Source organism: Mesoplodon mirus (assembly GCF_964341445.2).
Source record: "Mesoplodon mirus genome assembly, chromosome: 13".
Lineage (NCBI taxonomy): Eukaryota > Metazoa > Chordata > Mammalia > Artiodactyla > Ziphiidae > Mesoplodon > Mesoplodon mirus.
The window spans coordinates 27,121,680-27,404,640 of NC_138989.1; the positions used below are offsets into that span (position 1 = coordinate 27,121,680).

The following is a 282,961-nucleotide window of genomic DNA, read 5'->3' on the forward strand; positions in this document are numbered from 1 at the left end:
CCAGGGAAGCCCCAGTTTAGCAAATTTCTTGAACTAATTTTGTAAAGTCTGTGTTATTTGTCATATGTGGTCAGTTAGTCTCTACTCAATTAGCTTAGTGCCCAGTTAATGAACTGAAAGAGATTCCTTAAATGCCTTGAATCTCAGCCTTTACTGAGAGGCTCTGCGTGTGCTGAAACATGTCTTCAGTGCCCCGGAAGGCAGTTTCCAATTTTGCCTTGGCCTTCAGCCTACACTTCTTCCTTGTGCATAGCCTCAAGGTCAGCCAGAGGTAAGAGCTCAGGGCCTTGTCAATTCTCTCTTGGATGCGTGCACAGCCCTGTGCATGCACAAGGCCTTCTAGATTCCCAAAAATATGTTGAAGCTTTTGAAAGCCCCCCTATGAACATCTCATTCCACAACCGCTTTTTAATTTTTTTGCACCCTCTGCCCACCATAAGGGCCAGCAACATCCAAATCCTTTCAGAGGGAAGCCAAAGGTAGATAGTAATTCAAGGTAATAGATGATGCACCACAGAAAACGTCCTGGTATAAAATTACTCCTTTCACATAAGCCTTGGCAATCAGACCCAAACAATCCCTGACATGGGTGACAGCATAATGTCATTTCATGGGTAGGAGCAATGGGAATGTCCATTATCCCAGATGTGATGTGAGGTTTCCCACAAATACACTGCCACTCCAGCTTCACCCTCAGCCCTGACAACCAGAAATAACTGAGGCTATAGGACCTCTCACTGGAAGGTTCTGTGATGCTAAGTAAGTCCCTTAAATTACATCAAAGAACCTCCAGGTCACCCAGGAAGAAAAACTTGTCCGTACATCACAGATGAAGGGTTAGACCCCAGGTACGCCAACTCTTCTGAGGCAAACGCCAGGCCACCATCTCACTCTCCTCTCCCCGACAGCAGACGTCCAGCCCAGCACCAAGTCCTAGCCACTTCACCTCTAAAATCTGAAGTTTTGCCTCTCCTGTTCATCTGCAACACCACCGCCTCCAGCTAAAGCACACAGAGACTCCCAAGGTAGAGAGAAGTATTCCTTCCATCTCTGTTCACTCCTCACCTGTCTCCTTCATGTCTCTGCCCCACATCATGCTGCATGGCTTTATTCCGATATCTGCCCGTCAACTAGCCTCTCGGCCTCCAGTCTCACAGTGGCCCATCTCAACATCACCCACTGCAAGAGGGAGGATGAATCACAGGACTCTCACTTTAGAAACTGCAGCAGAATCCCCACCGCCTGCAGGACAGAGCACCCCCATCTCTCCTGCTTTGCCCGCTAGCTGCTTCTTATACTCCCTACAGGTACAGTCATAGTGGAGGACCACAACCTCCCAGAAGGAGCAACACTCTTCCAGTTCCATGCCTTTTCACACATTTTCCTCTCCAAGTGAACTTTTACAGCTGGCAAAATGCAGCTTTAAGGCCCCCTCTACTGTGGGCCCTCCCTGACTTAGGGTATCATCTGACACCCCCGCAGCACTCTCTTCAAATGTCTGACAGTCGGCTGAGTACTAGAATCCTGCAGTCCCACCTTCTCTACTGGGCGATGGAAGACCGATCAATGGCCCAGATTGGCTAATAACAATCTAAGACCAAACACTCTACAGTCGTCTAATATCTGAGGACTGGATTAGGAATGAAAAAAGAAACGATGGCAGACAGTTGCTGTTTTCATTATAAAAGGACATGGGTTAGCAACATTCCACTAAAACTCTTAAAATAGAGACCCCCAAACTTCATCCTATAAACTTATAGGTTCTAAGTAGTTCTACCAAAAATCCTCAACAATTCACTTCTTAAAACTGTGCCAGAAATAATTTATAGATTTAATATTAGTAACCTGATGGGATACAGTAGCTGATGAGGCAAAGTTGAATTTAAATACTTATATGATCCGGGACTTCCCTGGTGGCGCAGTGGATAAGACTCCATGCTCCTAATGCAGGGGGCCCGGGTTCCATCCCTGGTCAGGGAACTAGATCCCACATGTATGCCGCAACTAAGAGTTTGCATTCCACAACTAAGAAGTCCATGAGCCGCAACTAAGGAGCCTGCCTGCTACAACTAAGACCCGGTGTAACCAAATAAATAAATATTAAATAAATAAATAAATACCTATATGATCCAAAGTTTGGATTTCTTTGTAACCTCTACTTCTTTCAGTCCGGGGCCTACTTCTCCTGCCTTACACCTACACCAACTTAAATATTAGACCTTGATGGTCCGTTACGCCAGGCCCTGAAGGCAGCCAAAGCTCACCTGGGCTGAGATGCCAAGAGGAGCAGTCCCTTCGGGTATTCACCCGTGCGGCAGTGGATGGCCCAGTGCCCCGTGAGACCGGCGTGTCCATCCAACATCTTGGTGGGCTCGGAGTCACCTCATGCTCCGGGGTAGACTGTGGTCTCCGTCACCAGGGCAATGGTGCTCGCAAAGACCCATTTCCATAAATCCCCCTTTCTGCCATTGTCTGAGACTTCGCTTTACTCTTTGTCTCAATATTAAGGATCTGAAGCGTCTTCCCAGCTAGTATTTAATGTGAGGGAGATTAGAGAAAGATCAATTAAAAATCAGAAAGACAAATTCTACACTCTTAATTCTGTATCCTTCTATTACTTTAAGATGTACTACTTACAGCTAATCTGATTAAGAGGGAAAAAAAATGTCTCGAGTAGTAATTAACCACGTTAACTTCTAAATATTGACAAGAGCCTCCTAGGCATTACCTCCTTCTCAGAAAAGTGTAAAAGTGTGTCAGTATTTATACTCATGTTAGAAAATATGTTGAAGGACTTCCCTGGTGGCGCAGTAGTTAAGAATCTGCCTGCCAATCCGGGGGACACAGATTTGATCCCTGGTCCAGGAAGATCCCACATGCCATGGCGCAACTAAGCCGGTGCGCCACAACTACTGAGCCTGTGCTCTAGAGCCTGAGAGCCACAACTACTGAGCCCATGTGCCACAACTACTGAAGCCCGTGCGCCTAGAACCTGTGCTCCACAAGGAGAGAAGCCACCGCAATGAGAAGCCCGTGAGCCGCAACTAGAGAAAGCCCGCGCACAGCAACAAAGACGCAACACAGACCAACGTAAATAAATAAATAAATAAATAAATTAATTTTAAAAAAAAATCACTTCTGTGGTGTGATGCCCAGGGTATGGCATTTAAAAAAAGAAAAAAAGAATAAAGGAATTTTATGGCCTTTAAATTCCACCTGCATAAAGTAGTCAGACACAGAAACAAAGGCTGGGCTGCAAGTGCAACTCCAGGATAGGGCTGCCTTCCAGGGTGAAACAGCCCAGGCTCAGGGGAAACATCCTCCAGCTGGAAACCTGGTCAAGCTGTCCTCAGACTGGCTAAAAATAACTTGTTTTACATGTAGTACCAACTATCTAGCATCACAACAAAAAACAAAACAAGGACCAAACCCCTTTGGGAATCAACCTCAGGACTGAGGTCCTGGCGGTGAAGGGGTCCCGCCACGAGGGGGCGCCATCCACTGCCCTGCACGCCCACCTGAGCCCGGCCAGCAGCCTGCACCCCACGTGCCTCTAAAAATGATGGGAAAGAGGTAACATTTGTGAAGAGAAGCACACGCGAATGCTCAGAGGACAGTGTTTCCTAATAACAGCAGGAATATCACACTTGGGCCGTGATACAAAGTCACAAACTCTACAAAGGGGCACAAAGACCCCGGTCACACATTCATGTTTTGTGTTTACAACTCTTTAAAAATATAAAAACCACCCTTAGCTTGGGAGCTAAGTCTGCTGATCCCGCAGGTGATCCCGCAGGCAGAGTATTAATATTCCATGAAAACAGCAGCAGTGAGGGATTCTACCCGACTTCAGGCTCTTTGGGTCAAGGGTGAAAATGCATCTCTGAAAATATCCACCAGGAATCCATCAGTGGATGGTCTGAAGGGCCCAGGGTGAGCGAGTCTGCTTGGACAGCTCCAGAAGGAACTCTCAACCAGGTGGGAGCGGGCTGCAAAGCAGAGCTTTTAAACAAGAGCCCGATGGACTTCCCCGGTCGTCTAGTGGTTAGGGCTCCGTGCTTCCACAGCAGGGGATGTGGGTTCGATCCCTAGTCGGGGAACTAAGATCCTGCATGCAGCATGGTGTTGCCGAAAACAAAAAAGAACCCTGTTCCCCAACGAGCCCTCAGCCAACATGGGCGCCTGTGATCGTCCAGGCTCAGACCCCCATCCCCACGAGTTCACACCAGCCCCCATGGAAAAGCCCAGGCTTGTGAAACAGTAACAGTGTAATTCAGTTACCTGTGTAATGCTATCACTGTACAAATACTTTTTTAAAGACAACTTTGCTCACTTTGGTGTGGCCTCCATTTGCCAGTAACATGTACTACAGGGTCCAGGATCCTCCTGTGGCCACAGGGTTGCAGTAAGAACAGGAGAAAAGCCTTAAGATGACATCACATTGGTCCTACCGCCTCATGCTTCCTCATGCAAAAGAAAACAGCAAAAAAAAGAAAAAGAAAAAGAAAAAGAAAACAGCGCCGCACGTGGTTCCAGCTGCAGCAGCTCATGTGAACACGGAGAGAAGAGGGGCAGCCGGGCACCTGGAGGCGGGTCACGCTGCCCTCCCGGAATGGGAGCCACTCACAGAGCCCCCGGGACCGAGATGCAGTGAGATGGGAAGGCCGCTTCAGGGCGTGATCCAAGCACAGACGACAACCAAGTCACTGTGCCTCCCCTGAAACACCAAGAGCCCCCCCTTGGCTAAAATGAGTGGCTGCTGTCTCTTCACCCATCCCAGCTTCACGCTCTCCAGTCTGCCCCCACCGCACCCCACCACTGCCATAGGGAGGGTTCCTGAGATGCCCAATCAGAGAATCACTCCTCTCTCTGACAGCGTCCAAGCTACAGCAAACTCTGGCTTCCTTAGACCGTCCCCCAGACTACCCAACGGAAGCCCAGATCCCATCAAAGCTTCTTCTTAACACCCTCCTACCCAGGCCCACCTCCCATGGTGCTCCTGGTGGTCTCTGGATGGAGAGATGGACAACATGCAGATGCCATGTTCTCTCTGCCCCCACGCCCACACCTCAGGAGAGCCACACGTTAAAGGGCCCAGGAGACCAACAGGCTGGGCATCGCGAGACCCGTGGAGCACACCAAACAGCAAACAGCACACTAGACAGGGTCTCTCGACAATACTGTAGAAACAGAAAACGCAGAGGAGCCAAAAGTATCATTAAGAGTTCAGGAAGTTTAATAACTTCAATTAAACTTAAAACAGTTTACAATGCTTACACTACATGTTCAAAAAAATAGTGACAAGAAATAGAGCTGATAACAGACAAAACATCATTTTGAATAAAAATTACTCAGCTATTTCTTTTCGAATAGAAAGGTCTTCACTTCCACATGTCCCTCTACCTACTGAAATGACCAAGTAAACCCTCTTTCTGTAAAAAAATAGAAGCAACGCAAAGCTAATATTTGGCATTCACAAATTTTAGGTCCAGAAAGCGCTTTCACTTTTCAAAGTAAGTGATAAAGATTTCCACGTAAAACACTAGCAAGCCCAATATATACATAATCCTTTCAGTCCCTGAATCCTGGCAGTAGGGAAAGATTCTATGTCCTCAGAGTAACTAGATTTCAAGCACCCGAGACCCCAAGTCCAGGGAAGTGAAATTCTACTAAACGCCCGACGGCCCCGTCATTGGCACATTTCCCAAGTGAAGCAGGATCTGGATGCACACTCCAGGATGCCTGGACAACCTCCCTCCCCGCCATCACCCAACCTTCCCCTCTGAGGTCAAGAGTGCCTGCAGGGTGAGGCATGGTGTTCCCTCCCTCGCACGCATCTGGACGCAGTGGTGAGGGCACCAAAGCTCAGGGCCTCTTATTGAACAGGACGCGCAAGACACAGCTTCTGCTAAAACTTCAGGAGTTTAATGCTATTGATGACACTTTGCTGTGAGTGTCTGACACTTGTTCAATATAAAAGGTAACAAAGCAGGTGAGGTAAATGCCTTTCTGAACATCCATCAGGAGTACCTTCCAGAGGCTGGATGCACGGTGGCTCTGTCTGCAGACTGGCTGTGCAGCAGGCGCCGTGGGTCACTCATGCCAGCATTCACCACCTGGGCCGGCTCGTCCTGGGCACACGGAATCCTGCCAGGTCCCATGGTCAGTATGCTGAAGCCAGCGTCAGCTGGATTAAGTCCCAGGTTTCGGAGCTAAACAGAAAAGCAGCATTTGATTAAAGTAAGTTTTTCCTCTCTGAAACAGATCAGATCTAGACCAGATAAGGGATCACAGCAAGTGACTACTGGAGGCCAATGCGAACATGCATCTCTGCCTTTAACAGGTACAGCCAGCACAGCAGCGACAGGCTTCCAGGAGCCCGCAACCCTGAGGGGCTGAACACACGGGAACCCACGGGAATAAGGATGACACCAGTAGGCAGGAGCCCAGTCATGACCATGGCAAGCCGGCGGGAAGGAGGCCTTGGGGATGGGCCCAGAAACTGGTTTCCCCAAAGGAAGCAATAACAAAGACCCGCCCAAGAGCTTTTGCTTAAAGCATTCCCCTGCACGTCACAAAGTCTAAATCTACTTCCATGGGGCTTCCCTGGTGGTGCAGTGGTTAAGAATCCGCCTGCCAATGCAGGTGACAAGGGTTCAAGCCCAGGTCTGGGATGATCCCACACGCGTCGGAGCAACTAAGCCCGTGCACAACTACTGAGCCTGCGCTCTAGAGCCCACGAGCCACAACTACTGAAGCCCGCACGCCTAGAGCCTGTATTCCGCAACAAGAGAAGCCACCACAAAAAGAAGCCTGTGCACCGCAAGGAAGAGTATCCCCCGCTCAACGTAACTAGAGGAAGCCCGTACGCAGCAACAAAGACCCAATGCAGCCAAAAATAATAAAATAAATAAATTTAAAAATACATATATTAAAAAAAATTAGTGATTTGAGTCCAGTTCCTCACGTAAGAGCTTATACACACATTCGTGGCACTGGGAAAAGTCCAGTACCTCACAAACATAAGATGGTGTCTTAACATCTGGGAACCATGGACGCAAAAATTAGCCAGAGACCATTAGAACCAGAACAAATGAAGACGGTGGTTCCAGCCGGGTGGGATCCTGCAGTCTCTGGAGACAGGCAGGGACAGCTTTAACTCCAACGACTCGAGAACCCTGAGGGCTGGGGCCCGGGTTGCTAAACACAGCACAACCCCACAAAGAGTACCTGATACCCCTGAGTTTTACTCCACGTGCAAAAAGAGTCCCAAGATGCAGTTTTCCATTAGTCAGTAGAAATAACCAAGGACTCTGATTCCCAGAATAATCAGTCTGGTAGGTAACCAAGCTACACATTTAAAATGGCCCGTATCAGAGTTAATACAAGTAGACAAGGGACCTCCCCAGCAGTCCAGTGGTTGGGACTCTGCCTTCCAATGCAGGGGGCACAGGTTCGATCTCTGGTCGGGGGACTAAGATCCCACATGCTGTGTGGTGCAGCCAAAAATTAAAAAAAAAAAAAAAAAAAAAAAAAGACATTCTCACAATCCTTTCGGTTCTCTAGACCTGCGATGAAACAAACCCATATTCGAATCTGACGCTGAGGAAAACATAAAAGAAACTGCGCATCTGAATGTCCTGTGGCTGCTCTACTGAAGGGACTGCAGCCTGGCCGGCAGGGCCGCAGCTGTGCTCACACAGGTCGCTGGTGACAACACTAGCTTCTCGTGTCAAAGAGCCAGATGCCCCACGGGGTCAACACCTGGGCTGTCACCTCCGGGCCTTGTTCCTTCTGCACCTGTCTCCTCCCCAGGCTCACTCACTGCCGATCCCAGGGCCCAGAACATGGATGTTATATAATTAATTAGTAGAGAGGTTTCTTCTTCTAGGCAGTCAAGAAAATATGCAGTTTAAGAAAATATATTTTATATTTCAAACTTATTAGCAAGCCTTTTCCTATGTTAGAGGAAGCTCTGTAAATGAGGGCCTATGAAAAAATGGTGATACTAAGGTCTTTTCTGGAACTTACCTAAATTTTAGGAGTAGGTTAGTTCAGGATAGTTTAAAAGCTACATTTTTAGTGCATTACAGACTTCTCTCAAATTACACCACAGCAAGTTTTCTCTATTTTAAAACCAATGCATAAGACCCTATATTTATCCCTGTTAAATGTCATCTACTTGGATCCCAGTCTGTCAAGATCTGCTTGGATTCTAATTTTGCCCCTGAACTTTGCCATCCCAGCTCCGTGGCGCCCTTCCTCAGCCAGCCCAGGGGGATGGTCACCTCCCCTGGCACAGAGGGTCCAGCGGGCCTCCAGCAAGAGAGGTGGCAGAAGAAAATGAACAGGCTAAAAGCAGCGGAGGAGGTGAAGCAGCAAGGGAAAGAAAAATCAGGATGAGCAGGGAGGCGAGGACACATTTCTAGGATGGGGTGACAGGGAGCCAACAACTACCATCCCAGGGGATGTTAGTAAGCAATTCTGTCAAATACATGCTGGGATCTGTATGTGATTTTTTTCCCCCTTGGCCACACCATGCGGCATGTGGGATCTTAGTTCTCCGATCAGGGATCGAACCCACGCTCCCGGAATTGGAACTGCAGTCTTGACCACTGAACCGCCAGGGAAGTCCCAGTACAGTATGTGATTTTAAAAGAAATCTTCAAATCGTGTTAAGTTACAAAAGCAAAGGCCAGGAGAATTTATTTATTTATTTTTTTTTTGAAGTAAGGGGGCCTCTCACTGTTGTGGCCTCTCCCGTTGCGGAGCACAGGCTCCGGACGCGCAGGCTCAGCGGCCATGGCTCACGGGCCCAGCCGCTCCGCGGCATATGGGATCCTCCCGGACCGGGGCACGAACCCGTATCCCCTGCATCAGCAGGTGGACTCCCAACCACTGCGCCACCAGGGAGGCCCAGGAGAATATTTTTAATATAATTCTTTTAATCATTTTTTTGAAAATATAATGCTTTCCTTAACAGTTTCTTATGGGGAGAGAGACCCCCCTGATTGCACAGTTTCCATTCATACTTTTTATTTGGGGCAATTCTTCCATGCACACATATTACTTTAAAGCCTGTTCCAAATACTTCTGCCCCAGCTACAGGACGCTGAGGAGCCTGGGGAAGCTTGGCTAAGATCACGTAGGACATGACACCTCCATCGACCCAACAAAACTCAAAGAGCACCGGGAAGCATGTGCGGTTTGGGGATCTTGAAGATTTAAATTTGTTTTTCCAAAGATGCCCGACTCTAATCCACCCGATACTCGGTCACTCACCTGCCACACACTCACTTTGTAAACAAGAAAGTCAGACGCAAATGATGAGCCCAGCATCTACCTCCAGTATAAGGACCATCAGTCAGCCAACAGGTAAAATTTAACAGCTTACACAAGACCTTACAAAAAGCTTCATATAGACGTAGAACAACAATTCTAGGACACAGTAAGCCCATTGTTGTGCGTCTTAGAAACTGAAAAGTGGCAGAAATAGAGACACAGATGGAGAGAACAAACGTATGGACACCAAGGGGGAAACTGGGGGGTGGGGTGGTGGTGGTGGGATGAATTGGGAGACTGGGATTGACATATATACACTGGTATGTATAAAATAGATAACTAATAAGAACTTGCTGTATAATAAATAAATAAATAAATGAAAAAAAGAATCTGAAAAGCGAGGCAGCAACATAAACCAAGCATGTTCTGGGCAGACATGTCCTCCCCAGAGCCCTGCCAGCACACTCGGATGCTCAATGTCTTCAGTTCAAGCTCAGCCCCCACGTGAAAAAGGCTTCGAACATCAACCTCTCTAACTATGAATAACGACTAACCTCTAGAAGACTGGTTCTCAGCTTCGTCTAGGAGGCAACGCCACAGCGCAGAGACTCGGATTTCCACCCGAGGTGGCCCCGCCGGGTGCTATGAAGTCCCAGCCGCGCCGAGAGGTGCTAATCAAGACCAGAGACTGCCGGGCTCCTGAAACTTACACGGGTTCCCTTGGCCAAGTCCGCGTCTGTTAAGAACATCACCTCTGAGCTCCAAGACCAGACCCTGAGGGACCAATCTGTATGCCTCTGTGGGGAGCTGTGCCACGTTTCAAAACTCTCACACACCAGCAGCTGCTTCCTGACGCAGCCGGGAGAGAATTCCTGGAGCTCTGAACAGAAATTCTCTGCCACCAAACGGTCCAGCCAGTCCTCTTGTGAATCAAGGCATACCCAGTTCTTAGCCCTTTTAGTTTTTTGCCGTTCTCGGATATCACAAACGGCAACCGCCTTCAAACTCAGGTATCTGATTTTTTTTTAAGTTCAAACAGTACTTATGAGAAATGTTTCTGCAGCACCAGTCCGCCCCTCCAAACTAGGGTGACAGGATAAATAAAGCAAAATAACTCGCCACTGTCTGAAGCCCAAGTGGAGGGAACACCTTATTAGGATGCAGGAGACATAACACGTGTGGCCTCTGCCCACTGCGTAATGGAGAAGCTGACCATAGAGTAACGGTCTGCCCACTGCGTAATGGAGAAGCTGACCATAGAGTAACGGTTCCTGCACATGTATTTGTTTCCCCACCGACCGTTATAAAAGTATTGTCGGGCTTCCCTGGTGGCGTAGTGGTTGAGAGTCCGCCTGCCGATGCAGGGGACACGGGTTCATGCCCCGGTCCGGGAAGATCCCACATGCCGCAGAGCGGCTGGGCCCGTGAGCCATGGCTGCTGAGCCTGCGCATCCGGAGCCTGTGCTCCGCAACGGGAGAGGCCACGGCAGTGAGAGGCCCGCGTACCGAACAACAACAACAAAAAAAGTTCTGTTTTTCTCTGGGGAAAATCATGTGGAACAAACTAAATTTAAAAACAGAAAAAAAATATTGTTACAATTAGATCACTTGTAAAGTATCTAGAATTACTTTTCTATAGGTGACACAGAAACCAAGATCTAGAGGAAAAACAGTTTAAACGAATAGAACTGATATTTTATAGTCACAAGTCTACATCCTCCACTTCCTAATATTGTACAACTGGAGAACCGATGTCCACTCTCTTAAAGGATTTTTCGTCTGGGGAGCGATCAGGTGGGGTGAAGGGCCCCAGGGGAGCAAGCTGGGGGCCTGGAAAAGCCCACGAACCGCGTCACCAGACAGTCCTCGTGACACCTGGTCGGTCACCGACTATCCAAACATCTTATTAGGAAATCGCTTTCACTCCTTCACGGATCTGAGGGCCTGCTCGGCCCCGGGCAGTGGGTTCCTGTGCTTGCAGGCCGGAGGGAGAGCAGCGACCACACCACGGGGTGGGGCGTCCTCAGGGAAGCTCCCAGACCACGGGCGCAGAGAAGGGGCCCCTCACCCTGAAGGTCAGGGCCGGCCTGGGGTGGGGGGCGTCGTCTGAGCAGAAACCAGAGGCTAAGCAGCTGGTGGCTGGGAAAGAGGGGGCGAGGGGGGAGCATGTTCTGCAAAGAGACAGTACCACGTGCCGAGGCTCACGGGCCATCGTGGGGGCTGCAGACAAGGTGCTGGAGGACACGTGGGGGGGCAGCGAGAGGGGCTACCGGGGCCCCGCGGGTCCGGCATCCTCACCCCGGCGCGACGGGGCCGCTCACCAAGGGACTTGAAGCGGACGGCTGTCCTCTGGGAAAACGCCTCTGCCCAGGTGCTGGGCAGGGACCCGGGGCAAGACCGGAGGACGAAACCCAGGGACAGAGTCGGCGCCGCCCCCACCCAGGGAGGAGCGCGAAGCCCGAGAAGGACACTCGGGCCCTCCCCGAGAAGGACACTCGGGCCCGAGGGCCGAGCAGCCCCCGCTGTCCGCGCACCGGGAGGCGACGTGTGGTCGGACCTTCGTCCTCTGCCCGCGTCCAAGTCTGAGCCCCGGGGGTTTTCTAGCCCGCGAACGCCGGGCGGCCCGCACGCGCGGCACCCGCGCCCCCACCGCACCGGGCTGGGGGCTGGGGGCTTGGGTCGGCGGCGCCCTCTGGGACCCGCAGGCGGCTGGGACGCGGCCGAAGGACCGAGCGCAACCCGTCCCCGCGCGGCTCCCGGTTCTCACCTGGAAGGTCCTGAGAGAAGTGCACAAGCTGGCGGGCAGGAAGGCGCGGAGCCCCACCGGAGACACGCATGCGCACTGATTGAGGCGCGCATGCGCACTGATTGAGGCGCGCGCCGAGACATCTCTGCCCGCGCTCCCTCCGCCGGCCGACCGGGGTGGGGATGGGGGGTCTGCGAAAAGTAGTCCCGGTTGTTGCTGCCGGTCCTCCCAGTCCCCCGAGCAGGAACGAGTCTGCGCTGCCCCGCCGGTGCCCAGGGAAGGTGAAGGGGTCCCGGGTTGACCCCCGGCAGGTGTGCGCGGGCAGGTGAAGGGGTCTCGGGCTGACTCCTGGCCGTGCCCAGGGCAGGTACGCTCGGACAGACTAGGCACGGGCTGCCCTCAGCAAGTTCCCCGAGTGACGGGGTTCCAGGCGAGAGAAGCCCAGTTCCGGCGCCCTTCCCTCGAGCCCTCCATGTGCAGAGAAAGGGCAGAGGGGGAAGGTCTGGACAGTTGAGTTCAGGGACATTTTTAAAATTCAGGCACAGATGGGCCAAAAACACTGTAAAAGGAGTCTTGGAATTACGTGTGATGTGTTTACATGCAAGGCGCTCCTAAACATCTTTCCTGGCTTTGCATGTAAACATTTCTGGACACTGTTGGGTCAGAACATCGGTGCGGAGAGCTGAGAGACCGCAAAGCAGCAGGTGGGCCACCGAAGGCGCGACGGTCACCTGGGTGGCCGGTGGCTGCACATCTGTAGTGGCAGGTCCGGCACGGAAAGCACACCTCGTTCGCCCAGCGGTCATTGTTTCCCGAGGCACCTTTTGAAGGTGTTTTGCGCACAGGTGGCTCGGCTGCATACAGGATGTTCGTCAGGGAAGGGGAGGCCTGAGCTGTCTGCGTTCCCACGCTCGGGGTAACCGATCTCCTCTGCGCTCCGCCTTGCTCCCCGGTAATTTTAAGAAATGAATAGGACACCGTGAATAACACAGTGATGGTGCAATTATTTGCACAACAGCTTCACAATCTAGCAGCCAAAAATATGTTAAAGAAGAAAACAGACTGTTCACTTTCAAATTAAATCTCTTTCCAGTGTTAGGCGGGACCTCTGCAGACTGCAGGTTCCACGTCTGCAGCCTCATCAGCTAACAATATGGACTCTGGCTGTGGGTAGTACTACATTTCCCAAATCTCTCTATTTTGGCAGTAATGCCGATGAACCAAAGCACCCTTCACCCCGAACACTATATAAAGTCTTTAGTATTTGTAGTATTTCATTCCCTACATCCCCACCCTTCCCCCCACCCCACCCCTCCTCCCACCCCAGGGCTTTTGGAGGTCAAAACTAAAAATTTACAGCCTAGAAGAAAGGAATTTTAGGAAAATTGTAGTTAAGCAAAATGACAGGATTGTTAATAAGTCAGGACCTCGCCCAGTGTCTTTACGTGTAAAGGAACTAAACGTCTGACTTGAAAAGGATTCTAATAACCTCACTACTGGTAACTTGCCAAGTAATCCTGAAAAAAATCTTTAAATCCTTTGTGATGATTTCCCATCTTCACAATAGAAATGATGAGCTCCCACAACTCAATAAGATCAACAACTAAATAGAAAAATGGGCAAAAACATATGAAAAAATAACGCATAGAAAAGAAATATGACTGATTCTTAAACATGAAAAATAAGAATCCAACTTCACTCATAAGCAAAAGGCAAATTCTAGCTATCCTACAGTTATTCTTGTAGACCTTCATCCTACAAATAAAACTCTAAGGAAAATTAGTTCATGTTAAAAAATAAATAATAAATAAAAAATTTAAAAAACACTCAAGGAAACAAGTCACCACAAGAAAGAACAAGGAGAACCAAGAGACAGATACTGTCACAGAAGTTGTGAAAATGAACTTATCACAGACTTTAAATTACTATATTTAATGTATTTAAAGAGCTAAATGACAAACTTAAAAATACACGTGGGAAAGAAACTGTAAAGAATGACCAAGCATTGGGCTTCCCTGGTGGCGCAGTGGTTGAGAGTCCGCCTGCCGATGCAGGGGACACGGGTTCGTGCCCTGGTCTGGGAAGGTCCCACATGCCGCGGAGCGGCTGGGCCCGTGAGCCATGGCCGCTGGGCCTGCGCGTCCGGAGCCTGTGCTCCGCAACGGGAGAGGCCACAACAGTGAGAGGCCCGCCTACCGCAAAAAAAAAAAAAAAAAAAAAAAGAATGACCAAGCAGATTTGAAAAAGAACCAAATAGACATTCTAGAAATGCAAAATGTAACAGAGTATAGTAAAGCCTTGGCGTAACATTCTAAGTGGGTCCAAAATAACTAATCATGTTGTTGTCAGTGAATAAAATGAGACTAGAGGAGGGAAGGTTGGGAATTCTGTCCGTCAGAATCCAGCCCGGTGACAGAAACCACACCAGCTGCTTGAACAGAGGGAACAGAATGTAAACAAGAGGTAAGGGAGAGCTGGAAGGGTAGGACCAGAACCCAGGTGGTGGTGGAGGGACAGGTGTAGTTAGGGCCATGCCCCCAGAGCTCGGGGTGAATGGGAAGAACCTGGAAACATTGCACCTTAGAAGAAGGGTCTGCAGAGCTGGAACTCAGCCCCTGGGGGGAGGAGGTGGACGGCTGGGGCCAGAGTTTCCAATCCTAGAGGAGGGGTCCCCAGAGGCTGGGATACAGACCTCGGAGGAGGAGGTGCGTTGAGGCTGGTTCTGCAAGTCTTGGAGAAACTGCAGCCTGGCTTCAGCCTCTTGGGCGGGAAGACTCTGCTCTGCCTGTTGAAGAGGTGGGGCTGGGGCGATGCCTCTGGGATCAGAGCCCGCAGGCGCCCTCCAGCGCCCCTGGGCGGACGCCGACTGAACATCTGCCAGCGGTTTTCAGAGCCTCAGCCCCAGCACCACATGGCCGTTTATGGAAGGGGGAAGGAAGGGAGAGCTGAAAGACAGAAGACGATAATGGGCACAGAAAACGTGTCATATCCAAATCCAAGTTCTCGCGGGCTTTCCGATACGTGAAATTAAACCGTCTCTGGAGAACTTCCGTTTCCGGAAAGCAGCAGCGAACCAACAAGGCGATGACTGACAACTGGGTCAACATCCGGGAAACAGAGGAAGTGAGCAAGGTTAGCCGGGTATCAGGGATGCTTCTCCTGAGGGGCGTTAGCCAATTCCAGAGCAGGGCCAAGAGGGCAGCAGCACCTTTAACACCCTCGCAGCCCTGGGAGGACAAAGTTTGGAGTCTGGGAACCACCACGGAGGTACCCTCATGTGGTATTTTGGACCCCAGGTTGCTTGGGACTCCGTTCAAATAATGTCAGTCCTTGCCAGCGGCAAATATAGGTTCTTTCGGGAGAGAGAGAACCTCATGATAGAGCTCAAATTATTTCTACAGTTGTTCATGTGCAGTGATCAGCATTCAGTCAGGAATAAGCAGATGTCCAAGGAGAGAAGACAAATGACTGTAAATGAAGAGAAGTAACAAACAGACCTGCAGCGGGTCCAGATAACAGACTTTTTCCGAAGACTTAAAGGGCTATGCTTTATATGGTAAGAGGATGAAAGACAAGATTGAGAACCTTATCACTGACCTGCAAACTATGAAAGAAGAACCAACTGGACGTTCTAGAACTGAAAAATATAACTGAAACTGAAAATTCAATGGATAGTGTTGTTGGTAGGTTACACACAGCTGAAAAGAGAAAAGTAATGAAGGTGGAGTTAGGTCAGAAGAATATACCCAAACTGAAGCACAGAGAGAAGAGGGTAGAAGATACATAATACAGTAAGACAATCTGACCTTCATGGAATTGGGGTCCTAGAAGTGGAGAGAATAGGCAGAAGCAGTGTCTAAAGAGATAAAGACTTGAAGTCTTCTTAAAATTGATGGAATACGTCAAGCTTCAGGTTCCAGAAGCCTTACAGATTTCAATCAGAATTCATAAAAAACAAACCACACTTAGGCATATCATAGTAGAACTGCTGAGAACTTAAAAAAAAAATCTTAAAAGCAGCCATACTGAAAAAAAATCACTTTCTAAGAAGCAATAATTAAACTGAAAACTGACTTCTCAAACTAGAGAAGCCAGAACACAGAAGAATCATATCTTCAAAGTGGGAAAGTAAAATAACTGCTAACCCAGATTTTATATCCAGCAAAAAATTCCTTTAGGAATGAAAGGGAAATTATGACATTTGCAGACAAATGAGATCTGAGAAAATCCATTACTGGTAGACTTTAACCAAAGGAAATACTAATGGATTTTCTTTAGACAAAAATAAAATGATTTCTAATTGGAGGATCAGAGATGTAGGAAGAATAAAATTCAACAAGAAGAGTGTGTTGGTAAATCTAAATGGAAGTCGACTGTATAACACAAAAATAACAATGCCTTCAGGGATTAAAAACATATCAGGGCTTCCCTGGTGGCACAGTGGTTAAGAGTCCGCCTGCCGATGCAGGGGACATGGGTTCGTGCCCCGGTCCGGGAAGATCCCACATGCTGCGGAGCAGCTGGGCCCGTGAGCCATGGCCACTGAGCCTGCGTGTCTGGAGCCTGTGCTCCGCAACGGGAGAGGCCACAACAGTGAGAGGCCTGTGTACTGCAAAAAAAAAAAAAAAAAACATATCAGAGGGGCTTCCCTGGTGGTGCAGTGGTTGAGAGTCCGCCTGCCGATGCAGGGGACACCGGTTCGTGCCCTGGTCCGGGAAGTTCCCACATGTCACGGAGCGGCTGGGCCCGTGAGCCATGGCCACTGAGCCTGCGCGTCCGGAGCCTGTGCTCTGCAACAGGAGAGGCTACGACAGTGAGAGGCCCGCGTACCGCAAAAAAAAAAAAAAAAAATCGGAATTAAAATATATGAAAACTATAGTGTGTAAGTTGGGGTGGAATAAATTGATTTAAGGTTCTAATTTCAAAACCCAAGCATCGTCTGAGAAAAGGGTGCACAAAGGCTAGATTTGTAGTACATTGAATTATCGATCCTACATCTTAATCCCCTGCAGCGGTTTGTTCATCCACCCTCTTGCTGTGGCTTTGTGACATGCTAAGGGGACCCCTTCACCCCTTGGGTCCCAGCATGGCCCTGGGACTCGCTTTGATGGACTGAATGTTAGCATCATGATACCAGCAAAGGTTTCAATGCCCTGCGCTGTCTGGCTTGCACTTCGGCAGTTGCGCTGTGTCCGTGAGTACATGTCCCCAGTACCCACTGCCTTTCCAGCCTGAAGTTCAGATTGGAGCACGTGGAGAAGACCTGGGCCCAATCTGAAGCCTTGGCACAAGATTAGCCAAGTTCATCCAAACCCCAACCAACCCACAAGTGAGTGAGGGAAAAAAAGTAAATGTGGTTATAAGCCACAGATGTTGAGGCTGTTTTATACGTGGCATTATTTTGGTAAGGAAGTTAGTACCCAGAAACAATGTACTTCCATAACAAAAAACAAATATGGGGCATTGCTTTGGGACCGGGTGGTGGGTAGTAAGAAACTGTTATACAAAAAAAAAAAAAAAAGAAGAAGAAGAAGAAGAAAGAAAGAAAGAAAAACTGTTATACAACCCTGAGAAAATGAAGATCTGTATGACTGACAAAATTACCTGTGGTAAATGTTATGGGTTGAATTGTGTCCACCGCAATTTCATGTGTTAAAGTCCTAACCTCTAGTATCTCAGAATGTGACTGTATTTGAAGACAGGGTCTTTAAAGAGGTGATTAAGTTAAATGAGGTCATTAGGGTGGGGCCCTGCTCCATATGAGAGGAGGAGATTAGGACACAGACACAGAGGAAGGACCATGTGAGGACACAGCTGGGGAGATGGTCATCTCCAAGCCAAGGAGAGAGGCCTCAGGAGAGAGAATCCTGCTGAGACTTTGACCTTGGAGTTCTAGCCTCCAGAGCTGTGAGAAAATAAACTCATTGTTAAACCACCCAGTCAGTGGTATCCCTAGTGGCAGCCCTAGTAAACTACAGTAAACCTACAGTAACTTGTAAGAAAGAAAATATATCTAATGAACATAAGGCATCACTGGGTGAGGAGAATGAGGCAAGTGCTGAAACCATGAACTCTTGCCTCTAGCTTCACTCTGTAAGGCATGCCCTCAGAAAGGAACGGATCCATCTGCAAGCTGAATTTAGAAGCCCTGGAGAGAGCGCAAAAGTTGCAGCATTGGAAAATGAAACTATTTCCAAATCAATCAAATGTGAGCCTCTCGGGAAGACATCCGTATCCAAAACTCGGCCAGCAGGACAAGGATTGGGGTAAACGGCAACTCAAGGCATAGCTGTAACACACTTCGTTGGGGTGGCCCCTGGTAGAGCCTTTCGGTGGGATAAGAGCACGCTGTACTTCAGTGTGATTCTGTAGAAGCCTTCCCTGCTCAAAGTAAACTCAGAGGCATGTCGTGAAAAGAATTTGGGTTGTGGTTTTCGGCACGTGAAGTTGATTCATGACTGTGGCACAGGAATCAAGGAGGGAAACCCACCGCTGTGGTCTGAATGCCTGTGTCTCCCCAAAGTTCATCAACGTGATGGCATGGAAGGCGGGGCCTTTGGGAGGGTCATGAGGTCATAAGGGTGGAGTCTGGGTGAATGGTGTTAGTGCCCTAATAAAAGAGGCCTCAGAAGGCTCCCTTACCACTTCCACCCTGTGAGGACACAGCCAGAGTTTGGCAGTCTACAGCCCGAGAGAGAGCCTTCACCAGAACCCAGCGATGCTGGCACCCTGGCTTCCAGCCTCCAGAAACGTGAAAAATAAATCTCTGTGGTTTAGAAGCCACCCAGTCTGTGGGCATTTTGTTATAGCCTCCCAAACAGTCTAAGACACACAGAAAGTTTTTGAGAGAGTGGTGTTGGCAAAAGCATCACCCAGACTAGACTAAAAGGCAATGATGCTGTTTGAGATGAAACAGATGACTGGGCCCTGAGCCCTCTGCTGGCTGAGGGTACAGAGAGAGCTGACCAAACACTGCAAGGGAGTGTTCCTTCATCTGTCTTCAGGAGCGGCCAAGGAGAATGATGGAAGGGAATGTCCTCCTGGAGCAGATGAATAAATTGTAGTTTGATCACACAACAGAATGCTGTAAACAATGCAAGTAAATGATCTAAAACTCTACACCATATTATGGAGGAATCACACAGACAGAATGTTGAATAAAAGAAATCAGACCTAAAAGAGTACATATTATAGGACACCACACAAAATACGCAAAACTAATTTATGTGTAAAAGGATAGGGTGGCACATGTGCTTAGTGGGTTTTGTGACTGGGAATGAGAAGAGGGGGCTTTAGGGATGTTGTTACTGTTCTGTTTCTTTTTTCTTTTCTTTTTTTTCTGCGGTACATGGGCCTCTCACTGCCATGGCCTCTCCGGTTGCGGAGCACAGGCTCCAGACGCACAGGCTCAGCGGCCATGGCTCATGGGCCCAGCCGCTCCATGTCACGTGGGATCCTCCTGGACCGGGGCACGAACCCGCATGCCCTGAATCGGCAGGCAGACTCCCAACCACTGCACCACCAGGGAAGCCCTACTGTTCTGTTTCTTGATCTGAGTGTTGATTATATGAGTAAGTTTGGTTCGTGAATTGTCACTGAGTTATTCAATTGTATTGTTTGTGGTTTTGTAACAGATTTCCCCAAAACTAAGCACCTGAAAATAACAAGTATGGATTAACAGACAGTTCTGAGGGTCAGGAGCCTGGGATCTGTCATGAGGTTGCAGTTAAACTGCCAGCAGGGCCTGAGTCATCTGAAGCCTCAACAGGACCCTCGAATTCGCTTCCAGGTTCACTTGTGTGGGGTCTGCAGCCTGTTCCTCCATGGCTGTTGGCTGAAAGCCTGCTGCTCTGCATGGGCCCCTCCATGTAGTGCCCAGTGTCCCTGCCACATGGCAGCCGTCTTTCCCCAGAGCGAGTGATGAAAGGAGATGGAGATGAAGAGGAAGGAGAAAGGCCCAGTGTCTTTCATAACTGGGTGTCAGAGGGACGTGTTACTTCTGCCTTATTATATTCACAGAAAGTGAGTTACTAAGAAGGGCTGGGACTTCCCTGGTGGTCCAGTGGTAAAGAATCTGCCTTCCAATGCAGGGGACGCAGGTTCAATCCCTGGTCAGGGAACTAAGATCCCACATGCTGCGGGGCAGCTAAGCCTGTGTGCCACAACTACTGAGCCCACGTGCTTCAATGAGAGTGCCCTTGTGCCACAAACTACAGAGCCCACATGCCCTGGAGCCCATGCACCACAACTACAGAGAGAAAACCCACATGCCACAACTAGAGAGAAGCCCGTGCCCTGCAATGAAGACCTGACGCAGCCAAAAAAATAAATAAATGTTAAAAATATATATATACATTAAAAATAAAAAAAGGAAAGAAAAAGAAGGGCTGGGAAGTTGAGGTCCAGTTCTTGAAAGGAGGAGCTATATCAGTCAGCTTGGGCTGCCATAGCAAAATACCACAGACTGGGTGGGTGGCTGAAACAACAGATATTTATTTCTTACAGTTCTGGAGGCTGGAAGTCCAGGATCAAGGTTCCAGCTGACTGGGCTCTCGGTGAGAACCCACTTCTACTGCTCACAGATGGCTGTCCTGCTATGTCCTCACATGGCAGACAGAGCGAGAGAGGGAGTTCTGTCTGGTCTCTGCTTACAAGGGCACCAAGCTCATCATGAGGACCTCACCCTCATGACCTCATCTAAATCTAATCACCTTCCAAGGGTTCCCATGGCCCAATATGGAATTGTTTCACGTGGTCATGGAGTCTGGGAAGTCCCAAGAGCTTTAGTCTGAAGATCTGATGGGGTAAGTTCCAGGCGGGTCCTAAGGCACAAGGAGACTGATGTCCCAGCTTAAGACTGTCAGGCAGAGAGAGCAAATTCTTTCTTGTTCAGTTTTTTGTTTTATTCAGGCTTTCAGTTGATAGGATGAGGCCCTCCCACACTGGGGAGGGCAATTTGCTTTGGTCCACCAATTCAAATGGTGACCCCATTTAGAAACACCCTGCAGACACACCCAAAATAATGTTTAATCAGATACCTGGGTGCCTTGTGACCCAGTCAAACTGATGCATAAAATTAACCATCACAAGTAAAAAGGAATTTGTGGACATATTTTAAAAACCACTATAACATGTTCATATGTACCTTTTTTTTTTTTTTTTTTTTGCAGTACACGGGCCTCTCACTGTTGTGGCCTCTCCCGTTGCGGAGCACAGGCTCTGGACACGCAGGCTCAGCGGCCATGGCTCATGGGCCCAGCTACTCCATGGCATGTGGGATCTTCCCGGACTGGGGCACGAACCCGTGTCCCCTGCATCGGCAGGCGGACTCTCAACCACTGCGCCACCAGGGAAGCCCCCATATGTACCTTTATATATATAAATTTAAAATTTGTTGAGCAAACTAGAAATCAATAATGGAAAGATAACAGGGACATCTCCAAATACTTGGGAAATAACATATTTCTAAATAATCAATGGGGGAAAGACAAGGCTCAAGGGAAATTTAAAAAATATATTGAACTGAACAAAAATGAAAACATTAAAAAAATTTGTTGTTTGCAGCCAAAGCAGTGTTGAGAGGAAAACTTATAGCAGTAAATACTTACATTAGAAAAGAGGGAGTGATGTCAGCAACATGGCTAAATATGACAACCCTCATTTGTGTGCCCCCCCAACAACAACAATTTGGCACCCATCCATCCATGCCCAAATGATACTTTGTGGGAACTGTAGAACCCTGCATCATATACCAATGGATGCAGGAGGAGTCTTGCACAGCAGTGCACCAGGTAATAGGCAAAAGACCTTGGTTCATGGCTGTGGACCCTTCAGTGGCCTGAGAACTGGCTCTAGCCCCTCTCAGCCAGGAGCCCCTGGAGAACACTGTCTTAGACAATCACTCACAGATGAGAGAGTCTTCGTGGAACTCTGGATTTCCAGCAGAGTAGTTCTAGCACAGCACTGGAGCAAAAAAAAAAAAAAAGTTTGGACACACTGGAGAGGGTAAGAGGACAGCTCAACTTACCCACATCACCCCTTCCCCAAGGTGGCACAGTTTAGGGCCAAGAGAGATCTTCTCTGCCCATGATTTCTCCTGCAGGGAAAAGTGAGAGTGTAGAGTGAGTGCCTGGCTTCCCCAACTGTGCAGAATGCTGCCAAAGAGGCCTGTTTCTCCCCCACCACCTCCAGAGTACTGAATCATGGCCTGTGTGACTGCGGAGCTGGGAAGAGGCTGGGGGAGCAGGAGATAGGACTCTTGGAGGGCATTGAAAGTATGTGAACTTTATTAACCATATCACAGACTCCATCAAGAAGCTGCCTATGAGCTGCTAGGTATGCCTCACCCACAAATTCTCCCAACTGGTTCATGGCACCCCCAGCACTCTGCATGCCTCATCTACACCCCCACCCTGTGGCTGGCTCCCTGTGTGCGCTCCCAATGACAGTGGCAAGAGCAAGCTTTGGCAGACAACTGCTGGGCATGCACAGAAAGCCAGCCCAAATCTGCAGGCCAGAGAGAGACATAAACGTGAGTTTTACTGCCACACTTGGGAAAGAAAAAGGGAGGCTATCAGCACCCAGCCTGCTGTGTTGCTGGATTGAGAGAAGGCGTACAAGCTTAAGAATTCTGCCACAAGAGGGAGCAAAAAATGTGGAGCAGATGTATCCATAGAAGTTCTGAGAAAGCCTCAGAATCACTAGCAGGGCCGATAAAAGGTATTTTTCTCCTGAAGGGAGCTAGTAAAGATTGGAAGAGGTGACTGCTACTTCAAATGCAAAGACATCAGTGCAGAAACTTCAAGAAACATGAAGAATCAAGGAAACATGACACCCCAATGGATTATAATAATCTACCAGTAACCAATCCCAAAATATGGAGATCTGAGGTTTACCCAATAAAGAATTCAAAATAGCTGTTTTAAGGAAGTTCAGTGAGCTACGAGAAAACACAAAGACAATTCAATGAAACCAGGAAAACAATACACAAACAAAATGACAAGGTAGCAAAGAGAAAGAAGTCATAAAAGTGACCAAACAGAAACTCTGAAGCTGAAGAATTCGGTTATTGAAATGAAAAATGAAACAGAGAGCGCCAACAGCAGCATGGATCAAGCAGAAGAAACAATCTGTGGAAGACAGGAACTTTGAAAGTATCCAGTCAGAGGAGAACAAAGCAAAAAGAAAGAAAAGAGTGAAGGAAGCCTACCTGACATATGGGATAGCATCAAGAGAAACAATGTGTGAATTACTGGAGTCCCAGAAGGAGAAGCAAAGGATAAGGGGGCAGAAAGTTTACTTAAAGAAATAATGGGTGACACTGTCCCAAATATGGGGAGAGACTTAGATATGCAAGTTAACGAAGGTCATAGGTCACCAAACAAACTCAGTGAGATAGTCTCCAAAACACATTATAATAAAACTATCAAAATTCAAGGATAAAGAGAAACTTAAAAGCAGCAAGCAAAAAGAAGCTTGTAACTTACAAGGGAACCCCCATAAGGCTATCAGTGGAGTTTTCAGCAGAAACCTAATAGGCCAAAAGAAAGTGGGATAATATATTCCCTGATATATTCAAGTGCTGAAAGGGGAAAAAAAGGCCAACCAAGAATTCTATATCTGGCAAAGTTGTCCTTTAGAAATGATGGAAAGATGAAGATGTTGGGACTTCCCTGGTGGTGCAGTGGTTAAGAATCCACCTGCCAATGCAGGGGACATAGGTTCAAGCCCTGGTCTGGGAAGATCCCACATGCCACGGAGCAACTAAGCCCGTGCGCCACAACTACTGAGTCTGCGCTCTAGAGCCCACAAGCCACAACTACTGAAGCCCGCGCGCCTAGAGCCCGTGCTCTGAAACGAGAAGCCACCACAATGAAAAGCCTGCCTGCCACAACGAAGAGTAGCCCCCGTTCACCGCAACTAGAGAAAGCCCACGCACAGCGATGAAGACCCAACGCAGCCAAAAATAAATAAATTAAAAAAAAAAAAAAAAAAAGATAAAGATGTTCCTAGACAAACAAAAGCTGAGAGAGTTCATCACCACTAGACCTGCCTTACAAGAAATGATGAAAGGAGTTCTTCAAGCTGAAATTAAAGGATACTGATTAGCAACATGAAAACATTTGAAACTATACAGCACACTGGTAAACTATACAGTCAAATTCAGAATACTCTAATACTGTAATACAGTTGTGTGTTAACCAGTTAACTCTAGTATAAAGGTTAAAGGACAAGAGTATTAAAATAACTATAGTTAAAATAATTAGTTAGGGCTTCCCTGGTGGTGCAGTGGTTGAGAGTCCGCCTGCCAATGCAGGGGACACGGGTTTGTGACCTGGTCCGGGAAGATCCCACATGCCGCGGAGCGGCTGGGCCCGTGAGCCATGGCCACTGAGCCTGTGCGTCCGGAGCCTGTGCTCCGCAACGGGAGAGGCCACAACAGTGAGAGGCCCGCATACCACCAAAAAAAAAAAAATTAGTTAATGAGTACACGGTCTAAAAAGAAGTAAATTGTGACATCAAAAATATTAAATGAGGGCAGTAAAAGAGTAGGGTTTTTGTATGTGATCAATGTTCAGTTGTTATCAGCATCAAAATAGACTGTTATATCTGTTAAATGTTTTATGTAAGCCTCATGGTAACCACAGCAGAAAAACCTATTGTAGATTCACACAAGATAAAGAGAGGAGAATCAGTGCATATCACTAAGGAAAATTATCAATTTACAAAGAAAGGCAAGAGAGGGAGAAAGGAACAAGGGAACTATAAAAAAGGCAGAAAGCAATGAATAAGATAGCATTACCTATAATTACCTAAAAATTCCTATTACCTAGTAAGTCCTTACATATCAATGACTACTCTAAATGCAAATGGATTAGATTCTCCAATCAAAAGGCATAGAGTGGCTAGAAGGATTAAGCAAATACTAACAGATCTGCAGAGAGAAATAGACAACAATACAATAATAGTAGGGGATTTAAATACCCTACTTTCAACAATGGCTAGATCATTCAGATAGAAAAGCAATAAGGAAATGTTAGACCTGAAATATAGTTTTAAATGGACTTAGCAGACATATACAGAACATTCCACCAAATAGGAGCAGTATACACATTCTTAAGTGCACACAGAATGTTCGCCAAGATAGATCATACGACAAGTCAAAAAACAAGTCTCAGCACATTTAAGAAGATTGAAATCATACCAAGTATCTTTTCTGATCACAGTGGCATAAAACTAGAAGTCAGTAGTATGAGGAAAGTTAGAAAATTTACAAATATGTGGAAATTAACACACTCCTGAACAACCAGTGGGTCAAGAGGGTTGCCAATTTCATTGATCTTTCAGAAGGATTATACCTAAACATAATAAAGGCCACAAATGATAAGCCCATAGTCAACATCAAATTCAATGGTAAAAGGTTGAAAGCTTTTTCTCTAAGATCAGAAACAAGACAAGGGTGCCTACTTTCACCACTCCTATTCAACATAGTACTGGAAGTCCTAGCCAGAGCAATCAGGGAAGAAAAAGAAAGAAAAGGCCTCCAAATTGGAAAGGAATAAGTAAAATTGTCTTTGTTTGCAGATGATATGATCTTATGCATAGAAAATCCTAAAGACTCCACCAAAAACTGTTAGAACTAATCAACAAATTTAGTAAAGTTGCAGGATACAAAATCAACATACAGAAATCAGTTGCATTTCTATACACTAACAATGAAATATCTGAAAAAAGAAATAAAACCATTCCATTCATAATAGCATCAAAATCAATAAAGTACTTAGGAATAAATCTAGTCAAGGTGGTGAAGGATCTGTACATTGAAAACTATAAGGCTTCGATTAAAGAAACTGAGGGAACAAATAAATCGAAAGGTATTTGTGTTCATTAATTGGAATATAGATATTGTTAAAATGTCTATACTACCCAAAGCCAGCTACATACTTGAAAGTTACTAAGAGAGTAGATCATAAATGTTCTTACCACAAAAAAGAAATGGTAGGGCTTCCCTGGTGGCGCAGTGGTTGAGAGTCTGCCTGCCGATGCAGGGGACACGGGTTCGTGCCCCGGTCCGGGAAGATCCCACATGCTGCAGAGCAGCTGGGCCCGTGAGCCATGGCCGCTGAGCCTGCATGTCCGGAGCCTGTGCTCCGCAATGGGAGAGGCCCGCGTACCGCAAAAAAAAAAAAAAAAAAAGAAATGGTAATTATGTAAGGTGATAGAGGTGTTAACTAACCCTGCTGTGGTAATCATTTTACAATATATACGTGTATCAAATCATCACACTATATAACTTAAACTTACACAGTGTTTTATGTCAATTATATCTCAATAAAGCTGGAAAAAAAGAAGAAATTCTTAGGTCAGTAATCTAAGCTCCCATCTCAGGGAAAGCAAAGTAACACTAGAAAAGCAGAAGTAAGGAAACAAGGGCATAGATCGATGAAATGGAAAGTGGAAAATAGAGAAAATCAATTAAACAAAAGTTCTGAAACTGAAAGATCAATAAAATTGGCAAACCTCTTGCAAGATGCACAAAGAAAAAAAGAGGCAAGCCACAAAATACCAATATTAGAAACAAAATAGGGGATAAAATACGAGTTATCATGACAAACCCTGTAGACCTGAAAAGAATAAGAGAATAGTAGGTACAACTCCACAAAAGTAAATTTGACAACTTAGATGAAATGGACCAATTCCTCAAATAAATACAAACTATAACACCAAACTAATATGAAATAATCTGAGTAGTCATAAAACGATTAAAGATGTTGGACTTGTAGTTAAAGAATTCTTGAAAAAGAGATATCTATTGCCAGATGCTTTCATGAAGAAGTCTACTAATTTGTTTAAAGAATCAACACCAATTCTATATAATCTCTTCCAGAAAACAGAAGAGGAGGGAACACTTCCAAATTTATTTTATGAAGTTAGTATTACCCTGTTATGAAAGCTAGACAAGTACTACGAAACAGGATACTACAGGCATGAATATACATGTAAAAATTCTTAACAAGGTATTGTCAAATGGAATTAAGTAATACATAAAAAGAACTAAATACCATGACCAAGTGGGGTTTATTCCAGGCATGTAAGGCTGGTTCAGTGTTCAAATATTAATCAATGTAAGCCACCATACTAAATGGCTAAGTAAGAAAAATCACATCATCTTATCAGTTGAATTTATGCAGAAAAACATGTGACAAAGTCCAACACTTATTCATGATAAAAATTCCCACAAAGCTAGGCATAGAGGGTGATTTCCTCAATTTGATAAAGAACATCTTCAGAAACCTACAGCTAACATTGTACTTAACGGTGAAAGACTGAATGCTTTGCCCCTAAAATGAGGAACAAGAAATCTATCCTCCTGTTGTTAGATGGCTTTTTTTTTTTTGCGGTACGCGGGCCTCTCACTATCGTGGCCTCTCCCGTTGCGGAGCACAGGCTCCGGACGCGCAGGCCCAGCGGCCATGGCCCAGGGGCCCAGCCGCTCCGCGGCACGCAGGATCCTCCCGGACCGGGGCACGAACCCGTGTCCCCTGCATCGGCAGGCGGACTCTCAACCACTGCGCCACCAGGGAAGCCCTCAGATGGCTTTTTATTCAGAGACGTTGTAGAGACTCTAAAGGGCCCAGGACCGTCAGATATGCTGCTTTCAAAACAATGGCTGCTACGGTTGCCTAGCAGGCCTCATGTCAATTCTAGGCCTCAGTAACCTGTGCAAGAAAAGAACCATGATATTAAATCACTAACTGGATTTTCGAATAAAGTGCCTGAAGTAAAAAAAAGCAAAAAACAAAATACAAAACACTCAACAAAATACTGGAAATTCCAGCCAGTGTAATAATGTAGAGAAATAAAAGGAATACCAATCAGAAAGGAAGAAATAAAATTGTCCCTATTTTCAGATGACATGATTGTGTGGATAATCCCAAGGAATCTACAGAAAAATCCTGGAACTGATAGTGAATTTAGTAAGGTTGCAGGATATAAGATCAATATATAAAAATCAATTATATTTCTATATACCAGCAATGAACATGTGGACACTGAAATTAAAATACAACATGTTTGTAATTGCTCCAAAAAAATTCTTTGGTGTAAATCTGACAATACAGGTACAGGACTTGTATGATGAAAACTACACAGTGCTGATGAAAGAAATCAAAGATCTAAATACATGGAGAAGCATACCATGTTCATAGGTTGGAAGACTAAACACTGTAAGGATATCAATTTCCCCCAAAATGGTGTACAGTTTTAACACAATTACTATGAAAATCCAGATACTTTTTAAAAGATGCAGACAAGCTCATACTACAATTTACATGGAAAGCACAGGCCCTAGAATAGCTAAAATAGTTTTGAAAAGGAAAAACAAATTTGGAAAATTACCCAATGTTAAGCCTTTCCATGTAGCTATAGTAATTAAGACAATGTGATATTGACAAAGAGACAGACACATAGATTAAAGTAACAGAGTACAGAACCCAGAAAAAGACCCACACAAATATGTCCAATAGGTTTTCAAATATTAATAGACAATTATTGTACAGCAGTTTTAGGTTTACAAAAAAAAAATTGAGTAGTTACCTCAGAACCTTTAGAACTCTCCCTCTACAGAGAGTTCCCATATACCCCAATGCCCCTGTTTTTTTTTTTTTTTTTTTTTTTTTTGCGCCTCTCACTGCCGTGGCCTCTCTCATTGCGGAGCACAGTCTCCGGACACGCAGGCTCAGCGGCCATGGCTCACAGGCCCAGCCGCTCCGCGGCATGTGGGATCTTCCCGGAGCGGGGCACGAACCCGTGTCTCCTGCATCGGCAGGCGGACTCTCAACCACTGTGCCACCAGGGAAGCCCACCCTTGTTTTTCAACATCTTGCCTTAGTATGGTACTTTTGTTACAATTTATGGACCAATATTAATACATCATCATTAACTAAAGACTAAAGTCTATAGTTTACATTAGGGTTCACTCTTCGTGTTGTACATTCAGTGAATTTTGACAAATGCATAATGTCATGTACCCACCACTATAGTATTGTACAGAACAGTTTCACCACTGTAAAAATCCCCTGTGCTTCACTTATTCATCCATTCCCCTCTGTCCAAACCCCTCCCCCAGACACAGAATCTCTGGCAACCAGTGACATTTTTACTCTCTTTATAGTTTTGCCTTTTACGGAATGTCATTTAATTGGAATCATACAGTATGTAGCCTTTTCAAATTGGCTCAGCAATATCCATTTAAGATCTCCACATCTTTTCATGGCTGTGTAGCTCATTTCTTTTTCTTGATGAACAATATTCCAACACACAGATGTACAACAGTTTGCTCATTCACCTACTGAAGGACATCTTGGTTGTTTCAGTCTTTGGCAACTATAAATAAAGATACTAAAACATTCATGTGTAGGTTTTTGAATGAATATAAGTTTTAAACTCATTTGGGTAAATATCTAGGAGTGCAATTGTTCAATCATATGTAAGACTATGTTTAATTTTGTCAGAAACTACCAGAACTATCTTCCAAAATGGCTGTACCATTTTGCATTCCCACCAGCACTGAATGAGAGTTCCTATTGTTCCACATCCTCACGAGCATTTGGTGGTGTCAGATTTTTGGATTTTAGCCAATTTAATAGGTATATAGTAGTATTTCATTGTTTTTTGAATTTTAGATTCCCTATCGAAATATGATGTTGAGCATCTTTTTACATACTTATAGCCATCTGTATATCTTCTTTGGTGAGGTATCTGTACAGATCTTTGTCCATTTTTTGTGTTGCTTGTCTTCCTATTGCTGAAATTTTAGAGATCTTTAAAGAGTTTGTGTGTATTGCATTGAAGTCCTTTATCAGATAAATAATTTGCAGATATTTTCTCTGAGTCTGAGTCTTGTCTTTTCATTCTCTTAAAGCTCTCTTAGAGCAGCATTAAAACAGGCTAGATCCTTTTTTCTTTTTTTCTTTTTTTGCATGTGGATGTCCAGTGCTTCCAGCAGCATTTGCTGAAAAGACTATTCTTTCTTCATTGAATTGCCTTTGTCAGATTACTGAAAAGTTACAGAGTTCCCTGGTGGTCTAGTGGTTAGGACTCAGCATTTTCACTGCCGTGGCCTGGGTTCAATCCCAGGTTGGGGAACTAAGATTCTGCAAACCATGCAGCAGAGCATGGCCAAAAAAAAAAGAAAGGAAAAATTTACACCTGCATCTACTGTATCATGCAATTGTCCTCCTGGGCATTTATCTCAGAAAAACAAAGATTTATGTTTATATAAAAACTTTAATAGCAGCTTTAATTGTAATAGCCAAAAACTGGAATCAGCCTGATTGATGTCCTTCAACAGGTGAATGGTTAAATAAACTATGTAGCAAGACCATGAAATAGTATTCAGTAATAGAAAGGAACGAAGTATTGATACATAAAACAATTTGAATTCATCTTCAATTATCCTGAGTGAAAAAGGCCAATACCAATAGATTACATACAGAATGATTCCTTGTATTTTACATTCTTGAAATGAAAAATTGCAGATGTAGAGAACAGATTAGTGGTTGCTATGAGTTAAGGAGATCATGGGGTGAAAGGGAAGTGGCGTGGCTGTAAAAGAGCAACATGTCTGCACTTAACAATAGACTATATGTTCTTCTCAAGTGTATATGGAACACTTCTGGCATAAGCCATAAAACAAACCTCAGTAAATCTAAAGGATAGAAACAATACAAAGTGTGTTTTGACTACAATGGAATAAAGTTACATCCATAACAAAATAAAATTGGGAAATTCACAGATATGTGGAAATTAAACAGCACACTCTAAAAGACCAATGAGTCAAAGAAGAAATCAAAAGGGAAATTAGAAAATAATTTGAGATGAATTAAAACCAGAACAGAACATACCAGAACTCATAGGATGCTCCTAAGGCAGTGCTTAGAGGGAAATTTTATAGCTTTAATCACATAACGTTCCATCTTAAGACACTGGAAAAAGAGGAGTAAACTAAACCTAAAGCAAGCAGAAGAAAGAAAGTAATAAAGATTAGAGCATAAATCTATGAAATAAGGAATAGGGAAGCAATAGAGAAAATAAAGGAAACCAAAAGCTGGTTTTCTGTAAAGATCAACAAAATCGTTGAACATTTAGCTATATTGACCAAGAACACAAGAGAGAAAACTCAGATTATAAGAATCAGAAATGAAAGAGGGGACATTACTAACTTTACAGAAATAAAAATGATTATAAAGGAATATTATGAACAATTATATGCCAATTAATTGGATAACTTAGATGAACAAATTTCTAGAAAGATGAACTATTCTAACTGATTGAAGTAGAAATAGATAATACAAATAGACCTATAAGAAACAGAAAGATAGAATCAGTAATAAAACAACCACCCACAAAAACAGCACTAGCCCATAGGGCTTTACTGCTGAATTCTACCAAACATTAAAAAAAATTATTACTAATTCTTTACAAATTCTTCAAAGAAACAGAAGAGGAGGGGATACTTCCCAACTTACTCATTCATTTTGCAACACCCTGACACCAAAACCAGAAAAGACCTCACAAATAAACTGCGAAACAATCTTATCTTATGACTATGGACACAAAAATCCTCAAAAATACAGTGACACATAAACAAATTATACACCATTACCAGGTGGGATTTATCTTGAACCAAGGATGGTTCAATATACAAAATAAATTAATTAGCATTAGAAGGGAACTTCTTCAATCTGATGAAGGGCATCTATAAAAAAAACCAGAATTAGTATACTATTTAATGATGAGAGACTGGATGCTTCCCCCTAAGATCAGTGACAAAACAAGGATGTCCACTCTTGCCACTTCTATTCAATGTTGTACTAGGTAGAGGGTCTGGCCAGAGCAATTAGGCAAGAAGAAGAAATAAAAGGCATCTAGGTAGGAAAAGAAGTAAAACTATATTCAAGATGTCATGACCTTATATATAGAAAATCCTAAGGATCCCAGTAAAAGTTATTAACACTAATGAATGAATTTAGCAAGGTTGCAGAATACAAGAGTAATATACAGAAATCAATTGTATTTCTATACACTTGTAGTGAACAATCTGAAAGTGTAATTTTAAAAACACTTCCATTTATAATAGCATTAAAAGGAATTACATAGAAAATTTTTATAGAAGAACTGTAAAATTTATATACCAGAAACTATAAAACATTACTGAAAGAAATTAAAGACCTAAATAAATGGTAATCTGTTTGTATTCATCAATTGGAAGATATTTTAAGATGGCTTTCCCCAAATTGATCTACAGATTCATTGTAATCCCTATCAGAATTGCAGCTTTCTTCTTTGCAGAAATCGACAGATGATTCTAAAATTAATATGGAAACTCAAAAGGCTCCAGAATAGCAAAAAAAAAATTGAAATAGAACAATTAAGTTGGAGGAGTCACACTTCCTGATCTCAAAACTTACTGTAAAACAACATTAATCAAGACAGTGTGATATTGGCATAAGAAAAGACATATAGATCAATGGAATAGAATTGAGTCCAGAAACACCTCGTGTGTCTATGATCAACTGATTCTCAACATGGGTGGCAAGACCATTCAATGGGGGAAAGAACAAACTTTTCATAAATGTTGATGGGACATTGGATAGCCTCAAACAGAATAGTGAAGTTGGATTCTTACCTCACACCATATACAATTATTTACTCAAAATGGAACAAAGTTCTGAATGTAAGAGTTTAAACTATAAAACTCTTAGTAGAAAACATAGGGGTAAATTTGCATGGTCTTGGATTTGGCGATGGTTTCTTAGATGAGACCAGAGAAGTGCAAGCAACAAAAGAAAAATAGATGGACTTCATCAAAACTGAAAACTTCTATGCTTCAAAGATACTATCAAGAAAGTAAATATACAGAATGGGAGGAAATATTTGTAAACCATATATCTGATAAGGAATTTGCATGTAGAATGTATAAAAAACTCCCACAACTCAATAATAAAGACAAATAACCCAATTTAAAAGTTAGCAAAGGATTGTAATAGACATTTCTCCAAGTAAGATATTCAAATGGCCAATAAACACATTAAAAAATGCTCAACATGTTTTGTCACTAGAGAAATGCAAATCAAAACCACCCACTCAGGGGGAAGGGTAAGCTGGGACTAAGTGAGAGAGTGGCATTGATATATATACACTACCAAATGTAAAATAGTTAGCTAGTGGGAAGCAGCTGCATAGCACAGGGAGATCAGCTGGGTGCTTTGTGACCACCTAGAAGGGTGGGATAGGGAGGGTTGGGAGGGAGACACAAGAGGGAGGGCATATGGGGATATATGTATACGTATAGCTGATTCACCTTCTTATACAGCAGAAACTAACACAACATTGTAAAGCAATTATACTCCAATAAAGATGTTAAAAAAAAAGAAGAAGAAAAAAAAACAACCACCCACTCAGATGACTATAATAAAAAAAATCAGACAATAAGAATTGTTGGTGAGGGAATTCCCTGGCGGTCCAGTGATTAGGACTCCACACTTCCACTGCTGGGCACCTGGCTTTGATCCCTGGCTGGGGAACTAAGATCCCACAAGCTGTGCGGCGTGGCCAAAAGAAAACAAAAAGAATTGTTGGTGAGAATGTGGAGAAGTCAGAATCCTCATACACTGCTGGTATGAATGTAAAATGGTGCAGTCATTTGGAAGGCAGTACAGCAATTCCTCAAACAATTATAGTCACATTATTACCTACTAATTCTACTTCTACATATATATCCATGAGAAATGAAAACATGTCCACACAACAACTTGTTCACAGATGTTTAGAGCAGCACTATGCATAATCAGCAAAAATTGGAAACAACCCACACATCTATCAGTGGATGACTGCAGAAGCAAAATGAGGTATACCCATAAAATGAAATATTATTTGACCATAAAAATGAGTGAAGTACTGATATATGATTGAATCTTGTAAACATTATGCTATATAAGAAGCCAGTCACAAAATACCACAGTCTATGATTCCATTTGTATGAAATACTGGAATAGGCAAGCCTATAGAGACAGAAAGTAGACTGGTGGTTGCTTAGGGATGGTAGGGATCAGGGGATGGAGCATAATAAAGGGCATGAGGTTTCTTTTTGAGGTGATGAAAATATTCTAATAGTAACTGGTGATGGTTGCACCTATGTGTGACTATCCTAAAAACCACTGAATTGTACATTTTAAATAGATGAGTTACATGTTATGAGAATTTTATCTCAGTAAAGCTGTTATTTTTTTTTAAAGGGAAACATGAGATATCCTTGTGATGAAAAATGTTATGTATCTTTAAAAACAAAACAAAAGCAAAAACCTAAGAGTGGAATACCTGGGTCCTCTGATGAGTGTATGTTTAACTTTGCAACGAACTGTCAAACTATTTAAGGTGACTATACTATTGTGCCTTCCTGTTGGCAATACATGAAAGCTCCAGTTGCCCCACATCCTCAATACTCAGTATTTTATACATATTCTTAACTTGATGACATTCTAATAGGTATGTGCTGTTATATCACTGTGGCTTTAATTTGCATTTTCTAAATGACTGGTGACACTGAACATCTTTTTTTGTGCTTATTTTAATTGCCATCCATGTATCTGGTGAAGTGTCCTAAGGTTAAAAAAATAAGTTACAAAAGAACAAAAATTAGGGACTTCCCTGGTAGTCCAGCAGTTAAGACTCCGTGTTCCCAATGCAGGGGGCCAGGGTTTGATTCCTGGTCAGGGAACTAGATCTCACATGCCACAACTAAAAGATCCCACATGCCACAACAAAGATCCTGCACGTGGCAACGAAGATCCCATGAGCTGCAACTAAGATCCGGAGCAGCCAAATAAATAAATATTCTTAAAAAATTATATTAAAAAAGGACAAAAATTAAATTTCACAAAAATTAAAAGCTTAAATTAACACACAAATAAAATTTAAAGATGAAGAACTGAGAAAATATTTGCCATATATGTGAGAGAACAGGAATAATAGATTTAACATGGAAAGAGATGATGGGTTTTGCCTTATCTCCTCAGTGTACCTGCTGCAGGTATATACAACCTCCCACAGCACCAGCTTAATGTGTAAAGGGCTCTGACTCCTCTCACAGATGATCTGGAGGCTGAAGCTGGGAGGGGCCTAAAGGGGATCAGGTCAGAACTTGGAGAGAGGCAGGGAGATACAGCCCAGGAAGATACACCCAGTGCTCTGTGTGCTAACAAGTTCAGCAGGCAGAGGTAGTGGGAAGGTGTGGAGCATCAGTGGACAGGGGTAGGGAGGTCAGCAGGCATGGCATTATGGGTAGGGATGAGGGCACAGTGGCACAGAGGTTGCCTGTAGGGGCACAAGGGACAGCAGGAAGGGTGGGGCAAATTTTTGGCTGTTATTTATTCAAATATTTTTTCTTATCACCACCTTCTCTCTCCGTTCCTTTGAGGACTTCAGTTACCTGTGTATTAGGCTATCTGACGTTGTCCCATGGCTTACTTACTGATGCTCTTTTCTGTTCTTTCCTCCTTTGGATTGTCTGTTTTGGAGCATTTTTATTGCTCTGCCTTCAAGTTCACTTATATTTTCTGCAATGTCTAATCTGTCATTAATCCTATTCCACACATTTTTCATCTCCATGTTACAGGTTTTCATCTCTAGAAGTTTGATGGCAACTTCCTTTTTATGGTCTTCTATGTCTCCACTTAACTTTTTTGAACATAGGGAATAGTGTTATAATGACCGTTTTAATGTCCTTCTCTGCTAATTCTAATATCCGTGTAACTTCTGGGCCAGTTTTAACTGATCAGTAAGATTGCTTATTCTCATTTTGCATTGTGTTCCTGCTTCTTTGTATGCCTGGTGTGGATGCCAGACACTGTAAACTTTACCTTGTTGGATGTTGGGTACCTCTGTATTCTTATAAATTCTCTTGAACTTTGGTTTGCAATGTAATTAATTACTTGGAAACAATTTGATCTTTTTGGGTCTTGCTTTATTTTCTGTTAGATGGATCTGGAGCAGTGCTCTAACTATTCTCCAAAACTGAGGCAAGACTTCCTGAGTAACTCTTCTATCCCAAGCCTGTGAGTTATGAGTTTTTCTAGTCCTGTTGGTAGGAACAGGCACTATTCCCAGCCCTGGGTGACAACTGGACAATTTTCACCCTAATCCTTTCAGATGGTTCTTTGCCTGGCCTCAGCCATCTCCTCATCACACAAGCACTGATCAGTATGCAGCTGAATATGCAAAGGCACTCCCTCTGCTGAGCTCCAGGGTTCTCTCTCCATGGAGCTCCCTCCTCTCTGGGACTCTGTCCTGAAAACTCTAGCTGCCTTGGTATTCCTGGGCTCTCAGCTTCATGTCTTCAACCCAAGTATTCTGCTGGGCTCTACCTCAGCTTCCCCTCCCTTTGCTGCAGCCTGGAAACTCTCTCTCCAGGTAGGAACCTGGGGCAGTCACAGGGCTCATCTTTGTTTTCCATCTCCCAGGGATCACTGTCCTTTGTTTTCTGATATCGAGTGCCTTGAGACCATTGTTTCATGTTTTTTCTTCTTTTTTTTTTTGCGGTACGCGGGCCTCTCACCGCCGCAGCCTCTCCCGTCGCGGAGCACAGGCTCCAGACGCGCAGGCCCAGCGGCCATGGCACACGGGCCCAGCCGCTCTGCGGCACGCAGGATCCTCCTGGACCGGGTCACAAACCCACATCCCCTGCATCGGCAGGTGGACTCCCAACCACTGCGCCACCAGGGAAGCCCCTCATGTATTTTGACTGGTTCCTTTGGTTGTTTCAGGCAGAAGGGTCAATTTGGTCCCTGTCAATCCATCTTGGCTGGAACCAGAAGTTTCCAACCAGTCTTTCTGCTGCTTGTGTCCTCTCCTGTCCAAATAGTAGGGTATAAAAACACTTGATTGTCAAAGTTTTATTCACAGGAGCATGTGCTCAGTGCCATGACTTTGCCTCCGTGATCCCAGTTGGTCCTCACAACCATGTACGTTTTCTTTTTTTTTAAATTTATTTATTTTTGGCTGTGTTGAGTCTTCGTTTCTGTGCAAGGGCTTTCTCTAGTTGCGGTAAGTGGGGGCCACTCTTCATCGCCGTGCGCGGGCCTCTCACTATCGCGACCTAGCGGCCTCTCTTGTTGCAGAGCACAGGCTCCAGATGCGCAGGCTCAGTATTTGTGGCTCACGGGCCTAGCTGCTCCGCGGCATGTGGGATCTTCCCAGACCAGGGCTCGAACCCGTGTCCCCTACACTGGCAGGCAGATTCTCAACCACTGGGCCACCAGGGAAGCCCCCATGCACGTTTTCTTAACCTCACCTCCCTTTGACAGCTGAGAAGTGAGGCCCACGTTTTTCCTGGTTTGGATCCCAGGCAGGCATGCCAGTTCCGAGGCTGCGTGCATCCTGGGGCTCCAGAGTTCTCAATGCCTGCGCAGCATCTCTGGCTTATTCCTGAGAAAAGCTCACACTTGTAGTCTGGCTTCTGGGTGTTCATGCCCAGATGCAGCGTGTGCACTGGCTCTGTTGGGCATGCACATGTGCCTGGTTCTCATGCAGCCACGTGACTTCTGAGTGAGACAGGCAATGGGATGGCCACCTGGCAGGGAGGTGCCGAGGAGGTCCAGGACCCAGGGGAGAAGGTGCTTGGCCCTCACCAGGCTTGAGGATTCTGTGATTCTGGCTGTCTCTTCTCCTGTGGGTCAGCATCGGGACCACTTTCTAAGAAAATCCCAGCTTCCAGATAATTCTTCAGAAAACTCAAGTCTGTATTTATGGATTTCCTTGGTGCCCAGCACAATCAGGGACCCGGAGCACAGCACAGACAGAACCAAGGACCTCTCCACCTGGCTTGGGAGAAGACAGGTGCATGGTGGCCAGCCCACTCGCCCAGCTCAGCCTGAGATGCTACACGACCAGGAAAGTGACTCCATGCCGTGAAATGACTTTTTGCATGGAGGGGCTGGGGGGGATCAGATGACATCAAAGGCGAGGGATTCACAGTGCAGGGGAGGGAGGTGGAAGTTAGAAGGAAAAGGCAGGGGAAGTCAGGACCATTTGGTATCCAATGCATGTTCATTTATTTTACACTTACAAAAGAAATCACCCACCCTCTGCCCCATCCCCCCAAAAAGTCTCTTTTTACAAACATTTAAAAATTAAAACTAAATGAAGATAGACAAGTTAATTTCAGTACAATTATTTTTCAATGTAGCTGTCATAATTAGAGTTTAAATTTCCTACAAGTGACCAATGTCCAAGTGACTTATAGGGAAATCCTGATTATTGGCCAAAAGGAAAATTCCATATTACAAGTTAGCAAATTCTAGTACAAAAATAGTCCATGTGTTGGAATAGGCTTTCTTTTTACATAGGTCTCAGGTCAGTCTACTGACTGCATAATACGCTAACGTCTCAGGGTTCTCTTTCACAAATGGCTCATTCGTCATAGCTGGAGCAGCACGGCGCCTACAGTAGCAGGGCTAGTATCCATCTGGGGACCGTGCTGAAGACAGCAGGCCTGGGCTGCCTCACTGGCCCCGGGGCAGTTGGGCAGAGCCCCAGCTCTGCACCAGGGTCCTGGAGGGAGGACCGAGTTGTGGGCAGAGCTGCTCCCCCTGAGGGAGAAACAGGCCCAGGACACGGGAAGTGTGCCCAGGGGCTGGGCCGGTACTGGTGCGGGACAGCCCATCTCCTGCCAGTGTCTCCTCATCCTGTAGCCCAGCGAGATAAGAGGCCGACCTGTGTGTCCTCATTGGCGAGAGTGTGGCCCTGCCCTTGCTGCGGCTGGGCAGGCTACTTGTCCCTCAAGATGTCGAGCTGTTCCTGACACTCGGTGAAGAGGCGCTGGAAGCGGAGGTTCTGCCCGATGACTGGCAGCAGCTCCTTCAGCAGGTCCCTCTTCCGCAGACCCTGCGGATACAGGAGTGACAGCTGAGTGCAACTGACAGTGAGGAGAGCTAGACTGGGGGGGTTTCCCTGGCCCAACAAAGACCCTTGTGCCCATCTGCCCCATGGGCACCCCCTGGAGAAACCATAGATGGATGAGAACAATTTCTCTATATGCTGGGAGGCCTGGGACAGCTAAAAAGCTGAGCTTGGGCACATGGGGTGGAGTGGCAGGGCCCAGGGAGGGACACAGTTCAAGGGTGGGTACCAGGTAGGTTCTGCTCTTCCGTGTCCCCTAAGTCTGCTGGCACAGTCACCGCTGGCCTCTGATTGCACTGGTTAGTGGCCAGAGTAGCCTGACCTTCCAGAGCAGGATGGAAGTAAGGCTACCAGGGCAGAGGGCCAGGCAGACGGCTATCCTGGAGGGGCCACTCCCTTATGTGGATGTGCTCCAGGGACTTGAGGTCAAGGCCAGGGGCGAGGAGGTGCCTGGGTGACAGTGACTGGCCTTGGTTTTACAGTCCTGGAGTCTCTGCCCTCAGCTCTTGCCTATGCCTCCTCCACCCTGGGTGGCACCATGTCTGCCTGGGCCCTCCTGCAACATGCACTGCCACGCAGGGTCTCCACCGCACAGACCCTTGAGGAGCACGGCTGCTGCAAAGGGAAAACCACCAACTGACAGCACTGACCACTGGAAGAGGAGGGCCAATATGTTAAAACAAGTGTGGTAACAAGATGATGAATTATAGAAAAGAACCAAGTGTAGATACCAAGTTTGAGCAACACAGTGGTTGAAGGAGATGGGATTAGCAGGAGACTGGACACTGCTGAAGACCAAGTCAGAGTGAGGTCAGATGGAGGAGCAGCCCACACTCAGCAGGGAGGCAGGCAGAGGGGAAACTGTAAGAGGAGAAACTGTACTGTTGCCTACAAAGGCAGGTGGAGCGCAGCAGGTAGGCCCAACATCCACACAATGGATCCCACAGGAGACAGAGAAAGAAGAGAGAAGGAAATATTTACAGAAATAATATGGGTATATTTCACATAATTAAACAACAACGAATGGCCTTAGGTTGAAAGGCTCCACTGAGTGCTGACCAAGTAATATATGGGAAAACTGAAAACCAGACACATTAGAATGAAATATACAGAATTTTCAGATATAAAAGACAGAAAATTTCTAAAGTACAGGAACATATTACTTATAAAAGATGACATACCAAGATTCACAATAAAGTTTTTTTTTTTTTTTTTTTTCCTGGCTGTGCTGCATGGCCAAAAAAAAAAAAAAAAAAGATGGCAACTCATGACCAAGTACAGTTTATCCTGGAAATCAAGGAGAATTTAATATTAGAAAACTTAGAACTGGAAAATAGGAAATAAAAAGATTATCTGAGATGACTTCATTGTTTAATCCACATAGGAAATGTAAAACAATTAATGGACAAATTAATAAAAATAATAGAAATGTGTAGAAAGATGGCTGGTGATTAATATACCAAAGTCAAATGCATATGTACAGCAGCAATGAATAATCAGAAAACATAAAACAACTTATCACTCAGAATAGCCACAATTATAAAAATCTAAGAATAATTCTAAAAATGATGCGTATGGCCTATGTGCTGAAAATTTAAAAACTTTACTGGAAGGCATTAAAGAAAACCTAAATGAATGGAGAGTACTGATGGGAACAGTAGCATAGTATAGATATCAGGATGGAGGCTGCAAAAGGCAGTGGTGAGCAATGTGGCATGTGAAAGCTGCAGGGGAACTGCAGACCCTTGGGAACCTGGGGTCAAGAGATACAGGTAGAATACAACAGAATGTCTAAGGTTGTGGAAAGAAGCAGGAGTGAAACTTTTAGGGAAATTAAAAAATTTAAAAGCAGTCTTGTATAGCATAAGTGGAAATACAGCACATGTTGAAAATGGATTAAACTCCTTAATCAAAAAATGGATAAAAGAACAGGATCCAACTATATGCTGCTTACAAGGAACTCACTTAGATCTAAAGGAGGATATACACAGGTTGAAAGTGAAAGAATCAAAAAGAGAGCCCATGTAAATAATAAGCAAAATAGAAAAGAGATGGCTATACTAATAATAGACAATATAGACTTTATGTCAAAAATTGTTATAAGACACAGGACACTGTATAATGATAAAAGGGTCAATTGACCAAGAAGATGTAACAGTTATAAACATATACCTACCAAACATCAGAGTTCCTAAACACATGGTGCAAACATTATCTGAATTGAAAGGAGAAATAAGATAGTCCTACAATTTGCAGAAGACTTCGATATCCTATTTTCAATAATGGATAGAACAACCAGACAGAAGATCAATAAGAAATAGAGAGAGGGGCTTCCCTGGTGGCGCAGTGGTTGAAAGTCCGCCTGCCGATGCAGGGGACGCGGGTTTGTGCCCCGGTCTGGGAAGATCCCACATGCCGTGGAGCGGCTAGGCCCGTGAGCCATGGCCGCTGAGCCTGCACGTCCGGAGCCTGTGCTCCGCAACGGGAGAGGCCACAACAGTAACAGTGAGAGGCCCACGTACCGCAAAAAAAAAAAAAAAAAAAAAAAATAGAGAACCTGAAAAGCAGTATAGACCAACTGGACCTAAAGGACACATATGCAGAACACTCCACCCAACAAGAGCAGAATATACATTTTTCTCAAGTGCATGTGGAACATTCACCAGGACAGACCACATATTAGGCTACAAAACAAGTCTCAATAAGCTTAAAAAGACTGAATCATAAAAGTGTCTTTTCCAATCACAATGGAATGAAACTAGAAATCAACAGCAGAAGAAAAACTGGAACACACACAAATATGTGGAAATTAACACACTGTTAAACAATCAATGATTCAAAGAAGAAATTACAAGGGAAATTTAAAAATATCTAGGGACAGGGGCCTCCCTGGTGGCGCAGTGGTTGAGAGTCCGCCTGCCGATGCAGGGGATACGGGTTCGTGCCCCGGTCTGGGAGGATCCCATATGCCGCGGAGTGGCTGGGCCCGTGAGCCATGGCCGCTGAGCCTGTGCGTCCGGAGCCTGTGCTCCGCAACGGGAGAGGCCACAACAGTGAGAGGCCCGCGTACAGCAAAAAAAAAAAAAAAAAAAAAAAAAAAATCTAGGGACAAATGAAAATGAAAACACAACATACTGGAATGCAGCAAAAGCACTGGCTAGAGAGAAATTTATAGCTATAACAATCTACAAAGGAAGATTCACAAATCAAATTAATAACAGAACATTGCATTTAACAAAACTAGAAAAATAAAAGCAAACTAAACCCCAAACAAGCAGAAGAAAATCATACATATCAGAAATTAAGTAAAATGGAGAACAGAAAAACTATAGAGAAAATAATAAAACCAAAAATGAATTCCTTGAAAAGAGCATCAAAATTGGCAAGCATTTAGCTACATGGACTAAGAAAAACAGAAGACTCAAATAATGAAAATCAGAAGTGAAATAGGGACATTGCAACTGATGCCACAAAAATAAAAGGAGTATAAATAAGAGAATACTATGAACAACTGTACACCAACAAACAGGATGACCTAGATAAAATGGACAACTTCCTAGAAATACACAGCTTACCAAGACCGAATCATGAAGAAATAGCAAATGTGAACAGATCTATAAGTAACAAGGAGGTTGAATCAGTAATCAAAAAGCTCCCAACAAAGAAAAGCCCAGGACTGACCAGATGGCTTCACTGGTGAATTTTACCAAAAATTTAAAGAAGAATGAACAACAATCCTCTACATACTCTTTCAAAAAACTGAAGAGAAGAGAACATGTTTAGATTCATTGTATGAGACCAGCATTATCCTGATATGAAAGCCAGACAAAGACACTACAAGGAAAGAAAATAGTCCAATGTCCCTTGTGAACAATGATGAGTGCTGAACAAAATACTACTGCAGGGGCTTCCCTGGTGGTGCAGTGGTTGAGAGTCCGCCTGCCGATGCAGGGGAAACAGGTTTGTGCCCCGGTCTGGGAAGATCCCACATGCCGCAGAGCGGCTGGGCCTGTGAGCCATGGCCGCTGGGCCTGTGCGTCCGGAGCCTGTGCTCCGCAATGGGAGAGGCCACAACAGTGAGAGGCCCACATATCGCAAAAAAACAAACAAACAAACAAAAAAAACCTACTGCAGTGGTCCCCAACCTTTTTGGCACCAGGAACAGGTTTCGTGGAAGACAATTTTTCCACGGGCCGGGGGTCAGAGGTGGGAGACGGTTCAGGCAGTAATGTGAGCAATGGTTCAGGCAGTAATGCGAGTGATGGGGGGATGGTTTAGGTGGTAATGCAAGTGATGGGGGAGATGGTTCAGGAAGTAATGTGGGTGATGGGGGGGATGGTTCAGGTGGTAATGCAAGCAATGGTTCAGGAAGTAATGTGAGTGGTGGCGGGGGGCATGGTTCAGGAGGTAATGCAAGTGATGTGGGAGATGGTTCAGGTGGTAATGCAAGTGATGCGGGAGATGGTTCAGGTGGTAATACAAGTGATGGGGGGGGTGGTTCAGGAGGCAATGCAAGCAATGGTTCAGGAAGGTAATGGGAGTGATGGGGGCGATTGTTCAGGCAGTAATGCAAGTGATGGGGGAGGTGGTTCAGGCGGTAATGCAAATGATGGGGGGGATGGTTCAGGTGGTAATGCAAGCAACAGTTCATGCAGTAATGGGAGTGATGGGGGGATGGTTCAGGTGTAATGCAAACAACAGTTCAGGTGGTAATGGGAATGATGGGGGGATGGTTCAGGCAGTAATGTGAGCGATGGGGAGTGATGGGAGCAGCAGATGAAGCTTCAATCGCTTGCCCGCCACTCATCTCCTGCTGTGTGACCTGGTTCCTAACAGGCTGCGGACTGGTACCGGTACTGGTACTAGCAAACAGAATTTAACAGCAAATGGAAAGGCTTATATACTATGACAAAGTGTGATTTACTCCTGGAATGCAAGGGTGGTTTAAGAAACTAAAATCAATCAATGTAATACACCACATTAATAGAATGAAGAAAAAAAAATCTCAGAAGATCATCTCAATTGATGCAGAAAAAGCATTTGACAAAATTCAACACTCCTTCACTACTAAAACAATCAACAAACTGGTAATAGGAGGAAACTATCTCAATAAAATTAAGGCCATATATGAAAAGCCCACAGCTAGTATCATACTCAGTGTTAAAAGACTGAAAGCTTTTGCTCTAAGGTCAGGAACAAGGCAAGGATGCCCCACTTTCACTTCTATTCAGCATAATACTAAAAAGTCCTAGCCAGAACAATGAGGCAAGAAAAAGAAATAAAAGACACCCAAATTTGAAAGGAAGAAGTAAACTTATTTGTTTGCAGACAACATAATCTTATATGTAGAAAACCCTAAAGATTCCGCAAAAAAACCCATTAGAACTAATAAATGAATACAGCAAGTGTGCAGAATATGAAAGCAACACACAAAAATCAGCTGCGTTTTTATATACTGCCAACCAACAATCTGGAAAAGAAATTAAGAAAACAATTCCATTTGCAATAAGCTCCAAAAGAACAAAATACTTAGGAATAAACTTAACCAAGGAGGAGAAAGACTAGTATACTGAAAACTACAAAATGTTGCTGAAAGAAATTAAAGAAGATATAAATAGGGCTTCCCTGGTGGTGCAGTGGTTGAGAGTCTGCCTGCTGATGCAGGGGACACGGGTTCGTGCCCCGGTCCGGGAAAATCCCACATGCAGCAGAGCGGCTAGGCCCGTGAGCCATGGCCGCTGAGCCTGCACATCCAGAGCCTGTGCTCTGAAATGGGAGAGGCCACAACAGTGAGAGGGCTGTGTACCGCAAAAAAAAAAAAAAAAAAAAAAAAAAAAGATATAAATAAATGGAGAGACATCCCATGTTCATGGATTGGAAGACCTATTAATATGGTTAAGATGTCAATAATACCAATAATAATAATACCAATAATACCAAAGCAATCTATAGATTTAATGCACTCCCTATCAATATCTTACCGGCATTTTTCACAGAAATAGAAAAATCCATCCTACAATTCTTATGGAATCCCAAGGGACCCCAAATAGCCATATGAATCTTGAAAAAGATGATGTAAGGTGGCAGTCTCATACTTCCTGATTTCAAAACTTATTTCAAAACTACTGTACCTTTTAATTTTTGAGATATGTGACTACATTATCATTCAAAATAAATTTAAAATAAAAAAACCTGAAAAGCGCTATTTAAAAAAATGAAAGGGAATGAAATAAACTGCTATAAGCAAAGCAAAACATTCTGTCTGCCTGTGGCACCAGGGGCAAACTACCAGACAGAGGATGTGCCCTCTGGCTGGAAGGCTGGTGTGGCTGGTATCAATACCAACAGCCACCAGTACCACCTCCCAGCCTGGGCTCTCAGAAATGGATGGTGCTGCCCACTGTTTCAGGCATCAGCCTGGACACAGCTCATCACCACTTCTCAGGTCAGTGTCACAGGTCCTACAATGAAGACCTTGGCGGACGGAGGCTTCCCAAGAGCAGGGTCCAGCTGGGGATTCAGAGGCCGGCAGCCACGCACGCACCTGAAGGATGGCTGCTTAGTGCCCAACCCTCTGCTTACTGTCTCCCTCCTGTACACACTGAGCCGTGATCTTTGAGGGAAAGAAACCTGGATTTTGGGGGTCTCCTGAGATGCGCTGGCAGCTCATATCACAGATTTTCCCAAAATATAAAGAATTCCTACAAACCAAAAAGAAAAACAAATGACACCAACATATTTCAACAGGAAATACAAGTGGCTCTTAAATCTAGAGTCAGCATTGCTCGTTGGCAGCACGCTCCATCCCCACAGCTCCATTTCCCAGCCATCCTGAGGACCAGTTTCATTTGAATGGTTTCAGTTTCATTCTCACCATGAAAGTGTTCACAAAGAAACTCAACAAGAAGGCAGAGGGCTCATACTCAATTCACCCCCTCTGCTTCCCATATCAAGATGAAGAGACAGTAAGGAGCTCAATATCAAAAAAACAAACAACCCAAATAAAAAGTGGGCAGAAGGGCTTCCCTGGTGGCGCAGTGGTTAAGGATCCGCCTGCCAATGCAGGGGACACGGGTTCGAGCCCTGGTCCGGGAAGATCCCACATGCTGCAGAGCAACTAAGCCCGTGCGCCACAACTACTGAGCCTACGTGCTGCTAAAGCCCGCGTGCCTAGAGCCTGTGCTCTGCAACAAGAGAAGCCACTACACTGAGAAGCCTGCACACCACAACGAAGAGTAGCCCCCGGTGACTGCAACTACAGAACGCAGCAATGAAGACCCAATGCAGCCAAAAATAAAATAAATTTTAAAAAAAATGGGCGGAAGACCTACATAGACATTTTACCAAAGAAGACATACAGATGGCCAAGAGGCACATGAAAAGATGCTCAACATCACTTAATTATTAGTGAAATGAAAATCAAAACTACAATGAGATATCATCTCACACCGGTCAGAATGGCCATTATCAAAAAATCTAGAAACAATAAATGCTGGAAAGGGTATGGTGAAAAGGGAACCCTCCTGCACCATTGGTGAGAATGTAAATTGATACAGCTACTATGGAGAACAGTATGGAGGTTCCTTAAAAAACTAAACATAGAACTTCCATATGACCCAGCAATCCCACTACTGGGCATATACCCTGAGAAAACCATAATTCAAAAAGAGTCATGTACCACAGTGTTCATTGCAGCTCTATTTACAATAGCCAGGACATGGAAGCAACCTAAATGCCCACTGACAGATGAATGCATAAAGAAGATGTGGCACATATATACAATGGAATATTACTCAGCCATAAAAAGAAATGAAATTGAGTTATCTGTAGTGAGGTGGATGGACCTAGAGTCTGTCATACAGAGTGAAGTAAGCCAGAAAGAGAAAAACAAATACTGTATGCTAACGCATATATATGGAATCTAAAAAAAAAAAAATGGTACTGATGAACGTAGTGACAGGGCAGGAATAAAGATGCAGATATAGAGAATGGACTTGAGGACACGGGGCGGGGAGGGGAAGCTGGGGCGAAGTGAGACTAGCATCGACATATATACACTACCAAATGTAAAACAGATAGCTAGTGGGAAGCAGTGGCATAGCACAGGGAGATCAGTTTGGTGCTCTGTGACCACCTAGAGGGATGGGATCGGGAGGGTGGGAGGGAGGCTCAAGAGGGAGGGTATATGGGGATATATGTATACATATAGCTGATTCACTTTGTTGTACAACACAAACTAACACAGTATTGTGAAGCAATTATACTCCAATAAAGATGTATTAAAAAAAAAAGGCATAAATTCAGAAGAGCGCTGAGGCCAGAAGGGGATGTGGCAGACAGGAGTTGGCTCTGTCCAGACCTGCTCCAAGACTTCCCTGCCATACTCTTCACAGCTTGCCTTCCTGGCCTCCCTCCCAGTGGGGGTGCCCAAGTGGTCTGCTGGCTGCTGTGAGGCATGGGCTGGCTTTCCTTTTAAGAGGGTGGATGCTACTGGTACCGGTTTCCTTCTGTCTTCCTTCCTTCAATTGGACATGAAAGCCATCTTATGACGTGAGGGAGAGGCCAAGAGAATCAGAGATACAGACCTCCACTTAACTCCAAAGGACTTGTTTTGGAGGACAGAATAAAACGACTTCAGCCACCACTAGACAGGGTGTCATTTACCTGCAGTTGAAAGCATTTGTCATGGATACTGGGGACCCCGAGCAGACCAGTGGTTTTAGGCAGCTGGCAGAGGTAAACAGCAGGTAGCACTGCACTGATGGTGTTCCTGGGAAGGGAGCCACAGGCTCTCCTGGACAAAGCTTGGGGTCAGCAAGAACAGCAGGAAGGAGGGGGACAGGAGGGTGCATGGCTGGTAACCGGTGGCCTGCCTGTGCTCCCCGCCCCATCTTGGCCTAGAGTGCCCACCTTCAGGCTGAGACAGAGAACCTCTATGTAGAGCTCTGGCTAACGTCTTGGGCTCAGGCCCCCAGAGTGGCAGCTGGGCACAGAGTGAAGCCCCACAACCCGGCCAAGGGTAGGGCTTTGTCAGACACGTGCTCCCCCACCCCGCAAGCAGATGGCCTGTCAGGCTGCCCAGAGGTGAGGTGTGCTGGGAAACAGCTCGATTACTGCAGGTAATTCAGAACACCCTTCCTGTTGAGGACGGGGGACAAAGCTGGTTAAGCAGAAGCAGAACTCCAAGAGCTAATGTGCTGGGGTGAAGGACTGAGCCGGGGTGGGGGAAGGCAGGAATCCAGAGGGACACCTTGGCCTTGGGAACATGTACTGATGAGGAAGAGGCTGAGTGGGCTTCTGTCAGAGTTGGGAGCCTGGGGGACCAAAGCAGGGGCCTAAGGCCCATGAAAAGTGGGGTCCCTGGTAAAGCACCTCTTCTTTGTGCTGGTATCCCCAAGGGATGACCCAACCCTAGAATAAGGGTAAACTGGAAGGAAACCAGCCCCTGCACCAGCCAGTGCCCAGCCCTGAAAAGTCCCCAGGCAGCCCAGAAAACCTCCATCCTGACCGGGTTGAGACCCTGCAGAGCGGGTGGCTTAAGAGTTGGCACCGAAGCAAATAAAATGCTCTGTGCAAAAGCAACATCACCTGAGGCTCAAGCCATTTCTACAAGTAATTTTTCAAATACCATGTCCAGCAGACAGTTGAAAATAACCAGGCACTTAAGGAGATAAGATAACGTGAACGAGAACCAGTAGAAACATTTATAGGCAATAGAGACAGACCCACAAGGGCTCCTGATACTAGGACTATCAGACATGCAACTTTAAAATAAAATAACTAAGCTTACTGTGCTCGAAAGACTAAAATGAAAATTTCAAGGAGAATTAGAACTATAAAAAATGATGGAGCAGATTTTAAGAAGGGAGGACATGCTATCTCTCTGATGATGAGGGAAATGAAAGGGAAGCTATAACCAAAGACAGCCTCTAAGTAAAGTCCACAGAATGAATGAAAGACATAGACCGAGAGCTTTGTGAGACTTGAAAGCACCAAGGCAGGATCCCGAAAGAACTTACAAAGCAACGGAAATCGGACTGGCGGCAGTTTTAGCAACAGCAGCAAATGCTAAAAGTCTGTGGCACAATACCTTCAAAACTCTAAAGAAAATTGATTTTGAACTTAGGATTCTAGTAACCAACTAAATTAACATCTACAGCAACAAAATAAAAAATGGAGGCCAAGTACACACCGAGACCTCCAGAGTCCTCCCAGGACCGACCCTCCAGTCTTTCACCTCTTTTACCCTCCCATCACCTCTGCTCAGCTGCTCCTTTTACACTCGAGCCCTCATACCTCAGGGCCTTTGTCCTCACTGTTCCCTCTGCCTGGATGTTCTTCCCCCAGATATCTGCGGGGCTTCCTCCCTTACCTCCTCTGATCTCTGTCAATCAGTCAGGGCTTCCTCGATCACTGGATGTAAAACAGCACCCCATTAGCACTCCACACCCCTGCCCTCTTCATTGGTGTTCATAGGACCCATCCCCGCCAACACGTTACATGTACTTGCTCATTTGTCTCCAATCTGCCTCTGTCTGCATGAAGGCGGGGCCCCTGAGCCTTGCTCGCTGCAGCCGGCTGCAGAGCTACGCCTGGCCAGAGTGGGGCTCCACCGGCAGCTGCCCAACGGCTGAGTGAAGCAGTGGAGTGAACCATGCCCCCAGTTCCCCGCCAACCTGTTCCTTGCCGAAGTCAATCAATGCACTCTACCCACTTGTGTGAGCCACAGTCTCATCTGTGCAATTTCATTATGTTCATTATTCTCTTTCCCTCACCTGCTCCACATCCAACCACCCACCCGCCCAGTCTTGTAGGTTCTGCCTCCAAAATACATCTTGAATCTGCTTCCTCTCCCTTCTCTGTGGCTGCCACATGGATCCAAGCTGTCTTCAGCTACTGCCAGGTCTGCCTTGTCCCAACTGCTCTGCTACATCAGCGCCAACTCCTCTGCCGGCTCCCGCTGCCCTAGACTAAACCCCAGCTCCTCACAAGGTTCCAGGGATCCACCTCCTGCCCTCTCTGGACTCACGTCACACCCTCTCCTCTGCCAACGATGTTCCAACCACATCGGCCTCCATGGGCCAAGCCCTCTGCACTTCTGTCACCTCTACCAGCACATTCCCCGGTCTCCACGCAGCAGGCTCATTCCTGTCCTGGGGTTTCATCCTGCAAGTCCTCTTCCGAGGCCTCCCCGCTGCATTCTCCCAGGCACACCCATCATTGCCCTGTTAACTGAACTGCTTACTTGCTCACGTCTGCCTCCTGACCGGACTATGAGCCTCACTACTAACAAATCCACAGCCCCCGGCAAGCGGCTTTCCCAGCACAGGCACGTGGCTGAGTGGACACTCCCTCAGCCCCTGATGCCAAGGGCTCCTGCCAGGGTGGGTGGGCTGGCAACTCGCCCTCTCTCTGATGCCGGCAGTGTGCTGGAAGAGTGTAACAGGGAAGAATTTCAAAGCACTTTGGCATACTTTTCAATTTCCACCTTTATTTTTCAGGAGAGATTTCTTGTGGCAAAAAGGAAAGTGGCACTTACTACTACTGTTGACTCCCATTGGCTTCCAGTGGAGGAGTGAACAGGCCCCAGTAAGTCCTTGCATATTTCTCGGAGTCGGTATTCAAACCCTAATTACAGAAAACAAAAAACAAAACAAAACAGAAATAGGAACACATTACAAAAAGAAATAAAGTCAAGAACAGGCTCAGTTGTTGTGTACATCAAAGCAGAAAGAACAAACACTCACTTTGTTGCCTCCTTGTCTCAGTTCAGCGCTCAGAGGCCATAGCGAGAGGCTCTGACTCACCCCCCCAATCCCAGGAAACACACGCAGTGGCTGCTGTGTGCTGGGCCAGGGAAGACGAGACGTGGAAGCTCTGGGACAGACCCCCCAAGGGGGTGGAGAATGTGGGGGCTGTGGGAGGAGGGGAGTGGGCTGAGGGGGCCTATTGGAGAGAAGAGGTGGGGGCAGACGTGCAGGGTCAGGTGGTGTCCTTCGGGAGAAGATGGGCGTGGGAATGAGTTTGGGCGGAGGAGGTGGGGCTACGGCACAGCCGGGGGGCGGGGGGGGCGGAGCGCCAGCCACGCTGGAGGCAGAATCAGCGACAGCCGAAGCCACAGGGAATGGAGGAAACCAGCCAGTGATGAGGGTGGAACCTGAGGACGCTTAGAGGAGAGCTGGTGTCCCTGTGAAGCTCGAGTCCTCCTCCCCCGAGGGAGGAAGGAGGGACAGAGAGGGTAGGGGAGTTATGCGCGGGCCCTGGGCCATACATGCGTGAAGATGGAGAAAGAGAAGCAAGAGGTTGAGGTGAGGTGTCCCCTACGGGGGCAGCCCCAGTGAACTGACACCCAGGATGGAGGAAACCAGAGAGGAGCTGGAGGCAGGCTTTCCGGGGGTACGGGGGTGAGGCCACACGTGACCCGAGTGCCTGGCAGAGGCGCAAGGTTGCAGGAACACCGAGTGTTCAATAAGTCTGGGCAGGATGAGTCCATACCGAACTCATCCCTGGGGTCTGTGGGGAGGGGTCTGGCAACGTGATGGGCGAATTTTGCGAGTTACACCCGTAGAGGTCAGGCAAGTTTTTCTCTGTCTTTTCCGTACTTAATTTGTTTTCTCTAAATCATGAACAAAACAGGGGAGGAGTTGAAAGCAAAGCAAGAAAGGCAGGAGAGGGTGTGGGGGTGCCAGCTCCGTGACCAGGCCCAGGCTGCGTGGTGACACAGGGAGAGCTGGGGAGGGCCATCCCCAGGCCACGGCCCTGGAGGCCAAGCTCAAGCGGAGGGAAGCTGGCAAGGCTGGAGCCCACGCCTGCCTCACAGGGAGTCAAGAGGCTGTGGGAGGTCACGTCTTCCAACACCCTGCTGTCTGCTGACCCACAGAAGGAGCGGGGCGGGGTGAGGAGGGGGATGCTGGGACAGGGATATGGGTGTAAGAGCCCTGGTGGGGAAAGCTGGGCTGGAGGGCCGAGGGGAGGTGCTGGACAGCAGGCTGGCCCTTCCAGGAAGGAGAAAGAGAGGGACAGGCCCACTGATGCTCTGAGGGGGCAACGAGGTCAGGGGGAGTTGAGCCTGTGTCTGTGAGTCCTCTGCCCCCACACCCTCCTGCCACCAATCCTTGTGGCCTCAGGGGCTGCTCGGTTCAGCCCGTGGTGGGGCTGGACACCTGCTGGGCTGCCCACCTCACTGACTTGGGAGCAGGAGGCCAGGGCCCCAGGGGGCGACCACGGGAAGCCGGGAGGAGGGAGGACAGAGCCCAGGCTGCTGCACCTGGGCCCTGACACTCGGGCCCTCGGGAGGGTCCCATTGGGATGGGGACTGAGTGGGGCCCGGGAGGACAGAAGGACCACCGGGAAGCTCACCTTCGTTCACGAGGTATCGCACGTAGAGGAGGAGCCAGTGGCGGTACTCGTGGCTGGAGCGCAGGGTGAGCGCTGCGGCGACCTGGCTCTCCAGGTAGGCCAAGGTGGTCTCCTGCTGCACCATGTGAGGCACGGAGAAGAGCCGGGCTGCCTGCCTCCCTGAGCTGCTGGGGCGGGGAGGGGGCAGGTTTCAGACTCCACGGCAGCCCAACCGCCCCCAGGTCCTGCTGTTCTGCACCTCCCATCTAGCCCCCGAGGGGACAGGCCAGCAGCCCAGGCCCCCACCCAAAGTGCAGCCCAACATGGGGATCCATGACCCGCAGCCCCTCAGACTGCCGCCCAGGTCTTGAAGTGACAGAGCTGTGACCGTGCACCCTGAGACAGTGCCCAGTGTGGCTCCCAGCCCTCGGCAGCCCCAGCCCAGCCCTGTGAGTGCCGCTGGGCTCAGGCAGTCAGAAGGCAGGCCTCGGAGGGACCACGTCCACACAGCCGGCCGGATGCCTCCCCTGCACCCGGGTCACCTACGTGGAGGCGCGGCCCTGGACTATGGCTAAGGGCCCCGAGCACAGCATGGCGTCCTGGGGTGGCAGGCTGCTCCTGAAGTCTGCACACTGGGCCAGGGAGTCCTGCTTGTCAGAAACCAGGTTCCTGGGGAGGCAAAGGCAGGAGCGGAACTCAGGGAAACCAGGAGGCCCAGCAGAGGCAGGCAGCAAGGGGCACTGAGGGAGCTGAGGTCCCTGTATGCCCATGTAGGGCCTCCTTACTCGGACACTCCGGCCCTGGGTCTCAGGTCCTGGGGGCGGGGGGCAAGTATGCCTGGGATGCTAGTCTGTCTGGGAGCCCATGTGCTGCGGCCCTCGGAAGCAGCTGAGGAGTCCCGGCGTCCAGCCTCCCAGAGCTCACACAGCATCCCAGGCATCAGTGCTTCACATTCTCTGGACCCTTCACACAACTTAAAAACAGCCTGGTGCCTAGAGTCCACATTTCCCTTCTCAAATAACCAGCTTGTTTCCATTATTATACTAATCACATACAATACACGATATTTTGCAATTTGGAAGAGCAGGGAGTGGGGATCTTGAGGGTTGCTGTTTTTTTTTTTTTTTTAAACTCAAGAACGAGATCTCAGTCTGAGGCTGAACTTGTGTCTGGCAACCCTTAACAGAGACGGGCTGGATGGCGGCACACTTGGGCCTGAAGGAGCAAGGTGCAGGCAAGTGAAAACTTCTGATCGGCTGGTACATGAGGTACACGCTTCCTAACTCTGGGTTAAGATCTCTGATGTACAAAGAAGTTTTACAGGGACTTCCCTGCTTAGGACTCCATGTTTCCTATGCAGGGGGCCCAGGTTCGATCCCTAGTTGGGGAACTAAGATCCGCGAGACATGCAGCGCGGCAGAACAAAAAAAAGAGGTTTTACCAATATAGAAAAGGACTCCAAAATAGACAGAGCAAAGGTACAGACCTCACATGTGGTGAGTGACAGTGCAGCCTCACTAATGCACCAAGCCAGTCGGAAGTGTCCCTTGGCTCCAACTAAGCTACAAAACAGCAGGGCTGGATGAGGCTGCCGTGAAGCTGATGGCACCTACGGAGGCCAGGCTGGAACTACTCATCTACAATCATAAAAGTTCAAATGTCTGCTCCAGACAAAGTGACCCCCAGGGAACAGTGCAGGGGAAGGACAGCGTCCCTGTGTACGGGTCTGAGGGCAGAGAGGCAGGGGGCCGGCAGGGATGGGGGCTGCACTGCGGCCTCCACTCTGGCCAGACTCCCAGGAGAAGTGGGCCAGGCGGGGCCCTTGCTGGCTGTGCTGGGTTCTGGCTCAGATGGACCCTCCACGGGGCAGGGCTCAGGGCAGCGTGCTTACCACGCAGACAGTGACGGGTTGAAGCAGTAGGCTTTCCCGTCCGACAGGTTCATCACGGGGATTCCATGCTGCGTCAGCAAGATCTGTGACACCGTCATGTCACTTCCTAGGGAGACACCAAGAAGGGGTTCCAGCGTATTCCCGTCAGTGGGTGCCATGGCTCCCGCAGCCCTAGCCACGCAGAAGGGACCCCAGAGCCTGCTCTCCGTCTTGGCTGAGAGGAGCCCTTTGTGCCACACCTGGACTTGAGCTGCCCGCCCCCAACCCCACCCCAGCGACGGGGCGGCCCCCTGCCAGGCTCACCTGCCAAGATGGAGTGTAGGGACTCTTCCTTCACCACCACTATCTGCCTGTGCACATCCCTGGGGGAGACAGGAGCAGCTCACCCTCCAGCCGGGCCCGAGGGCCTGTGTGCCGGCGGGGCGACCCTCCCTGCAGCAAGGGGCACCCGCACAGCCGCTCCCGCCCTGCCTCTCACCAGACGGACAGCGTGGCTGTGGCGGTGAGGGCCATGACGTAGGAGCCGGTGCAGTGCAGGGTGGAGATCGGGGATGGCAGCAGGATGGGAGGGAGGAGGCGTCGACCACAGGTGGAGAACACGGACAGCATCCGCTTTTCACAGGCGACACACACCACGTCACTGGGGGAGCAGGGGGCTGGCGTCAGGGGGGCTGGGAGCTCTGGTGGCCCCGAGATGCAGGGACAGAGCCAGGCCGGGCAGCAGAGCTGATGGTGCCTACTGGAGACCTCTGCCTGGAGATGGAGTCCTCTCCCCGATGCGGTGGCTCAGGCTTTTCTGGGCTCACACGGAACTACCCCCAGGGAGCACATGCCCAAGGACCAGTGGCCCTGACAGTGAGCCAGGCAGCAGGCCTCACTGTTCAGGAGCAGCTGCAGAGCACCACCCCTGACAGTCTCCTAGCTGAGACCAGCCAGAGGGGCCCTAGGAGGCCTCTGCCCAGACAGGCCGGGGGGAGTATGGGGACGACAGGGTGTGTCTCCCACAGGGGGCACCCAGCTGTGCTCAGAACGCCTTCGAGACCGGGGTGAGAGACATGTCGCTCCCTGAGCGAGAAGGGCTTCACCACGAGTGTGTCAGCGCAGTCTCGTGTCTCTCCTCTGAGCACCCACTAGGTCCCTTGGCTGTGCCCGGCACAAGCAGGCTCTGCCTTCCTAGTGGGGCCCCCTGGGGTGAGAGCGGGCCTAGAGTGAGGCCAGAGCCTCAGACCCCAGGCAGTGGGAGCAGGCGTGCAGCCAGCACAGCAAGGTCCGGCCCAGCAGCCCACTGGAGCCCTGTTCCAAATCATTTCTGGGCCGCCAGCCGGCGCCTACGGTCTGCACGGGCAGCCAGCTCACAGCGAGGTCAGCCAAGGAAGAGGCCGTGGGTCCCTGTGTTCTGTCTGCTCGTCCCCGTGGTCAGGGTGCACCTGCAGCCAGCCCACTGTCAGGGATGTCGAACCTCTGGAGCTGCGGCGCCGGGGGCAGGTCTGCACGCTGGGCTGGGGCCTGGCTGGCCACTTGGCTGGACTCCCCGGCAGCCTCTAGGTCACACGGGGAGGCTGTGCTGACACACCTGGCTCTCAGCTGGGGCGTGCCGGCTGTCTTGGGACCAGGGACGAAGGGGGAGCCCCAGGGGATGGAGGGAGGAACAGAATGGTGGTTCCGTCCAGGCCCAGCACCTGGCTCGCTCAGGGCCAGGGTCACAGACATTTGTGAGTGTTTCACATGCAGTCTCATGATAAAGGATTCCGGGTCTAATGAAAACGACCACATATAAGCTGAAAGCTCTGTAAGACCCTCGTAGGGGTACTGAGCACACAGTCCCGACTGGGGCCATACGTCCCTGGGTCCTCTTTCCAGATGGAGCATGTGCGGGGCCACCTCCAGGGGTGGTGGAAAGACACTGGGTGACTGACCACCGAATTCAGGTCTCCCCCAAAAGGGCAGATCTGGAAAGGGCTGGCCTTGGGACTCTGAGGACAGTCAGAAATCCATGCTGACTTCCTTGGATGAAAACCTGGGGTCCAGAGAAAAGGCCAGCCAAGGTCAGAGAGAGGCAGGCAGAGCTCGGCCTGGAAATGGAGACTTCAGGAATCCGACTAGAACACCCAGGGGGCTTAGGTGACCCTCCAGGACTCAGTTTCCTCTCCTGTAACACGGGGGTGATGGTGCCACCTTCATGGGGTGCCCCAGTGACTTGGATGACTCAGGCACCAGCTCAGTCCTGAGCGAGGCTGGGTGTAGGCCTCCCTCAGACAGGCCACCTCCCAGGACAGCCCCGTGCCCCACAGCCCAGTGCAGGGTCTTGCTTTACGTTAAAGGCCGGTGGGGTGGAGACCCCTGCTCTTACCAGCTGCCGGCAGCGGTGAGGATCCGGCTGGTGAGTACTGTCTCCCATTCCTTCCCTTCCCGGCTGCACTTCAGGCGGCTCAGCTTTATGCCCCCTACGGCCGTCACCTCGTTCTCCACCTCGATGTACATGGAGGGGTCGGAGCTCACCTGGGGGAGAGAAGCAAACAGAACGTTTTCAGCAGCAGTGGCCTCAGACGTGGGCCACGGACAGGGGGAAGGACACGTAAGGGTGGACAGAGCTGCCGGCCAACAGCAGGCTGGGGTTGGGGGTGGTCACAGGGCAGGACAGGGGGCCAGAGGTCCCAACGTGCAGCCCCCAGGGCAGGGCAAGTCCCAGGAGCTGGTGTCCACCTTGTCCTCTGTGCAGTGGAGCAGAGAATCAGTGTCACAGCTAAAGACCTTGAAGCCTCCAGATCCCACCACCTCCTCTCACAAGGGAGGATGCAGAGAAGGCAAGCAACCGGCCAAGAGAACACGGCACAGAAGGACCCCAGCCCGCTCAGGGGGACAGGGGTCTCCTGACTCCTAACTGAAGGATCTTCAAAGACTGTCAGGTTTGGCCAGAACAGAGGCTGTGTCGGCACTTGGAGGAAAGGTCTGGAAAGCCCTTAGGGTCTCCAGCTCCTTGACAGTGCACCTTGGCATGCACACTGGAGCCCAGTGTCACTGACAGGAGGGTCCCCAGAAAAGCGTGGGGAAACGTGTGCAGTTCAGCACCAGCTCCACACGGGCTCAGCCTCGTGTTTTGTGTCTGGGGAGTGGACAGGCAGATACCCCACATGGGACCTAGGTGAGCGGTTCGTACTTGTGTGGCCACACAGTGGGTGAGCTGGGGTGGAGGGTCAGCTGTGGCTGGGGGCTGGGCCCCCAGAAACCAAGAACAGCTCCACACAGCACCCCGCAAGGAAGGCCCGGGGGTGAGGGGGGCTGGGTGAGTTTGGGAGGGGGATTTGTGCGAAAAGAGCCAGGGGGCCCCACCCTTAGACCCAGAAGGACCTGTCCACCTGCCCCCTGGCAGCCCTGAGGGGCAGCCTGGGCTGGGGCAGCGTGCAGCCCACCTGCATGTGGGGTTCTAAATGGTTTCCCAAGGACATGAATCTGAGCTGAGGTATAGAGGGTGGGAGATGACGGTGTGTGCAAGGCCTGGCACGGGTGCTGGGCTGAGCGGCCAGAGGGCCTCTGGGAATAAAGGACTACTTGCTGTAGATCTGTGTTTTGAACAAGCCTGTAGTTAGAAGACTCCACTAGAGACCTTGAAAGGCCCTGATGATGACCCCACGCTGGGCACTGGGAAGTGGATGGGCCGGCAGGCTGGTCAAGAGACAGACCAGTGCCACACGGTCCCATGGGCTGAGCCCACGGCCGAGAGTGGAGATCGAGGAGGCTTCCAGGAGAAGGAATACCTGGGACAGGTCTTGAAGGAGCTGGGCACCCAGAAGATGGAGGGCAAAGCCATGAAGGAGAGGCGTGGGAGCTGGGGAAGTGAGGGGTCCCAGAGAAGAGACCAGCCGTCTTGTTAAGATTGGGTGGCTGCTCTGCTCAGCCACAACTTCCCCCAGAAGGTGATGGAGAGCCACTTGAAAGCAGCCCCAAGTCTGTGACAATTCAAGGTTTACAGCTCCCAGAGGGTGGGGGTGGGCAGGCGGACAAAAAGAATGTGCAGGCTCGGGAGGGAGGGAGGCGGAGGCCTGCTCACCTGCAGGGTGAAGGCTCTCTGGGGGCCCGGCATGGGCAGCTTCAGCGCAGCTGCTGGGACAGACAAACACACGGCGTCCTTCTCTGCGGTCAGGGCAGCTGGGGACTGCAAGAGCAGAGATGTCCCTGAGCCCTGCCCGGCACTGGAGGGCAGTGCCAGGTAAAGGTGAGTCACCAGAGGTGAGGCTGGGCCTACTACCTGGGCGTTTCCACCCTCTGTGAGGGCAGATGAATGCTACAGAGACCCCTACTGCAGAGACGAGGCAGCTAACCCCAGGGAGGGGCTCAAGGACTCTGGGTGGGTCGGGGCAGTTCTGGAGGTATACATGTCCACGCCAGCTGTCCCCACACCGATGAGGCATGTGGGGCCCCCCTTCTTCCCCAGGGCATATGCAGGCCCCCACACCAAGCTCAGGAGGTGGGCCGGGGGCAGCACCAGCCCGCCAGCCTCACCTGCAGAGACAGGGACATGGGCATGAGCCGTGAGTCCTTCCGAGGCCGCCCTTTCTTCTTCTTCTCCACCGTTTCCACCTCGAGCTCCAGCTTCCGCTTGGAGAGTGAGGAAGGCTTGGCCACAGAGACCTTCTCATCGCTGTCACTGCTGCTCTCCAGGACATCCCGGGGCCGCAGCTCCTTCACAAGGCTCTGCTCTTTCAACCTGCACAAACACAGACACCCGTGGCTTTTCCACAGGACTACTAGTTTCATGATCATCAATAAAATCCATACTCATCCCCAAAAGTTAACAAATTTAAAAAGTAGGAGAGGACTTCTGGTTTCTGCTCTAAGATGCAAACAGCTTGGGAGTCGTCATTCTCACTCTTAAAATAAGAGGAAAACTGAAAACCTGTATACCAACAACTCTCCTTAGACCCACCAGAGAAATCACTGCCCTGACAACTGGAGACAAGGCGAAGACATAAAACCGCCTGGAGCCCCACCAGGGAGGGAGGAGGGCACCCACACTTGTGTTAGTTTTACCTCCAGGAGCTCCACCAGTTGTCATGGGTGGAGATCAGGAATGGAGTGCTCCTCCCATATGCTTTGGGCTGAGGAAGGGGAAAGCAACCACTCTGAAACACACCCAGAGTCCTGTTCTCCTTAACAAAAGCCTTCCCCCAAGGAAAACTACTTTACTGAGTATGATGTGACCTGGGGGCAGGGCAATCAACCAACTCCAGCCTAGCCCCCCTCCACATGCACTAAGAAACTCTCTTGAAGTTGGGACTCTGGCCCAACAACAACATAGGAGACTTAATCATGTGACTAAAGAGTGCTTCTCCTCCCCAATACCTCACAAAATCAACAGGGCCCCTGTGTAATAAGAACACTAGATCACAACTAAGAGAACTGCAAGACACAGACTCCATTTAACAAGGAGTTTCTAGGGAAACTCAAGGAAAATGGGGAGAGAAAAGCAAGGACACCAGAAGAAATGGAAGCCTCTGACACCTGCAGCTTCAGGAGACAGTAAACAAGACCTAATTCTTACCAGGTAAACAAAACCTCACATTAAAGACCTTTTACCCCCAGTTCCTATTATTTAGTACATTATGTCCAGGTTTCAACAAAAATTACAAGACATGATAAAAGGCAAAACAAAACAAAATCAAACAAAAACCCAAAATGAAACACAGTCTCGAGATGAAGCAGGATCAGAACCAGAGTCAGACATGGCAGCAATTTTGGAATTATGAGGCCAGGATTTTTAAATAACTATTATTAATATGTTAAGGGCTCTAATGGAAAAATTTGAACACACAACAACAGATGGATCATATAAGCAGAGAGAATTTAATAATAATAATAATAGCTAAGACTTTTTCAAAATTAATGAAAGATACCAAACCACAGATCTGAGCTGCTCAGAGAACACCAAGTAGAATAAATACCAAAAAATTCACACCTACTTACACATAACATAAACTGCAGTAAACCAAAGACAAACAGAAACTCTTGAGAGAAGCAGAGGGAAAAATACACTTCAGCTAATAAGGGACAGAATAAAGATTACAACAGACCTCTCTTCAGAAACCGTTCAAGCAAAAACTGACTGAAGTGAAACATATAAGGTGTTAAAAACAAACCCACCAACCTAGAATTCTGTATCCATTGAAATTATATATCAAAAATGAAAGAGAAATAAAGGTTTTTTCAGACAAAAATAACAAAAAGACACTAGAGGAAATGTGTTGCCAGCAGAACTGCCTTGCAAGAAATGTTAAAAGAAGTTCTTCAGAGAGAAGGAAAATGATACAGGTCAGAAACTTAGATTTGCATGAAGAAAGTGCTAGAGAAAGAATAAATACTGTAAGAATTTTTATTTGTCTTATTCTTAATTAAAAGATAACTTTTTGGGGCCTCCCTGGTGGCGCAGTGGTTGAGAGTCCACCTGCCGATGCAGGGGATACGGGTTCGTGCCCCGGTCTGGGAGGATCCCATATGCCGCGGAGCGGCTGGGCCCGTGAGCCATGGCCGCTGGGCCTGCACATCCGGAGCCTGTGCTCCGCAACGGGGGAGGCCACAACAGTGAGAGGCCCGCATACCGCAAAAAAAAAAAAAAAAAAAAAAAAAAAAAAAAAAAAAAAGATAACTTTTTGGGAATTCCCTGGCAGTCCAGTGGTTAGGACTCTTTGCTCCAAATGCAGGGGGCCCGGGATTGATCCCTGGTTGGGGAACTAAGATCCCACATACTACAATAAGCACGTGTGCCACAACTACTGAGCCCGTGAGCTCTAGAGCTCAAGCGCTGCAACTAGAGAAGCCCGAGTGCCATAACAAAGACCCAGTGCAGCCAAAATAAATAAATAAATAAATAATTTTAAAAAAAGAACAAAACACATTCTCTAAATAAGAAATAAAAAATAGAACCTAATCATATTAAAAAAAAAATCCCTAGTCGGGGAACTAAAATCCTACAGGCCACACACACACACACACACACACACACAAAAGTGAAAGATAACTTTTTGTTCAAACTAGTAACAGCAACAATGTATTGGATGATAAATGAAATAAATAAACAGTAGCAATGTTATATGTCTTGGAAAGAAAGAATGGGGAATACTTGGTTAACAGGCACCTGCACTACCCTTCAGCATTATAACATTATTTGAAAGTGTACTTAGTTACAAATGTTTATTTCAAACTGTAGGGCAACCACTAAAAAAAATTTAAAAAGCAGTACAGTTGACATGCTAAGAGAGACAATGGGGGAGATACATTATCTTACTATCTAAGATATTCTTAGATAATGCTAAGAGATAATATAAGAGAGAGAAAATGGAATCATACCAAAAACATGCTCAATTAAAATCAGAGAAGGCAGAAGAAAAAGAGGGAGACCAAAATCGTTAAGAATATGGTAGATACTAATTCACTATATCAATAATCACTTTAAATATAAATATTCCAAATATACCAATTAAAAGAAACTGACAAAAAGAATGAAAAAGAAAACCCAAGTATATGTTGTCTACAAGAAACTCAGCTTAAATATAAAGACACATAAATTAAAAAGGCTGGTTCCAACTATATGACATTCTGGAAAACAAAAAACTATGGAAATAGTAAAAAAAATATCAGTTATTTCCAGGGGTTGGGAGGAGAGAAGGATGAACAGGCAGAGTGCAGAGGATTGTTAGGTCAGTGAAACTATGTTGTATGATACCATTATGGTGGTAGATACATGTCCTTATACATTGTCCAAACCCACAGAATGCAAAACACCAAAGGTGAACACTTAATGTAAATTATGGACTTTGGGTGACAATGATGTGTCTGTGTAGTTTTATTGGTTGTAACCAATGTATCACTCAGATGTGGGATGTCAACAGTTAAGGCAGAGGGCTACATGGGAACTCTCTGTACTTTCTGTACAATTTTTCTGTGAACCTTAAACTGTTAAAAAAAAATAAGTCTACTCTTTATTTTTTTAATTTTTTTATTTTTTTTTTGCGGTACGCGGGCCTCTCACTGTTGTGGCCTCTCCCGTTGCGGAGCACAGGCTCTGGACGCGCAGGCTCAACGGCCATGGCTCACGGGCCCAGCCGCTCCGCGGCATGTGGGATTTTCCTGGACTGGGGCACAAACCCGTGTCCCCTGCATCGGCAGGCGGACTCTCAACCACTGCACCACCAGGGAAGCCCCTAAGTCTACTCTTTAAAAAAAGGGATGGAGAAGGACATGCCACACTAGCACTAAGTAAAAGAAAGCTGGAGTAGCTGTATTAATCTCAGACAAAGCAGTCACCAGAGTAAGGAAAATTATCAAGAATAAAGACAGGCATTGGGCTTCCCTGGTGGCGCAGTGGTTGAGAGTCCGCCTGCCAATGAGGGGACATGGGTTCGTGCCCCGGTCTGGGAAGATACCACATGCCGCGGAGCGGCTAGGCCCGTGAGCCATGGCCACTGAGCCTGCATGTCTGGAGCCTGTGCTCCGCAATGGGAGAGGCCAAAACAGTGAGAGGCCCGTGTACCAGAAAAAAAAAAAAAAAAGACAGGCATTATATGATGATAAGAGGGTTGATTTTCCAAGAAGACATAGCAATCCTTAATATGCATACATCTAACAATAGAGTGTGTCAAAATACATGTGGAAAAACTGATAGAACTGGAAGGAGAACTAGACAAGTCCACTATTATAGCTGGAGATTTCCATATACCTCTATCAGTAATCAACAGATCCAGCAGACAGAAAATCAATAAGGACATAATTAATTGAACAGTACCATCATTCACTGTATTTAATTGACATTTATAAAATACTTCATTTATCAATAGCAGAATATACATTATTCTCAAGATCACATGGAATATTCACTAGTATAGACCATATTCTGGGTCATAAAACATACTCTAACAAATATAAAAGAACAGAAATCATACAAAGTATGCTTCAAGACCACAACAGAATTAAAGTAGACATCAATAACAGAAAGTCAGAAAACTCACACATCTTTCATGATTAAACAACATTTCTAAATAACACATGGATCAGAGAAAAAGTCTCAAAAGAAATTTTAAAAATATTGAATTAAATGAAAATGAAAACACAATGTCAAATTTTATGGGATACAGTGAAAGCAGTGCTTAGAGGGAAACTTATTGCAGAGAATGCATAAATTAGAAAAAAAGAAAGACCTGAAATAACTTCACCTTTAGGAACTAGAAAAAGATGAGCAAGCAGTAGAAAATTAATAATAAAAATAATAAAAAATAAAATAATATTAAATAATAAATATTAAATAAAAATAATATTAATGCAATAATAAGCAAAATAATGTAAAGCAAGCAGAATAAAGTAAATAGTAAAAATTAGAGCATAAATCAATGAAATTGAAAAGGGAAAATAGAGAAAAATCAATGGAATAAAAAGTCGGTTCTTTGAAAAGATCAATAAAATTGATAAACTTATAGTGAGGCTAATCAGAAAAGGAGAGAGAAGACACAAATTACTAATATCAGAAATGAAAGGGGAGGAACTTCCCTGGTGGCGCAGTGGTTAAGAATCCGCCTGCCAATGCCGGGACACAGGTTCAAGCCCTGGTCCAGGAAGATTCCACATGCCGCGGAGCAACTAAGCCTGCGTGCCACAACTACTGAGCCTGTGCTCTAGAGCCCGTGCTCCACAACGAGAAGCCACCGCAATGAGAAGCCTGCGCACCTCAACAAAGAATAGCCCCCGCTCACTGCCACTAGAGAAAGCCCATGTGCAGCAACAAAGACCCAATGCAGCCAAAAATAAATAAAATAATTTATATAAAAATAAAGAAATGAAAGGGGAGGTAAGCAACAAGGATTTACTGTATAGCACAAGGATCTATATTCAGTATCTTGTAATAACCTATAATGGAAAATAATCTGAAAAATACATAACTGAATGATTTTGCTACACAAAATATATTGTGTGAGACTAACACAATATTGTAAATCAAATACACATCAATAAAAAAAGAAAGAAATGAAAGGGGGCCCTCACTACTGATCACATCCCTGGACATTAAAAGGATCATAAAGGAATATTATGAACGACTTTATACCCATATATTTGATAAGTTAGTTAAAATGGACCAGTTCTTTGAAAAAAAAAATCCACATAACTCACACAAGGAAAAATAATCTGAATAGACCTGTATCTATTAAGGAAATTAACCAACAATTGATAATCTTCCAAGAAAGAAAGCACCAAACCCAGACAGTTTTACTGAATTCTATCAAACATTTAAGAAAGAAATTATACCAATTCTCCACAATCTGTTCCAGAAAACAGAAGTAGAAGAAATAAATCCTAACTCCTATGAGGCCAGCATTACCCTAATATCCAAACCAGATTACAAGAAAGAAGAACGACAGACCAATATCTCTCATGAACAAAGATTCAAAAATCCTCAACAAAATATTAGCAAATTGAATCCAACAACGTGTAAAATGAATTATACACCATGACCAAATGGGATTTATTCCAGGTAGGCATACTGATTTAACATTCAAAAATCAATTAACATAAGCCACCACATCCAACAACACTAAAGAAGAGCATTACGACCGTATCAACTGATGCAGAAAAAGCATATGACAAAACCAAACATCTATTAATGATAAAAGCTTAGCAAACTAGAAATAGAGAACTTAACTTGATAAAGAATAACCACAAAAAAAACTTACTGTTAACATTGTACTGGAGGACTTAGCTAATGCAGTATGACAAGAGAAGGAAATAAAAGGTATAAAGATTGGGAAGGAAGAATAAAACTGTGTTCAGTGAATAAAAACATCAGTGATGACACTATGTCATTGTAGAAAATTCCAAAGAATCAATAACAACAAAATCTGTAACTAATAAGCAATTATGCCAAGGTTGCAGGATACAAGGTTAACATACAAATGTCAATTGCTTTTCTATATACTAGCAATGAACAAGTGGTATTTGAAATTCTAAACACAATACCACTTATACTGGTGCCAAAGGAGCAATAGTTTGATAGAAATATAACAAAATATGTACAAATTTTATATGAGGGAAACAAAACTCTGATGAAAGAAATCAAAGATCTAAATAAACTGAGGTATTCTATGTTCATGAATAGGAAGACTCAATATTGTTAAGATGTCAACTTTTCCTAACTTGATCTAGAGATTCAATGGAATCCCAATAAAAATCCCAGGAACTTATACTGTAGTATCAACAAACTTATTCTAAAGTTTATATGAAAAGGAAAAGACCCCCAAATAGATCTAAACAAATGTAGTCAACTGATCTTTGATAAAGGCAAAGACATAGAATAATCTTTCAACAAATGGTGCTGGCACAAATGGACGTCCACATGCAAATACTAAATCTAGACACAGACCGTACATCTTTCACAAACATTAACTCAAAATGGATCATAGATCTAAGTGTAAAATGCAAAACTATAAAATGAGAACTCAGAAGAAAACATAGTAGGAAGTCTAGGCGAGCTTGGGTTTGGCAATGAGTTTTTTGTTTGTTTGTTTGTTTTTTTGCGGTACGTGGGCCTCTCACTGTTGTGGCCTCCCCCTTTGTGGAGCACAGGCTCCGGACGCACAGGCTCAGCGGCCATGGCTCACGGGCCCAGCCACTCCGCGGCATGTGGGATACTCCCGGACCGGGGCACGAACCCTTGTCCCCTGCATTGGCAGGCGGACTCTCAACCACTGCACCACCAGGGAAGCCCTGGCAATGAGTTTTTGATACAACACCAAAAGCATGATCCATGATAGAAAAAAAAAAAAATCTAATGTGTTGGACTTCATTAACATTAAAAATTTCTGCTCTGAGAAAGACACTGTCAAGAGAATGGAAAGCCAAATCAAAGACTGGGAGAAAATATCTGTGAATCACATTACCTGAATAAAGACTTGTATCTAAAATATACAAAGAATTCTTAAAATTCGGCAGTAAGAAATAACCAGTTGGGGCTTCCCTGGTGGCACAGTGGTTGAGAATCCACCTGCTAGTTCAGGGAACATGGGTTCGATCCCTGGTCCGGGAGGATCCCACATGCCGTGGAGCAGCTAGGCCCGTGCGCCACAACTACTGAGCCTGTGCCCTGGAGCCTGTGAGCCTCAGCTACTGAGCCCACGTGCTGCAAATGCTGAAGCCCACGCACCTGGAGCCGGTGCTCTGAAGCTAAGAGAAGCCACCACAATGAGAAGCCCGCACACTGCAATGAAGAGTGGCCCCCGCTTGCCGCAGTTAGAGAAAGCCCACGCACAGCAACGACCCAACATAGCCAAAATAAAAAAAATAATAAAAAAAAAGAAATAACCAATTTAAAAAAATGAACAAAGATCTGAACAGGCACTCACCAAAGATGAGATGGCTGATAAATGTATGAAAAGATGTTCAGCATCATATGTCATTCAGCAATTGAAAATTAAAACGATACCACTAAACACTTATTAGAATGGCTAAAACCCAGAAAATTGATGATACCAAACGCCAACAAGGATGTGGATCAAAGGAACACATTCACTGTTGGTGGGACTGCAGTCATTTTGGAAGACAGTCTGGCAGTTTCTTACAAAGCTAAACCTAGTCTTACCATACCAACCAGCAATTGCACTCCTAGGTATCTGCCCAGTGGAGATGAAAACATATATTCACACAAAAACCTATACGTGAGTACTGATAGCAGTTTTATACATCATCTATATATAATTGCCAAAAAATGGAAGCAACCACGATGTCCTTCAATGGGGGAATGCTTAAACTGTGGTACATACAAACTATGTGCATCCATACAATGGGATAACATCTGTTAATAATAAGAAATAAGCTATCAAACCATGAAAATGCATGGAAGAACCTTAAATGGATATTACTAAGTAAAAGACACCCATTTGAAAAGGCTAGGTACAGTATGTTTCCAATTATATGACATTCTAGGAAAGGCAAAACTGTAGAGACAGTAAAAAGATCAGTGGTTTTCAGCTATTCAGGGAGGACGGAGGGAGGGATAAACCGCTGAAGCAAGAGGCATGTTCAGGAGGTGAACTTACTGTGCCTGATACCAGACCCTCCTGCTGCCTCGGAAGCAGGAAGCTTGGCCCTAAGTGAATACTCACTCGCTGCCACTTCCTTTCTTATTTTTTGGGGTTTTTGATTCTTTTATTTATTCACTGCCTTTTCAAGGGAGAAGCTGAGAATGGCAAACTTGATGAGCCCTTATTCTATAGTTCCTGCTGGAGCTGTATGTGTGGCTGAAAGGCCTTATGAGATGTGGGTAACACAGCTACTGAGGGACAATCCCTGGTGGCATCAGGGCCCAGATCATGCATCAAGACTTTGCCCTCTAGCAGCCTGATTCAAGGGGTAGCCTCTGCACTTCTCAAAGCAGGGTCTGCACTCCCCGAGAGCTAGGAATTGACAGTGATAAGGGCCATGGAGACCTGCAAGGTGAACATCCTTCCTCAGTGAACAGAAGGAATTCCTAGCTATGATGACCTGTGGTTTCACTAAGGTGGAGATTGTGTTTTATTCTGGCTATTCAGACCTCACTCCATTTCCAAAACTGAGATTTCAGTACTTGCTTAAGCCTATGAAACATCGGTTGCTCCCTCTTGACCAATGCCCCACAGCCCGCCCTCTTTGGGGAACTCCTGTTAGGTGCACGAAGACCCTACCCTCTGCCCTCCAGACACTCCTCCTTGGGCTCCACCTCTTCACCTCTGCAGCACCCAGGCCATTTCCTCAGATCAAATGCGCTCCTCAGCTGGGCCTCCTCTGCTGTCAAATATGCCCACTGAGGTTTTTTCTTTTGGATGCGTGGCTTGCAGGATCTCAGTTCCCCGACCAGGGGTTGAAACCTGGGCCCCTGGCAATGAAAGCACTGAGTCCTAACCACTGGACCGCCAGGGAATTCCCTCTGCTGACTCTTCAATTGCAATGATTATTTTTTCTTTTCCAAAAGTATTTTTGGGTTCATTTCCAAATCTATCTGGTCTTTTTGATGGTGTATTATTTCTTACTGAGCTATAATTCATGTACCGTAAAAGTCACCATTTTAAAGTATAGAATTCACTAGTTTTTAGTATATTCATAAGGCCATCAATCATCACCACTAAGCCTTGAGCCTTTTCATAATCCCCAAAAGAAACTTTGTATCCATCAGCACTCACCCCATCCTGCCCCGGCAACCACTAATCTACTTTCTGTCTCCATGGATTTGCCTATTCTAGAATTAAATATAAATGGATGTGGTCCTTTGTGACTGGCTTCTTTCACTTAGCATAACGTTGTCAAGGTTTTTCCCTGTTGTGGCATGTATAAGCATTCCATTCCTTTTTATTGCCAAATAATATTATTGATATATTGTATGGATGTACCACATTTTAAAAATCCATTCATCAATTGACGGACATTTGGGATATTTCCACTTTTTGGCTATTATGAATAATACGGATATGAACTTTATTGGGTCTTCATGTGGCGTGTGGATCTTTCATTGCAGCATGCAGGCTTCTCTCTAGTTGTGGTGTGCAGGCTCAGTATTTGCAGCAAATGGGCTCTCTAGTTGTGGCGCTCGGGCTTAGTTGCCCCGCAGCATGTGGGATCTTAGTTGCCGGACAAGGGATCGAACCCATGTCCCCTGCATTGGAAGGTGGATTCTTAACCACTGGACCACCAGGTAAGTCCCCTGATATGAACTTTTGTGTACAACTTTTTACATGAATACGTTTTCAGTTCTCTTGGGTATCTACCTAGGTGTGGGATTGCTGGCTCAGACAGTAACTATTTTAACCATTTATGGATACGCTAGATTGTCCTCTAAACCAGCTGAACCATTTTACAATCCCACCAGAATCTGAGGGCCCTGATTTCTCCCCATCCTCACCAACATTTCTTATTATCTGACTTTCTGATCACGGATCCTAGTGGGTGCGAAGTGGTAGTTCACTGTAGTTTTGGTTTGCATTTCTCTGATGACTAATGATGTTGAATGTCTTTTTATGTGCTTATGGTTGTTTGTGTATCTTCTTTGGAGAAATGTCTATTTAAATCCTTTGTCCATTTAAAAACTGGGTTATTACTCTTTTTACTGTTGAGCTATAAGAGCTCTTCACTCAGACGTGATTTGCAAATATTTTCTCCCATTTAGTAGGTTGTCCTTTCATTCTGCTGACAGTGCTCTTTGAAGCACAAAAGTTTTAAGTTTTGATGATGCCCAATTTTTCTATTTTTTCTTTAGTTGCTTGTGTTTTAGGTGTCACATCTAAGAAATAGTTTTCTAATCCAAGGTCACATCTATGTTTTCTTCTAAGAGTTTTACAGTTTAACTCTTACGTTTAGTTCTTCAATCCATTTTGAGTTAATTTTTATACATGGGATAGTATATGAATCTTTCCTCACGTTTTATCTTTCTTGTCTTTGACCATCTTACGCATGTTTATTTTACAGCCACCATCTGACAATCTACCATCAGAAGTACAGAGGTCTACACCTTCTGCTCCTGGTGTCTCCTGACATGTGTGGATGACCAGGGTTTCTTCACGGGCTTTGTTCCTTTGGATTCTGAGTCATCTCAGGCAGTGTTTCTTTAGTGGGAACACAGTACCCCCTGGGGTCAGGATGGATTTATATTTGCTTTGCCAAGTGCCTCTGGGGTGTTAATTAGACTAGAATCTTCTTTTGTGTCCAGTTCTTGGCTTGGTGATTTCCAGATGACAGAGGTAGTGTTAAAGTGACCTCCAATCCACTTGAGGGCAGGCCAGTGGTGACACAGCCTCGGGGGAAGACTGTTTTCCTAACTCAGAGGGCAGGCTGAGACATTCCAGGCTCTGGCCATGTTCCTATGCTGTCAGTCAGGTTTCTTCTAGTCCCCCTCTCACTGGAGGTACACTTTTTTTAGCAGCTTGACTTCATGCTAGTGTCTTAATTCCAATCTCTACGTGGCTCAGGCCTAAGGCCCTGTCTCAAATCTGTGTGGCCATTAATACTCAAGGTCCTTGTTCACCAGGCCAGTAACCTCCTGGCCTAACACCCACTGCTCTGGTTGTTTTGTTCACTCTTAGATTTTGGCTCCTAGGGACTTCACTTACTTTCTTGTGAACTAGTCACATACTTTAGGGACACATGTTACGTTTCATCCAGCATTTCAGAATGTTTAGCAGCAGGGAGGTTTCAGATCCTCTATATTGCTGGGCAGAAAAATTGCTGGGTAAAAAGATCACATGAAACACCCGTATAAAACAGACGTGACCACACTGCAGACCCCATGCCATAGTCACCGCTGACCTGAAGGGACAGTCATCCCATGCTGGCTTCTGAGGCCTATTCTCCAAGGATGAATCCCACTCAGACAAGCAGTTTTGAGAACGTGGGTGAAGCCCCGGGGACAGTACAGTGTGGCTTTAGCTCCAAGACACCGTCCATGGCAAGGACAGGTCTCATGCCAGATGCTTCCTCCACTGGGCACCTTCTGGCCATGTGGCTCCTGCAAGAGTCTCTGGCCCACGTCCCTGATGTGGCTAATGGTAATGCTGAGCCCAATCACCTTGCAGTGGGTCACAGCTCCAGGTTGGCACTCAAGGCCCTGGCCTGTGTGGAGGAAGGTGGCCCGGCCCCCCCTCAGACTCTCTCAGCCTTCGACTTGCTGGACCAGGCAGTGAGCTCCGTGCCACAGCAGGCTCGGCAGGAGGCCCTCCCAGGAGGCAGAGAAACTGTGTCAATAGCAGAGGCTGAAACACTCAGTGTGGCTCCTCAGGAGGACTCCTGCCACCCCATGACTGCTGCCTGTACTCAGGAAGGTGCAGAGGACATGCTGCAGGGGCTCAGAAGCCCGTTGGACCTCACAGAAGCCTCCCCTCCATCACTTTAATCTCAGCTCCCGACCTCCTGGTCAGTGTCTGAGCAGAAAGCCAGGACCAGAGCCTTCCACCCTCTGACCATCTCAACACAGCCTCTGCACCCACCAGCCCTCGTGCCTCTGCCCTTTGGTCCCCCACTCCCACCCCATGGCTCTGTGAAGCAGCCACACCTTTCTCCTCAGAGTGGTGGCTCCTGAATACAAAGGGACAGGAGTCTGCACCCTCACAGGAAGGCGGACGTGGCACGGCTGGCCCAAGTCTGTACCTTCCCCATCTCTGGGGCCCCACACAGCCACCACCTACCTTTCCATAGCTGTCGGGGTCAAACCGGCCAAGGCAGGAGCCCCCGGCGTGGCTTTGGAGCGCTCCGTGAATCGGGAGTCGAACGCTTTCATAGGTTCGATCTTGGACGGGGTTGTGAGGATGGAGGGGGATGGTGCAGCAGGAGCAGAGGCCGCATTCACGCTGGGGGTGGGGTGGAGACGGAAGGCCACATCAGCACAACCCACTGAGGATCCGGGAGTCCGGGATTTGTGGGGCTTGGAGCCAAGTGAATGGGGCACAAATATCAAACTTCCATAAATAATTTCAAGACGTAATCGACTATTGCCAACTTTCTTTAATACTTTCACATATTAAAGTTCTGGGAGTTTGGCTTTCTGAGAAGACTGTGAGCAAATGCACTCACACCCGTACCACTTTAGTGTTCTCAGAGCTTCTGGGGGCAGCACAAGGCCTCAACAGCGGTTCCTACAACCCCCTTTTCCTCACCATAGAGCTCTGTCTCCACAACCTGAATACAGCAGCTCCACCCAACCCACTCTGACCACCAGCTCTGACCACAGTCTCACAGGGACAATCACACACCCTTTATGCTCTCCTCCAAGTGCTCCCTGTGTCTCTGACTCCACAGAGAAAAGGGAGCTCAGGCTGGAGCTTACCAGCTCCGTTGTCCCAGCACATCCCACACGCTGGGTCAAAGCCATGGGGACTCCTCTGCCCACATCCGGGCTAACTTCCCTCCCCGCCGCTGGACCCCAGGCCAGATGCCCGCAGGCACCTGTATGATCCTCCCCTCCTCTCCGGGGACCTGCACGGCCAACTGTTGAACATTTTGCAAACCTGGCGTCCTGTCCTTCCCCAGACACCCTTCCTCCCAATGCTCTGCTTCCTGACTGGTCTTGCTGCTCCATACCCTTCTCTTCCCTCAAGGGAGAGGGGACACTCAAAGCCTGGCACATGCCTCCACAGCCATGACACCAGAGGCAGGAGCTGTGATAATGCACAGCCCTGTCCCTGGTGACAGAGGGTCCCTGTCTGGTGACAGAGGGTCACGTTGACAGTGTCAGTTGTGTGCTAGTGCGGCAGCTAAACTTGGGCCCCACTGTTGGTCGTTTCCTAAGGTGCAAGTCCCAGCGCCTGTGTGTCCACTCCAGGGAGAAGCCAGCCTTCCTCCCCTCGCCCACCACTCTTCAGGCTCCAGGCCTCTGCTCTCGTTGTTGCCCCTACTCCCCAGCCCCGTCCCCTGGCTCAGCCTAAATGAGAAGCCTTCCTGAGACCTGCCTGCCAAGGCCCTCAGAAGGCCAGTCCCGCACCCCTGTGGCCACCTCTTCCCCTACCAGCCTAGATCCTCCCCAGAGATGAGGACCCACCAATCAACCCCTGCAGACGTCGGGCCTGGCACAGCTTGTCACTCAGAGCAGGCGCTGGGCAAATGGCTCCTGGCTCTTAGTCATGCTCCTCTGGTCCTTTCAGACTTCTAGTTTGGTTTCCAGGTGATGGCCAGTGAAGACATGGGCTCCCCGAGCAAATGTATTCTGAGTGTGAGGGGAGTCTGTGCCATGGCACATGAGCAGGCCAGCCGAAGGTGGGCTGGCCCCGTGGCAGATGACGCGTCACGGGCCAGTTGCCACCCTTAGTATTCCCATCCTGGGACTGCATCTCCCCCCAGGACATGAAGTCCTCAGGGCCCTAATCATCAGACTCTCCTGATCAAGGCTCCCTTCTGAGCAGGCCCTCATCTGAAACCAAGCACGTGTCTCTTTTCTTTACTGAAGAGGCCACGAAGTGTCCCTGCAACTGTCCAGACCGCACTTGCCCAGGTACAGGACCAAGCTTGGCACCTACTCACCTGTCCTTACTGACAGAATCGCCCACAGGCCTGGTGCCGGTCGCTGCCACAGGATCTGTGGAAGGCTTCGAGGTGCCGAAGGGGACGGAGGTACTGGAGTCCAGCGGCAGCAGCTGTGGGCTGCTGTGAGAGGTGAGCATGGTGCCCGCCAGGGAACCCGAGAGCGGGATGCTGTTGAAGAAGGCCGTGGAGAAGTCCCTGTTGTCGAGAAGGAGAAAAGTCAGCCTTGGACGTGGAGCACCACGTTGAGTACTTACACATCCTAAGCAAATTTTTTTCTGGGTCCAATGGCAATGTATTTTCATGGCAGAATTTTTATGTAAGTTACAGAAAAGTAAAAAGGAAATTAAAATCACTTCATACACTACATTTAATTAGATCTAAGATGAACTGGTACTTTATATACCACTAAGAAAGAAAAAAACTGCGACCGATTGTAACTGTCAGGTGTCACTGATAAGATGCACCCTGATCTCAAGAGGTGTTATCATGTGCAAATGTTGTCTTGGGGCTGGGGAAACACAGTGCACAGAGTGGGCCTCTCTTTCATTATGGGCAGCGTGGACGTGCCATGGTTTACCCAACCAGCCTCTCGTGAGGAACAGCTGGACGGTTTCCTGGTGTTTCTGTAACACACACTGCTGTGTGCCGGCTGAGGGCCCTGGGTATCATGGCTCAGCCATGCACAGGCTCTGAGGCCTTGGGCACCTCAGCCACCATGTCTGCAAAAGAGATGACAGGACCCTCCCCACAAGGCCGCTCTCTGGACTAATGTACTTCCTGTAGTGCATGACACGGGGAACACACAGAGACGCCTGCTGTTATAACTGTCATCCCACTTGTTTCATACGTTACGTGGGATAAATTCCTAGAAGGAACTGCAGCAGCAAATGGAATGTTCATCGACGATTTTGGATAAATAGTTCTCAAGGGCCCTGCTTTGAGGTTCACCTCACAAGCCGTGCATGGGTGCCTATTTCCCTAAACCCTCATCAATGGTTTTATCAACTTTTTTTTTTTTTTGCAGTACGCAGGCCTCTCACTATTGTGGCCTCTCCCGTTGCGGAGCACAGGCTCCGGACGCACAGGATCAGCGGCCATGGCTCACGGGCCTAGCCGCTCCGCGGCGTGTGGTATCTTCCCGGACTGGGGCACGAACCCGTGTCCCCTGCATCAGCAGGTGGACTCTCAACCACTGAGCCACCAGGGAAGCCCTTTATCAACTTCTTGATACCTGATAATCTGAGAGATGAAAAATGGTATCTTACTACAATTTTAATTTGCTATTATTTTGATGCAAGGTTGAAATATTTTCATCTAGAAACACCTGATTTCTCTTTCTTGGGAGCTGTTTGGTCATATCTGTCATCCATTGTTCTATTTGGTTACTGGTCTTTATTATTGATTGTAAGATCTATTTACATATTCAAAAATTCCTATATGGACAGGAAATATTTTCCCCAGGATGTTGTGTTTTGACTATTTATCATGTAATTTTCCTTGCAAAAACATATTATTTTCGTGTGGTCTAACTTTTGTGTAATTTGTAGAAGACTTTTTTTACCTCTGAGGTTATGAAAGTATTCTTCTATGGAATATTCTAAAATTTTAAATAATAAAAAAGTTAAACATTAAAAAAAATCTCTGAGATGTTCAGAATGTTCTCTGAAAAATTTCTGAGCTGTGCAAAATTTTAATGCGTGAGATAGGGCTCCAAATGTTTTTTTAAATTTATTTTATTGAAGTATAGTTGATTTACAATGTTGTGTTAATTTCTGCTGTACAGCAAGGTGATTCAGTTATATACATATACACACACACACATTCTTTTCCATTACGGTTTATCATAGGATCCTGAATACAGTTCCCTGTGCCATACAGTAGGACCTTGTTGTTTATTCATCCTATATATAATAGTTTGCATCTGCTAATCCCAAACTCCCAATTCATCCCTCCCCCACCACCTCCCCGCTGGCAACCACAAGTCCACTCTCTATGTCTGTGAGTCTATTTCTGTTTTGTAGATAGGTTCATTTGTGTCATATTTTAGATTCCACATATAAGTGATATCATATGGTATTTGTCTTCCTCTTTCTGACTTACTTTTACTTAGTATGACCATCGCTAGGTCCATCCATGTAGCTGCTAATGACATTATTTCATTCTTTTTTATGGCTGAGTAGTATTCCATTGTATAGAAACCACATCCTCTTTATCCATTCATCTGTCGATGGACATTTAGGTTGTTTCCATGTCTCAGCTATTGTGAATACTGTGCTATGAACATTGGGGTGTGTGTATCTTTTTGAATTATTGCTTTCTCCAGATATATGCCCAGGAATGGGACTGGTGGACCACATGGCAACTCTACTTTAGTTTTTTGAAGAACCTCCATACTATTCTCCATAGTGGCTGCACCAATTTACGTTCCCATCAGCAGTGTAGGAGGGTTCACTTTTCTCCCTTTCCAGCATTTGTTACTTGTAGACTTTTTAATCATGGCCATTCTAACCAGTGCGAGGTGGTACTTCACTGTAGTTTTGATTCGCATTTCTCTAATAATTAGTGGTGTTGAGCATCCTTTCATGTCTCTGTTGGCCATCTGTATGTTTTCTTTGGAGAAATGTCTGTTTAGGTCTTCTGCCCATTTTTTGATTGGTTTTTTTTTTTATTATTGAGTTGTATAAGCTGTTTCTGTATTTTGGAAATTAAGCCCTTGTTGGTCGCATCATTTGCAAATATTTTCTCCCAGTTTGTAGGCTGTCTTTTCATTTTGCTCATGATTTCCTTTGCTGTACAAAAGCTTGTAAGTTTGATTAGGCTCCACTTATTTATTTTTGTTTTTATTTCTTTTTTAAAATAAATTTATTTTTAATTTTTGGCTGTGTTGGGTGTTCGTTGCTGTGCACGGGCTTTCTCTAGTTGCAGTGAGCGGGGGTTGCTCTTCGTTGTGGTGTGTGGGCTTCTCTTGTTGCGGAGCATGGGTTCTAGGCGCGCAGGCTTCAGTAGTGGGCCCAGTAGTTGTGGCTTGCAGGCTCTAGAGCTCAGGCTCAGTAGTTGTGGCACGTGGATTTAGTTGCTCCGCGGCATGTGGGATTTTCCCAGGCCAGGGCTCAAACCCGTGTCCCTTGCATTGGCAGGCAGATTCTTAACCACTGTGCCAGCAGGGAAGCCCTTGTTTTTATTTCTATTGCCTTGGGAGACTGACTGAAGAAAACATAGGTACGATTTAGCTCAGAGAATGTTTGCCTATGTTCTCTTCTAGTAGTTTATGGTGTCATGTTTTATATTTAAGTCTTTAAGCCATTTTGAGTTATTTTATTTTTTTTTGCGGTACGTGGGCCTATCACTGTTGTGGCCTCTCCCGTTGCGGAGCACAGGCTCTAGACGTGCAGGCTCAGTGGCCATGGATCACAGACCCAGCCGCTCCGTGGCATGTGGGATCTTCCCGGACCAGGGCACAAACCTGTGTCCCCTGCATCGGCAGGCAGACTCTCAACCACTGCGCCACCAGGGAAGCCCGAGTTATTTTTGTATATGGTGTGAGGCAGTGTTCTAATTTCATTGATTTACATGTGGCTGTGTAGCTTTCTCAACACCACTTGCTGAAGAAACTGTCTTTTCTCCATTGCATATTCTTGTAGGGCTCCAATTTTGTTTCTAGAGAGTATCACTTCCTCACTTCATTTACTGAATTAGGCAATGATTCATCACAGATGCAAAATATTACCTTTAAAGTTCTCATAAATATTTGAGTCTATTTCTGAGTTTTCTATTGTATTCCACTGTTCTATTCATGTGTCAGTACCTCACTATTTTAATTATTATAGCTTGTAAGATTTAATTTCTAGTGGGGCTAGTCTTTCCTGATTAATCTTTTCCAGAAATATTTTAGCTACTCCTATATACTTTTTCACAGAACTTCAGAATCAGTTTGTCTGCTGCTGAAAACTCCTGTGGTTATTTGTACTGGCTCATGTTACATTTATAGGCTGAGGGAGATTTGTCATCTCATCTTTATGATATCGAGACATCCTATCTAATAAATGGTATGCATTTCTAGTAATTTCTGTGAATTTTCTTTTAGGTATCTCAGTAGAGTTTAAAATTTTTTCTTCATAAAGATCTCCATTTCTTGTTACATTCTAGGTATTACATTTGTGAAAGTGATTTCTTCCTTTGCATCTTCTAAAGGTAACTGGTGCTACTTGATCTTGCTATGTTGCACCCAATCATCTCATTGTCTTCTTTTACTGTCTATGGTGGTTTTTCCAGTTGATTCTCTTGCAGATTATACCATCTTTGACTAATGACACATTTACCACCTCCTTTCTAATTTCTTCTTTCTCTTTTTTTTTTTTTTTAAAGAAGATGTTGGGGGTAGGAGTTTTTATTAATTTATTTATTTATTTTTGCTGTGTTGCGTCTTCATTTCTGTGCGAGGGCTTTCTCTAGTTGTGGCAAGCGGGGGCCACTCTTCATCGCGGTGCGTGGGCCTCTCACTATCGCGGCCTCTTGTTGCGGAGCACAGGCTCCAGACGCGCAGGCTCAGTAGTCGTGGCTCACGGGCCTAGTTGCTCCGCGGCATGTGGGGTCCTCCCAGACCAGGGCTCGAACCCGTGTCCCCTGCATTAGCAGGCAGATTCTCAACCACTGCGCCACCAGGGAAGCCCTCTTCTTTCTCTTAACTAACCATAGGAGCTGGGATCTCTAGAACAATGTTAAATTACAGTCACAGGTGTAGACATGTGTTCAGTTTTTAAATTTAATTTGAAATAAGATAGTTTAACAAGTTTAACAAACATCTATCTGTCCCCATTTAACTGAGTTTTAAATAACAATGATGTTGGGTTTAATAAAAATGCCTCTTAAGCATCTACAGAGATGATCATATAATTTATTTATTTTGATCTATTGACATGTAGGAGTAAATTAAGTTTCCCCAAATCATTTGAAGCATCTCGCTTTCCTGAAATAAATTTTACTTGTTTATAGTGTATTAGCCTTTTAACACATTGTAACATGCTGTTTGTTATGATTTTATTTAGGATTTTGCATTGACATTTGGAAATAAGATTGATCAGAAATTTATTATATCTTTGTCACATTTTGATTATGAAATTTCAATATTGTGTTCATTAAAAAAAAAGATTTTGCAAGTTTTCCTTCTTTTTCAAAGCACTAGAATATTTTCAATAGTATTAGAATGACCTGTCTTTAAAAGTTTGTTAGAATTTTCCTCTCAAGCCATCTTAGTCTGGTGGCCTTTGATAGGTTAACTCTTTGACAGTGTCCTCTATTTCTTCTATAATAATTCATCTGTACAGATTTTCTTCAATTTTGGTAACTTTTGTTTTCCCCAAAATAATTCACTTTCAAATTTATTTGCAGAGTTCAGCAAAGATGTCTTTCACCCTTTTGATTTATTCTTCATCTATGATTATTTCCCATTTATGTCTATTTTAAATGTTTGCAACTTTTCTTTTCTTTCTTGATTAGATAAGCTAATAATTACCTCTTCCATTGCTACTTGTTTTGACATGGGAATCAAGAGGAAAAAAAGAATCAAGTTCTGGTGCCAGAAATATGTGCCCCGTGGCAGAAAGCTGGCTCAAGGCCAGGCAGGAAGTCATCTACCACCTCTGCCTCCTCACCAGGTGAGGCCTGGAAGGATCCACAGAACAAAAGTGCCACCACCACTTCTACCACCTCTACAAGCCTCATTCCCATCAGTTCTGAAATGTTCAAGCACTGTCACATACTTGGTTTCACTTGGTTCTAATAAAGGCGGGCAGGTGACATTCTCTGCATAGGTTCATAATGGGAAAAAGGTTTGATCAAGGGAAAACCACTCTATGGCAGGAGTCTGGAAGTTGGTTCTGGCTCTACCTGGTCAGGTCACTGCCATCCAGGGCCTCGGCACTTGCACACCTGACATGAGGAGGCCATCAGCACATCACATGACTGAAGGTCTCCGCAGACTTCAAGGGAAGATATGGAACAGCTCATGGAGGAACTAGTGGGAAATGCAGAGGACTACTGTGTGTGGTGCCCTGAGTAGACGGGCTGAAAAGAGTGAGTCATCTTGATGTTCGGCCTCTTCCTCTCACATGGGGCCTTATCATCCTTTGAATCAATATACCTCACTTTGGGGAGAATGACCAATACAAAAGCAAGCCTGACGACAGATGCCAAGACAAGGACAAATCCAGCTGAATCCACTGTCCTTCTCTGCTCTGTCAGGGAAATCTATCCCCCACCCAGCAAGTCCACTTCTGGGAAGTGTCCTGAGGGAACAGTCACAGGTGTGCTCAGAGATTCATTTACAATCACAAAACACTGTACAAACTACACGTCCACAGTTAAGGGGCTGGTTAAGTAAATCATGGTGCGTTCACAGGCAGGGCACCTGGACCGTCAGCAAACCAATGCTTCAGAGGACTAGTTATTAAAATGGATGCAAGGTCAAGATACAGGAACAAACAGGAGATACGGACACGAAAACGTTAACAGTCATCGTATCTTTGTGCTTTTACTGTTTTCCACAATGTGTACATATTCCTTTCTTAATCAGAAAGAGAAGGCTATAAAAGTGGAAAGAGAAACAGAAAAAAAATCAGTCTGACTTTTCTGTCCCTGGTATCTTCAACAAAGCAGGGCCAGCCTCCCCGCCCGCCTGCACTACCATCAGGTGTGCACAGGGCTCTGCAGTAGCGCAAGGCTTTGAGGCTGCTGGGAAGCTGGAATCAACTCACTTCCAGACTCTGTGGGTGAGGCTGGCCCAAGAGCCTGTGAAGTCCTGGTTATGATAGTGCTACCTGGCGAAAGGAGAGAGGAAGACCTCCCAGAGAAGGCCACAGAAAGCTCGGTGAGTGAACGAGTACCCGGTGTCCAGCTGTGCTATGCAGAGAGGTGTGATTCTCCTCCGACCATCTGCTGTCCGAGTCTCAACTTGTTTCTTTAAAAGATTCTGGCAAAGTAGAGAGACATAAAGGAATGGAAACATTTCTGAATCTCCGAATACCAACAAATAAGACTTCTAATGAAATGTATTCTAACTCCCCTGTGGCCTTTCAGATACAACTAAGCTAAGCCACTCATCAAAGAATAAACGTTTTTATCAGGGTGTGTGCTCGACCTCCTGCACAGTAAGGCAGCAAGGACAGACGCTCCCAGGTGAACCAGCTCCAACATCTTCCTTTCTATCTCCAATTCCCACCTGGCCAGGTCCCCAGAGCAGCGAGCACATGCCCAGACGGCCACACGCACCCAGCAGCCATGGGGCTCAACAAAGGAGCTAACAGATGAGACCCCTGTCTCTAAGCCACAATTTCAAACTTTCTTTCAATGAAGGCTCACAACCCAGGGTTTGTCACACACTGTGTCTGAACCACCTGGGGAGTGTGACACCCTGCACGAGCTCCCGGAGAGGGTTTTAGCTCCTAACATCTGTCCTGTTCCCTTCCCATCTCCACCCCGACCCCCCAGGGAAACATGGGCTTCCAGAGGAAGAAGGGGGAGTCAACAGACACTCTTGAGGGCAGAGCCTGAAACCCACTGTTCTCAGTATCTAGAATCTCCTAGAAAGGCTAGAGGTGAGGTATGAAGTTCCCCCAAAGGATGCCCTCCTCTGGATCTCCTTGGGGCGGGGCCTTTGATAAGGTGCCCTGGGCCCCGCTGCTGCCGCACGTAGATAAGGGCAATAAGGCCGAGTGCCCCACTGCTGGCTCCCAGCTCCCTGCCCATGTCTGTGCACTGTCTAGACGGCCTCTGGCCCTCCTGGCCTTGTGCCGCCCCTGGGCACGTGCCTGTGTCCTCAGTGCTGCTGGGCCCAGCCCTCACCTTCCTGATGTCCTCTAGACTCTCCCCGTTGACGACGCCAGCAACCGAGGTAGTGGAGCCTGTCTCTCTGGCCGCAGAGCCCTTCTGGTCCAGCTGCTGCTGCTGCTGCCTCCGCTGGTACTTGAGCATCTCGGGGTTCTCGATGACGGCAGTGGAGAGCTGGGTCTCGGTCATGATGGCCAAACTCTTGCCGTAGGTGGACTGATGGATGCGGCTCTAGAGAAGGCAGAGAGAGGGAAGTGCAACAAACTGGCCGGGACACTGCCCACCAGTGGGCGAGCTGTGTGCTGGCCCCCGGCTCAGAGCGAAAGACCCCTGGGCAGGGTCCCGGAGCCCTGGATGCGCTGGCTCTCTGAAACCTCCCACCCTGTTTGCCTGTTTAGATGACTCAGGAGAGGCCTTGTACCCTCCCTCGATGTTTACAGCCTTCAGGGATGAAAGTAGATGCGTAACCCTCAGGAAAACACCTACAGCAGGTCTGGTGCAGAACAAACAGCAACAAACATTTGCTGAACTGAAATTATGACATTCAAATTGCTAATGTAAGGCTATTAAATCACTCCAAGGACCCCAAACACTTCTTGGGAATCAGACACTGAAACCCAGAGCTGCTTTCACTGCTCCAGCTGTAGCCATCAGCCCTACGTGGCTGGAGGTCACCATGGGGCCGCTAACAGAGCCCCTAAGAGCAAGGAAAGGCTGGCACGCAGGCCTAGGGGAACGCTTCTCTGCCCGCATTGCCCCCAACACATCCTGACCCTTCCAAGCAGGGCCAGCCCCACCTTCCCCGGTCTCAGCAGCCCTGTGCCACAAGCCAGGCTGTGTGAGGGCAGGGACGGTGGCCCCAGCACACTGGAGTGGCCAGTGTGACAAGGAGCAGACTTGCACATGGTGTGCTAACGACCAAAGCAGAGGTCAGTAGGACACCTGCCTCGCAGGAAGGATGCTGGGCGGGCAGCCTTGGGGCCCACTCTGCAGGACCTGGAGTGCCTGCCTGTGGCCAAAACTCCCTCCCCGGCACCCTTGGAATCTCGAGGCAGGATTCGGAGTTCGGCCCTACTGTTCCTCAATTGCAGGGGCCCTGCCTGCATCCAAGACGGGTTACAACTCTCTAAGGAGAGGGGAGGTCACCTGACGACAGTGACCAGTGGAGGGAAGAGCTGGGGCTGTGGACACACTTGTCCCCACACCGACAAGCGACCGTGGGTGCCAGGCCAGTCCACTGTGGTGAGTGAGGCCGACTCTGAAGCCTGAGGGGTAACATTGTAGTGGGGGTCCCCATAGAAGCCTAAGAGGGGTCTCCCAGCAGCAATGGCACCCTGAGGGGAGAGCTGCCGCCTGCCCAGGGCTCTCGGAGCCTCTTGCCCCCACGTACTGGTGTGGGCCCACTTGCGGGAAGGCAGGCTCCTAGTCTGAGGCAGGGAAAGCAGTGCCTGTCACCAAGTCCCCGAGGACGAGCACTGGCCACCCTGTCCTGGGCAGAGCATGGTGGAGAGGAGGCCTGGCCCCAAGGCTGTGGATGGGCTCATGCTTCCGCTCTCAGACCTCAGGGTCACATGCTGTTCTCCTCAGGGAAACAGGACCAGCCCTGCCTGGAGGGGTGTTGTGTATTTAAGTGAAGAAACAGTAAGTGCCAGGAAAGGGCTGCTATCGCTGTTGTAACTGCTGACCTGAGGCCAGTATGTTAGCGAAGGACAATGGGGGAAGGGACGTGAGCAGCCCTGGCAGTCACTCCCACTCTCCCAGCGCGAACACCTCCCAGGGTGGCTATCAGCTCAAGAGGAGATGCCCAGGTTTACTCAATTCTATTTTCCACAAGATGTTACGGAAAAACCCAAAGGAATTTTTTTGCCAACCCAATAGAATGGATTTCTGACATGAATAGAGGTTCATTTTAAATTAAATCTCTCTTGTAGAGAAGACAAGGATTATAATCTACAAGAGGCAAAGGACCAGGAATGCTTTAGGAAACAATGTGTCTGTGTAGGTCACAGGAGGAGGTCCCTCAGAGCCGCCACGGCCGTGCTCCTACCTTCTCCTCCTCGCTCAGGGGGTCTCCGAGCTCGTCCTGGGAGAAATCCAGGAACGCCACAGAGCCGTCCATGGAGCACACCAGGATGCCCAGCCCGTTCAGAGTCCTGGAAAAGATGGCCATCAGCAGCCAGGCGCAAGCCCCGCAGTGCTCGCCCGCCACGGAGTGGCCCGGGGAAGGCAGAGCCTGGGGAGAGGCCCCCACGTGCTCATGGGGAGGCGGAGGTGGGGGCGACAGTCCCATTCTACAGAGCTCTGGGCCCTTTAGTTCTCAGCACGTGTACAGAGTATCTCTCACCCTGTGCTTTGTAAGAGTTTCATGTTCATTTATCTCATTTTTGAAAGCATTAAAAAACAAACAACTGCGAGGGAGTGCACATCTAAATGAGGTCGCTGAGAAGCATGAAACGGCTTTTACAGCCGCACTACTCTGATTCACGCAGTGACAGAACCAAGTGCAACCAGGATCATGCACTCTCCTTCCCAGACGAACACCAGTCTGTCTGAGCAGGGGTTTCCAGTAGCGCCAGGAGCACAGCACCCTGGGGTCTGTCCTGGCTGCGACACCTGGGATCCTGGCTGCCCAACCCTAATCACACCCAGGAGGCCTTGAGCTCCAACATGTGGCTCCTCCTTTCCTAGACCACGCCTCAAACCGAGAATCCATCTTACCAGGAAATGTCCATGATGGATTTGTCAAACAGCTCATGGATGACAACCAAAGGCCGTTTTAGACACGTGAGCTGGAAGGAAAGGGCGGCAGAGGTTAATGAATGAATGAGGCCCTCCGTGTCCACTCTGCTCAGCTGCCGCCACCAGACCCAGGAGGCTTGGTCTGAGCTGGGCTGACACGTAGGGCGTCTTCAGCTCTACTCAGACGGCCACCACCGAGACTCCACCGAGACTCTGGAACCCACGCCTGCCAAAGACACGTGTGCCAGCATGGGGTCTGCCCCTTCGGGCCTGGCAGGGCAGACAGCTGTATACACATAAGACCAGCCATGGAGGAGGGGGTTCTAGAAGGCCTACCCAACAGGGATGGGATGCCAAGGCCTGGGCAGGGAATGCAGCAGCAAAGGCAGGTCCCAGGACAGGAAAACAGCCTCAGAGAGATCCTAGCACCCCTTCTCAAGGCTCACGTTCGGGTGCATACACATATCCAAGGCTCCATGTGACCAGCGCCACGCACCACACAGGTTCATGTTGCCCTGACCCAGGCCCCAGGGTAGCCACTATTAACACTCTTCCTCTCTTCTGTCTTGGACAAATATTTTATTCTTTAAAGTTAGGCACACGGTTGCCTGCTTTTTCATTTAATGCAGAATGAGTGTGTCATCAACATCCTATGAAAACCTGTGTCTGGGGACCGTACCCGCCACCTTTCCCATGCGCATGTGGGTCATCTGGTCCCCTCACGTGGCCGAGCACTTGTCCACACTCCCACAGCAGCAGCAGGCATAGCTCTCACACACAGGGTCTGCCTGTCCTGCCCACTGGTCCTGGGCCCCTGGGTGGCGGGCTGGGGTGGGAACACACCTTGAGGGCAGGAGGCGCTAAGGCAGCCCTAGTCCTGAGGATGGGACTGGAATCTGAGCGCCTGGAACCCATGAGAACTTTGCCCCATCCTAGTTCCACTCCCCAAAGAGAACCAGCCTGGCCTTCCTTCCACAGACATGCCTACAGACCCCCCAGAAACCTGGGACCTCTGTCAACACCTGACCCGTCAGTGATGTTTTGGTCTAAGTGCCAGGGATGGAGCCCAGGCCCAGGGGAGCCCGGGAAGAATGTGCGTGGACCACCTAGGACGCACCAGGTCCAGGGTCTGGAATGGGGTCACAGGATTGCTCTGCGAGAAGCAACTGTCCTAAATGCAGCCAAAGGATAACCTCCCAATCTGCAACTTCAAATCCACTCTGCTTATGGGGAAATCAATGATAAGGAATAAACTATTGGGTTTTTTTTTTTTTTTTTTTTTTTTTGCGGTACGCAGGCCTCTCACTGTTGTGGCCTCTCCCGTTGCAGAGCACAGGCTCCAGATGCGCAGGCTCAGCAGCCACGGCTCACGGGCCCAGCCGCTCCACGGCATGTGGGATCTTCCCGGACCAGGGCACGAACCCGTGTCCGCTGCATCAGCAGGCGGACTCTCAACCACTGCGCCACCAGGGAAGCCCCAGAATAAACTACTGTTAACGCAACACACACAAAGCTCAACCACTTTATGCCAAGTGAAAAGAACACAAGATGCAAAAAAGTAAACACTGCATGACTCCATTCATATAAAGTCCAGAAACAGGCAAAGCTCATCTACATGACAGACATCCTTAGTGCTGCTGCCCTGGCTGAGGGGGGGCTGGGGGCAGGGTCCTGACAGGGAAGGGGCAGGGAGCGTTCCGGGGCAATAGTTACACGGAAGTAAACACGTCTGACAACAGATGCACTGAGCTGTGTACTTCAGGTAGATCCACTATGGAGGTTCTATATCTACACAAAGTTCTTTCAAAGGAAAGCCAACACAATATGCCAACTGCGGCCCTGACTACTGAAGGTGTGATCTGGGTCTGGACACAAGAGCTACTCTGGCTGGGTGGCAGGGTGGCCTCTCCTGGCCAGGCCCTGGTTCAGGGCAGAAACACTCACTGACCACCACCAGAAGTGGGGGGTCTCTCCTCTTTCAGGCAACCCCTCCCCGCGGAGCAGCGAGCTCACAGTAGGGCTCACCCAGACAGAGAGCGAGCGGTCCTTGCTGCCGACAGCACAGCAGCAGTACGGGCAACTGGGCTTCGCAGAGCTCCCATTCTTCTGCTTCTTCTTGAAGATTTTTGGGTTGAATTTCTAAAACCAAGTAACAAGGGTTAATTAGTAATTAATCAAGCATCAAGCACGCACCCTACGCCAAATATGAGACATACCAGGATCCCAGCCCAGGTGTCCCCCAGCCCCGGGCACCAGCACGCATCATTGCGCCTTCACAGCTACCCAGCAGGCCTTGTGCCGAGGATGACACGTGTCCTAATCAACGTCTGGTTCTGGTGACATTCATCATGTTAAATAAAATATTAACTTCATATTCATCACGTCCATTTGCCAATAAAGCACATGGGTATGTATTCTATTTTGTATAACTAGTTTAAAAATATTGAAACATTAAGTATTTAAAATGAACCAAGAACCTAACAACGTGTGCTAAATTTCAGAGGCCACCATCTCAGTCCAACACGTGACCCAGGACTGGGGAGCACAGCACTGCCCAGGTTCCGGGGGTCCCACTTAGGGCAGCGCTGATGGCCGGCCAACCTGAGGCCAAAGGGACTCACCACGACAGTCACAGCTTTCCGGTGCCCGACAAAGTCCATGTTGGTCTTCCAGCCCTCCCGTTCGATGATCTGGGCGGTGGGGCCGGAGTTGTTCATGGCGTGGGCAGACACCAGGTAGTGCCCATCAGGGGACCAGCTGAGCCGCAACACGTGGGTCGTCCCTCCACACTGCAAGAAACGTCTGTGCTTGAAAAGAGCCCAAGGCCAACTCTGTGACCAAAATTGGCCCCAGGAATCAAACTGAGCTCTGATGTACAAATGCACGATGGTGGAGCATGCCCAAGCTGCCGGCTACACGGCCAGCTTGACTCCAGTCTCTCCGGGTGAGCTGATAGCGGGGCCGTCAGGAGACCGGTAGGGGCGCCATTCTACCCTCCCCCACTGCACGGCAGCACAGGCTGAGGGGACGGCTGGACAGCCACCTCTTTCCACTGTCAACCCTGTCTGGGCCCAATTTATCTGACCACAGACACTTTCTCCTACCCAGCACCGGGGAACCACACAGGAGGTTTGCAGACCACGTGTTGCTGCGGAGAAAGAGCACTGCTGACCCTCGGAAGCCTGGTCACAAGTCTCTCTCTGCACTGCAGCCAGTGACCACCAGGCCCCACCTGCTCTCTGGAGCCTGTCTCCTCGCCCAAAGCCTGGTGACGCCACCAGCCAAGGAGAAGAGGTTTGTAAAGTCCATAGAAACCATAAATGGCACAACAGAAAGGTACTGTTCCCCTGACCCAGGCAGAGGCAGGGCACCCCTTCACACCATGCCTCCTGCAAAGTGAGATGACATTGGCTAAAAGCCAGCCCCTGAAGGTCAAGGTCAGTCCAGGGCAGCCCGAAAGGCTTAGGGGTTAAGATCCAGGCTGCGCAGCCCTTGGGGAAGGCAGGACAAGGCAGGGCCCGAGCGCAGCATGGGGACACACCTGCCTCCACTGCCAGCCAGGTCCAAGCCAAGGCAGGACAGCCCCCCCAGAGCCTGAAGAGTGCTGCCAGCTCCTGCCGGATTCTAAACATTCCTGTCCTGCCCACCCCCCCACCCCCCCACCGCAGCCGCCCCAGGAGCCCAGTGGCTCTCCACAAGGCCTGCAGCCCATGTCCTCTCACACTAGGTGGCTGCCAAGGAGGGCAGAACTAATGAGGTAAGGACCAGGCTCATGGATCCAGTTCAGGAACTTCTGTGGGTTGGGGGACAGCTGAACATGTGATACCCACTTTTCTCCACAGCCAGCCCTGATCAGTGGGCAGGCGTCTATTCTTCCTGCAGAACTTCGTACTCAGGTCCCTTCCTCCAAGAAGTCCTCTCTGACGTGACCACCACCTACCCCCGCCCATTTCTGCCCACTCTGGATAACTCCATCTCAATCCACGTTCATTTCCTGTACTCAGGACAGCCGTACACACAGGAGGCACTCAAGAAATGTCCACTGAATAATGGCGACCTTGAGCTCTGGTCCCACATGAAATCAGACTCAAATGAGGGAAGAGATGGTAAAATACTACACAAGCCAGTGCAGTCCAAGCTCCAGATGTTTTGCAAACTGGATTGTTAACACCTTCCACAGGAGCCGGCCAGCCTGCAGAGCGAAGGTCAGCAAGCATGGCCCAGTGCCCTCAGGAAGACAAGAGCCTCCTCCACCCCCCACGTCCCCCACACCCCAAGGGGCAGTGTGCTGTAAACTCTTCAGCTTTAACACCTACAAGCCTTTTCACTACAAAGGTGGACGTTTAATAGCTTCTGAGAAGTGAACGATTTTCATCACCTGACTCTGGGCTCCCCGACCACGTGTGGACCCCAGGCAGCCCCTGCTCCGTGTGGGAGGCAGGGGGTGGGGGGCCTGCTGGGCCTCTTACCTCATCGAAAGGCTTGGTGATGCTGGTCTCTAACTGCCAGTCCAGCGTTCTCCACACCTTCAGGCTGCGGTCGTCGGCTTGAGAGGCAATGTATTTACCAACAGGGTCCCAAGTCAGGCCCTTCACCAGGCCAGAATGGCCTCTCAGAGTAGCTAGGATTTCTGTGAGGACAAATAAGTGAGGTTGGAAAGGCATTACCAAGGGGTAAACAGTGACTCTGTCTAGAAACGGGCCACGGGCCGGCCGGCCAACAGAAGAGGCTTCAGGAGTTGCCCTGACCAGCCCCACCCCTGGGCACAAGCAGAAGAGTCTGTTCTCACCCAGGAGGTGGGCACCACCCATTTCCCTCCAGCCAAGCTGACACATATGGGTTGAGGCTGCACGTGCCCTCAGAAGGGCAGGCGGCCAGGGCCAGAGCTGAAATGCGCCGCCTCACCTAGCTGGCAGGCGCAGCCCTGCCCATGATTTCCTTTCCGGACAGGAGCCTGTGCCCATCTGAGCCCTCCCGATGTGACCCTCCCTGGGGGACCGGGCCCTGCGCTGAGTGAGTCTTCTGCTCATCACCACTGAGGACAAAGGGGAGGGAGCTTGGACCCCACAGAGCTGTAAGCTGAATGCCACCCCAGCCACGGTGGCTGGGCCGAGTCCCCACGCACGGTGGAAGCTTATGAAGAGAGCAAGTGACCGGGACCGGAGCCTATGAGAAGAACACGCTCCCGTCACCAAGCAGGGACTAGAAGCATCTCACTGGCTGCAAACCGCAGTGCCATCCCAGGCTCTGCCATCAGTAGGGACTTCAAACACGTCAATAGAAAAACTGATCTTCTGCAAAACTGGATCTATCAGCTTGCTTATGCTCGAGGGCATCACAGAGGAGATGGCTACTGGGCTGAGGCCAGAGCCCGGAGTGGGAGGGCGCACCCTCGAGGGCGCACCCTCGAGGGCAGCTGGCCGGGCTCCCAGTGCCAGGGGTCCATCCGCACAGCCTGCAGCAGGGACACCCATGCCGGCACTTGGTTACTACCATTTTTCTTTAACGTAAACTTTTCTTTAAACCTTAAATGTGATTGATAAAGAAGACCTGAGTTACTGACAAGACAGGTTGGCTGCCACCAGCCGAGGAGACCCAGCCCACCCGTTCCGGACACCGCCGGGCAGTCCCATGGACAGGCCACCAGGGCAGAGGTGCAGACCTGGGAACTTCACTGCGTTCCAGATGACCACGGTGTTGTCCACACTGCACGAGGCCAGCCAGGCGTCATGGGGGGACCACGCTACGTCCATCACATCTGGAAGACAATGGCCAATGGTGAGTCTCTTACCTGGTGGTGGATATGGACACGGCGCAGCTCCACCCTGCCAGCTGGCCAGTCAGCAGCCCCCTGGCATTCTCACACCTGAGGAGACTTGACCTGGGACCATCATAACTAGACTTTTCCAAACCAACCTGAAGAACTTCCCCACTAAGGTTCTGCAATCAGTCCTGAGATCAGAAACATCTAATGGCCCCACCCCACTCCCTTCTGACAAAGCACTGAGGGCCTGGCCAAGAGCGTGGCACCCGTGCCACTGCATGGCCGGGTCTGCAGCCCTCGGGCCGGCTGAGCCACCTTCTCCAACCCTAACCCGGCCTCATCAGAGCGCGGCGTGACAGCCAAGGTCTCCCTGGTTTCTCCAACCTCAGTGCTTGGTGCGGCACCGGGAGTGTGGAGGGATGGCTGGTGAGGTGAAGAAACAGGAAGAGCAGCCAGTCAGGAGCCATCTAGTCCTTTGCTCACAGGATGATTTAAATCTTCAGAGTCAGCTCGACAAGACCGCCCATGCGGGCAGCACTGTGATCTCCCGTGTGTGCGCCGGCGCTGAGCACGAGCCCGGGCCCCGCTGTCCTGCTCCGCGTTGTGTGGCTGAGGGCACTCGAGACCCGGAACAGACCTAACTCAGCAGCGGACTTGGACCAGGTTCCAGTTCCTCATGCCCACGAGCACACGTGCCCACGTCGTTCTGCACACCCCGGGGCGTTTGTTTGAGACGGATGCCCCACCGTGGGAACCTGGGCGGAGCACCTGGGCATTTTCATGAGTCTGGATTCTTCCCATTTCTACTAGCAGAATGTCCTTTTCAAAAGTCCCTTTTTAGCTTGAGGATTATGATTTTTTTCCCTTCTAACTTATTGAGTACATTTTTATGTTTGAAGTTCCACCTTAATTCGCAAAGTGAAGACTGTGCACATTGGTGTGTCTGAAGCTGTCTTCAGGGACTCCTCTGTTCCTACCCCGTCTGTTGGGAGGTGATTTGTGCTGGCAGGTCTAACGAGAATGCAGTGCCTGCTAAAGGAGGCACAGGAACCTCTTCTGGGGCCCAGAGTGTGGGTGGGATTGGGGGGCAGCCGTGCAAACCACAGACCCCCCTGTGCTTCCTGAGTCCTAGAGCAGAGACATGCTCACCTGGGACTCCAGAAAGGAGACCGGTTTTCTTAGCAATTTCCATGGACTATGGACAATACAGACCTTAGCTGCAAATTCCATCAGTTTACCTTCCTATGCTGTAGAAGGTTTATGTAGTAAAGTCAGTTATTCTCCTTTGTTGTATTTTTAAAAATGATTTCTCTTATTGCTTGTTAACTTTGAAAAAATATTCCCTCTGCTGGAGGTCTAATAAATATTCAATTCTGTTTTCTCTTGCTTTATTTAGAACGTTTCTTTAATACCTGGAATTTATCATGCTGTCTTTAGCTAAGGCTCTACATTACCTTCCTTTCACCCACGAACTGCTGAATGGCTGGTTACCCCGTCATGTGTGGGGAACGAATCTTGCCTTCTGTTATTGGTCATCAGTGCCATCTTCACAGCACACCAAGCTGTCAGGAGCACTGTAGCCTCCTTCAATGTTGTTAACTTTGTTTGAATGAGTTCTCCCACGTCCTGACTCATCCTTCCAGACACCCTTTGGAGTCACTGCTGAGTTCTGCAGTAAATCCACACACATGACATGACTTCCTCCCCAAACCCCAGGTTTGGAGCTTCTGTCTTCAGACCATACAACGCCCTTTCCTTCTCGCCACAGCTCTACACACACCTGAGACCCTCCCTGTCCTTGAAGATGTAAGTTTCTGGTCACTGTCATTCCCGCCAACTCTCCAGCATCATTCTTGGTGATTCCAAGAGGATGATTTTTCTAACGCCCTTAAAGTCCTCCACCTACTCCAATGACCTTGGCTTCTGGCCTCAGCCATCGTTCCCACAGTCATGCCCAGAGACCCTCCCTGACAGAGCACTGCGACCCCTCCCTGGTCTTACTGCCCCCCTCCCTGCCGCCACGTCCCCCGCTCACTCTCCGATGGGTCTTCCAGCCGCTATAGCCCTTCCGTCTCCTCATCGGGCCTGGAGTCCATCCTCCCCTCAGCTCTTCTGCTGTCTTTCTTTGCAGGCGCCTGACAAGACCAGCTGGGTTCCGTCCAGCTCTCTCCCCTGGTCTTTCCTGAGCGCCTGTCAATTAGGCCTTTACTCGGCTTCACCAACAGGAACCACGCTTGCCAAGGCCACCGGCGGCTTCCATGCCATCCAGTCCAGCGGCCGATCCTCGGTGCTCACTCGACCGTGAGGCAACGTGGGGCACACTGCTTGCTCTTGCCTCCTTCAAATGTTCTCTCCACCACCTTCACTGGCTCCCCGGCTCAGCCGCACCCTAGGATCCTCCCCTGTGCTCCAGGCTCACCCCCCAACAGCCAGCCCGCAGGTCCACTCACCCTGCTGCCAGGCACTGTGGACCCAACATGTCCACTCGCCCCCACACCCCCTCCCACCTCAAGGGAGGCACCTGCATCCCTCCTGCTGCTCAGGCCACAGTCTGGGAAGCCGTCCCACCTCCTCTGGGGCCTCACCTCACTTCCCACCCCAGGGAGTCTGTGTGACCACCTGCCCTGATTTCCACCATGACGACCCACGGCCTCCGACAGGCTCTCACCTAGATCACGTCACTGGTCTCCCCAGTGCGGCCTCGGCCCCCCACCATATGGGCTCCATACTGCTGCCCAGGCCTCCACACTGCTCTGCCTCACTCAGAGGAGAGCCCCTCCTGGCCCCCTCCCCTCTGCACGCCCCCCACCCTGGTCCCAAGCCCACATCTACACTCCATCTGCTGCCCCGGTGGCTCCCTCCACCTGGATAGCTCTCTGCAGGTCCACACGGTTGTCCCCTCATCGCCATCTGCTCAACCCCTGGACGCCACCTTCTCAGTGAGACCCTCCTTGGGAATCTGAGTAAAACTGCACTTATCTCTTTCTATCATTAGATATTCCAATTGGCTATGACTAGTGAAAGACAGATAATTAAAAATCTTCTTATATGAGGCCAATTCAAGGACTTTTTTTTTTTTTTTTTGCGGTACGCGGGCCTCTCACTGCCGTGGCCTCTCCCGTCGCGGAGCACAAGCTCCAGACGCGCAGGCCCAGCGGCCATGGCTCACGGGCCCAGCCGCTCCATGGCATGTGGGATCCTCCCGGACCGGGGCACGAACCTGCGTCCCCTGCACCGGCAGGCGGACTCTCAACCACTGCGCCACCAGGGAAGCCCTCTCAATGACTTATTTTTATTAGTCTGAAGTGCTTTTCAATGCTTTATAAGTCCTAAAAGCTTTATTCCTCACATCATCTCATTTTTCTATTGTTTTCCAGTTTGTCAACCTACTTCTTCTTTTTCTTTTCTCTCTTTTTTTTGGCCACGCCACATGGCTTGTGGGATCCTTGTTCCCTGACCAGGGATTCAACCTGGGCCCCGGCAGTGAGAGTGCTGAGTCCTAACCACTGGACCGCCAGGGTTATTCTGCTTAACTTTATTCTGCTTAACTGTATGGCAGAAATTCCAAAATAACAAATGCGGTGATAGCACCCATGTTTGTCTTTTCTCAGTATCAATGGGAACAAGGCTCAACTGTGAACTATAATATGTGCCCGTGGTTTGAAAGACACAGGGCTCTATCATGGTAGGGAAACAGCTTTCTATGGCCATTAAAAAAAACTATTTTTATTAGCAATTGATGGTGTTACCAGGACCACTGCAAAAGGAGTGGCAGGTATCCCCACTGAAGGTGGGCACCCCTACCTGCCTGGTCGAGGAGAGCCCCGGGGTGGTGGGCCAGGAGGGAGGGCGAGGTTATGGCTCAGTCCAAGTCTCAGGTTAGGGGCCCCGTGAAAGTCGTCACTCAGGCCCCACCCCACTTGGATAACCTCATGGATACCTTGTCCAAGTTCCAGAGAAGCCTAAGTAGACTCCACTGTGAGCACCTGCCAGCAAGTTAGGGTAAGTTACACATTTTTACTGTTATCAAAGATAACACAATGTTACACTATCAGCTTTCAAAGATGTGGACTCAGTCTGTGGTCTCTAAGAGGTGGGTCTGTTCACCTTTAAAGTGTCGTCTGCAGAGTGTGTGTTGAGCACAGACTGCAGTGGACCACAGCTGATTCTCTCCTGCCCCATCTCCGCCCCCCCCAGCCCCCAAGCTGCAGGCTCAATTCCAACCAGCTCGGGACACCCCCAACTCCTACCCCCAAAACCCAGCACATCCTGCACTGAACTGGCATCCAGCCCCGTAAACCCATGGTCGTATGGTCTCAGCAGAGGATACTGCTGGCTCCCCAGGTACCCAGCTAGGGGTCTCCCTCACGCCTCCTTTTGCTCAGCCCTTCGAAGTCCCCAGGTCAGTCTCCTCCTCTATCTCAATGATCATAGGCCTAGTTTGGGCCCTTGCAGTTTTCATCTGAACCCCTGAAACTGCCTTCTTTTCCACAGGGCTGTCAGATGATCCCCCTCTCAGGCCTCCATGACAAAGGGCACCCTCATTAGCAGGAGCGCAAGCCCTCCATGACCTGCCCCCACACACTTAGCCAGCCCCACCCCGCGCCGCTTGCTGCCGTGCAGTACACGTCCAGCGGGGTGAGATGCTGCCAGCTCACCATTGGCACCAAGCCTTTCTGGCTTCTGCTGGCCCCTGCCTGGTACACCCTCCCAGCTATTCCCGGCTAGACCGCAGGCTCTCCGAGGAAGACTGAATTGCACTGACTCTGGTATCCCTGGCATCTGACCAAGTGATGTCAACTTCAGTCCAAATCTGAAAAATGAATTTCTTTCCATACCAAGCCTATTTAAAACACTTTGCAAACTCTCTCAAAGTCAAGTAAAAAGCTTTACAGTGGGCCCCCGTGTGCGGGTTTCTGTGGAATAAAGAAAGTGCGCTTACGGACTTAGCGATCCACTGATGGAGGTAGTGACTCAGTTCCCAGGATAAACAGCGGAACGTGGGGAGTTCTACATTAAAGATATAAACATACAGCCCATGAGGGCAGGAGTGGGGACTGACGCAGCTGGAGGCAGGCAGCGGGGAGGGGAGGGGTGGCCCAGACACAGGGCTGCTCTAAGGACCCACAGTCCACAGGGGCCGTGGAGGTGCCGCTGCTGCTCTCGGCCACCGCCGGGGCGCCCACCCCACGGGCAGCCCACTCACCGCCTGAGTGACTCCGCAGGATGGAGACACATCGCCACTGCTCCACATTGGCAAGCTTGCCACTGGAGCCAAACACGGTGCTGGGGCCGATGTACCTGTGTGAGAGAGGAGTCAGAAGGGCACCCGGGGACTTCCGGGCATCGCAGAGACAAAGCAGACAGACAGCGGCTGGCGAGGGCCAAACGGGTGAACAATGGGGGCTGACTGGGCAAATTATATCTGTTCACTGGATGGAACACTACACAGCCTACACCGATCTTGGGAAAATGTCCATGGGATAGAATTAAGTGAAGGCAACAGGTCCAAGAATGTCATATACAACACGATACCACACGTCACCTACGCCGGAAAATGGACCAGAAGGACATACGTGAAAAATACAAAAATATTAACAGTGGCTTCCTTTAGATGGTGGGATTATGATTTTTTCTCTTCAATTTTCCAAACTGTATACTAAATACGTTATTTATGTTGGCTAAAGCAGCAGAAGCAACACTATTTTTCAAGCCCTCCTGTAAGGACTTGAACGCCTCTGCCTTAACACCGGGACAGGGAAAGCACTGGAACTGGGGTGCTCGCTCCTGGGTCTTGAGCAGTCACGGAGCCCTGCAGACATGGCACCAACACCTCGGACCCCCAGAGGCTCTGTTAACACCCTTAGCTCCTGTAGAATTCTTCCAAACCTACAGGAAGGGCTCATGGAGGCAGCTGGCTGGGCTGAAGGAGACAGTGTGCGTCTGCTCGCCAAGCCACAGCCTTGGGGACACTCTAGCTGAGCAGGAGGGTGGGGTCTGGTCCCCAGCCTGGCTGGCCCCAAAGGCCCAGGACCTACCCTAGGAGACTCCAGGAGATGGTCAGTTCATTGTGGGTGCAGAGCAGGGGCTTTCAGGGAAGGTGGGGCTCCTGGAAGCCCCAGTTAAGGCTGACAGAGAACGAGGTGAATGGCAAGAGGGCCGGCTCTGGATCCCCCACCCCAGATCCCATCAGAGCACCTTGTGTGTTAGGAAATTTCACTTGAAGGACAAAACAAATGAAGCCATCAATGTCAGCCCTGGAAGGGACGAGCCCTTCTTTTTCAGGTGAAACCCTGCGGCCCTGTGAGGAGAGCTGAGCAGGTCCACAGTCAGGTGGGTGGCCACCCACCACCCTGGTCAGGCCCCGGCTGCCCCGCCTACATGTGCTTCCTGGTACTCATCGAGTCAGAGGTCTGGAGACCTCAGTGCCAGGGTGGGGAAAGCGACTGTGATAAAGACCAGCAAAGAAGCTTCTAAAAATAAAATGCGAAGAAAAGAAAATGATGCTTACGTAGCCCGCTTCCACACCATAATCAGTTTGTCATCTCCCCCAGAAGCTAAATACATCCCACTGTTTGACCACCGCACACAGTTCACACAGGCTGGGAAGAAAAGAAAATAGGGTGATGAAAATCCAGTCGACATGCTCATTTGCTTTGTGCAGTTTGGCAAGATGCAGAGGGTTTACAAAATCTAATCTATCTGATCTATTCAAGGTACCTACTGTGTGAGAGCCCCAGAAGAACAATTCAGTTCACGCACCAACCTACTTGTGCTGTAAGAACAAATACCAGAGCAGAGTCTGGAGGGGAAACGCTACGTCATCTGAGAAGCATTAGTACTTAATCAAACAGTCAATAGGAGAAGTCTTTCCATGAAAACTGGTAAGTAACTAAATCTCATTATTTCAAAAAGGCTGTCAAATGATGAGGTGTATTTCTGAGCAGGGCTAATTCTCAAAATGAGGGCATGTACTAAAAAGGCCAAGACGCCTTTCCCAGAACTTTCAGGGGAGCAGCTTGGTAGAGCATAAAACTCTGACTTCAAGCCACCTACCAGCTCTTTTTCCAAACTTGTCAACACTGCAGGTAGACTGGTCCTGCACTTATAAACTAAGGCCAGGAGAAATCCCTGTTGGCCCTGATGGGTCAGAGCCTCTGGAGCCCCACAGCAAAAGGGACATTATCCAAGAAGTGGTCCACACGTGGCCTGCAGGCACCTTGTGTTCTGGGGTGGGGGACGCCAAGGGGTGTGTCAGGAGAGCAGGAACACATAGCACACAGGGAGGGGGCATAACTGATAGTGGAGCATCTCGGGGGGCAGCTAGGTTGGAAACCAGAGCCAGGTATGGTCACCCGGATGCTCAAGGGCAGGAAACTAAGGCACTACAGCAGGAAAGGAAACTACAACACTGTCCAGTGGCCACAAGGGCCTGGCAAAGGGCCCCAAGTGACATGGCGGCCATCTGAGACATTTGGTGAGCTGTCTTTTGTGTACCCTTCCCCGGAACCCTACTGCTTCCAGGTCGCTGGCCCCAAAGCCCCATGGAATCAGGCAGTAACGACTCATGAGCAGGAAATCACCAGAGGTACCTGCAGACTGTCCAAAGATGGTTCTGTGGGCAGGCCGAGTCTTCTGCTGAATAACTCACCCAGGTGTGCAGCCAACATCTGTGCCTTCAGACAGCAGGCCGAGGGGAGCTACCGCCGCACGGGCCTTATCTCTCTAATTACAAACACACGTGCTAACCTTGGGCACTGTGCCAACACGCAAAGCCTGCAAAGGGCCACCCTGTAATACCTAAGTGATTGTCCATCTGGCAAAGCATCTTGGGGACATTTTCATCCTTCTCGTCATCCTCCTGGAGGACTGGAGACATATTCCAGATTACAACCTTCCCAGAATCCTGTCCTGGAACGAAGGAGCAGAAACAACTCAATGTGTCAGGAGTGTCAATAGGAGCCTGTGACCCGCCCTCACCTAGCTGTCAGAAGTCAGGGCTGATAGATCAGCGGGATCTGAGTTACTATTACGTGTCACAGGGAAGGTGAACAAAAACAAGTGCCACTGGGGACTGGAGGCAGTGGGCTCAGTAGGAGGCTGAGGCCAGCCTGGGTCTGCACTGAACTCTGGCCTTGTCTCTAACACAGGTCCACCAGGGGCCCCTAGGAGGTCCTCGTGCCCACCCAGAACCCAGACCCCTCATATGGAACCCAAAGAGGCTGTGCACAGGCACCCCCGCAACCTCCCCTCCCCTCTAGGTGCTGCTTGGAGTCCATTGCTGTTCCCACAGCTGACTGGACCCTTTGAGAACCAAGCCTGAAATGTGCCCTCAACACAGGAAAAGGATCGTTACCATCTTACCTGCCCTTTGCCATCACCTACAGATGGGAGGTCAACTAAAAGAGGGCATTTGAGGTTCCTGTGGTCATAAGCAGATGTAGTACTCTGCTAAAAATATACATCTATGCATTTTAGTAATGTTTTCCATTACTGATAACTAAAAAAGGGCAGCCTCTCACTAACTTTCTGTTACCGAAGGCAAAAACTAGTAAGTGCCTAGAAATGGACATGTCAGAATTACTATAAAGCATGCTTGAAATGGCCTCTTGGCCAGTAGGTAAAAATATTTCCTCAACAGCTCCCAAGACCTCACTGTGCCAAGTCGGGCGGGAAGGTGTGCCCCCTCTCGTGGACAAGGACAAAACTCCGGCCCCCCAGCTAAGTCCAGAGCTCCTGAGTGACACAGTTGAATTCTTTTGAGCCCAGAAAAATAAGCTTCATGACTACATGACTAACTTCATAATTTAGCCACCTCCTCCCTTTTTCAAGGTGAGCAAATGCTACCAGAGACCTTGCCTCAGGGGCTGGGGCTTTGTCCACAGGACCACCGGCCACTCCCCGTGCTCAGTAAGGTGGGGATGCAGACTGATTGTAATATGAACCTAGTCAGCGGGAATCTGCTGCCAAAGTAGTTTCAGAGAGTATGCAAGAGCCACAAAGGGCTTAGATGTGACCTGCCACATCCATGCTGACGAGCAGCAGGCCCTCTCCCTCCTCCCAGCTCCTGGGCATCAGGAGACATGGGGTGAGGCGCAGGGCTGTGAGCGCTCCCTCCACTACCTGTGAACATACCTTGTCCTCCAGTTGCGAACTTGGTCCCATCAGGGTGAATATCAACTGAAAAAATTGGCTTGCCTGGGAACAAAGAAAAAAAACACATAACATCTCTCTTGGCTTTTATTCACTGGAAAATAGCAGCAAGCTCAAACATTTAAAATATTGGTTATTCATGTAATGTCCCTAATCACTGCTCCTAGAGAAAAAAACAGGCTACCAATAAATCACCTGTGAGTTAAAAGACTCTCCAAGGGACATCAAATAGCTTAAAGTCTGAAAGTGGGACAAAGCGTCCTGTCACTGCGGGACTGAGCCCGCAGACTCCGGCACTTACACTGATGTCCACCGGATGAAAGCCCGCCACCTGCCAGGTGTGCATGTTTGGAAAGACCATGAGCTACAGGGGACAAGAGCCCTGAGTCACAGGGGCTGCACCTCAGGCATCTCCCCATCCCAGGGATTTGTACTTGGCTGCAGCTGGGACACAGGTAGCCTGGCTCTTCTGCCTGGCCATCCGACAGCTGCGCAGGACCAGTTGCTGCAATGCATAGGCATCGCCTCTCTCGTTGTGACCCTGCTCCCCAAAGCCCCCCCACCCCGTGTGTTCTTGCTGCATTGACATCCATGGAGAGTCGCCTTCTCAATGTCTCCTCCAGCTGAGCCTCCAGGGATGGCCCCACGGTGTGGTCAATCAGACAGTCAGGGAAGGGCTGTGGTGCAACATGGGCCCAGTCCCCCACCAGGGGCCCATGAAGCTGGATAGCCAGCTGGGCAGACCTGGCTGGCAAAGGCGCCACAGCAGACTGTGCCTGTGCCGGGTGGGTGTTTGTCCAGCTCCCTGGCCTCCTTCAGCTTCTGGCCTGGGCCTTGGGAGGGTGGCTCAGAAATATCTGCTCAGGGACAAATGAGACGCTTGACAACGAACTGGACATCAGCGGTCGTTGATACAAAGGGCTGTTGCCAAGGGGTCTCTTAGTTGAGGATGCTCTCTCTGTCACCCAAGAGGTGGTGGCATGGACACTAGCATGAGGGTCACGAGCTCTGGAATCACGTGGCAGCAAGCGCGGGTTGGGCAGGGCCGGCGATGGCTGCTTGAGAGCTGAAAGTCCTGCCAGGGCTCCCATGCGAGCACGGAAGATCAAGTGCTGGGACCAAAAGGCCAGCGTGGCCCGAGGCGGCACCCAGCTCACCCCACCTTCTTCTGGAGGGCCCACCCCCACTGTCAAGCTGAAAGTGAGCTTCCACAAGACCAGGGAAGTGCCCCCTCCCTCTATTAGTCATTATGTGGTCCTGGGGGAAGCAGCAGTGCAGGGCTATCAGCAAGCAAAGGTGCCAAATGCAAACGCCCTACTGCGTCTCTAGTAGCAGGGCAGTCACTCCAACAGCAAAGCCTCTACAACAGGCCCCAGTCCCTGAGCCAGAGCTCTACAGTGACAGGTCAAGTTCAGCCCGGCAGCTGCCAACCAGTCTTGAGCACACACAGTGTGTTCAAAGTCATCCCCCTCACACAGGAAACTCAGTCCCAGGCCACTGTGAGCACTTGTTCCCGGGGTACATGGGACGAGCCCCAACACAGCCGCACTCTCTCCAGCGCAGAGCAGCTGGCCCGCCAGAGCTCTTCCTCAGTAGGCCAGACCCTAACAGTCCCCTCTTAACCTTCAAGAAAAGAGCCCAGAAACCATCCCCCGGGGGGCCCAGGAAGGCAGGTGCAGAGAGCACGGGTGAGAGGACCTGAAGGGCCCACACTCAGGCAGGTGGGGACGCCTGCGCCCTCCTGGGTCAAGTGGCTGCCACCAGTGACACCAGAGTCCCACATGCACTGCTGCGAACGTGCCACCCTTTCCCACAGGCTGAGTGGGTGGAGGGAAGCCGTTGTGAAGGTGGTTTCCTGCCACCCGCGCTGTGAGAAAGAGAAAGGACAAGCGGGGGCCATGGGCCCAGCCACCCAGCGCCGAGACCTGGCGGGGCCCTGCTGGACGCCAGGGGAGAGGGAGCAGCTGGCACCGCTAAGGCCTCGTGAAACTCAGAAGAGCAGGCGTCTCCAGGGGCAGGGGCTGCGACCCGGCCGTGCCTTCCTCCAGGGCCAGGGCCACGCGGGGGTCCGTCTGAGGGGCGCTGCCTTTCCAGGGCCAGAACCGCTGCACCCCGGCCCCCCACTGCTCCCAGGCTTTTCTCAAACCAGCAGGCAGCATGGTCCGGGGCCTTCCCTCACTCATTTCACCACGAGGGGGAAACGGAGGCATGCAGAGAGGTCTGGGAAGTTGCCCAAGGCCACACAGCTGCCTGGTAGAGGCCAGGTATCTGGCCCCAAAGCCCAAGGTGTAAACTACCTGCCTGGGGGGAACCCATCCCCAAAAAGCCCAGAGGGGAGAAATGAGGGCTAGCGAGCCAGAGGGAGGGCGGGCGAGAGTGTAAGCGTGAGCGTGCAGGACGGGGCCTGCTGCTCTGAGCATCGCCCTGGACTCCTCGGCTCTTTGAGCCTGGGTGTACCCCGCCCCCTGAATTTGGGCTGGCCCTGGACCAGTCTTTAACTAACAGAATGTGTGGCAGGCTTGTAAGGAAGCTTCGTTCAACATCTGCCCTCTGGAGAGAGCCTGCTGCCACGTAAGAAGTCCAACCCCGCTGAGACCACCCTGTTGAGACGAGGCCCCAGCTGGCCATATGGAGTGAGAAGTGGGCCTCAAGGCTGGGCCCCGGGGCCCCAGGTGAGCTGTTCCAGCCCCGGGCTGCTCAAGCTGCCTCAGCAGAGCCCGTGAGGAGCTGGGATGAGCTGGCCCCACCGAGCCCTGCCAAGAGCAGCATCACAAACGATAATAAAGCCGTTGTTTTAAGCCAGCAAGTTTGGGGGTGGTTTGTTATACACGAGATAACCCAAGATGCCAGTTCATTCACTGTTCTGCTTAAGCCAACCCAAGCTGACCATTTATCATCTTAACCAAGAAAGTTCCAGCTCAGCCAGCATCAGTCTTAAGTGACCACCAGTGAGGAGCATCCACCGGCCCCCGGGGTGCTAGTTAGCTCCTGAAGTCTGTATTCCCTCCTGGAGCACATCAAAGTCACTTGCCTACAAGTCACAGGCCAGCCTGACCTCCCAAGAACACAAAGAGCCCAAGGGCTCCACTGCACAGGTATCAATCACAGCCCATCCCAGGAGCTGACACTGGGCTAAGCAGACAGAAAGATACAGAAGCCCAGCCCTGCCCAGGGAGCGCCAAAACGTAGACAACATGAACCTCATAGCTAAGTCCAGTGACAGAGGTCTGCAGGGGTGGGGAGCCACCTAACTCATCCTGGGTCTTCCTGCAGAAATCACAACTGCCCCAAGTCCCCAAGGTTGAGGAGTCAGCCGAAAGAGTGGGGGAGGGGACCCCCAAGCTGAGGGGACGTGGCATGGAATCAAGAATGGGTCCGACCTGCCACTGTGCAGTGCAGCACGGGCAGAGTGGGGAGGGAGCCGGACAGATAGGCAGGGTGCCACCAAGGAGTGCAGACCTTCCCAACTGCCACTCTGGGGCGGGGGCATTAGCTGTTTAGACGAAGAGGGAATTGTTAAGCTGGAGGGCAGTGGGATGGCAGAAATGGGGGGTGGGAACAGGCCTGGGCTTGGGCAGTAAGCGCCCACGGGTTGGATCCTCAGCCCTGCTGCTCACCAGCTCCACAGCCTCAAGTAAGTTACTTCATCTTCCTCTGCAAGTTACTTAATCTTCCTCTGCAGTTTCCTAATCTACAAACTGGGGAGGCCACAGTCACCCTGACCAGCACCTTGCAAGATGGATTAAGATGCCGAGTCACATGCTTCTGAGGCCTAAGTCTCACGTCTGTTTCTGAGATCATGGTGCGCCCCGGTGAGGGGCGTGGCTGGCATAACTGTCTCCTTTTGCAGTGACGCGCCCCAGATCAGAGGACACACAGAAGTGGACCTACAGGAGGCCACCGGCATGGTGCTGGCTGTCCACCTGCTAAGGCACTGGACCTTCCAGCCCCAAGGAGAGCAGTGGCTCACATGTCCTCCTTTTTCTAAAGGGCTCTTGGCGGTGGAGCTGAGGGAAGGGATGCTGTGGCTGGACTAGTTCGAGGACTTTCCATGTGGCCCAGCACAAGGACAAAGATGAGCTCCCAACCCCCTCCAGCGTTCAGCTCTTCTTTGTACAGAGACAGAGACAAAAGTTAAATTAACACACTCCCTGGACCCTTAGAGCTGTCAGCATCCAGCACTCTCTCCCCCGGCACTCTCTCCCCAGACACCCTCTCCCCAGACACCCACCAGCCCATTCTCCTCGGCTGTTTCCAGGTCGCCCCTCCCTGACACCTTTGGGGACCCCTCCTCAGCGCACATAGAGCACCCCGCTTCCACACTCTCCTGTCTGTGTGTGCTGATCTGAGGACTGCAGCACAGATGCTCGTCATGGGGCAGAAGAGAGTGAGTTACAGAAGCTGGGTTTTAGCCAGGGTGCTCAGATAGAATCCTCCTTCCTGGCTTCAGGGAGCTTCCCAGAGGAGCGGAGTGCTGGCGGGGAGAAGTGGGAGGAAGCACGGAGGGCACAGGCCAGCTGCCTGCTATGCAGCCAGAGGGCCTCCGGCTTTTATGCTCCGATGGCTCACGGGGTAGAAGTGACTGGAAGTTCCTTAGTGCATCGTGCTGGCGAGGAGTTTGGGGAAGGCGAGGCCTCCATTCACTGTGTGCTGTGCCCATATGGCCCAATAATACTTGGTTCTAACAAATTTTGGTAAATTTGTAATTAAATGTGAAACATGAGAAAATATTTGAAACATTTATTAAGTGAAAAAGAAGTTACAAAACAATATTAAAATATAAGGTGGGTGCAAAAGACATGATCTTATGTGTAGAAAACCTTAAAGATTCCACAGAATAAACAAATTTAGCAGAGCTGAAGGATACAAAATCAACAAGCATCAGCTGCAATTCTACACATTAACAGTGAAAATCCAAAAGAAACAATTCTATTTAAAATAGAATAAAAAAGAAAAAAATATTTAGAAGTAAACTTAACCAAGGTCAAAGACTTGTATGTGAGAACTAGAAAACAGTGCCAAGACAACCAACAGAAACACAAATAAATGGAAAAACAGCCCATCTTCACGAATCGAAGACTTAATATTGTTAAGATGTCAGTAACATCCAAAGCTGTACAGATTTAATGCAATCCCTGTCAGAACTGCAATGACGTTTTTTTGGGGGGGGGCAAAAACAGAAAAACCCATACGAAAATTCTTATGGAATCTCAAGGGACTCCAAATAGCCAAACAAATTCTGAAAAAGAACAAAGTGGGAGGTCTTACACTTGTTGATTTCAAAATTTACTATGGGGCTTCCCTGGGGGCGCAGTGGTTGAGAGTCCGCCTGCCGATTCAGGGGACATGGGTTCGTGCCCCAGTCTGGGAAGATCCCACATGCCACGGAGCGGCTAGGCCCGTGAGCCATGGCCACTGAGCCTGCGCATCCGGAGCCTGTGCTCCGCAACAGGAGAGGCCACAACAGTGAGAGGCCTGTGTACCACCAAAAAAAAAAAAAAAAAAAAATTACTACGAAGTTATAGTAATCAAAAGAGTGTGTTATTGGCGTGAAGACACACAGACCAATGAAATAGAATACAGATTTTCAAAAAGGCTGCCAAGGCCATTCAATACAGCAAAGGACAGTCTCTTCAACAAGTGGTTCAAGGAAAACAATATCCACATGCAGAAGAATGAGACTGGACCCTTACCTAACACCATCTACAAAAATTAACTCAAAATGGATCAAAGACCCAAATGTTGAACCTAACACTATAAAAATTCTTAGAACAAAACATAGGGAAAAAGCATTGGATTTGGCAATGATTTTTTTAGATATGATAGCAAAGGCACAGGCATTAAGAGAAAAAATAGACAAACTGGATTTCTTGAAAACTTTCGCCCATCAAAGGATACTATCAACAGGATAAAAAGACAACCCGCAGAAAATACTGGCAAACTACATATCAGATAAGGAATTTATGTCCAGAATATATAGAGAACTCCTAAAACTCAATACAAAAAAACAAAAAAAGAAAAGTAAAGTAAAAATAACAAGTGTTGGTGGGGATGTGGAGAAATTGGAACTCTGTACTCTGCTGGTGGGAATGAAAAATGGTGCAGCTGCTGTGGAAACCAGTATGGCAGTTCCTCAAAAAATTAAAAATAGAATTACCTGTGATCCAGCAATTCCACTTCTGGGTTTATACCCAAAGGGATTGAAAGCAGGGTCTTGAAGAGATATTTGTACACCCACATTCATAGCAGCTTTATTCACAACAGCTAAGAGGTGGAAGTAACCTCATGTCCATCGATGGATGATGGATAAGTAAAATGTGGTATGTCCACACAATGGAATATTATTCAGCAATAAAAAGGAAAGAAATTCTGACACAAGCTACAACATGGATGAACTGTGAAGACATTATGTTAATTTGCATAAGCCAGTCACAAAAGCACAAATACTGTATGATTCCACTTATATGAAGTCCCTAAAGGAGTCAAATTCATAGAGACAGGAAGTAGATGGTGGTGCCAGGGGCTGGGGGAGGGGGAACTGGGGAGTTACTGCTTAATGGGGACAGAGTTTCAGTTTTGCATGATGAACAGGTGTGGAGACCGGCTGCACGACAATGTGAACATACAAAACACTACTGAATTATACACTTAAAAGATGGTTAAGATGGTAAATTTTATGTTATGGTTTACTTTGCCACAACTTAAAAAAATGCTAACCAAAACCAAAGCAAACCACATAAATATGTATACAAGCTGGAGGGGCGTGGGAGGGAGGTGGGTATGGTTGTAAAGGTGTTCGAACCATTTGGTCTTGACTGCTGTGGATACATGAACCCACACAGGTGCAAAGCTGTGTGGGACTCAGCAGCCACCCCACGCAGATGAACGCTACAAGTGAGAGTGGGCTCTGAGTGAGGCAGGTGGGGTCTGTCAACATCATCGTGACATCAGACTGCAGCTTTGCAAAACGTCACCCCTGGGAGAAACTGGGCAAAGTGTACAGAGGATCTCAGCTGCGTGGGAATCTACAACCATCTCAATAAGGAATAAATGCACATACGTACACATGAAGCCTGTTTTCTAAAAACTGCATATATATCTGTGTCTGATAAAGGTAAACATCAAAACACCAGTGGCTGTCATCATGAAGCAGATGCTTTTCTCGTGCAGGTGACAGTGTGCACGTCCCACAACCAGCAATCTCTCTGGAGGGAACCCTGCACCTGAGCTCTCTGCTCTCTGCGGAGCAGGAAACCCCTCCGTCCAGCTGCCCGCCTGCCAGGCCTCTAGCCCTCACATCGCCACAAGCAGCTCCTGGTCTTCCCGCCCAAACCTGCCATCTTGGTCAAGGTCTCACAACAGCCACACGACTCGCGACTTCTCCGGCCTCAACTCCAGACCAGCCCCTGCCCCCACTGGTGGTCCAGTGCCCTCTTCCTCTCCACTCCCACCCAGCGCCCACCCTGGCTCTTTCCCTCCTGCCTCCATTCCCTGCACTGAGGCCTCCCCTGACCACCCAGCTTGGCACAACAACCCCACTAACACTGATCTACTTTCCCACGTACTGTAGGTGTCGCTTCCTTTATTGCACGTCTGTCTACTCTGCCCACCAGAATGTAAAGCCCGAGAGCTGAGCCACTTTTGTCTGCTTAGTCACGGGGTCTCCCCAGGGCAGCGGCACACAGTAGGCACTCCATAAACACTTGATGTTGTGAAAGGCTGGGCAGAGGCCCCCAATTCTAACACACATTCCGTGTCACTAGCATCCCAATCCTGGGAAGGCCGGCTCCTCCTGACTGAGGGGGGGACTCATGTCGGCGAACCCCTGCAGGGGAAGCAGAGCCCTGGCTGCACAGAGCCGTCTGCAGCTGGGACCTCCACTGCTTCAACCACAACTTCTTGGTCTCCCTAAGTCAGCACCACTGCAGGGACACCTCAGGTGTCAGGTGCCTGAGATGTTCAAAACACAGCACAGGAAGGAAGCTGGAGCAACCGTTGTTGGGTTGGGTGTTTTTTTTTTTGCGGGGGTGGGGGGGGCGGGCCATGAACTAGAGTTGAAGAAAGTGCAGGTATATCATTTACAGACCTCGTCACGTCTCCTGCAGCATTTGCCAACACACAATCAAGAAGGCTTTGGGGGCTTCCCTGGTGGCACAGTGGGTGAGAGTCCGCCTGCCGGTGCAGGGGACACGGGTGCCCTGGTCCAGGATGATCCCACATGCCACGGAGTGGCTAGGCCCATGAGCCATGGCCGCTGAGCCTGTGCGTCCGGAGCCTGTGCTCCACAACGGGAGAGGCCACAACAGTGAGAGGCCCGCGTACCACAAAAAAAAAAAAAAAAAAAAAAAAAAAAAAAAAAAAAAAGAAAGCTTTGGTGTTTTTTCATACTCTTTTCTCCTCTAATTTTACAGAACAGAGATATTCCTTAAAAGGTATCTGCAAGATGGATTTCTATAAATAGAGTCATCCCTCCTTATCTAGATCCATTAGAAAATTAAGAGCAGTTAAGAACAACTTTCCAGGCTTCCCTGGTGGTGAAGTGGTTAAGAATCCACCTGCCAATGCAGGGGACACAGGTTCGAGCCCCGGTCCGGGAAGATCCCACATGCCACGGAGCAACTAAGCCCGCGCGCCTAGAGCCCGTGCTCCGCAAAAAGAGAAGCCACCGCAATGAGAAGCTCGCGCACCACAATGAAGAGCAGCCCCTGCTCGCAGCAACTAGAGAGAGCCTGCGTGCAGCAATGAAGACCCAACACAGTCAAAAAAAAAACAAACAACTTTCCCATAGAGGAGAAAGTTTGTTTAACAACAACCACAACTAAGAAAATAACACTATAGTTAATACTGTATTGCACATTTGAAAGTTGCTAAGAGAATAAATCTTAAAAGTTCTCATCAAGAAAAAATAATTCTTTAACTATGTGAGGTGACAGATGTTGACTTATTGCGGTGATCATTTTGCAATATGAACAAATATTGAATCATTATGTTGTACACCTGAAACTAATTAATGTACATCAATTAAAAAAAAGAAAAAAGAAAAATAACAACCCTACAATATTATTTAAGTGGAAAATGCATGGTAACACTTCAGCTGTCTGAAGGGAGGCTACTCAGTAAAAACACTGGATTTACTATGATATCGGGCATTTGGCTAAGATCTTGAACAACCCAGGTACCTTTATAATGTGGTATACACACTAAATAACATGTGTGTGTTTTTAAAAAGCACTGTTACCCAGTTATTTTTTCCAAATGGTCTAAAAGACCATATTAAGAAGTTTTAACAATGTGTTCTCCTTTTTGTATTTTCTAACTTTTTCTAAATTGAACAGGCATTACTTTTATAAGAAAAATTACATTTTGCACATTACAAGCATAAAGTCACAAAGTGCTCCATTATCCAGATCCTCACACACCATTAATGTACCCTAGAGCAATCAGATTGGCAATGGACACAGCCAAAAATAAAGCAGCCGTCCTGTTCCTCAACAGCAGCTCCAGCTCAGAGCCCTGGTGCTTCAGGAGGAGGGTGAGGCCCCTCAGCATACAGGCTCTTCGGGAAGGCCTCTCACGGGGCCGGGCTTGGTCACCCCGCGTCACTGAACCTGGCTCCTCCTCCCCATCTGCTCCTTCACAGTCTTACTGATCCCACGGGCTCCCCTTCCCCCCCATCTCACACCCCACATTCAACCTGGTGACTACATTCACTACTGTAACTCTAATTTTCTGGGGAGGTGCAAACATTCTGTATCTTGAGTGGGGAACAGGTTACAGAGTGTACCTGTTTGTCAAAACTCACCATGTCTGTGCATTTCACTATGTAAATTACACTTCAACACCAACATGTGTGTATGTGTTTATATATACCCCCCCACCACACACACGCTCGCTGTGCCACCACTGCCCTGGCCACCTCTGGATCACTGCCACAGCCTCTTCCCAGGTCCCCCAGCTCCCGCCCTTGCCCCCATGCCCGCTGCCCGGCCGAGTCCTAGTGCAGCAGACAGCAAGATCTCTGAGAGCACGCCAGGCATGGGACTCCTCTACTCGAGCCGCATGGAGGGCCCGTACGTGCGGGTACTCCAGCCAGTCCACTGCTCACTTGGCCTCACCTCCTGCTGCTCATGCCTCCCGGTGTTGCTCCCACATCCTTGCTCTTCCTCAGACCCACCAGGCAAGCTTACTCTGGCCATTCTCGCTGCCTGAAATGCTCCTCCCACAGAGGGCCGCCTTCCTCACCTCCATCAGGCCTAGGAGGTTGCCATGATGCCCTGTCCAGGTGCCCTCCCTCCAGGAATGAAACACGCCCCCCCACCCCCTACCCCCAGCTGTGGGAGTGTTTACAGCCTGTGACAGCTCCTCAGCGGAAGAACTGCTTCGACCAAGATCAGGCCTCCTGGCGGGGACAGCCTGCGCCCGATGACTTTGGATGTGGGAGCATAAAGGCCTGAGCCCCTCATCCCTATTCGGGACAACTCTGAAGGGCTCACCCAGCCCCCCAGCAGGGCCAGTTGCAGCTTCTGCGGTACCTGCATTACCGACCAGCTCCTACCTGTCCAGCCCTGCTTCCCTCACACCCCGCAGGCGGGGAGTCCAAGAACACCCCAGGTATGTCTTGGGCACACACACATCCAGCTCACCGTCTGCTTCCTGCAACGAGGTCTCTGCTCACGTTACCTTCTCACTCAGGCTTCCCCAAAGAACCTTATTTAAACTCCTCCCACCCTACCCCTACCCCAGGGCTTTCTCCCGCACTCACCCACCTACCACTCTCGTTTATGAGGCCTGCCCTCTGTCACCTCAGTAAGCTCCCCTCCTACATCTCCTTTTCTCCTTACAGAAACTTACTGTCTCAGTTCCCATCTGCCAACTGTACTGTCAGGAATGTTTTCTTTCTGCAGCAAGTCATAGAGAATTTCAAGGGTAACCTACTAAGTCACGTGACAAGTCCTGAGAAGGGTTGGCTTCAAGGTTCATTCATAGCAGCGTAAGCAGCCAGCCACTCCTTCCACCTTCCCCTCCTGTCATCCTCGGCGCGAGCCCCATCCTCAGGGTCACAGGCTGGCTGCCACACACAGACGCAGTGAAGTCCAGGAAAAGAGAGATGGGCCTCTCAAGCATCTCTTCTTACCTGATTATTCCCCAGAAACCCCGAGCAGACATCCCCTCCCAGTCCTACTGGCTAGAACGGCATCACATGGCTGTTCCCCAACGAGGCCTGGGCACTCACCCACACTCCAGCTCAGGGCTATCAAGACCCTGAAGAAGAGGGCAGACAAGAGGAAAACCCTGGGGTTCTGATGGAAAGGAAGAAGTGGGTGGGCGTCCAGTGTCCACGACACGCCCTTCCTGCTCTTTAATGACATGGATGAACCGATGGCCGGCTCCTGCCTCCAGGTGTTGCTGCTCGTCTCGGTAGGGTAAAATGTGCTTGCATCAACGTATGGTCCCCAGGGCTCATTCCAGACCCATGTTTCATGAGCCAGACACCTCTGCAGTCCACAGGCAAACACCCTGGATGAACAGGGTAGCCTCGTACCTCTGGGGAAAAGGAGAGGTCAAGGCAGGCAGCAGGTCCCCTCCATGGCCAAGGCCAGGCACTGCCCAGAGGTCCCTCCCAGCTGTGTAACTACAATTCGACTCATAAGGTGAAAATATCTTTTTAACCACTCATTAAATTAAAAGAAATATTTAAGAAAACCTCATTTCCTAGCCCTAATCTCTACTCTGTTCTCAGCGTACTAAAGAAATCAACTCCGAGCGTCTCCAATCTACACAGCCACCTGCCTCTACCCCGTGTGTACCTCTACCACTGACCTCCCTGCCTCCGTCAGGGCCTCTCACCCAGGCCCAGGGAATGCCTGCCAGCTCCTCTGGGGCCTTCCAACCACACCCAGCCTCCTCAGAAACGCCCCATGCTCCCCTCTCGCAACCCCCAGAAGGAGTCCAAGCTTCTAGGCAGGTGCTCATGGCTCTGCCCTGCAGCCCCACCTGCCATCACCCGCGCAGTCTCTGTGCTAACATGCTCCACACGCCAGCCCTCCCTGGGCCTCCACTCCTGATGCTCCCACAGCAGCAGCACCTCCTCTGCCTCACAGTCCTCCTGTGGTCCAGACCCAGCCCAAGGGCATGGCGCACCCACAGACCACGCCCTCCTCCCCAGGCTACCCTCTGCCCTGCATTCTAGAATGTGGTCTGTTCCTCTCTCCCACCTGGCGCAGTTTTCCATGCACAGGGAGCATCTTTTTACCTCTGATCCCCACAGAACTTCTCACCAGAAGGGTTCAACGTTCAGTGCATAAATCAGTGTAAATCCCACAAGTGTATTATCTAAGGCAAAATCCCACCCGGTTTTCTTCCGAATTCTCTTCAGATGTATTCTGGTTATTTTTAAAAATCACTCTACTGTCTTCAGGTGTTAAGTCAGTGTGACACTGTGAAGAGAGCGTGCATTTCCAGAGCCTTCGCAGGTGAGCAGGGAGCAGTCAAGCCAGCTGTTACCCGCTTCACTTAACAGACCAGGATAAGAGATGTAAAGAACCTTCTGTAACACACTTTGGTGAGCAGCAGAGCACAGAGACTCAAGAACAGGACTATCTGACTCCAAAATAATAGGCAAATTCCTTGTCCTCAAGAAGCTTACAATCTAGTTGGATGGATGAAAAGGCCAAATAATGATATAAAGGTATCTCACCTAGAGCAGTCTCCCAGCCTCGGCACTATGGACGTTGGGCCAGGTGACTGTTGCAGAGGAGCATCCAAGAGGCCGCAGAGCATTCTAGTTCAGCGGCATCCTGTTCTCCACCCACACTCCACTCCCTCCAGCTGCGAAAACCAAAAATGTCTCCAGACTCTGGCCTGTTTGAGAAGCCCTGATCTGGGCCAACTGCACAGGTTACCTGAAAGACCAGGGCAGTCACAAAACGTCACTGCCGGGATCCCTCCTGGCCTGTTCTCAGAGCAGCTGTGCAGAGCCTTTCCACACCCAGGCCAGCTTCATTACTGGGTCATCCTTCCTCGAGTTTCCCCTTCAAACTGACATTCATTTTCACTAAGGTGCAGGACATGCCTCAGTAGAATGTCTTAAATCCTTTGTGGAATGAGAAGAGGTAGGGAAAAGAATCCAATCATAGGACAGGAGAAAAAACACATGCCATAAAGCAATGCAGTTAACTGACAAATTATCCCATTATTGAAAATTTGCCAAACACCTTTTTACAACATTGCCAGAAACCAAAGGAGAATGAGTGTCCTTTCAGTCCTGGCCCTTCTGGTTAGAATGGGCTTCACTAAAGAGCTGTGCATGAACACCACAAGAATTCCAGAAAAACTCTCAGGGACAAAGGCCCAGCTATGGGAAGAACCATGAATCTCAATGATTCTCAACATACAAACTGCATTTTCCTACAACCAAAAACCCAATTGCTTTCAGTTTCCAACAAATATATGGTCATAACCTAACTTAGAAATAAACCTTATTTTGGCCAAGCCTAAAATAAAATACATAAGGAATGCCATATCCAAGAACACAGAGTAAAATATATGTGTGTGTGTGTGTGAGTGAAGATGCTACTGGCATCTGGAGGGCAGAGGCCAGGGATGCTGCTAACATCCTACAACACAGATTGGTCTCCACAACAGTTATGTGGCCCAAAATGTCAATAGTGCTGAGACTGAGAAACCCTCCCTTACAGGAAAGGTCTCACTACTATCATCAGCCAGGAAAACGAAGACTGAGAACACACCTGCACCCAACAGACACTTCTCTCTCTGCTTTCAACTTGCCTGCTTTATACTATTTGATGAATCCCGCCACCTCAGGGAAAACGCAGGGCTCTCTGCTCCCTCCCTCTTCAGGCTCTTAGACCCCAGAAGAAGTATGTTCAAGCTGCATAATCAGTCAGGAGACTGAATGCAGAGTCAGGAAGCCAGAAAGTGCAGTGATGCTCTCTCCAAACCACCACGATCTTTTGGGTCCCTTAATCCAAAGCACGTTCGACTTTACTGGCCACCACCCACCACCTGGGCTCCTGGCTAAGCAGCGCTCACCACCAGCAGCTCCCCCTATTCACCAGTCTTTAAAGGACAGCTCAGTACTGATCCAGACCATCAGTATGTCCTTCAGGAGAGCAGTAATTTACCCAACAGTCCTGAACACTCAATGAAATGGGCGATTCCAGGAGATTTTAAAAGAAAGGAAACTTGACAAAGAACAGGTTTAAAAGAGTCTCAATTTCTTCTATTATCTCGGGGGGCACTTTGTCTTCCTTCCCAAGCAAACACCACAATCACCCTACGAAGAAGGCAGGGCAGATACTATCAGGTTCTACTCCAGGACAGTGGAGAGGCTGCAGCAACAAGAGGCCCCAGGCCCACAGCTCAGCCCACCCTGCCAGGCAGGGACTACTGGCTGCGGCCTGGCTGCAGACTCTCTCTCGTTTGTGCCTAAACAATAGGTTAAGCATCCTGACTTACTTGTGCCTACACAGCATAAAACTTGTGTCCTACAAAGGAGCTTATCACGAAGTTATAAATTACATGGTAGAAGGAAGGCTGGAGGAGGGTACACAACACACACAACCTTATCTAGGCAGTGTCAAAATGAAAATTCCTTCACACCTCACTTGCACAGCAAACTAGCTCATCGTAAAAACTTTTCCCTTCCTGATTCACAAGCACCACAATTTATAATTACTGAACATTTGCCCAGTTCTCCAGGGAAAGATCTCACACTACACGTCAGGAAATGCGCTTGGAGACCAACACAGGAGAAATGAAACCAGAGTTCACTGCTTTTGCTTTCACATACTGTCAACCTAGCTGTCTTAGTAAGTTATTGCAACCTCAGCTCTCTTACCTGCGTCAGCCAACGTTTATCACAGACCCTCTACGTGAAAGGCATTGCTGAGTGTGGCAGGGAATGCAGAGGGGAGCGAGGCAGTCTGCGCCCTAGGGGCACAAGGAATGTACACCCACAGGGAGAGAGCGTGTCTAGTGGAGTAACTCAAGAGGAATGGTAACAAAAGGAAAAGGGGACCTCACCCGGGCCCTGAAAAACGAGAAGGATGTCCTGCTAGAAGATGGAAAGGCTGCAGCAATAGAAAGCAAGCATCCTGAGATCAAGTTCAAAACTAAAAGGCAACACACTTAAGAAAGGCAAAAGCATCTACCCAACTTGTTCTAAAAGAAAACTAGCTCCCTCTAGTCGCACAGCAAAGTAGAAATGAGGAACAAGACAGAATCAGGGTGACTCTTTGCCTACCAGCAGTCGGGCCATCCAGGCTGCGGGCCCTCAGCTGGAGTATGCTCCCTGGGCTCACTGCTACCGGCAGGGGATGGCGGCTCGCTCCCCTCACCTTCCTAGGGGGCGAAGGCCAACTCCTGCAGCAAGTGTGCGGGCCAGGTAGAACTACAGCAAAACTGCTGGTTACCGCGCTTCTCTGTACCAGAGTCTCTTCTCAACCAGAGGACTGGATGAGTCCGCTCCCTGGGTGTGCTTTAGGGCCGCTGCCCCAGAGCTAAGGCAGGCCCTCTCCGAGCACACATCTGTACCCCGTGGGCCCCATCCGAGTCGCCCTCATGCTCCAGCTCAGTGTGAACGTAATTCCTCGGGCTGGGGGATCTCAGCCCAGAATCACGGTCCCCCACCTAGAGCACTGTCACCAGATCCAGCCCCTCTGGCATGGCAGGACGTGCCTATTTCATGTCTACACCCCGCCACTGAAAGGCCACTCCGCTCCAGTTTCACACACTGGACCGTCCTGGCACATCCCGGCCGGTGCCCAGGGCCGCTCCCCGCGCCGGGCCGCTAACCCTGCCCGGACCACGGGCGGGCGGCCGAGGGCTTGGAGCAAGGGCCGGGGCGAGGGCGGACGTGGCCGAGCACGTGCCCGGCTCCCGGTCTCCTCGCGCGAGGACAAAGTCCGCGACCGCCGGCCCCGCGGCGCGGGCACCGGGCACTCGGCGTCGGAGCGAGGCGGGCAGGCCTGCGCGCGGCTCCCACCTGGCTCCAGACCACGGCTCGTCTCCGGGCTCGGCCCCCCGCAACCCCCGCGCGCACTCACCATTGTGGTTGACCCAGGTCGGCTTCAGGAGCTTCATTGTTCGGCCGCCGCCGCCGCCGCCGCCGGGCTGAGGCGAGAGCCGCGTCCCTCAGCGCGCCCGGGCCATGGAGCCGCCGCCGCCCGCGCCGCCCGCCCTCCAGCCGCCGCCCGCCCCCCGCCCTCAGCGCCGCCGCGCCATTGTCGGCCCGCGCCGCTCGCCGCCGCCGCCGCCGCCGACCCCCGCGCTCGGCCGCCGCCGCCGCCGCCACAGCCGCATCCCCCGCGCCGCTCCTCCTCTGGCGGCTCCCGGGCAACGCCGGAAGTCACGGCGCGCACCTGCCAAACAGCCCCGGCGGGAAACCGCTCCCCGCGCTCACGGGCCGCCCGGCTCCTCAGCCGGCCGGGCGGGAAGGCGGCTCCTCTTCGGGTCCGCCCCGCACGACCGCGAGCGAGGGGCCGGCCGGCAGGGAGCGCGCGGACGGGCGAGCAGGACCTGGGGTGCGCCCCGGCCGGGCGGGGCCGGGCGGCGCAGACGGTCTGGCCGCTCCGCCCGCCGGTGTGGAACCGACTAATTAACAGGCTTCCACCGCCCCCAGCGCGTGTTCATTTGTCGCCCGCGAGCGCAGGCCACGTGCCGCGCCGGTGCAGCCACCGCGGCCCGGCTCCGACGTCGGCGAACGAGCCGGAGCGTTTACTGGACGCCCAGGCCGCCTCTCGTGCGCGGACTCTTAGCCCCCTCGGCCCCGCCGGCCTCACTGCTGGTCTCGGCCCTCGCGGGGCGCAGGCCGAGCGGCAAGGGAGCGGCTAGGGAGCGGCGCCCGCGGGAAGGAGGCCCCCGATCGGCGCGAGGTGCGAGGCGCCGGGCGCGGGGCGGGGCCACGTCGGAGGCAGGGCTAGACGCGGCGGCCGGAACGCGGGAGCGCGGGGCTGCGCGGCTGTCGGACCCGAGAGCGGCGCACCGCGGGCCGGACCGCCTAGGGGCGCGCGCCCGGAAGCGGCCGTCGGCGACCGGGAGGCATGGCGGCCGCGGCGCTGGGGGCGGCCTCGCGCGCTCTGCTCCCGCTGAGCCGGTGAGCGCGGAGGGGCGGGGGCGAGGATGCGCGGGGACGCGGATTGAGAGCTTCCCTGCTGGCCTTGGTGGTCTCACCCCGCAGTTACGGGGCTCGTGAGTGACCTTAACGGGGAAGCGGGCGTTGATACACACTCGCTCTCTTCCAGGCTCCTGGGAGCGCGGCCGACGCAGACGAGGGACGCGCACCAGCGGGCCTCGTTGCTGTCCTTCTGGGGACTCGTGCCCATGAGGTAACCCGGCCGCGGGCCCGGCCTGGGGGGTCGCGCACGGGAACCCAGCGAGCAAGGATGCTTGATGTTCAGTCTGCGAAGTTTCTCAGTTAAATGTAGATGGATGCCCTTATGTCTTTTCATATGAAATACTGTTATGTCTGTAATCAGAGGTCACAAGTTAAATGCAAAAGTGGTTTAAAGAAAAGTTAATTAGCTCTCACCCCAGGGATTCTTGTGTAAAATTTTAAAGAGCACAGACAGCACTTCCGTTTCTTACTCTCCGGAAAGGTGGGAGGAGGTGAGAGGATTCTTTTTTCCACCTGGGACCCTGAATAATTTCTAGGGACTTCATAAAACTCAATCTTGATGCTAGAGATTCGGTTGTTCTGAATAGTAGCTTATCAGCATAGGAGATGTGTTCCTGAGGGTAAATCAGACTTTGTCCGTGTTCGAGGATAGGGAAATTTGTTAAGAAATCTCAAAGTATAAACAGGAACTTGACAGTTATTTTTATTATACTGTCTCTCTTAGTCAAATCATTTTTATAAATCACAAATCCATTTAAAATGTGAGTAACGAGCTTCTAACAGATAAACAACAAGGTCCTATAGCGTAGCACAGGGAACTATATTCTATATCCTGAGATAAAGCATAATGGAAAAGAATATTAAAAAGAATGTATATATGTATAAATGAGTCACTATGCTGTACAGCAGAAATTAACACAACATTGTAAATCAACTATACTTCAATAAATAAATAAATAATGTAAGTAACGAGCTTCTAATTCATCAGTTTGGTATTTTCACTTTTCAGTGCTATCCCAAGGCCCACCTCACTAAAGATGAGCACTTCCCTTTAATTTATACCCTGACACCCCATGGAGTTTTTCCATGCCTTCCTGGGTTGACCGTGCCCACACAGTTCTCATAAGGACCCCCCATGGAGGCTGTCTCCCTGCCACACTCAGCATGGGAGGCCAGGCCCACACGGTCCTTTCCTGCGGGAGAGCTCAGTACAAGTTTGCAGGCACTTTCCCTAGCGCCATGTCTCTACACGTTCACGAGGCCAAAGAGGAAAATGTTTAGTGTTTGCTTTATCCTTTAGAGCAGAACCTCTGCAAAAGAAGAAGAAGGTGGACCCTAAAAAAGACCAAGCAGCAAAGGAGCGCTTGAAAAAGAGGATCCGACGACTGGAAAAGGCGAGCCAGGAGCTCGTTCCCATTGAGGATTTTATCACGCCCGTCAAGTTCTTAAATAAAGCGAGGTACGGGCCCTCTAGGGTTGAGGTCTTCAGAGCAAAGGAGTTCTGTGACCTTCAGGAAGTTCCATCTGTACTTCACACCTGTAATGGGTAGGGGTCATAGGCTTGGGCTGGCTTGGCCCTGTTCTGAGTCCTCTTCTCCTGGATTGTCTCGTGGGAGGTGGAGAAAGCATTCCTGGGCGCTGCTCCTGAATGGCTGATTGTGGGAAGGAAGCTCAGGGCAGATGCTGGAGCGAGTTTGGAGTGTTGCTCTTGCAGAGGAGTTTGGCTGTGACTGACGACTGGGGCCCTGGGCCTGCAGCTCTTACCCCTTCCTGCTGGTAGGAAACCCTTAGCCTCCTGCTCTAGGATGCAAATGCTCAGCTGGGATGTGTCGTGTGTGGGGTTGGTGGGATTGCTGCCTTCTTGTCAGAAGTGCGTACCATTTATAAAGTAGTACCTCGCCATGTAAGTGGGACAAGGCAGGTGCTTCTTTGGGTCTCCAGGGCTGACAACAGGCTCTTGACTCCCTGGGATATTGGTGTCCGTTTTCATAACACCATTTGACTTTTCTCCAAAGCCACGTTTCCCCACCAGCAGGCTCTGCTTGGCACAGAGGATGTGCTGCCTCAATCTGCTGAGAGCACCGTTGTTTCTTTTCTTCACGTAAAGAAAATGGCAGTGGTTCCAGGTGTCAGTTGCCGCTGCTGCCACATCCAACATTCTGTCCCTTAATTTGTCCCTAAGTTCCATCAGCGTCTGGCAGTGGGGACACTCGGGTCCCATGCAGTCGGTCAGCGCCCCCAGGTTCATGCCTTTGGCTCTGTGTTCGCAGGCAGCGGCCGCCAGTGGAACTCCCCTTTGAAGAGAACGAGCGGAGAGCCCTGCTTCTGAAGAAATGGGCACTGTACAAGCAGTGTGAGCATGAGATGGAGAGGGGTGCCATTGCGTCCCTGCTTGAGGCCCAGCAGGAAGCTCTGCAGGAGCTGAAGCTCACGGCCCCAGAACTCCATGCCGAGGCCACCAAGCGGGACCCCAGTCTGTTTCCCTTTGAGAGACAAGGGCCAGACTACACGCCGCCGATCGCCAACTACCAGCCCCCGGAAGGCAGGTACCACGATATCACCAAGGTGTATACACAGGTGGAGTTCAAGAGATAAAGCTGCAGGCAGCTGCCCTCAGGATGCTGCCCTCGGGAGCCTGCACCCCCAGGCTCAGGCCTGCTGTGAATAAATGCATTTACCCAAGTAGACACTTGGTCTTAGGTCAGAGTCACAGTTAATTCACCTGAGCATACACAGGGGTTGGGGAGGCTGCCCTTCTTTGCATGGTACTGGGAGAGGAAGGCCAAAACATTGACCACTGCCCTCCAGTGAAAAGGAGGATTCCAACTGTGTGGGGCAGACGCCACCAGGAAGAGGCACAAAGTGACCCCAGGAACGGAGGTGAAGGACATGCAGCTGTGCTGTGTGTCGCCTGCACCCGGAGGAGAGGCAGGGCTGGCTCTGGGTTTCAAGCTGGGGGGTATGGGGGAGGCTGAGGAGAGTGTCGAGTGGCAGGGACCCCACTGCGTGAGGCCATGTGTCCTCCAGGAGGGTATGACACCTGGCCAGGTAGAGGCCGCTGTTAGTCTGGAGCAGGGAGTATGTGAGTGAGCTCTGGTGCCAGAACAAAACACCACAGACCAAGGAGCTGAAACAACTCACATTTATTTCCCTCGGTTCCGGAGGCTGGATGTCCCAGATCCAGGTGTCAGCCGGGCTGGTTTCTCCCAAGGCCTCTCTCCTTGGCCATCTTCTTGTGTACCCACGTGATCATCCCTCTGTGTGTCTGTGTCCTTATTTCTTATAAGGACACCAGTCATTGGATTAGGGCCCACCCACGCGACCCCATTTCACATTAAGCACCTCTTTAAAGATCCATCTTCAAATAGAGCGGCAGGGGGTTAGACCTTCCCCGGAGGAACCTGGGGGTACATAATGCAGTCTAACAGTGAGGGTGCAGTGTAGGCAGAGGTCCACTTGTACCCCATGCATCACCACCTCAGAAAGGCTTTGGTTCTTCACCACCTTAGTGCAAACAAACCAGCGGAACACTCCACCTGAGTAAGAATTCAGATTATCCATTTTCCCAGAGGGCCCTGGCTACCCAACCCTGGAAAATCACCCCGTCCCCACCTCATCAGCATGTGGCCCTTTCTCTGCCTAAAGCTTCCAGCCTCCTCCTCCAGGTCTAGGCTCGGACTCTGAGCCTCCCCCACCTCCCAACTTATAGATTTCATCCACGAGGTTGTATGATCAAGTCAGTGGGTCATGGCCAGCTGTTTTGTTTTAACCTTTTATTTAGAAGTAATCATAGATTGACAAGAGGTTGGAAATCAACAGGGAGGTGCTGTGTGTGGTTCCTCCAGCTCCTCCCAGTGTCACATCTTACAGGGCCAGTCATGCCAGCACCCAGAGATAGACCATGTAGCCAGAGTAGGTTCAGGCTCCTAGATGCGGCTGTGCTCATGTGTGTGTCTACGTGTCACAGCACAGCCACCCCTGCGGTCCTGTACTACAGGATGCTGCCCCATGTCCCTGACCCCCGGCCCCATAATTGTCCGCATCCCTGTAATTATGTCCTTTCACGGCGTCATGTAATGGAGCCAGGCCTGGCAGCAGTATCTCACAGGGTGGGGGCAGGTGCTGCTCCATGAAGCCCAGCTCAGTGACAGTGTGCCATGTAACAGGATGCATCAGGTCACGACGCAAACTGCTTATCGTTGTGGGCTCTGTCCCCAAAGTTTGAAAGATGATGCTCTTCCTTGTCACTGTGCATTTTCTTCACAGCTGATGTTTGAACGTTCATGTCTGTCTCCTGAACTCAACGGGACTCTGAGGCCACTTGTCTGTTTCAAGCCCAGGGTGTGCAGACATGAGGGGTGGACATGGGTGCACAGAGGAACATTTTCCAGGGTGACGATCATCTGCGGTGGAGTTCGCTCAGCATCCAAGAAGTTGTGGGACTCCTGATGGAGCCAGCACCTGGCCACAGGCGCCCACGGCCCTAACCCAGCAGCAGCAGGAGGGTGGCTCCACCAGGAGCGGCTGACGGGCTCCCTGCCTAGGTCTCAGAGCAAGGAGGACACAGGTGGAACTGTAGCAGCCTCCCTCCTCCTCCTCGGCCAGAAACGCCCGTGAACGCAGCCACGGTGGACGGACCCCGGTTGCCTCAGACACACCAGGGCTCCCCCCTGCGACGGGGACCCTGGGTCTTCTTTATACTCACCTCTGCTGCGGGAGTCCTTTGTGCGCACCCCACCACTCACAGGTACACAGTCACAAAGGACTCTTGGGGCGCACAAGAGCAAACACACGATGGGAGATTTTACTCTCTTAATGTATGCCCTTCTGAAGTGATGGATTATTTTGTCCCCAAGAATGAGTAAAATGGGGCTTCCCTGGTGGCGCAGTGGTTGAGAGTCCGCCTGCCGATGCAGGGGATACGGGTTCGTGCCCCGGTCCGGGGAAGATCCCACATGCCGCGGAGCGGCTGGGCCCGTAAGCCATGGCCGCTGAGCCTGTGCGTCCGGAGCCTGTGCTCCGCAACGGGAGAGGCCACAACAGTGCAAGGCCCGCGTACCACAAAAAAAAAAAAAAAAAAAAAGAATGAGTAAAATGATGTTGAACCACCACCTCTGGCCAGATCGTGAGGGAGGCACTGAGATGCTGCAGGTCTGACCCTCAGCACCACATGGTGGGGCCTGTTAGGCGGCACAGATGCTAAATCGTTTCACTCATAATAAAGAGACCTCTGAAGAACTCGTGTTCTCGTTGGTTCAAATACATATATTTTTAAAACATCTACAAGAGTGTAAGCATACAAAATTCTAATACTGGCCAGCACAACGTCAGGTTATAAATCTAACCCTTTCAAAATTAAACTGGATTTAATTTTCAGCTTCTGTTTGGAATCAAACCTGTGAAATGTCTTTTGATATATTCCACATTTTCAAAAAACGACCAGGGGAAATTCTGAGGGAAAGAGACCAAAATTCCATGTGTCTTCAGCCAAGAGTCTAGGAACCCTCTTTACACAAGGTTGTGTGTCCTGGAGCTGTGGGCCGAGGAGATGATGCCGCCCGCGCCTACAGAGGAGCAGAGGGAGTGGCCGCGGTGGGAGGACACCAGGACACGTGGCCGTCACCAGACCAGGGCCAGACAGGGCCACCTGCGATTCCACACGGATCCGGGCTGCCCCTCAAGTGTTCAACTGAGGAGCCCAGCCCTTGGGACGGCCTCTCCTTGCTGCTGTCCCCAGGCCTGCCCGTTGGCCACCCACAGGGACACGCAGGGGTGCCTGGCTTCCTGGAGCTGCACGCTGAGTGAACTGGCTCTGAGTGTGGTGAGGCAGGCGAGGCTGGAGACGGGGACTCTGTCCCACGCCAGGCGGAATCTCCCAGGGACCTTCTGGACTATTTGGGCCTGTCACCGGTCGTTGTCCTGGGGCAGAGGGAGGTGCCAGTCTGCAGGGGGGCTCTGCCTGGGGGCCCACACCAGGCCGTACTTCCGTGTAGCCCGGACTCTCGCCTGCTCGCTCTCACGTAGGGACCGCTGCAAAGGAGACCTGGTCACCTGGGGCCTCATGGGTGCCCTGTACCTCCCTCCTCTCAGTGCCCACCCACACACATGACAAACGCAGCCCAGCAAGCCCTGGTGAGTGCGGGGTGGGGTGGGGTGGGGGTGGTTACCACACACACATCTAGATCATTCTCCAAGCTACTGTGAAAAACCTACTGTGCAGATGACCATTTTGAGGATATTTTTAATTCTCCTGGGCCCCAGGGCTTGATGCCTTCGGATGACCTAATCAGATTCACCAGATAAGAGGGGCTGGGGGCTGAACCAGGAGGAGAGATGAGCCTGAAAGAGCGGCCAGAGGAGGGAAGAGGCCAGAGACAGGCACACACACACACACACACGCACGCACGCACGCACGCACGCGCGCGCGCGACAGACAGTGGGCACCACCACCCCGGCCAGTAAACCCAGGGCAGCAGGTCACAACCATGACGGGGCCTGAGGGGGTGCCAGGTGCTATGCTGGCCACTTTACACGTAGAATTTCACCTCTTCCATCTGTTTTCGCTCAAGCTCTACTGTCTCAAATGTAATGTATTGTTCTTGTTAAAAAGCGATCAGAAATGCAAAGTAAATATGAAAGCCCTGCAGACCTCCCTCCCAGAGGTGAAGTTCACAGCTTCCCCAATTCCATTTGAGGCCCGCATTTCAGGGCTATCACCCATTTCCCTAAAGAAGGAATAATCTTCTCCTTGCTGGTGCCCGTCCTGCTTTTCTCATTAAGTGACATATTGCGAGCACCTTTCCACATGGGGATAGGTTACTATCTATTTTTCTTAATGGCTGTGTAGTTCTCCGTGGTGGGGAAGACGTTATCTGGTCAAATATCTATTACTGGACTTTAGGTCACTTTCAGTCTTTGCACTATTACAAATGGTGACACAATGGACATTTTGAACTTTCAGTTGTTACCCAATTATCTCCCTAGGATAAACTGAATGTATGGACCACAACCCCCTCCTTACTGGTCTCTAGCATCTCCACAATATCCTCTCTCAGCGTGGCAGCCAGACTGACCTTTTAAAGATATAAATCAAAGCACGCTCCCCAGCACACGTGGAGGCTGGAATCGAACCCCTTTTTTAAGGCCCGCCCCCTTCTCCCAGCGTCTCGTGCCCCCGGGCTGGTTCCTGGTCTTCCAGGGCTCGGCACGCCTGGTCGGGTCACCTGGGCCTCGGCGCTGCGGCGCTCCTCCCACTCGCGGCAGCTGTCCAGGTCGCGCCGCCACTGCCCGCAGGCCGGCCGCTCGCCGTGGACGTAGTAGTGGCGCAGGAAGTGGCCGGCGCTGCTGCAGAGCTCCCACTCGGCGCGGTAGGCCTCGCACGGGCGCGGCGGCTGCGGGGACGGGGACGGAGGAGTGAGCTGGGGACCCGGTGCGCGCCAGCCCGTCCCGCACGGACGGACCCGGTCTCCGTCCTCCCGACCTGGCCCCGCGGGTCCCCGGGTCCAACCGCACTTACCTGCCAGCCTCCACTTTCCGCCATGTCCCGGGACTGCCTAACTCGCCTCCTGAGCCCGCGGACCGCCGCGTGACTGATGGGCGGAGGGACTAAGGAGCCCGGAGATCTCACCACTAGCTCCTCGCCCACCTCCTTGAGACGCGCCACTGAACAGGACGTCCGGGTTGGCAGCCAATAACAGTCGAGGGAGGGCGGGGCCTGGAGGCCTGTGTGGGTGGGGCCTGGGGGCTGAGGCGGAGCCGAGCTCGGTGTGGGCCGGGCATGCCCCCAGGGTCACCAGACCCGGCTAGCCACGTGGCGGAGGTGACCTCGGCGTCCCCTGGGGCCGGCGGGTGCCCGGCTGCACATTCACGTCCAGTGGCCGTTTCTGACGGAACCACGCGGCTCGGGCAGATTCTTTCCAGCAGCTTTATTTTCATAATCTCAAAGATCGGTTCATTTCGTCAGCACGCACCGGAATCAGCGCCGCCACGCCAGTCCTACGGCTGCATTGGTCCCGCCTGTGTCCCCCTCGAGGGCGGGATGACTCCCAGGTAGGAAGCGGGGGCCCACAGGCGCGGGCACAGCGCAGGCTGGCCAGAGGCGTGGAGGCTGTATGGCCTGGGGGACAGCAGGACCTGTGGGTGGGCGTCCGGAGGTCGCGTTAGGGTCGAGGCTGTACTAAGGAAGGGAGACGTTTCTCCATGGGGCGATGCGCACGAGGCAATGACAGCGAAGGGGAGGAGGCTGGTGGGCCCGCAGGACCGCCCTGCGACACCCCTGCAGTGGTTCTCCAACTGCCGCCAGCCTAGCCACCGGCCCTGGGGCCCTTGCAAGGCGGGTGCTGGGCCCCCTAGGAGTGAGTCCGGGTCAAGCCAGACAGCTGCAATTTCACTAGGAGTCCTGCCACGCTGGGTCACAGACCAAGCTTGGAGAAGATGCTGCCTGAGGAAGGATGCAGGCCAGGGTACAGGCCAACAAGTGGCACCCCACCGTGTCACCAGAAGACCCACCAACAGGGTCCACCCCTGGCCCAAGCAGGGAGTGCTTTCCTTGTATACACTGTGCGTGTGGCTCAGGGAAGACAGAAACCAGGGGCCAGCACACTACATAACATTCATCATGTAATTGAATGACGTGGTAGCCAATGTGATCCGCAAACAAGGCTGCCCACCCACCAAGGAGGGTGACTACTCTACCTCTGCCAGCAACACAAGACTCCTGAAGTGGAGGGCCAGGTAGGTCACAGAGTGCTCATGCCTTCCAGAACCACTTCCATTGCCATGGGTGTGGGTTTGGGCCACAGGGCCCAGCCCTGGTCATCATGATGACCTTTGATGCTCATTCTCTGAGGACATGTGGGTGAAACCTGGGCTGGCATCCTGCAAGGGATCATCTCCTGAGTGTTGAGGGGAGCCCTGTCCAGAGGTGGACCCCTTGGCCTACAACAGGAACAAGGGGAGCCCCTGCTGGGCCCAACCACCCCCACCCCAGGGGTCAGAGAGCCTCATTTCTCCCTACGCTCCCCAGAAGCCCCCAGAGGAGCTCTTTCCTAAGGGCAGGGTGGAACGAGGGGCCCCTGCCAGCAGGCCTTCCTCCTGCCCAACTGTCAATCCATGTTGGAACCTAATCTAACACTTAGAAACAATTCAGGTTTTAGTCACTACCTGTTTTTATTTGAAATTCTTGATTCAGAATTGTTTTCAAAGAGAGGAAAATGATTGAATTAACATGTCGAAAGAGCTCATATTATAGAAATTGAAGACCTGAAACTAAATTAATACTAGTAAAAAAAATAAAGACAGGCCAGCAGAACTTTGGAAAATTTAATACATTAAAACTGGGAGTGGGGGGTAGGAAAGGAGAAAGAATGTATCTTTAGCTTTCATTTATTCTAATAGTCACATTTGTGCTTCACCACAAAGTTGTTTTACAGTAGAACAGATTCATTAAGGAGCCAGTTATTTCCAAATGAAATCAAAGTTAGAAATGCTTTCAGGTCAAGTTTTCCTTCTGAGGAATGGTTTCTTGGGGGGAAAAAAATCAATATGTAAAATAAAAATGGAAACACCCTTCCTCAAATACTTAAATTGCAGCCAGAGTAATGGGATGACCACTATTTATAGAGCATTTATCTGTTTAAACCACTTTTTTCCAGGTCAAAGGCAACAGCTAAGCTATGACCTGGAGAAAGAAAAGATAAATGAAAAAAAGAGAAAGACCACCACAACTTAGAGCAATTCAATCCCTTCACTGGTTTTTAGCAGGAATCGGGGAACTCTGCTCCAGCTGAGGCTGTGGGCATGCCCCGAGGGCTGAAAGCAAGGAGCGTGAGTAAGGGACCTCAGAGACGGCCTCCTCGTTCCCCAAATCACGCACACAAACTGCTGTCCTGTTGTCCACTTGCAGGTGAAACCTGGTAATTCTTAGGTAACTCTAAACAGACCTAAAGTGACAGAGTGTCCCTGTCAGAGCCAGTAACTAAAAGCCAGCATGTTGCAATTATTTTATTTTCCAATCAACCAACGGTCCCAACCTATGGCTTTCTTCCCTTTTTACGCAGCGACTGTCCTTCTCCAGAGAAAGCGACGAATCTGCCTCCAGCTTCATCCTGAGTGTGAAGAGAAAATACCATTTTCAGAAACTCCTTGGAAGTTTAATAAGAAATGCTTTATTCTGTTGACTCATGTACCATCTGCCTATTTTCCTTACTCCCACATTCATAATAAGAAATGTCTTTGAAATAGAAATGCAAGTTATAATCTACTGAAGTGAAAACAAAACCATGGAATCACAACTCTGTCTATCACAGCCTTTTTTCTCAGGTTGAGTATATATGCTTTTGCAAAGGTTATCACATTTTCAATGTAAATAATACAAAAGACACCCCCTAAAAGAAAAACCACGCCTAAGAACATTTCCAGTCACTGTTCTGTATATGCTTACATAAACTATTTTCCTACTTAATTCCCCAATGTCAAGGCAGTGCGCTGCTCTCGTTCCCTCTAATTCCATTCCGTGGGCAGGCAGTTCTGCCATCAGCTGTTACTTCCAAGTCTGCAGTGTTCAAGCTGCCCCGGTGGGCAGCTGAATGTCTCTGCACACAACTTTGATTTTCCCTAGAGGTTGAACTCCTCGTTAGAAGGCTGCTCTTATTTTTGAGGCTTTTTAAAATGGTGACTCAGCAGCTCTCACTCTACCAAACTATCCTCCCACCAGCAGAAAGACGGCTTGTTTTTTCTGAACCCTCGAAAACAGCAGGCATCTTTCCACGAGCTTTGCTGCTAGTCAGGGGAAGCGTTGTCTGTGGACGAGGATCCAGAGCTCCCCAGCACGCCCTCCCCCCACACCCGGCCCAGCGCCTAACGCAGCTGGTGTTTCCAGTGGGGCCCATACAAGGTTCACATGGTGGCGACCACGCAAAGGTGAGTTGTGGCTGAGCCAGGCAGCCTTCCCTTCCCTCAGGGCCCTCCGTGTGTCCTGCTATCAACACCGGAGCCTGCTTTTTCTCTTGTGAACACTTCACCCGCTTGAGGAAGGTGCATCTTCTGGGACCTTCGGGCTGTCCCACCTGGACGGGCCGCTGCCCCAGGGCTGCACATTGCTGTGGGGATGCCCTGCTTCCCGCGTCTAAGGCTTTCTGACTTCTTATTCCTTCAATTCCGTGGGTATGTCTTCAGTAGCTTCCTGAGAAAGGGTGCGTGAAGAGATCTTCAGGGACTGAGAATACCTACCTCTCCTCTCACATGGCTCACTGACAGGGTGGTTGATGTTAGATTGCTGGGACCACCAGAACAAATCACCACAGGCTGGGGGCCTGGGGAGACATTCACCTCCTCACAGCCTGGAGGCCAGAGATCCAGGTGCCGGCAGCGTGGTCTCTCCTGAGGTCCCTCTCCGGGGCCTGCAGGGGTTGCCTTCTCGCTGTGTCCTCAAGCCTTTCCTCCGTGTCCACATCTCCTCAGAGGGGAACATGGCCCATCTTAGTTCCCTCCTTTTAACACACTTATGTAGAGGCCTTATCTCCAAATACAATCACATTTTGAGGTGCTGGGGTTAGGGCTTCAACACAGGAATCTGGGGGACACAATTCAGCTCATATAATTGGGCAAAGAATTCTGAGGACCCTGCTCCACTGTCTTGGCTTGTGTCTGGCTAAGATGGTGCCATTCGTGACCTGTGGTAGAATCTCCACCTCCTGGAGACTTTAGCGTCTTTCCTTTGCCCCAATTTGGAGTTGTTTCCATCCACTGTGCTGGATGCTTGGTGGCCCCTTCTGACCTGCCAACGCGGGCCCCTCCGTTGGAGCAATTATTTCCCTGGTGGTTTCTGCCCCTCTGGTGTCTCTGATCTCCCGTGACTGGGGTGTTGGTACTGGAAACCTGCCTGTGGCCTTCACTCTGGGGTGAGCAGGCTGGGGCCTTGCCTGGGCTCGACTGGCCAGAGAAAGCTCCTCCAGCTGCAGCCAGCCCACCCGCTGCCAGTGTGTGGGAGCTGAGTGGGGAGGGGACGCCAAGGGTGGCGGACTGTTACCGCCATGCTGAGGGCTGTCTGGGGACTCTGTGATGCCATCCTTTCTCCTGGGGGTGAGGCCAAGTGCTCTGGGACAGATGCTCAGCCTTCACCCCAGGTCCTGCCCCCTGGCTGCCCCACAGCCAGCTTGGGACGGGACATGGCTCTCCGTGGTCTATCAAGTCAGGTGCCCTTGGCCTCCTGCTCCGGGGCTCCCAGAACTCTGCCTCACTGTCCCCGTCACCTTGTCACCTGTGCCCCAGGACAGGCAGCGTGAGCGTACCTGAAGGCCCACCTCAGTCACATGTCTCTCCCTGGACATCTATTCACGGACACCCCAGCCTCCCCATCCCTGCAACAATCAAGGATGAGGGGGCCCGAGGACACAGGCCCGAGCCAGCAGCCAGACTGGGGGCAAGCAAAGGCCTGGTGGGGACCACGTCAGCTCCTGAGACTGGAAAGGTGCCAACACGGTGTCAACTTGAGAAACGTTAAAGCCAGGAGGGGCTGTGAGTCTCTGAACCACCCCCCTTGGTCCCTGAGGGACCGAGCATCGAGAAAAGCAACCAGGAGAGCAAGGATTTGAGGTGGGGTGTTCTAGAAGCACCAACAGAGTTACGGCTGCCGGGTGGGGTGGGCAATCTAATGGCAGGCTGTGCCGGGTCTTTCGAGCAAGTTTCCAGCACCTGGGAGAAGTGCCCACAAGATGGAACCTCCCCTCCCTGCCCCCCAGGCCGCAGGAGGCCGTGTCTGGAGTGCAGAGGCACTGAGGTGGCCGTGCAGTGGTCAGGAGCTCTGCCCCTGACCTTCATGCACCCTCAGGCTCACTCCTGGGAAATGCAAACAATCACAGCAACTGCCCCACGAGACTGTCCTGGGGATTAAATATTTCAGTATAGAGCACGTGGCCTGGGGCCCGACACCCGGCAAGGGCTCAGGGAGCTGAAACCTTGCTGGTCACTGCAGCAAGGGGACACCAGAGCCCGCACAGCCTCAACAGTTGGACCACTGGGGAAAGGAGGGGCCCCAGAACGGAGAAAATGACAGAAACACCCTCATTCAGAACGGAAAGACTCTCCTCAGTCACCAGTAGCCAATGAAACTTGTCATGACCCATGAAACATACTCACCTCTTCAACCTTTTTGACCAGTGGACGTGAATTTCTGATGAACGTGATCTTACCAAGTTTAAATTCATAGTTGGGAATTCCTCTATAAAGAAGACAGAGCAGAAGAAATGTTAGTGTCAGAAGGCACTAAAATCCATTTGTGACCATCTGGTCCGTGGCTGTACCCACCCCCCAGCCTCAGGCCAGCCCATGGGTGCCCCCTAGCACCCCCCAGGAGGGAACAGAAGGCAGCTGGGGCAGGGTCTGCAGACTCAGGGCCTCACCGTCTGTGTCCTCCAGCCTCACATGCCCCCCTGCAAGGGCTACACATGCACTGAACTCACTTCACTCCCTAAGAGGCTGAGTGCAAACCCGTTTCTGGCATTCTCTGTGTGCTCTCACATGGTCAACAGGGGACAGATCTGATCCCTGCCACAACCATGCAGGCCACCAGAGGAGGGACTCTGCTGAGAGTCCCTGGACCAAACAATACAAACACAACTAAGTGAGGCAGCTCCTGCCTCCTCCTGAGGGAAGTGGATCAGTTATTTGAAGTCACAAAGGAGGAAAATGGGCTTATTACTAAGTTGGAATCAGAAAGGTCAGAAGTAGGAGAGAGATCCAATCGGGGGCCGGTGGGGCTGGACTGAGGGTCTTGGGGAGAAGCCTGGCGATGATGGGGGGGGCACCGACGCGCTTCTGCCACGCTGTGTTCCAGCCCACCGAGGAGGGCAGCGGGGCACCCACGCCCCCACAGAGCTGAGTGAGGCTGCCCCAGTGTGGGGTCTGGGTCAGGTGGAGCAGAGCCAGGGCAGACCCACCTCTTGATGTCTCCGGGCTTGATTGGGGAGGGGCTGGGCTCTACACCCTTCTTCTTCCCGTCCAGTCTATTCCCGGAGCCGGAGAAGGCCTAGACAAGCAGGCAGGGGGGCCGTGAGCTGAGCCCCAAAGGTAGGAGAGAACCACCTCGGGACTGCAGCGCCCATGCCCTCTGGGGGCTGCTGGGAGCTGAGGGGAGCTTCCTGGCCCAAGGATGGTACCTCCACCTGCCTCAACCCCTGGGCGCCAGCTGCCAAGGAAGGGGTGACAGGTCCAGCTGGGCCCACGGCTCAGCTCTGCAGACCTGCCTCCCAGCAGTAGGCTGAGCCACGCCCACCGGCCCCTCCCCATTTCCAGGGAGGACAGCAGTGCCTGAGCGTCAACATGCAACTGACTTTCCAACAGTGCAGGACACGGTTTAGAGAGAAAGCAAGAGTGATCACATCTGGTGAATCTACGTGAAGAGTATACGTGTCTGTTGTACTAGTTCAGCTTTCCAGTAGGCTATAAATTTTTAAAAAGAAGTTGGGGCTGCCTGGCAGTTGTTGGGAGGATCCAGGAGAAAGTGGATGGAAAAGGGTTTGGAAACTCAGAAGGCGCCGGGTACACGCGTACGGGGTCCCCCAGGCCTGCTCCCAGCTGAGGTTCCCAGGGTGTCACAGACAACGTGGCAGGAGGACAGACAGTCGCATGGCGGCACTCACGCGGAAGCCCAGCTCCCCGGCATAGCTGCTGTGGTCAGCTTCGCCTTCCTGGAAGGGACAGAAAAACGGGGATGAGCTTCTCAGTGGGGCCCCCAGCTCTTCCCTTGGGCTCCCTCACTGCTCCTGCTGTGCCCGCACCCCAACAGCTGGTACACACTGGGCCCCGGGAGCGGAGCTGGGAGGGAAGCAGAACATGGCTGCCTCGGTACCAGTGGAGGCCAAACACCGCAGGGCGGCCAGGACACTGGGATGCGCTCCAAAGACCAATACCGGCGGTGGGGAGCTGTGCAGAGCTCGGGAGGGACACTGAGAAGCGACTTACGGCTGCCTCCTCATGCTGGGCTTGTCTCTCCGGCTCCTTGTAGCCCAGTGGAGCATCAAAGTCCACCTGTGTCTCCAAGAAGAAAGCATGATGAGACAGGGCCACACTCAGCCTCCGTGGCTTTACTGTTCTAAGTTGGGACAACTGTGGGTCCACGTGCAGTTGTCAGAGCCGATACAGAAGGGGCCTTGTACAGTCCGCCCATTTCCCCGATGGTCACGTTTTACAAAATCACAGCAGGACAACGACAAAGACAACCCAGCCCTCGTCCAGACATCCCCAGTTTACATGCACACGCGGGTTTGTGTTTTGTTCTCACAATTTGATCATCACTGCAGGTCGGTGCACCCCCTCCCCCCAACCCCCGGGTCAAGATCCTGAGCAGTTTCAATTACCACAGGGACCCCTCCTGCTGCCCTTTCATAACCACGCCCTCTGCCTCCAGGCAACTTCACTGCCCTGGACCCCGGCAACCACTCCTCTAAACAGACCCAGACAGAACGGAACCCTTCTGCTGGGCATCCTTCCCTGAAGACCCAGCACGCTGGGCTGTCATGCCCACTACTCGGAGCTGAGCAACCTTCCTCAGCCTCCAAGAAGACCCAGCCCCTCGCAGGGCTGAGATGCTGGTGATCTAGCCATCTCAAGAACCAGCAGCAACCCTGCCACCAATCACAAGGTCAGCGGCCTCCTCACAATGTTCCGTCACCATCTTCCTCCCCGTTCCCCCAAAGAATCCCAGGGGTTGCATGACACCCGCCCAGGGCCCCCAGCCGCCCTTCCTCCCGCGGCCACTCACGTTCATGTCACACTCGATGATGGACACAGCCCTGTCAGGCTTGGTCTCCATCACCCGCAGCTCATAGATCTGGGGAGAGAGAAAACAGTCGGTTTTGTGGCAGCACTGGGCCCATCCATCACCACGTGTCGCTGCAGCCCCCTACCCGGCTCCTGCACACACACGTCATTCACCTCCATGACACCCTCCCCAGCCACACCTCCTGCTGTGGAAAAGCGCCTGTGGGTGGCTGCCTTGATGCCTGTCACTTAGCTGACCACCTCTCATAAGCGATTCAAATCAGACAAGGCAGTTATGCAGCAAATTGCAAAAGATTCAGTGTTTACCCCAGCAAAGTTCACTTCTAAGAATTAACCCTAAGTAAATAACTAGCTAAATACTGAAAGTGCTCTAAGAACACCTGCTCCAGCACTGCTCACGGCAGCGTAGGCCGAAGATGCCCATCACTAGCATGGTTACATGAGTGGGGTGTATTCACGTGGGATCCTAGGCAGCCAGCATCCAGGAAAAGATGCTGAAGACCAGTTATGCTGCTGTGTGTCGAGGATGATCTCATGCGTGTAAAACACGCACAAAGTCCAAAGGATAGGAACTAAAGGTGGCAGAATGGACTTTTTCCTGCATTGCTTTAGGTTCTTTCTCTCTACCTAGAGTATGTCTTGCTTTTATAATGAATGGTCGGGACAGTCCCACCATTGAAAAAACTGAACATAGGGAGAGGGTCCCCCAAGTACAGTGAGAAGGCTTGATGTCCCCCGTCTGGCTTTACGTTTACTCACTAATGACTAATAGAAATGAATGGGTGTCGCTGTGTGGATGCCCCACCACCTCTCCACACAACACGGGCTGCCTCCAGTGGTTCTGCTGCCACGGACAAGGCGGCATGAACAGCCGTGTCCGTGGCTCCTGGGCATGTGGTCACCTTTACCAGTCAGCGTGTTTTCAAACTGCAGGTTGCAACTAACTAGTGAGTCATAAAACCAACTACGCTGCAACCAGAACTAGAAAAGAAAAATACTAGAACACAGTACAGTAGAAATACTAGACTATGTTGCATGTAGTTAAGGCTAAGGACTTTTGTGATATTTATGGTATACTAGTTGTCACGCTGTATCTAAAACAGTAATCTTAAGCTTTTACACATTCAACATGTATTTTTACTGATTTACCTTTATCGAAGTGTAGAGAACACCTGAATTCTAAATAACCCTCGAGACTTATTCTTTTCCAGTGTTTCAGGTGCCATCTTTTAAACTGCATCTATTAAATCCATTTATGGATTTAAATGGCAATGTTTACCACAATTTACCTCACATTTGCTGGTTTATTGGTTCTTCCCACACCTTACTCTTTTCTTCTAGGCTAATGCTTATTCCTAAAGCACATGCTTGTTAAGTTTCACTGGTAAATAAATTCTCTCAGATTTTATCTGAATACATTTTGATTTTACCCTGTTCTTTAAAGGTTTGACGACAGTTACTTTCTCGCAGCCTCTGGAGCTCCTCTGCCACCGGGGGAGGCAACATTTGCTGTTGACAGGCCTGCCGTGTGCTGTTCTTCTCTAAGTGCTGGATCTTCTCTGCTCATCTCTCCACGTCTGGTGCTCGGCACCTGTAACTACCCGGCCTGGTGGACACTAAACTCCCTGTAAGCGTGGGCTGTAGGCCAATTCTAGAACAACTCCACTCATCTCTTCACAGTAGTTCCACCCTCCGTTCTCTTCCACTGGGGTTTTCACTGAGCACGTTTGGTTTTCTCAGGATCTCCCAAACCTCAGCTGCTCCCGTTGCTGCTGTGCTTCTCTGTGCAAACACCTAAGTCACTCCTGCAGATTCAACTTCCCCTTCGCTAATTCTTTGTTGGCTGTTGTTTAACCCTCTGACTGCTTTTCAAATAATCCTGGATATTTGGGATAGACTTTTGCTGCCTGCTAAATTTTATGATTCCATTAAAAAATTCTTTTTGAACATTTTTTACAGTTATTTTATCTTTGCACCTGAAGGTCCCAATTGTGATTTCTTAAAGGCCTAAATCTGCTTTTGCTGTCTTTGCTTTGGGTGTTTGGTGGTCTTATAAGGAGTTCCTGTTTGCTGGTTCAATCTATAGCAACCCTGAGGGCTCAACGAAACTGGGGGTGCTGTTTTCAGAGAGCCTGGGATGAGGACAGCACCCACCTCTGCATCTATTTGGCCCCTTTAAGGGCCCCAGTTTCATGTGGATGCCTTGATCCAGACCTTCCACCATGCACAGATGTGGTCATTTGCCCTCGGCACACACCTGCTGAGTCTTCTCAGAAGGGTCCTTCAGAGCGTCTAGTCTTCCGTACTTCCAAAAGCAGAAGCCCAGACGTGCATTTCAATTCTATGTACACCGGAGTAACTCACCTTCCCTTTCAGTGCAAAAAGGTCAACGATATCTTTCATCATCAACTTTTGTTTCAGCATTTTTTACTGCCTTAATATTTTAAGAACAATGACATTAAGGCTACCTATAATTAATCAAGAAAGCTTGGGATTCCCTGGTGGCACAGAAATGAAGAATCTGCCTGTCAATGCAGGGGACGCGGGTTTGAGCCCCGGTCCAGGAAGATCCCACATGCCGCGGAGCAACTAAGCCCGTGCTCCGCAACAAGAGAAGCCACCACAATGAGCAGCAAGCACACCTCAACAGAGTAGCCCCTGCTCGCCGCAACTAGAGAAAGCCCACCCGCAGCAATGAAGACCCAAAGCAGCCAAAAAAAAAAAAAAAAGAAAAAGAAAAGAAAAGCTTAACGTATTCAGCTAAGTTAGACAATACCTAAAACGTCCCCACGAAGGTAAAGGGAACCAGATTATTTCTTAGTTTATGAAAAAATATAAAAGTGTGTTTCAAAATCCACAAAATTGAACAGTAGGATTCTTAGTATCGGATGCTTCAAACAGAAGGACACTGTCAGAGAACACGATGGATCCCTACATGACACCGGGGAGTAACTGGCGTCTGATCCTGTGTGTGAGAGCGAGCGAGAGAGCGTATAGGCTCCTGTTCACAGCTGTGAGGGCCCCGGCATCCGAAAGGCTGAGACACTCACCTTCTCGTTGTAGTTGATGGCAATCACATCCCCGGTGGTCAGACACGCAAAGTTTCTCAATGCGTTTTCTAACCTGCAGACACACACTGTCAAGGCAACATAGCAAGATGGAGCCCTCAAATCTGAAACAAGTTTCCACAAGGCATTTAGAGGATTGGGTCACACCGTGTAACGGACAGACATGTGCCCAGCTGGGGCTCAAAGACACGTGGCCATTACTCAGCAACGAGAAGGAAGCAGCTCTAACACACAGTAATGGGGTGAACCTCACTCTGGGGAAGAACCAGCCACAGAGCGGTGAGACCCCCACCAAACACCGAGAAAGTCAGATCTCTGAGGTGGGAGGCAGCCAAGGCTGCTGGGGCTGGGGGTTGGCTGAGGATGGGCATAAAGGGGCACAAGGGCCCTTCTGGGAGGACGGCCAAGCTCTGAATACACAAGGGATGCATCTGTCAAACTCGCTCAAGTGTACATTTTACTGCATGTAAATTACACCTCAACAAGTTGATTTTAAAAATCCTATGGGAGCACAGGGGGAAAAAAAATTGAAAAACATAGATAAGTCCCCTCAAAAGTCCCCCAAAAGCAAAGATGTTTTCATTTACACTTTTGTTGCTTCTATCTTTTGGGTGATAACCCATATTTAGTGGTATGTTTCAAATAAAAATATTTAATAATAGGGCTTCCCTGGTGGCGCAGTGGTTGGGAGTCCGTCTGCCGATGCAGGGGACACGGGTTCGTGCCCCGGTCTGGGAGGATCCCGCGTGCCATGGAGTGGCTGGGCCCGTGAGCCATGGCCGCTGGGCCTGCACGTCCGGAGCCTGTGCTCCGCAACGGGAGAGGCCACAGCGGTGAGAGGCCCACATACGGCAAAAAAAAAAAAAAAAAATTAATAATAAAAATTTAAAAGGGAAAAGTAGCCTGTAAGCCCTTTTCATAAGAGTAAATAATACTAAGTTCTTAAAAACTGAGTAACCCAAATGCCCAGACCATGAAATAATGCCCAATCAAATGGAATATTTTAATCACGTCATCCTCGTCAATTTACAGAATTGTTTTAAATACAAAGGTCAAACACAAAATGTGGCTCCAGATGTGCCACTGAGACGCAGCACACCTGGGTGAGAGGCTGAGGGCAGAGAAGCCCATGTCTACATTCACTTCTGTCAAACGGCCTCCCGGGCCGCTGGCAGCTTCGTGAAGAGTCTGGGGTACACTCCCTCTCTGCCCCCCTGTGCGCAATGCCAGCTGTAGGGGTGCCCTTCCCTCGACTCCTCCTGGTGACCCTGAGCTGCTGGACGCAGCCCCCAGGGCCCAAGGGCAGAGCCGGCTCTGCACTGTCTGGACTCAGACCCTGAGCAGAGCCTGGCGCACCGCGGCCCATGGAAGGGGCACCCTTTCTCTGCGGTCACGAGTAACTGTGCCAAGAGACACTGTCTCTGAAAGCAACCTGGTATGTGTGTGCTGCAGCACAAGCAAAAGGACTCCATACTGGAGAACATACAAGGGGCTGCAGTGCAGATGCCGGCAGGCCCCAGTTACGGGCATGGGCACTGTCCACACCTGCTGTAAGCAGAGCGCCCAGTACCCTGTATGCCCAACACAGGGGGCTCGACATGCCCGTCCACAGACACGGCCAGCGGAGGCCTCCACACAGCCCAGTGGCATCTGGGACATGGCCAGCAGCAGCAGCATGCTCCTGGCTCTGGCTGGGGACAGGGTGCAGGTGGGGAGGGTGGAAGTAGCTTTTTCTTTTTTTTTTTAAACAATCTGTGTTGTTCAACTGAGTTTTTTACAAGCATGCCTTTTTAACAATAAATAGGTGGTGGAGTGACCACACACACGGCTAGCTTACGTTCAGAGAACACGCAAAAAATCACTAAGACCTGATGCCTTTGCTTTCCTCTGCTGAGAGACAGAAAACGTACTAAGACAGGGCTCCCCATGCCTGAGCACAGGGGAGCTGAGAGGCAGATGAATTGCCCTCCGACGAGAACACACTGGGCTTTTTGCCAGCATCATCGGCCACCCAGAGGAAGGGCTCCACCTGCCCTCCGGGAAGCGTCCAGAGAGCGCCCAGCACGCTCGTGAGGCACGAGCCATGTAGACAGGCTGGCCCCACGCCATTGTTCTCATGTCACAATGTCAATCACGACAAGTGTGTGGTCCCCAAAGCAGGCACAGACCCAACCAAGGGCTCACTGTCACCCGCCACCAGCTGGCACAGCCCTCCCCGGCTCAGAGGAACACGTTCCACTTCAGAAGGATACACGGCCTTGGGGTTGGTGATGTCCAGGAAGTCGGGGCTCTGGGGCTGGAACTTGGAGTACGTGGCTACCTGCAGGTTGACACTCTCTACCTGAACCAGGCCCCCCTCCTCCAGCAGCAGGTTCTGCATCATCTGTAGGGGGAAGAAGACAGGAGGCAGTAGGGGTGCGGCCGGGGCCACCACAGTGGGAGCACCTGAAGAAACCACTTGCTGGAAGGGTGGCAGGTGCGTGCTCATCCGCCAGCTTTAGGCCTCCCAGGGCCGGAGCGTTTCCACACGGACACCTCCCCCACCCTGGCGCCCACAACTTCACCTGACTCCCAAGGCCCCAGGGCCAGCTGGGCTACACTGGAGGCGGGAGGATGACAGCCCCAGGCAGGCTGGCCTTGCCAGGGACGGCCCACAGCCTAGGCCTTGGGTGTCTGCTCCAGCCTAGGCGTTGGGCGTCTGTGGAGCCACCCTACCAGGTAGAGGCCGGATGAGAAATGAGACAGAGAGACAAACATGGGCCCAAGGTCCTGGGGTGCAGGGAGCCAGGACCTAGCAAGGACCTGAAGCTTGGGATCCGAGAAATGAGCACCCCTGTGCATCCTGGAATGGTTTTTTGCTTTTCTTATTTCAAACCTTCTTAAAGAAAGCTTCAAACGTATACAGCTAGCAAGGGCCACGTGGGGAGCTCCATGCACCCACCCAGGTTCCATGGCCTTCAGGTCATAGCTGACCTCGTCCGTCCACCAGCGCCTGCTCCCTGCCCATCCACCAGGGCTGCCTGGAGCTCAGGGTGGGATGGAGCCTGCCACTCATCCGACAGAAAGAAAGCACCTGCTCACACACTCACTGGGGTCGGGAGACCCTCGAGCCGGCTCTGCAACAGCAGCTGGGAAACCCCAGGCACCACCTGCTCCTGGCAAGAGCTGCAAGGCCAGCCCAGGAAGAGGACGGCAGGTAGCTCCATGCTAGCTACAGAGGCTTCCCCAGGGATGGGATGTTTTCAGGCAAAAGGATTCAATTAGCTTTCTGGCCCAAAGTGGTCTGAGAGCCTGGACACAGGTCCAGCCAAACTCCAAGTCTGCAGGTTGGAGGAAAAGCCTTACAGGAACAGTGTCCCCCAATGTCCCCCCTTCTCTTTCACTAAGGATGGGCCACAGAGGGGCCTGGGGAAGCTTTCACTGCCCAACACTTCAGCCACCCATGGCGCTCCACAGATAGTGGGACAAGGCCTGGTGCCTGTGATGCGAGGTGCGGGCACGTAAGCAGGGAACCGGGTCGGGTCTGGGCTTTGAGGAGTGACTAAGAGTTCCCCTGTGGTCAAGGAAGCAGCACAGGACACCAGCTGGGCTTAGCACTCAGGAAGGATCCAGGCTCAGGTGGGGGGATGGCCCAGGGGAAATGGGCAAGGTCACCACTGCAGGAGAGGAGAAACCTTCAAACTTCTATTCATATTTAATCTCAAAATATGAGTTAAGGCCACTCCTTTAGAAGGTCAGCCATTGCTGCAGCGGGGACCCTTGGCTGTGCAGGAGAGGTGGGACGCTCTTCAGAGCATCTCCCTAGTGGCAGGGAGGCTTTGGGGTGTGTTCCCAACTCCGCCCGCAGACTGAGGGGTCTCTGAGCACCCCGACATAAATGAGTATGAAGAGAAGGACACAAAGTCCCCTCTGTGGGTTTCCCAATGCTGAGCGTGCCAGAGCTGGCAGAGTGGGGGCTGGGCTGAGGGGGGAGGGAAGGAGAGAGCCAAGCCAGCCTTTGCCTGGAGACCCTCCTCTCTACACGGTCTAGATCACTGGGTTTCCGCATAAGACCTTATAAAGACAAGGGCCCTCAGGCACCTTCGAAGCACCTACAACACTGACTGCGGCCAGCTGTCACAGAAGACAGTGCTTAAGGTCAAAGGGACACGCCCAGGCCCAGGATGGAGCAGGGCAGCCGTGGGGCCCTCACACTGGGGGGGGTGGGGCCCGGCCCCCCCCCAGCCCCACCCCCGCGGACTTCCGGCTGCTGTGGGCCCCACCCTACAGTGCAGGCGCGCCTGCCTCTGGACATGGATGGCATCGGACCAACCTAAGGGCAGAGAGCCTTCATTCCCATGGCAATGAGGCTGAGTGCTTTAGACAGACTCAGGTACAGACAAGTGTGTACACACACACACACACAACTGGGCAAACTACTAAAGGGGTGAGAAAACTTATAAAAATCTAAAACTCTGTACTCAGACCACATGAAAAATACTCCTGCTCCATGGTCTTAAAAAAAGCCTGACACAGAAAATGGCAGTTAAGAACAGCATGGCTGTGGGTTCCAGGCCACCAGGTGAGCAGCCATCCCCAGCTCCAGGCGCACCCTGTGTCCACAGCGGCACGTGATGTTTGCAGCGAGGCGTGTCGCTCTGCTGCGGGGGTAGGACTGTGCACAGGCGGAGGGTGTCCCTGCCACCCCACATGGCAGCCAGGGGCCACTCACCCAATGCGGGAGGTAGCAGATGCCCTCGTCAGCCACAAACTCCAGCACGCCACAGTGCGTCATGCGGTCTGAGTTCTTGTTGGTCAGTTTGAACAGCATGGGGTAGGTGATGTTAAGTCGGCCTGAAAAGAAGAGCGAGGCATGAGGCTCGGCTTCTTCCAGGGAGGGAAACCCTGTCCCCAGACCCTCCCCAGGGAAGTGCCTCCCTCCCCCAGCAGGCACTGGGACCTACGTGGTACTGAGCCCCTGGGTGTCTAACCACTCAGCAGACCCCGCGCTCCTGCCAGACCTCAGGAACGTTCACTGAGTCAGGAACGCAGCGCCAGCTTATACTTTTGAATGTCGGAAATCCCACTTTTAAAATGTGACGTGTTCTTGCATTTATTCACGAACAGTTTAAGTGCCAACTAGGTGCTGGGCAAAATCCCTCCTTCAGAGGTTTCCAGTTAGAAGGCCAGAGCGTGCCCAGATGCTCGTGCCGGGGAAGGGTGGGGCCGGAGGCAGGGCAGCCAGGATGGATGCTGGTGGATGTCCTCCAGGGGAGGAAGTCCAGGCAAAGGAAGCAGCCCAAGCAAAGGCATAGAGGGAGGGGAGCCAGGCTGGTTCGGGAACTGCTGGCAACCAGGCGAGACTGGGCACAGGGACCGGGTGTGCGAGCAGTCGGGGGGGAGCAGGCAGGGCAGAACCGGTCAGCAGTGTGGGCTTGCAGCAGGGAGCCAGTGTGTCCCGTCCCGCCAGGGGTCCTGAGGTAGGGGCCATGTGTGGGGCTGGAGGCCTGCTGACTCAGGAGTGCAGGGGGCGCAGAAAGGAAGGGCTGGCGCTGCAAGGCAGGAGGACCCAGGAGTCAGTAACCGGGGGGTGGTCCGGGACAGATCGACAGGACCGTGTTGCCTTGTGCCAGGCCCTTGCTCAGCCTTCACGGGACAGTGAGGTGGGTACTGTCCTCGCCCCTTTATCTATGGGGGACTAAGACACACAGGTCTGGCTACGTGCCCCAGGGTCACACAGCCCAGGAATGGCCATGCTGGGGGTCAACCTAGGCCGCTGGCCCAGGTCTGGGGCTTGACCACTGAGACCAACTTTAGCCTATAGATTTAGGCAAACGTGGCAACAGAAGTTGACTCAGTGGCAGGAGGTACGGTAGACTCCATTTGGGATCTCCTGAAAAATTTGGAGAAGCAAATTGGATAATGAGTCTGGGTGGGAGGCTGTCCCCCCATCACCAAGGGCGACTGGGATACTGGCAGTGGTGGCCAAGGGCCTGGATGCCAGGCCCTCCATCACCAGTGCACCTCCCGGCTGTGGAGCCGTGGAGTGGACTGAGGTGGGTCAGGGTGAATGATCAGGCTCCAACCACGGGTCCGAGATTCTTGCCACTGGAAGAGACCCCCATGTTCCTCAGTCCAATAGTTTTCAAACTGCATTTTTTTGATTTAGAGAAGTGCCTTGGGGAGTCCGAGCCTTCCACACACCCTCACCTCCTCCGCCCTGAGCAGCGACCCTTTTTACAAACCAGGACTCCCCGTGAGATCTCATCTGGACAGCTCCTTCCATGATTTATGGGGTCTGCACAGCACCGAACTAAGCCCCACTGTCCCAATCCCCCAGTCTCCTCTCATACCCACATGCCAACACACCTGGTCTTAGTCCTGGGTCAGCTCCACCCATGAGGCAGACTCTCAGGGCCCTGCTCCCCACTCTGGGACGACAGGGGCCTGCCTGAGGGCCGTGCCCCCCGCTCTACCCACCCTCTGGCAGAGCTAAAGGCCTCCCTCTGCGGGTGCAGCCACTGCTGCCGTCAGTTAGGCCCTGCTGGCTAAGGGCCACCTCCTGCCCCTGCCTGGTGCCACAGGGCCCTGGCTGTTTACACACACAACACAAGTACCATCCAGGAGGCACTCCTGCCGCAGAGCAGTCCCCAGAGATAGCGTTATGCCCCCATTTAAAGGTGAGGACACCAAGGTTCAGAAAGGCCCAGTCACTAGCCTGGAGTTAGGCTGGGCAAGGTGCAGAGCCCAAGCTGGAGCCACACCAGAGCTGGCGCCCGGCCCTTACCGAGCTGCCCAATGTGCACCCGACACAGAGCATGGACCCTCTCGGCCCAGAGGCCACCACATCTCCTGCCTCAGAACCCACACCAAAAAGACCCCCAAGTCTCAAAAGGCAATGACTGTGCTCATGGTCGGGGCATCCTAGTCCGGGTGGAGTGCAGCCAGGGGTGTGAGGTCTCCGAGCTGCTCCCGTGGGAGTGAGGAGTCAGGGAAAGGGGGAAAAGTGTGGCCAATCTCCCAACCCTGGGCCTTTCTTGCTCCTGGTAAGAGGCGAGACGGGGCAAGGGGAGCAGCTCCTGGGGCAGAGGGGTTAGAACTGCAGCTGGAGCTGAGGCAAGAGGCTTGGGGAGATGAAAGACCTGTGTGCGGCGTCTTCTTGGGGGCCGTCACCATCCTTTAGGGGAAAATTCAGTGCGTCCAGCCAAGGACATCGGCTGCCCCAGCAGCGTGAAGAGCACCAGTGCTCACACCTTCCTTTAGTCCTAATAGGACCCAGGGTGGGGTGGTGGTGCCAGAGGAGTGGACCCAGAGCCGAGCACCCACTGGCCCTGGCCTCCCAGCCCAGCGAGCACCCTCCGGAGACAATTCCCAACCAGTCTTGCTGAAAGACACCTCTGCCTGGGTGGCGAGGGGTCTGTGCCTGGTCCCAGCACCCACGTTCACATCACCTCCGTTCTCAAGTCAGGTAGAAAGTACTTACTGAGTTGGTCGAGGGCTGAGGGTGGCATAATTACTGTGGAAAGAACATTTAGGAGATATTAAGAAAAGAAAATTTAAAACAACAGAACAAAAGTCAAATTGCACTTTCTGTTATAGCTTAATGAAAGTATTAAACGATACCTGTGGGGCAGCCGGAATTTCATGATTGTTCACAACAAGTTTTACGAGCTATAATTTATTTGGTGAAAACAAATGGCTATCAGCCATAAATCTAATTATAATTAGGACCCCTCCCCGCACCCCTTAGCCAGGACACCTTGACGACATCTTGACGGTAACTAGTCTCCGTCACACATGCAAAATGAGAGCTGCCAAGGACTATGAGCACTGCAGGCCTAGGGCAGGAAAGGTTACGATTCAAAATAAAAACAGCACATACTCTTCCCTCCTTTCTCCACATCTGACCTGTCATTAGGCCCCGCGAGCATGGACACGGAGAAGCAGCGGTACTGCGTGGAGAAGCGGTTCTGGAAGACCCGGGGAATCGGGTGGTCGAACATGTTGAAGGAGAACTGGAAGGAGGGAAGAGATGCTGCAGTTAACACAGAACGAAGGCACATTTCTTCTGTCAACAGCTAGAGTGGGTCAGGGTGTCAACGCTCAAGAGCAAGACACACCTGCACCCAGTGAGCACCTCCTGGGAGCAGGACACACCTCACAGCAGCTTCTGCCGGCTGGTGCGTCCAGTCTGTCCCGGCAACCTGGTCCCCACCATTTTCAGACGGTGCATCTTACTAAAGTATAAAACTGCCCCCAGCAAGCCTGTCCTTCACCTCTTTCACCCCCCGCCCCCCATCCCCCAGGCCTCCCGTCCCCCAGGTCTCCTACGACGGCCGCGACCCTGCCGGGCTACTCCCTTGGCCTGGACCACTTTTCCTCTCCTCATCCCGTTTAGGAGTGACACTATCTGCCAGGTTCTGGTCTCCAAGCACCAGGTAAACATCACTAACAAAAGAGCTGCAACCTCTACCCTGGCAGAGATAACATTCAAGACAAGGGAAACAAAAACAGAAAACCATCTGTGTGTCAGTATTCTGAGCACAAGAGAGGGTAAAGGACCAAGAGCTCCTGGGAACGCTGTTTTAAGTGGGTGGTCAGGAAGCACTTCTCTGCAGAGACCTGAAGCCAGGAGAGGGAGCAGGCAGAAAACAGGGAAAACTGATAAGAGCGGGCGCCCAGGTCTGTACCCCTCCCCCTTCCCCTGGCTTCCAGGACCACCCTTTCCTTGCTCTGGGAACCTTCCCTGCTCTGCCCAGGGCCAGGGCTAGCACCCCTCCAAAGTGCTCTCACGTGGCGCCACACCACGGCACTCCCTCCATGCCTTTCATAAGTAAAGCCTAGACATGGTGCCATCACAAAGGTAAGATCCCAGCTCTTACATTGTAGGTTATGATGAGGTTCAGAACACATGCTGCCAGCAATCTAGGGTCTTCCCAAAGTACTGCAATTACTGTGACGTGTCAAAAAGAAAGGATATAAAATGGTACAATAGGGTATATACCCAAAAGAATTGGAAGCAGGGTCTTGAAGGTATATTTGTACACCCAGGTTCACAGCAGCGCTCTTCACAATAGCCAAGAGTTGGAAACTACCCAAATGCCCATTAACAGATGAGTGAATAAAGAAAATGTCCATCCATACAATGGAATATTGTTCAGCCCTAAAAAGGAAGGAAATTCCAACACATGCTACAACGGTGATGAACTCAGTGAAATAACTCAGGACATAATGCTCAGTGAAATAAGACGGACACAGAAGAACAAACACTGTAGGATTCCATTTATATGAGGTACTTAGAGTAACTAGTCAAGTTCAGAGACAAAAAGAATGGTGGTTGCCAGGGGCTGGGGGGAGGGGGAATTGTTTAATGGGAAGAGAGTTTCAGTTTTTCAAGACCAAAAAGTTCTGGACATCCATTACACAACAACGTGAATATACTTAACACCACTAAACTGTACACTTGTAAATGGTTAAAATGGTAAATTTATGGTACATGTTTTTTTAACAAGCTAAAAAACTTTTAAACAGGCAAGTATTTCCTGACTTGATTCTAACTGTACACTAAGTAGAGGAAAAGTCAGGTACTGATGAGACAGTTTAGTAGCAATTCCAAAATCAGCAAGCTGAGCCAGCTGTCTTCCACAGATGCAGATGCAGCTCCTGCTTAAACTCTCCAATGGTTCTCCACTCCCTGGAGCGCCAGCAAAGTAGTTTTCACACCCGTGCCTCTGCTTTTAACCAGAATTCTGTTCAACAAAATCTTGGCCAGAAGCAGCGTTCTGGACGAAAGAAGGGAGAGGAGCGGGGGCCTCCTCACTACATTCCCCCCATCTAAGCCCTGTCTTCTCTTTGCAACACGAAAGACGGAAATGGACACAAAGTACTGAACACCGGGTGCCACTCTGCCCAGCATCCACCCACAGACCTGACCTCCCGCCCCGGTCCCACTTCCCTCTACAGCCCCGGCGCCAGCACACTGCCCGGCGCACGGCTGGTGTTCAGCTGTTAGGTGGCTAAACCTAAGGAGAGAGAGGGGACCCGACACTGACACACTAAAGATAAACTCTCATGCGATAAACCCGTGACACCTGCAGCGCCCGGCGCGGTGCTGACACAGCTCTGCAGGCATACCCGGCTTCAAGTCCCCACTGCCCGCGTTCGTGGCCTACACTACGCGCCTCCCTAAACCTCGTGGTTCTCGCGCCGACGCGGCGGCCACCACTCTCCCTTCAGGGGCGCCGCCAGGGCCCAAAGGATGAAGGGTCTCGGGGCCGCGGTGCCTAGGGCAGCGGGGCGGGGCCGCAGGCCGGCAGGACCGAGCTCGCGGGGCTGGCTCATGAGCTCTCCCCTCCCCCCTACAGCCCCCAGCCGATCCGGGGTTCGCGGGAAGCCGTCTCGGGTCTACACACGCAAGACAGCGTTCAGTCCCGAGCGGCGGCGGGCTCAGGCCGGTGACTCGGCACCTCCGCGGCCGCCACGTCCGCCCGCCCGGCCCCGACCCCGACCCCGGCCCACCCTGCCCGCCCGGCCGCTCACCATGGTGGACGCCTCCGCCTCGCAGGTGCACTTCGTCAGGGAACGTTACGGTGGGAGCCGCCACCGCCCCCTCACAGCAGACACCGCCACCGCCACAGCCGCCGCCTCGCGCGGACGCTCGGGGCTCACCGGAAGTCTGGACCTGCACTTCCGGTGGGGCGCGAGCGCAGCCAATGCGAAAGAAAGCCAGGCAAAAGCGCGAGGGTCCAAAATTCCCGGAGAGTGAGCGCTCAGATACCCCTTCCTAACGTGTGCACTCTAGAGCACCTTACGTGATTATTTTAAATTACAGTTTGATAGCGGCCCCCTCCTGACGAATTTGGTGCGGCCCACTCCCCTTACTGCCTACACTACCCAGAAGGCACGCAGACCTTCCGAACTCTGCTGCGGCCATCGAGGACTCGGGCGGAAGTAAGCCACACTTCCGCCCTCGAACTAGGCCGAGAGCCCATTGAAATCCTAAACTGACGCCCTCCTCTGACGTATACATGAATTTAATTTGTGGCGAGAAGGTTTCTTTTCCTTACAGGTCCGAGTTGGGGGGAGTATTCTTCTCTTCCCAAAGTAAAGATGTCCGCCGAGCGTAGGTTGTCTGAGTAAACGGAGTCAGAGTTGAAGTGCGCAACCGCGAATGCTTCCGGCCCGTGGATGACGCTTCTTTGGGGGCGGACTGGACTATTCCAGCCGTAAATGGCGGAGCGCTAGTGCCCGCCCCCAGAGTGGACCAATCAGAAAGGAGGAAAGGCTGGGAACGGAGTCCCTGTTGGTTGGCCCCCGGGCCAATCGGAAGAGCGCTGATTTGGCGGGAGTCTTGACCGCTGCCGGGCTCGCGGTGTTTCTGCGCGAGCTAGGGTGGTGTCCCGCTGCCGTAGCCATGTTCGTGTCAGATTTCCGCAAGGAGTTCTACGAGGTGGTCCAGAGCCAGGTGAAGCCTTCTTTGGGCCCCGAGGCTTGGGGGAAGGGACGAGGGCGCGCGGCCGTGGGGGCGGGAGGGGCTGGGGTTCGGGGCGCCGCGTTCAGCCCTCTCTCCCCCGACAGAGGGTTCTTCTTTTCGTGGCCTCGGACGTGGACGCTCTGTGCGCTTGCAAGATCCTTCAGGTGAGGCCCGCGGGCCGGGCGGGCTGGGGGCGCGGGGGAGGAGCGGGGCGAGGACCCCATCCCGGGCGAGAGCTCGTCCTGGGGCGGGGACTCAGAAGGCTGCTTCCCTGGCGGGACGGCGTTGGATGGGTTAAAGGAGAACTAGGTAAACGGCAGGGAGACTAGTTAGTATCTCTGTAGCAACCTGGGCACAGAATGGTTGCATTCGAGAGACCCGTAGACCTGTGGCGGCTTCTCACGTGTGGGGTTTGAAGCGGAGGAATCTTACAGCCGAGGGCACAGTGGTGTCATAAGCGATTCTGGAGATACTCGATTCTTTAGCCTGTTAGGGAAGATCGTTGGTTCGGTTTTGAATATGGTGCAAGGTTTACATGAGCTTTGGTCAGAGGCCCTTGGGTCAAGAACTACTTCTCAGGAGACATAGAAATACCATCAGCGTTTCAGTTTTCCTTTGGTGATTTTCAGCAAAGTTGACCAGATGATTCAGTGGATATTCATGTCCCCATCACCTACTTGCTGACACAAATATTTCACTAACCTTAGATTATCACGTGTTCTTTGTCTCTCATCTTTTTTTTTTTTAAGTGCATTTCAAGGTAGATTGCAGACATCCTAAATGCAATAGGTTTTGAAAAAAAATCTCTCTCCAGGCTCTGTTCCAGTGTGACCACGTGCAGTATACGCTGGTTCCAGTTTCTGGGTGGCAAGAACTTGAAACTGCATTTCTTGAGCATAAAGAACAGGTATGAGAGATGCATTTGAGAATATTAGGCTTTTTTTTACTCAATTACAACTTAACACTGAGCATTCTTTCTGTGTATACAATAGCTTGCATGTATTTCTAACTACCGACTTTCTTCAGAAGAGAAAAGTGAGCTATATGTCCAAGTGACTTACCCTCAAATTGTGGAGACAAAACTGACAACAAAATAGAGATAGTGAATGTGGGCAGCCTCTAACTTTGAACTTGTGTTTCATTGTAAGGTGCTTGGAATTTGGCAGGTTGTTTTTTATATGGCCTAGTAAAAATTACTTTAGATTAGACTACTGTTTCATATTTATCTCTCCAAGAAAACGTATCCAGGTTTCCAACTTGAAATTCAGGAACATACCGTCTCCCTTTGAAATTTAAGCAGTAGAGGCCAGGCCTCCTCCCACCTCTGCATGGAGCTATAATGAGAGATGGGACATCTGAGACCCCACAGCCCCACAGGGAGAGACTGGAGTCTGGAAGAGGGTCCCTAGAGTTTCTGGCCACATCTAGGACTGTCTGGCAGAGATAAGTCCTCACCCGGTTCTCCTGTCATCATGAGAGGGACCTCTGCCAGTTCGATATTTATAAGGAAAGGGTTTTCTATAGTGATAGGATGTAATTAAAGGGTTAACTTAATATTTAGGTGCTTGTTATGTGTGGGCTACCTAAGACTTGCTAGAAATTTAACCCTGTGCCATGCTACTAGCAAAGAGAGGCCATTTGTCACAGTAGAGTGACAGATCAGAAGAGACCCGGTTATGCATTTGAACTCTTGGTCCATCCACATCACCTTCTTGACCCCAAGCCCGAGACTCGGGCACACTCATCCTTTGCCTGCTCCTCGTTGAAGCCAGGACAGGCATGGAACCCACCTCACAATGTCGCGGTGGAAATGAAATGGTATATGGAGTTGTTAAAGCACTTGCACAGGCCAGCTGTGGCCGTGTTTGGAGCCCCTCACTGTCAGCGCCTCGCCATGCATCAGGGGCTGTGTGTGTCTCAGCGGGACTCAGGCCTAGTGCTGAAGACAAACGGCCTCCCCCATGCGCTTACTCACAGGGTCCCCGTCCTTTTCTCAGTTCCACTATTTTATCCTCATAAACTGTGGCGCTAACGTGGACCTGTTGGATATCCTTCAACCCGATGAAGACACCGTATTTTTCGTGTGTGACACTCACAGGCCAGTCAATGTCGTGAACGTGTACAATGATGCCCAGGTAAGCAGGCCTTCGGGGTCCACGTCTCCCCTGAGTTCTCCTGTCCGTCTGTCTGTTCCTTTTTATGCTGCGGACAGTGTCACGCCTGGTGTTCTTGACAAGGCCCGTGTCCACCTCCCCTATAAGAGCTGGAGCAGCCTGAGGACAGACCCTGGTCTTGTCCATCTTTGATGAGAAACACAGCACCTAACCTTGGAGGTGCTCAGAGGGTGTGTGGGGGATTCGCTTGGCCTGGAAGGTGTAGGGACCAGAACCTGCCCTGAGTCTGCACTCCAAGCTCAGGCCAGCCCAGCTTTATTGAATATTGGGGGACCTCAGAGACACCTCCCCTATAAATGGGGCTAGGATGCACCCTGCCCATCCAGGGTGGTGTTGGGAACAGCAGGACAGTGGTGTGAGGCTGCTGTGAGCCTGCCATGGCTCTGTCACACGTGCTGTTTGACCCATCAGCAGTGGGCATGCATCCACAGTAACAAAGCATCAGCCCTGAAACTCTCACGTGAAGGGCCTCTTTTAGAGACAGGAGCTTTGCTCGCTTCAAGGTCACCGATCTCCATGTCCTCTGTCAAAGGCCGAGGTACAAGGCATTTGTTTTGTTGGCTGAGTATGTGGCCTAAGAGGAAGCTTTTTTCCAAACTTAATGACTGTAGGTAGTTTTCAAATTCCTGTAGTTTCTGTGCACCGAATAGCATGCAGATTCCAGCAGCTTACTGTGGCCAATTGAGAAATAAGACTATGAGAGAAAACGTGATGGATAGTTTTCCATGAATGACAGAGGAGATTGATTGCTTTTTGTTTTAATCTTAGATCAAACTGCTCATTAAACAAGATGATGACCTTGAAGTTCCCGCCTATGACGACATTTTTAGGGATGAAGAGGAGGATAAAGAACATTCGGGAAACGAAAGTGACGAGGGGTCAGAGCCTTCCGAGAAGCGCACACGGTTGGAGGAGGTGGGTTTGGGCCTCTCAATACGATCTTGTGGAAATGATCACTCCCCGAGGTCAGGGGTCAGCCCGGAGCCTGTGGGCCCAGGCAGAGATGGGAGGCAGCAGGTGTGGGTGCCAACTCTGTGCTCTGCCATCCCCTGGCTGTATGGCCTCAGGCAGGTTTCTGGACTTCTCTGAGCTGCGGCATCCAGCACTGGTGGCTTCTGCGAGATGTGGAATTACAGGCGGGAGGCGCTGCTCCTCCCACACAAGGGACAAGATTATTCTAGTGCTCGGTGTTGTGAGGAAGCTAATGCCCTCTGGCCCCCGGTCCTTGGTGTGCAGGCTGAGATTTGCCTCTGGAATGTTTGGGGTCCTCCCTTCATCCTTGGCCTGACCAGGGCCTTGGGAGGAGCCCTTCAGGGCCATGTTTGGGATGTTCTGGACACTGTCCATCTCGGGGGTGTGTCCTGCTTCCTCACCTGCCTCCTATTTCTAGAGTCTTGGGTCATCCGATTGGGACCTCTCAGACCCACTCTGAGATTTCTTTCCTCTTGCCTGCCTCTTTATCTGTTCTATTTTCCAGCCAACTTTTGTTCTTTATCTTCTAATCTTTGATTTTTTAGAGCTCTTTCTTTTTATTATATAGGTCCCAGGTGTACAGCATTATAATCCAACATCTGTGTACACTGCAAAGTGCTCACCACCATGAGCCTAGTTATCACCCACCACCATATGCTGGATCCTGATCCCCTTCACCCATGTCCTCCACCCCCCAACCCCCCCTCCCCTCTGGTAACAAATCTCTGTATCTATGAGTTTATTTTTGTTTTATTTTGTTTGTTCATTTATTTTGTTTTGTTAGATTCCATGTGTGAGTGAAATAATATGGTATTTTATTTTATTTTTTATCTTTCTCCATCTCAGTTCACTTAGCATAATACTTAAAGGTCTATCTATGTTGTCACAGTGGCAGAATTCCATTTTTTTTTTTTTATGGCTGAGTGGTATTCTATTGTATATACACACCACATCTTCTTTATTCATTCATCTGTCGATGGACACTGAAGTTGATTCCATGTCTTGGCTATTGTAAACAGTGCTGCAGTGAACATTGGGGTACGTGTATCTTTTTGAATTAGTGTTTTTGTTTTTTTCAGATATATGCCCAGGAGTGGAGTTGCTGGGTCATATGATAGCTCTATTTTTAGTTTTTGAGGAACCTCCATACTGTTCTCCATAGTGACTGCACCAATTTAGTTCCCAACGACACTGTAGGAGGGTTACCTTTTCTCCACATCCTAACAACATGTGTTATTTGTGGTCTTTTTTGATACTAACCATTCTGACAGCCATGGAGTGATATCTCATTGTGGTTTTGAATTGCATTTCCCTGATGATTAGTGCTGTTGAGCATCTTTTCGTGTGGCCTGTTGGCCATCTGTATGTTTTCTTTGGAGAAATGTCTATTTAGGTCTTCTGCCCATTTTTTGATTGGGTTGTTTGTTTTTTTTTTGCTACTGAGCCGTCTGAGCCCTCCTGATCAGCCCTAGAGTTCCATAGCCACGAGGGGAGGGGACAGGACTCCACTGTGCGTCGTGGGGAGGGCCAAAGAATTCTTGGGCCCTGGGGGTTTTGTTAGTCAACTTTACTAAGGTATAACTTCTACACAATAAAATTCACCGGGTGTACAGTTCAATGAGATTTGACAAATGTGTGAAGCCATGTGACCCCCACACATCATAATAGAGAACAGTTCTATCATCCCCCAGAATTTCCTTCATCAGGACCATGACTTACCTTTTTAAATTAAACTTTGAACTTTGAGATCATTGTAGATTCACATGCAGATGTAAGAAATGAGTTGAAATCACTTACATACATTGCCCAGTTTCCCCCAGTGGTGACATATTGCAACACTACGGCACAACATCACAACCACTGAAATAGGCGAGACACAGGACATTTCCGTCACCACAAGGACCCCTCCTGTGGCCCTTCTATAGCCATACCCACTTCCCTCCTGCCCCCACCCCCTCCTTAGCTCCTGGCAACCACTATACTTTTCTTCATTTCTATAATTTTATCCTTTCAAGAGTTATATAAATGGAATCATATAGTAAATAACCTTTGGGGATTGGCTTTTTCACTCAGCATAATTCCCTGGAGGTTCAGCCAGGTGTTGGGGTGTATCGGGTTGGTTCCCTTTAGTTACTGAGTATGTTCCATGGTGTGGACCGGCCTCAGTTTAGCCAGTTACTCACTGACAGACATCTGGGCTGTCTCCAGTTTCTGGCTATTGTGAACAGAGCTGCTATAAGTATTTGTGTGCAGATTTGTGTGTATGAACACAAGTCTTCGTTTCCCTGGGATGAATGACCAAGCGTGCATTTGCTGGGTTGTGTGGTAGTTACGTGTTCAGTTTTTTAAGAAGCTGCCAACCTTTTCCGGAGCGGCTATACCATTTTACATTCCAACCAACAATCTGCAAGTGACTCAGCTTCTCGCGTTACCACTAGGTAAGGAAGCTCCAGGCTCCCTGCCTGGCCTCTGACTACCCTGGCGAGGGTGTAGGGAGTGCACAGGTAGAAGGAGGAGGTGTTACAGATGGGAGGTGTTCATCGGGGGAGGCTGGGCTCCATGCGGCCTGCGCTGGGCTGGAGGGGGCGGACCTGGAGTCAAGCACTTATCCTCTAAAAGTTTCCTGTCTTCTGAGGCTGTTCCTTCATGGTTCTTTGGCTTTTGTTGGGGATGTTTTTCTTCGTACCTGTTGGTGTTTCCAAGTGGCTGGCTTCTTCAGCTCCAAGTCTGGGATGTATGAACAAAAAAGAAAACCCGGGGAACTCATGCTGTGACATCCCTCAGGTCCCAGGATCCCTGGCTGGTCAGCCTTCCTCTCCACCTTTCAGAATCTTTTTTTAAATATAATATGTGATATTGGGGTTTCTAAGTATATTTAATGAACGTATAGAGAAAAATACACGTATACCATCTTTCCAGAAGCAAGATTTTAAAACTGCCATCCCTGGGCTTCCCTGGTGCCGCGGTGGTTGGGGGTCCGCCTGCCGATGCAGGGGACATGGGCTCGTGCCCCGGTCCAGGAGGATCCCATGTGCCGTGGAGCGTCTGGGCCCGTGAGCCATGGCCGCTGAGCCTGCGTGTCCGGAGCCTGTGCTCTGCAACGGGAGAGGCCACAGCAGTGAGGGGCCCACGTACTGCAAAAAAAAAAAAAAAAAAAACTGCCGTCCCCCTACCCCCGTGCCTTTGTTGTGGGAACTGAATGAGGTTGAGCCTGTGAGATCAGAAGAGTCGCTGGAAATGGTGGTGTCTGGATGTAGAAGTGTGAGCTCTTTTTAATCTGGTGGGAAAGCCAGCAGGAGGCAGTGGCAGGCTCTTGGTAGATTGCACGGTGCTGGGATGAAGGACTCTGGGTGTGGCCTGAGCAGGCGCCAGCGGTGGGGGTTGGGGGGTGGCTGACCACATCCACGCACCCGCAGTGGTGATGGGCCAGAGGGCCCAGCTGCCCCCTCAGTGCCTCCCTCCCCAGGAGCAGGCTTCGTGCCCCGTGCCTTCTGCCAGATCAGAATCTTCTCGGGCTGTGGGGTGAGTTCCTGGCTCCTTTGCTCAACCCTTTGTTCTCTTTGTCGTGGATCAGGAGATCGTGGAGCGAACCTTGAAGAGGAGGAAGCGAAGAGAATGGGAGGCCCGGAGGTGAGGCTGCGTCCAGCAGCGGGTCAGCGATGCCCCTTTCTTTTCCATTTGAGGATCACATGTTCGGTTTAGAGCCTCTGCGCCAGTGTCTGCAGGATTGAGCGGGTGGCCCTGCACTGGGGAGGAACTCAGGGCCCCTCTGTCTCGCCCTCTGGTCCCACGAAGGCCGAAGGCCGGGCCTGGCCTGAAGGTCTCCCAAGCACATGCCATCCATTAGGGGTGAGGGCCCTGGTCCTTTGTTTTCATAGTTTTCTAAATGTAGATACTTTTATTTACAAATTCGAGAGATGGCAATTGTGTAAAACTTTTCATAGGAAAAAAGTATGAAAAGGAAACTAAGTTACACACACCTTCTCTTACTGTTGCAAATTAAAAAACAGAAGTGCTTTAAAATGAAAACATTGGAGAGGTTATCCTAGCTTGAGGCGAACCGTGGAGCAGTTCTCTAGAGCTGGGAATTCCTTGCTACACACAGTCCTTGGAGGTCTCGCAGGGTCTGAGTACCCAGCCCCTGTCCTGCTGTGCCCCCAGCCGACCCCTGTGGAAGGGCAGTGTAAAACCATTTCAGGAAGTGTAAGGAAAGAAAACTGAATATAACCCACTTTCACTAATAGGAAGAGATTCTGGCTTTGGATTGATTTTCCTGGGTTATCTGTACTTGTGCACATTTTACATAATCACACCTAATTTTGCATTTTTCCTCTTAATAGGATCATAGTTCTGATGGTTCCAAAAGCCTTTATCAACTGCCCAGTGCTCAACTGACCGGTTCCCCTTCTTTGTGAACCGGAGGCTGGGTCCAGCATCCTCCTGTGACACATAGGCTGCACGCAGAGCCCCGTCTTGTCTTGCTTGTTCCGTGAATTCCCTTCTGGGGATCATTTCTTGGGGGTGGTTCTGGGGCTGTGCCATTTCACATATTCTGCAGCCACACGAGGTTTGAGCCCGTTTACTCTCCTCCCAGCCATTGTATGTCTACACTCCTTGAAGAGTCAATAAGTGAAAACAAACTATTTCAGTTGTGTTTCTTGGGTACCGTCCAGTTTTAGCATTTTTCCCAACATTTGTCTTCCTGTTCTGCTTCCTGTTGAAGACCCGCGTTTTGTGTCATTACAGAAGAGACATACTCTTTGACTACGAGCAGTACGAATATCATGGGACGTCGGTAAGTACAGATAGGCGGGATTCATGGTCACGTTTGGACTCTAGGGGTCACTGTCTTAAAACAGGAGGAGGAATGAGCACAGGTTTTAGAGCCACGAAGGCCTGGTATGAATCCCAGCCCCACAGCTTCCTCTTTGTGATCTTGGGCAGGGGATGCAGCTTCTCTGAGCCTCTGCTCCTCAGTAAAAGGAAGAGAGCAGCCCTCACTCCAGAGGCAGTTGTTGGGACGGTTCCTTTTACCTAGAGGTACTCAAGGAACAGCAGCTATTATTTCTGTTCATGATCAAAAGTACAGAACAAGGGAGTTCCCTGGCGGTCCAGTGGTTAGGACTTGGCGCTCTCACTGCCAGGGGTCTGGGTTTGAACTAACATCCTGCATGCTGCGTGGCCAAAAAAAAAAGTGCAGAACAGGTCTGTTAGTCTCTGTGCAAGAAGGTAGAACTCTGGACTTACACAGGCCCACCAGCATATGTGTTACAGGAAGAGTTTCGTACAGAAAACCCAGTGTGTCGACTCTAGCATCACTGAGCAGAGCTCAGGGCCTTGAGGACCCCTAGAAAATAAGTTTCCAGTAAAGCATCTTGTGTTTAGCCTTAGAATTTGGCTCTGGGGCCTTGGACCCTGAGCACGGATTTCCAGAGCCCCTTTTCTGGTCAAGGCCCCGTTGCCCTTTGTGGGATCATCTCTCTGCCCTGGCAAGTGGAGGATCCTAAGCTGCAGGAGGGGTGGGTGGTATGGGCAGGAACGGATGCCCGGCCCCTCAGATGCTGGAAATTCCTGCGGAAACCAGTCTCCTTGGCGCTGTTGAAGGAAGCCCAACATCTCAGGGCAAACGGGATTTAGAGTCTTCTGGTCAGACCCTGATCCTTCCATCTCCTGCCAGAACCCAGCCCGTATGCTCACGGGAGCTGGATGCTCCATCCACAGGCAGCCCTGTGGGAAAGACCCTTCTTGCATGGTCCCAGGGCCCCGGGCAGCACGGGCCTGGCCCTGCCGTGAGCACGGCTGCCCGGCCTTAAGCCTCTCTCTCTTGCAGTCGGCCATGGTGATGTTTGACCTGGCGTGGATGATGTCCAAGGACCTGAGCGACATGCTGTGGTGCGTGAGGCCCTCCTATGAGCAGCTGCATCCTCACAGCCAGGGCGGGTCCCCACTGCCAGGGGAGTGCCGAGTGCGGCCCCTTTCTGCACATGTGCAGGCCCTGGTCGTCTTCCTGACTGGGGCCCCTGGCTGCACACAGACTCCTGGGGGGACTGGGGAGTGTCATGGGGCGCCGAGGGTCTGAGGGAGGGGCCTGGGCCTCTCCACCCTTCCCAGCTGACCGCCCAGCCTTGCTGCCCAAATCAGTTTGAGTGTGACGTTTGAACAAGGCTGCTGTCGCCAAGCATCTTTGCAACCCTGGCAGGGGGGTAGTTCTGGTACAGGAGTAGCCGCTGGCCTGCCTCTGAGCCTGCTGCTGGGGCTTCCGGCAGGGGTGCTTGCCCACTGCGCTCCTGAATGCGGGTTGATTTGGGGACTAAAGGCTCAGAGTCTAGCGAGGAGTGTGTGGATCTGGCCTGCTTCACCCTCAGCATTCTGCTCTTGATCCTGGTTTTCTCCTCTGCGAGGTGAGGGTCTGTGCTGAGTCAGAGCCTCAGGACGGCCGGGGCAGGGCCAGGCACTGGCCACATCAAGGCCCAGAGGTGCCCTGTCGCCCTGAGCCGGCAAGGGTGGCGTGCGGCTGGGCAAGCCGGGACACAGGCGGTGTGGGGCCTGCCGCTCTTGTCATAGGGGATCCCTGCTGGGAACCGAGAGCCCCACAGCGGTGACACTGCAATGGGAGCCTTGGAACCTCTCCACCCGCAGGGCGGGACCGCTGATCCAGCAGAGTGTCTGGGTCAGGCCACGCTGGCAGGTCATGCCTGTGAGTGCCGCCCACCCATTCACGGCTCCATTCCTCTCCTTCCAGGTGGGCCATTGTTGGACTAACGGACCAGTGGGTGCAAGACAAGATCACCCAGTAAGGATGCGCTCCCCCGGGCTGTCTGAGGTCGGCCGCAGCCGGGTTTGCAGTGGTGGGCTGGGGGCAGTGTCCCTGCGGCGCCCTTTGAGGAGGGGCTGCCTTGGGCCTGGGTCCTTGTCAGGACTGGACCTCTGGTGCAGTCATGTGTGGCCTTGTGTGGATGCTTCATCCACCTCGGGGGCCCAGCAGGTGGAGCCTGAGGTGAGCGGAGGGGCCCCGCTCCCAGCTCTCATGGTGTCTGTTGACCCCTGTGCCTGGTGGACACAGGGCTGGGAGGAGGGGCCAGGGCCCCGAGGCCTGCCAGGGCGGGCAGGCGTGACCTCAAAGGTTGGGGGAAGGCTGGACAGGCCTGCAAGGAGGGCTGGTGTGGACCCGAACCCTTTTTGCCCTTGGTGGGTGGGCTTTGCTGTTACTGTCTGTCCGACTTCAGGATGTAGACACGTGGGTGGGGGGAGCCGGTGCCCCTCTCATTCCTGCTGCTCTGGTGCCATCAGGTGGGAACTGTAACCCCGTCCAAGGGCCCCGTGCCTGCCTCCTGGCACAGCCTCCGCCTGCACTAGTTTCAGAGGCCCCTGTGCCCCGGTAGCTGCCCCTCCCACCCTGCCCACTGGAGGGTCCCGAGTCTCACGGCCTGGGCCTAGCCTGTTCCCCTCCTGTGTTGCCGATGGCGTCAGGTGCACAACGCTGGGCACCGTGCTGGTCTGGGTGGCCCCTCAAGTGGACCTGGACGGGGTCTGCCTTCTCCTGCTCTCCTCTCCAACACTTCCTGTGCTGGGCGTCTTGTCACTATGGGATCTGTCCACTGACTGTGGCTGGCAGGTGGGCCATGGCACCCTCTGTGCCCACCCTAGGGGGCCTCAAATAAATGACGCGGGGAAGCTGCTGCCCAGGAGAGAGCGCACAGGGGTGGCAGACGAGGCCAGTGCCTGGCCCTCGTTTGCCTGCAGAGGCAGCAGGAGTCCTGGGCCCTGGACAAGAGGGGCGGAGGGAGCCCCAGGTTGCGTGCTGTCTTCCAGGATGAAGTATGTGACCGATGTGGGCATCCTGCAGCGGCACGTGTCCCGGCACAACCACCGGCATGAGGACGAGGAACATGCGCTCTCCGTCGACTGCATGCGCATCTCCTTTGAGTACGAGTATCCTCACGGCTCAGCCCTGCATCCCCGGGACGAGAGGCTCTGGGCAGAGGGTCCAGTGGGTGCAGCAGGAGTCCTGGATGTGGGCCCTGCCTGGCTCATCCATGGCTTTGCCACGTTCAGGAGCATCACGTGTATTAGGGTGCATGGGTGCTGGGCGCACACAGGCAAGTGCACGCGGGGCCACAGCGGTTCAGGCAGTTGAGAGGGTTCGCAGACTCCTGCCGAGCGGGTGGGGAAGCAGCAAGCAGATGCAGTTAGAGAGTGACACTTCACGAGGAGGATGTGGCGCCTCCAGGGGGCGACCCGGGCCATCCGGCTGCAGGGCTCAGGACAGGCTTGGTGAGGCCATGTCAGAGGAGAGACTCAGCCACCCTCAGGGGAGGGAGGGCTGCCTGGGCAATCCCATGGCCTTGCAAAAGCCCTGAGGTGAGCTCCAGGGAGGGGCTGGAGCTATGGACGGGTGCAGGTGGAGGAGATGGTTCTTGGTGCTTGAATGTCCCGGGGCTGCCGAATGGGGGGGATAGGCTGTGGCAGCCATGGCAGGGGTCTCGCTGCTTTGGTGGCAGGTAGAGCGATGGCAGGGGTGGGGCCGGCCTGTGCCTGCCCTGGGACGGCTGGGGACCAGTGAACGTGGATTGGACAGGTCAGGTGGGGGTGCCCACAACAAGTCTAGGAAGAGGTTCCGGGTATGGGGCAGCCAAGCTCCGGGAGGGGGTGACCACCAGGAGCCGGGTCCTGACATGTGACATCCGGGGACCGGGGTGCGCCGGGGGTGCGGGCAGGGAGGACAGTGGCCCCATGGCCCAACCAGCAGGAGGGACATCACAGAGGACAGAGGCCACCGTGTGCCCAGAGACCCTTGGCATGGGCGAGGACCATCCTCACAGCCACACTTGTGGCCCCAGGAGTGAGGAAGAGCCTGTCAAGGAGTGGGGTGAGGATGAGGCTTTGTCGAGGGGATCCCAGGACAGACCCAGCCAGGTGGAGCCCGTGGGGAGTGGATGGGAGGCCAGCCTGAACTGGCGACGCCCAGTGGGGCCTCCCAAGTCCTGTGTGGCCACAGGGGCCCCCGGATAATGCTGTGCGTCCCATCTCCCAAGCTCTCTGTCTGGGTCATGTTAAGCTAAGGTCGAAGAGCTCCAGGTCCCCGGGGGGCTGACTGGTTATGCAGGTGGTGGTCCCAGGGTGGGGGCCCGGGTCACTATGCAGCCACAGCTCCTTGACCGCAGGCCCAGCCTCCGCCTGGCGCTCTATCAGCACTGGTCCCTCCACGACAGCCTGTGTAACACGTGCTACACTGCGGCCAGATTCAAGCTCTGGTCTCTTCACGGGCAGAAGCGGCTGCAGGAGTTCCTCGCGGATGTGGGGTGAGTGAGCGCCGAGGCCCGCCCCCCACGGCCCCCCTCCCCTGGGGGAAAGCCCCCACTCCTGCTCTATCCCACATTCCTCACTTGATCCCAGAATCTGGTCTGAAGGCCAGGCCGGGGCATCAGCCGTGACATCACGCCTCCTGTGACCAGTGCTCCTCCTTCCCAGTCTCCCCCTGAAACAGGTGAAGCAGAAGTTTCAGTCCATGGACGTCTCCTTGAAGGAGAATTTGCGGGAGATGATTGAAGAGTCTGCGAATAAATTTGGGTAAACACATGTTTCTCTGGATTAATCTTTGTCAAGGTTTCAGCTTTAATCACATTCTAAAAATAATGCAGAAAACAAGAACGCTTAGATGATTGTGACCTGACTAGCCTTCCCTGAAGTTTTGAGTTCTCTTTGGGTTAAAATTAGGGCTTAAGGTGCCTGAAAAATCTAGAATCCTTACATCCTGGGGCTGAGGTGCAGACCTTTGAGGTCAACCTGGACTGTCCGTCACTGGACCCTGGAAGGGCCCACTGGGGCCAGGTTCAGGCGAGCTCTGCCCAACCGGGTCTTCTGACGCTGCTGGAGGGACACGGGCCTGGCTGCTCCTGGCACCCTGGGGTGCAGGCAGGAGAGGACCATACCCACATCCCCGTACCACCCCCACCCCCCCACACACAGCTAGCTCCTGCCCTGCCCTGATGGGCTGACAGCTTTGTACCAGGTGCTCAGCACCCTGGTTGAAGGCTGGTGTGTCGGCCTCCTGACTCCATCCATTCTCTGACCGGAATGGCTAGCTGCAAGCATCAGTGGGGGCTGGGGAGGGAGCATTAGTGCTGGCCTGGCCTGTGTGAGAGCTCACCCTAACTCGAGGACACTCTCGGCCACGCTCAGAACGACAGCCGTGTCGCTTCCTCCCGTTGCAGCATGAAGGACATGCGCGTCCAGACTTTCAGCATCCATTTTGGCTTCAAGCATAAGTTCCTGGCCAGTGATGTGGTCTTTGCCACCATGTCGCTAATGGAGAGCCCCGAGAAAGACGGCTCTGGGACGGATAACTTCATCCAGGCTCTGGACAGTCTCTCCAGGTAGTGGGCCTGGCCGTGGGCCCCCATCCCCGCCGGCCACTCGGCCCTCAGCCCCACACTGCCAGGGAGGCAGGTCCCAGGGCCCCCGGGCACGGGGGTGACTGTGTCTTTGCAGGAATCCAGATCACAGTCCACCTGAGCTGGGGGCGCACGAGACACGTGCCCATCTTTAGTATGTGCCATGTCCTCTGGAATCCTTTTCTTCTTTCTTTTTGATTTAAAAATTTTTCTTCTTTCTCACCTCCCATACTCCTTCAGGCATTATTGTTTATTCATTCCTGTGTTTCTTCTAGTATAGTTTTCATTTCTTAATTATTTTTCTTTTACTTCTAATTTTTTCTTATCTCACCTCCTGAGATGTACTATTTTTTTTAATGTCTTTCAGCTTGTTTTGAAATACAATATTACAGTTCTGGTCTTTTGGGGGCGTGTCTTTCTAGTTAACCTTCACTGTTGAGAGGGAGACTATCCTCCTTGTTCTTTTTCCTGACAATAACTGAGAGGATTTGATCGTTGCTCATTTTTTGTGAGTTTAGTCTTCCTGACTTTTTCGGGGGAGGTATGGTTCACACAGCTTTTCCAGCTTCAGAGTGTTAGAAATGGAGGGGCCTGGTTTCTGGGGTTTCCTGGTCCATTCCCAAGCACACTTTTTTAAACAGCTTTGCTGAGCTATTATTCACATACTCTATGGCTCACCCATTGAAAGTGTACAATTTAATGGCTTTTAGTATATTCACAAGGCTGTGCAAACATCACCACTATCTAATTTTACGACATTTTTATTGCTCCAAAAAGAAACCCTGCTCCCCTCAGCCATCGCCTCCCAAATCTCCCATCTCCCCCAGCTCCTGGCAACCAATAACCTACTTTCTGTATCCATAAATTTGCTCTTCTGGACATTTCATATCCATGGACTCAGACATTAAGTGATCCTTTATGGCCTGGCCTCTTCTGCTTAGAATAATGTCCTCAAGTTTTATCCGTGTTGTAGCATGTGTCAGAATTTCCTTTCTTTTTATTGCAAATAATATTCTATCATAGGGATAGACCACATTTTATCCATCATCAGTTGATGGACATTTGGGTAGTTTCCACCTTTTAACGATGATGAAAAATGATGTGAACACACACGTGTGAGTTTTTGTGTGGACATGTTTTCCTCTCTCTTGGGTATATACCTGCGAGTCGAATTGCCGGCTCACGTGGTGATTCTGTGTGTCACCTTTTGTGTAACTGCTGAACTGTTTTCCAAAACATGACTTCACCATTGTACATCCCCACCTGCAGTGTATGAGAGTTTGAATTTCTCCATATCCTCACCAACACTTGTCACTGTCTGACTTTTTGATTGCAGCCATCCTAGGGGTATGACGTGGTCTCACTGTGGCCTTGATGTGCATTTCCCTAATGGTTAATGATGTTGAGCAGTTTTTCATGTGCTTATTGGTCATTTGCGTATCCTGTTTGGAGAAATGTATGTCCTTTGTCTCTTTTTAAATTGGGTTGTCTTTTTTTTTTTTTTTTTTGCGGTACGCGGGCCTCTCACTGTTGTGGCCTCTCCCGTTGTGGAGCACAGGCTCCAGACGCACAGCCTCAGCGGCCATGGCTCACGGGCCCAGCCGCTCCACGGCATGTGGGATCTTCCCGGACCGGGGCACAAACTCGGTGTCCCCTGCATCGGCAAGTGGACTCTCAACCACTGCACCACCTGGGAAGCCCAAATTGGATTGTCTTTTTTTTTTTTTTTGCGGTACGCGGGCCTCTCACTGTTGTGGCCTCTCCCGTTGCGGAGCACAGGCTCCGGACGCGCAGGCTCAGCGGCCATGGCTCACGGGCCCAGCCGCTCCGCGGCATGTGGGATCTTCCCGGACCGGGGCACGAACCCCTGTCCCCTGCATCGGCAGGTGGACTCTCGACCACTGCGCCACCAGGGAAGCCCTGGATTGTCTTTTAATGATTGAGTTGTAGGAACTGTTTTGTATATTCTAAATATGTCTCTCGACAGATATATGATTTGCTAATATTTTCTCCCATCCTGTGGGTTGTCTTTTTACTTTCTTGATGTTGTTCTTTGAAGCACATTTTTAATTTTGATGATGTTTGGGTTATCTATTTTTTCTTTTGTTTCTTTTGTTGGTGGTGTCATAGCTAAGAAACCATTGTCCAATCCAAGGTCACAAAGATTTACACCTCTGTTTTCTGTAAGAGTTTTATAGTTTTAGCCTTTATGTTAGGTGTATGATTCACTTGAGGTTAATTTTTGTATCTGATGTGAGGAAGGGATCAGCTTAATTATTTTGCATATGGGCATCTGACTGTTCTAGCACCATTTGTTGAAAAGACTTCTTCTACCATTGAATTAATTTGGCACCCATGTTGAAAATCAGTTGACCATACATGTGGGAATTTATTTCTGGATTCTCACTTCTCTCCCACTGATCCATGTGTCTAACCTTATGCCAGTACCACACTGCTTTGATTACTGTAGTTTTGTAGCAGGTTTTGGCTATGCTGTGTTCCTTGAATTTCCATGTGAAGTTTAGGATTAGCTTATTAATTTCTGCAAAGAAGTCAGATTGCATAGAATCTATAGGTCAATTTGGGGAGTGTTGCCATATTAACAATATTAAGTCTTCTAATCCATGAACATGGATGTTTTTCTATAGACTTAGATCCTCTTTAATTTCTTTCAGCAGTGTTTTATAGTTCAGAGAATAAACTGTACACTTTTTATTAGATTTATTTCTAAATATTTTATTCTTTTTGATGCTATTGTAAATCAGTTTACTAATTTCATTTTTGGTTTGCTCATTGCTACTGCATAGAACTACAATCAATTTTTGTATACTGATCTTGTCCTGCAACCTTGCAGAACTTGTTTATTAGTTCTGACAGTTTTTTAGTGGATTCTTCAGGATTTTCTATATACAGGATCACATCACCTGCAGATAAAGATGGTCTTACTTCTTCTTTCCCAGTCTAACTGCCTTTTATTTCATCTTCTTACCAGTTGCCTGGCTAGAACCTCCATGACAATCCCAGCGTGTTTGATCAGTACCTCTGCCTTCCTTTTCTGAATTGTCCTTCTCTTGCCCAGTTTCAGTTCCACTCGTAGCCGTCTCTCTTCAGCAAGGGGCCCAGAGTGGAAAGGAGCTCTGGCTGGTACGGGGAGCTAGTCTGCTCCAGCCCCCTGGTGTTTGCCATGGCCCTCACACTCACCTGCTCTTGCATGGCGCAAAACTCTTTAAGTTTTGGCCACTGTCCCCAGTTGCCTGGAGTTTCACCTTTCTTAGGTCTCTGCTTCTCTGCTCCCTCCCACACATCTGGTGGCCAGTTGGGGATCTCTTCCCACCTGCCTATATTTTGGGGTCTGTGGTGTTCCGCATTCTTTGTGTTGTAAATGTGGGTCCTAGGTCTTTGGTTTTGTAATGTAGTTGCTCTGTTTTTATCTAGAAATATGGAGAAATAAAAAAACTATACTGCCGGGCTTCCCTGGTTGCGCAGTGGTTAAGAATCTGCCTGCCAATGCAGGGCACACGGGTTCGTGCCCCGGTCCGGGAGGATCCCACATGCCGCGGAGCGGCTGGGCCCGTGCGCCATAGCCACTGAGCCTGCACATCCAGAGCCTGTGCTCCGCAATGGGAGAGGCCACAACAGTGAGAGGCCCGCGTACCGCAAAAAAAAAAAAAAAAACTATACTGCCGACTGTTTCCGCCTCCTCTCAGAATTGATGGGCCAGTCTTAGCCATTGTCTGCTGACTTCCTGCTGTGACAAAAGAGCATTCATCCCATTTCTGTGCGCCTTCCCCTCCTGTTGGTACAGTTGTGCCACTATTTTTAGTTTCTTTGTAACCTTAACATACTTCGGTCTTGTTCTTTCACCAGCATCTCTTGTCTCCCTAGTTGGTAAGAAAAGGGTGTTGGCATCCTTCGTTTTCTCCTCCCCCATACCTCCCAGGATGTGAAAATACTTTCACATGTTCAAGGTTAACAATAGTGGGGTAGAGGACAGAATGTGAGTCGTCTCATCTTTGGCTGTAGATTGATTCTCAAAGATGAAGATCAGTAAATAGTGTTACTTGGTTGCTCTAATAAAATATTCCAGAGTCACTAATGTGCGGTGATCCTGTTCCTTTCTGGCTCAGCTCTTTGTTTTCCCTGGAGCTCTTCATTGCCTCCTTTATCATATCCGGTTTTCCCAGCTCTCATTCCCTGAGCCCCTTCTGTCCAGGAGAGCCTGGGGCTCTGTTCTCGGCTCCAGCTCCCTAGTCCTGCCACCCACCGCCACCACTGGCGGCCCAGACTGTGCTGCTGGGGTGGACCCAGCACATCTTGGGATCCTCATCTGTTTTTTTTACTCCCCCATTTTGCTAGAACATAATTCTTAAGCAACTTTTAAAGAAAGGGCACATGTGAGGTAAACATTCTGAGCTCTTGCATATCTGACAGTATCTTCTGCCCTCATCTGATTGCTGGTTTAGCTCATGCAGAATTCAGGGTTGCTCCCTGTCTCCCAGCAGCCAGTGGTGTTGATGAGAAGTCTGAGCCATTTTGGTTCTTGTTTCTCTGTAAATGCACCCTCACCCCCACCAGAAGCTTTCGGGATCTTTTTTGATTCTCAGTGTTCCAGAATGTCTAGTGGTGTGTGGAGTGGATCTTGTTTCATGCATTAGACTGAGGTTTTGGGTGAGCCCTTTTAGTCTGAGGAAATGCTTTCGTACTCTGCCTTTACTATCCCCCCCACACATATGTCTGTTTCTTAATCTTTCTAGACTTCCTAGAATGATTCTGTGTCTGGTTTTTGCTTTATATTTTCCATGTGTTTGTCTTATCTGTGGTAAGGAAGGTTTTCTTGACTTTGAGTGAATTTTTTATTTGTTGCAACCATTTTACTTTCCACAAATACTTCCTGGTTTCTGATTGTTCATTTTTCATAGCATCCTGTTCTTGGTTTACGAATATATTGCCCAAATCTCTCTGAAGATACTAATTAGACTTTATTTTAAGCTTTCTTTTGGTCTCCAAATTATGTTTCCACTAGGGCTGGTTTTTCAGGCCACAGGCATTTCTCAAATGTCTGGTGGTCCTCCACATTCAAGGAGTTGGGGGGGTTGGGGAAGGCTGTGGAAGCCTGGCAAGCCTGCTGGCCGGAAGGCATCACTTCATCTTGGTGGGTGGGAAGCCCATGTGACACTTTAGGACCCTTACCTGCTGGGTGCAGAGGCTTTGCTCAAAGACCTGACTTCTCCACAGAGGGCTCATTTTATTGTGTTCAGAAGGGAACCCTCCTTTGTGTGGGGGAAGGGTAAAAATCCACCTGTCTGGTGGCAGGATCCCTAGTGCCCCCCAAGCCTCTCCGGTCAGAGCCCTGCAGCACCTTCCAGGAGGCACCTCTGCTGGCTTCCAGTCTCCGGTCTTCTGATGCCAGCATGAACCCCGCCCCCCCTCCCCCCCACCCCTGCACCTCTCCTGTCCATCACTGTGGGCTTAGACACTTTTTATTCCTTCCTCTCACCGGAAAGGGAGCTGGGGAGGGAGGGAAGTGAACTGTTGGCTCCACAGCCCCTCTGACCCAGAAACCAGGTGTCCGGTCTGCGGCCCGTGCTGGAGCCATGTGCCTGCCATGTTTCAGGGGGAACCTGGACAAGCTGTACCGCGGCCTGGAGCTCGCCAAGCAGCAGCTGCGCGCCACACAGCAGACCATCGCCAGCTGCCTCTGCACCAACCTCATCATTTCCCAGGGGCCCTTCCTCTACTGCTCCCTCATGGAGGTCAGCTCCCCACCGACACGTCCCCAGCCCCGCCCGCTGGCCTCCCCCTGACCACCTACCCCCACTCCCTGCAGGGCACCCCAGACGTTGTGCTGTTCTCCAGGCCAGCTGCCCTGAGCCTGCTCAGCAAGCACCTGCTCAAGTCCTTCGTGTGCTCGGTGAGGGTGGGAACACAGCAGCCTGGGGCAGGGGGGAGTGGCTGGGGCTGGCAGGTGCCTCCCTTTTCCTGAGTTGTGTTCCTCCGCTGAGCCCTGAACCCTCCACTTCCCACCAGACCTCATGCCATCACTCACCACCCAGGTCATTTGGACAAGTGGCGGAGGGTGGGGGGCCTCACAGAGCACGCAGGGCTGGGGCTCATGTTCAGCGGAGGCGGGGTGGGGCAGGGGCAGGGGCTGCGGAGGGCCTCCTGCAGGAGGTGACAACTGTGTTAGGACCTAAAGGAGGTGAGGGAGGGAACAGCCAGGGGCACAGGAGGCTGGGGGCAAGCTGCATGGGGACTTGAGTGTCTCTGGGAAGAGGGAGTCCCTGGAGGCTTTTGGGGAGCGAGGGACTGGGGCTCCTGGGCACTGTGACCGAGGTGCACTTCCCTCCGCAGACGAAGAACCGGCGCTGCAAGCTACTGCCCTTGGTGATGGCCGCCCCCCTGAGCGCGGAGCAGGGCACTGTAACCATGGTGGGCATCCCCCCAGAGACCGACAGCTCCGACAGAAAGAAGTGAGTCCTGGGGCCCGGGGCTATGGGGGGTCGGCCTCAATGCCAGGCCAGGGATGGCCTTTTCCGCCATGAAGCAGGGTGGTGGGGCTTACACACGTGGGCTGCAGGGTGGAGCAGCATCAAGCATGCACTGAGTAGGGTCGGAGTGCAGGGAGGTGCAGCAGGCAGGCGAGCCTGAGGGTGGCAGGGCAGTTGGGGCCTCATGCTGAAAGCCCAGGACAGACACCAGTGCACAGGGCTCACCGGTGAGGGCACGTCTCTGGGCTCCAGGTAACCCGGGTTCCTGTGAGTGGCCTGAGGCCTCTTGGGAGTTCCCACCCCAGCATGGGGTGGGGGGTGCAGGTGTGGTGTGGACGTCCAGCTTCCAGGCAAGGGCATCCAGCTCCCTGAGGAGGGCCGGCCAGGGTCAGACGCACCCAGGGTGGGCAGCAAGGTGCGTGACCCTGCGGCTGCGGCGGAACCCTCAGCCCTCCCTGGGCCTGAACCCTCCTCCGAGGAGCAAACAGTTTGCACTGAAAATCTGGATCGGGTCTGGGTCTTACCCTGGGTCTGGATTGGTCCCAGCTGTGTCACTGTGAGCTTTGACCTCCTTCTGCGTCTGCAAAGGCCATTGAGCCGTGAGTGGGGAGACAATGGCCTCTGAGACAAGGGCTTCCCTGCTGCCGGGCTGCCTTCCAAAGCTCCCTCGAGGGTCTCAGATCCAAAGTCACATGGGTGGGAGCCGGCCAGGGTTCCCGAGGCAGCACCGTGGCTGCCTGTGTCCTCACTCGGGCTGCCGGTCTGTGCATGGCTGGCCGGCTGGTGGTGAGCTCGGTGGATGCGCACAGTCTCCTGTGAGGGCGGCCATGGAGGCTGGGAGCACTCGCTCTCCTCTGCCCGCCTTCTGCCCTCTGCTCTCCACAACAGGCACTGGAGCCCCTTCCCCACGCTCCCGCTGTCTCCACGAAACCTCCCTCGAGGCAGCTCCATCCAGGCTGCTCCCCAAGGGGCTCCTGCTCCCCCACCACCCTGCGGGCCCCTCCCCATCTCTGGTCCCACCTGCTGTGTGTGTCTAGGACCCCATCCCCACATGGCTCCATGGAACCTCTGCCTCTCACCTGCCCCAGCTGCCAGCACGGTGCCGGCGGGGGTGGGGGGGTGCCAGGGGACACGCCCACCTGAGGGCTGAGAAGGGCTGACACGGAAGCAGTGGTGAGAGGCAGTGGCCGTCCAGAGAGTGGGCTGAGGCCTCGGGGCTATGGCCAGTGAGGAGTTTGTGTGTCCCTGGCGGGGAGAGTCCACTGCAGGGACAGCCCCCAATGCGCCTCTGTGTGTCCCCAGCTTTTTTGGCCGGGCGTTTGAGAAGGCGGCGGAAGGCACCAACTCCCGGACACTGCACAACCATTTCGATCTCTCAGGTAGGAGTCCGCTGCACTGAGGCCCTTTCAAGGTCAGTGCTGGCCTTGGAACCAGGGAAGTGCCGGGGGTGCCCTGCCAGCAGTCCCCTGGCCTCGGGCCCTGCACCCCATCTGGGCCCTGACAGGCATACCTGTCTGGCCTTACGATCCAGCCCCTGAGATCACTTCACCAAGGAGCTTGGGGGTCTGGCCACCACTATGCCGTGACGCTGCTGCACGGCAGCGTGGCTTTGGGGGGCCACACCTGTAGGCCACCAGCACCCCCGCAGCTTCCCTGGATGCCAGTGTGGAACATGGCATGTTTGGCCATATTTGCTTTCTGTTCTTCAGATGTGTGGCACTTTACCCCTGTGTTAGTGAGCCCGGGCTGCTGTAATAAAGCACCACAGAGCACGGGGTTGAAATAACAGAAATGCATTTCTTACTGTTCTGTGGGCTGGAAGGTCAAGTGTCAGCAGGGCTGGTTCCTCCCAAGGCCCCTCCCCTGGGCATGTAGATGCTGTCATCTCCCTGTGTCTCCACATGGTCGTCCCTCTGTATGTCTGTGTCCTGATTCTTCCTATAAGGGCACCAGTCAGACCGGATCAGGTCGCACCCTAGTGACCTTATGTGACCTGATCACCTCTGTAAAAGCCCACTGCCAGGTACAGTCACGTTCTGAGGTGCCGGGGTTAGGCTGTCACCATAGCAAGGTGGGCACCTTCAGCCCATAGCGCCCACCTCTCAGAAAGGACCTCTCACATCACCACTGATGCCTTAATGGGGACCAGTCTCTGAGTCTGAGACCCGCCTTCACCCCTTTGCCTCTGGAATCTAGAGCTGGTGTCTTCCTGCCAGGTCCACTCAGACTGTGGCTCCGTGGTGGGGGGTCCCCTCCAGCAGTAGCCCCCCACTTCCTGTTTCATGCCTGAGACTGCAGACAGGCGGTGCTGGCCAGCCTGCAGGATGCCCTGGCTTCCCACATGGGAAGGACTGGAGGGCCGGGAGCTGCTGGGCTTCCCCCGGGGGTGGGCGGCTTGCACAGGGTGTGGAGGAAGTCGAGGCCTGAGGTACCCACAGCTTGCAGGGCCAGGCTGGCTGGTTTTGTCCTGTATGATGAGGCCCCGTGCTTGTCTGAGGCTGACAGCCCCCAGAGATGGGTCAATTTGCACCATGTCCCCTTCTACGGAAGGGACACCAAAGCTGAAAGACTAGCCAGAACAGGATGGAAGGCTGCCTCCTGCCTGACCACTCGGGTGGGAGGGAGGCCCCTCTGCCAGGGCTGTGGTGTTCAGAGTGTCACCGCTGGTCCCCTGGCTGCCCCGAGGGTCCTGCCCACAGACCACAGCCGCAGCTGCACTGACAGGGCAGCCAGGGAGGCCGGTTAAATAGGCCTCATGGTCCAGAGCGCCCCAGGCCACCAGGGAGCCAAGTGCGCCTTGGAATGTGGTAAGGGGTTGTCGCCACTGGGGCGCCGGGCAGCGGGAGTCAACTTGGTACTTGGTGGCCTCCCCCAGCTCTATCCCTGTTCCTCCCGTCCCAGTGATGTTTTCCTTTCATTACTTCAGTGATTGAGCTGAAAGCCGAGGACCGCAGCAAGTTCCTGGACGCACTCGTGTCCCTCCTGTCCTAGGGTGAGTTATGGGGGAGGGGTGCTGGCGGGTTCCCGTGGCCCTGCCACAAAGCCCGGCTTCTACCTGGGTTTGAGGCTGGAGATGGGGTCCAGCGCCTGTTCCCAGGGACAGCTGTCCCCAGGCTGGTGGCAGGACCACAATGGGCCACTTCGAGGGATCTAACTTCATTAAGCTCCTGGGATCCCTTCAGAAGGAGCTGCGTTTACCCTCCTCTGATCACAAGGCGCCGGGTGTGGCTGGGAACAGGGGCTGCCCTCACCCCAGCATCAGGCCCTGTGCTGGAGCCCACGGGGTGTCTGTCTATCTGGGCTCTCATGCGCTGGACTTCTGAGAAGGCCAAGCTGGTAGCAGCCGCTCAGTGGGGAATTACAAACCGTGGGCCCTGTGTGAGCCTGGACGCCTGCGGCTGTCACTGTGACAGTGCAGCGCAGTGCTCCCGCCAGCGCTGTCCCCTGTGCCTCACACACCACCTGTTTCTCAAGGGCCCTCGGGAAATGGGCCGGGGACCTGCTCTGTCTAGTGACCCCTTCTCAGCCCAGGCCCCCCACAGCGGATGCCCTGCCCGGCATCTCTCTGAGCCCTGGCTGGAGTCGTGGCTGTGGCACACGGGCCCCATCCAGGCTCCGGTGTGGGGGGTCCCTCCTGCCGGCCCAGGGTCCTTCCTCCGCCCCCCGTCCCTGGTGAGCTGGGAGTGTGGGTGCCCTGGTGGGCTCTGCTGAGAATGGCCTAGGGGCCTCAGGGACCTCCCCCAGCCCCTCTCTCGGGGGGCACAGGGCTCTGGGGGCAGATTGGGTCTTATGTGACGTCTGTGGGGAGCCTCACCGGGCTGCCCCTGTGTCCTCATCTGAACTGGGGCTGACACCCCTTGAGTCTCAAGGGCTGGGCCTCAGCAAGGGCCTTTGTGGGGGGGGGAGGGTTAAATCAAAGGTTACAAATGGGGGTCTTGGGCAGTGGGGCTGGCATCTGAGGCAGACCCCTCCCTGCAGCCTGCTTGGTGATGATCCCAGGGCCATGTGCGAGCTGCCACCAAGACGGCACCAGGTGGGCCAGCCTGGGAGGGTGAGGGGCAGCGTGCTGGGGGCAGTGCCAAGGCTAGACAAGCCGCCAGGCAGGGTCTGTAAGGGGAGGAGGCGCCAGGAGCCGTGTGGCCTAAGGTACTCAAGCAGACAGGAGAGCAGGTGCTACCCCCCACCCGTCAGTGGTGGGGCTGCTCAGAAGCAGCCGCTTAGCACGGCAGTGGGAAGGCCTGGGCAGTTTTTTGATTTGGGGAACCATCAGAATTGTTTGAAATTTATTTTTTCTTTTCTCTTTTCCAGAGTTTGATTTCCTCAGAAGTGACCTCCTTCTCCTTATTTATATTAACTGGCTTTTATTTAGATTGTAAGTTATGGACATAGTCTTAGATGCAGGGACAGTGTTTTTAATGGAATAAAATGATTATTTTAGGTTTGGTGCCCCAATCTTGGCTCTGGTCACAAGGCCAGTGCTTGGTTGTTCTCTGAGCCTTGTATGTCCAGAGGGACCTTGATCCTGTGCCCTGGGCACCCCGATGCCCAGCAGGAAATCAGCATGGGGGGCAGCTTCCAGGCTCCCTGGACAGCAGTGGGCAGAGGCCAAGCCCCTCAGCACCTCCACTGACCACTTTGATGCCAGCCAGGACCTGGCTCGGTTCGCCCTCCCACCACTTCCTCCTGTCCACTGGCCTTGGCAGCATCTCAAGCCCACCCTCTTGACTGTGTACCCCTCCCAGGCCCACCCTCCACGGCCATCATCTTACCCCCAGCACCTGCCTGTCCAGGCGCCCCCCACCTTCTGGGCACATGGCAGGCACCACCAGGCGAGTCAGGCAGGGATAGCAAGGGCGGGGCCCCAATTCAGGAAGGGAGGGGCTTGCTGAGGGGCTTCGGGGTCAGCTTCGCCCACGTCCTATCGCAGAAGGTCCAAGCTAGACAGGCCTCAGCAACCTCCAAAGTCTTCGGAGCAGCAAGAGTTCTCTGTCAGGGAAGCCGTGGGATCAGCTGGCCCCACCCTCCCAGTTGTCCCCAGGACACCTGCCAGGGTTGAGGGGATCTGGAGGCAAGGAGGATGCCATTTCTGTCCTTTGGCGCGGAGAGAGCCATTCACACAAGTGGCTGAGGCCATCTGTACCACTGCACAGAGCTCGGGTGCCAGGGGAGCAGGCAGGCTGGAGGGCCATGGCCACCTAGGTGTGGCACCTGGGGCCACGGGCAAGAGGTGGCAGAGTGGTCTGGGCAGCACTTATGTTGGTGGGAAAAGCCCAGAAGTCGTGTTCAGGAACTGAGGACATGGGTTAGGGGGGCCAGGTCTCAGGGTGGGCCTTGGGGAGGGGTAGTGGGCAGTGGGCTCAGCTGCATTGGAGCTGCGTTGCTCCTCCCACCTGACCTCTGGCAGTGGAGTTTTCCCCTGCCCTTCCCAGCATGGGTTGGGGACAGCAGCCTGCCCCGCCAGGGCCCTCAAGCTGCCCACCCTGGCCATCTGCAGAAGCTGAGGGCTGGGCAGCTACCATTCAGAATCCCGGCTGACGCCTGGGGCCCTGGAGTCAAGAGAGCTCTGGGCTGTGGAGGAGGCAGCCTTAGGCCTGCGCCTGGGCCAGACACCCTGTACCTGACACTGCCTGGACCCTGTGGCCAGAGCAGAAGTGGAAGGACCTCTGTTCCTACCCCACCAAGAGCTGAGGCTCCAGGATCACACACTTGCTCGCTTGGGAGCTGTTCTAGGTCAGGCTCAGGCAGGGCTGCCATAAAGGCTAAGGACCTCTGTGCCATGGGGCCCATCCCTCTATAGTCATCCCACTGTTGGGAGCTAAGGCCCCCAGATAGTTCAGCCTCCCTGGAAGTTCTGGGATTCAGGGCCATGTTCACAGTAGCTGCCCTGAGCCCATGTCCTTGGGTTCTGCCCCTCCCTACAGTGAGGAACCTGGCCAGGCCTGGGAGACTCCTTGCCATTGGACCCGGCCCAGGCATTTCTGGACATGGCCCTCAGGGTGGAGTTTGGGGGCATTTGCCAAGCCCTCTGCACTGGCTGGGCTTGGAACTCCCAGCAGCCCCTGATCCTGTCCACTGTTCTCTTCTGCCCTGGAAGCAGTGAGTTCTTGGTGGCTGTGACAGCTCTGGTCTGCTTTGCCCTCCAGGAATCCCACCCAAAGGAGGAAGGTCACATGGTGCTCCCAGCAGGGGCTGACACAGAGGTGCTGATGGTTGGCCCAAGTCTGGGCTGGCCGCCAGACCACCAAGATGGGCACAGGCCCTGTGCAGAGAGCTAGGATGGAGGGGCTGAAGCTGAATCTGGGCAGCCGGCCGAGGGTGCCTCCTCCCCATGGCAACGCACTTCTCAACCTGCAGCCAGCTCTGCTGGAGCCCAGCACACCTCCTGGATTTGCCCCTGTTCCCACTGCACTATTGGCGGAAAGGATGGAGTCAGTGTTGTATAGATGTCTAGCCATGTGAGGCGACCCAGAGATGGCCGAACCCTGGGAGGGCAGGTGGAAAACGCCCGTCCGGTGGTGCCTGGGGACCAGCCTCTTCTAGGCAAAGCCAGCAGCCTGGCAGCCCACCCTTAGCCCTACCTGCATCCCAAGACCCACACACACTGGCTGGGGTCAACCTGCATCCTGCTGGGGTCTGCATCACAGCCCCTGCTCTCCACCCCCACCCCCAGGCCCTATGACTCAGCAGTGGCCCTTCGGACTACAGGTCTCACCTCCCTGGGTTGCAGTGAGCTGTGGCCGTTTCCCACCCAACGGGAAGCTGACCAGATAGCAGGAGGGACCTGAGAAATGGCCATGGGATCTTCGGGATCCCAGGGGCCAGCCCTGGAAGGTCCCCACAGGAGCTTTTTGGGGAGAATTTGGTGGGTAGGTGGATGAATGGGGGCTGCAGAGCACAGGCGGTGACTGGACAAAGAACAGGACACAGGTGGGAGGGTATCCAAACCATTTACTAAGCAGACTCTTACCCTACCCCCCCCCCCCAAGCTGTGAAGGAGGGCAAGGCCCCAGCCCCACACCCAGGATCCGGTGCTCGTAAGCCTTGCCTGGCGAGCTGCAGGGGTGAGACAGGGAGGTCCAGACCAAGTCTCTTGCCCCCACCCGGAGGCCAGCCTGCTGATGGAGTAAAGGCCAGCTATAAACGTCCCTCCGGCAGCCGAGGGTGGGGCCCCTGGGCTCTCGGTCTGCCCCTCTGCAATCAGCAGGAGCCACTAGGGAGTGGGTGGCATCCAAGACCCTGACGGTCAGAGAGGGAGCGGCATCTCCAGTCCAGTGCCCACACAGCCAAAGGAACGCGCGCCCTACCCACGTCGGAGCCAGCACTGCACACAGAAACAGAGCGAGTCTTCCGAAGTGCACGTCGCCTTGCGAGGCAGGGCGCAGCCCGGGTCCAGCTAGGCGGCCGGAGAGGACGGGCTACGGACAGAGTCCGGTCCGTGCGCAGGACCCAGAGTTCCGCAGAGCCTGTGCGCCGCGGAGGCCGCCGTCCACGCGGGGCTCCCATGGCCGGTCCTCTCGCTTGCGGCCCTGCCGCGCAAGCGCACTCAAACATAGTTCTTCTTGTCGTAGTCGCCGCTGGCTGTAGGCCGCCGCGGCGCCGAGTACTTGACCGGGAAGCCGAAGTCGGGGCGGCCGGCGCAGACCCAGGCGCCGCAGCACACGAGGCCGCCGCCGCACATGAGCAGCGCCGAAGCGGCCCAGCCGATGTAAAGCGCGGCGCCCAGCTCGTACTTCTGCGACATGGGCACGGTCGGGTCATAGAACTCCCGGACCACGATGTTGGCGAACCAGCAGAGCGGCACGAGCGCCAGCAGCCCGCAGAGCGCGTAGAGCGCGCCGCCCGTGAGGGCCACGCGCGCCTTACCCGGGCCGGGGGCCACGCAGGTGGTGCACTGCGCGCCCGCCAGGGTCACGAAGAGCGCGACAAGCGCCAGGAGCACGGCGCCCACGGTGAGCGCCCGCGCCGCCTGCACCTCTGTGCTCAGCGCCAGCACCGAGTCGTACACCTTGCACTGCATGTGCCCTGTGCTCTGCACCACGCACGACATCCACAGCCCCTTCCAGGTGGTCTGCGCCGTCACGATGTTGTGGTCCAGGAAAGCGGTCACCTGCCACATGGGCAGCCCGCACGCCAGGATCAGGCCCACCCAGCCCACCAGGCACAACACCAGGCCGAGAATCTCCAGCGCCGCCGACCCCATGGCTGGAGACAAGACGGGCGCCCGACGGCCCGGGGCCTCCGGGCGCGCACAGCTCACTCCCTCCGATCCCCGGCCCGGCGGCACCACAACACAGCCTCGGGTCTGCGGGCGCGTCTAGGGGGGCTTCCCATTTGAAGGTTCGGGGGACGGACTATGACCCGCGGGCCCGGCCCCCCGCCCTGAACAGCCAATCCACGCCCAGGCCATCCGCCCGCAGCCAATCGCAGGCGCCCCCGGCAGCAGGAGTTAGGAAAACAACTGCGCGTGGGGGTAGCGGGTGGCGGGTGGCGGGCGGCGGGCGGCGCGGGGAACCGCAGGGCGTCCGGTGGCGGCCCCGGACCCTCATCCGCCGTTGTCCTGGTCGCTGCAGACCCCATTCCAAGCTGACCTGGGGCGGCTGCGCGAACGCTCCACGAACTACCTCCCTGTGCGCCCCCACCTCGCCGTTTCAGGAGCTGCATGACCCTGGGCCTGCACCGATTTCCCCGACACATCCTCGAACGAGCCAGTTGGTCCCTACCTCCCGGGCCAGCTCCACTCTTCCCTGGCCCCGGTCGGCGGGAGCCCCCACCATCGCCACTGCGCCGAGGTCCCCAGGTTAGCCAAACACAGCTCGGCCTGTTCCTCCAGGAAGCTCGCCCTGGAGTCCAAGCCCAACACAGTCCCCTTCTCTGCACCCCAACCACTGTGGCCCTTCGAGTGCTGACACTGTCTCCCTCACAGGCCGAGAAGCCAGGAAGGCCTGTGCGGGCCAGGCCGGGGCTCCTGCTTCGTCCAAGGCCCTGCCCAGCGCCACCACGTCCCTGGAGCTTGCGGCTCCAGCACGAAGCAGAAAGAACGCGGCCTTCCCACGGCCTCCGGAGACCCCCCCTCTGCCCCTGCTGCCGGGGCTTCCCATACCTCCCAACCTTTGCACCGACTGCTCCTCTTCCGGAGATGCTGCCCATCCCCCATCCTTTGAGGCCCAGCTGAGGCGACACCGCGTAAGTCCCCAGTGACCCAGCATACAGGCAATCCTCCCAGGAGCAGCCTGTGGCCCCAGGCTCTGCCACCTACTCCCTGCTCCAGGCCTCAGACAAGAGACACAGAGAGAAACGCAGGGGCTGTGCTCTGCCCTCCCACCAGCTGCAGTGCTACCCTGGCACCCCAGCCCCCAGGCCACCCTCCGGAAGCCAACATGGAGTTTCCTGACTGGGAGGAAGAGCCCCCATCCTCGCTGGAGGCGGGAGGCGAGGGATTTCCGGGCATTCTTCTGTACAATGGCCCAGCCATTTCTCCAAAGGCCCACTGGGATGGACAGTGGGGCCCCCTGAGGCTCAGGTAGGGGCACTAGTCCCTTTCTGGCAGCCCCCTCCCCACTCCCTGTCGGCCCCTCTGTCTAAAGCAAAGTCTGTATTCTGCCCTGGAGTGGGGCTACCAGGACCCCCACTCCTTCCTCAGGTCCCAGGTGCCTGACTGCTAGCAGGGCCTCCCCAGAGAAGGCCTGCCTTTGAGGCTGGCCAAAGCCTGGGCGCCTCAACAGATCGGTCCTTCCTGGGCCCGGTTCCTTCTCCTCAGGTGGCTAATACCCTGTCGTCCAGCACGGGGAGGCACTCAAGGCAAGTTTGCTGGGCCCTGTGGGACTGGGGAGGACAATTTTACCTCTTCTTTCACCCCAGCCCCCTCACTCCCTGCATAGATGGAGCTGCAAGGACCACTGCCTCCTCCCAGACACCCCTCACTCGCTGCTTCCCTCCTGTTGCAGACCTTTCTGGACATCCCTTCCCCCATCCACTCCAGGGGGCCCAGCCCTACCACCCACCCACCCTTTCAATCCCGCTTCCCCGTGGCCCAAGTCTAGGGACCTTGCCCAGGGTCCCCCCATGACACTCCACGCTGCTGTCTTCCCAGGTCGACTGCTGTGGCCTCCTCAGGCCATCCAGGCCCCACCCTTGGCCACTGGGGCTGTTCTCCTCAGGGCAGCTGGGCCATCGCAGCAGGCCCTGCTCCTGGGTCACACTCTGCCTGAAACCCTCTGTGGCTCGCACTGCCCATGGATGAAGCACTGACTCCCAGGAGCGGCCCAGATGACATGGGCCAGCTGCACTGGGTCTGGCCAGTCCAGCAGCATACTCCACGTTCCATTCAGACTTGCCTCCCTCTGGGCCCTCAGACTGGTCTGTCTACACCCACGCCTCTTCTGCTTGCAGTATGTATCCCTTGGGCAGGGCCTGCATCTACTAAATTGTGTTACCAAGGTCACTTCCTCTTGGATGCCTTCCTGTCCCATCCCTCAGCCTTGCTCTCGAGGCCCAAGCTGGAGCTGCCTGTCTGCTTGCTGGTTGATCCCACCAGTATCCAGGAACGAGCCCCAGCACAGTGGCCGTCTTCATGCATCTGTCCTGGGCAGGGGGCTGCCTGTGACCCATGCTGACCTCTGGCCACCCGCCACTCCTCCAGCACCTCAGAGCTGCAGCCAGCACAAGGTTCTCCCCATTCGCCTGCCCACCTGCCTCCCTCTCTCTGCCACTTTGGGCCCATCCTGGCCTGGCACCCTGGAGCAGCCCCAGTGAGTCCACATCTCTTTGGGGACAGCCTCACAGTATCTCGGGGACTTGGTAGAAGGGCCTCAGTCCCCACCTCTCACAATCTGATTTCTACCCCGACACCACTGTGTTGGTTGTAGGCCTGGCCGCAGTTGAATGAGAGCTGCCACAGAGAGGCCCAGCCCCGACCTGCAGGGGCGTAAAGACTTGCCTGCCCTTCCTTCCACTCTCTAGAATCTCCTGGCCACCTACTATATGTGGAGCATTGTGTCCGGGTGGAACACCCAGGGGGCTCCTGCCCCCAACCAGGGACTGGGAAGGGCTTTCAGGTATGCCCTTGGCTGTGAGGGAAAGAGATGGCAGAGTGACACCAAGTGATGAAGGCCTCTCTGAAGTGGTGATAGTTCAGCCCAAACCCAGGAAGAAGTTCCACACAAGAGCCCAGAGGCGGGAAAGGGCAGGAGGAGGCCAGCGGGGTTGGGGTGACATGGTGGGCCCAGGCCTGCAGGCCAAGGGTCCAGGCTGGGCAGGGTGTGGATCCCTGACTTCTGGCGAGGGGCTCTTGGGCCAGCACGCCAGCCAAGGCCACCTGCTCATCTGCTGCTATTGTTCTGCTTTCCCAGGGGAAGTGCGGCAGGATCTCATTAATTGTGTGGGGGAAAGGCCTGAGTCAGCAGAAATCAGTTTATCTTGAGCAGCTGCCAGCTGACCCTGCACCACGGTGATCCGGTGACCTTCCAGGGACAATCTAAATTTAGGCTCCAGATTTCTGAGGACTGGGGTTTGGGAAGCTCCTAGTTAAGGGATTTCGTTTTGGGGGAAGTGAGAAATAATGCCCCTTCTGTCTTTTGGCTTTGAGATAGGTAAGGATGTTTTCCTCAGGGTAGCAGCTGTTCGTGGAGCCTCTGAGCACAGAGCACTGCCTGTGCCCTTTCTTGGTGCAACCGGTGCCCCAGAGGCAGCTCCTCCAACATCGCCAGGCCTGCCCTAGGGCCCAAGGTGCCCTGCGTGGGAGGGGCATGGGTGCCTGTGCTGATGCCCAGCGTGCCCTTTGACAAAGAGCTGGTGAGTTCACAGTTCAGATGAGGGAACTCTCCTTGCCTTTGTCCCACCATTGATGCAAAGCCCTCCGTGGTGGAGACTGCAAGGTTGAAGGGGAGGCAGTCATCAATCCTGAGTCCTCTGCTGCCATTCCTGAGCGCCCTCCAGGTTCCTGAGACAGCCTCCCTGGCTCCCTTGACCTTCACAGCTCATCTGATGTCAGTTTGGTCCACAGAGCGGGCACCACTGGCTGGCTGGCAGAACAGGAGGGCACTGTTGCTTAACCTTCCCCAGTGGGTAGGGGAGTGTGAGGGGCAGAGGGCTCTGGTTGACAAGAAACCCAGGGGCTTGTAGACCCCTGTGCCCTCATGGATCGCACCAGATGGTGGTCTCTGTGTGATCTCCTGGAGGCCAGCAAAGGCTCTGTGTAATGGCAGTAGTGGCCCCAGGAGCCCAAGGCAGCCCTGACCCCACACCCTCCACCCCTTATACCTGCACTGTCTCCGTGGCCTCTCTGTCCACCTTCTCTCCCCGACCCGTCCCTTCACAGATTCAGTCCTTCTCTGCATGCTGCATTTTGCAACAATTTTATACTCTTTCACTTAAAATCAGTAGAGTCATTCTGGATCCTTTTTCATTTAGCATCATATTGTAAGCATGTCCCTACTCTGTTAAAAAACACCCTCATGATTATCATTGTTTCTAACTGCCTTGGGAACTGGAGAGCCAGGATGGAATCATCTATCTCCCCCACTCCTGAGAGTGGGTGGTGACCAAGGCAATCTGTTCCAAGGTTCTGTAAAATGGGGATGGTAATGGGCTCAACATCAAAGGGCTGCCAAGGAGCTTAGTGGACAGCACTTCCTGGCTCAAGGTGGATGCTGGATTAACATTAACAGTGATGATCATCCTGGTAATTATGCAACCATCCCTCAAGACATAATTTCACAAATGATAATTTTCTATTATAAATAATGCTGCTATGAATGGCATTATTCATGAGCCTTGGTATTTCGGGTAATTTCCTCAGGAAAAACTCCTCAAAGTAGCATTTCTGGCTCACACCCTAGAGGGTGTGTCCCTTAGACGCCTTATCTGAGTACGCATTTTCACTGCCTGTCATTAGCTCTAGGTAGTCACAGTTTTTAAAGTTTACTAATTGGATAGGTAGAAGATGGCACCTTACTTTAATTGGCATTTCTTCACAAGTAATGAAGTTAAATTTTTTTTCCAATTAATACTGCTCATTTTTATTTCCTCTTTGGTGAACTGTCTATGTATCCACATAGAGCCTTGGTGTTTTCTCACTTTATATGTTAGAAACGTTACTTGCTATCATATATACGGCATACACTTTTTGCTGTTTCCTACTTAACCTATTAACGATTTTTTTCAAATGTTATAGAAGTTTGAATTTTTGAGTATTCAACTCTATTAAGGTTTTCCCTATGGGATTTCAATCTTTATCTTTAGCCATCAAAAAGTCCTTCTATAACCAGAAAATACAAATTATGATTTCTTATAGTTTTCTTCTCTGTCTCCTCATGCCAAAGAGGGTTTCTGATTCTGACCAAGATGAATAGCACCACCTGCAGATAGAGTTTTGCTCAAGAGCAAAAAGTGGGGAGGGCATAGGAAAGAATCAATAAATTTAAAGATGGGGGCTTCCCTGGTGGCGCAGCGGTTGAGAGTCCTCCTGCCCATGCAGGGGACATGGGTTTGTGCCCCGGTCCAGGAAGATCCCACATGCCACGGAGCAGCTGGGCCTGTGAGCCATGGCCGCTGAGCCTGCGCATCTGGAGCCTGTGCTCCGCACGGGAGAGGCCACAGCAGTGAGAGGCCCGCGTACCGCAAAAAAAAAAAAAAAAAATTAAAGATAGGACAATAGGATTATTCCATCTGAACAAGATTTAAAAAAAAAAAAAGAACAGAACTTCAGGAAATGTGGGATCATAACAAAAGGTCTGACATCTATGTCATTGGAGTACCAAAAGAAGAGAAGAAAGAGGCTGGGGATAAAAATGTACTCAAAGAAATAATAACTGGAAAATTCCTAAGTTTAGAAAGAAGAAAAGAAAAAACATACAGATTCAAGATGTTGCCAGAACCCCAAACAGAATAAATCCTAAGAAATCCACACCGAGACACATTGTAATTAAACTTTTGAAAACCAAAGACAAAGAAAAATACTGAAAGGAGCCAGAAAAGAAGGACATCTCACTAATAGGGGAAAAACAAATCAAGTGACAGAATTTCTCATCAGAAACCATGGAGACCAGAGAACATAGCACATTTTTTTTTTTTTTTTTTTTTTCTTTTTGCGGTATGCGGGCCTCTCACTGTTGTGGCCTCTCCCGTTGCGGAGCACAGGCTCCGGATGCGCAGGCCCAGCGGCCATGGCTCACGGGCCCAGCCGCTCCGCGGCATATGGGATCCTCCCAGACCGGGGCACGAACCCGTATCCCCTGCATCGGCAGGCGGACTCTCAACCACTGCGCCACCAGGGAGGCCCATAGCACATTTTTTTAAGCACTAGAAGGAAAAGAAAATGTCAACCCAGAATTCTGTATCTAGTGAATATATTCTTCAGGGATGAAGTGGAAATAAATATATTCTCAGATGAAGGAAAACTAAGAGAATGTCACTGGCAGATGTACCCTAAAAGAATGGCTAAAGGACGTTATTTAAACAGAAAAGAAAACGATAAAAGGAGGAATCTTTGGACGTCAAAAAAGAAGAAAGAATATGACAAGCAAAATGTTGGCAAATACAACAGACTTTCCTTCTCCTTTTGAGTTTTATAACTTATGTTTGATGGTTGGAGCAAAAATGATTACACTGCCTAAAGTGGTTCTCAGGGTGTGTAGAGGAAATATCTAAGATAATTGTATTATAAATAGGAAAGGGTAATGGGACATAAAGGGAGGTAAGGTTTCTATACTTCATTCCAACTGGTAAAGTGTTGACATCAGTAGACTTTGATGAGTTATCTGTATAAAGTGTAATCCTAGAGCAACCACTAAAAACTTTACAAAGAGATACACTCAAAAACACTATAGGTAATTCAAACAGAACTCTGAAAGATGTTCAAGTAAGCCATAGGAAGGCAGGAAAAGGTAAACAGAGAAACAGAGAGAAAAAGAATACACAGAAAACAAAATGGCAGACCATACCGTATGGTATGGCAGCCTTACCATATCAATAATTACATTAAGTGTAAGTGGTCTAAATACAGCAGTTGAACAACAAAGGTTGGTAGAGTGCACCAAAAAAATTACCCAAATATATGCTATTTAAAAGAAACTCAGTTCAAATCGAATGACATATGTAGGCTGAAAGCAAAAGTATAGAAAAAGATATACTATGCAAACATTAACCAAATAAATAGAGCAGTGGCTATATATTTTTTTATTTATTTATTTATTTATTTATTTTTTTTTTTTTTTGCGGTACGCGGGCCTCTCACTGTTGCGGCCTCTCCCGTTGCGGAGCACAGGCTCCGGACGCGCAGGCCTAGCGGCCATGGCTCACGAGCCCAGCCGCTCCGCGGCATGCAGGATCCTCCCGGACCGGGGCACGAACCCACGTCCCCTGCATCGGCAGGCGGACTCCCAACCACTGCGCCACCAGGGAAGCCCGTGGCTATATTAATATCAGATAAAGTACACTTCATTAAGAAAATTACCAGGGACAGAGACACTACATAATGATAAAAGGGCCAATCCACCAAGAAGGCATGGCAATCCTAAATGTGTACACACCAAGCAACAGAGCTGCAAAATATGGGAAGCAAAACCTCACAAAATTGAATGCAGAAATAGACAAATTGACAATTATAGCTGAGCCTTCAACACTCTTCTCTCAACAACTGAGAGAATAAATAGACAAAAAAATCACCAAGGGGCCTCCCTGGTGGCGCAGTGGTTGAGAGTCCGCCTGCCGATGCAGGGGATACGGGTTCGTGCCCCGGTCTGGGAGGATCCCATATGCCGCGGAGCGGCTGGGCCCGTGAGCCATGGCCGCTGGGCCTGTGCGTCCGGAGCCTGTGCTCCGCAACGGGAGAGGCCACAACAGTGAGAGGCCCGCGTACAGCAAAAAAAAAAAAAAAAAAATCACCAAGAAGATAGAACTCAACAACACCATCAAACAACAGGATCTAATCAAAATTTATATAACACTACCCAACAAAAGCAGAATACACATTCTTTTCATGTGCCCAGAGAACCTATACTAGATAGACCATATCCTGAGCCACAAAAACCCCTCAAAATCAGTGAAAGCAAAAGTTGCAAAAGTTGCTTCTTTAAAAACATTACTAAAATCAGAAATGAAAGAAGAGGCATTGCTAATAATATCTCACTAACAGTAAAGTGATTTTAAGGGAATACTATGAACAATTGTATGCCAACAAAGTAGATAACCAAGATGAAATGGGCAAATTCCTACAAACAAAAACTACCAAACCTGACTTAAGAATAAATAAATCTGAATAGATCTATAACAAGTAAAGAGATTGAGTTAGTAATTTTAAAGATTTCCAACAAAGAAAAGTCCAGGACCAGATGGCTTCACTGGTAAACTATACCAAATGTTTAAAGTAAAGAAAAACTAATATCAATCAATCTTAAACTCTTACAAAAAAATAGAAGAGGGTGGCACACTTCCTAACTCACTCTATGAGGCCAGAACTGCCCTGATCCAAAGTCAGACAAAGACTTCACAAGAAAACTAAAACCAATAACGCTGGGCTTCCCTGGTGGCGCAGTGGTTGAGAGTCCGCCTGCCGATGCAGGGGACGCAGGTTCGTGCTCCAGTCTGGTAAGATCCCACATGCCGCGGAGCGGCTGGGCCCGTGAGCCATGGCCGCTGAGCCTGCGCGTCCGGAGCCTGTGCTCCGCAACGGGAGAGGCCACAACGGTGAGAGGCCCGCGTACCGCAAAAAAAACACCTCAATAATGCCTGTGAATACAGATGCAAAAATACTCAACAATACACTAGCAAACCAAATCCAGCAACACATATAAAAAATACATGACCAAATGGGATTTATTCCAGGAATGCAAAATCAGTTTAATAAGCAAAAATCAATCAATGTCGCATAACAAAATACTTAGATGTAAATCTAATAAAATACGTACAGGAGTTATATGCTGAAAACTATAAAGCACTGATGACAGGAATCAAAACACATCTAAATAAACAGAGAGGCATTCCATGTTCATGGATTGGAAGACTTTATGTGATAAAGAATAATGAATATGCACTTATTCATTATTCATTATAATAATGAATAGTGAATAATGCACTTTCCTTCAAAATCCCAGGAAGACTTCTTATAGGTATAAACTAGATTATTCTGAAATGTATATGGAGAGGAAAAGGAATTAGAATAGCTAAAAACAATTCTGAAATAGAAGAATAAAGTGGGAAGAATCACACTATCTGATTTTAAAACTTATATAGATATTAACCATACTGCTTATTGGGGACAGAGACATTGTTCAATGGTGCTGAGAACGCAGAAACAGCCCCACACAAGTACAACTGATTTTTGACAAGCATGCAAAGCAAGTCAATGACCCAAAAGAAAATTGAAAGCAGGGACTGAAACAGATATTTGTACACCAACATTCATAGCAGCATTATTCACAACAGCCAAAAGGTGGAAACAACCCAAATATCCGCTGATGGATGAATGATAAACAAACAGGTTGTATATCCATACAATGGAATATTAGTCTTAAATAGGAAGGAAATTCTAACACATGCTACAACATGGATCAACCTTGAAGACATTATGTTAAGTGAAATAAGCCAGACACAAAAGCACAAGTATTGTATGATTCCACTAACATGAAGTCCCTAGAGTAATCAAATTCATAGAGACAGAAAGTAGAATAGTGGTTGCCAGGGGGATGCAGGAGGGGATGGGGAGTTATTGTTTAATGGGTACAGAGTTTCAGTTTGGGATAATGAAAATGTTCTGAAGATGGATGGTGGTGATGGATGCACAATAATATGACATACTTAATGCCACCGAATTGTAAAAATGGCTGAAATGCTAAATTCTATGGGATGCACATTTTACCACAAAAAAGACAACTCAATAGAGGAAGGATAATTTTTTCAACAAATATGCTAAAGTGATTATATATCAATAGAAAAAAACCTCAACCTCAACCAAAACCTCACATCATAAAAAAAAAAATCTCAAAATGAATCCTAGATTTAAATGTAAAATGTAAAACTATAGAACTTTTAGAAGATAACTTGGAAGAAAATCTTCAGGACATAGACATGACATCAGAAACATGATCATAAAAGGAGAAAATCATCAATTTAACCTTATCAAAATTAATTTTTGCTTTGTAAAAGACATTTTTTAAAGGATAAAAAGGTACACAGTGGGAGAAAATATTTGCTCATGGATTAAAATGCCTAGAGTAGTAATGGCCCATAAGAAGTGCCACAGATACTATTTTTACTATATTACCAGGTTGCAGTTCTTTTATTAGATTTATTCCTGGATTCTTTATATTTTTGTTGCTATTTTATTTTATTTATTTATTTATTTATTTATTTTTGCGGTATGTGGGCCTCTCACTGTTGTGGCCTCTCCCGTTGCGGAGCACAGGCTCCGGATGCGCAGGCTCAGCGGCCATGGCTCACGGGCCCAGCCGCTCCGCGGCATATGGGATCCTCCCGGACCGGGGCACGAACCCGTATCCCCTGCATCGGCAGGCGGACTCTCAACCACTGCGCCACCAGGGAGGCCCTGTTGCTATTTTAAAATCTTTTTAAAATTGCATTTTCTAACTGATTTTTGCTATTGTATAGAAATGCAAATTAATTTTGCTTTAAATCCAGCAACCTTATCTAATTCTAATAGTTTATTTGTAGATGCCTTTGGGGTTTCCACATAGATTATCATTATCACGTGTAAATAATGAGTTCTGTGTTTTTCTTTCTAACTCTTCATACTTTTTTTTTTTTTTTTTTTTTTGCTGTACGCGGGCCTCTCACTGCTGTGGCCTCTCCCATTGCGGAGCACAGGCTCCGGACACCAGGCCCAGCGGCCATGGCTCACGGGCCCAGCCGCTCCGCGGCATGTGGGATCCTCCCGGACCGGGGCACGAACCCATGTCCCCTGCATCGGCAGGCGGACTCTCAACCACTGCGCCACCAGGGAAGCCCTAACTCTTCATACTTTTATTTCATTTTCTCATTTCACTGCACTGGTTAGGATATCCAGTAGCACATTATAGAAGCCTTCATCATGGGCATCATGTAGAGTTTCTGATCTCACAGAGCATGCTTTCATTGTGAATGTTGTCTACTATATATTAGTAGATGTACTTTACTCTATTAGCTTCGATTCCTATTTTTGATTTTTATTTTTTATTATGAAAGTTTAATTTCATCAGGTTTTTTTTTTGCTACATCTATTGAAATAATTCTGTGGTTTTTCTCTTTTAATCTGTTAATATGGTGATTTACTTCAAGTAACTTTATAATGTTACACCAACTGTGCTTTTTTTTTTTTTTTTTGGCCGTGTTGGGTCTTTTTTGCTGTGCACAGGCTTCCTCTAGTTGTGGCGAGCAGGGGCTACTCTTTGTTGCAGTGCGCGGGCTTCTCATTGCAGTGGTTTCTCTTTTTGCGGAGCACAGGCTCTAGGCGTGCAGGCTTCAGTAGTTGTGGCTCGTGGGTTCTAGAGCGCAGGCTCAGTAGTTGTGGCCCATGGGCTTAGATGCTCCCCAGCACGTGGGATCTTCCCGGACCAGGGCTCGAACCCATGTCCCCTGCATTGGGAGGCGGATTCTTAACCACTGTGCCATCAGGGAAACCCAATCATGCATTTTTGAGATAAGCCCAACTTGGCCATGAGAAATTATCTTTTGGATCAATTATTGGATTCAGTTTACATCAGTGTTTATGAGTGAGATTTACTGGTAATTTTATTCTTGTTCTACTCTTGTTCGGTTTCCATATCAAGGTTATATCAGCCTTGTAGAAATGAGGTGCGAGTTTCCTATTTTTCTATTCTCCAAAATAATTTGTACAAGATTGGAATGATCTGTTTCTTGAAAGGTAGAATTTGCTTGCAAAGCCTTTTATTTCTTTTTCCATGTTGAAAAACATTTAAAAAATTGAATTATAGTTGATTCACAATGTTGTGTTGAATTATAGTTGATTTACAATGCTAGTGTACAGCAAAGTGATTTAGATACACACATGTATATAATCTTTTTCATATTCTTTTTCCACTATGGTTTATTACAGGATATTCAATATAGTTCCCTGTGCTATACAGTAGGACCTCATTGTTTACCTAGTTTATGTATAGTAGTTTGTATCCGCTAATCCCAAACTCCTAATTTATCCCTCCCCCACCCCCTTTCCCCTTTGGTAACCATCAATTTGTTTTCTATGCCTGTGAGTCTGTTTCTGTTTTGTGAATAAGTTCATTTGTATCATATTTTAGATACCACATATAAGTGATACCATATGGTATTTGTCTTCCTCTGTCTTACTTCACTTAGTATGATAATATCTAGGTCCATCCATGTTTCTGCAAATGCCATTATTTCATTCTTTTTTATGGCTGAGTAGTATTCCATTGTGTATCTAGGTACCACATCTTCTTTATCCATTCATCTGTCGATTGATATTTGTGCTGCTTCCATGTCTTGGCTACTGTAAATAATGCTTGCAAAGCTTTTAAAACATTTGTAAGGGGAGGGGCAGATTTTTAATCACTGATTACATTTCTTTAATCATAAGACAATCCAGGTTTTTAAAATTTCTTTTGGATTCCATTCTGGAAAACTGTTTTCCCAAGAAATTACCCATTTCATCTGTTTTCAAATTTGTTGCCATGAGGTTGATAAATAGCCTCTTATATTTCTGTTCACTTACTGGGGCATCTATGGTGAGAGCTCCCTTCTTATTTGTGCCTCCTCTTTTTCTTGTGAATATTACCAGAGCCTGGCTTTGTTTTTGTATTTCCCACAAGCCACCATTGGTCTTTTCTGCCTTAAACTGTACTGCACCTGATGTTGACATAACCCACAAGTTCACTCTTGGTTACTCTTTTCTCCCTTGACCTTCAATGTTGTGTTTCTTTATGTTTTAGGAGGGTTTCTTGTAATTGCAGAAACCTGGGTTATTTTTCATAAAATGTGACAATCTTCTTAGCTGGAGTGTTTGGTCCCTTTACATTTTTTGTGATTACAGGTATGCTTGTATTTATTTGTAACAGCTATGTCCAGCTCCCCCTGCCCACTCTCCTTCCTTTCCGTTTTCTTTTGGATTAACTTTTTTTTAAATTAATTAATTTATCTATTTATTTTTGGCTGCATTGGGTCTTCGTTGCTGTGTGCGGGCTTTCTCTAGTTGCGGCGAGCGAGGGCTACTTAGTCTTGGTTGCAATGCGCGGGCTTCTCATTGCGGTGGCTTCTCTTGTCATGGAGCACAGACTCTAGGTGCGCGGGCTTCAGTAGTTGTGGCATATGGGCTTAGTGCTCCGTGGTATGTGGGATCTTCCTGGACCAGGGCTCAAACCCATGTCCCCTGCACTGGCAGGCAGATTCTTAACCACTGTGCCACCAGGGAAGTCCCTGGATTAACTTTTGTCTTTTTCTTAATTCCTTTTTTCCTTTTTACCTTTTTAGAAATTATACCTTCTGGCCCTATTTAGGCAGTCACCTTCTAAAAGTAATAACCTCTAAAGTTAATATCTTTGCCCTTCTCCCCACAACACTGAAACCTTAGAATGTTTAACCTGTCACCTGCTGCCAGCTCCCATGCTATTGTTATTGGCACCCTGCGGTTGTTTCAAACACTCAGTACTGGTGTGCAGGGCCCACCCGAGAGGATGCCCCCACCTCTTGCCTCCTCAGGCAGTGGCCGCACCCAGCTTGCTAGGTGGAAAGCCAAGGGCAGGAAGCGGCCGTGAACACAGGCCGGCACCCCTGCTGCTCCCAGGAGCTAGTCCTCAGATCCTATCTCAAGCTCACGCTGGCTTAGTCAAGCCCTCAGGAGTTGGCATCCAGGCCAGCACTGGTCCAAACAAGGAGTGGGTCAGAGCTGAACATCCAGGCCCAGGCTGACCGCACCAAGGACACAGGGAGGTGCTCAGAGCCCACAGCCCTTCCCAGGAGGCTGGCAGGGCCTGGAGCCTGTGAATTTACCCCTCAGCTGCCCTGGTTGCCCCCTGCAGACACCCCCTTCTTTTCACACTTTCACTGAAAACGCATGAGCTGGGGATGTCCCAGCTGGGCCTCCCTGCAGCGAACGGTGGCCCCCAAAATGTCCACAACAACAAGGACGTTGCCTCAGACAGTGTCTCCTGCTCTCATTCCCCACAGACCAAGGGATGGGGATGCAGAAGAGCCAAGCAGAGGGACATAGCACCTACCCAGGAGGCTGGAGGCTGTGGAGAGGAGCCACCCCTTACATAGGTTTAGAGGAAAGATAGGAGTTCACCAGGGCGAAAGTGGGATCAGGCATTCTGGGAAAGAAGAGACCATGGGTAAGAGCAGTAACAAACACCAGCAGGGCATGGGGTATGGAAGGACAACAGCAGGACAAGGAGGGACCCATGCAGCTGGGCTCTGGCTGGCTGGTGTCTTGAAGAGAGCTCCTGGGAATGGAGCTAAGAAGTAAGAGAAGCCACCATTCCAACAGGCACATGGTCATGTCTGGCTGCCAGGATGGGTGAAGTATGGCCCTGCAGCTGGGTGGCCACAGACTCAGCAGAACCCAGAGCCTCCTATTCCCAGGGGAAGGGACCATCCCCACCACATGCCGAGTTCTGAGGGCCCACAAGCCAGGGCCTGCAAGGTGGAACTGAGTCAGAGATGCTAGGCCGAGGTTGGGATTCAAGGGAGCAGACAGAGCCCATCCCCGTCCCCCCGCCCTCCCCTACAGAGCGTCCCACTGCACATACCAGTAAAGACTTTGAGAGCTAATAAACACATGGCAATACGGAAATAATAAAGAATGTCATCAGTGGGCCAGGAATTTTGAGAGACTTTTAGGAGTTTGTGGAAGAGAAGAAGGAGATAGGGTGAGACACTGGGACCAACCAGGGCTGAGGGAAAAGCCAACCCTGTGTGCAGACAAGGAGCCTCAGCTGGAGGAGGAGGCTGCAGCCTCCAGCTGTCACCCTGGGTGCCACTTTGTCCCCAAAGGGCCCACTGAGGCAGGCTGGGGCAGGAGGAGGTAGATGAGGAGGTAGCTCCATTCCCAGGAGCTCTCTTCAAGACACCTCTGAAAACACGAACCCTCCTCCAAGTAGCTGAGGGGGGAGAAAGGCAGGTCCTGCCAGGAGAGAACCCAAGCGGGGTCAGTTAAAGGCCTCCTGGTGCCCCTGGGGTGTCAGGGTAGAGACAAAGAAACAGACCTCTCACACACCTGCCAAGGGTACACGTTGGTACAACCACTGCAGGAAATAGTTTGCCGTTACCTCAAAAAGTTGAATGAGCATCATCCCATGAGCCAGAGGGAAAAGTGTCCACATGCACTGGGTACATGTGGTAGCCAATAGTCAGCATCAACTACCAGAGATGGAGGGAGGGAGCTCCTGATGTGACTCCAGCACCCATGACCGCGTGCAAGGACCTGAGCAGGAACCACCCCGCTGAGCTCAGTCAACCCAGCACGTGGGAAAGAAGAATAGAATGGCCCTTGTTTCAGGCCACTGAGGTTTGGGGTGTTTGTTATGAAGAGACAGAAAACCAGATTTCATTTCTATAAAGGTTAAAAGTAGGCAAGATTAAACCATATTGTTCAGGAATAAATATACAGGTGCTAAAACTAAAAAGAAGAACAAAGAAATGATTACCACGAGAGTGAGGATAACCTTTATCTCTAGAGAGAGGTGAGTGGAAAGGATATATGGAGCTTCTGAGGCAATACCTAGGGGTGACTATGTGAATGTTTGCTATAGAATAATTTGTGAAGCTGTATGTAATATCTTTCACAATAAAAAAGACGTGTGTGTATTTTAAGAAAGGCTAAAAGAAAGTACTCAGGTTTGGATGATGTGGGTACAGCATCTGCCAGCAGCTCCCACGTGCATCCTACAGAGCAGCCTGGCTTCGACAGGACCCCCACTGCCCACACACCCTCCCACGCAGGGCCAAGCCCCTGGGAGCAGCAGACCAGTGTACCCAAGACCAAAACGCATGCCAGTCACCAGGAAACCCCAGATGGAAGCCAGCTAATGAGAGAACAAAGGCAAACATTAGAAACCTTGACAATGTGAAATAATAGCAAAGCCCTGGGAACAAATCTATTTTCTGTCTCTATGAATGTGCCTTTCTGGACATTTCACATCAATGGAATCATACAATAATGTGGCCTTTCACGTCTGGCTTCTTCCACTTTGCATAACATTTTCTAGGTTCATCCATTTTGTAGCCTGTGTCAGTATTTCATTCCTTTTTATGCCTGAATAGTATTCTGTTGTATGGATAGGTCACATTTTGTTTATCCATTCATCACCTGATGAACATTTGGGTTGTTTACACTTTTTGGTTACTATGAATAAAGCTGCTATGAACATTTGTATACAAGTTTTTGTGTGGACATATCGTTTCATTTCTCTTGAGTACCTAAATGTGGAATTGCTGGGTCATATGGTAATACTATGTTTAACTTTTTAGGAACTGCTAAACTTTTCCACAGCAATTGCATCATTTTATATTCTCACCAGCAATGTATGAGGGTTCAATTTCCCCACATCCTCGCCAACACTTATTATGTTGATTTTTTTTATCATACTGGACTCAGTTTACTAGCATCTCACTGCAGATTTTTGCATCTACATTCGTAAGGGATATTGATCTGTATTTTTCTTGTGATGTCTTTGTCTTTGGTATCAGGGTAACACTGGCTTTGTAGGATGAGTTAAGAAGTGTTCCCTCCTCCAACTTCCCTGGTGGTGCAGTGGTTAAGAATCTGCCTGCCAACACAGGGGACACGGGTTCAAGCCCTGGTCTGGGAAGATCCCACATGCCGCGGAGCAACTAAGCCTATACGCCACAACTACTGAGCCTGCGCTCTAGATTCCGAGAGCCACAGCTACTGAGCCTGTGCGCCCTAGAGCCCGTGCACCACAACAAGAGAAGCCAGCGCAATGAGAAGCCCGCGCACTGCAACAAAGAGTAGCCCCTGCTCACCACAACTAGAGAGAGCCCACGTGCAGCAGCGAAGACCCAGGGCAGCCAGCAATCAATCAATCAATCAATCAATCAATATAATAAGTGTTCTCTCCTCTTCTATTTTTTTAAGTGCTTGAGAAGGATGGATGTTAATTATTCTTTAAATCTTTGATAGAATTCACCAGTGAAACCATCTGGTCCTGGGTTTTTCTTTGTTGAATTTTTTATTACTAACTCAAAATTCATCAAATTTGGGAAGATTTCAGCCTTTACTTCTTATTGAGAATCAGCCGTTTTTGTTTTTTAAATAAGCTTTCCCCAGGTTGCTGCAAGCCTTTGGTTAATTTTCAAAGTCCCAGAAACATTGATCCTGTCAGTTTTTGCCCATGTTTTCATTGCTTTTATGAAGGGTGGAATGTGGAGTTTCTTACTCCACATTTTTTTCTTACTTTTATTTTTTTTAAACATCTTTATTGGAGTATAATTGCTTTACAGTGGTGTGTTAGTTTCTGCTGTATAACAAAGCGAATCAGCAAACATGTACATATATCCCCATATCTCCTCCCGCTTGCGTCTCCCTCCCACCCTCCCTACCCCACCCCTCTGGGTGGACACACAGCACCAAGCTGATCTCCCTGTGCTATGCGGCTGCTTCCCACTAGCTATCTATTTTACATTTGGTAGTGTATATATGTCCATGTCACTCTCTCACTTCGTCCCAGCTTAACCTTCCCCCTCCCAGTCTCCTCAAGTCCATTCTCTATGTCTGTATCTTTATTCCTGTCCTGCCCCTAGGTTCTTCAGAACCTCCTTTTTTTTTTTTTTTAGATTCCATATATATGTGTTAGCATACGGTATGTTTTTCTTTCTGTCTGACTTACTTCACTCTGTATGACAGTCTCTAGGTCCATCCACCTCACTACAAATAACTCAATTTTGTTTCTTTTTATGGCTGTTACTCCTCCATTTTTGCTGACATCACTCCTTAGTTGGGCTTCTGACAGAGCAGACAAAAGCATCCTGACAAGAGATTTACTTAGTTATAAAGGTATGCTTTGGGATGGTGATTCTCAAACTTTAGTGTGCATAAGAAATAACTAGAGGTGATGATTATAAATGCATATTCCTAGATCCCACCACAAATCCCAACACTTATGTCTGGGGCCTGGGGATCTGCATTTTAGGCAGGTGCTTAGAGGCCCCCCTTTGAAAGCACCAGTCTCAAACAATGAACAAAGTAATAAACAAGTTGGGAGGTTGCGAGGAGAGATGGTGTTCATTTCACATTTTTCACAGAAGAGAGACAAGAGAAACCAGGTAGAGTTGAGAAATCAAGACATGGGAGAGGCTTCCCTTGCGGTCCAGTGGGTAAGACTCCACGTTTCCACTGCAGGGGGCCCGGATTCGATCCCTGGTCAGGGAACTAAGGTCCCGCATGCCACAAGGTGTGGGAAAAAAAAAAAAAAAGACATGGGATGAACGCTTTAGAGTTATGGAGGTACCCAGAGTAAGAACTGGAAACAAACAGTGAAGGGAGGCGACCTCCAGGGAGGGGCTGGAGTGGGACACGGCAACTTTGACTTTTTTCTTTACAGTTTGAACTTTCTTTTCTCAAATACAGATGTTATCTTTATATATTAAAACAAACAAACAAACAAAAGCGATGGAGAAGTCAGTAGGAGGGGGCTACTGGCCAACAACCCCGCCTTGTCTCCTCAGGGCCTTGGCCAGCCCAGCCCTGCCTACCATCCCTTGGCCAAGGGCTGCGGCTGCACCATGCAGCCTGGTACCTTGGGAAGGGCACTACAGACTGGGGCTCCTCTCCTTCAGCTTGGACCATGCCCTTGCCACCTCCCTCCAGAGAAGTGGGCACTGGCAACTGAGTGCCAACAAGATGAGGAGGACGCTATAGTATGAGGGAGTCAGGAACCGCAACCTAGAGCCATACAGCCCTGGCCTCTCTGGGCTTCAAGGGATCTTCCCAAGGTCACGTAGTGACCCAGTCCTTCCCAGAACCAGTAGTCTTTGGGGCTTAAAAACATAAGCATAAAATCAAAAACAAACTTTGCTTGGAAGCTGGCTGTGGGCAGTTGGCTCAGCCTACACCATGGACTCACCAGCCAACTGCTTCAGAGGTCTGGACAGGGGGCCACCTGACAGGATGTGCTGGGAAGCCAAATGGGGATGGCTGCTTCTGGGAGAGGGACGAGTGATGACAGTCATGTCCCTGGACAGCAGAGGGCTGTGGCTCTCACCGGCCCCCCTGGCTCTGCAGGGCTGTTTTCAGGGTGAAGGTTATCTAGCCCAAAGCCCTCCCGTCCAAAGCCAGAGACTCCCTGTCCTTTCCACAAGGACGTTTGGGAGGTGTCTCTCCCTTCCCAAACATCCTATGCCAGCACGGGGCATGCCTCCAAACAGAAAAGTCAAAAAAGCTCCCCCTCTCTGTGGAGCAGGAGTGGGGAGGGAGGGATCAATGGCGGGGGGTGGCGGGGAGCCTAGGACCAGAGCCTCTGACACCTCCAGCCAGGGTGACACTGCACTCTGATGAGCAGGCTGACCAACTGGGAAGTTAGCGTTTGGGGGTTTCTCACAATATAGTGAGAAGCCAGGGAGGGCCGCTGCGGCAGAGAGGCTGCTCAAAAGAAACCACACATGAGCTGGGCCTGGTGGCTGGCAAACTTTGGATGCAGGAAGGCAGGGAGCACCCCTGTTTTCCTCTAACAGGCGCCGCCACTCAGGCCAAGGTTGCCTCTTGCTCTACAGGCCTCATGAAATGAGCTCTGGGAGGCTCGAGGAACCCCGCGGCAACACCTCGAGGCCCTCGCCAGGTCCCAGTCCACAAGGCGACCACTAGCTCTGCTCTCACCCCTGGCGTCAGGAGTGGTGAGAACCAACTCTGCTCTTCCACCACAGTTCTTGGCCAGGTGTGGGTCAGTATCTCCCACCTTCAGCTTCTTTTTTTTTTTTTTTTTTTTTTTGCAGTATGCGGGTCTCTCCCGTTGTGGAGCACAGGCTCCGGATGCGCAGGCTCAGCAGCCATGGCTCACGGGCCCAGCCGCTCCGCGGCATGTGGGATCCTCCCGGACCGGGGCACGAACTCGTGTCCCCTGCATCGGCAGGCGGACTCTCAACCACTGCGCCACTAGGGAAGCCCCAGCTTCTTTACTTACCTGTCAAATGGCTGATAGGTGTGTCCCAGGTGTCATCAGCACAGTGCCAAAACCCATCTGAATTGACCAGCCTGTGATGTAATGATGACAGCAGCAGCAAGCATACTCACCTGCCACGTGCCAGGCGAGGTTTAGAGTGATGCACATATATGACTCTCCAATTTTGTTCCCGATTCTGATGTGTGGGTTTTTTCCCACCACCAAGTGATTCTCCACCACCAGCTAGGTGTCCTACAATTTAACTCAATTCTGGCACTATCTACCTAGAGACGGCATCAGATTCACAGGTTGAGGGCTCAATTCCACAAGACTGTCCCCACTTCAGATGCCAATTATAAGTCCAGATTGTTACCTGTGCCTCTGACCTACTGGCTATAAATCAGGTTCCCACGACCTCTCCTTTTGGGTTTGACTAACTTGCTAGAGCAGCTCACAGAACTCAGAGAAACATTTTACTTACTAGTTACCCGTTTATTATTAAAAGATATATATATCAGAGACAGCCAGATAAAAAAGATGGTTAGGGCAAGGTATGGGAAGGGATGCATGCCCTCTCCAGACACACCCACCACTCTCCCCGAACGTTCACCAACCTGGAAGCTCTCCGAACCCTGTCCTTCGGGATTTTTATGGAAGCTTCATTAGAGGCGTGATTAAATTAAGTCATTGGCCATTGTTGATTCATTCAACCTCCAGCCCCTCTCCTCTCCCCTCCCCGGAGGTTGGAGGTGAGGGGGTGGGACTGAAAGTTCCAACCCTCTAGCCTCCTGGTTGGCTTCCCTGGCAACCAGCCCCCATCCTTGTGTGCTTCCCCCAAATCACCTCATTAACATAACAAAAGACACTTTTTTACTGCTATCATCACTTAGGAAATTCCATGGGTTTTAGAAGCTAGGTGCCGGGTACAGGGATGAAGACCAAATACTTATTGCTTATTATAAACCACAATATCACAGACTCTAACCCTTGGGCTTTGCCATCAGCACACCCAGATGAAAAGAGAATACTGTGATATGTCACAGGGCTATGGAGCAGCAGAGTCGGATCTAACCAGGCGGTTGACTGAGTTGGGATTCTTGGCCAACTGGATGGAAGGAAGGAAGGAAAGAATGAACAACAGGCCCAAAATGGAGTCACCTGTGCTAAGTCCCACATCACCAAACATAGACTTAATAACTAACTTAATTACAGTGTCAACCTCTCCCACAAATGGAATCTTAAGCCAATCAATATGGAATTAACTGGTTATTACTAGTGAAGTAATTCACTCTACAGGCCCCTACACTCCCCTAAAGGAAGGTGACCTTGCCTGAAACAATCAGCTCTTTGCTAGAGTAACTTCCTTGTCCCACCTCTTTCTGTCTATAAAACTTTCATTTTGTACAGCTCTTCGGAGGTCCTTTCTCTTTGCTAGATGAGATGCTGCCCAGTTCATGAATCACTGAATAAAGCCAATAAGATCTTTAAAATTTACTCAGTTGAATTTTTTCTTTTTTTTTTTAACACTATTCTGCCCCCCCATTAAGTCCACAAGAACATGACTATTCATCTCTATAACATCAGGGTCCAGCAAAGAGCCACCTGGGAAACCTCAATAAACGTTTGCTGAACAAAAGAATGAAAATGAGTACGCACAAACCTCCAGTATATAAAATAAACTCTTATTATAACTGCAGGGGATATGTGTGAAATTAATAGAAAAGTATCACAATAAAACAAATCATAATAATTGGAGGCCCAGATGAAGACGTCAGACATTTGGAAACACTGTGGACACTCAAAAGGCGTGGCTAGTTCTCAACGTCAGGTTTCACAGGGCCAAAGTCAAGGTGTGGGCAGGGTAACATTCTCTTCCGGAAGCTTCCACACTCACTCGAGTTGCTGGCAAAATTCAGTCCCAACATAGTGTGTTTTTGTTTTTGTTTTTTTTTGGCCATGCCATGAGGCTTGCAGGATCTTAGTTCCCCAACCAGGGATCGAACCCGTGCCCCCTGCAGTGGAAGTATGGAGTCCTAACGACTGGACCGCCAAGGAATTCCCCCAACATAGTTGCAGGAGTGGGATCCATTTCCTTGCTGGCTGTCAACTAGAGGTCATTTTCAGTTTCCAGAGACTGCCTGCATTCCCTGGCTCGTTGTTCCCTCAAAGCTCAAAACGGCAAGCCAAGTACTTCTCACACTTTGGCTCTCTGACCCTGTCTGCCTCGTCCCTCCCACCAGGTCTCTGATAGCTACCTTCTGCTGTGCTTCTAAGGGCTCACGTAATTCTACTGCGCCCACCCAGGTAATCCATGATGAGTTGTCTCATTTAAGGTCGGATGATTATAACCCTCATTCCACCTGCAAAGGCTTTCACAGCTATGCAGAGAGAAGCATTTGATTGAATGGCTGGGGGAGAGGAATCTTTGGAGGTCACCATGAGAGTTCTGCCTACCGTAGCTGGCCCTTGAGAAATTAAACCCAAAGACTGCAAAAGTGGGTGATAAAACTAACGCAGACGGAACAGGCACAGAGTGATAGCTCTGTAGGAACAGGATGGGGTTAAACCAAAGTGTGCTTTGTTTTGCAAAAACTAAGGATTAAGTTGCAGAAAGTTCCAGACACCAGATGTTCCAAAAAGGTTACAGTGCATTCCAGTCAACAAGATACCACAGTGTGAACAACCAACCAGGCACCTAACTACTTGCTTGCAGTTTTTGGCAACCTAGAGGAACCTTTGCCTTATTATGATGATCGTGCCTAGCCCCTCATGAATATGCATGCTCCAGGCTTGAAACTCCCCTGGAGAGCTATCTTCCTGTCTGGTACTTGTCACAAGTAAGAAATGCTTCTGCTTTAATGGAAAGTACTTGGTGTGTTCATTGGCTAAGCACCTCAAGGGATGGACCTATTATGTCTGGTAGCAAGAGGAGGTCCGGTGCCAGCAAGGCATGAGAATTTCAGTTGCTCTGCATCCTCGTCCACACTTACTGTTGTCAGTCTTCTTAATTTGGGCCATTTGAGAGGATGAGAGGATGTGCGTGGCCCAGTGGTGGCTTGCTGTGGCTTTGTGCCTTCCTAATGACAGATGATGATGGAGCATCCTTCCTTTTCTGGTGAAGTATCTGTTCTGTAGATGCATTACAGGGTTGGGGGACTTCTTTACATATTTTAGATACAAGTCCTTTATCAGGTATGAGTTTTGATTTCCTCCCAATCTGTGGCCTGCCCTTCATTTTCTTTTTTTTTAATTTTATTTATTTTTGGCTGTGTTGGGTCTTCGTTTCTGTGCGAGGGCTTTCTCTAGGTGCGGCGAGCGGGGGCCACTCTTCATCGCGGTGCACAGGCCTCTCACTGCCGCGGCCTCTCTTGTTGCGGAGCACAAGCTCCAGACGCGCAGGCTCAGCAGTGTGGCTCACGGGCCTGGTTGCTCTGCGGCATGTGGGACCTTCCCAGACCAGGGCTCGAACCCGTGTCCTCTGCATTGGCAGGCAGATTCTCAACCACTGCGCCACCAGGGAAGCCCCCTTCATTTTCTTAATGGGGTTTTTCAAAGTTAATTTTCTCCAGGTTTCCTGAGGTATGATTTACAGAAGTAACACACCCTCTCTGGTGAATTCCACCACCACAGTGAGACATGGACTCTTCCTGCCATCCCCCACCTCCCCTTAGAGCAGGTGTGCTCGGCAGCCCTGGGACAGGCTCCGGGCCTTTCCCAGGCGGGCCGCTGAATGCCTCTGGCTGCCTCTGTGCCCCGCTCGTAAATCGCAGGATAACAGGAAAAGGCCCACTGAGCATCCTGCTACACACAATAATAAAACTAGTAATAATGACACCGAAACGCTCTCGGAGGGCCGCCCCCTCCCCCACCCCATCCCCAGCTAATCAGCCCCGTCACTGACCTCACCACATGTCTGTGAGGAGCCACCAAGACCCTTCTCAGCCGAGAAACAGCGCGGAGGAGGCCACGTGCGGTGCCCTCAGGGAGCCGTGGCTGCAGCCCGAACACCACCAGGGCCGCCGCGCCGCCCCGCGGGGGAGGTGCAGGAGATCCGGACCCGTGAGCCCCGGGCTGAGGGACACGCCTCAGCGGCCTTGACGCCGCTACCGCCGCAGGGCCCGGGTATGTGCCAGAGAGGGGGCTGCGCATGGGCGCGGCGTGCGTGACATGCGCGGCCTGTGCGTGGGGCGTGCGTGGGGATCGTCCAAGGCAGCGGGCGGCGCACGTGCGCGGGGCGCAACGGAGCTAGAGGCGCGGGCGGCTGTGGTGATTGGTGCGGCAGCTGGTGCGGGAGAGACACCTGCACGGCGCGGGGCTAGCGCCGCTCTCGAAATCCTGAGGCTGACCGCCGTCGGCCTCAGCGCCAGGTCAGCCGACTGTCAGCGAGTGAGCGTCTAACCGACGAACCAGGCCCGGCCTGGCTCACCTGTGGGTCGGCGAGGCCGGGACGGCCCTGGCTTGGCGGTGCTGCAAGCGGTGTTGGTGGCGCAGTAGAGGTCAGGGTGGGGGCAGGCGTGCGTCCTGCGTGGAAGAGGTGGTGTCAGCGCAGGTTTCTCCCGGGGCTGACCTCCGAACTGAGCCTTGGGGGTGGGCTTGGTGTGCTCCCATCAGGGCATCGGAGTGGCCTCCAGACCAGCGCTGGGCGTGTGGGAGGCAATAGGTGGGCCTGGCCGGGGACGTGGGGAGAGGATGTGCAGCGTCTTGAAAGCTCCTGCGGGCGGGAATTCTGCGGAGGGTCCTTAGGCCTGGAACTCACGTCAGATGTGTGTTTCAGTAGTGTAGCTCTGGCAGGAAGTAGACAGGAAGTGTAATTGTACATAGGGGATGTTGGAGGAAGGAAGCCAATCTCATAGTCCCGGCAGCGATGAGGCCTGAGCCTGGAAGTGCCATCGGAGATGCAGATAGAAGCAGAATTTCAGGGAGATTTTAGAGATGATAATAGACAGGCTTCACTGGGCCCCCATAACAGCTGAGCCTAGGATGACGTCTGGGTCTGGAAAATCAGGGGAACTGAGACATTAGGACATCTGAGTGTATACGAGTGCAGACCTCGTGCCAGGCGCTCAGCAACAAAGATAAGAAAAGACCTACTCTCTGCCCCCAAGGTGTTTGTAGTTGAACAGAGGAGATGGTTATATCTTTATCCATGTAGTGTGGAGTATTACAGGTGTTCCTACCTGAGCCTGAGATGGGGGCAAGGAGAGCTTCCTGGAAGAGGTGGGCCCGAGCTTCAGGGAAACCAGAATTCCCAGGCAGTGTGGGTATCTGAGGCACAGAAGGCACATCAGCAGGAAGGCCAGGCCATTTGGGATGTGCTCAGAGCACTAGAAGCAGATGCTGGAGTGTAAAACTAGATGAACTAGAACTAGGTGCTGAAGTCTGAAATGGGAGGTTGAACTTGAATTTTATTCTCTAGGGGGTGGGGAGCCATTGCAAGGCCTTATGCAGAGGAGCGCTTGTTTGAATTTGGCTTGGCGCGGCTTGTGCTGGGGGCATCTTGGTGAACAGCTGTAAAGGGAGGAGCTTGTAGGCTGTTGCAGGAAGTGCTGGTGATGAGTGGAAACAACCTGGGCAGTGGTGGTGGGGAGCAGAGTGGGCATGGTGAGTGCAGGAAAACAGCTGACGTGGGGGCAGCTGGCTGGGAAGTGGAGGATGGCGGGAAGGGTGCATGGGGCCCTGGGGACATCCCAGTGGAAATGCCTAATAGTTTACTAGCCAAGCAGAATGGCAGATCACTTAACCTTAGGAAGCTTGCCTCTTCACATGCAAATGGGCGTGGCAGTACCCACCTCATAATGTCGGACTGAGCACCTTCCAGTGTTCTAGATGCCCAGGATTCAGCTGAACTGCTACAGTGTGAAATACACAGGAAATACAGGTTAAGCTAAAAACAGAGCGCCCAAGCAGAGGTGCAGGTTTGGCTGTCATCCACATTAAGCTCCCAGAAAAGAGGCAGATGAGCATGGAGTGGGATTTCTCCAGTTGCAGGGCAAGACGGAGGCCGCCTGGTGACAGCGTGCTGGTGGCAGGGAAACTGAGCATGGGTATATGTCTGAATGGCCTTGGCAAGTCCAGCTTTAAAATAAAGGCTTAGGACTGGGCCACTAAGCTCTTCCATGGTGTTATAACCTGGTGATCACCTGCGTGCCTCCGTTTCTGTGTGTGGAGGAGCTGACTCCGAGTTTAGCCGTGTAGATCCAAGATCCTAGGGGTCTCCCGGGAGGGTCCTGGGCCTGTGGAGCTCTGCAGGGGGCCTGCCTTCTCTCAACACACTGCGAATGTTTTCAATGAATCATATATTTGATGTGTGTGAGAGGGTGAAAGGACTTTTATTCTCATCACCATTCTTTTTTTTTTAATTAAAATTAATTTATTTATTTTGGGCTGCATTGGGTCTTCATTGCTGCGCATGGGCTGTCTCTAGTTGCGGTGAGCGGGGGCTACTCTTGGTTGCAGTGCACGGGCTTCTCATTGCGGTGGCTTCTCTTGTGGAGCACGGGCTCTACGCGCGTGGGCTTCAGAAGTTGTGGCACGTGGGCTCAGTAGTTGTGGCTCGCGGGCTTAGTTGCTCTACAGTACACTTGAACCCGTGTCCCTTGCATTGGCAGGCGGATTCTTAACCACTGCTCCACCAGGGAAGTCCTCACCATTCTTCAGAGTAGACCCGTTGTTAATTCTGTTGTAGAGTTGACAAGATTAAGGCAAGATTGAGGAGAGTAGGTATTTTGCCAGAGACTGCACAGTTATCTGAAGAACTTTTTCTTTTACTTGACTTTCTGAGCTGTGTCCCAGAAAGATGTCATAGCTCCAGTCAGATCAATGTAAATAACAAATTAATTTTTTTAATGAAGTAGCAATAATGAATTATCCTAAGTTAGTTTATAAGTAAACTTGGTGTTTTCATTCACATTTTTAAACCAAATTTAAAATCATCAAAGGCTAATATAAATAGTTGTTAATATTTCTCAAGTGCTTCATAAACATAGTACTTCGTATGTACTCTCTCAATCTTCACGACCTCCTCGTGAGCTAGGTGTGATCATCATCACCATTTTTACTGACAGGCTGGAGTGAGGTGGAGTAACTGCTCCAAGGTCATTGGTCAGTGAGACAGAACCAGCTTTTGACTCAAGATCTTGGGCCCAGAAGCTTAGCTCCTGACCACTGACCTCATTGTCCCTTATTTGCTTTGTCTTTGGGATCTTACTAGGAACAGCAGTAACTCAATAGCCAAAATCATTAACTTTAAGCATTGACACCCCATCTTTGCATGCTTTCTCTTACCCTTATTGTTCAGGCTAAATCAGGGGTGGGTTTTCTCCATTTACTGAAATGGGCGTTGGCCAGAGGTTGAGGGCAGGCTCTGCAGCCTGGGGGTGCCTACGCCCAGAGAACTGAGAGGCATCCCAAGGTGGCGCAGTTCAGGAGGATGGTGCTGCAGTGAAAACTCGCCGCTTGTGAAAATGATTTGGCATTCTGCGTAGAAGATAACTTTTCTAAATTCATTTTTTTCCTGAAATATAAGGTACAGTGACGCAAAGACCTCTGAGATTCTCAGACGCTGGCTTAATCCAGGAAGGCTGAGGTCCACCTTCCTCCCGTTACCATCTCCTACTGAGTGCCTGTCACTCTCAGTCTCAGGGGTAGGGGGTGGCGGTGGAGATGCGGCTTGGTGGCGATTGGGGGAGGAGGGAGCTGGTTCAGTGTGGCCACAGACCCTGTCAACCTGGGCTTCTCTGCTGCATTCCCGCTCAGTTTATCTGGCCGAGGGAGTCCAGTGTAAGCAGCCCTGTGATCTGGATAAGGCACTGGCACAAATAAATCTCTGAATTTATTATTGGGCTTTTAACAGCCACCTTTCATGTGTTTTTAAATATTGACTATTAAAAAAATCTTTTTACTTTAACTTGTTTTTCCTTCAGACAGTGCACCTCGGGAATAGGGACTTTTGCCTGAGTTGGTGATGGAGGTGTTCCATAAGCCCGTGCTGCCTCCACAGCAGTGGCTGCCAAAAGTCACAGCTGTGAAATGACTTGTGACTGCTAAGGATAAACACATTTGTCCCTTTTCATTACATGACCTGTAAGGGCTAGCAGCTCCTACTGGTAGCTGTGGTTTACCCTCCCTACTGTATTTCTTAATTTGCAAGTGGACATGGAGCCTGTGGCCTCGTTTATCTTCTCTGGGGTCTGAGTTTCGAGTTTGAGCCCTGTGTTCTGGGGGCCTTGGTTCCTCAGTCCCTGAAAGATCGGGCTTTCCTGTTTTCGTCAGCCTCCGTTTACTCTGTGGGCGCGCTTTGTGTAGGGGAGAAAAATACCCATGAAGGAAGCTCCCCGGAGGGTGACCAGGTGCACAGTTCAGCCAAGTAGGTGACTCGATGGGGTACGTCTCTTTGTGTTTCTTCCAGTCGGGAAGGGTGTGACGGCGTGCTGTGCTCGGATATACTCGGCTTGCGGCCAAATAACTTTACCACCTGAGCTGTGGGGCTGCCCTTCCAAGGGTCCAGCCTCAGCCTCCAGGACCCAGAGCAGACAGGTCTGGGTGGCACTCATGGTGGCTGTGACGAAGTCTCGTTGTGTGTTCCGAGTACCCCATGACCCCTGAGTATCTACACAGAGCTTCTCTATACGTGCATTTGTGTGTGTGAAAGTGCATCTGTGCACGTACTGAAGCTTTCCTGAGTAGAACAAGAAGAAGGAAGAAGGTGTGGGGGGTGGATAGACAGATGGCAGCGGCTGAGTTATTGCAGCTGGATGACCGCTTTGTGGGCATACAGTCTACTCTCCTCTCTGCTTTTGTGTATATCTGAAAATTCCAAAATAAAAAGATTTAAAAACAGGTATAGTATTTAAGTACGTGTTTAAGTGTTTAATCCATGCAGTGCTTACCGCGCCCAGCTTTGCTGCAGATGCTGTGGGGAGTTTGGGTGCAGCACCGATTCTGTGCTTTCGTGGCACTCAGAACTGGGGACAGACATTAATGTAATGTCACACAAATACTGAATTTCAAACAGAGAGGAGCTCTTTGAAGCACAGCACGGGGTATTATGAAAACCTTGAGTCATGGAAACTGGGAAGGGAAGGGCCAGAATAAGCTTCACAAGTGGATTGCTGATGCATGACCAGGAGTTAACTGGGTGCTGGGGGGTGGGGAGGGGGAGGAGAGAGGGACCTGAGACCAGGGGGTTGGGGGGGATTCCTGAGAGGTAGGCCAGCGTGTGCTGCCAGGCCTTGTTCGGGAATTGCCTTTGGTCCTGGGATGGAGGGGCTCCTCAGGCTGCCATTTTGGCTGCCACTTGGAGGGTGGGTGGAGGGGCCAGGGCAGAAGTCGACCTGCAGCTGAGGGCCAGCTGTCTGTGCTACAGGCTGATGCAGGAACAAAGGTTTGTCTCAGAGAGACGTGGTTTTATATTTTACCTAAAAGTGTCCATACCATCAACTCAGCAACCTGTTTGCTTTGAATTTTTTTTTCTGATTTTTTTGGTATTTTAACATAACACAAAGTTATGTGAAAGTCTTCTCCTAAAATCCCATCCTCCGGATGCCCATTGTTAACGTACTCCTTGGACTTAGTCTTTTCTACCTGTGTAGTATCTTATTCTGTGGATGCTGCATTGTTTAATTTACTTAATAATTTATCTAATTGTTCCTCTTCTGAAGGACATTTGGGTTGTCCGTAGATTTCCTGCTGCAGTGAATGTCCTTGAGTGCCTGTGTTCATTGCTGTGCATTTGGGAGCTAACTGGAGGCCTCCAGCTGGAATTGATGGGTCAGAGTATGCATGTTGCAGGGTTTAACACATGCTGTCCCGCTGCCCCAGGGGGACCTGCTTCCCCCACACACTTTCACCAGCATTAGATTTCACCTTTCTTAGTTTTTTTCTTAATCTGTTGGGTGAATAAAGCTTGTCTTATCAATTCTATTGATTACTTGGAAATTTAAGCATCTTTTAAATGTTTATTAGCTATAGTCAGTTTTCATCAGAAAACTCTCTTTTGCCCATTTTTCTTTGGAGTTGCTTTCCTTTTTCTTTCTTGAGTTGTGACAGTTCTTTATATGATGTGGATATTAACGGCTAACACTTGAGTCCAAGGTTGCACCCAGCTTTAGACAGCAGTCTGAGAATTCCCCTTGGTCCGTGTCACCCCAGTGCCCATGTCAGGTGTCACCAGGGCCTGCTCATTCTCCTCTGAAGTTCTTGACAACTCTGCTTTTGGCCCCTTAAGATTGGGGACACTCTCCAGAGCATTCCCTGCAGTGCTCCTGCAGGGTGAGGTGACCTTCCCCGGGGGTCACACCGAGGATGGAGCCCGGGGCTCTGCTTCTGCAGCAGCTTCGGATGATGCCACAGTGGGTGTCACGCCTGGGTCAGACTTCCCCTGGCCACCCCAGTGAGCATCCCAGGACCCCTCGCCCCTGCTGCACCGTCAGTTCAGTGTCCCAGGTGACCGGTGGGGAAAGAGCTGCTGCCAACAGGCCACAAAGATGTTCAGCTGGAAAATTCAGAGCTCAGTCCTTGAGAATGTGTGGGCTCTTCCAGTCCTCAGAGCTGTGGACCCTGGGTGATTGGTTCATGACAGACGCAGGCACCTGATTTCAGGAAGGTGCGAGTCCTTACTGGAAGCTTCTTAGTGTGTGTGCTGTGCTTGTTGGTGGCACAGCAGGAGTGGGGCTGACTTTCCTTACTGCGTCTGCTCTCTGGTTTTGTGAGGGGAGGGGGGATCTGGGGCCCAGGCCATCACCGGAATCTTGGAGAGCTGGCTCTTGACCTCATGTTCCTGCCAATACCCCACGGTCCAGGCTGGAAGTCCTTGGGGGGGGGGTCCAGGCCACCTGCCCTATACCCAGCTGCCCCCAATCTTGCCCTGGCCCCTGCCTCATACTCCAGAGCTAGTTCGCAGGGCTCACAGACCTCCCTGGCCCTGGCTCTTGGGGCTGTCTGCTTCTCCCATCTCTTCTTTCTTGTTTTCTTTGTTTGGTAGCAGCTCTCTTGAGGTATAATGCACATACCGTACGCTTCACCCATCTACAGTATACAATTCAGAGGTTTTTATTATACTCACAGAGTTGTGCAACCATCACCACGATCAAGTAGAACATGTTCATCACCCCCAAATAAACCCTGGACCGTTAAGCAGTCATTCCCATTTCTCTCCCCTCCCCCAGCCCTCAGGAACCATTCATCTACTTTCTGCCTCGACTGATTTATCTTTTTTGGACATTTCATAACAATGGAATCCGACAATTTTCTACATGTTTTTAAAGTTGTGAACAGAGGCCAGGCTGCTAAACATCCAAAGTGGGAGCTCGGTGACGGCTGAGTTTGTCCTGCCTGGTGGGGCCCGTAAGCAGAGTACTGGGGGGCTGGGGTGTCTGGGATAAGACCTGATGGGTCGCAGCCACCCCAGGAGCTCCAGTCTGGGTCAGATGGGACCTGGGCAGGAACAGCTGAGGTCAGGGGTGGGAGCTTCTCAGGGCCTCTGGATCCTGTGATCTAGAGAGGCCTGGAGCCTGAGCTCTGCTCCCTGTGTCCGTACTGGATGCTGGACACACTGCCCCATAGATGCCAAGCACGGCCTGAGATTCATTCTGCCGGAAATTTCACCAGTGAGATGCCAGGTGAGTAAGCATCTTCTTAGGCTTCTCTGGAGGGCTTTGGCATTCATTTTCATTCATTTACATCTTAGGGTGAATTACAGTATTTTAATTCAGGCACTTTCTTCCTAACACCTCAGAGAAATCTGTGTAATGTAGCTGGAAGTCCCCATCACCTTAGTTTTGGTAATTGGCCCCCAAACGTGGTGAGAACCCTGCTTCCCTGGCAGTTGTCACATCGGGTACTGTGCTAGGGAAGCCTGTGGGAAATACGAGCAAAATCAGGTCTTTCATCTGAGGACTTTCTCTCCTGTTGTGTTCGAGATGAGATATGACTCTGCAGATCATGCTGCTCTTTGTTCAGACCCCTGCTGTGGCCCCGCGCAACCTGCGCTCTCCTGCTCCCACTGGCCACCTTGGTGCCCGGCACACCAGGCAGGCTCCCACCTCAAGGCCTTCACATGGGCTGTTCCTGTGGTCTGAAGGGGCCCTGTTCCCCGCCCGCTTCCCCCGTGTCTGCCCAGATGCTGCTTTCTGGGTTCCCAGCTTAGGGCCTGGCGGCGAGACGGCACCCAGTACCTGCTGGAAGAATCAGGAGGGAGTACCTCTAGCATGAACATTGGGTTCCTGTGGCCAAGAGGGCTGTCTGGCTCCTTTTGCACCTGACAGTTCTGACCCTGCTGGAGTTCAGGAGGAGAGGGGCCCCAGGAATTGGCCTCCGCCCCCTCCTGCATAGCTGGCTTCCTCAGTCTGGTAGCTCGGCACCTGTTGGCTGCCAGGCTGTGGAGGGGCCCTGGCCCAGGTTATTCCTGTCCTTGGGATGGAGCCCCAAGACCCCATTGTGTGGGGTCCCTCTTCATCCTTCAGTGAAACAGTGAACCGTGGTTGGGACATGGTTGGTGGTGAGCCAGGCCCGTGTGAAGGCCGCTGACCACGTCTCCCTATGCAGGTTGCCCAGCCCAGCCACACTGTGGCCTCACGGAGCCCCAGACCCCACGGCACACCCTCACTTTGTGCCCCCAACCCTCCCCCCAGGATACCTGCTCCTGCTGCTCCTTGGTGACAGAAGAGGACTTGGTGCAGTGTAGTTTCCCAATAAACACACATCGAGTGAACTGGTATAGAGAGTTCACTTGTAAGATGTTTTCTGGCTTAGTTCAGCTTGAGTAGAGTTGAGTCCTTTCTGCTGAGATGATCACTCTTTTGTTTTTGTTTAGAGAATACCAAGGCAGAAAAATGGAGGGAGGAAGGTTCTTTAAAAAAAAAACAACAAAAAAAACAACTTTGTAATAGAAAAATACAAATACATGCAAAAATAGAATGGTGACCCGCCCCCCATGATCCAGCCCCAACAGGTCCCAATTAACACCCATCCTGTTTCACCCACCCACCTTGCCCCCACCCCTAGATTAATTAGAAGCAAACCACAAAGATCATATCATGCCATCTGTACATATTTTAGTTTGTATCCAAAATGAGGCTTCAGAAGGAAAGGCGGAGGGAGAGATGAACAGCTAGAGCCCATGATCTGCCGGCCCGAGCGGAATGATCCCTGTCGTGCTGTCAGTCACCCACTCCGCGTGGCTGTGCATGCCATTTGCATGACATCCGAAGAAGGAGAGCCTGGCCCGAGCAACTGCACAGGTGTCCCCACTGTCATTTCCTTCCTGTGCTGGTCAGGAGCACTGTCAGTAGCTTGCAAACTCTGAGGTGTTTTCCCTTTTTTCATTTCCTGTCGCTGTTTTGAAACCGAGAGGAAGAGAGGTACCTCCATCTGATAACCATTTATTTACTATCAGAGTTGGTGCCCATATTTATAAGAAAGTGTAATAGTCAAAGTCATGAATATTGGTGATTTGAGAAATGCTAACGTTCTAGTGGAATAGGAAGAAACATGCTCATTATGTACAAGTTGTTTTGTGCCACATCACTAAATGTGGATTATTACATGAGTGACGGAGAGAAATGTAGACCTCATATCTCTCTACATCTAAGAACTTAAGTGGAATGTCAGTTCTTGTTAAAAATTATGGTCCTGGGGCTTCCCTGGTGGCGCAGTGGTTGAGAGTCTGCCTGCCGGTGCGGGGGACGCGGGTTCGTGCTCCGGTCCGGGAGGATCCCACGTGCCGCGGAGCGGCTGGGCCCGTGAGCCATGGCCGCTGAGCCTGCGCGTCCGGAGCCTGTGCTCCATGGTGGGAGAGGCCACAGCAGTGAGAGGCCGGCGTAGCGCAAAAAAAAAAATTATGGTCCTGAATGGCAATGTGGCTTTGGATACGACATATTAATTTTTCTCTTTCAGCTTCTGATACTCAAAATAAAACATGTCTCAGTCAGCAAAACAGGTAAAAGTAAAGTAATGGAATAAAATCATGCAAATATGAATTATGAGAATGCTTGAGTGGCAATCAATATCTGACAAAGTAGATTTCAGAGCAAGGACTGTTACTGGAGATAGGGATATTTCTTACTGATAAGGGGGTCAAATCATCAAAAAGACATAATTATCTTATATATATATATATATATGCACCTAGTATAGACCTTCAAAATACATGAAGCAAAAACTGAAACAACTAAAAGAATGAATAGATAAATGCACACTGTGGTTAGAGACGTCAGCATTTCTTTCTCAGTAAATGGTAGAACAGGAGGCAGAAAACCAGTCTAACGATACAGAATACCTGAGCTATGCTATCAAACAGCTTGAGTGACATACGGAGTGTTCTCTGAACAGAACAAAAATTAAATTAGAAATCAGTAACAGACATCTGGAAAAATCCCTAAATATTTGGCAATTTATACATTTTCAAATAACCCATAAGTTAAAGAAGTCACAAAGTAAATTAGAAGTTATTTTGAATGAATGATGATGGAAAAAATAACAAAATTTGTGGGATGACGCTAAAGCAGTGTTTAGAGGGAAAGTTATAACTTAAAATTTAAAAGTCAAAACAGTTTTGAAAATGAAAACTTGAAGTGGGTCATAAACCTAAATGTAAAAGCTAAAACTATAAAACTTGAAGAAAACATGGAAGAAAATATTTGCCACATTGGGAGATTTCTTAGGATACAAAATCATAAACCATAAAAGAAAAGGAATTGATTAATTCAACTTCAAAAATGTGACTTCTTTTAAACGCATCCTTAAGGAAAATATAAGTCAAAAACTATATATTTGACAAAGGGCATTTATGCAGAATATATAAAGAACTCAAAGAAGTCAAAAGACAGAACTTCATTAAGAATTGGGCAAAAAAAGAATACAAAAACACTAATTCAAAAAGATATATGCACCCCTGTGTTCATAGAGGCATTATTTACCGTAGGAAAAATATGGAAACAACCTAAGTGCCCATAAAGGGATGAATGGATAAAGATGTATATATACACACACAATGAAATACTACTCAGCTATTAAAAAAGATGAAATCTTGCCATTTGCAACAACATGGATGGATCTTGGTATTACGGTATTATGCTAAGTGAAATAAGTCAGGTGGAGAAAGACAGATACCCTATGACTTCACTCATATATGGAATATAAAAAACAAGCAAACAAAACAAACAAATAAATGAACAAACCAAACCAAACAAAAACAAACATGTAGATCCAAAGAACAAAGTCATGGTTACAAGAGGGGTAGGGTCAGGGGGAGGGCAAAATGGGTAAAGGGGATCAGCTGTATGGTGATGAATGGAAACTAAATTTTTGGTTATGAGCATAGTGTAGGATATTCAGAAGTAGAAATATAAAGTTGTACACATGAAACTTATATAATGTTATAAAACAATGTTACCTCAATAAAAAAATGAATCTTAAAAAAAACAAAAGAATCTGGGAAAAGATTTGCACAGACATTTCACAGAAGATATACAAAAGGCCAATGAGCACATGAAAAGATGTTCATTATTTCTAGTTCTAAGGGTAATGCAAATTCAAGTCATAATGAGATACCACTGGACACCCATCAGAATGACCAAAATTTAAAAGACTGACAATACCCAGTATTGCCAAGGGTATGGAGCACCAGAACCCTCATACATTCCTGGTGGGGATGTAAAATGGTACAAGTTTGGAAAAGTTGGGCAGTTTCCATTACTCTTAGATACTCATTTACTATTTTACAACACAGCAATTCCACTCCTAGATAATACACAATAGAAAACGTGTATCTGGGGCTTCCCTGGTGGCACAGTGGTTAAGAATCCACTTACCAATGCAGGGGACATGGGTTCGAGCCCTGGTCTGGGAAGATCCTACATGCCGCGGAGCAACTAAGCCCATGCGCCACAGCTACTGAGCCTGCGCTATAGAGCCCCTGAGCCACAACTACTGAAGCCCGCGTGCCTAGAGCCGGTGTTCCTCAACAAGAGAAGCCACCACAATGAGAAGCCCGTGCACCTCAACAAAGAGTAGCCCCTGCTCTCCGCAGCTAGAGAAAGCCCCCGTGCAGCAACAAAGACCCAACGCAGCCAAAAATAAATAATTAACTAATTAAAAAAAAAAAGTGTATCATTGCTAAGACTCATGTAGCAATGTTCACAGAAGCTTTATTTAATAATAGCCAAAACCGAAAAGCATCTTAAATGTCCATCAACATGTGATAAGCAAAAGTGGTATAGTCATGCAGTGGGACAGTATCAGCAATAAAAAGGAAAACCCTGATGGTGATGGACAGATCTCACCGTTATTGTGCTGAATGAAGTCAGATCAAAAAATTATGTACTGTTACTTCCCTGGTGGTCCAGTGGTTAAGACTCCATGCTTCCACTGCAGGGGCACGGGTTCAATCCCTGGTGGGGAACTAAGATCCCGCATGCCGCGTGGCCGAGGGGGAAAGAAGTACGTACTGCGTGATTTTATTTCTATAAAACTCTAGAAGGGACAAATCTAGAGTCACGGAAAACAGGTCAGTGGTCCACTGGGGCCTGATGTGAGGGGCGAGGGGGTTGGCCAGGAGGAATCACACGGGAACTTTTCCTGTGATGGGAATGTTCTGTCTTGATTGTGACAGTGAGCACTTACACAGGCACACACATTTGTCAAAACTCATTGAACTCACTTCAAACAAGTGTATTCTACTGTATGTAGCTGATACCTAAATAGAAAGGTTTTCAGAAATCCTCTATGTGAGGTAAAAAATGGATGTGCAGTGTGCTTATTGTGTATTTTCTAAAATAATATTTTATATCAGTGGAAAGAATGGAGAACTGTTGAAGATGCAGAGTGGTGCGTACAGGCTGTTGCCATTTTTAAAGGATCTATTTACACATATGCCTATCACTCAATGCACACAACATCTCTATAAAGACCCGTAGTTACTCCCGGCGATGGGAGATGGGTGGAGTGGGACAGAAACAAAAGCACCAGGTAGTGCAACCCTAGACGTCAAGTCTGTGAAGACAGTGCTCTCAGTGGTGGTGAGTCTTCCCTGGGGTGACCCGCCAAGCACAGCCCCGGGGGCAGTGGCTGTCCTGACACTGCCGCCAACGGGGCTGTGCAGCCCTGGCCAGCCTCTTATCACTCCCACCCCCACTTTGCTAAACACACCGAAGTCACAGCTGAAGTCCCATTCATTTGAAGATGAGGGTTAAATGTAAGGATGTTTATATAAGCAGAGGCTGCCTGCCTCCAAAGCAAGATGTCACATTTGTCCCCTTACGTGGTCAGCTGCAATGCAGTAAGTAATTCTAGTGTACTGGCACCCAGTGTGATCTAGAATAACAGTTATCCAAGAAATGAAATTCTGATAACTTCAAAGAATAAAATTGTACTTATTTTAGTGAATGGGTTGTAAGGAAAAGTTCACAGATTTAGAACTGCCTACATGCCTTTTTTTAAAATTCTGAACTCATTTTAAGTGATAGGTTCATAAAGTAGAAATCCATGTGACAGCAAAGATTTGTTATTAGTTCAAGTCCACGAACTTCTCTAGGATAATCCCTGCTTCAAGGGAAGAGGATGAATTTATCTAAAGGTCTGATTTTTATGAATTTTTAAAGTAAAATGTATTGAAGTACAATTTATGTACAATAAAATGCACTTTTTTTTTTTTTTTTTTTTGCGGTACGCGGGCCTCTCACTGTTGTGGCCTCTCTCGTTGTGGAGCACAGGCTCCGGATGCACAGGCTCAGCCCCTCCGCGGCATGCGGGATCTTCCCGGACCGGGTCACGAACCCGTGTCCCCTTCATCGGCAGGCGGACTCTCAACCACTGCGCCACCAGGGAAGCCCAAAATGCACTTTCTTTTAAGGGAACTGGTCAACGTAACCACCATCAACATATACAATATTCCCGTCATCTGGGAAGTCTCCCAGTGCCCCCGTCTCCCTCAGTCTCCTTGTTCACAGATCCAGGAAACACTGGCCAAGTTTCTGTCACCAGGGATCGGATTTCTCTTCTAGAGTCTCGTATAAGTGGAGTCGCTCGGTGTGCACTGTTTCTCGTCTGGCACCTTCTGCTCAGCGCTGTAATATGCAGGTTTATCCATGGTGTTGCATCATCAGACAGTTACGCCATTCGATTGCTGAGTAGCTTTCTTCAAGTGATATTTTAAAATCATTACCTGTTTCCTCATTACCTGATAATAACTCCTGGAAAAGTGATGACTGAGAGCATCCAAGCTCCTGAGTAATAAAACCAGTGAGCAGGACAGTCATCTACCCGGTTGACCAAGCCAGAAACCTGGGAATTACTTTTGGTTCCTCTTCCCATACCTTTTTCAAATCCCATAACCACCAAGTCCAGTCAATTTTAATCCCCTGATATCTCTCGAATAGATCTCTTCAGCCAGCATTTTAAGCAAATTATCATTTCTCACCTGCATTACTGCAGAAACCCATTTTTCTTTAGTTCTACCCTCCCCCCACAAATCCATTCTCCATCTTTAAACCAGAATGATCTTACTCAAAAGATCTTACTGCAATGATCTTACTGAAAGGAGAATAACTGAAGTAGAAGGTACATACATTCTGGGATTTTTCCATCATCCCAGACTGAAACTCTGTACCCTTTGAACAATCACTCCCCATTCCCCCTCTCCTGAACCCCTGGTAACCTGTGTTCTACTTTCTATCTCTATGAATTTGCCCATTTTAGGTACCTCATATAAGTGGACTCATACAATATTATGTCTGGCATATTTCAAGCCTGTTTTCAAGGTTCATCCATATCATAGCATGTGTCAGAATTTCATTCCTTTTTATGGCTGAATAATACTCCATTGTATGTACATGCCACACTGTGTTAACCATTCATCTGTTGAAGGGCATTTGGGTTGTTTCCACCCTTTGGCTATTGTGAATATCACTGATATGAACATCAGTGTACAAACATCTATTAGAGTCCTTGCTTTCAGTTCTTTTGAGTATACACCTAGGAGTGGAATTGCTGGGTCATGTGTAGTCTTGAGTTTGACCTTTAGAGGAACCACCTAACTGCCACAGCAGCTGAACCATCCTACATTCCCACCACAATGCACAAGCGTTCCAATTCCTCCAAAACCTCTGCTATATTGAACAACAATTTGGAACAATTTAAGATCTCTGTGCCTCAGTTTCCTCATTTCTAAAATGTAGGTAATGATAGTATTATCATTCTTAGAGTGGTTGTGTAATTTAAATGAACAAGTATACGTAAATGACTTAGAAAGGGCCTGGCAACTATGAATGTTATAATAATAAGTGCCATTTGGTATCTACATTGTCACCATTACTGAAGATCAATATGTCTAAAATCTATAAACTTTGCAGTGTACACCCCCCTCCCCCCAGGGTCTCTGTGGGCTCCTAGAGGCTGAAGTAGGAGGGCAGCAGAGTGGGACAGTGGCTGGAGGCAGGGGTGGAGTCGGATGGGCCCCTGAGATGTTCATGGACCTATGTGCACAGCGCACAGGTGGGAGGTGAGGGTGTCGTGGAAGGGGCCACGTAGCACAGAGGAGCAGCACAGCAACACTTTACCTTATGGAACAGGAAGGGGAGGCTCGCGGAGGCCGGAGAGGCCTCCAGTGCACACATTCTGTGATACATCCCCAGGACTTGTGAGTGGTCTCCCCACTCCCACCCTTCTCTTTGCACACGTGCTTTAGGAAGCGCAGTGGGGTGCATGGCTTCGTGCCAGGTGCTTACAAAGAGCCTGCTGTAGTCACCTTAAGGGTGAGACAAGCTCATGAAGACACTGCAGGGCCCCCGACTGCAACCTGACCGTGGGGGTTCCGCAGCTGGATTTCCTCAGGATTGTCTTCAGCAATTCAGTGACCATGGGCCCAGGATGTGCACATTCTCTCAAGATCCCTTGAGTGAGGGACTTCCCTGGTGGTGCAGTGGTTAAGAGTCCGCCTGCCTATGCAGGGGACATGGGTTCGAGCCCTGGTCCGGGAGGATCTCACATGCCGTGGAGCAGCTGAGTCCATGCACCACAACTACTGAGCCTGCACTCTAGAGCCCATGAGTCACAACTACTGAGGTCCATGTGTCTAGAGCCCATGCTCCACAATAAGAGAGGCGACCACAATGAGAAGCCCGCGCACCACAACGAAGAGTAGCCCCCGCTCACCGCAACTAGAGAAAGCCCACGTGCAGCAACAAAGACCCAATGCAGCCAAAAATTAATTAACTAAAAAAAAAAAAAAGATCCCTTGAGCGAGAGCCTGGCCCAAAGTGAATGCTGTACGTTGCCTGGTGCCACCGTGCAATCGTCAATGCTGTCCCTACAGGCTGTTCAGAGTGAAGATTTGTGGCCTGTTCCTATGATGTAGAAAGCCCTCAAATGTTATACTTCCAAGTCCATAGCCGTACAGATTTTCACTTTTTTAAAACTGACACTTACAGGGACTTCCCTGGTGGTCCAGTGGCTAAGACTCCTTGCTCCCAATTCAGGGGGCCCGGGTTCAATCCCTGGTCAGGGAACTAGATCCCACATGCTGCAGCTAAGACCTGACATGACCAAATAAATGAATAAATATTTTTTAAAAAAATAAATTGACATTTACAGTTCACTAAACCTATTGTGGTCATCATTTTATGATGTACGTAAATCAGATCACTATGCTGTACACCTTAAACTTATATAGTGCTGTGTATCAATTATATCTCAATAAGACTGGAAGAAAAATACATAAAATGAAATTGGCATTTACAAGGTGAAAATATGTGTGTTGCGTTGTGGAGGTGTGATGCATACTTTTGCTGCTCTTCATTCCTAATGCGTCTGCTGTCCTTTCCAGCTCCACTGAGGCCGTGGGCCATGCGGGCTTCACCCTGCTGGGCACACAGGAAGTCTGCCAGGAAAGGCTCTGCCCTCGCCCTTGTGGGAGCGGGCGGGTCACTTCCTGGTTCTTTCCTATTATTATTGTTTGTTATGTTTGAATGGTACCAATGACTGGGCATTAAGGTAGTTTTTCTAAAAACTTTTTAATCGTTAAAGGTTTATTACAACAACATTTGAAAAAAACAGAAAAAGATCATGTCACTCGTATTCCCTCCATCCTACCACAATAGCTGCTTTCATTCCCCCAGATTTTCTTCTAGTCTTTTCTCATGCTAATGCATATTTTACCTTGTCGTAATCAGTATATTTGGACAATTTAGGGTCTTTCTGCTCAGCTCATAAAATTTTTTCCATGTCACATTATTTTTAATAGCCATATGATAATCTGTTAGGTTAATATAATTTATTTAGACATTCCTCTATAATTAACAATTAATTTTCCCTAATTTTTCACCATCGTGAATTTTTTTGTGTGTGTGTGGTACGCGGGCCTCTCACTATTGCGGCCTCTCCCGCTGCGGAGCACAGGCTCCGGACGTGCAGGCTCAGCGGCCATGGCTCACGGGCCCAGCCGCTCCGCGGCATGTGGGATCTTCCCGGACCGGGGCACGAACCCATGTCCCCTGCATCGGCAGGCGGACTCTCAACCACTGCGCCACCAGGGAAACCCCACCATCGTGAATTTTATTTTATTTAGCTATTCTTGGTTATGTGCAGTTTGTAAAAAATATAGGTTTAGGTTTAAATGTATAATTAAAATTAGCCCCCGAGTCGATCACATTCAAATCACTGAAATGAGTCTACTGTTTTATATGTTGAAAATCCTCTTTCATAATTTATCCCCTGAACTTTGCCAGGTGGGTCAGGCCTAGAGTTTTAGACCAGGTGTTGCCACACTCCTTCATCCCTCATACCCGGCTTCTGGGGAGGGCCGCCAGCAAGAACCCTGGCAGCAGCATTTTGGAACCACAAGCCCCATAGGTGAGGGCCATGAACAGGGCTGGACACGTGGCTCTCTGGGGTGGCATCCCCCTGAGGCAGGTTGAGCATAGGTGCTTGGCTGGACTGTCCTGGGATGGACCGTGTCAAGGTCAAGTAATTGGCAGGATGGGGTAACCATGTTGCACGCACTCTGCCGCCCTAAGCAGCTGGCAACCTGGACGAATTATATGAATTAACTATCTTCAGACATCGAACAACAGGCAGCACAGAGCTGGGGTCCTGGAGAAAAGGGATCCCTGAGCATTTGGGGATTACTGAGCTGTGTGTGTGTGTGAGACCCTGCAGAGCCGGGCCAAGAACAGCTGCCAGGGAGCTGCCCGGGGGCAGATCCCAGGAGCTCAGCTGCAGTGGGTAGCTCTCGCTGACCCCCAGGCATCCTGGAGAGACCCCTGAAGGGCCCCCTTAGGTCACAGTGGGGAAAACAAGCACTAGAGTGAGGGTGCCTTTGACCCCCCTGCCCCCAGCAAAGCTTAGAAGCAAGTGTCGAAAGGATCACGCTAGCCTGCAAGTCACTTAAATGCCTGCCTAAAGAGAGGAAAGGATAACAATGGAGCAAGGTCCCGCGTGGGCCCTGATGTGAAAATCCTCAACAAAATGTATCAAGTCTATTCAGCCGTGGATAAGAAGGATAATACCTCACTGGCAGTAGAGTTTATCCCAGGAATAGAAGGGTGTTTGCACATCTGACAGTCAATCAAATGGCTTTCCTCAAGAAGGAGATGTTATGATCATCTCAGTAGATCCAGAGAGCTATATACTAGCAAAGAACCATTGGAAATAGAAATTTTAAACATTTGCATTTACAATAGAACCAAAAAAAACCGTGCAATACTTAGGAATAAATCCTACAAAATACATGCAAGGACTTTTTGCTGAAAGCTCCAAAACACCAAAGAAAGAAAGAAAAGAATTCCTAAATAAACGGAGATAGACATTGTGTCCGTGGATTGAAATAGTCAATACAGTAAGTCCCCTATATACGAACCTTCAAGTTGCAAACTTTCAAAGATGCGAACGTGCCTTCCATCAGCGTCAGGTGTGAGTGAAATTGCAGCTTGCCCTCTGTCTCCTGCTGACGGATCCTGCAGCTCTACCATCTCCCACCTCCTCTCCCTCCTCCAGTCAGTAACACTTCTTGCCTGTTCACTCAATGCCAGCCCCTGTATGCCAGCTGTTGTACTGTATTACTGTACTTTTCAAAGGACTGTACTATAAGATTTAAAATGTTTTCTTTATTCTTTGTGTTTGTTTTTATGTATTATTTGTGTGAAAAGTATTATAAACCTATTACACTACAGTACTATATAGCCGATTGTGTTAGTTGGATACCTAGATTAACTCTGTGGGACTTACGAACAATTTGAACTTACGAACGCACTCTCGGAACGGAACTCATTCGTATGTAGGGGACTTACTGTATTGTTGAAATGTCAGTTCTCCCGAAACTGATGTAGAGATTAAACTCAGTCCCAATCAAAATCCCAGCAGGACTTTTTGTAGAAATTAACAAGCTGATTCTAAAGTTCCCATGGTGGAATATTACTCAGCCATAAAAAGGAAAGAAATTGGGTCATTTGTAGAGACGTGGATGGATCTAGAGACTGTCATACAGAGTGGAGTAAGTCAGAAAGAGAAAAACAAATATCGTATACTGACGCATATATGTGGAACCTAGAAAAATGGTACAGATGAACCGGTTTGCAGGGCAGAAATAGAGACACAGATGTAGAGAACAAACATGGACACCAAGGGGGGAGAGCAGTGGGGGTGTGTGTGGGGGGGGTGATGAATTGGGCGATTGGGATGGACATATATACACTAATACGTATAAAATGGATAACTAATAAGAACGTTTTGTATAATAAAACAAATAAAATAAAAGTTCCCACAGAAAGGCAAAGATTCCCACAGAAAGGTGCCAGAATCCACAAGACTTCAGAGAAGAATGTGGCCTAAGGACACACACCATCTGCAGAGTTCCAAGACTGACTGCAAAGTTGCAGCCACCAAGACAGGGTGGTGGTGGAGGAGGATGAACGCGTGGCCCGATGGGACAGAGCAGAGCCAGAAACAGCCCACATGGTGTGTGCCATCGATTGTGACCCTGTGAAGCTGCTTTAGCAGATTGTTTGGGGTTGGTAGTCCTTGTAGGATATCTAAGGGGCGGTCAGAGGATAGAGGGTCGGAAACTCCGGAGAGTGCTTGGGCCCCCAAGACACAGTTTTTAGCGTTACTGAGTTCCAGGTGAAGTGGAGGCGTGTGGGGCTGTGACCTGCTGGGGTGGGGGGCAGATGGAGGAGGCCAGGGTGGCGTTCTGGGTCTTGAGAGGGATCGGGGGCAGACACAGATGTTTACTTGATGGGGAGGAGCCGCCCAAACGCTCAAGTGGGTCCAGGTTGGAAAGGGGTCCCGGGAGCCGATTTGGGTCCAGGTGACTCAGAGGGAAAGAGGTGGAGGGAGGGGAGCGCAGGCCAAACCGTGGAGACAACACCGTCACCTTCCCCTCCACACGGAAGGGACTCCATCACGTCAGCAGCCAGGATGTTTCCCTCTAGTGGCTTTTTTGAAAAACCCCATGTTTGGAGTGATTCCTAGGTGCCCAGAGCTACCCTGAACTCTTTCTAAGTGTTGCATCTCTTCACCTCACACTCTCTCAAGTAGGGTCTGTGGTCCCCATTTCACTGACGGGGAAACTGAGGAACAAGACAAAGCCTAGGTTTGAATTTGAAAGGAAGAAAGGCTTGATTCTAAAATGTTGAGCCATATTTATTTGAATGACTTACTCTGTGACCCGAAAGAAACTCAGTTATTTCCAAGTTATTTTCAACAGCGGTAACCTCTTTAAAATCCGTGCATGCAGGGCCTTCACATGTGAGCTAAGGGCCAGCACTGGGGGTTTTTTGCTGATGAAGAGACTGGCTCCCCATTTCAAAGTCAACCTGGTATTTTTGGTCTTCTGTACCTTTTGTAACTTCCTCTGAATAAGAGGAAATATGGTTGCCAGTTGTGTTTAATTTATTTTAAACAAATCAAAGCACTGATTTCTGCTTCCTGCCTGTGTAATACTTGAGCTGCAGGCGGCTTCAAAGGGCAGAATAACTGTTCTTGAGTGATTGTGTGTCTGTTGTGTTATATCATAAACAGGTCAAAGCTCTGCATTGTACAGGATCAAGGGCCGCAGCTTCGAGATACCGTTTTCTGGGTGAGTGGGGTCAGAGAGCTCTGCGTGATCTTTTGATTGGCCCTGTGCTAGTTAATAGATTAAATTTAGATTTTGCTAGAATATATATTTATGTAAAGACTCGGAGTTTGTTTTTCCTGTTTTCTCTAGCACTGCTCAACGTTCTCTGAGACCTTTATCGCAAACGGCAGGTTGTTGCAAAGGGCAGTAGAAAGAAAAGTAAACACTTATTCATCACTTAGTTTTCTTGCAGGTTCATGGGGTTTAGGAAACTCCACCTAGATTAACTGTTTATTTCGGACAGGCCTCTCCCCAGAGCTGCGTTCCTGGGGCCACGGGCACTTGGGCTTCAGAATCCAGAGTTCCCAGGGCAACACAGGGCAGATGCCGGCATGCAGGTTGTTACAGCAAAGATGTTATGGCACCTAGATTCCCGAAGCAAGTTCACTTTTTTTTTTTTTTTTTTTTTTTTTCCGGTATGCGGGCCTCTCACTGTTGTGGCCTCTCCCGTTGTGGAGCACAGGCTCCGGATGCGCAGGCCCAGCGGCCATGGCTCACGGGCCCAGCCGCTCAGCGGCATATGGGATCCTCCCAGACCGGGGCACGAACCCGTATCCCCTGCATCGGCAGGCGGACTCTCAACCACTGCGCCACCAGGGAGGCCCGCAAGTTCACTTTTTAAAAAACAGTTCCCTGAGGCTCTCCTGGGGCCGCTCAGCCTCCAGTCCAGCCTCTGCTGCCCTGTGCCCCCACCACACCCCCCGCCAGCCACGACAGCATCCGTGCTTTCTGCTGCTGGTTGGTAGGATGTGCCAGGGACAGAGGGAGGTTTGTACCCGCACAGCCACCGCGCTGCATGTGGGACCCATGGGAGAAGCCCTGTATCCTGCTGGACACGTGGGAAGAGCATGTGTGAGAGCCTTGGGGGCCGCTTGAGGAGGCCAGACGCCAGTCAGGGCCTGGGGTGCAGGATGTGGCACGAGGAGGAGCCCCGCATCCTGGTCTGGGGGGATCTCCCGCCACCAGTCCCCGGTGTGCAGACTCAGCAGGCGCGCATGGCACCCACCACTCGGGATTGAGCTGGGGAGAGGCCGATAGGCCCTAGAGCAAAGGCTGCAGCTCCCGTGCCCTTGTCATGTGGTGACAGGACCCGGTGGACAGGCTTACAGGAAGCGGCTGGTGCTGGGCATTCCAGTCAGCTACCCGTCTTTCCCTGTGACTGTGAGAGCTCCAGTTCCCTGTTTTCACTTCTTGGGAACTGCTGATAAGAAGGGAACAGAATAAATCAAATGCAAAGTTACATGTTTCCTGGCTGAGGAAGCAAAAATCTAAGTATGACCTTGGAAATGCTCCTGGACACTCTTTTTTTGTAATTTTTTTCCCCACGTTGACTTTTTCTTCTTGTTGTTTTTTTTATTGCGGTAAAATTTATATAACATAAAATTGACAATTCCCACCACTTCTAAGCGTACAGCGCAGCGGCACTAAGCACATTCACACATTGTGCAGCTGCCACCACCGTCATCTCCCACAATTTTCTATCTCCCCCCCCAGCAACGCTGCCCCCTACCCGCCAACCCCCGCCCCCATGCTCCCTCCCGTTACCCAGGAAGTGGGCTCCAGTGGGGCCCTGCCTCCCAGGCGCCATCTTGGGCAACATGTTCAGATGCAGGGTGGGTCCCTGGTGGCCCGGCTGAATTCCTCCTGCTGCGGGAGGACCAGGAGGCTTGGGCAGCGGTTACCTGTCGTCCCGCCCTGGGTGAAGCTCTAAGGACAGCTGTCCCCCTTCCAAGGAGGGAGGTCTGTCAGACACCAGTCTTCTTTGTAGTAGTCATGGGTGGCATGGGTGAAGCGCCTGGGTGCCAGGCACTGGCCTAAAGCCTGCTGGCTGCATGCAGCTCTCATCCTTCGGGGCCTTTGTCTCACGGGAGGGGCAGGGAGAGCCAATTAACCTGCACCCTTGACTGGGGCGGGGGTGGGGGTGGGGCTCTCCCAGGCTTTGTCCCAGTCCCCACGAGGACCCATGAGGGGCGTAGATATTTCATTCCCATTTGGCAGGTGAGAAAACAGGCACAGAGAAGCTAAATCAAGGGTGTGTTTCTGAATCCCCACCAGAAGGGTCCGCAAGTGGAGGTGCCGCTGCATTTGGCGATGGGTGTGGTCTGGGGTTCAGAGCCCCTGCGGCAGGTGTGCTCGGAGGTGGCAGGAGGGGCGGAGGGCTGGCTGCCCCATGCCTGGGATGGTGCCGAGCCTTTGTCATCCAGCGTCGTTGCGGGGCGGGGGTGGGGGTGGGGCGTCTGTGTGCGCACCTGCGAGAGGCCCAGCATGTGTGCCGAGCGTGGCTTTCCCTCCTGGGGACAGCGGCTGGCTGGCTTGTGCCATTTCTGGGTTAATTTTCTAAGGCAAAGGTCCACTGCGGGTCAAAGGTCCACTGCGGGTCTACACGGACATGAACCAGTTCTCGTGTGTTTGGGGGCAGCTGCTATCCGAGCGACGACGCCAGGCCCGGGCGCGGGGCCAGACTGCACGTGCATGGCCGCTGACCCTTGGCCCTGCAGCCTCTCGTTTGTCCACGCTGCTTCCTCTGTAGCTGATGTCACTGTGGCTTCATACTTTGCCCTGGCCGGTCCCTGGGGAGGGGTGGGGAGGGACACCGCAGGCCGGACACCAACCACCTGACCCCCAGCTCCGGAGCTCAGAGTGGCTGCTGCATCATTACATAAAAAAAACTGAAAGGAGATTTCACGACCCCTGCAAATTACATGAAACTCCGACATCAGGGTCTGTAACAAAGCCGTGCTGGGACACAGTCACACACGGCGGTCCTCTCGCCACACCTGTGGTCTGCAGAGCCGGAAACCCTTCCTGTCTGGCCCTTCCCAATCCAGGCAGAGAGGCCTCCTGCCCGTGGTGACGGGAGATTCGGGCCAGTGGTAGCATCTCACGTGGCCAGCTCTCTGGGCCATGGCGGACACTTCCTCAGAAAGTGGGCTCATAAGGAGGGGCCGGGGCAGAGGGGACTTCTGCCGCCCTCAGCCTTTGGGTGAAAAGTGAGGACGAGGACGGGGTGGGTTTGCACAGACCCTCTGCCCCCTCACTGTATGTCTTTAAAAAATTGTGGTGAATTACTCATAACGTAAAACTTATCGCCTTAATCATTTTTTCCCTCTGACAGATGTTTACTGAGTGCCTTTCATGTGACATAGAGATTTCACAGTCCACCATAAAATAATTATTAAATGTTTACTCTTAAAGTCGGGGGTAAAGTCTGGGGTCTGCTAGTCTACAACTTTGAAAACCGGGAAACTCATTTTTTTCAAGCTCAGAATGTCTGAAATTTTACGTGTAATAAAACATCATGATGCAAATTTATTAATTTACAGGGAGCCCAGTTCAGTTGTAGAATTATCTCCTCAGTAGACAAGAAAGTCAGATTATTATCAGAAGTTGCAATGGTTGCTTAATGCATTAAAACTGTACAGGATCCAGCCAGAAATCCAAAGCCGCAGCTCCTCTGGCCCTCTGCCTGGACACTAGTCCATTAAAATATCCTTTCTTCAAAAATGTTCCACACACTTGAGCACCACGGTTCCCAGGGGCCGCTGCTGGCAGCAGAGCTGGCTGTACTGCTCAGAGACATCTGTTTGCCATCACTCTGCTTTTCGTTATTTAGTTTTCGGCTTTTGTTCATGTGTTTGTTTCATTTTTTTTATTGTGGTAAAATACACATAATGTTAAAGTTACTGTTTTAGCTTTTTTTTTTTTTTTTTTTTTTGCGGTACGCGGGCCTCTCACTGTTGTGGCCTCTCCCATCACGGAGAACAGGCTCCGGACGCGCAGGCTCAGCGAGCATGGCTCACGGGCCCAGCTGCTCCGTGGCATGTGGGATCCTGCCGGACCAGGGCACGAACCCGTGTCCCCTGCATCAACAGGCGGACTCTCAACCACTGCACCACCAGGGAAGCCCTGTTTTAGCTATTTTTAAGTGCACAGCTCAGTGGCATCAAGTACATTCACATTGTTGTGCAGCCATCACCACCATCATCTCCAGAACTTTTTCATCTTCCCAAACTGACACTCTGTCCCCATCAAACACTGACTCCTCCCCCCACTCCCCTCAGCCCCTGGCCCCCACCATCTACTTTCTGTCTCTATGAATAGGATGACTCCAGGGACCTCATATAAGTGGAATCACGCAATATTTGTCTTTTGGGTATGGCTTATTTCACTGAGCATCATGTCCTCAAGGATCATCTGTGTTGTAGCCGGCGCCAGGATCTCCTTCCTCTTTAAGGCTGAGTAATATTCCACTGTGTGTTTATTTTGCTTGTTATGTTGGTACATTTTGCTTCATTATTCATCCATAGATGGACCCTTGGGTTGCTTCCACCTCTTAGCTATTGTGAATAATGCTGCTGTGAACATGGGTTCATAGGACCCGGCTTTCAGTTATTTGGGGTTATACTCAGAAGTGGAACTGTAGGCTCATATGATAGTTCTATTTTTAATTTTTGAGGAACTGCCATACTGTTTTCCATAGCAGCTGCATCATTTTTCATTCCCACCAGCAGCGCACAGGGTTCCAATTTCTCCACATGCCAGCCAGCACTTGTTATTTTCTGTTGTTGTTTTTTTTAATAGTAGCCATCTTAATAGGCTTGTGGTGGTTTTAGTTTTGTTTTTAAATAAGGCATCATTTGCATCCAGTGAAATCACTAGAGGAGTTCTGACACGTAACCACTGTCCAGAGAGAACATTTCCAGCTCCAGAAAGTTCCGCTTTCCAGAAAGTGACCTTTTCCGTCAGTCCCTCCCACCAGCCACACTTTGGCGTCACTAGGGGAGAGGAGGCCCCTCCTTGATCTCCAGGTGGCTGGTCCCACTTGGCAAGACTGAGTCGGCCTCCTTGTGCCCGACGGGGCCAGGCCCTCTCCCCACCTGGAACGAGGTGCCATCAGGAGTGGGGAGAGATGCTGTTTGCAGCAGTTTTTCTGTTTGCTTTTGGAGGACAAGGTACAGGATGCCCCGTCCTTGCTGGATGACAGGGGAGTGATGTCAGCCCAGGTGCTTCCGGGGCAGGGCGGGGGAAGGTTCCTGAAGTGAGGGCCGCAGCCTTGAACCAACAACACTTTCCCTGAATGTGCTCAACCTGGAAAACCATGCAGTCGGCTTAAGGGGCAGTAGGTTACTGAAAAGCTGTGTCCAGCCCGGTGCCCGGGTGGCTGGGTCTCCTCACCTTCTCCAAGGATTTGCTGAGTGACAGTGCACGAGTCTCTCTTTCAGAGCCTCGCTTTTTCATTTATCTGTGATTATTTCTGCCAGGCACTTGGGAGACAGAACCCAATGGGCCAGGTGGTGGGAGCGCCTTGGGTGGGGGATGACACATCATGTCAGTATTGATGGAAGTGTGTGTGGGGGGGCTCATCCAGATGGGGGAGTGTCCCTCTGAGGAAATCACACCTAAAGGATGGGCAGGATTTATCTGTGACACACGCTGATGGCGGCTGAGTCTCAGGGGCTCAGGATGCACCACGTCCAAGGCGACGCGTGTGCAAGGGCTGGGCAGGTGGCCACTCTGCACCGCGAGACAGCATGGAGACAGCATGGGGTGGTGCGTCAGCCCTGTGCTGGCTGCTCCCGGGGTCAGGGTGCAGGGGGAGCTCCTGGGGGCCAGAACTGTCCTTCTAAGCCTCAGCTGCTTCTAGGGCCTTCAACGGCTGGGGCAGGAAGAGACCAAAGTTTCCACTTCAATTCTCTTCCCTAAAATTAGCTTTTCTAACACTGGCTTTGACGATCTTGCTGGTGTTTTGGCTCCTTTTCTCGGAAGATGTTGGGTCGGGGTCAGGTCTAGCCCCCAGGAGGGCCAGGGTCACGGTCTGTGTGGTGCCAGGTCCTGAGTCGTAGGTCCCTCTCGCTGGCCACCTGCTGCCCCTGTCACCCGGCACTCACAGCATCCGTGTCTCATGTCCCCGTGTCTCCACGTGGTGGCTGGCTGCCACGCCGCCTCCTCGGAGACCTCAGTGTGCGGCGGGTCAGTGAATTGACATTCGGGGAAGACATGAAAACAGGGCGGGAGGCAGAGGACAAACCAGCTGGGATCTAAACTCGGGGTCTCTGCCTTTTCTTCTTCTCTTCTCTGCTCTTTTCTTTTCTTTTCTTTTAATTGTGGGAAATGTACACGGTGCGAGTGTGCCATCTGAACCACGTCTAAGTGTCTAGCTCAGGAGTGCAGGTTGTGTAGCCAGCCTCCGGAGCCTGCTTCATCCTGCATGAACTTGGGCAGCTTTTAAAAGATAAAATCAACAGAGCAATGCTCTGTTCAAAAATGAGCTCCCACCATTGCCCCTCTCCGGCCACCTCCTGCCCCTCACAGGCCCCGCCCGGGACTGCGTGTCAACCTGGGGCTCCAGGGGCCCACACTCATACTGTGGTTTTCTAATCATTATTTATATGAAGTAGATCAGAGCAAAAAGAAGAAAAACAGAAGACAAAAAGCTTATCTCAGAAACATAGTGTGTCCCCCATCCAGCCTAAGAAGTAAAATACTACAAACACAGGCAGCATCCCAGAGCCCCCCAGAGTGACCAGGTGTGACCTCAATTTGGTGTCACTGTCCTGTGTGTGTTTGTGCTGCTGGTTCCTGGGCTCATACCCTTCTGTGGTATGTACCCCTGGGTGTAGACCATGTGTCTGTCCCTACCTGCGCCTGCACCTACATCTGCACCTGCTTCTCCCTCTGCAGCACCCCCTTCCCCGCAGTGAGTTAGCCCCTCGTGTTCAGGGTGGGGCCGCTGGACACTCAGCTCCCGGGGCATGTGCTGGGGGCCCGGTCCTCTCAGAGCACAACAGGGTTGAAAACAAGACAACACACCCCACACCACCAGGCTGAGATCTGACTTCATCACACCCTCGGCTCTCCCAGAAATGGGATCTTAAGCCAGCCGCTCAGGGATCCCCTGATGAGCACTGGTGAGGTCATCTGGCTGAGAGACACCCGCTCTCCCCTAAAGCAAAATGACCCGGAAACAGCCAACCTGCTCCTGACCGAGTATAACTTCCTTGTCCTGCTGCCTTCTGCCTATAAAAGTCTTGCCTTGTGTGCAGCCCTTTGGAGCTCCTGTCTGCTAGGTGGGATGCTGCATGATTCAAGAATCATTGAATAAAACCAATTAGATCTTTAAATTGTATTCATTTGAATTTTGCCTGTTGACAACAGGAATGCCAGCCCTGGGCTGGGCTGCCACGTCTGTTCACTCTTTTCCCTACGGACGGGCCGACAGAAGATTCCAGTTGTCTGCCTATCTAGGGAAGCAACTCAGCCCTCTGGGGCAGGCAACAGGTTCCCGAGGGTACAGGGTACGTCTGCATTTAAACACGACTTGCCCAGCCCAGCCAGGGCTGCTCCAGGTCACCTCCCACCAGGAGGCGTGAGAGCTGCCTTTTCCTGTATTTACTGGCCATTCCGTTTCCAGCCTGTGAATTGCCAGTTCACATTTCCCCTTTTTTCTGTTGAATTGTGGTCTTTTTCTTATTCGTCTGCAAGGGTTCTTTGGCTGGCCTGGGTCCTGTGCTTTGTTGGCTCTGTCCCCTGCAGATATTTTCTCAGGCTGTGGCCTGTCTCTTCACTACTTTTTAGTGTCTTTTAATATATAGACCTTTTAAAGTTGAGTGTAGACTTCTTTATCAACTTGCTTTGTGCTTTCGGTGTTTTAGTTAAGAAGTTGTATTTTTTTCTGCCCAAAGTTATAAAGATAGCCATCCGAGTTTTCTTCTGTAAGGGGTCAGGTTTTGCATTAGGTGTTTTGGGGTAAGTTGTGAGGTGGAGATTCAGTTCTGTTTTTCCCCACGTGGGTAGCCCACTGTCTCAGGACGTCAACCAAAGTCCCTTCTCCCCCTGTGGACGGCAGTGCCCGGTGGCCCTCCGCCACGTTCTAGGAGTCCTCGGCACTGGCCCTAGACTCCATTCACCATCGGACAACTTGTCCATCCTGTGCTGGTGTGGCTTCCAGTGATTTCAGCTTCTGGGTCCATCTTTGCATCCGGTGGGGACCTCCCACCTTGCTCTTTATAACAGGCTGGGCTCTTCTTGGCAGTTTGCTCTCTCACTGCACGTTTTGGGATCAGCCTATGAAGTCCCACTGAAAATCCTATCGAGGTTTTGATGACAGTTGCTTTGAACTTAGAGAGAAATTTGTGCAGAACAGACATGATTGTAATATTGAGCCTTGCTATTTTTTAATGTTATTAGGCTGTTTATGTTTTCAGTAAAATTGTATTATTTTATTTGTAAAGGCCTTACGTAGTGTTTTTAAGATTTATCCTTAAGTACCTTTAAAATGGGTTGCTATGGTAAAGGATATATATATTTTTTAAACTACATTTTCTTTTTTTTCAAGTTAGTTTTATTTTTTTAATTAATTAATTGCAGAATAGTTGATTTACAGTGTTGTGTTAATTACTGCTGTACAGCAAAGTGATTCCGTTATACATATATATATATATATATATATATATATATATATATATACATTCTTATTTAAAATATTCTTTTCCTTTATGGTTTATCACAGAATATAGTTCCCTGTGCTGTACAGTAGGACCTTGTTCTTTATCCATTCTCTCTATAAAAGCTCACATCTGCTAACCCCAACCTCCCACTCCATCCTCCCCCAACCCCCTCCCCCTTGGCAACCTCCAGTCTGTTCTCACATATGTCTGTGATTCTATAAAACTACATTTTCTGGGCTTCCCTGGTGGCGCAGTGGTTGAGAGTCTGCCTGCCGAGGCAGGGGACACGGGTTCGTGCCCTGGTCCGGGAAGATCCCACATGCCGCGGAGCGGCTGGGCCCGTGAGCCATGGCCGCTGAGCCTGCGCGTCCGGAGCCTGTGCTCCACAACGGGAGAGGCCACAACAGTGAGAGGCCCATGTACCGCAAAAACAAAAAACCATAAAAGAAAAAAACTACATTTTCTAATCATTTGTGCTGGTCAGTACGAATGCAGTTGAATTTTGAACATTGATCTTGGGAAATTTTTCACTCCCTTTGACAATCAACCAGCCATCACCTGCCACACGAGTCCACCCTTATCTGTCCCTTTCTAACTCTCACATCCTGTAGCGGACCTCTGACATGGCCTAGGATCTTCACTGCCAGGTTGAAAAGTAGGGGGTGATGGCAGGTGTGATACAGCAGACATTTTTAAATAATAAGAGAGTGTGACCCATGACTATATGCTAATACATTTGAACATCTCATTAAAATGGATAATTTCCCAGGAAAATAAATGTTCATAACCTCATTCTAAGACATACAGGTGGCCAACATGCCCATGAAAAGTTGCTCAACATCACTAATCATCAGGGAAATGCAAATCAAAACCCCAATGAGATATCACCTCACACCTGTCAGAATGGCTGTCCTTAAAATAACACATATAACAAGTGTTGGTGAGGATGTGGAGAAAAGGGAATCTCTGTGCACTGTTGGTGGAATGTAAACTGCTGCAGCCACTATGGAGAACAGTATGGAGGTTGCTCAAAAAAATAAAAATAGAACTACCATATGGTCCAGCAAGTCCACTTCTGGACATTTATCCAAAGAAAACAAAAACACTAATTCAAAAAAATACATGCACCCCCATGTTCGTTGCAGCATTATTTACAATAGCCAAAGTGTAAAAACAGTGTAAGTGTCCATCAGTGGATAAATGGGTAAAGAAGATGTAGTATACATATGATATATATTTTTAATTAATTAATTAATTAATTTTTTATTTTTGGCTGCGTTGGATCTTTGTTGCTGTGCGCAGGCTTTCTCTAGTTGTGGCGAGCGGGGGCTACTCTTCTCATTGCAGTGGCTTCTCTAGTTGTGGAGCACGGGCTCTAGGTGCGCAGGCTTCAGTAGTTGTGACTCACGGGCTGTAGCGCTCAGGCTCAGTAGTTGTGGCACGCTGGCTTAGCTGCTCCGCAGCACGTGGTATCTTCCCAGACCAGGGATCCAACCTATGTCCCCTGCATTGGCAGGCGGATTCTTAACCACTGCGCCACCAGGGAAGCCCCACATATGATATTCATATATATATGAATATTATTCAGCCATAAGAAAAAATGAAATCTTGCCGCTTGTGACAATATGGATGGATCTTGATGGCATTATTTAAAGCAAAATAGTCAGACATAGAAAGGCAAATGCCGTATGATTCCACTTATACGTGGAATCTAAAAAAATAAAACAAGCTCATAGATACAGAGAACAGATTGGTGGTTGCCCATGGGTGTATGAAACAGGTGAGGGAGAAAAGGTACGAACTGCTAGTTATAAAATAAATAAGTCCTGGGGATGGAGTGTACTGCATGGCAGCTATAGTTAATAACACCATGCTGCATATTTGAAAGTTGCTAAGAGAGTAGATCTTAAAAGGTCTCCTTACAAGGAAAAAAATTCCATAAGTGTGTTGATGACAGATGTTAACTAGACTTGCTGTGATCATTCCACAATACTTACAACCATCCAATCATTATGTTGCACCCCTGAAACTAGTATAATGTTGTGTGTCAATTGTACCTCAAAAAAGCCCTAGATCTAAAAGAAATAAGGATAATTGTTATTGCTGCTTTTCTGTATCTTTTACAATTATTTTCATCATATCTATTCCCCCCCTTTTTAATTTTTATTGGGGTATAGTTGATTTACAATGTTGTGTTAGTTTCAGCTGTACAGCAAAGTGAATCAGTTATACATATATCCACTCCTTTTTAGATTCTTTTCCCATATAGGTCATTACAGAGTATTGAGTAGAGTTCCCTGTGCTATACACTATGTCCTTAATCATTATCTATTTTATTCTATTCCTCTTTTATAAGGGAAAATAATGTAGAGGAGCAAAAAAAAAAAAAAATTCACTCAATTTCTTGTCGCTGTCACCCTCCTTTCTCTTCCCTGCTCTGCTGTTGTTTCTGAGCCGGAGTGGAAAGAACAGCAGGGAGTCGGGAACTGTCCATTCCTTTCCATCTTCTTTTACAACAGCAAAAAGATGCCAGCATTTTCCTGTGCCCCCTGGTTATGGGCTGAATTGTGTTACCCCACCCCCTGCTGCCAAATTCATGTGTTGAAGTCCTAACCTCCAGTGTCTCAGAATGGGACTGTATTTGGAGATGGGCCTTTAAAGTTAAAACGAGGGCACTGGGGTGGGTCCTAATCCAATATGACTGGTGTTCTTATATGATGGACGCAGACACACAGAGGGACAACCACGTGAGGACACAGCGAGAAGACAGCATCTACACACCCAGGAGAGAGGCCTCAGGAGGAACTATTCCCACCAACACCTTGATCTCAGGCATGACTGTTGTTTCAGCCCGAGGCTGCAGCATTTGACACGGCCGCCCCCTCCCACCCCCTTTCTCCTAGCGTCGCTGCCCGAGTCGGCATTAACCCCAGCAGCACTGCGTCACCGGCAGTGTCCACGCAAAGCTCTCCCAGGCTGGCTAGTAACTTGGGCAAGTGGCTGAGAGCCGAGAGCCCACATCCGGCCGTGAACAGTACGATCCTCATTGAGATGCCGCTCGCAGCCCTCTGTTTCCCGGAGCCCTTGGCTGCAGCCCAGCTTTATGTTCCAAATAGGAAAAGGCGGGTTGATTTAGAGGCTCGGCAGTCGTTAGGCGTTACCTTGATTTATGTAAAAATAATATTAACCAGTTGGATAACAATGGCTCGCCGTTCACCTGTGGCCTGGGAGCCTCATAAAACGGGCACATTCATCTTCATTGTGATGACATCAATTTGTACCAGCCGTTCTTCCAAATAGAGAAATGTGTCATGTTGTTCCAAATGTACCTTTACTTGGTACAGGGTTGTGTTAAGTGGTTCCAAAAAATGAGCGTGTATATTTTCTCTAGGGAAACTCTTGTCTATTATTTCAGCTGAAAATATCTCTCGCACACAATGACTTAATCAGGACTGAAAATCAGTGCTGGCCCTGCTGGCCCACCTGCTGCCCCACGACGTGGGGGGCTGGTGGCCAGGTTCCGCTCTTTGAGCCCAAGGAGCTCCTGCAATGATGCTGGGGAGGAAGCACGGCTGGGGGCCGTTCCTGTTTTGTTTCACTGGAATTCAAGGGTATTTTGTCAGCCTTTCCCCCACTTGACTTGAGAGGGTCTGGCCTCCAGGATCACACGCTGGACTGTACAGAGCTGGCCCCGGAGAAGACGGCTCCAAGGAGTGACCTCATGAGAGGGGAACTAATATTTGCTGTTTCTTCTTTTCTTCTCATTTCTCAAGGGAAGGCTAATCTTGAGAAACACAGAGCCTCTGGAGGCCAATAATACGGAGCCCAGGAGAATCGAGATTGTTTCATTGTTGCCGCCGCGAAATAGAGTTTGTTTTCCTAGCGTTTCTTTTCCCTTCAGGAAAGCGCTGGGTTGAGAGCCCTGTTGGATTATTCTTGCACCCCTGGTCCTGGCTTTCCCCCCATTGTTCCATTTGCCTTTTTATCACCAAGATCTCTGTCAAGTTAAGTGCTGTTCTCCTCTCCTGTGCTTGTTCCCAGTGCTGGGCTGCCTGCCCGCCTTTGCCCGGGCTCTGTGGATGACAGCGTGCGGCCCTGTCACCACCCTCTCGTGTGAGAAGCCCCAAAACCCGCCCGTGGCGTCGGCAGGATGCTCAGCTGTACTGATCCCTAGGCATCCTCCAGCCTGGCGGCCAGGCCGGCATCCACCTCGAGTGAAAGCTCCTCCGCGCACTCTGTGCCGGTGCCGGTGCCGGTTCCAGTGCCAGTGGCAGGGTTGGTGGCGGGTTCGGGAGGGCCTGGCCTGCTGTGCTCAGGCTGTGCCAGGTCTGATCACAGGGCAGCATTTACCATATGGACCTGCGGCCTGAGGTCCTGACGACCGCACAGCAGGTGGGGCGCTGCCCTTGAAGGCTGAGCCAGGGTGAGGGTCCAAGAGCATCGCACTTGGAGCTGAAACGTGTGGGCATCTCGCAGGTGGGGTGCTGTTCAGATGGTGGGAAGGAAAAGGGGCGAAGAGCTGGACCAGGTGGGGGGCATGCCGAGGGCCTCAGGGTCCTTTCTGATGGAGCACCTCCTGAAGAGGGGAACTTTTTGACATTGTCATTTTTTATTATGGTAAAATATACATAACATAAAATTAACTGTTTTAGCCATTTTAAAGTGCATGGTTCAGTGGCATTAAGTACATTCACATCGTTGTGCGACCATCCCCACCGTCCACCTCCAGAACTTTCTCATTCTCCCAAACTGACACTCTGTCCCCATTGAACACTGACTCCCCGTCTCCCTCCCCAGCACTGGCCCCCACTGTCCCACTTGTGTCTCTGGGAACCTGACTCCTCCAGGGACCTCTCACACACGTGGGGTCAGTCACGCAGGGCTCGTCCTCTTGTGATGTGCTCATGGCACTTAGTGCATTGTCCTCAGGGTCAATCCGAGTGGCATGTGTCAGGATGTCCTTCCTTTCCAAGGCTGGATAATATTCCTTTGTGTGGATGGATCCCACTGTGTTTCTCTGTTCCTCTGTCTGTGGACACCCGGGTTGCCTCCACATTTTGGCTGGTGTGAATGATGCTGCCGTGAGCATGGGTGCAAAGAGGAGTGTTTTAGAAATCTGAAAGCCTCTTGCCTTTGTGAAAGTTAGCATTTTATTTATTTATGTTTTTACCCTTGGAGTAGGCTTGGCTGAAATCCGGAGTCATTATAGCCAAGAGTTTCCCTTTAGTTTCCCTCAGGATCCCGGCACGTGTGGTGGCCCCGTGTGCTCACGGGGGCTGGCACCCCGCCTGCAGCCAGTGAATCCACCAGTTCTCGAGGCGGAGGCCGATCTGATGGGGGTGCGTGGGGGCCCTGAATCCCAGACCTTGCAACAGTTTGTGAAACCAGCCAGATGCTGTGATGGGAGCCTGCTCCCCTGAGACCACAGGTAGACAGCGACCTCTTGGAGAAAACTGGGCTTACATACAGCTTCCCCTGACCCCCAGGTCACCACCCGCAGTGGCCACCTTGATTGCACCGCACAGCATGAAGTTAAGGGTCACTGAACGAGAGGCGGCATTGGGAGTCCTGGGTCAGGGGGAGGCGTGGCTGCAGGCTGGGGCAGGAGGGTCAAGAGAAGGGGCAGAAGTCCCTTCCTGACTGACTGCTGGGGCTACTAGTGATGACACCACTGCTTGGGATCACTCTTCCCTGAGTCTTTCTGGAATCTGTGCTGTGTCAGTACCTGTGATCCACCTCCAGGACACGGGGACCATCCCGCAGGGCATGTGCATGGCAGGAGCCTCTCCCCTTGCTGAGGACAGGAGGTGCCCGGGTCCGCTCCAGAGATGCCGGGTCTGCAGGCGCATTCAGTGAGGTCACAGGGCATGGAGAGGGAGAAGGACAGAGACACTCAGAAGGTCGCCTCTGAATTGAAAAAAATACATGCACCCCAATGTTCATAGTGGCACTATTAACAATTGCCAGGACATGGAAACAACCTAAATGTCCATCGACAGATGAATGGATAAAGATGTGGTACATATATAAAGTGGAATGTTAGCCATAAAAAAATAATGCCATTCGCAGCAACATGGATGCAACTAGAGATGATCATACTAAGTGAAGTAAGTCAGAAAGAGAAAGACAAATACCATATGGTATCACTTACATGTGGAATCTGAAATACGACACAAATGAACTTATCTATGGAACAGAAACAGACTCACAGACATAGAGAACAGACTTGTGGTTGCCAAGGGGCGGGGAGAGAAGGATTGGGAGTTTGGGATTAGCAGATGCAAACTACTATATATAGGATGGATAAACAACAAGGTCCTACTGTATAGCACAGGGAACTATATTCAATATCCTGTGATAAACCATAATGGAAAAGAATGTATATATGTGTATAACCGAGTCACTTTGCTGTACATCAGAGATTGACACCACATTGTAAATCAACTATACTTCAATTAAAAAAAAGAAGAAGGTGGCGTGTGCCCTTGACTGAGCGCGGAGGGTCCTGGCCTCCGTTCACGAGCGCGCACCGCCCTCTAGTGGTGATATGCGCGCGGGATGCGCGGAGTTTCTCCTCGGAAGTTGGTAATTCCTGGGCCACAGCGTGATCCTTACCCGCACACCGTTTCTGTTACACGCGTGAGTTTGTGCGTGTTGTGTGTCGGGTGCTGTGGGCGGACGAGATGAAGGTCACGTTGTTATGGGCTGTGTTGTGTCCTCCGAAAATTCATCTGTCCTGACTCCCAGGACCTCAGCGTGTGACTGCACTGGAGTTGAATGAGGTCCTCAGGGTGGGCCCTGTTCCGATATGGCAGGTTCTTTATAAGAAGTGGAGATTAGGGCCCAGACACACACAGGGACGACCACGTGAGGGCTCAGTGAGAAGGCGTAGGCACCTTCTCACAAGGGGTCTGGGATCTTCAGCGTGCCTCACCTCAGACCCGTGTCCTCGGGGGGGCTGGGCTGCTCCACGTCCCACTTGGCGCTGGGCCTTTGGAGCAGCAAATCATCAGACCCGCGGCCCCGACCCCACTCTCAGGTCAGGTGCTGCTCTGTGCCCCCGAGTGCGTCCGAGGACCCCGCCCCACCCCCACTCTGGGTGCTGGTTGGGGGCACCTCAGAAGGGCCTTCCCCCATTCCCTGGCCCACCTCCCCAAACACACCTGAGGCTCGCCCAGCCCTGCCAGCCAGGCCGGCCGGGAGCCAGACCCCAGCTGCTGAGGGCCCGCTCCCCACCCGTGTAGCTCTAGGGCTGGAGTGCGGCCGGGGAGCCCACAGGCCCACGAGCAAAGCTGATCATCAGCTCAGAGGGTGAAACCAAATCTCATCATGCAGGCCTGAGGGATTTGTATTCATAATATATAAAGAACTTCTACAACTCTGCAATAAGAAGACAAATAACCCATTTCAAACACAGGCAAAGGACTTGAATAGACATTTTTCCAAAGAAGATATAAAAATGGTCAATAAACACATGAAAAGATGCTCAACGTCATTAGCTGTCAGGAAAATGCAAATCAAAGCCACCATGAGATATCATTTCACACCCACTAGGACAGTTTTAATCAAAAAGATACGCAATAATAAGTATTGGCAAGAATGTTGAGAAATTGGAACCCTCACACATTGCTAGTGAGAATGTAAAGCAGCACAGCTGCTCTGGAAAACAATCTGACAGTTACTCAAAAAGTTAAATGCAAAGTTACCTTAAAACCCAGCATTCCACTCTTAGGCATACACCCAAGAGAACTGAAAACGTGTCCACACAAACACTTGTACACAAATGTTCATAACACTATTCCCAAAAGCCAAAAACATAGAAACCACCTAAACGTCCATCAACAGAAATACGGATAAACAAAGTGTTGTATAGGCACACAATGAAATATTATTCAGTCATAAAAAGGAACGAAGTCCTGATTCATGTGGCAACATGGATAAAGCTTGAGAACATGATGCTGAACTGGAAGAAGTCAGACACAAAAGGCCACATATTGTGTCCATTTACATCAAAAAGTCCAGAGTAGGCAAAGCTACAGAGACAGGAAGTGGATTAGCAGTTGCCAAGGGCTGGGGGAGGAGAGAATGGGGAGTGACAGCTGGTTACAGAGCTTTTTGAGAGGTGATGAAAAAATTCTGGAATTAGATAGTTTATGGTGTTGCACAACTTTTTTTTTTTTTTTTTTTTTTTACTTTTGTCTGCATTGGGTCTTTGTTGCTGCGCACGGGCTTTCTCTAGTTGCGGCGAGCAGGGGCTACTTTTCCTTGTGGTGTGCGGGCTTCTTATTGCGGTGGCTTCTCTTGTTTTTTTGTTTTTTGGGGTTTTTTTTGCGGTACGCGGGCCTCTCACTGTTGTGGCCTCTCCCGTTGCAGAGCACAGGCTCCAGACGCGCAGGCTCAGCAGCCATGGCTCACGGGCCTAGCCGCTCCGCGGCATGTGGGATCTTCCCGGACCGGGGCACGAACCCGTGTCCCCTGCATTGGCAGGCGGACTCTCAACCACTGCGCCACCAGGGAAGCCCACGGTGGCTTCTCTTGTTGCGGAGCATGAGCTCTAGACACGCAGGCTTCAGTAGTTGTGGCTCACGGGCTCTAGAGTGCAGGCTCAGTAGTTGTGGCGCACGGGCTTAGTTGCTCCGCGGCATGTGGGATCTTCCCGGACCAGGGATCAAACCTGTGTCCCCTGCTTTGGCAGGCGGATTCTTATCCACTGTGCCACCAGGGAAGTCCCATGGTGTTGCACAACTTTTAAAATATGCTAACAACCATAAATTGTACACTTAGGAATCTTATGTTTGAATCTTATGATGTATGAATTACATGCCATTTAAAAAAAATGAAAATCCAAACCAAAGAGAGAGATCTGGCTGACTGGAGGAATTGTGAGGGAACCCTGTTCTACAGGGAGCCCCATTTGAGATGTGTCTTGCAGAGCGTGAGGTTTCTAAAGAGTAGATATGGACCATTTTCCTTATAGATAAGATATTGGTAACATAAAAATCATTTAGGTTGAAATAATTTGTGTTTCTTTTTAAACTCCTCTTCCAAAGTAAAATAAATGTCTTTTTGGTTATGGGTAGGTTTGCTGGAGTGTATTTGTACCTCGTGGGGCAAAGTTCTCCCCACCCCTTCCCTTCTCCCGGGACAGAAAGAGCCACATGGGGGTGGTGTCTGACTCTGTGGCCCTCACTCTGCTCAGGGGTTAGGAGATGGGGCCTGGTCTCAGAGCAAAATGGAGTCCAGGCTTCAAAATACTTGTACCTCAAGGCAGAGGGGCGTCCTGGGAACCCCTGGGGAGAAGCTGGTGTGAGCTGATGTTGGATGATTGAAAGGAATTGTGTTTCACTGTTTTTTATGTTGTCAGATATGAGGAGGGTATTGTGATCATATCTTAAATTTTTCACCTTTTAATGTGTCCCAGAATATTTAAGGGTAAAATGTGTCTGGGCCATGCTGGAAAATACTTTAGCAAAGGGAAAAAAAGAGATGAAGCAGATATGACAAAATGTTAATAATTTAACAATTAGCTGATGAGTATATGGGGTTCCATTTAATATTATCTCATTCATAGATATAGATAAATAGATAATGATGTTAGGTACATATATCTGCAGATAATATTCTCTCACATATAGATAAATATCTCTATTTATATGAAGATTTTCCATTAAAAAAGTGGCTGAGTGGAAGTGCACATTCGGAGGTGTTTTCCCACTTAACTCACTTCTAAATTATTTTGTTCTCTTTGAACAAAAATGCCGGATATTACAATCTTGTCCTTTTAGAAATGAAATAGAATAATAAGATTTAGAAACCCTTTAGATTATCAAGATGAATACAAATATAAAATCATACCCCAAATGCCCCAGCTGTTCATCCAGTGGCCGGGAGTGACAGCCTGAGCTGGTGACTAGTTGTGAAGAGGGGTTTCACTATTGGATCATCTACGGGGTCACATCTTGGGAACACCAGCCTGTTCTCAGAAGGGGACTGGCAGAATCCTGGAGATTGCTGTGCCAGCATTTAAAGTCAGGTTGGCAGGATGCGTGTGGCTATGGGGCTGGGATCTGTCAGCACCAGCCAGGAGTGGGACAGCCTATTGCCTAAACGTGCAGAGCGGCTTGTAGGGAGGACCTGCTTGGTGTTTGGTCAGTCAGCAGCCTCCCCCACGTGAAGACAGGTCTGGCGGGTTGCTGGGTGGCCCGCGCCTAGAACACACCCCTCCAGGGAGACCCTCGTTTATCTGATGAACAGGTGAAGGGTCAGGGAATCACTAGGGATTTTCATTTTATTCTTTATGTTTTCCTTTAGGTTTTCAAATTTTCTACAAAGACATTTTATACTAAAAAAATAATAAGTGATGAAACTAACACAACATTGTGAATCAACTACACCCCTATATAAAATTTTAAATTTTTAAGAAGATACTAACACAACATTGTGAATCAGCTATACTTCAATATATAATTTTAAAAAAATTTTTTTAGGGCTTCCCTGGTGGCGCAGTGGTTGAGAGTGTGCCTGCCGATGCAGGGGACACAGGTTCGTGCCCCGGTCCGGGAAGATCCCACATGCTGCGGAACGGCTGGGCCTGTGAGCCATGGCCGCTGAGCCTGTGCTTCCGGAGCCTGTGCTCCGCAACAGGAGAGGCCACAACAGTGAGAGGCCCGCATACTGCAAAAAAAAAAAAAAAAAAAAAAGAAAAAGAAAGAAAAAATATATATTTAAAATTAATAAGTGTTGCTTTAAAAAGCAAATGTGTGTGGAGCAACAGGAACTCTCATTCGTGGCTGGTGGGAATGGACAATATCCCAGCCACATAGGAGGACAGTCTGGCAGGGCCTGACACAACTGGACACACTCTTACCCTACGATCCACAGTCCCGCTCCTTGGTATTTATTTACTCAAAGGAGTTGAAAACTATGTCCACACAAACACCTGCACATGGGTGTGTACAGCAGCTTTATACATAATTGCTGAAACTTGGAAGCACCCAAGACACGCTTCAGGAGGTGAATGGATAAATAAACCATGTACATTCAGACAATGGAATATTATTCAGCACTAAAAAGAAATGAGCTATCAAACCATAAAAAGACATAGCGGAACCTTAAATGCAAATTGCCAAGTGAAAGGAGCCAACCTGAAGAGGCTGCAGACTGTATGATTCCAAGTGCACGACATTCTGGAAGAGGCAAAACTATGGAGACAGTAAAAAGATCAGTGGTTGCCAGGGGCTGGGGGAGGGAGGGATGAACAGGCAGAGCACAGGAAGCTTTTAGGGCAGGGAAACTACTCTGTATGACACTATGATGGTGGATACACATCATCACACATTTGTTCAAACCTGTAGCATGTACTAGCATGACCCCTGATGCAGACATGGACTCTGGGTGATGAAGACATGTCAGCGTAGATGTGTCAATTGTCGCAATGTCCTGCTCTACAATAAATGTCACTAGTAGGGGAAGCTGTGTGTTGAGGGGTCGGGGACGTGGGAAATCTCTGTGCTTCCTGCTCCATTGTGCTGTGACCCTCAACTGCTCTAAAAATAAAGTCTTTTAAAACCTTTTAAAAAATAAAAGTAAATGTGAGCCCAGAGAGGCTGGGTCACAGCGCAGGCTCGGCTGCGGTGGTTCCAGGCACAGAGCAGGCGCGGGCGGGCAGGCTGCTCCTTGACCCCGCCCAGCGGGCAGCCCTGCAGCCTCACCCAGGCTCTCCGGCACAGTCACCTCCGGTCACTGGCAGGCGCACCCTTCACTTCAAACCAGCAGGAGATCCGACCTGAAGGTGGGGGTGGGCTGGCACGAGGACAGCCCAGGAGGAAGTTTCTCCTTCCAGAGACCCTGCCCCTTTCCTGCAGGACGTGTTCCTTCGAGCTGTTGTCCCCTGGGCTTGCTGCGGGGGAGCAGGAGATGAGGAGCCCGGAGCACACAGACCGGCCGGGTCGGGAGCGGAGGCCGTGGGCAGCAGAGGGAGGGCACCATGGGTGCTCGGAGGATGGCGGCCTGATTCAGGTCCAGGCACCACCTGGACAGCCTCGGAATCTCCTGTCTGTAGGGTCAGGCCAGAGGCTGTAGGTGACAGTCACACTCAGTCCACCGTGTCCTTCTCACCTGGGACACTCCCTTTCCTTTGCCCGGGATTCTGCAGCCACCAGGCCCCCTACCCCAGGGGAGCACCCAGGGAGACCAGTGATTTGCTTTCCTCCCTGGGTATGGGGTCAAGGGACCCGGCCCTGCCCAGGGTGTTCCTGGTGCCCCATAAGGACTCTGCCAGCATAAAAGAGCCTATTTGGACTGGAGTTGAGGGAGTGGAGGGCATGGGGCTTCCCAGAAGCCCCTGGAGGCAGCCAAGCTGGGGGGAGCCGGGCTCGCTGTGTGGGTGCAGGGGCAGCGTGTGGCCTGCAGGGCAGCTGCAGGCTCCTCCTCTTGGTAGACCCCGCTCAGGCACGCAGTGTGTTTGACTCGGTGTGTTTTTCTTGGCTTGAATGAACAGGATTGGTTGCACTCTTTGTAATTTTTGGAATTGAAGGTATTTTTAACAAATGCAGCCAGTATCGTGGGAACATCCTGAAGTTGCTGGCGTGTCTGGAGTCTACAGTCAGCCCCGTCCTGCCCCCTGCCTCCTTCCCTGAAGCTCCAAGTCGCTCAGTGGATGTCTGTTCTTGTTCGTTTAGGTTTCAAACTGAGGCGTGGACAGAACCACAGAGACTGGCCCCCTATAGTCACTTCTTTCTCTTGCTCCCGACCTGTGAAAGTCAAGTGGACAGTAGAAGGGGCCAGGCCATCTGGCATGTTCCAGGCGGGCAGGTAGAGGCCTCCTGGCCCCTTGTCAGTTAACTGCAGGTTCTAGCTGGGAACAAGCAAAACAAAAGTGAGGTACGTCAGGAGTCATCAAGTTAGGAAGGTGAGGAATTCCCTGGTGGCCTAGTGGTTAGGATTCTGGGCTTTCACTGCCATGCCCCAGGTTCAACCCCTGTTTGTGGAACTGAGATCCCACTAAGGAAGTTGTATTAGTTATTTACTGCTGTGTAACAAAGCACTACAAACTCAGCGGCTTAAACAGCACAGTGTCTGCGGGTCAGGTCAGGTGCAGCTTCACTGGGGCCTCTGCTCAGTGTCTCTCACAAAGCTGCCATCAAGGTGTCAGTCGGGGCTGTGGTCTCATCGGAAGGCCCCACTGAAAAGGAAAGATTCTGTATGGACTCTGCTCCCAACGCTTCGCCTGTTATGTGTGTTCCAAACATTTTCTCCTGGCCCATCAGTTCTCTCGTAACTTTCATTTTGGTGTCTTTTGTCTTAGAGAAGTCTAAGTGTTTATGAAGTCAAACTGATTGGTATTTTCGTTATGGCTCCTCAGAGCTGCATTTTGTGTATGCTGCTCCATGTTTCCTCTGTTTCCTCAGTTTTCTTCTGTCTCTCACCAGCGTCAATGTCCCTCAGACAGAGATCACCAGGGGCTATCTCTGGTCAGCAAGGCAGGAGGAGCCTGCACACCTTGGGGTCTGAAGGGCGTCTCTGGGAGTGGGGGAGGGACTTCCAGGGTTTGGGGCTAGAGTTAGTTATAGGACGTCTTGGTGGCGGGAGGTACAGAGCTTGCTGGAAGAGTGAGTGACCATCTCTAGAACACACAGCTCATGTGGTGTCACCGTCAGGCAGTCTGTCCAGGGCCATCTGTTCGTTCCAGCTGCCATAATGGAATACCACAGGCCACCCAGGCTACAGCGGACAGAAATTTGTGTCTGGTGGGGACCACTTTCTGGTCCATGGCTGGTGCCTCCTTGCTGTGTCCTCATACAAGATGAGGGAGCTCTTGGGTCCCCTCTATGAGAGCACTAATCCGGCATGTGGGCCCCACCCTGATGATCCGGTCACCTCAAAGACCCCTCAACACCATCACCTTGGGGGTAGGATTCCCACCCATGAATTCGGGAGACACGGACATTGAGACCATCGCAACAGCTTATTTTAGAGCATCTGGCATTACACAGGGTGCCCGCTGTGCTTGGTCGGGCAGGTTCGTGTTTGCTAGTTGGGGACCTTATGTTTCTGTTTCGATTCTCAGTTCCCCACAGCCTGTAGGCAGCAGGGCCTCAGCAGTCCCTCTCCCGGCCGTTCTCCTGGTCACCTCTGGATGGAGGACATTCTATTCTGGGACCACAGCTTATCCAGACCTGCACCACTGGTCATGCATGTGTCAAGTCAAAATGGCTCCAAAATGATTGTGACACCTGTGATGTTGGGCCATTTGCTGGGACAGCAGCTGTGTCACCTCCTTCTAGAACCCAAGCTCACATTCCCAGTGACGGCTCCACAGTAAACACTGAGACCAGGGATTTCTTCACACGTGAAGCATGTCACAATGAACTATCATCATGATCATTCGATGTGGCTCTTTCTCAGATGACCAGGCCTCCTTTCCTTTGACCCAGATACAGTTTGCTCAGCTTTGCTGGAGTTTGAAGAATTTGCTCTACACCTGGTGACTGTTGGTCAGGGTCTCGGGCTAAACAGCAGGTGTCCACTGGCTGTGCAGGACCTGGGCCACTGAGGGCCATTGAGGGACCCTCAAGGAGATAAAAGCAGTCACGGGTGGAGCCCACAGCAGTGAGCAGGAGCAGGCTCACATGTGCTCTGCTCTGGGCCACCCGCTCCTGGGAGCCACACACGGTCATGGGGCCATCAGCCCCGCCTGGAACAGCCGTCACAGTTCCCAGAAACGTCCTTCTGACACCTCTTCCACAAGGTCCAATTCCTGACCTTCACAAGGAGCAGGACCCCTGAGGTGAACGTAGGTCACAAGCAGAAGGCCTGTCGATGAGACCAACTGGCCCAGATTCGTTTATTGTAATAACTCACTTTATCAGAACAGAGAACCCAGTTGAAGCATAGTTACTCACTTAGGCTCTCTTTGGGGAACAAGAAAATCTCTAGGTCTTTGATTTATCCCTTTAACTGAGTTATAAATATCAGCAATTGATATAAACCCATATTTAAACCCAGACACAATAGTTCTGTAGACAGTTATGTCTGTCTTTGGACAGGAAGGTGAGTATTTTCTTAACCTGAAAGGCACACTTACCTGGACTAGCAGAGCAGGGGTCATCTGAGCCACCTTGGGCCATGCTTGGACCCGCTGCCTTCTGGCTACTGCACCATCCCAGAGGCTGTGGGGGGTGAAAGGGAGGAGTCCCTGGAGGAGGTGGGCTTCCTCAGCCTGCATCACACTCCGTGGGCTGGAGGCAGGGTGCTGAGGGAGGGCCTTCGTCGACTCCAGAAGGTGTCACAGGACACCCAGGTGTCTGGCGCCAGTCGGGGTCCTGAGCCCAGCCAGCCTCTGAGGGTCGGGTGGCCCCTCCCTGGGCCCCAACTGGACTGAATGTCCAGCTAGACCCTCTCAGGTGTAACTCCCTCTCAGGTGTTCTGAGAGAGTTATGGGTGATCTGGAGTCCTGCCACCTGGACAGCTTGTCTCTAAGACGGGCTGGAGTCCCCTGTGTGTCAATGAAGCCTGGAGGAGGGTTTCTGGGAAGTACATACCTCCACCCCCAGGACCTGCTCTAGAGGTCACTCAGCCCTTAGGCCCTGGGGGTGCGGGGCAGGGGACAGTGCAGCCAGCAGGAACCTCTGGTTCCAGCCCAGGTCTGAGCCCCTTGGGTGGACCATGCCCCAGGCCCGGCGGACACTCGGCTCAGATCTAGAAGTAGTTTTCTATTGTCCAGCGTCTAACACACCGAGGCCTCTCAGGCATGTGCCGATGGCGCAGGCCACAGCACAACCCCCAAGCCCACCAAGAAGCTGTAATAGGCACCCAACCCCTCCCTGTGGGGAGAGGTGTCAGAGGAGGCCAGGTGGGAGTCAGGACTTGTGCCACCCAGCAATCAGGGGCCACCCCCATGGGGAGTCAGGGCCCTTCCCAGAGTAGAGGAAAGGGTTCGCTGTGGGTGTCGGTGGAGCCTGAGTGAGGAACCTGGACATCACAAGGTTCCAGAGCAGTGTCAGAAGACAAAACTGGACAAAGAGCAGGACACTTTTGGAGGTGATGGATATGTTTATTACCTTGATTGTTCATTAAACTGTACACTTTAAATGTGTGCAGTTTCTTGTATACCAGTTATACCTCAGGAAAGCTGTTTTAAAATAAAATAACTAAAGCAGAAAAGTTTTAAGATCCAGAGTCTCATAACATGATAATTCCCAGGTTTCAATAGAAAATCATTCATCATACTAAGAACCACAAAATTAGTTCTTGGTACAACAAGACTCTTGAATGAAACTGAATGAAAAGACAGAGGTTGGCAGATGGATTTAAAAACATGCCTCAACTCTATGCTATCTACAAGAAATTCATGTCAATCTATTTTATACAAATATTAATCAAAGGAAAGCATACGGGGCTACATCAGGGGAAGTAGACTTCAAGGCAGAGAAAATTACTGGGAAAAGAGACTAACATTATGTAATAATAAAGGGTCAATCCACCAAGAAGACATAGCAATCCTAAATGTGTATGCATCAAACAACAAAGCTACAAAATATGTAAAAGAAAAACTGATACAACTAAAAGGAAAAATAGACAAATATACAATTGCAATTAGAGACTTCAACACTCTTCTGTCAACAATTGATAGAAGAACTGGACCAAAAAATCAGCAAGGAAATAAAAGAAACAGCAACACCATCAACCAACAGGAGCTGACTGACATTTAGTGAACATTTTATCCCAACAATAGCAGAATACACATTCTTTCCAAGTGCCCTTGGAACATACTCCAAGATAGACCATATCCGGGGCCATAAGACAAACCTCAACAATTTCCTAAAGTTTGAAGTCATGAAGAGTAGATTCTCCAACCACAGTAGATACAAACTAGATATCAATAAGAGAAAGAATAGGAAAACCTCCAAACACTTGGAAATCAAGTAACACACTTATACATAATCTATGGGGGAAAAAAAAAAGAATCTCAAGGGAAATTTTAAAAAGTACATTGAACTGAGTGAAAATAAAATACCACAGGTCAAAACTTGTGAACAGATAAAAAAGTGCTAAAAGAAATTTATAGCACTAAATATATGTGTTAGAAAAGAGGGAAGGTCTTAAATCCATAATCTAAGCTCAAACCTCAGTATGCTAGGAAAAGAAAAACAAAATAAACCCAACACAAGCAGAAGGATGAAAGTAATAAAAATAAGAGCTGAAATCAATGAGATTGAAAACAAAAATAATAGAGAAAATCAATGAAAAAAGAGTTGATTCTTCAAAAAGATCAATAAAATTGACAAAGCTCTAGCAGCACTGACAAAGATAACACAAATTGCCAATATCAGGAATGAAACGGGACATTTCTAGGATGCTGCAGACATCAGAAGGATAATAAGGGAATAGTACAAACAACTCTATACACATAAATTTGACAACTTAGGTAAAATGAACCGACCACTTAAAAAAAAAAAAAAAACCACAAACTACCACACCTCGCCCAATATGAAACAGATCATTTGAATAACTCTATTAAGGAAATTTAATTCATAATTTAAAAACTCCCCCAAAAGAAATCTCTAGGCCCATATAGTTTCAATGAGGAATTCTAAAAAATTGTTAAAGAAGAATTAACACCACTTCTATACAATCTCTTCTAGAAAATAGAAGAGGAGGAAACACTGCCCAGTTTGTTTTATACTGCTTGAATTACTTTGCTCTCAAAACCAGACAAAGACAATACAAAAAAAAATAAAATCACAGAACACTATCCCTCATAAATAATCCTTAACAAAATATTAGCAAATAAAATTCATCAATGCATAAAGATAATTATAAACACCATAACCAAGGCTGGTTTATTCCTGGGATGCCAGGCTGGTTCAATGTTTACAGAGCAATCACAGTAGTCCACCCTATTGACAGGCTAAAGAATAAGAATCACATGATCATAGCAATTGATGCAGAGAAAGCATTCAGCAAAATTTCTCTGCAATTGATGCAGAGAAAGCATTCAGCAAAATACCACACTCATTAATGATAAAAATTCTAAAAACAGAAACAAAGGAGAAACCTCCTCAACTTGATGAGGAGCATCTACACAATACCTACAGCTAGCATTATGCTTAATGGTGAAAAACTAAGTGCTCTTCCTCCAAGGTCAAGAATAAGACAAGGGGGTCTGCTCTCACCACTCATTCAACACAGTGCTGGAAGTAACAGCCAGAGCAATGAGGCAAGAAAAGGAAATAAAAGGCATCCAGATAGGAAAGGAAGAAATAAAACTGCTCCTGCTTGCAGATGACCTGACTGTAGATAGAAAATCCCAAGGAATCTAAAAACAAACAAACAAATAAAAATCCTCCTAAAACTAATACTTGAGTTTGGTAAGGTGACAGGACATAATATAAACTTTCCAAAAATTAATTGTATTTCTGTACATTAACAATAAACACATACCATTTGAAATTCTTCACAGGGATTTCCCTGGTGGTGCAGTGGTTATGAATCCACCTGCCAATGCAGGGGACACAGGTTTGAGCCCTGGTCTGGGAAGATCCCACGTACCACAGAGCAACTAAGCCTGTGTGCCACAACTACTGAGCCTGCACTCTAGAGCCCGCGAGTCACAACTACTGAGCCCATGCACCACAACTACTGAAGCCCGTGAACCTAGAGCCCGTGCTCTGCAACAAGAGAAGCCACCACAATGAGAAGCCCGCACACCACAAAACAAAGAATAGCCCCCGCTCGCCGCAACTAGAGAAAGCCTGCGCACAGCAGCAAAGACCCAACACAGCCAAAAATAAATAAATAAATTAATTAATTAATTAATTAATTAAAATTCTTCAGAAGATGTTGCAAGTCTAACAAAACAGATACAGAATTTGGACACAGAAAACTGTACAACACTGATGGAAGAAACAAGAAATGAGTTATTGATACGCACAACCACCTGGATGAGTCACCAGAAAATTATGCCGAGTGAAAAACACCAATCCTAAAAGGCCGAATGCTACAGGCAGACCTCAGAGATACTGAGGGTTTGGTTCCAGACCACTGAAATAAAGAGAATATTGGAATAAAGTGAGTCACACATGTTTTTGGTTTCCCAGTGCAAATAAAAGTTATGTTTACACTGGACTGTAGACTATTAAGTGTGCAATAACATTATGTCAAAAAGACAACGTACGTGCCTTAATTTAAAAATACTTTATTGCGAGACTTTCCTGGTGGTCCAGTGGTTAAGACTCCACGCTCCCAATGCAGGAAGACTGGGTTCGATCCCTTGTCAGGGAACTAGATCCCACATGCCTCAACTAAAAGATCCTGTGTACCGCAACTAAGACTCAGCGCAGCCAAATAAATAAATATTTTAAAATAAAGATAAAAATACTTTATTGCTAAAAAGTGCTAACCATCATCCGAGCCTTCAGCAAGTCATAGTAGTAACATCAAAGTTCACTGACCACAGATTACCACACAAATATAATAATAATGAAAAAGTTTGAAATATTGCGAGAATTACTGAAGTGTGACACGAAGACAAGAAGTGAGCAAATACTGTTGGGAAAATAGCACCAATAGGCTTGCTCTACACGGAGTTGCCACAAACCTTCAATTTGTCAAAAAAAAAAAAAACAGAAAAAAAACCGTATTTCACAAGTGCAATAAAGCGAGGTGTGCCTGCATACGATTCCATTTCCATTTATATACTGTTGAAATGAAAATAATTATAAAAATGAAGAACAGATTAGTGGTTGCCAGGAGGTAGGGAGGGTGTGGGGACTGGAGGGAAGCAGTCGTGGCTATAAAAGGCCACAGCAGGGGTCCAATGTTGATGAACCGCCTTCTGTCCCGATGGAGCCAACATCAGCATCCGGGTTGAGATGTCACCACAGTTCTGCAAGATGTAACCATTGGGAGGAGCTGGGTGAAGGGTACCAGGGCACCCGAGGGATGGCATGGCACGGGGGTCCTCGCCTTGCACAGGGGCTGCTCGGCCAGCTGCCTGCCGGTCCCCCTCCCAGAGCCCGGTTATCTTCTAATCTCAGTGCAGGCCTGGCTCCCTCTTGGGTCACAGTTGCCAAAGGAATGCATTACAGCACAGCAAGTTTTCCACACATCTGAAGAGTGGGGCCCTCGGGGGCAGGGACCTGCTGAGGGGGCTGGGAGGTGCTTCTCTGCATCCCAGTCTGCACACCTCGCCACCAGTCGCCTCTCCGGGCTGGCGCTCCCAACATGCCCTGTAGAGAGAGACCCTGCCTGCCTGCAGCTGGGTGGACGGTGTGCACCAGAGGGGCCCTCTGCAAGGGCCAGTGGACAGACCCCCCCCACACCGGTCGTCCGAAGGAAGTTGGAGGAGTGGGGCATTACAGCTACAGCGCCCTTGAGCCTGCAGTTTGCTTTTCAGTTTGTGGCCACAGCCAGCGAGTGTGGAAACCACAGCAGGACGGGCTCGAATGGTGCGGCCCAGGGAGTTGCTTCACCTCCGTGTCCTCACTCTGCATCTTTCCCTCCTTCCTGCCCTCCTTCTGTCATTGGCCCCTCGCCCTTTCTTCCCTAACAGCCCAAGGACCCCGGCCGTCTGCAGCCTACTGGGTGTGAGGCATCTCCCTGGGGATCTGGACGGCTGCTGACCCCACTACACTGTTCCCCCAGGACACTTGTCTGGTCATTCCACCCCCACAAAACCACCCTGGTTTCTTTCAACAAGTTACAGTGGGACCCTTGACCTCTTCAGGGCAGCTCCCCCCCAACCCCACACGAGCGGCTCTGGCACCTGGGACTTTGTGCTGTTTCCAGCCACTGCCCTGCCCTCGGCCATCTCTTCAGCCTGCCCTTCTCCAGGTTCACGTGTCACGTGCTACATCAGGGAAGGGAAGCTCTGTCCCTGACCCCTGACCCTCTCTTTTCTGGAGCCAGGGTTTGCTGGCACGTCTTATCCCCCAGAACCAAGCCTTCGAGGCACGCCCCCATCTGGGCTACTGCTCTGCAGTTCCAGATTGTTCCATGCTTGCGATGCCTGGTAACGAGGATGTCTGTCCATGCGTCTCCCCATTGCTGGAGGTGTGTCCTCAGGACACATTCCCAGAGGTGGGGTTGCAGATCCCAGCGGAAAGGGATATGCAGTCTTGTTAGATCCCTCCTGACCCCTCCACCCCCACCGTGTGCAGCCCCGGCCTATAGGCATGTGAGGCCCACCTGTCCCCGCAGCCTCTGGCCGTGAGCTGTCCACCTCTGCGTGTCCTCTTGGCACTTCCTGGGTGTGAGTGAACCTGGGCCTCTGGCCCATTTTTACGTTGTGTGTTAGGCATGGTCTGTATTTTGCCCATTCTCCTGTTTCCCCACCTTGATTGTTAAGAGTCTTTATATGTTCGGGATATTGGCACATAACCCCCAGATGTGCCCTCCCCACTCATCATTTTCATTTCTTATGCTCCCCTTTTTCATGGGCAGGATGCGATTTTATGTCAGTGAATTTGTGTCTTTTCTTTTATTGTATGTAGAGTTTTGAATCCCCATACCCCGCCTGCAAAGGAATTCACCCACATTTCAGTGTTTAGCTCCTGTGTGGTTTCGTTTGTTAATTTTGATATGGTCCATTGCAGTTTCCTTTCGTAAAGGTGTGAGGTGTGCATCTAATTTTAGCTGTTTCTAAATGACTTCCCAGCCGTCCCAGTGTCATTTATTTTTAGGAAGCCCATCTTTCCCCTGACTTTGTTATATATTGAATCTCCATGTTATATATTGAATCTCCAATTGAACTTGGGTCTGTTCCTGAATCTTTTATATCAATGCAAGCCACGTGCATAATTTAAAATTTTCTAGGAGCCATGTTAAAAAAATAAAGAGAAACAGGTGAGACTAATTTTAATATGTTTAACTTAATATATCCAAATATCACTTCAATGTGCAGGCAGTATAAACACATGATTAATGCATTGACTGCCTTTTTGGCTCACAAGACTGGGTGTGCTATTCTCCATCAGGACCACCACATCCCAGGGCTCAGTGGCCGAGTGGACATGCAAGCGGCCGTGTGGACACGCAGGGATGTGCCATCCTGTCCCTCCCACCCATCTGCTCGGGGCCCACCCTGCGCTGTGATCATTGTGAGAGTGTAGTGGGTGTTTGCGTGTCTGGCGGGGCCATATTCCTCTCCACACTGGGGCTGCCTACTCAATGCCGGTGCCTCTCTCCCCAGAGGACATTCTCATTCTCCAGAGGGAACTGTCTTTTGGAAGCACTGGGGGCAGCTGGCATTTTGGTGAGAGAGCATGAGAAATTTCTATTTGTTTGGGAACTTGTTCTAGGAAAATTTGTCTCTCTCGTTTTGCTAACGGAGGTCTGTTCATCTGCTAGATTCCGTGAGATGACTTCTTAATTTGAATATTGAATTTTCTTCTGATTCTCAAACCAGCTTTGAGGTAACTTCTTAGGAAATTTGACAAACTGTGAAAATAAGAATAGAAGCCAGTAATATACCTTATTATTGCTGTCTAATTACGTGAATGCCTGGCTTCCTAGGCTGCTGGGATGTAATTCTGAACAAAATTGGCTGTGTTTTTCTTTTTAGGACTCTGTGTCTGTGCTAATATCTCTGACTTTACATGCAGCAAACTTTAGTTGCCTTTCTGCAAACCCTGGCTTTTTCTGTTTGTTCCATTTCACTCTTTCCGCCGTGGACGATCCTTCACTGTAAGACTCCTGCCCAGCCGAGCCCCAGACGTGGTTTTTGGCAGGGAGTTTGTGCTCCGGGCCTGAGCATTGCCGTGGGAAGGCCAAGTGCTTCCTGCCTGCCTCCTGCTCTGAATTCCAGACTCTGGTCTGGCCACTGGGGCGACCACACAGCTGGACCTCTGTGCGAGGCTGTACGAGGAAGGAAGAGGAGGGAAGAAAGCCCAAGCTGACCGGGTTTGCAGACACTCGTCACCATTAGTCAGCTCGCTGCAGAACGGGACCTTCAGGTTCTCACCGAGAGTGGGGCTCAGGGCAGGGCTGCTGCGTCTGCACAAGGAGCTGGTTTGGGGCAGGGCCACTGGCTCCTCCCTGCCCAGCAAACGCCCCTCAGCTGGGTGGGGCGGTCTCGTCCCTGGGCTCCCTCTCTCTTCCTCAGCTTGGCCTCCAAAGGCGATCTAACCTAACCCTAACCCTAACCGAGTCCCAGGATTCAAGCTTCCAGAACATGAAAGTTCCCACATCGAGAATCCCTTCCTGTTGCCCACTGATGGGCAGCTTCTCGGTGTCCCTCTGGGGCGCCTTATGCGTGTGCCAGCACAGATGTGCATGCATAAACATGTTTTCTGTTGGGCTGCCTTTTCCGCCTACAGGTCTGCAACTGTTTGTCTGTTTTGTTTTTTTTTTATTATTATAACAACACATCATGAGATCTGCCCTCTTAACAAATGTTTTACAGTTTTGTTAACCATGGGGACATCGTATAGCAGGTCCTAGAACTTAATCATCCTGCAAAACTGAAACTTTATACCCCTTGAACTATTTTTTATTACTTATTTTTTTTAAAGAATTGTAGCAAAATACACATAACACAAAGTTTACCATCTTAACCATTTTTAAGTGTACCATTCAGCAGCATCAAGTACATTCACATTGTCGTGCAACCATCACCACCATCATCTCCAGATCTTTCCATCTTCCCACACTGATACTCTATACCTATTAAACACTGACTACCCCCTCCCCCAGCCCCTGGACCCACCATCTACTTTCTATCTCTGTGAATCTGATGACTCCAGGGATCTCATGTAAGTGGAATCACACAGTATTTGTCCTTCTGTGTCTGGCTATTTCACTATTTCACTGAGCATCATGTCCTCAGGGTTCATCCCCGTTGTAGCCTGTGTCACAGTGTCCCTCCTCCTAAGGCCCCACAATATTCCATCGTATGTACAGACCCCATGTGTTCATGGTGCTCCTGGCAGGACTCAGAGGTGAAGGAGTGGGGAGCGGGGAGAGGAGCCAAAAGGCCGTGCAGAGAGCAGCCTGAGGCCCTGGGAGCTGAGGGGGTGTACCAGGTGTGCCCAGGTGCACCCAGGCGCCCTCCTTTCCCTGGGGCCAGCCCAATCCTCATTCCACACACAATGGACACAGCCCCTGCCCTCATGCCTCCTTCCTCCTAGATGGAGGAGATGGACAGTAAATCCAGGTGATCAGGGAAACAGAGTGACCTTAGGGTCCAGTAACTCCACTCCGCTGGACATTTACCCCAGAGGGGCAAAAACGTGTGTCCACACGAAGACATATCCCGACTGCTCGTACCAGCCTGTTCATAATAGACAAAGAGTAGAGACAACCCAAGTGTCCATCAGCAGACGGGTGGACCACAAGGTGTGGTCCATCCACACAATGGAATGAAGTTCTGACACAGGCTGCCTCGTGGACGATCCTTGAGAGTGGGTGCTCAGTGAAATAAGCCAGACACAAAGGGCCACATATCCTGTGATTCCATTTATAGGAAACGTCCAGGGTGGGCAGACCTGTAGACCTAGAAAGTAGATTAGGGATTCCCAGGGGCTGGGGGAGGGGTGGGGAGTAACTGCTAACGGGTTTCTTTTGGGCGATGGAGAATAGTGATTGATGCACAGCTTTGGAATGTACTGAAATCCACTGAATTACACCCTTTATAAGGGTGGGTTTTCTGGCATGCAAATTATGCCTCAATAGGACGCCTTCTAAATGTGCTTGTGGTGATTGTTGCTCAGCCCTGGGAATGTCCTGGAAACCTTTTAATGGTGCACACTAGGTGGTGAATTGTGCGGTAGTGAATTGTCTCAATAAAGCTATTACTTAAAAAAAACATAGGCACACGACGAGGGGACTGGGGCGAGCTTGGTATGTTTAAGGGGAGGCGAGGAGGCCTGTTGGCTGAGTCTGGCATGAAGGAGGAACTGAGGCAGGCATGGGAGCTGGGGCTCAACTCCTCCTGCAGGGCTGTGTGCATGGCAAGGGTGGAGCCTGAGGCCTGAACCATGGTTCTAAAGGGCCCCCACTGCGGGCAGGGGTGAGTGTGGGCCAGACCCAAGGCCTGCGCTGGGGTGATGCAGACGAGGGTGGTGCTGGGTGCTATCACGGGCTGAACTGTGTCCCCCAAATTCATATGCTGAAGCCCTAACCCCAGTGCCTCAGAATGTGACTGTATTTGGAGATAGGCCTTTATTTTTTTATTTTTTTCGGCCGTGCCACTCAGCTTGTTGGACCTTAGTTCCCTGATCAGGGATTGAACCCGGGCCTTCGGCAGCGAGAACGCAGAGTCCTAACCACTGGACCGCCAGGGAATTCCCAAGGTGGGCCTTTCAGGAGGTGATTAAGGTGAAATGAGGTCACTTGGGTGGGGCTCTCACCCAACAGGACTGGTGTCCTTATAAGAAAGGAGATCAGGACACCGACACACACATGCGAGGACACAGGGAGACTACGGTGTGTACTCGCCAAGGAGAGAGGCCTCGGGAGGAGCCAGTCCCCGACAACACCTCCTCAGCCTCAGGCTTCCAGCCTCCAGACTGCAGGGAAGTAGATCCCTGCTGTCTAAACCCCGGGGCGGTGGTGCTTGTTACAGCAGCCCCAGCTCACTGCTTCAGGGCTGACAGAGCCAAGTGAGGCTTCATGAATGAATTTCAGGAGCAGAATCCATGCTGGATGTGGAGGGAGGGGGAGGGGATGAGCAGTGTGATTTGAGATTCAGATTTGAGCCACTGGTGGGTGGTGGTGACGCCACAAGTGAGACGGGAAAGCCGGGCAGGAGCGGAGCGGGCCCTCGAGAGTATCACTTGCTGCTGCCGTAAGCCGGACGAGGACACAGCCGGCCCTGGGCAGCCCCGAGCTGAGCTTGGTCTGCAGCCCCTTTCACAGGCTCCCAAGCCAGGGTGAGGTCGCCTCACTGCCTGCACTGAAGCAAATGAAAACAAAAACTGAGAGGCACCCTTGGCCAAGCAAAGACCCTGCAGTGGGAAGGGAAGATGGCAGAGCCCAGGAGGCCGCCAGAGGAGGTGGGGCCGGTGGTCCCCAGACCATCTCCCCCATCCTGGACTGGACCCAAAATGCCAGGAGTTTGCTGCACGCAGCATGGTGTCTTTGGGGAGGGTCATGCAACTTGACCCCCATCAGCAGTGAGTCTGAAGGGTCTCCCTGGATCTGTGAGTTGGGAAGGGGAGGGGGCCGTGAACGCAGGAAGAACACTGAGACGGTCTCAGATTCTCTGGGCCCAGGAGGCAGAGGGTGAGGGTGTCAATGTCTTGGAGAGAGCCCCCGAAACACAGCCAGTACCCCCTCCGCAGCTGCCCAACAGCACTGGGCCTGTCCTCGGCAGCCAGGCGGGGGCGTGGCCGCCAGCACGGAATGCACCCCCTCACTCAGCGTCTCCCAGAGCCTGAGACGCTGTTCTCAGCTCTGACGTCCTCCACGGGAACCCTGGCCAACCCAAACACGCCTGTGTGGGGCTTTCTTCCTGAGTCAGAGCAGTGTGGCTGCAGGCTTTCCTCCTCTGTCCCTGAGCCCCGTCACCCACCCAGTCCTTAGCAGTCCTCAGCCCCCGGACCCATCCCCGTACCCATGGGGTACAGACTCTGGCACCCAGCACGATGTCTCAGAGGCACATGGGGGTCACAGGTCCCCACCCCCACATCTGACCACACACCTCGGACGGCCACTCCTCCCCTCTGTCCCGCCCTCGTCCTGCAGGCCTCAAGGTAACTCACCTCGACGGGGGAGTCTCCCCACCCCTGATCCAGGTCACCCCCAACCACTGGCCCAGAGACAGGTCAATATTGATTATCCAGGCTCTGAACAGAGAGAGAAAGCATTGGCCGAAAAAGATGAGATTTTACAGACTGCATTTTCCAGACAGTCATGACATGTCTTCCAGCCCACATGCTCTCCTGGAGCCTTGATGCCCCCTTGAACGTAAGGGAACTTATCTGTATCATCGACAGTGGGTCACAGCACAAGTGATGCTGCACAACTTCCAAGGCTGGGGACTTGAGGCCCCCACAGTGCGGGATGCCGGGCCAGCCCCCTGCAGAGATGGGAAGAAGCTCCAAGACTTCATGGAAAGGGAGGCGTCCAGACAGCTGCTCCAGCTCTGGACCCTGCCTGAAATCACACGAACTACCCAGCTGAGCCCTCCTGAATTTCTGACCTATAGAAACCATGGTAGATTTAAAAATGACTAAATTGATGTTTTAAGTCACTATGTTTTGAATTGTTTTGCAACAACAGATAACCATTTCAGAACAGGGTCCAGAAAAGAGATCTACAAGATAGCCAAAATCTTGATTTTCATCAAAGGTATCATGGCAATTCAATGGAGAAAGTTAAATGTTTTCAACAAATGGTGCTAGAACTGTTGGATAAACTTGGGTGGGGGTGCATTATGACCTCTACCTAACACCATACACAAAAATTAATTCACGATGGATCACAGTCCTAAATATAACACTGAAACTATAAAGCTTATAGAAAAACAGAAAAGAATATACTCATGACCTTGGAGTAAGTAGGCAAAGATTTCTTGGAGAGGCCAAAAGAAGCTTGAGATAGAAAATGAAAAATCCATAAATTGGAATTTATCAAAATTATAAACATCTGTTTCTTAAAAGACATCATTAAGAAAATGAAAACTGGGACTTCCCTGGCAGTCCAGTGGTTAAGACTCCAAGCTTCTAATGCAGGGGGCATGGGTTCAATCCCTGGTCGGGGAACTAAGATCCCACAGGCCGTGCAGTGTGGCCAAAAAATTAAAGAAAGAAAGAAAACCAAGCCACTGGCTGGGAGAAAATATTTGCAGTGAACATACCTAGCATTGGACTTATACCCAGAATATATAAAGAACTCCTGCAAATCAATTCTAAAAAAAATCCAATTTAAACGTGGGCAAAAGATTTGAATAAACATTTTATAAAAGAAGACATACAAATGGCCAATAAGCACCAAAGAGACACTCAGCATCATTAGTCATCAGGGAGATACAAATGAAAAGTACAGAGAGAGACCCCTATGTGCCGATTAGAATAGCTAAAATAAGAGACTGATAAGTGTTGGCAAGGATGCAGAGCAACTGGAACTCTCATACTCTGCTGGTGGGAATAAAATGGTACAACCCCTTTGGAAACAGTTTGACAGCCTCTTATAAAGTTAAACATTCAGCTATATGATTCAGCCATTCTACTCCTAATTAGGTACCCAAAAGAAAAGGAAATATATGTCCAAACAAAGATTTGTACATGCACGCTCATTGCAGCTGTATTTGTAATAGCCAGAAACTGGAAATAATTCAAATGTCCATCAGTGGTGAATGGATAAAAAATTGTGGTATATCTATACAATAGAATATTACTCAGCAGTAAAAAAAAATAATGAACTATTGATACACTTATCAACATGGATTAATCTCAAAATAATTATGCTGAGTTAAAGTCAGATTTTAAAAATACATATTATATAATTCCCTTTATTTGAAGTTCTACACAGGCAAAATTAATCTATGGTGACAGAAAGCAGATCTGTGGTTGCTTGGGGCTTGGGGGGCTGATAGTGGTGGTGGGATTGACTGGGAAGGGGCACGGGAAACTATACGGGGTAATGACAGTGGGCTCTTGATTGAGGTTTCAGTTATATAGGTCTATACATTTGTCAAAATTCAATGAACTGAGCACTAAGATCTATGCATTTCATTGCATGTAAATTTTACTTCAATAAAATAATTTAAAATAAACCAAAAAAGTGAAATGAGTGACCAATCTGTTAAATGGGTTAAAATAACAATGTTAGCTATTCTAGTTCCTTTGCTTTTCCATAAAAATTTTAGAACATCCTTGTCCATATCTACAAAAATTCATGCAGGGATTTTGATAGTTTTATATTTTGATATATAGGAATTTGATAGGAATAACTATATATCAATTTGGGGAGAACTAACATCTTTACAATGTTGAGCCTTCTTATCCATGAACATGGTACGTCTCTCCTTTTCTTTAGATATTCTTTGATTTCTTTCGTCTGCATTTTGCTGTTCTCAGCATATAGATCCTATACATGTTTTGTTAGATTTACACCTGTCTCATTTTTTTGAAAGATTGTAAATGGCATTTTATTTTTAATTTTGGTTTCTTTCTTTTTTTTTTTTTTTTTTGGCTGTACCATGAGGCTTGCAGGATCTTAGTTCCCCAACCAGGGATTGAACCCAGGTCCTCGGCAGTGAGAACAGGGAGTCCTAACCACTGACCACCAGGGAATTCCCTAATTTTGGTTTCCATGTGTCCATTGCTAGTATATAGGAACACAATTGATTTTTGTATGCTGATCTTGTATTTGGCAACCTTGCTGAAGTGAGAAGAAACAGTTTACCTGATTTCTTACATTCCATGTATGTATATATATTCTATAGCCAAAGTTATTAAAACTGTATGGTAGTAGCAGAGGGATAGACACTTAGGCCAGTGAAACAGAGTAGAGTATCCAGAAATATCTACACATGCCCAGGTGATTTTTGACAAAAGTTCAAAAGCAATCAAGGAAGGAGGCAACAAATGTTGTGGGAGCAAGTGGACGTTCACAAACAAACAAAAACTTCGACCTAAATTTTGTACTTTATATAAAAATTAACTCAAGGTCTTCCCTGGTGGCGCAGTGGTTGAGAATCTGCCTGCCAATGCAGGGGACACGGGTTCAAGCCCTGGTCTGGGAAGATCCCACATGCCACAGAGCAACTGGGCCCATGAGCCACAACTACTGAGCCTGCGCGTCTGGAGCTTGTGCTCCACAACAAGAGAGGCTGCGATAGTGAGAGGCCCGCGCACTGCGATGAAGAGTGGCCCCCCACTTGCCACAACTGGAGAGAGCTCTCGCACAGAAATGAAGACCCAACACAGCCAAAAATAAATAAATAAATAAATAAATAAATTAATTTAAACAAATTAACTCAAAATCATGGACTTAAATTTAAAATGGAAAACTAAAATTTTAGGGGAAAAAGAGAAAATCTTTAGGATTTAGGGCTAAGCAACAAATTCTTAGATTTGACCCCCAAAGCATGAGCCATGAAAAGAAAGGTGGGCAGGGTGGTCGAAGCAGGGACAGTTAGGGTATCGTGGCACCCAGAAGGTTCTCTGAAGATGGTCCAAGGTCCAGGGTGTAGGGCGGCCCATGGGGGGCTGGGCGTGAGGACCAGGTGTGGCAAGGCTGGGATGAGGTGGGTCTCAGGAATCCTCAGCCAGCTCCTCTTGGGAGAAACATCAGTTCAAGTTCTTTGCCCTTTTTGAATTAAGTTGTCTTTTTGTTGTCGATGGTCTCTCTTTTTCATTCTCAAAATAACCTCGAGGACTAGGTGCAGCTAAAACAGTCCCACTGGGCACTGGGAAACTGACGCCAGCCCACTCCAGACCTCAGGACAGCTGGGCCACAGCATCCGAGGGCTTGGAGGGGCTCTGGTTGGACCCCTGGTTAGACTCGGGTTGGTTGTGGGACCTGTGGACCCAGGCCCTGGGCAGGAGGTCTGGCAGAGCCTTCAGGGCTGTCTTGGCAGCCAGGCCCAAACCTGGTGTGCTGGGCCCACTCCCAGCAGCATGCAAGTGGAGGACCAGCCCAGCAATGCCCCACGATGCCCTCACCCTTCTCTGCTTTTCTGGGGCCCCCCTACCCTGCTCCAGCCCTCATGCCCAGCCTCTCCTCTCTCCAGGCCTGGGTCAGCATCTCACAGGGGCCTGTGGCCTACTGGACCCCCAGTGTGAAACCCAGGGAAGGAGGGAGGAACCCCCACTTCCTCCTACCTGTGCTGCTGTGTGATGCAGCCGGGCAGGGCAGCAGCCGTGGGGCAGGTGAGTGGCACAGTCCTGCCCACCCAGTGCCCTCCGCCTGTTGGGAGGACAGGGTTAGCCATCAGTGGTACCTCCTGCCTAGGAGACCAGGCCCAGCTGTCCATCAGGTGACAGCTGGTGGGTGAGAGCCTGAGGCAGGAACCCCCCCAAGAAGGTGCTGGCACCCAAGGGCACTTATGAAGAGTCATGGTTGCAAAGATGAGCCTTTGGCAAGAGCTTGAGGAAGGGGAGTGAGGCCCAGTGACTCCTTTCTCCCTCGTGGTCCCTTTGGGTGGCCCCAGGTCCAGCTCCCAAATGCACCCTGGTGATGCTTCTTTGGTCAGAACGTGCTCGCCCAGCCCTGATGGGATGCTGGCTGGAAGCGTTCAGGCTTGGCAGCTGAGTGGGTCCCTCTCCCTCCATTCCGAGCCACTGGTGATTTGAGGCTCAGGGGCTCCTGTCGCTGCTCCCCCACATAGAGGGGACCCCGGCTGTGGTTCCCCTCAGCCTTGGAGCAGCCCCACGGTCTCAGCAGTGTGTGCCTCGGGTGGGCAGAGCTCTGCAGAGGAGCCCCTGGCGGCCTGCAGCCAGAACCAGGGGTGGGGAGGGGAATGAGCTGAAACCCTGGATCCTTACCCTTCCCTGGAGTGGCCAGGGCCTGCTGCCCGTGTGCTTGGGGCGGGTGCTGTGGCTGGGCAGGGGGAGCTGGAGCCCTCCCCACAGCTGAGTCCATCCTGTTTACTCCCGAGGGATTTTCTGACCTGTCTCTGACCTGACGATCACATGACAGACAACAGACACGGGGCTGGGATGCCGTGGGGAGCTGGAGCCAGCCTTTGGAACCCCAACACTAGGCCTTCCCTGGTGGAAAGGCGGTCACGGGGGAGGGCGCCGCCTGGCTGGCTGCCTCGGGATCTGGGTCACTGTGCACTGCCTTTCGCAAGTGTGTGCTCTCATGGGATTTTTAAATGCATGAGCACCTCTGGGAGCACCTCCGTGTTAGCGCCATTTCCCATCTCCACCTCTGCCACTCTTGAAAGCCCAGAACTGCACCGAGGACAGTCAGAGGTGCAGCATACAGTGGGGGAGGCCCTAGCCATCCCCCGGCCACTGCCACGTGCATCCCTTCAGAGGGCCAGGGGCACACGGTCAGGCAGCGCCAACTTGCTGAGTCACGCGGAACTGAGCATCCTCTCCCAGGGACCATGTCTCATCGTGAGTGGATGGAGTCCCCCCGACCCTTGCTGGAGAGGGGACGCCCACTGCTGCTCTGGGTCCCTCTGCTGGCCCACTGCCGCCGAGCACAGGCGTCCTTTGTCCCTCTGTCCAGCTGCCCAGTGAATGGGGAACGTGGTGTGGACCAAGGCTCTGCCCCCTTGGAACCCTGCTCTGTCCCCTGCAGCACATGGGCCGCTGTGGCAGGGCTGGCAGTGCCCTCCTGGCTGGGCAGCTGCTCTGGACTGTGTGTCCCTTTGATGGATGGGCCTGTCGTCCACCGGAGGTGAGAACTCACTTGTCGTGACCCCGTTACACCGATCTAACGAGAGATGAAGGAAAGCGTTCTCCTCAGTCCCTCCCTGCATACACGTGTCTCCCCCCAACCCCGTGCTCTAGGCAGCCGCCCCCAGAGCTCCCTGGGCAGGGCTGTCTGGGCAGAGGGCACCTGAGGCTCAGAGCCATGGGGTGCACCCACCAATGCGGGGTAGAAGGTGCAAGCAGGGGAGCCCAGGTGCCCAGGTGGCTGAGCCAGGGCAACAGATCTAGGGAGGTTGGGGTGAGCGAGCAGCGCCCGTGAGCAGTCAAAGGCAGGGGCGGAAGGCGGAAAGGGTGAATGGGGCTGCTTGACAGGACAGGTCACATCCCTCTGTGGGCCGAGGTCTGTGCTCTGAGGTCCCCATTCAGCTGTTTGCTCTCGCTGTGCTCTGAACCCCGCTTCCTGGTCTGTGCACCAGCACAATGCCCACTCCCAGCACATGGCAGGGCTGCCTAGAGAGGGCCGTGTAGGTGGGAGGTCAGAAGAGTGCCCTGTGTCTGCCCCCTCGCCCCCTGTGGAGTTGGGTGTGGGAAAGGTGACTCACCTTCCTGCACACCAGGAGCTACCCTGAAAGAGGAGGACCCCAGGACCCCAGCCTGGGCTCCCCCATGGCCCCAACATCACACACTGAGGAGCAGCAGGGGCCTCAGAGGGGACAGTGCCCGAGCCAGAAGCGGGTGGACACCGCACAGCAGTGTCCAGGATAGCGTGGCAGGCGGGGCTGGATGTGGAAACTGGCCAAGCAGGTGGGGGTGGGGGGCAGATCATGGTGGGTGCTCACCACGGGCGGGGCCCTGAGCAGAGCACCTCCCATCGACCAGAGCAGCAGGTCCTCCTCTTGGGCTGACACTGAGCTTGACCTGGGCCTGCTCTACACACTGGTCCCAAACCCGGCCACAGATTCCCAGGAACAACCCAGGGGACCACCTTGGGGCCAGTTGGGGTGGGCTGTGGGAATCACAACCTTGAGCCTTGTCTAGGGGAGTAGGCCTCCCCGTTGCTGGGGCTTCTCCAAGGGCTGTCGGAGCAGGAGGGCTGTCTCCAGGCTCCTGGTTTTGGGAGCCTCACGTCCCGGGAAGGGCAGGTCTGTCTCAAGCCCCACGCCGTCACCATGAGGACTGCAGTCCCAGCCACGTGGGGTCTGAGGCTCCGAGCAGGTCCGGATGCAGGGATGGGGGCGAGGTCGTCACTGCACATCAGGAAGTTTTCTCTCAGTGGATTAACTCCCTTTTGAGTTGACTAAGGTCCTTCCTTGTCCCCCTGAAGGGCAGTGTGTTTCTCCTCTTCCCGTCATGGCCCTTTCTTCAAAGAGGTGGTCTGACCTCCTCGGGCTGGCGTGACCAGCAGGCCCTTCCCTCCAGCCCCCCATGAGGGGGTGTCGATGACAAAGCTGCGTCCAGCTCAGCTTCTGCCCTCGTCCTTGGCCTCAGATGGACTGTTCTGGAGCTTTGTCACCAGTGGCCCCTGCTCCACCTGACACCCGTGTGTCACCTGGACAAACTGCTTACCTGCATTGTGTTCACGTCACGGTGAACCGTCGCCGTGGTTCACATGGAGGCACGAGCTCCTGTCTGTCCTATGTGACCACAGATGCCCACGAGCCTGTGCTGACGGAAAGAGAGATACGGCACTGGCTAAATGCAGCCTCTTGAGAATTTCCTAACTAAAAAGAGTTTTTTTTCTGAAAAGCATCAAGCTATTTGTAGCCCAAGTTGGTTGAACAGATTTTTCTGGGTGTAGCTTATTTTTTCACTCATTAACTTATTTTTTTTATGAATTAAAAAGTAGCATTTTTCCCACCCAGGAACATCTTCCTTACTTGTCTCTGTACCACAGCCAGCATTTCTGCTCCTGTGGGGGGAGCAGGCTCAGACCCCACCAGGGAGGCTGGGTTTTCCTCCAACCACAGCCCTGAAGTGGGAAGTGCAATGGCTGGGCCACGCCCACCACGCTTCTTCCCAAAGTCACACGTCCCCAGGGTTGTGCCCTTTGATGGGCAGGGGATGTGTAAGTGTTTCACTTGGCCGTCAGTTGGCAGCGTCCAGTCTCGAGAAACCAGAAAAGGCCCTTTTGCTGTCCCACCTGGCAGAGCTGGAGACACGTCCTCTGAATCCGCTGGCCAGTGCCCAGGCTCTTACTTCGCCTGTCCAGCCATGGATGCTGTCACCTGAGGTCTCCAACTAGACAGGGCAGCCCTGGTGTCTGTGGTGGGATCCAGACTGTCCCCTGGACTCACAGTGGTAGGCGACAACAGCCCCAGGGCTCGAAGCGGGCCCCTCCCCCTTCCTGGCCAGCAGACCGCAGTCACCCCACAGGGATTGCACAGGAGGCCTGACCCAGGCCTGCCTTTGACGTCTGCTTCCGGGAGCGGCTCCCCGTCCTCTTTCCATCAGCTACATGCTGGTTCTCCAGGCCTGAGATGCTGGGCTCTAGCCCAACTGTGCTTATGCACACACCCCTTTGGATACACTTACCTTAATGAAAAAGACCCTGTTTATGTGGTGCCCCTCACCCTTTCTGGTCCCATCTCCAGGATTGTTTTAAAATCCGTGATTTGGCCAAGCTAGGCCCTTGACCTGCAGTCCAGTCCCCTCAAGGCCGTGTTCAAACTCCCTGACAGGGGGCTGCCTGGAGCCCTCCCCGACCCAAGGAGGGCAGTGCTGTTGGGCACTTTGCAGGGGCACATCTGCCCTGCTGGGGACAGGCTCCTGTCTCTCCTCCTATGTCCCCACAGGCACAAGCTTGCCTGGCTCTGTCTGTGCTAAATGTCGAACTGCCATGTTTCACTGCCCGATTGACCCATTTTGCAAAGCTCCAGGTCCCCTGAGACGGGGTTCTCACCGAGCCCCTCAGGGCTGATGAAGGCTCAGAAGTCCTGCCTGGCTCTCAAAGTGTCCCCTCCGGCCCCACTCCTTTATCCACAATTCCAAATTCCCAAAAGATCTGAAACAAAGGTTTTCAAAACTTGGTGGCAAAGCCAGCCTTGAACCGATATACATTTACTAGGATCTTTATTTATTCCAGTTTGTGTGAACAGTTGTGTTTCAGTACAAAAATCTTTAAAAAAAATTTTTTTTAATATTGTTTGGCCGTGCAGAGCAGCATGCAGGACCTTAGTTCCCCAACCAGGGATCGAACCAGCACGGAGTGAAAGTACAGAGTCTTAACCACTGGACCACCAGGGAAGTCCCTCAGTACAAAAATCTTAATGTGCCTGATTACGGGGTGCAGCCCCAGGGTCCAATGAGGTATCATGTAATGTATGAGATGTACAAAAATTCTGAATTCCAAACACATGTGGCCCCAAGGCCTGGGTGAGGGGTGGGGGCAGTGGACCGTCCCCATACATTGCAGTGCTGGAGCAGGCGACAGTCTGGTAAAGGGAAATGGGCTCAACCTGGCACCAGGATTTCGCAGAGTGATGGTGCTGCTCTCGTGGCTTTTTCACTTAGAGGTGAAACAACTCTGCCCAAAGCTGGTGCTCAGAGGTGGAGGAGCCCACAGGCCAGCAGAGGGAGGAAGGGGTGCAGGAGGGCAGGGAGGGACGGGGCTTCCTGCCTGTGGAGGGGGCAGCAGGCCTTCTCCCACACAGGACCCTCCCTCACCTGGGAAGCTGGTGACCACTGGCCCGACTGTCACTTTCTGTGGGACTGAAAGCTCCAGACGTGCCTCCTGGGGGCACTCTGGGGAGGTCCAGGCCAAGGGCACCTGGGAGTGTGGCAGTGACCGAAGAGACAAGAGGCACTTATGCTGGTGAGTCCTCAGCTTCCCATCTGTAAGTGGGGTGCAGGCCATGACCTGCCCCGCCTTCGCAGTGCCCTGGGGGGCCCCCTGCAACCCTTCTCAGGGTGCTAGCAGTCTGCCTCTGGGTCTGCAGAGCAGAGGGTGCCGAGGTGAGCATTGGGGGCGCAGGCCTCAGGTTGGGCCCATCCTGTCCAGGATGGCGGCTCATGCCCCACCAATAGTCCTGGACAGGGGGCCGGCTAACGGCCCAGGTGTGTGGGCTTGCAGAGCTGCGCGCACAGCACCGAGCAGCTGCAGGAGAGGAGCTGGGGCTGGCCCCCCGCCACGCATCAAGCTTTCCGCACAGTGACCATCACCTTTCCTGCCACGGCCAGGAGCAGGACTCCCCAGGCCAAAGCCTCCGGCGTCCATCCTGATGAGGTGAGGAGGGGCATCCACTGACCTCGGTGGGCAGAGCATGCTGGTGGGGGTGACCCCAGGGGCAGGCTTTACAGGCGGGCCACACCAGGGATGGCCAGAGGTCAGGCCTGGACTGGGGTCCCACGAAGGCAGAGGAGTCAGCCCGGGTCTGGGCAGGGGGGCGGGTTGTGGGCAGGGACGGGGTGGAGGGCGGGGTACGTGGGCAGGGGCCCGGCAGCGGGGAGGGGAGGTGGGCAGGGGGCGCGGCCGCGGCGGTGGGTGCAGAGCGGGTCTCGCGGTGTCCGGGCGGCTGAAGGCGAGGGCGTCGCCCCAGGCAGCGGGCGCGGGGTCTGTAGGGGCGCCTGGGTCCCCGCCCCCGCTGGCCGCGCCGGGTCGCGCGTGGGCGCGGCGGGCGCCGATTGGCTGGCGGGAGCGCGGGCGGGGCGGGCGGCGGCGCGGAGGGGCCGGTCACCCCGCAGCCCGGCCTCGGCCTCCGCTCGTCGCCGCCCCGCCCGCGCGCACGTCCCCCCGGCGGCCACCATGAGCACAGGCCTGCGGTACAAGAGCAAGCTGGCGACCCCAGGTGAGCCCGGCGCCCGCCCGCGCGCGCGCGCGCACTCCTTTGTCCCCGCCGCCCGCACGCCTCTCACCGTGTGTCTCGGTCTTTCCCCCGCCCGCCGGCCTGGGCCCGGACCCCGACCCGACCCGACCCCCGACCCGACCCGACCCGACCCCGCAGAGGACAAGCAGGTACGTGTGCGCCGTCGCTGACCCGATCCGCTGTCACCCATTGTGCCACCAACGCGCGGCGCTCCAACGCGACCGCGCCCCCGCCGGCCGTCACCCCGCTCTGTCGCGATAACCGATAACCGATAACCGATTGTCAGCCTGGGCAGTGCCGCCAACCCGGGGCTGCAGAGGGGAGGAGCGGCCGCAGTGCCTCCGGGCCTGGCTCCTGACCCTCGAGGCATGGCGTGCGCTCCTCCCCGATGGGGGATGGGCCGGGTGCCCCTCTCCCACTGGTCCAGCACCAGCCTCTCCTTGCTGACCTGGCCCGTGGCCGTGTGCTGGGCGTCCTGTGTGAGGCCATGGTCATGAAAGGCCACGGGCTGGGGGAGGGGTCCGAGTCCACCAGCCAGGGCCAGTCCCTGAGCAGCCCCACAGGGGAGCCTCTGGCCACCCCACCCAACTTCTCTGCATCTTATGCCTCCTCTCCGCACACACCAATGTGAGTGGGCTGATCTGTGGCCAGGCCTCTTCCCCAGACTGGGAGCCTCCAGGGCCTGGTCTGAGTCATCCCAGTGCCCAGCACCAGTCTTCAGATCTAGAGGGTACAAACTGATTTCTCAAAGGGCTAGCCTGGACCCCAGCCTCCAGGAATAGAGGGCCGGACAGGAGGCTGGCCTGGGCACTCGCTGTGAACCTAGCTGAGGTCAGGTTTAAACAGCTAGGAGACCCCAAGAGGGCGTGGTGGGGGGTAACCGGGGGGAGCTGGGGGTTCTGGGGCAGCCCTGCTGGGGGCCTCTCTGGCTTGAGCTCAGCCATGTTTAGGGCAGAAAAGAAGAGCCCAACTCTGGCACCAGGGTGGCCTTGGCAACCCTCATCTGGGATGGGGGTTCACACCCTGGGTGGATGCTGGGTGGAACCCAAAGTCTTGGCCTAGGTGCGGCAGGCGGGCCAGGAGTGGCCCAGCAGGTGGGGTGGGGGCTGGGAGTCACTCCTGCCCAGTGCCAGGCCCCTAGCAGGGATACGCCCCACCCTGGGACGGGTGAGGCTCACAGGGAGGGGCCGCGACCACCTCACCCTGCCAGCAAGGGGCTCCCTGGGGAGCCTGGGCCAAGAGCTGCCTCCCCATTGTGGTGGGTCAAACAATGAAGGAGATGCAGGGACACACTGCCACCAAGCTATTGTTCAAGGGAGAGAAAGAGCGAAGGCCTGGGAGACCAGCCCCCCCCTTCTCCTGGGCCTGTGGGCACTCAGGGACCCCCCTGCTGAGGCCCGAGCCCCTTCAGGCCTGTCTGCCCCTCCTGGAGCTCAGCTAGGACCAGCCTTACCTGTCCCCTGCTCCCAGGACCAGAGGGAGAGAGCATTATGCGGGTGGGGTGTGGGGTCCCCTGGGAGCAGGGCCAGGGAGCCCGGTGTTTGGGGAAGGCTCCGCATGGGTCTGGGGGAGCCTGAAGCCTGCAGTAACTTTGCTGTTCCATTGTTGGTGTTACTGAGCCTCAGCCTGTCTGCACTCTGGGAAAGGGGGCAGGGGAGCTCTGTGGGCCCCCTCTGTGCCCACCCATCTCAGACTGTGGGGAGGGCTCTGGTGGTCCTCTGTGCCCCCTCCCCCAACTCCCACCCCACCTCTAGCAGTGGTGGGGCCTTCATTGGCTCTGGCAGCTGGGGTGATGATTCTAAGAATGGAAATGCCTCGAGAGTGTCAGGCACCAGGAGGAGGTGGGGAGGAGGTGGGCGCAGCAGCGTCTGTGGCTCGGGAAGTCCTAAGGAGTATTTGTTGTGCCTCGGGGGCCAGAGAAAGGGAGTGGAAAGGCCCCTTCCTTGGGGATACCCCAGGGAATCCCCAGGCCCCATCTGGACGAAGTCAGGAGACAGGGCAGGCAGGCAGGGAGCTGGTCTTGTCCCCCTGACCCGGACCTCCACTGAGGCTGTGCCTTACCGATGGGGAAACTGAGGCCTTCTGGGGGCAACGAGCCCATCAGGCACCAGGCTGTGGGGTGCCAGCTCTGTCTGTCCTCCTGGAGATGCCCTGGGCCCGAGATGTCAGCCTATCTGGGCAGGAAGTGGGCCGAGGGGGCCATGTCTAAATTGGAGCCGGGGGTGGAGGCTGGGTGGGACTCAGCCCCAAGGCCCCTCGCAGGTCCGCGTGGTGGAGGGCTGGGGCCAGCGCGGAGGCTTTCTCAGAGCCAGGGCTGGGGGCGGGCTGGAGAGCTGGGGCCTGTGGCTCCCCCCCACCTCTTCTCGGATGAAAGGCTCCCCTGTTCCCAGCAGTGGGCCCACCCCTCCTCCCCAGGTGCCAGCGGCCTCCAGGCCACACAGCAGCAGCATGAGCCTAGACAGGGGGACAGAGGCCCCTTAAGCGGGGAGCCAAGAAGGGAGGGCCTAGGTGGGGGAGAACTGTGGGGCCTCCCGTTCCCAGTGACGCACAGTCCAGGGACACGTCTCTTTGGATCCCCAGCTCCTTTGCAGGCCTCCCTTGCCACAGGGCTGGTGCTGGCTTGTTCAGATTCTGGTGGGTTCTGTGGGCAGGGTCAGTGAGGAAGGGTTTGGGGGCTCAGGAGACCCCTGTAGTCCCTGGGGTGGCCGCACAGGTGTGAGGGCTGAGCTGGCTGGAGCCCTCCAGGCCCTGTGTTGCCCAGTCCTGTAAGTGAGAGCAGGGTGGAAGCTCAGAGGGAGTGTCCCCCTTAGGGGGAAGGGTTCACTCCAGCACCCCCTACATCTGCTGGCAGCAGCTGTCTGGGGGCAGAGGTGGCAGCGCAGGGCTGGCCGGCGGGTTTGTGGAGCTACGCACTGGCCACAGCTTCCAAGTTTGCAGAGGTGGGGGTAGGGGTTGGGCATCTAGTGGTCTGATCGCTCCCTTCCCCCAACGTAAGCCTCCGCGGGCCTGGGTGGGGAGGTGGGCTCTGCCCTCGCAGGTTCCCCACTTCTCTCGGCGGCCACGGCGGTAAGAATTCTCCAGACACACGCGCACACACGCGAGGGGCGGGCCGTGCGTCGATGGGTAGCTGGGGGCGCCTCTGTGACACCGCCGCGGGACAGTAGGGGGACCAGGCAGGCTCCCGCGGGCGCGCGCGTGGATGGGGGCGTACTCGGGCGCCCTCTGGCAGGCGGGACGCGGCAGCGCAGACCCGGCCGTGGACCCGGCCCCCCCCCCGCCCACCCGGCTGTGCAGTCGCTGGACTGACGGCCTGAGCCGCGCCGCTCCGCGCGCAGCCGCCCGCCAGCCCGCCGAGCTGGGCCCTGCCCTCCTCCGCTCCGTGGCTCCGCCCGCGCGGCCCAATTTCCAGGCGACTGTCTCCCGGAGACCGCGCGCTCCTCTCCGGCGCGAGGGCCCGCCTGTGCCAGGGGCAGGCCCGCCTGGGGCCGGACGAGGCTTGGTGGCCTTGGGGTCCCGGCATCGCGTGAGCGCCGCCCCTCCGGGCTTCGGTTCCCGCTCCCGCGTCCGTAACATGTAACCCGTAACCCGGGGGCGAGAACAGGGCCTCGGGGCCGCACAGCGCGCAAGCCCCTGGCGCACGGCTACGCCGGGTGGGCCTGACGCACACTGGGCCCCAGGGCAGTGGGCAAGGTCCCGGGGTCGTTGCGATGGACTCGCTGGCGGCACCCCAGGACCGCCTGGTGGAGCAGCTGCTGTCGCCGCGGACCCAGGCCCAGAGGCGGCTCAAGGTGTGTGTGGAGAGGGGAGCGGAAGGTGGGTCAGCTGTGCGCCCGCCCCCCGCGCACGGACTGGGGATGCGACGGGGACCGCAGGGCCGGGGTCCTGGGGTGGGCGCCGGAGGCCGCGGGAGGCTGGGCGCCGCTGTCTATAAATAGCCCCTGCTCCGCCGTCGCCGCAGCCAGCCACCCCCGCGGCTGGATCGGGGCCAGACGGGGCCTCCCACCCCTTACACTCGGGAGGGGTGAGTATTGAGGTGGGGGCTTCTCCAGCCTCTGAGGGCCTTGGGCGTGTCTGAGGGGTCTGGGTCCTGGTGCCCTCTGCGCACCACCCAAGGGGGGACACTGCCTTGCCCGCTGTGCCTGCCACCCCCCTCCACACGCACACAGACTCCATCTCGGTCCCTGTGAAGCCCTCGCGGTCACCTCTACCCTCCACCCCCACCTGCCTTCCACCTCCAGGGCCTTTGCCCGCAGGCCCTCACCCACTTCTGCCATTGAGATGCCCCCTCCCTGGGGACCCTGCCCTGCTGCCCCCTGGCCTGAGCTGGGTAGGGGCCAAGGCACCGGGCTGCCCCAGGAACCCCAGCATGCCCCTGACCCGCCCGCCCCTGCCAGGACATCGACAAGCAGTACGTGGGCTTCGCCACACTGCCCAATCAGGTGCACCGCAAGTCTGTGAAGAAGGGCTTCGACTTCACGCTCATGGTGGCAGGTGAGTGGGCCGGCCTCCAGGGCGGGGGGGTGGGGCACTGGCAGCCAGGCTCTGTGTGGGGCCTGGGACCTGACCCAACTTCCTCACTGCACCTGAGGGCAGGGGAGTCGGGCCTGGGGAAGTCCACACTGGTCCACAGCCTCTTCCTGACTGACCTGTACAAGGAGCGGAAGCTGCTCAGTGCTGAGGGTGAGTGGGCCCCACGCGGCCCTGGCGCTGCCACCATCCCCTGCTGGGTGACCTCTCCGAGGGCTCCTTCCAGGTCCAGCCCTGCTCCTCTGTCCCCGAAGCATGGGTCTCCCGTTCAGGGTCCAGATCACCGCTGGGCCACATAGCCAGGGATGAGAACGAGGGTCTGGGCTGCCCAGGGTGGGAGTGAGGGTCACAGAGGCTGTTCTAAACCATCCCCCAACCCTTCCTGCCACAGAGCGCATCAGCCAGACAGTTGAGATCCTGAAGCACACGGTGGACATTGAGGAGAAGGGGGTCAAGCTGAAGCTCACCATTGTGGACACACCAGGCTTTGGGGACGCCGTCAACAACTCTGAGTGGTGAGGAAGCCCTGCCCGGTCTGCCCTGGCCCCCGGCCACCAGCCACCAGCCTGGCCTCATGTGCCCCCTGCCCCCAGCTGGAAGCCCATCACCGACTACGTGGACCAGCAGTTTGAGCAGTATTTCCGGGATGAGAGCGGCCTCAACCGCAAGAACATCCAGGACAACCGTGTGCACTGCTGCTTGTACTTCATTTCCCCCTTTGGGCACGGGTAGGTGGCTACCCCGGGCCAGGGGTGCGGGTCCTGCCCATCCCTGCGGCTCCCCCTCCCACCACCCCTACCCCATGAGCCCCTCGCCCCGGCTGCTTTCCACAGGCTGCGGCCAGTGGACGTGGGCTTCATGAAAGCCCTGCACGAGAAGGTGAACATCGTGCCCCTCATTGCCAAAGCCGACTGTCTCGTCCCCGGTGAGATCCGGAAGCTGAAGGAGCGGGTGAGCCTGTGCGGCCGCGGGGCGCAGCCAGGACTCTGGTGGGGCCAAGGGCACCAGCCCCTCACCTGATGGCCCTTGCCTGCCGCAGATCCGGGAGGAGATCGACAAGTTTGGGATCCACGTGTACCAGTTTCCTGAGTGTGACTCGGACGAGGACGAGGACTTCAAGCAGCAGGACCGGGAACTGAAGGTGAGGCTGCAGCACTGGTGGTGGGGGACCCAGAGGCCACTTTACACCAGGTCGGGGGGAGGGCCAGGGCCCAGGTCTGACCTGGGGGGCAGGAGTCTTTCGTCCAGGCTGTAGAGCCTTCACCTGGGGCTGGGGCTAGGGCGGCCCAGGTCCCCCGCTGGCTTGTGTAATTGGGTCCCCATGTAGTTAATAGGTCATGGAATGCTTGCCAGGATCTAAAGGCACAGCCACTGGCCAGGCCCCCACCCTGGCCCTTCTTTCAGCCCCCTCGCCATGCTTCACCCGCAGAAGGGCCTAGTCCAATGGCCCCAGGCCTGTGCATGTCCTGGCTCCCAGAATTCTGAGCTCTGGGGGGAGGGGGGGTGGCTTTGAGTGCCCCAGGGGTTAGAGTGGTGATGGCAAGCCCAAGCTGGGGACAGGTGGCCACCGAGCCAGGAGCAGTGTGGACCTTTCACCCCGAAGTCAGCAGGGGTATCACTAACAGAGGCATGGGCTCTGCCCTGGGAAAGGAATGGGGAGGCACTAGATGGAGTGGCTGTTGGTTGGGGGGGGGGTATCAGGAGGGGGGGTACATCTGATGGGCACGGCCCAGCAAAAGCCCTAAGGTGTAAGCTGCACCAGTTCTGGCTTCAGCTGGCAACAGAGAGGCCAGAGGTGGGGACAACAGGGTCTCTTTGGGGAGAGGTTGTTGATGGTGATTCTGGAGGGGCGGACCAGGTGCTTAGTGCCCATGCCCCTCTCCCACCACTGACCCCACACCCGTGCTAACTGGGAGTGAGCCCTTGCACCTGCCCCCCCAGGAGAGCGCACCCTTCGCTGTTATCGGCAGCAACACGGTGGTGGAGGCCAAGGGGCAGCGGGTCCGGGGGCGCCTGTACCCCTGGGGGATCGTGGAGGGTGAGTCAAGGCCTGGGGCACAGCATTTGGGTGGGAAGGCTCCCCTGGGCCGGCGCCTCACCCACTGCCTGCCCCTGCCCACAGTGGAGAACCAGGCACACTGCGACTTCGTGAAGCTTCGCAACATGCTCATCCGTACACACATGCATGACCTCAAGGACGTGACATGCGACGTGCACTACGAGAACTACCGAGCGCACTGCATCCAGCAGATGACCAGGTGTGTGACCCACCCGCCCTCGGACCTGCCCCGACCCCCACCCAGAGGTGTGGGAGCCACAGGGTATCGAGGGTCAGCCCAACCCCCAGCAGCTTATCCCTGGTGTCCACCCTGCAGCAAACTGACGCAGGACAGCCGCATGGAGAGCCCCATCCCCATCCTGCCACTGCCAACCCCCGATGCTGAGACGGAGAAGCTCATCAGGATGAAGGATGAGGAGGTTGGTAGGCAGCAGGGGAGGAGCAGGGGCTGGGGGTGGGGACAGGGCCAGGCCCGTCCCATCGCACTTCTCACCCCACCCTCTGTTGTTCCTGCCCCCACCCCCCAGCTAAGGCGCATGCAGGAGATGCTGCAGAAAATGAAGCAGCAAATGCAGGACCAGTGACCCCACCACAGCCCCACTTTTCCATGGATATACTGCCAGTTTCCAGGCTGGCCCTTCCCACCCCTGGACCCCAACTGGCCTGGACTCGACCCCGGATTCGTCTGGATCGCCAACAGGCCTGGACACAGCCCCAATTCCAGAGTGGCCCAGACCTGGACTTTTCCCTACTGTTCCTGAACTGACCCAGAGACGCGGGGTCGCAGCCCCCAGCCAGCCCTAATTTATTCTCAGCATCAGCCCCTCCCCTCATTTGTATCTGCTTCCAAGGGGCCTGGACAATGGCCCCCACAACCAGCCCTCTCTGGCCTTGGGGGAGCAGGAGCTAAGTTGGGTGGTGACTTCTGAGATCTCCCCCCAACCCAGAAGGTCACAGCACTTAGATTCCAGGCCCTACTCAGATGGGCGGGTAAACCAAGGCAGAATAGGGGAGCAGGTCCGCGGGATCATGGGCCTATTCCCTGCCCAGTGCTGCAGAGTGAACTTGGGAGCCCTCACTTTGTGCTGAGGTGGGCCAGGTCCTTCTTACCTCCTCACCCACTCACCAAGTAGCTCAGCGGGCAGGTTGGACAGCCGAAGCAATTAGGATCCCTCCAGACCTTAGGAGGCCAGCTGGCTGCTGGGGAGGAATAATGGGGCTGGGATGCTTGTAAATGCCTACGCCCCTCCCCCGCGGCCATGGCCCGGCTCCAGGAGCAGTGGGTGGTGGGCAAACTGGCAACCCCCATCCCTGGACCACCCTTCCCTGTTGGTCGCTGGAGGCCTGTTCCCCCCAGCAGCACTGTTGCCCCGGGTTCCTGAGCCCTTGGTCCCCCATCCCTCCACCCGCATGATCCCTGCCCCCAAGCCCCATTCTCCAGTTTGTTCAGTTGTGAATGCTGCGTCCTGTCCTGGTGACAGGAGAACAATGTTGGTGAACGTCGAAGAGGGTGTCCGAGTGCTCCGTGCGCCCCTGGGAGTGAGTGGGGCGGAAGCCCGGTCGGCCGGCAGCCTGGCGATAGCGCTCTATCTGCGCTGCCGGCTTGGCCTACGGGTTATTTCTGAAGGGCGACGGGGCTGTGGTCGGTTCGGCGGGTGCGCCGGGGCCTGGCAGGGGCGGGGCGGCTTTATCGCCCGGTTCTGCGGCTGCTGCCTGGCGCTCCAGAGCTAGCTGGACCGCTGTCCTCTCGCCATGGGCTCCGGTGAGTCTGGGGTCTGCCCGGGCCCGGCCGCTCCCTGAGTAGAGTCCGGTGGGGAGGTGCTCTGTCCTCTGGGCTGTAGTCGGGAGAGGTTTGGGTCAGACTTCGAGGGCACCTCCAGCCGGTGTGCCAGGCTGTCGGGGTGGACAGGCTCGCGGGTGATGGGGGGGGCACGCGGGTGCCCCGGGACCCCGTCCAGGAGCCCCAAGGGTCGGGCTCACCGCGGCGCTTCCCTTCCAGGGCCGCGCGGGGCTCTGAGCCTAATGCTTCTGCTGCTCGCGCCGCCAGGCCGCCCGGCCGCTGGCTGCCCGGCCCCGTGTCGCTGCGCGGGGACGCGCGTGGACTGCGGGCGCCGCGGGCTGACGTGGGCTTCGCTGCCGGCCGCCTTCCCGCCGGACACGACCGAACTGGTGCTGACGGGCAACAACCTGACGGCGTTGCCACCGGGGCTGCTGGACGCGCTGCCGGTGCTGCGTGCCGTGCACCTGGGCGCCAACCCCTGGCGCTGCGACTGCCACCTGGTGCCGCTGCGCGCCTGGCTGGCAGGCCGGCTGGAGCGCGAGCCCTACCGCGACCTGCGCTGCGCCGCGCCCCCCGCGCTACGGGGCCGCCTGCTGTCCTACCTGGCGGAGGAGGAGCTGCGCGCCGCCTGCCCGCCTGGCGCGCTCTGCCGCGGGGCGCTAGCGGCGCAGCTCCTGCTACTCTGCCTCGGGCTGCTGCACGCGCTGCTGCTGGCACTGCTGCTGTGCCGCCTGCGGAGGCTGCGCGCCCGCGCCGCGCGCCAGTGGCCGCTGACTACCCCGCTGGCGGCGGAGCCCGCGACCCCCGAGCCGAGCGACTGGCGCTGAGCCATGCGGCCGGCCCACTGACGGCCCCCGCTCCGGCCGCGTCCTCCGCCCACACGATCTCCCAGACGCGCCCCGCCGCGGCCGCGTGCAGGGGCCCCACTGCTGCGCGCGCACCGCTGGCGACACGCACACACACCCTGGACCTGGATGCCGAAGCGGGCCCGGGGCGAGCCGCTGCCCAGACCAGTCGAGCCCCCCACGCCATCTCCAGTGCGAATAAACCCTGCTCCCCATCCGACCGATCTCTGCACCGTGCGACTCGGAATCCCCCCCCTCAAACCCAGAAAGAGCTCCGGGGATGATTCAAGGGGACACATCGCATGTTCATACACCCAAAATCACCTTCTGGTGCGCGCGCAAGGTCTGGGAGTGAACTCACCTGCCACCAACTCTACCAGAAGTTCTAGTGAGAAGGCACAGAAGAGCTGGAAGTACAGTGCTCACACTGGCGGGAGTGAGGACACAGGGGACAGTGAGGACAGTGGACAGTGAGGACACTGTGGAGCAGTGAGGACACTGGACAGGACAGTGTGGGGACGGTGAGGACCCCACAGGAAGTGTAGTTGCCAGAAAGAGCAGATGCTCAGAGTGGCGGTTTCCGGGAGTCAGTGAGGGTCTTCCAGGTGGCTCTGAGGACAGTCCAGGGTGTGAGGTTTCCCTGAAGGCAGTGACTGCGCCACACAGGCAGCTTTCAGGGTATCAGGGATGCACTGGGGATGGTGAGGGCGGTCGGGTGGCCCAGCAGATGCTTCCTGGGCATCTGAGCGAGAAGCTCTGGAGGGCAGGTGAGGAGGGGGCAAGCGTTGTGAGCTGGGGTCCACGTAAGTTCCCTGCAGGGGTGAGGAGGCACCTGGGGTTGCAGGGTCTCTGAATCGTGTCCTCCACCTGGCTGCCGCCTCCTGCAGGAAGGCACCTCTGTTTCTCAGTCCCTGTCTCCCTGTCCCAGCCCTGGACCCAGGCTGAGCCACCGGGGCCTGGAAATCCTCTGTGGGTGTCCCGGTGAGGCTCAGGCTGCTAATGAGGGCCTGGCGGACCCAAAGAGGGGCTGATGCATTTCCCACTATTGGGGTCCTGCTCCCACCCTAGGTGTGGCCCCCACCTGTCTGGCCCTGTGAACAATGAAGGCTGCTTGCTGTTCACCCCAAACAGGACCCTGACAAGGAGCCTCGGGCCTGAGCCCCAGCTGCCTGGCACAGGAAGGCCCCCGGCTCCTCTGACCGGGTCGGGGAGGCTGCCACTGACATGGCCTTTGTCCTGGCCTTTGTGGGACAAGACAGATGGCCCTCCGGTCAGCCTGATGCTATCTCAGGGCTGCCGGTGGGACGTGAGGCAGGAGCCACCCCCTCCTTTGTGGGCAGGTGCATGGCATCCGGCCCATTGTGGGCTGCAGTTGACTGTCTGGCCGTCCATCCAGGCTTATCACCACATCTGGGACAGCGGCCCCTTTTGTACAAATAAACTGCCACCCTACCTCCTCCAGGGAGTGTCCCAGAGCCCCTGGTGGGGGTCAGAGGTAATAGTCATTGTCAGAGCAAGGTCCACAGGCCACCCCCTAAATTCAGCCCCAATGTGGTGCAGGAAGGGGGTGTCACCCCTACTTTCTAGAGGAGGAAACCAGATCCCAGAGGAGGGTCTCCCTGCTGGGCCCCAGAGCTTTCTCCATGGCTGCACTGGGAGCAGAGCTGAAACCAGGCCCCTGGGACCCACTCTCCTCCTCACTGAGGCCTTTGGGGGGCAAATGCAGGGCCCAGAGAAAGTGGCCTTGGGGTCCTAGGTGACCCCAAGCAAAGAGAAGGAGGCCCCCCTGGGCCATGGGACAAGGTCCTAGCAGGAGCTGTGAGAAGTGGTGAGCAGGAGCCCAGCTCCACAGTCAGTGTCCTGCTGAGAGGGTGGGCATGAGGGCCCTGAGGGCCAGGAGATGCAGAAGGCTGGAGCTTCTTTGAAAGAGGGAAAAGGCTGGCATCACAGTGTGGTCAGACTTAAGGAAGAACTTCCCACTCAGACAACGGGGCAGTGGAACCACATGGTTTCTCCAGGCTTGCCCCTCCCTCTTGCCAGTTCTCCATGATTTTGATGGGCTCCGGCCAAGGTACTGACCACAGGGGGATGCGGGCCTGGCCTCGCTGGCTGACCTGGCCCAGCCTGCTTGGAGCCCCCAGTCCCAATCCTGACCCTAAGCTGACCCTCCACACACTAACCCTGGGGCCTCAGCCTCCAGAGTGTGGGGAATTGGAACAGTCCCAGCTCAGGGACACTGAATGAATGGCCCTGTGCATGGATGGGGAGTGGACATCCCTCCCCCAGCTCCAGGGCCTATGGTGCCCCTCCCTCCAGCACTGTCCTCCATCTCATGGATGACACACCTGCCCCAGGGTCCCTTCCCCACTGATAGGCTGGTCCCGTCTGGGGCCTCAGACTCCTTCCAGATGGGAACAGGTCAGGGTCCAACTCAAAGCTCTGCCAGGGCTTCCCTGGTGGCGCAGTGGTTGAGAGTCCGCCTGCCGATGCAGGGGACATAGGTTCGTGCCCCGGTCCGGGAAGATCCCACATGCCGCGGAGCGGCTGGGCCCGTGAGCCATGGCCGCTGAGCCTGCGCGTCCGGAGCCTGTGCTCCGCAACGGGAGAGGCCACAACAGTGAGAGGCCCGCATACCGCAAAAAAAAAAAACAAACAAAAAACAAACAAACAAAAAAAGCTCTGCCAGCCCCTCATACCTGCAGCCCCGAGGCTGGCTGATTCAGGGCCCCCTGCCCTGCAGCCCCAGGATCCTCCGACCACAGACTGGTCCCCCAGCTTCCCGGGGGGTAGGGGTTGGCCAGTGGTGTGGCTCCCAGGACCGCCAGCCTTAGATCAAGGCCCAGCCCTTCCCAGGGCAGGCATGACCTTCCTGCTCTGACTATGTCCTAACTATTCAAGGCCTCCACTCAACATTTCCTCAGCAGGGCGCGTTCTGGCCCTGCTCTGCCCAGACACATGGTGCAGGACCCTAAGGCTGCCCCGGGGCTCAAACCACATCCTGGCTAGTGAGCGACGACCGAGGGGTTGCATAGAGTGAGCCCCGGCAGGGCCAGACGGCGGCGCAGTTAGACAAAACCCTGACCTGCGCGGGGAGCCTTGGTGTTTTCATCCCTGAAATGGGCTGATGCCTGTGTCTCGTCCTCCCCGGGCGCGCGACCCCAGCCCGGCAGCAGAGGGCGCTCGCGGCCTGCAGGAGAGCCTGTGCGGGGCGCCCGGGGCGGAGGGGCGCAGGGCGCAGAGACACCAGGCTCGTCCGGGAGCGGTGCTCAGAGCAGGACCTGCCCAGGCTGGAGGGGGCGGCGGGCCCCGGGATCCGCAGATCGCGGCCGTGGGGGCGGGGCGGGGAGGGGGAACAAGGGGACGCCCCCGCCCCGCGCCGCCGCCGCGCGCTGACAGCCGGTCGCGGGGAAGATAAGGGACCTCTTCCGCCGGAGGGGAGTCGGGGGGGGGGGGGCGGGTCAGCCCAGGTGAGCCCTCTGCCCTCCACCGCTTTTTGGCTCCGTAAACACTTACTGAGTCCCTGCTGTGTGCACCGGGCGGACGGGGGTTGCGAGGCCGCGTGGAGGGGACCGTGAGAGGCTGGCTGGCTCCCGGATGCCCAGGGAGTGGGACATGGGATCCACCACCTCCTGACCAACCTGGTCGCGGAGTGCGGGTCCCCCGTGGGCGCCTCCTGCCTGCGGAGGGGCCGGCCGCTCGCTGGGCTTGGACTCGAGGGGCCCACGCGGACGAGGCCCTGGGAAGGGCTGGGGGCCAAGCCCTGGCCATGATGGGGGGTGGGCGCGCCGCCCAGACAGAGCAACAACACTGGCGTGGGTGGCGGGGCCCTGGGGGCCCATAGCTCAGCGCAGAGTCTGCGCCCACCCCCAGCGTTTCCGATGGAGGACAGGCAGCGGGTGATAAATCACCAGCTCCCACCCCCACCCACCGGTGCTGCCATGGAGAAGGGGGTGCTTCGAGCGACAGAGACAGAGCCCGAGGCAGACAGAGACAGGCCTAGAGACAGAGACAACCTCAGAGACAAAGGCAGCTACAACCGCCCAAGGACACTGCCAGGTCCCCTTACCTCCCACCCCCAGACCCCCCTCCACCAGGCCCATCTGGAAACCAGCTGAAAGCCACCCCACCCAGCCTGCCAACCCCCAACAAGGAGGAAGAGGAGGAGGGAGCAAGGACTTTGCAGCCATAACTCCCCTCCCACGGAGGACCATAAATCAGCAGGGGGCTCTCGGGAAGACCTCCCCTCCAGGTTGAGGGGGGTCTTTGGGGTCACTGGCCCTGGTGACTGGGCCTGGCCCTAGCTGTATCCCTCCCTCCTTTAACAGTCCTTAGGGGATCCCCCTGCTCCAGCTCTCTCTTTCTGCAGCCCAGTCACAAACCCAGAGCTGTCTACACCCAGTGCTGTCTACACTGGATGCGCAGTCCATCCTCCCTCTTCTCTCTGTCCGCAGACAGGAAACGTCTGCAGGGAGACGTCCTGTCCTATCAGGAGACCCTGGGCTGGCCCTGCAGGAACTGGGGTCAGCGGTCCTCCCCAGCGAAGCCTCCAGGGGGTCCCCTCTGCCCCAGGGGAAATGCTATCTGTCCCTCCTTCCATCCTGCTTTCCTGTCACCACCACTCCCAGCTGCTGAGGGCCAGCTGGACAAAGGGTGCTGAGAGATGGGCCAGGTGGGCCCCCGCCACAGGTGTGAGCACCCCCTGGGGTCAGGCGAGGCTTGAGAGAGCCCACAGGATGCTCCCAGAACCTGCAGGGTGGGCCCAGACCCCAATCCCAGCCGGACCAGCCTCAGCAATCCCTGCCCTGGGCGTCTGTCCTGCAGACAACCCACTGGACCCATGTGGCAGAGATAAGGCCACCTGTACACGGGGAAACCCACAAACATCCACCATGACATCTTCCCTGGCTTGTCTCAAAGAGTGGTAGGGGCGAGGACAGGGACTTTCTTGTCTCAAAAGATCTTCGGAGCTCTGGGAATTCTGTGCCTGAGAGAGGCACTGAGTGTCCTGGGGGCTGGCCTGGGCCTCGTCATGCGGATGGTCCCCTTGACCCTCAGAACAAACCCCCTGAGCCCTGGGACGTCAAAAGCACTGACCCGGTGTGTGGAGGTGGGGAACGGGAGGGTCTCCTGGAGATGCCCAGGAGCTGCCTCACAGGGGAGGATCCAGAGAATGCAGGGGCAGGAGGTGCACTGGGCTCAGCCCGTGGGAGGGAGGGGGTGCAAAGGCCCCCTCCCCCGAGCATGCTGGGGGAGGGGGGACGCGGTCCAATCCTTCATTCATTCTCAATTGTTCTCCCACCCGTGCACCCATGTGCACCCCTGTCTGGAGGCTGCCGGCTGCATGGGAGAGGGCTGGGGTGCAGGGCCCTTGGTCCCCAGACCTCCACCCAGCAGAGCCCCCCACCCCCCAGCCCAGGTGCTTCTCTCTCTGCCTCTGTGCCAATCACACAGGACCCTGGGACCATCCCCACAGGAACCCTCAGAGGTGGGAGGGGCTGGAAGGGGATCCTTCAAGCTTTACCTGATGGACTCCCGTGGTGTGGGCATACGGACCCCAGGGGAAGTAGAGTGTTCCCATGGCAGCCACTTCTGCCCAGGTGTTTGAATGGGCCGGGCATGCCCACCCCTGAAAAGGAGGCTACAGCCTGGAGCTGGGGGTCCCGGCAGTGTGGGCATCACCCTGGGAATTGTATGCCCTTGGCCTCTGAAGGGCTTCCTGTGGGCGGCCTTGCTTCTACGTAGAAATCTATTTTGATGTGGTTTGTGTTGGGGAGTTTGCTTTTCTCTGTGCTTTGTTTATTTAAAGATGCTCTTGAAGAATTCCAGCCCGTCTGCAGATACTGAGGAAAGGGCTTCTGTCTGGGCAGGGTTGGGAGGGTCAGGGTCCCTGACAGCTGCCAGTCCCAGCACGCCCACCCATGCCCTGTGCCCACCAAAGGTGTACCAGCGACAGACCTAGAGTAGGCAGGGCCCCGGGGATGCCGCCATCCAGGGATGTCACACAGAGGGGCAGTTCAGGAGGCTTTATGAGAAAAGTGGGGCAGACATGTTTGTGCGGCCCTGGGTCTCCTGGCACTAAATGCCTCACCTGGGCAGACATTTCTTTGTGAGTCCCTGGTGGGGAGGTCCCTATTTTATGGGTCTTTCTGCTGCAGACCCCTCATCTGGGGCCTCTGCTCTGCAGGTCTCTTCTCTGTGGGTCTCTGGTGTGGGAACCTCTGGCAGGGGGGGATCAGTGCCACCTCTCCTTATTTGGGGTGACATGGCTCTGCCACAGTGGCCTCTGGGTCATCCGTCAGACCCTTCTCCCTGGGCTGAGGATCCACTGCCACCAGAATCCCTGGGGCCCACACTCCTGAGCCTCTTGTGGCGAGGCCAGCAGGAGTGACTGGAGCATGACTGTGTCCCCAGATCATCCATGGACAGGTGGAAGGGCATCAACGGCTAAGGCTGACCTGCAGCCTTGACTCCGTGAAGTTCCCTAGACCTCTTCAGCAATGCCGTTATGAGTCCACTGAATCCTCCCTAAATCCTTCCTGAGTCTCCCAACCTTCCCTGGGCCCTCCGGGTCCTCTCCAAGTGCTCCCTGAGGCTCCCAGACCCACTTGCATCTCAGGCTTGGGCTACTGTACCCGGATTGGTCCTGGCAGGTAACTGAGGTTGGTGCCAGTGGAGCCCGGAGCCTGGCACAACCCCACAGGGTCCTGGTAGACAAGGTGGGCGGTGGGCACAGTGGTCTCAGGTGTGGCAGCAGGACCATGAAGGGTCCTCCTGAGTTATAGCCTCACTCCATTAGCACCCGCGTCTGGGATGTGTTCAGTGGCTGGACAGGCGGTGCCCCTGGGCCTCAGAGACAGTCAGAGCAGGTGGGCCCCAGGCACGAGTGAGGCGTCACCACCCCATACCTGTTCCCGATCCGCCTCCTCCCAATTCGCTCGCCCTGTGTCCTCCCCATGCAGCGGCCCGGGTCCCCTCCACCAAGACCCTCCTTGTGGGCTGTCTGGGGGTGAGGGAGACCCTGCACAGAACCTCACGTGCTCTGGGTGGCAAGCCGTGTCTCTGAGCAGCCAGGCCACATCCTCACGTGTGAGTGTGCGTGTGTGGACGGGAGTTGGATGGTCCTGACTCCCTGAGTGAGCGGGTCCACGTCCTCACACCTCCCGCGGGCGCGCGTCCCACCGGCCCGCCATGCCCCTGTGTGCCCTCGGCCGCCGCCCCTCCCTGCCTGCCGCGCCGTGTGTACACAGGCTTGTTTTCCCTGCCTCGCGGGCCAGGGGTGTGCTCGTAAATCGTGCAGCCGATGACACATTTATCCCGCGGGCGGCTGGCGGTGTGAATTTATGGCTGCCCCTCCCTCCTGGCCGAGGAGGGACAGGGGCCCGAACACCCCACAGGCAGGCACTTACGGGCCACTAGGCCAGCCGGGCCATTGTGGGGGCCACCAGGAGGGACTCAGGAGTGCTCTCAAGATCTGGCCGGCTCAGAAGCCCTGCAAAGTCAGGGGACAGATGGCAGCTGAGAGGCTGGGTGGGCTCTGCCTGGGTACAGGCTGCGGTCGGGGCTTCTAACCTGCCCCACCTCCGCCTCCCACCTATGAACCAGGCGGGACAGGAGGGGCTGCTTCCCTCTGTGTGGACTCAGCCCACCCACTGCTACTAGGCCTGTTGGAGGCATCGAGGTTCGGAGAGGATTGTCTGGAAGGGTGGGGACCCCAAGGGCAGCTGGGGCTGCCTACAGGGAGGGGGGAGGTGTGGAAAGTCAGGACGGGGGGCCCAGAGCACCCCACCCTCCTCCTCCTTGTAAAGATGGGGAAACTGAGGCCGAGTGAGAAGGGCCCAGATTCCTGCTTCCCAGCATGCAATGCGGGGGTCCCAGGCGCAGCCCCCTCCCAGGGCCCTTTGTCCAGCGCAGTCTGCGCATTGCGGGGGCAGACAGGTCCGAAGACAGGAGAGACGATGGAACAGTCAGGTCCCCTTGGGCCACAGCGGGGGATGGGGGCCCACTGCCTTCCCTCTGTCTGTCTGTCTCTGAAGGGGGTCGGGTCTCCAGGGGCCCCTCTGTCGGCTCTCATGCTTGCCCCCACTCTGGTCCTCGGTCCCCCACCCCCTACCCGCCGGCCTGTCAGGATGAGCGATGGCGGTGCCCCTCCCCAGGCCCTCAGCCCCAGGCCGGTTCCCGCTCATTAGCCGCTGACACTGTTTGCTTTCCCGCCCGGGACGCCCACCCCCGTCACAGGCCATTTCTCCTGGCGCCCCCCACCCCCGTGGGCCTGCCCGGGGGTCCAGGGTGCCGGGCGGACCTGCGTTCGGCTCCCAGAGAGATGGCCAGACACAGCCCGGCCCCACCCTCACCTGCAGGCACCAGAGGACAGACCTGAATGCAATAGTCAGGCCACAGTGAGAGTGAGACTGGGCCATGCCTCTGAGCCTCAGCTGGCCCTGCGGTGACACTCGGGCTGGGTCTCTGGTGACAGGCTCACACTCCCGTCTCTGTCTCTCTTGATCATTCGTCCCTATTTCTGTCTTTGGCTCTGGTCTTGCCCCCAGCCTCACCCCATGGAATGACCATTGAGCCACCATCCCCATGCAGAAGGCACCTCTCTACCTGGTGTCCCTCTGTCCCCCAAGCAGCCCTGGCACACAGTGTGTGGGTCAGAGGGTGAATCTATGATGCCAAGGCTTGGGGAAGAAGGCAGGCGGAAGGGTGACCAGGGCATAGCTGGGGGTGCCCCCTGGGCCCTGCACCCCAGCTCCAGAGGGCTCCAAGCAGGGGAGGCTGCAGATGGACCAGGGTTGGGGGGGTTGGCGTTGGCTCAGCCTCCAGGGCAGCCTTGGGGGCACGTCGGGGGTGGCAGGCCGCTTGCTGGCCCC

General features: G+C 51.3%; 8 protein-coding genes and 1 long non-coding RNA gene across 19 annotated transcripts; 4 read left to right on the forward strand and 5 right to left on the reverse strand.

Moving 5' to 3' along the window:
• Positions 1-5,903: 5,903 nt before the first annotated feature.
• Positions 5,904-13,062, reverse strand: LOC309814484. Its single transcript, XR_014295691.1, has 2 exons — positions 12,050-13,062; positions 5,904-6,212 (listed from the first exon to the last, which is right to left on the reverse strand). It is a non-coding gene; the product is annotated as an uncharacterized lncRNA (long non-coding RNA).
• Positions 13,063-38,181: 25,119 nt separating this feature from the next.
• Positions 38,182-114,887, reverse strand: HIRA (histone cell cycle regulator). 3 transcript variants are annotated; one of them, XM_082639935.1, is made up of 25 exons: positions 114,774-114,887; positions 98,689-98,751; positions 97,354-97,464; positions 96,065-96,155; positions 94,760-94,854; positions 89,452-89,547; positions 88,259-88,419; positions 86,411-86,578; positions 85,815-85,928; positions 83,769-83,839; positions 83,098-83,203; positions 81,066-81,281; positions 80,108-80,193; positions 73,224-73,421; positions 71,396-71,557; positions 58,716-58,920; positions 58,264-58,368; positions 56,566-56,714; positions 54,694-54,855; positions 54,519-54,577; positions 54,216-54,321; positions 52,871-52,993; positions 52,346-52,509; positions 50,526-50,614; positions 38,182-38,971 (listed from the first exon to the last, which is right to left on the reverse strand). In XM_082639935.1, the coding sequence occupies exons 1-25, from the start codon at positions 114,808-114,810 to the stop codon at positions 38,855-38,857; spliced, it is 3,054 nt and encodes a 1,017-aa protein (XP_082496061.1). In that variant the 5' UTR covers positions 114,811-114,887; the 3' UTR covers positions 38,182-38,854. The 3 variants fall into 3 exon arrangements, with proteins under 3 accessions (XP_082496061.1, XP_082496062.1, XP_082496063.1); XM_082639936.1 differs by lacking the exons at positions 97,354-97,464; positions 98,689-98,751; positions 114,774-114,887 and adding an exon at positions 97,146-97,335; XM_082639937.1 differs by lacking the exons at positions 96,065-96,155; positions 97,354-97,464; positions 98,689-98,751; positions 114,774-114,887 and adding an exon at positions 94,496-94,563 and having other exon boundaries at positions 94,760-94,816.
• Positions 114,888-115,330: 443 nt separating this feature from the next.
• Positions 115,331-118,528, forward strand: MRPL40 (mitochondrial ribosomal protein L40). 2 transcript variants are annotated; one of them, XM_082640921.1, is made up of 4 exons: positions 115,331-115,601; positions 115,971-116,054; positions 117,144-117,302; positions 118,114-118,528. In XM_082640921.1, the coding sequence occupies exons 2-4, from the start codon at positions 116,050-116,052 to the stop codon at positions 118,436-118,438; spliced, it is 489 nt and encodes a 162-aa protein (XP_082497047.1). In that variant the 5' UTR covers positions 115,331-115,601; positions 115,971-116,049; the 3' UTR covers positions 118,439-118,528. The 2 variants fall into 2 exon arrangements, with proteins under 2 accessions (XP_082497047.1, XP_082497046.1); XM_082640920.1 differs by lacking the exon at positions 115,331-115,601 and adding an exon at positions 115,729-115,822.
• Positions 118,529-121,093: 2,565 nt separating this feature from the next.
• LOC309814483 (synaptic plasticity regulator PANTS) lies at positions 121,094-123,497 on the reverse strand. 2 transcript variants are annotated; one of them, XM_082640410.1, is made up of 3 exons: positions 123,360-123,488; positions 123,067-123,234; positions 121,094-121,873 (listed from the first exon to the last, which is right to left on the reverse strand). In XM_082640410.1, the coding sequence occupies exons 1-3, from the start codon at positions 123,381-123,383 to the stop codon at positions 121,748-121,750; spliced, it is 318 nt and encodes a 105-aa protein (XP_082496536.1). In that variant the 5' UTR covers positions 123,384-123,488; the 3' UTR covers positions 121,094-121,747. The 2 variants fall into 2 exon arrangements, with proteins under 2 accessions (XP_082496536.1, XP_082496535.1); XM_082640409.1 differs by having other exon boundaries at positions 121,796-121,873; positions 122,917-123,234; positions 123,360-123,497.
• A 1,653-nt stretch (positions 123,498-125,150) lies between these two features.
• UFD1 (ubiquitin recognition factor in ER associated degradation 1) lies at positions 125,151-145,558 on the reverse strand. Of its 2 annotated transcripts, XM_082640405.1 has the most exons (12): positions 145,210-145,558; positions 142,553-142,685; positions 142,154-142,186; positions 139,403-139,524; positions 136,944-137,074; positions 134,674-134,746; positions 131,604-131,672; positions 130,805-130,870; positions 130,483-130,530; positions 129,781-129,869; positions 128,981-129,062; positions 125,151-125,949 (listed from the first exon to the last, which is right to left on the reverse strand). In XM_082640405.1, exons 1-12 carry the CDS (start codon positions 145,210-145,212, stop codon positions 125,875-125,877), a joined length of 924 nt encoding a protein of 307 aa, XP_082496531.1. In that variant the 5' UTR covers positions 145,213-145,558; the 3' UTR covers positions 125,151-125,874. The 2 variants fall into 2 exon arrangements, with proteins under 2 accessions (XP_082496531.1, XP_082496532.1); XM_082640406.1 differs by lacking the exon at positions 145,210-145,558 and having other exon boundaries at positions 142,579-142,652.
• Positions 145,559-146,002: 444 nt separating this feature from the next.
• On the forward strand, positions 146,003-170,609 carry CDC45 (cell division cycle 45). Its single transcript, XM_082640172.1, has 19 exons — positions 146,003-146,134; positions 146,248-146,307; positions 146,958-147,050; positions 148,141-148,278; positions 149,086-149,232; positions 152,864-152,919; positions 154,036-154,084; positions 155,120-155,181; positions 156,032-156,082; positions 157,102-157,221; positions 158,460-158,591; positions 158,761-158,859; positions 159,504-159,665; positions 165,298-165,436; positions 165,511-165,594; positions 166,035-166,153; positions 167,474-167,550; positions 169,098-169,163; positions 170,480-170,609. The coding sequence occupies exons 1-18, from the start codon at positions 146,084-146,086 to the stop codon at positions 169,160-169,162; spliced, it is 1,704 nt and encodes a 567-aa protein (XP_082496298.1). The 5' UTR covers positions 146,003-146,083; the 3' UTR covers position 169,163; positions 170,480-170,609.
• Positions 170,610-173,084: 2,475 nt separating this feature from the next.
• CLDN5 (claudin 5) lies at positions 173,085-175,428 on the reverse strand. Its single transcript, XM_082641200.1, has one exon. The coding sequence runs from the start codon at positions 174,369-174,371 to the stop codon at positions 173,715-173,717; it is 657 nt and encodes a 218-aa protein (XP_082497326.1). The 5' UTR covers positions 174,372-175,428; the 3' UTR covers positions 173,085-173,714.
• An 89,337-nt stretch (positions 175,429-264,765) lies between these two features.
• On the forward strand, positions 264,766-272,972 carry SEPTIN5 (septin 5). Of its 6 annotated transcripts, none has more exons than XM_082640296.1 (12): positions 264,766-264,862; positions 265,019-265,029; positions 269,275-269,371; positions 269,474-269,560; positions 269,799-269,922; positions 270,001-270,135; positions 270,241-270,358; positions 270,447-270,548; positions 271,349-271,445; positions 271,530-271,665; positions 271,783-271,885; positions 271,994-272,972. In XM_082640296.1, the coding sequence occupies exons 1-12, from the start codon at positions 264,820-264,822 to the stop codon at positions 272,048-272,050; spliced, it is 1,110 nt and encodes a 369-aa protein (XP_082496422.1). In that variant the 5' UTR covers positions 264,766-264,819; the 3' UTR covers positions 272,051-272,972. The 6 variants fall into 6 exon arrangements, with proteins under 6 accessions (XP_082496422.1, XP_082496423.1, XP_082496418.1 ...); XM_082640293.1 differs by lacking the exons at positions 264,766-264,862; positions 265,019-265,029 and adding exons at positions 268,199-268,668; positions 268,839-268,901; XM_082640297.1 differs by lacking the exon at positions 265,019-265,029 and having other exon boundaries at positions 264,768-264,862; positions 269,469-269,560.
• A 171-nt stretch (positions 272,973-273,143) lies between these two features.
• Positions 273,144-274,259, forward strand: GP1BB (glycoprotein Ib platelet subunit beta). Its single transcript, XM_082641201.1, has 2 exons — positions 273,144-273,228; positions 273,466-274,259. The coding sequence occupies exons 1-2, from the start codon at positions 273,219-273,221 to the stop codon at positions 274,071-274,073; spliced, it is 618 nt and encodes a 205-aa protein (XP_082497327.1). The 5' UTR covers positions 273,144-273,218; the 3' UTR covers positions 274,074-274,259.
• The last annotated feature ends 8,702 nt before the right edge of the window (positions 274,260-282,961 follow it).

Excerpts from the sequence above, each read along its gene's own strand:
- CDC45 (XM_082640172.1), top strand. The coding sequence starts at position 146,084 with ATGTTCGTGTCAGATTTCCGCAAGGAGTTCTACGAGGTGGTCCAGAGC. Across the intron at positions 146,308-146,957 it reads GCGCTTGCAAGATCCTTCAG|GCTCTGTTCCAGTGTGACCA; the intron begins GTGAGGCCCGCG and ends ATCTCTCTCCAG. Across the intron at positions 167,551-169,097 it reads CAACCATTTCGATCTCTCAG|TGATTGAGCTGAAAGCCGAG; the intron begins GTAGGAGTCCGC and ends TCATTACTTCAG.
- UFD1 (XM_082640405.1), bottom strand. Across the intron at positions 137,075-139,402 it reads TCTGCTACCTCCCGCATTGG|ATGATGCAGAACCTGCTGCT; the intron begins GTGAGTGGCCCC and ends TTCCCCCTACAG. Across the intron at positions 130,871-131,603 it reads TCATCGAGTGTGACATGAAC|GTGGACTTTGATGCTCCACT; the intron begins GTGAGTGGCCGC and ends TTGGAGACACAG.
- CLDN5 (XM_082641200.1), bottom strand. The coding sequence starts at position 174,371 with ATGGGGTCGGCGGCGCTGGAGATTCTCGGCCTGGTGTTGTGCCTGGTG.
- MRPL40 (XM_082640920.1), top strand. The coding sequence starts at position 115,770 with ATGGCGGCCGCGGCGCTGGGGGCGGCCTCGCGCGCTCTGCTCCCGCTG. Across the intron at positions 115,823-115,970 it reads GCTCTGCTCCCGCTGAGCCG|GCTCCTGGGAGCGCGGCCGA; the intron begins GTGAGCGCGGAG and ends GCTCTCTTCCAG. Across the intron at positions 116,055-117,143 it reads TGGGGACTCGTGCCCATGAG|AGCAGAACCTCTGCAAAAGA; the intron begins GTAACCCGGCCG and ends TTTATCCTTTAG.
- SEPTIN5 (XM_082640292.1), top strand. The coding sequence starts at position 268,588 with ATGGACTCGCTGGCGGCACCCCAGGACCGCCTGGTGGAGCAGCTGCTG. Across the intron at positions 271,446-271,529 it reads CCCCTGGGGGATCGTGGAGG|TGGAGAACCAGGCACACTGC; the intron begins GTGAGTCAAGGC and ends CCCTGCCCACAG. Across the intron at positions 271,666-271,782 it reads TGCATCCAGCAGATGACCAG|CAAACTGACGCAGGACAGCC; the intron begins GTGTGTGACCCA and ends TCCACCCTGCAG.
- HIRA (XM_082639935.1), bottom strand. The coding sequence starts at position 114,810 with ATGAAGCTCCTGAAGCCGACCTGGGTCAACCACAATG. Across the intron at positions 96,156-97,353 it reads CCAGATGGACAATCACTTAG|CCTGTGTGAACTGTGTGCGG; the intron begins GTATTACAGGGT and ends TTTTCTTCCCAG. Across the intron at positions 54,856-56,565 it reads CTCACCGCTGCCGGCAGCTG|TGACGTGGTGTGTGTCGCCT; the intron begins GTAAGAGCAGGG and ends CTGCTCCCCCAG.
- LOC309814483 (XM_082640409.1), bottom strand. The coding sequence starts at position 123,383 with ATGGCGGAAAGTGGAGGCTGGCAG. Across the intron at positions 123,235-123,359 it reads CGGAAAGTGGAGGCTGGCAG|CCGCCGCGCCCGTGCGAGGC; the intron begins GTAAGTGCGGTT and ends CCGTCCCCGCAG.